This window comes from Dipteris shenzhenensis, chromosome 30, assembly GCF_047967505.1.
Source record: "Dipteris shenzhenensis isolate YYH24624 ecotype China chromosome 30, Dip_SZ_1.0, whole genome shotgun sequence".
Classification (NCBI taxonomy): domain Eukaryota; kingdom Viridiplantae; phylum Streptophyta; class Polypodiopsida; order Gleicheniales; family Dipteridaceae; genus Dipteris; species Dipteris shenzhenensis.
Genome location: NC_141625.1, coordinates 411,470 through 699,827, shown reverse-complemented (window position 1 = coordinate 699,827; position 288,358 = coordinate 411,470). Strand labels below are relative to the sequence as shown.

Below are 288,358 nucleotides of genomic sequence, written 5' to 3'. Positions count from 1 at the left end.
GTGGGTTCCAGTACGTGTGCAGATCCCTCCTTCAGTTCACGAGGGTACTTTAGTGGACTCTGCTTCACCTCGAGCTGTCCCTCCAGTCTCACCATGCACAGTCTGAGACGCTGAAGCTTCGACCTCCTCCTCGGTTGCAGCTTCTTCCCTAGATCCAGCGGTGCCAGATGCTCTTCTTGAGGCAGGAGAGGTCTCCGCGGCTGGGCAGACACAGGATAGAGAGCATTCCTCACGTCCTCCCTTGGATAGGGGGAAGGGGATAGCTCACACTATTGATCATCTTCCCTCACAAGGGATCCTTCGCACTCCGGTGTTTGGCTTGCTCCACAGGAACTCGTTTTCAGCCTTGGCAGAGGGTTTAGATTTCCCAGAGGAGGAGTTTGTGCCCGCTACTTTTGGGGAGCCAGTGATTGGGTTTCCTGTTGACAGGGCTTCTTCTTCAGGTGCCAAGGTTCTTTCCCCTGTTGATTTTCCACCACTTGGTTCCATCCCTCCCTCCTCGAGCAGGAGGTCTTCCCCTGTTGAGGGGTTTGTTTCCGCCACTAGGTCGGGTAAGGTGTTCCACTCTACATCCTCCCGTCGATGAGGATTATTAGTTGGAACATACAGGGCCTAGGTGGCATCCCACATCGCAGCCGTAGACAGCTGATCCGGGATCAGCTTCATCCAGGTGTTACTGGGGGTTCCATTGATATATTATTTATTCAAGAGCACAAGATGGATTCTAGAGATTGTGCCAAGTCAGGTAAGTTGCTTTCTGGCCATACTTTTTGGTCGCCTGCCTTGGGCACCAGGGGGGGCACTTATTTCAGTTTCGCAGTCGGGGTTCTCCCCTTAGTTGTTGGGCACGGAGTCATTATTCCCTCTAGAGCTCAGTGGATTATTCTTTTGGTTGGAGGGCGTAAGGTTGGTTTCCTTAACCTGTATGCCTCCAACATTAGAGGGAAACATGTCCTTATGTGAAAGACTTTGCTCTCCTGGGCCCCCATTGTGGATTCATGGGTGATTGGAGGTGACTTTAACATGGTCGAGTTACTGTCAGACAAAAAAGGGGGTAGAGAAGGCAGACTTCACTCTTTGGAGAGAGCAGCTTGGGATGCCTTCCTTTTTTACTTCTGTGGCAGAGATACTTGGTGTGATGATGCCTTTCTTATTCAGCCACAGTCCCTCCTGTTCTCTTGGTCGAACAGGAGGCAACAGATGCCTATTCATGCACGCATTGACAGATTCTATGTAGATGACTGGGCACTAGATAGAGGTGGATCCGTATGCATTGCTGTTGGGGTTTCCACTTCAAACCACTTCCCTGTTGTGCTGGATATCTCAGAGCCTCACTTGAGAGGCCGGTCTGCCAGCATCAGGATTCCAGATGCCTTTTACACAGAGGAGGACCTTACAGAGGCAGCCCTGCAGATATGGGTTGCTCATGTCCAGGGTGGGCAACCATATCCATCACATGTTGCTGCTGCCCTTTCTGGTATTAGCGACTTCTACCGCTCAGTTGCTTGTACCAGGAGACGACATATTCTCAGATGTGAGATTGGTGTTCACCAGCAGTTGGCAGCTTTGCAGAGGGAAGAGCAGAAACAGCCTTTAGATGCTTGGATTCAGGAGCGCCTTGCTGCAGCAAGGGCTCATCTGCAGTTATTGCTTGATCAGAGAGCAGAGTATGCCTTTCATGCACGGGAGTCCTTCTGGATTCAGATGGGTGGTAGAGTCAATAAACACTTTTTCTCTACTCTTGGCCCTAGACATAGTAGAGAGAGTGTATCCCAGCTTATTGACTCACATGCGGTTTTACAGACAGAGCCTGATGATGTCTTACACATAGCTTCAGATTTCTATGCCACCCTTCTTACTGCTGATCCTGAGACACATGATAGAGAGGATGCTAGACAGGCTATTTGGCGGAGCATCCCTGTGTTGGTGAATCCGGGTATGCATGTTCTACTCGACGCACCTTTCACCAACACAGAGTTCAGGACTGCACTTTCAGCCCTTCACAAGGGCAAGTGCCCAGGTTCAGATGGCCTCACCCCGTCTTTTTTCATTGCATTTTGGGATATGATTGGAGACTATATTACTTCAGCCCTGCAGGCCATTTCGGACTCTAGCAACATGCCTGGGTCGCTTACAGAGGGTCTCATCCACCTTATCCCAAAAGGAGGTAGTAGAAATTTAGTGTCCCAGTGAAGGCCTATCACACTTCTGGGGACTTGTTACAAGATTCTGGCCAAGGCTATCAGCCTCCGATTGCAACCACTTCTCCCTGATCTCATTCATGACACTCAGACGGGATTTGTGCATGGCAGAAGCATTTTTGATAACATTTTTTCTTTCTGGGAAGCTTCAGAGTGGGCCATGCAGAGTGGCCAGAATCTTGCCATTCTACTTTTGGATTTTGAAACAGCTTATGATAGAGTAGATTGGGGTTTTTTGGAGGGCACCCTTCTACGCTTTGGCTTTATTGATGCTTGGATCAGAGGTGTTTCCTCTTTGTACAGATCAGCCCACAGCCAGGTACTTATTGGTGGGGTAAGGGGTGAGAGATTTCAGATTTCGAGATCAGTCTGTCAGGGATGCCCCCTTGCTCCTTTCCTTTTTTTGTTCGTGGCCGAAGCTATGAGTATCTATGTTAGATCTCAAGCTGACATCTTTGTTGGGCTGAGACTTCCCATCAGAAGGGAAGAGGAGCTACTTGACAGTGAGTTGGCTGATGACACAACAGTTTACTTGGATGCCACTCCACAGACGCTCACTTCTTTCAGGACAGCATTGGATTTATTTTGCTTGGTGGCAGGGGCGCAGATAAATTGGCATAAATCCAATGGCTTTTGGATCAGTGATGAGGACACTCCAGTTTGGGGGCTTGACATAGGATTCACTTGGGTTCAGAGGGGTGTGCCTATCAGGTATTTGGGCTGCCAGGTCGGCTTGGATATTTCTACCATGCAGCAGTTTGCTCCCGTTTTGGAGAGCATCAGAAGGAAGCTTCTTTTTTGGAGCTCAACCAAGCTGGATCTTGCCTCTAGAGTTGTGGTGGTCAACCAGGTCCTCTTGGCCACAGCCTGGTTTGTTTGTTCATGTTGATGCCGCTCTAGGGACTGCATCATTCAGCTCAAAGGACCGATCAGAAACTTTCTCTGGAGTGGGCTTGATGGCACAGCAGATGCCTTAGCCAGGGTGGCTTGGGAGACCCTCATCCTCCCTACACAAGAAGGGGGTCTCAATATTGTTGATCCAGATTTACAGTGCAGAGCTTTACTTTGCAAGATGGTGGTGCGGGGACTTATGCCAGGGCAGGAACCGTGGAAGGACTTTCTTATCAGCAACATACAGAGGTGCACACCTTCTTCAGGAGGAGACTGGATGAGCAGTGTTAGATGGATCTTCACCACAGCACACCTCAGGTCACCTTCGTCCCCTCTCATGGTTGCCATTCTGAAAGCTTGGGCCAGTTTCAGAAGCACTCTTCGGAGGATTCCTCCTTCCTCTCAGGAAGAGATTGATAGGCAACCCATCATGTGGAATGACAGAATTTTAGATGATCATGGCAGACCACTGGGTGCCTCACTCTACATGCAGTGGTCCAGGTGGGAGAGGGGACCTCCATCTTCTATGGGGTCTTGGAAAGCTTTCCGCAGGCTTCCAGAGGAGACCAAATCAAGGTTGACAGGACATCTCAGAGGGAGTGCAGGGAGGATCTTGTAGATTGAGGCAGCCCTTCTAGAGGTTTGGGTAGACACAGATGATATGCCACTCACTTCCTCCACTTGGGCAGGTACTTTTTCGAGAGGCAGGGTTTCGCTTCAGGTTTTGGCCTTTCGAGATGCACAGGAGGATGCTTTGGTTTTTAGTGTCCAGGATGGTGGCAGATTGCTCAGGTCCACAGAGGACATCTTGCTTGAGTCTGCTTTTCAGCCTATCAGGGTTGTAGGTCTTTTGATGCAGGGATCAGATTCAGAGTGGATTCAGAGTGGTTCCTAGACCCAGACCCCCGGCTACTCTCCACTGGGTCTTGGAGGCTCTGGCTCTATGGGGGAGTTCCCATCAGGTATTTGCAGTGGGACCCCGGAGAGTGGGAGTGGATTGACGCAGGGCATCGAGAGAAGAGCATCCCCTTCTTTCGTTACACGGTCAGTAATGCCAGGAGATATCAGCTTAGTAGTAGAGGTTGGAGACCCTCCAGAGTTCCTCAATTGGAGACTTTTGGTATTACTACGGATCAGCAGAGGTGCTTCTGGAGGAGACTCTGGAAATCCCACAGGAATAGAAAGATCACTATCTTCTTTTGGCTTTCTATCCATGGAGGGATTGCAGTGAACCTTTGGAGGTCCAGGTTCGGAGCCGACCCTACACGCCCTCGATGCCTTTTGCTTCGGAGTCTATTCAGCATTGCTTATGGGATTGCAGACAGGCGAGGATGATTTGGATGGGGGTAGCCAAGATTTTCAGTCACTTTGCCCATTCCCCATTTTTTATGACATGGGGCTCGGTGGCTTGGCTTTCTCTTACAAGACCTCAGGTTTTCTATGAGAGAGTTGACTCCTCTCGGGCCATTTCGGTTCGACGTCATCGGATTGAGAGTCTTGTTCGTTGGATGTGGTACCACACCTTCCTTTTACAGCTGTACATGCCTCTGTGGATACTTCTTGGGAGATTCTAGTGAACATAGCATCCTGGCATATCTGGAGAGCCAGATGCACAGAGGCTTTGGAGGGTACTCAGGTTCATCCCTCGCACACATTGGCTAGTATCTGGACAGACATCGTACATACTTTGATGGCCGTATGGATGGGTATGCAGGGGGACTCCCGTGCAGCCTCAGTTAGGAGGGCTTCTTTCTTCAAAGAATGGAAGGATTCTCCTTTCTTCTCTGAAACTACTACAGGGTTGAGGTGGCACTTTCAGCCTCAGCCTTGGTTGTTTTCCACCTCACTCTGAGGGGGTTTTTTAATTTATCCTCATGATTTTATGATGTATTCCACTTTGAGCTTGCTCTCGCGGGTTTTTTCTCTTACTTAATAGAAGTATTTTTCTTGGAAAAAAAAAAATTTGTAATTCATCAGGGTCATCAATGTTGCTGGAGCATTGAGTCTAAAGGGTAAGACTAGGGGAAAATGTTGTTGTTCTTGTAACATTCTCGTATCCAAATTTGATGATAGCTTGACTAGGTGACTTATGGTTATTCAAAAAGGCCTAGACCCTCAGATCAACAAGAGCTTGATTGAAGGCAATATTTTAGGAGTGATGAGCTCCATGATTTGTAATGAGTGATGGATACCATTTTTACCATGGCATCTAGACGTGGCCTAGCAAATAGTTCATTGATATGGTGGTACCCTTGTATCTACTTATAGTGTGAGCCAGTGAGCTCAACCTACATGCAGTTGTGTCTCACAATTTTATTTGAGTGTCACTAGCTAGTTGAGCTTTTTGCCGGCCTTATAGGTTAGTCCATGCAAGCTTTTATAATGCTCTACAAGGCTGGATAGCCTATTCTTAGTTGGTCTATAATTTTATACATGGAGCTTTTGAGTTTTCTACTTTTGCAATAATTTTTTTATCATCAGAATCTTTTATATGAGTGCTTAATAAATATCTTCTCTCAAGTCTCGTTGGCTGATTCATCTCTGGTTAGATAAAGATGCTCTCAATTTTAGAGAACTGCACATGGCATGTTGTGTTGAAATAGTTTCAGTCAGAAGACAAAAAATATTGCTCCAAAAGACAGCTCCCCCTTGTGCTAGTACTCCCTCTTTCTCATCAAGGCAACTTCAGCTTCTTCCAGCCTCTCCCCTCCTCAGCCTCCCTTCCATCAGCGCCTCCCCTCAACCTCCAGCCTCTTAGATCTCCCTCTCTCCTCTCAACCTCTTCCTCGCAGCCCCTCTCAGCCTCTCTCCCTTTCAGCCTCTGTTCCTTCTCATCTTCTCTGTCTCAGCCCTCACCCTCCACCCCCTCTCAGCTTCTCCCCTTAACCTCTTCCCTCAGCCTCTTTCCTTTACGACCACGTTCTAGATCTATCCTCTTCTAACAACTAAAACATCGAGGGTCTCGAAGCTCCTGGAGCCCACTGCCCTTCTGGCTGTCCCGCTGCCCCGCCTTCTCCTCCCTTCCGCAGCCTACTCCGCCTCCCCCCCACCCTCCTCCTCCTCCGCCTCCCCCGCGTCAGCTCCGCCCCCACCATCTCATCCACCCTTTGCCTTCTCTGCTGGCCACTCCCCAGCCGCTTCCGCCATCTCTTCCGCCTCCTGCCTCCTCCCCTCCGCCGGCTCTTCTCCCCTTCCCCTCCGCCCCCTGTCTCCTCTCCCCTGCCTGCTCTTTTGCCCCCTCCGCCACTTCTTCCACCTCCCCCTACCTTCTCTTCTTCCTCCCGTTGCCATCCCCTCTTCCACCTCCCGTTGTCCCCCCTACTCCCCCTTCTGCTGCCCCCCCCCCCCACCTTCTCACCTTCCTTGCCTCCCCCCGCCCTCTCCCCCCGTCTCTTCGCCTCCTCTTCCCTATTGTTCCCTGCCACTCCTCTTCCTTTTCCCACCTCCTTCCCTACCTTCTTCCTCCTCCCTCCTTCTCTGACATCTTTCCGCCTCAAACCCCGCCCCCCCTTTTTTTAATCTTCTTCCTCCCTGCATTGGGAGCATTTGTGCTTGTTCGGCGAAAGAAAATCTTGGTGGTGACCCTTGGTCTGGCAAGAGGGGATTTATGGCAGCACCCTCGAACCCCACAGCTGTTAAGGCTCTTCTTTCCCCAACCGACAAGCAATAGGTACAAAAGGAACTTTAGTCCCTCCAAGACAAGGCAATCATGGGAAAATTTATGGGCCTCACTCCCACAAGGAGACAAGTGTGAGAGTGGATCCATGCGAGCTTAGCAATAGAGGGGGACCACATTCAGGAGGTCACCATCTATGGAAGAGGTGTATTCCTTATCTAGCTGAGCTCCCCCAACACTGCCTCGACACTCATGGAGCAGAGCCCCATCATCCTTGGCCCACATTTAGTGTACCTTTTCCATTGGTACCATGGCTTTACAATGAAGGACATGGACACGACACACCATGTTTCCCGTTTTCTGGTTACGCTCCACTTCCCAGGGCTCCCAAAGGAATATCGAGACATCCTCCCCTCCATTGGTTGAGCATTTGGCACTGTGCTAGAGTCTCCGTCAAATTAGGCTGCATTAGTGATAGCAGATGATGAGGTGCATTAGTTATAGCACATGAAGAGGTCCCCAGGGTTAGATTGGCGGTTGAGAGCCCAGAGTCCCTCCCAGATTTGATCCTCCTAAAGACCCTTAAAGGGAGTAGACTTCGTCAACGAGTGGAGATTTATGGGTTACCAAGCCAATGTCTTCGCTGCAGATAGATGGGTCACCTAGCTAGAGATTGCCCCCGTGGCGAAGGCCGAGCTCGTCCCCCCCCCACCCCCGTAGAGTAGGCAAAGTACAGCACCCCCAAACAGGAGCAGCAGGAGTCCCAGACACACTAGGTGATTCCTTTAGAAGGGGACTAGACCCAGGTTAAAAAGAAAAAGAAACAAAGCAAACAGGCTCGAAAGTGCCGCAAACAAAGGGCTAGATGCAGAGAGAGAGAGAGAGAGAGAGAGAGAGAGAGAGAGAGAGAGAGAAAGAAAGAAAGAAAGTTTATCAAAGTCTTCGGGAGACCGTGAAGGTCTATGAGACTAAAGATAACTGATACAATGAGCATAATGGTGGCGGTCTTAAAACGGGCCAGCCAACCGTTCCTACAAAAAAGAGGTTATGAAGGACTGTGTGTCTAGTCCTGATACAAAAAATATGTGTCTACCTCCAGATGATACAAAAAAGAAGGGGGGGGCACCAAAAATGGGGCAGAGGGGGGAGATACAGTATACATGTGCAGGTGGTGATCGTCAGAGACCAATCATAAAGGGGCCGTCAAATGGGAGGTCAGAAAAAACCATGCGATAGATGATTGGCCTCTGACGTCACGCGGCCTAGTCGAGCTCGGTCGTCGGGGGTGGCGGGTGGCCCTGTGGATGAGAGCAACAGTAACCCCGGTGGGGCGGGTAGAGAGCAGAGACGAGATGTCATCATGGACCTGGATGTGTGGGTCTGTCCGTTGGCGCAGCTGTCGTAGCTCTGGCTCTCGCTCACGTCCGCGTCATCGGCTAGACTGAGAAGAGGTATCCTGTGACTGGAAGAAGTCAGTGATAGGCCGCTGGGTGTCCTCACACTGTGTGTGTTGCTCGTGTTGCCGTGCTCGGAGAGAGGTATCTCGGTGGCGAGTCATCTCATGTAAGAAAGCGGCTAGGCATCGCTGATCCGGGAACTGTAGCATGTGTGGGAGGGAGCCGAATTCGTCGCGGAAGAGGCAGTGGTACCAGCCTCGAATGGCATAATAGATAGGACATCTGAAAGCACACTGCTCCTCCGACTCGATCTCCTGCAAGTCGCAGAGTGGGCAAAGGCGGTCCTCTCGTGGGATACCCTCTGCGCGTCCGCTCTCGATCCGTAATCGGTGTGACGAGACCTTAAACTGACCGAGGGAGATCTGGAGCGCATGTGGTAGATGAAGCTGTGTGTAACTTGGAGGTGTGATGAAGCCCTCTTGTGAGATCTGGAGGCAGTGTCGGTGGTAGAAGTCGAGCTTCACAGGAAGCTCAGCGTGAAGAAACCATGTCCGCCAGGTGTGGAGCTGGAGCAGATCCGCTCGAATGAGCCGGTTGACCTCCTGGTCAGTGGGGGAGAGGGGAGATGGTGGAGCGTCGAGGCTGTACTGAAAAGGAGGCAACCGGTCTAAGTCGAGGCCCAGTCGGGTGAACCAACTGGAAAGACGACTATACCAGCATCGCTGGTCCCCATCAACGGATAAGGCCATAGAGGAGGATAGGGCTAGCCAAGGTAGGCGGAGGCGACCGTCAGCAGAGGAGCTGAAATCCCCAACTCTGTGGAGATAGGTGATAGCCTGAAAAGCCGCATCAAGCTGTAGGGGTGAGGCGTCGAACTCTGCAAGAATGATCTGGTGTGGTACTGATGGTTTGTTGTGGATCATCTGAGCAAACATCAGTATCTGTAGGCACTCGACTCGAGCCCACTCTGTGTCTGAAAGGTCGACTCCCCACCAAGGGCTACCGTACATGCCTGCTGGGCGGACCAAAGAATCAAAAAGGAGAGACTTGGTCCGCGGGTCCTGGAAGTGGGAGTGGTAGCACTTTCGCTCCAGCCTGGCAAGAGCGGCGTATCCCTGACTGATCCTAGCCTGCATGGCCGGGTGCATCATGAAGATCGGGCCTCAGAAGACAACGCCCAAGTATGTGTAAGAGTCAACTATCTCAACAGGGTCGCCGGCGAAGAGGAACTGCTCTCGGTGCATAACGGGTCTGAAGTGTTGAAGATCATCACCTTGGTTTTCCCAAGGTTGACCTTCAAGTCATGTGTATCACAGAAGACCTGAAGTCCATCCAGGTGTTGCTGAAGACCAGTAGCAAAAGAGGATAGTAGTACTACATCGTCTGCGTATAGGAGAATCTGGATGACAGCCTCCGCAAGAGAGCAGCCTGCACCTCCGAGTGTCCTGATGGTGGTCTCGAGCTCGTCGATGTAGAGGCCAAATAGAGTCGGTGACAAGGGACATCCTTGTTTGACTCTGATAGTGCTCGTGATCTCTGGGGTCCAGCTGGTGCCAATCCTGACCTGCCCCGTCACCCGCTCATAGAGAGCTACTACTGCCTAGATAATCACCAAGTCGTAGCCTAACTCCTACAGACGTCTGATGAGTCAGGCATGGGGAACGGTGTCGAATGCCTTGCGGAAATCCACAAAGCAACAATATACTCTCTGTCTCTTGTGTCTGGCCTCCTCAATGATCCCTCTAAGTGTAAAAATTGTTGGAATACTGAAAGGAAAGAGTAGAGTGGACACAAAATCAGAATACTTGCTTATAGAATGAAGAAGAAAGAGGTCCTTAAGTAGGCACCTCATACAAGGTCACTGACATCACTGATGACCTCAAAGCTCCACAATCATCTCCTCAATCTGCTCCTAGATTCACTCAATCATCCTATGTGGCTTTTCCACCACCTAATTGTGCTTGTGGGCACCTAACTGTGCCTCTAGCACTCACACATAGAAACATAAGGTGTGCCTGAGGCATACACCTTGAGATATCCCAACAAACCCCCCCTCAAGGAAATGCCTCAGGCTATGTCAAGGATACATCTAGTCTCATAGTTTCTCATGCCATCTCATGGTGGTCAAGGATTAATCTATGGCTAGGTTCTCATGCTAGCAAGGGTTTCCTTGGGTGTAAGGTAAACAGAAAGGGATACAAACAGACCTTCCAATGGTTATCTCCCCTGCATGTACATGCACACAATGTCTGCAGGAGGTACCATGGAACAAAACATACACATGGCCTACATCATAAGGTGACCAGAGGTGTTTACAAAACACACAAAACACAATAGTTTATTTGCATTCATTTTGGAGGACTATCCAGGCTGAGTACCTTGACATAAAAGAGAGATCTGGAGCATACATAGAGATGATTTAAAATGCATAATCTTCATGGGATGCCTCATCTTGTGGAGGCAAAATATCCATGTCAAGGCAAGGTCTTACCACATGGGCAGTGTCTAGTGCCTTATAAGATGGTACTATGATAGAACAAGTGGATCTGAAAGTCATATCCTTCATGAGAACAATTATCTTGTCATCTCCATAGTTGTGTAGAGAAGCATATCTTAGGTGTCTGACCTTCATCTTTTTCTTGTACTTGGAGTCAAATAAAAATGCCATGAGAGTGTAGATCTCTGTATTTGCTTCCTTTTTGGCAACCATTGTTTTGGCAATCTTCAATAAGGAAGTCAGGTTGGCATTTTCATCCTTTGTAGCATAACAAGACATTGCTTTATGTTTTGGCTTTTCACATATTTGGCATAAGCAAGCCATGAGAGGCTCTAACCCAAGTATTGGGTAGTGTCTTCTCTCTTACAAGGCAAAAAGAACTGAAATACTTCCAAAGTATAGCCACTTGTTGTAGCAAATAGTAGTGACTAGTTTTCAAACAATGATGCTTCTTCTTACATGCTTCATAGAAGTGGATGAAATAAACATTTTCCAATCAAAACCAGGTCTAGCAAGTCAAAACAAAACTGAATCCACACTTGTACTGAAGTTATTGAAAGCTTCAAAAAACCAGAAATGCTAGAGTAGCATTTTATGTAGCATCATCTTCAAAAACTTGTCCAAAACTGTCAAAACTGAAAAGCTGAACTTGGAGGGCTTGTAGCTCACTCTTCAAAGCAAGGAAAAGAGGGCTTTCTGAAGCAAAAGAAAGCTCATATACCAGAGAAGGTCCAGCACAGAGGTTGGACGAAATGGTGCGCACTTTTGCCCGGGAGAGTTGCTACAGGCTGAAACTGAGTTTTGAGGATTTCTCCCTCGTTACTGAACCAAATGACTTGAAAAATGGCTCAAAATCTTCGTCTTGAGGTCGCCCATCTACTCCTAAGAGGGCTCAGGCAATGGCGGAGTATGCAGGGAGTATTGAGCAACAGAAGAAATTCGCTGTTTGGAGAATGGCAGCCACCACAGACGTTTTTTCTTCGATTGCTTGCAGGTGGAAGTTCGCCCATACTAGAGGAGTTTCCAGCTCAGAGGGTTTGGGCAATGGCTGTTTGTAGATGGAGAACCAAGCTCTCAAAGATTTTGGGAAGAAAGAGGAAAATGGAGAAGAAGAAGATGATGTGGCAGAAATGGGCTCAAGGGGGATCAAAGGGCTCTGATACCATGTTGGAATACTGAAAGGAAAGAGTAGAGTGGACACAAAATCAGAATACTTGCTTATAGAATGAAGAAGAAAGAGGTCCTTAAGTAGGCACCTCATACAAGGTCACTGACATCACTGATGACCTCAAAGCTCCACAATCATCTCCTCAATCTGCTCCTAGATTCACTCAATCATCCTATGTGGCTTTTCCACCACCTAACTGTGCTTGTGGGCACCTAACTGTGCCTCTAGCACTCACACATAGAAACATAAGGTGTGCCTGAGGCATACACCTTGAGATATCCCAACAAAAATGTGATCGTAAGTCGAGTGATCTGCCCTGAAGCCGGCCTGTCCGGATGCCCTGAGCCCCTGTATCTCTGCACGAGCACTGACCTCGCCATCTAACACTGATGCATAGATCTTGGACATAACATGTCCAACCATGATGGTCCTGTAATTCCCTGGATCCATGGGATCTCCTGCTTTGTGGATGGGTGTGATAGTGTTCAGGGTCTAGGCTCTAGGGAACCCATGACAGACAGCTTCATTGAATAGCGTTGCCAGGATGGGGGCTAGAGTTTTGATGCCATAGGCAACAAACTTTGTGCATAGGCCCTCATGATCCTTAGCTCGACCGTTATGAAGCTTATGCGTTGCATGGGTGACTCCCTGGGTTGTGAAGAGGATACAAGAAGTGGGGCAGGGGGTGGCTGAGAGGTCGGGAGGAGGCTGATCAGGGATATCATAGAGTGTGCATGCGTAGCTGTGCTAGAGGGAAGTGTCCGTGAGGGGGGAGGGGGATCGGCGTTCTAGGAATTTCCTCCAGAAATCCTTGGAGTGGCTACTAAACAGAATGTTCATTAGCGTATCCTCATTTTAGCGCAGGAAGGCTAGCTTCTTGCGACGGACTAGTCGACGATAATCCCTGGTGAGACGTGGGTTGGCCCTAGCGTTTCGTTGGGTCGTGAGTCGGAGTGTGCGGCGTAATGCTTTGCACTCGTCATCATACCAGCTGTTGCAAGGGGTGGAGCCAGCGGGTGGAGGGCAGGTGGACCGAGTAGTGGAAGGAAAGATGTGGCGGGCTGCATTGTGAAGGGAGTGGGTGATAAGGGTGGCTCGGTGATCTAGAGAGGGTATGGTGTCTATGTGTCTGAGGAGGGAGGCTAGGTGGGCTGAGTAATCAGGTGAGAGGTTACGATCAAAGTGTATATCATGATAGGTAGTGTAGTGCGGGGTGTGGCTGGGAGGGGCTCGGGGCGCAAGGATATGAAAGAACAGGTAAGTGTGATCAGCTCCTTGGGGTAAGGGTGCAGTGCGAAAATCAGTGATCTGTGGGGCTAAAGCAGGAGATCCTAGAATGTAGTCGACGACACTGGCTCCTCCGCCATGTGGGAAACATGTGAAACCAGAGGAGGCAGGCCACCGGTCTAGTCCATTGTAGATGATCAGATCATGTATACGTCCAAGGTCCAAAAGAGTCTGCCCATACCCAGTAACGGGAGCGCGACTGTCAGCCGAGGAGCGGGGGAAGCCCGAGTCCTCTGTGTCCCTCTCAGGTAATAGGACCGGATCTGAGTGGAAGTCCAGGAGTGATGTCTGATGTGCACCTGTCCTTGCATTGAAATCCCCAACTAGGAGGACCTCTCCATGTCTGGAGAACTCCACAATGTCTGAGTAGAGATCTAGATAGGGGGATATCCCCGTATCCTCACGAAGCATCCGTGCGAAATGTGACATCTCGGGAGGAAAGTAGCAGACTGCAATAAAGAGGTCGCATGTGGAGGGGCGTCGGAATCGGAGCCATAGGTAACAGGCATGGACATCCCATCTAACCACGGATGTCAAGCTCGTGAGCGTTGAACGAAGAAGTGAACGAAGAAGTACTGCAACTCCGCCTGACCCTCGGACCCCCCCAGTATATCTGGTCTCCTCACGGAATACTGACTCCCAGGTATAGCCACTGACTGAGGGGAGAGGGCGCTCGGGGCTCTCATGTGTCTCTGTATAGAAAACGATGTCGCGTCCAGTGTATGACTCTGAGAAGTTCCCAGGGTCAGACCATAGGGTACCATTACAGTTCCATATGGTGCATGCCAAGGGTACTGTGTGCTGAGTCTGAATCTCATAGACCATGTCTCCCTATTTGGGGGGGGAGTCTGCTACCGTGTCTGGAGTACTTGGTCGGGCTCGATGGCGGGGGCCAACTAATAGGCGGCCATCTTGAAAGACAGCCCACTTCCCCTCCTGATGGGCTACATCTCGCTGCTGAAGCAGGGTGCACCCCTCTTCCACCTGCATAGATGTGAGATCCTCATCCATGAAGATAGTAGGGTGGTCCCGTAGTGTAGCACGCTGCCTGAGTGCTGCAAGTCGAGCCTGAGTATCCCTGAATCGGATGATGAGTGGCTGTGGGCATGTGGGGTCCCATCCTATGCGCCATGCATGCTCGATCCTATGCTTGGCGAGGCCGAGGGTAGAGGTCACGAAAGCAGTCGCGTCAGCTAAGGGGGTGAGTGAATCTGCGCGGGGGATATCTCGTACTCGGATGTTGAGAGCCTTACTGGCCCTCTGTTCCTGCTCGGCGATGGTGGCTGAGACTGCTGCTTTGGGTGCCCGTCTTGCAACGTCCACCCATCTGGTAGTCTCCGCAATAGCAGTCTGGATGGTAGCGATCCGCTCCTCCACCTCTGATGTAGTGCACGGGGCCGCCGTGACTGTAGCAGTGAGAGAGACAACCTCCTGACGGAGGTGAGTGATCTCCTGGCGCATGCTCTGAATAAGCTGATCTTGTGCTACGGTATGATCCCGTAGTCGATGTAGCTCCGTAAAGATGTAATCTATCGTCTCAAGTGGTGGGACCCGGGAGGGTGCGAACTGGGACATGGCGTATGGTTGTGGGGGCATGGGCGATAGGCTGGATGTATATGGCAGAGGAGTGGAGAAAGGCTGCTAGGTGAGGGGAAGGGGGGACATAAGAGTGGTGGAGACAGAAGGGAGCTGTGTGGGGGGTGAGGAACTGTGACCCTCTCTTGTGGGGGGCAGGCTGAGTGGTACAGTGGTGGGGGAGGCAGTGGTTGGAGTAGAGACGATGGTTGCGGGAGAAAGAACTGCATTGGTGCCCATTGCACCCGATGTTTTCAGGGCTAGTTGGTTGTCAATTGCTAATCCACTCCTAGAGATGCGCTTTGTGATGTCTCCCACAATTGGCTTCGGAGACTGTTTGGGTTTGTGGGCCATTGTAGGACTTGTTCAAGTGCACGATTTCTTGCAAAGGCAGATCTTGTTCAGCATTGTTGTAGGGGTGCGCAGGCCTGCGCAAGGCCAGTGGCAAGCCAAGGATTGCAGCAGACAAGGGCCCTCAGACAATGGGGCAGCAGGCCAAGCGCAAGCGAGGGGGGTGGCGCAGAGGCTACGGGAGGGGGGGGTAGAGCAGAGAGGCTACAGTAGGGGGGGGCACAGTGGAGAGAGGGGGAGCGGGGAGAGGCTGCGAGAGGGGGAGGGAGAGCAGGGGGGGTGGCCCAGAGGCTACGGGAGGGGGTGGGGCAGAGGCTACGGGAGGGGGAGGTAGCGCAGAGGCTGCGGGAGGGGGGGGGAGTAGAGTGGAGCTACGGGAGGGGGGGGGGAGCGGTTGCAGGAGGGGGAGGGGGGGAGCGGCTGCGAGAGGGGGAGGGAGAGCGGAGATACGTGAGGGGGGGCTGCGAGAGGCTACGTGAGGGGGGGAGTGGCGCTATGGGAGGGGGGGCTGCGAGAGGGGGGGGGGGGGGAGCGGCTGCTAGAGGAGAGGGGAGAGGGGAGAGCGGCGGAGAGGGGAGGGGCTGAGCGACAGAGAGGGGAGGGGCTAGCGACGGAGGAGGGGGGGCTGAGCGACGAGGAGGGAGGGCTGAGCGGCGGAGAGGGGGGCTGAGCGGCGGGGAGGGTGAGGGCTGCGTGGCGGGGAGGGGCTGAGCGGTAGAGAGGGGGGGGGCTGAGCAGCGGGGAGGGGGGGGGGCTGCGTGGCGGGGAGGGGGGGCGGAGCAGCGGAGAAGGGGGGGGGCTGCGACGCGGGGGGGGGGGGCTGAGCGGCAGGGGGGGGGGCTGAGCAGCGGTGAGGAGGGGGGGCTGAGCGGCGGTGAGGGGGGGGGGCTGCGCGACGGAAGGGGGGGGGGCTGCGACGGGGAGGGGGGGGGGCTGAGCGGTGACGAGCGGAGAGGGGGAGGGAGAGCGGAGAGGGGGAGGGCTGAGCGGCGGTGAGCGGAGAGGGGGAGGGCTGAGCGGCGGTGGGGGGGGGGCTGAGCGGTGGTGAGGAGGGGGGGGCTGAGAGAGAGAGAGAGAGAGAGAGAGAGAGAGAGAGAGAGAGAATTCCTTGAGAGGCACAAGCCCCCCCCCCCGCGTGGTGGCAAGGGCCACTGCTCATCCAAGTGATCCTCCTCTGATGGAGGCTTAGAGTCTGAATCCACCTTTGCATCAGCAGAGTGAGCCCCCAAGAGCTCTTGATGCTGCGATGGTGGAAGATGCGGACGTTAGTCCAACAACTGCTGAGGGGGAGCGGATTCAGAGCCCTGACGAGCCTGATCAACAGGGGGGGCCTGTGGTTGCTCCTTCTCCCCCCCGCCCCTCCCCCCAGATCCCTCTCCCTCTCCACTCCCCCCCCTCACTCCTGGGTTCCCTCCGCCTCCTCCCCCTCCCCCTCCCCCTCACCCCTCCTGCTATGGTCATCCTCACCACTTGTCCCCCCCTTCCGCGTGGAGATCAATCACAAGAACACTTCAAGTGAACAATACACTAAATCCCAGAGACCTTCCATTAAGGGATATTTATATATGTTCTTGAGTTTCTATCTCTGTGTAAAGTACTCCTCCCCCTCCGCCCCTCTCTCCACCTCCTTAGCAGGTTCTTCAGCCTCCCTCCCCTGCCCTGCCTCAACACCCTTGCCAGAGGACAAGGGTAGGACAACATCCCCTCGTGCTTCCCCTTCGTAGCATCCCATCCCTGAATGGAAAGAGGGGGGGGAGCCAGAGGGAAGGGACTTGCCCTCCCGGTCAGCCGCTCCCAATTTTCAGCCTCGGCGTCCCTTATCACAGGACTTCTAGAGATTGGGACCTTGAAACTATCTAGAGATTCCGGACTCTTACCCTCTACCCCTGGAGGTAAAGCTTGTGATCTTGCAGCCCCGGAAAGGGGGTTCGATCAGCGTAGTGGGCTCCCATACACACCGAGTTTGGAGATTCCAGTTCACTTCCATAGGGTTTGAGAAGTGGTCCCCAATGGTGTTTGATGCTATACTGGGAGATTAGATCTCATGCATGATGGATGAGTGGATGGGCCACAGGGAGTGGACCTTTGGCATGCCCATGGTGCTGAGGTGGACTTTCAGCTAGGCTTCACGACGCGGGAGACGCTGACGTGTGGTTTGGCAGTAGGAGTGATCAGATTGCCACTTGGGGCAAAGGTTGACCAGGCATACTACTAGCCGCTTCAAAAGTGTGCGGAGTTGTTCGAGGTGGAAGTCTCCTTCATGATGAAATGGGCATGGAAGATTGGCATTGAGCCGGTGTCCACCCTCATATGCGAACGTACAGACACAAACAACTCACCCTCCAAACCGCCAGCAAAATCACATAAGGCAATATTTCTGGAACAGGCACTCACTCACAGGAGAGCTATGTTTTCTGCATCCCCGTCCTCATGAGATAGATCTTAGTGAGTTGGAACATGCACAGGCTCCATGACCATGCTCGTAGTCGACCGCAATACTTGATCCTTCGGCAAGAGCTGTAGAGGGCAGTGGTAGGGCGGGCAGTGGACATTCTTTTGATTCAGAAGCATATGTTCTCAGCATCAGACATTAGGCGGTGACACCACCTTGTCCCAGGGAGAGGCTTGAAGGTGTGGTCCCGCGCAGGAGGACGGATTGGAGGGGTCTACATCTCGATCTCACAGATAGTGGCTCCAGAGGTTTATGATCAGGGAAATCTTATCCCAAGATGGGCAGTTTCGATGGGAGTTATGATGGAAGAGTTCAGGATTGGGATCTTGAACGTGTGTGCCCCAACATGCAGATAGCACCATCCGGCCTTTTGGAGGAGGCTGGCAGAGTGTCTTCCGGATGTAGATTCCTGGATTGCTGGAGGGGACTTCAACAACTTGGAGTTTGGGGAGGACAAGCAGGGCGGTGCCTCCTTCTCTGAGATGCCAACAACAAAGTGAAGAACCTGGGAATAGTTCATTCTCATGCAGTGGTAGCAAAGACCCGTTGGCAAGAGAGCCAAAGTTCAGCAGGATACTTGGTAGCCTCTTCTTCTCTTTTGGACAAAGGAGACATGATGGATTGCTTGACAAGCTAGACCGCTTCTACGTTGGGGACTGGGCACTACACAGAGGCGGCTCTACTGGGATTTTGGCAAGCACCACGATGTCAGACCACTCTCTAGCAGTACTCCAGTTAAAGCAGCCCCGCCGAGGTCTTTCCCAAAAGGGGGTCCGCATCCCAAAGGACCTCTTGCAAGACGAGGAGATTCAACAAGTCATGGAAGAGATTTGACAACAGTTAGAGATGGAACCTTGCGAGGGCTGGGCTTCATGGGTGGCTGTTGTACTCAAAGTTTATGGCGACCCACCAAGAGTCACACCTGGGTCACGTCATGGTCACCTCAGTAACATGCCAAGTTGTTAGACCTTGGTCATACCTAGTCGCAGCGTGTTCACATATGTTCACATCTTGGTGACATGGAACAGACTTGGACATGACCTGACATGGACATGACTTGGACATGACATGGAACAGACTTGGACATGACTTGACATGGACATCACTTGGACATGACATGGACATGACTTGGACATGACTTGACCTGGACATGACTTGGGTATGACGGAAGCAATACATGACTGAAGAGTGCCAAACCTCAACCTCGACTCACCATGGTCAAAGTCAATCAGAGGGAAGTACTGGCGCAATGGTACACGGGATACACCTGTTGGTGCACATGGGAAGCAGTCCAACAGTTAAGAGGCATAGGTGGTGCACCAACCCTCTCAACCAACTAGTGTCGGGAGCGCAGGAGAACACATGGAGCATGGGATTCACTGACCCAGGACAGGCTGGAGTGTTGCGGAAGCCATCAAGGATAGAGCGACCCACAAACGGTGGAATGGCTAAGGATGGCTAAGGGTGCAAGAAGACATCCAATAGGAAGAAGGAGAGGAGATTGGTAGCGGGGGGTGGAGCAGAGGAGGAGAAGGTGAAGAGGGGGAAAGGGAAAAGGGGGAGGGACATTCTGGCAGGGGCGAGAGGCGTGAGTGAAGTGTATCTTCTAGGGGTGTATCCGTCATCTTGCTTTCTAATGAGTTATGCTACTCTCCATCTCTGCTTGCTACTCTAAAATCTCTTTCCGTTGTGTTCTTCCCCCCCTCCTCTCCCTTCACCTGGTACAACGGACCTGTGTCATGTGCTTGAAGTTCTTGCCGTTCATATCGAGGGTTGGCTTTCGTGATGTTGTTCCGCTTTGGTCTTCTTCTTGCTCACATCACTTCAGCACTTGTACTGCTTGCACATAGTTGACACCATCTACTGCTTGCACATAGTTGACACCATCGACAAGCACTCGCCTACATACCATCTGTCGCCTACATACCATCCGTGACACTTATGGCATGTCTTACTCGCTTCTTGCACCAGTGGCCCTAGGCCTCCGGTAATACTTCCGGAAGTGTTAGGAACCCCCCCCCCCCTCAGACAGTTTATGGCGATCACGGTGGGACACTGCTGGTGTTGAGTAGCATGAGTGAAGTGGTGATCTAGGGTCCTAGAGAGAGGTCTTATGCCGAGTAGTTCTGAAACATTTGAAGGAGCTAGTGAGAGAACTAGGAGGTACTTGAGGAGAGTGGAGAAAAGACTTCCGACAGACCAAACTAGGTACAAGAAGCATTACGTGCGACGTAAGTTTGCGAAGTCCTCAACTCGAGCACAAAGTGAGCCCATTGGAGCAGTGGCCACGGCAAGTAACTTCATCGACACTCTCATTGACTTGGATCAACAGGAACCCTGGTGGCCAGATCCGGACTCCGGAGAAGAAGAAGTGCAAAGTGGACAACAAGTGAAAGAAGAGGGTAGTAAGGACGAGGGCTCCTCAGGGACTCATCAAGGTCAAGGCAGCCCCTCTCCTCCTCCTGCAACGACGTCTTCATCAACCACCTCTTCTATCGGAGTGGTGACTCCATCTCAATCTCTTGTGGACAAGCTGCTACCTCATCTATTATGCATAGCTCCGGGCTCCTAGCTAATCCTTCTTCTACATCTACTCCATTGGGGGGTACTTTTGCTCCGGCCATGCCTTTACCTGCCATGATGGTTTCATCTCCCTTTCCATCCACACCGGTGTTGCCTTTTCCACCACCTCCTTCCTTCCCTTCTGCCTACTCATCCATGACTTCAACTCCGTCCCTCTCTTTCCCAAATGCTCTCCCATCCTCTTTAACCCCCACATCTTCCATGTTCTCACCCTTTCCCTCAGCAACACCGAGACCCCCCACTTACGCCCTACCATCTGGGTACACTTCCTCTATGACTACATCAGTAGTGACTTCTCCATTGTGGTCCTCCACAGAAGGAGTTGTCAGGGTGGTCTCCTCCTTGGGAGCACCAACACTCATTACAGCCCCATCGGGACTCCCTCCAACTCTTGCATCCTCTCCAACCTCTCGGGTGGAGATGGCCGCCTCTCCAACCTCTCGGGTGGGGATGGCCGTTCTCAGTCCTCCAGACAGAGCTAGACTTCTCGAGCTACTCAACAAGGTCCACGTGAAGACTCAAAAGTTCAAAGGCCACCTCCATGAGGATGCGGAAGCTCATGTGAGGAAGTTCCTCACAGCATGTAGAGCTAAAGGTGTGGAGAATGAGCATGCGTTCCTTCACATCTTTCCCTCGTCATTGGAGGATGCCGCGGATGTATGGTACAGTCAATTTCCTCCGGACCACTTCCAGACGTTTACAGACCTAAGGGAGGAATTCTTACGCACTTTCAAGTTGGAAAAATTCGAACACATGATTGTCCAAGAGTTATCCACTGACACCATGAAGCCTGGAGAGAGCATCTCTGAGATGTACACAAGGATGAGGGTCTTGGCGGCAAAGATGTCGGTGCCACCCAATGACACCGTCATGAAGGGGTGGTTTTTGAAGGCTTTACCCTCCACCATTGCTATAAGGCTGGTTGACAAACTTCCTGAGCATGCCTCACTACAAGAATTTCTGAGGGAAGCGGTGAAGATGGAATGGTCCCAGTTAAGTTTCGCCTCAACACCCACCCAGACCGCCCAACTTCCGAGAGAAGAGGGCTCACAGGCATGGCAGCAACTCAAGAAGGAATTAGAAGAAATCAAAGAAGGTCTAAAAGACAGAACAAAAGTGGATGTGGACCGTCACCCTTTGAAGCTCAGATAAGAAGTGGTCTCTGGTGCACCGACTGCAAGGGTTCTGGCCATGGCTACTGGAATGTCCATCGAGGCGTAAGGTACCCACCGCGACCTCCTTTTGCACATTTTGTGAAATTCATGGACACGATGCCTCCGAGTGTAGGTATCTTAAGGGGTTGAGGAAGCTTCTGCCGGAGTATCCAATTGGAGAACCACTGGTGGCTACAATCAACAAAGCTGCACCGACCACTTCAGGGCCAGTACCCCTAGCTTCAGCCCCTGTGAAGGCACCTGAACCACCCACCCATCCTATCATTCCACCTCCACTACTTCCTAATCCTCCTTTGCTCCAAGCTCCTACTCCTAGTGAATTTGGGGCTCCATACTTCTATCCTCCGCCCTACTATGCACAGTATCAACCACCTATGTCAGGGGGTGGATATGGACCCCCTTATATCCGCGGTCGACGGGGTGGGTTCCGAGGTGGACGTGGAGGCAGAGGTACCAACTTTCGCAGGCCCATCATGTGCTATAGATGTGGCGAGTACGGCCATTACCAAGATGATTGTACACAACCATTCGGGGGACCCTCTTGTACACAGTGCAACACAAATGACCACTACACCAGAGATTGTCCCAATGGCAGAAGGGAATCAACATTGCAAGTCAACATGGTTGATGTAGTAGTGGCGGGGGAGGGTGACAAACCCCATTTGATTGGTGCAGTGTTGGGAGCTGTGACTAGGTCACAAATGAAGGGTGACAGTAGTAAGGATGACTCAACATCAATATCACCAACTAATACCAGCTCAGTCACTAGAGGAGCATCCCCACCTCCTTCCTCCAAGGTGGACAGTGGGCACAGGACTGCATCACCCTTGTCCTCTCCTGTAACTGGATTAGAAAGGACTCGAAGGGCCCCACAGCCATCAAGACCTATCAATAGCTCTAAAACTACCTCAGCTCCAAGTGAGCAATCTATGCCTTCAAGGTATCAGGAGGTGGTCAGGAGTGTCACCAAAGATCTTCAATCTAATCCTGAAGATGAAGGCGTCACACCTCAGTTTCCTTCCTGCAAGTCCAGAATAGTGAGGTTTGCAACAGAAGTGACAACTTTAGGGCAAAAACATGAGGAGTCGCAGGCAGGCCCATCCACCTTCCACTCAAGAAGCACAATGAAGCAAGAGAAGGAAAAAGGGGTGAGGCCTAGTAGTGCCCAAGAAAAGGGGAAATGGTGATGTGAGAGTCACCACAGGAAATATTGACTGAGAATCCAGAGGCACCTCCTCTCCCTCGCGTGAGCTTTGACCCTCGGCCAGAAGCTCAGCGGATGAAGGCACAAAAGGCTGCTGCTACTATCCAGCCCTATTCTTTGATGGATGATTGATGGATTTTAGGCCCAATATCACCTTACGACAACTCTGTCAATTGTCTCCACATATCAAGCATCAGACTATTGCATTTTTGAATCGCATGCCAGGAGGGCGCCAAAGGGGATCTGTTCAGGGCGGAACCACACCAGAGACAGTAACAGTTCAAGATGGAGTAACACTAGACAATTGCTCAGCCTATGCTGCCCTCACATGTGAACAAAGTCCCAAGCTCGCAGTGGAGATCAATGGGGTGGAGCTGAAAGATGTTTTCTTGGATGGTGGGGCAGCAGTAAACATCATGCCGAGAGGTACTCTTCAACAACTGGGTTTGAAATTGACAACTGACGTACATTTTCAAGTACGCATGGCGGATCAACGCAAGGTGAAGCCTATGGGGGCTGTCAAAGGTGTTCACATGAAGATTGGGGGAGTTACATTCCTGTCCAATTTTGTTGTACTTAATATGACGGAGGGTGAGCAGACTTATCCTCTACTTCTTGGTAGACCATGGTTACGCTCAGCAAAGGCCATTCAAGATTGGTCAAGTGATGAAGTTCGACTTCCTTTTTTTTTTTTTTTTTTCATGAAAAAGACTTCTATTAAGTAAGAACAAAAACCCGCGAGAGCAAGCTCAAAGCGGAATACATCATGAAATCATGAGGATAATAAAAAACTCCTCAGAGTGAGGTGGAAAGAAACCAAGGCTGAGGCTGAAAGTGCCATCTCAACCCTGTAGTAGATTCAGAGAAGAAAGGAGAATCCTTCCATTCCCTGAAGAAAGAAGCCCTCCTAGCTGAGGCTGCACGGGAGTCCCCCTGCATACCCGTCCATACGGCCATCAGAGTGTGTACGATGTCTTTCCAGATACTAGCCAATGTGTGCGAGGGATGAACCTGAATACCCTCCATAGCCTCTGTGCATCTGGATCTCCAGATACGCCAGGCTGCTATGCTCGCTATAATCTCCCAAGAAGTATCCACAGAGGCATGTACAGCTGTAAAAGGACGGTGTGGAACCACATCCAACGAGCAGAACTCAACCCGATGACGTCGAACCAAAATGGCCCGAGAGGAGTCAAGTCCCTCATAGAAAACCTGAGGTCCTGTAAGAGAAAGCCAAGCCACCGAGCCCCAAGTCATAAATAGTGGGGAATGGGCAAAGTGACTGAAGATCCTGGCTATCCCCATCCAAATCAATCTCGCCTGTCTGCAATCCCATAAGCAATGCTGAATAGACTCCGAAGCAGAAAGGGAACGAGGGCAAGTAAGGTCTGCTCCGAATCTGGACCTCCAAAGGTTCACTGCAATCCCTCCATGAATAGAAAGCCAAAAGAAGATAGTGATCTTTCTATTCCTGTGGGATTTCCAGAGCCTCCTCCAGAAGTACCTCTGTTGATCCGCAGTAATACCAAAAGTCTCCCAATGAGGAACTCTGGAGGGTCTCCAGCCTCTACTACTGAGCTGAAATCTCCTGGCATTACTGACCGTGTAACGAAGGAAGGGGATGGTCTTCTCTCGATGCCCCGCGTCAATCCACTCCCACTCTCCGAGGTCCCACTGTAAATACCTGATGGGAACTCCTCCATAGAGCCAAAGTCTCCAAGACCCGGTGGAGAGTAACTGGGGGTCAGGGTCTAAGAACCACTCTGAATCTGATCCCTGCATCAAAAGGCCTACGACCCTGATAGGCTGAAAAACAGACTCAAGCAATATATCATCTGTAGATCTGAGCAATCTGCCTTTGGGATCCACATCCTTAGAAATAGACATGGTTACTTGAAGGGCCCGTCACCGACCTGTGGAACTTGGGGAAGAGGATTTTGAAGAAGAAGAAGGGGTGGAAGAGGAGCGATGGGCACTTGGGGATTGGCCCCTACAGAAAGAAGAGTTGGCCTATGTGGAGGACTCACCCTTCCAAGGTGAAACCTATGTAACAACAGCACGAGATGATGGTGAGAGCTTGACGTACTTGTTGGAACATGCTAGACCAGATGAGGAAGAAGCTGTCATCTTGGATTGGATGGGGGCCCTGGGATCCTTAGCCATCAACATGGTGGAGTTGTGTCCAGAAGAGGATCCTGAAGCCCATCTTGGTACTTTACGGAATGCGCAAGAGGTGAGCCAGGAAGCCTCTTCACCACCTGGTTTGGCTGATCTCATGTATGAACGGATGCCTTTTGGTCTTCTTAATAATCCCCACATGTATCAGCGAATGATGTCCGCAAGTACCAAACCAAGTGGTGGGGAGGCCACCAGGGTGACTCAAAGACAAGACCATGAAGCAGCAATGGAAGCAATGGAGGCACACGACATGGATGCCTCACACCAAGAAAATGACCATGGGGTCACAACAGAGGAGGAAGAGGATGCTATGCAAGAAGATGATGAGCTGGCGGAGCATAATGATGGTACTGAAGAGAACACTCATGAATCTATGGAAGAAGAAGATGACCACATAGATCATGGGCTGGCTGAGCACAACGATGGTATTGGAGAAGACACTTATGGATCTGCAGAGGAAGAGGATGACCACCTACTTACTGATGTCATTCAAAGGCAGGCGGTGCTGGAAATGACTCTTGGAAGGGTTATTGAATCCATTGTGCAACCTGACCAACCTAGGAGGGGTCAAGAGACCGGACAATTTGAAGGAGCCGTCCACATTCACACTGGAGTCTGGAACTTCAGACCTTCAAGGCAAGCCCACAGCATACAGGGAGAAGAAGATGTCGCGGACCTTGTTCTACTCGACTTATATATGTCAGAAGCTGACCCCCCAACGACACAGGAGGTTCCCGAAACTACATACGAGGTGGTTGGACTACCATACAGAGGAATGCTCAAGCAAGCACAAAAAGGAAAGAAGAGAATGGGCCCAAGTGCTGCCTCTACATTTCAACCATTTCCAGAACACACCCAACCATCCTATCCGAGCTCTTGGATGGAAGTAGTGGGGGATTTTTCTCTGGCTGATTCTCCTGCGCACCCAGCAGTGGGAGTAAGAGAACCGAACAACTCCACATCAAGAAGCATACCTCAGGTTGACCATGCCAGGGATTGGAGGTATCTGAACATTGGGACAGAAGACCAACCACGACATCTTAAGGTAGCCAGTTGGGTCTGGGAACATGACTATCTCCTTGCTGCATTGTCTGATTTTTTTCAAGAGTATGTTGATGTCTTTGCCTGGTCATATAAGGATTTAAAGAAAGTACCCACTGAGTTCATGGAACATCGCATCGATCTATATCCGGAAGCAGAGCCAGTGATCAGGGGACCATATCGCATGAATCCTAACTATGGCAAGGCTGTCCATGCTGATATTCAAAAGATGGAGCAAGCAGGGTTGATCTACCCTGTTGACTACTCCGAATGGCTTAGTGGCATCGTAGTGGTGCCCAAAAGAGAGACTGGAAAACTCCGAGTTTGTGTCGACTATAGGAGTTTGAATACCGCCACACGTCGGGATAGGTTTCCTCTCCCCTTCACTGACAGGGTGCTAGAAACTGTAGCTGGTCATGCTCTCTACTCCTTCATGGATGGATACAGTGGGTATAACCAGGTTCGGGTGCGAGAGCAAGATCAGTTAAAGACTACCTTCGTCACCCAATGGGGAACTTATGCTTACCGGATGATGCCTTTTGGTCTATGCAATGCACCGGCCACGTTTCAACGTCTTGTCACCAAACTCTTCCAAGAGAACATCGGAAAGTTCCTTGAGGTATTCTTGGATGACTTCTCTGTGTTCAATGGTAAGAATGCTTCTCACCTCGAACCTACTATTCAGACTGATCACATGAGTAAGTTGAGGTGGGTTTTTGATAAGTGTAGAGAAGCTAGGTTGTGCTTGAATCCGGACAAATGCTTCTTCCTCGCCTTGCGAGGGGTTCTCCTTGGCCTCATCGTCTCGGCTGAGGGAATGACCACGGACCAGCAAAGGTGGAAGTGATATTGACCTTGCCTATTCCTCGAACACCCAGAGAAGTCAAGTCTTTTTTGGGACATGTGGGTTATTATAGAAGATTCATCAGGTCCTATGCCGACATAGCGGTGGCGTTGACGGAACTCCTTCGGCAAGAGCAGTCCTTCAACTGGTCGGCACCTCAACAACTGGCATTTGACAACCTCAAGGATCGTCTAGTAAAGGCACCCATCTTGCGGCAACCTCAATGGGATGTCATTTTCATGTGCACGTAGATGCAAGTGGGCTGGCGATTGGGGCGATATTGGCCCAACTAGATGAAGAGCACAAACTCGACCTACCTATGTACTTCGCAAGCAGACAACTCAATGGAGCAGAAAGAAACTATAGCACCACTGTGAACGCGAGGGCTTGGGCATGGTCTATGCCATGACAAAGTATCGGCACTATCTCTTGGGCAGTAAGTTTATCATCATTACTGATCATCAAGCTCTCAAGTACTTACTGAACAAATCAACGCTTGGGGGGAGAGTGAGCAGGTGGATTCTTCTATTTCAAGAGTTTGACTTTGACATCCTAGTGAGAGCAGGCCGATTGCATCAACCAGCAGACCACTTGTCAAGGATCTCTTCAGGTGAAGCAGCCATAGGAGTTGATGATGACCTTCTAGATGCGGGCCTCTTCCGTGTCGATGCCACAGTACCAAAAGATGACTGCCTGTTTGCTGTGGACTGCTTTCCCCCATGGTATGCAAACATTGTACACTTGTTGTCTACACGGGAGTTCCCCAAAGGGTTAACTCCAGCACAAAAGTGGAGGCAGATTGTTCAGGCTGCTCCTTTCAAACTGATCGCGGGTCAGCTGTACAAGTTGGGGAAGGACCACATTTTAAGGAGATGTGTGCTCCCTCATGAAACACAAGCCATCCTTCAGGAGGCTCACTCAGGAATGGGGGGAGGTCATATGGCACCAGAGGCCACTACTAGAAAGATAATGCGCTCTGGGTTGTGGTGGCCAAAGCTATTCCAAGACTGCTATGCTTATGTGCGCCGCTGTGACTCATGTCAAAGAGGGGGGCCGAAGCCTACCCGACGGGAGTACCTTCCCCTTCAGCCATCCAGCCCTGTACCACCCTTCTATAGATGGGGATTGGATTTTGTTGGACCCATCTCTCCTGCAACTCGAAGAGGGAACAAGTATGCTCTGATTGCTACTGATTATGGCACTAAATGGGTGGAGGCTAAGGCAGCGAAGACCTGCACTGCTCAAGTTGTGGCCTCATTCTTGTATGATCAAATCATTTCTAGGTTTGGATGTCCTGTGGAATTGATGAGTGACAGAGGTACCCACTTTCTCAATGATGTCATCACTGACCTCATCACCCAACTGCAAATTGTTCACAAGACCTCTAGTTCATACTACCCTCGAGCCAATGGTTTGGCCGAGAGCTCCAATCGGACCATGTCTCATATTGTGGCTCGGTTATGCCTTCATTCCTTGGCAGATTGGGATATTCTACTACCAGCTGCTCTTTTTGCTTACAGAACAGCATACAAGGCTAGCACTGGATATTCACCCTTCCAGCTAGTTTACGGCTTGGAGGCGGTTATGCCCTATGAGTTCCACATGAAGACCACTAGGGTCATGGCAGAGATGGATGATAACTTGGAGGCATGCACACTTGAGAGATTATGGGATCTTGAAGCCTTGGATGAACATCGTCGTGAAGTGATCCTTGCTCAGGAAGTCTGGCAAAGAAGGCAGAAGGCATGGCATGACAGAAATCTCAGGAAGAGGGAATTCCAAGTTGGCAGCTTGGTCTTGTTATATTCCAGTAAGTTCCTGAAGCATAAACCCAAATTTGTCAGTGGCTGGACAGGGCCCTTCTTTATCACAAGGATTATTCCAAGTGGAGGGGTTTATTTGGCCACCTTGGAGGGCAAGAAGTTACCAGCACCTGTAAATGGCTCACGGGTAAAGAAGTATCATCCACATTGACTCTCTCTCTTTGGATAAGGATTTCCATTCCTATTAGTTGAATTTCTATTTATTCCAAAAAAAAAAAAACAACAATGTATTCCCTTTCCTAACCCTGTCAAGCTTCTACTCTCTGCCCAGTTGCACTCTTTGGTGGGAGACCAATAAAAACTAAGTTTCTCCTTCTCTGCCAAGATGGAAACAGCCCTTGCCTTCTCTGACACACACTTCTCCTTAATCCCTCTTCACTCCTGTCACTCAGGTTGAACCTCTGTTCACCCCTGTTCACCCATGTTCACCTCCAAGTCACCCCTGTACACTCCTAGGTCACCCTTGTTCACTCCTATGTCAACTCCCCATGTTCACCTCTCTGTCACCCCTGTTCACTCCTGGGTCACCCCTGTTCACTCCTACGTCACCCCTGTTCACTCCTACGTCACCCCTGTTCACTTCTATGTCACCTCCCCATGTTCACCTCCAGGTCACCCATGTTCACCTCCAAGTCACCCCTGTTCACTCCAAGGTCACCCCTATTCACTTCTAGGTCACTTCTAGGTCACCTCCCCATGTTCACCTCTCTGTCACCTATGTTCACCTCTAAGTCACCCATGTTCACCTCCAAGTCACCCCTGTTCACTCGTATGTCAACTCCCCATGTTCACCTCTCTGTCACCTATGTTCACCTCCAGGTCACCCCTGTTCACTCCTAGGTCACCCCTGTTCACTCCTATGTCAACTCCCCATGTTCACCTCTCTGTCACCTATGTTCACCTCCAGGACACCCCTGTTCACTCCTAGGTCATCCCTGTTCACTCCTATGTCAACTCCCCATATTCACCCCTCTGTCACCCATGTTCACTCCTAGGTCACCCATGTTCACTCCTAGGTCACCCCTGTTCACTCCTATGTCAACTCCCCATGTTCACCTCTCTGTCACCTATGTTCACCTCCAAGTCACCCCTGTTCACTCCTAGGTCCGTTCACTCCTATGTCAACTCCCCATGTTCACGTCTCTGTCACCCATGTTCACTCCTAGGTCACCCCTTTTCACTCCTAGGTCACCCCTGTTCACTCCTAGGTCAACTCCCCATGTTCACCTCTAAGTCACCCATGTTCACCTCCAAGTCACCCCTGTTCACTCCTAGGTCACCCCTGTTCACTCCTATGTCTACTCGCCATGTTCACCTCTCTGTCACCCATGTTCACCTCTAAGTCACCCATGTTCACCTCCAAAACACCCCTGTTCACTCCTAGGTCACCCCTGTTCACTCCTATGTCAACTCCCCATGTTCACCTCTCTGTCACCCATGTTCACTCCCAAGTCACCCCTGTTCACTCCTAGGTCACCCCTGTTCACTTCTAGGTCACTTCTAGGTCACTTGCCCATGTTCACCTCTCTGTCACCTATGTTCACCTCTAAGTCACCCATGTTTACCTCCAAGTCACCTCTGTTCACTCCTAGGTCACCCATGTTCACTCCTATGTCAACTCCCCATGTTCACCTCTCTGTCACCTATGTTCACCTCCAGGTCACCCCTGTTCACTCCTATGTCAACTCCCCATGTTCACCTCTCTGTCACCTATGTTCACCTCCAGGTCACCCTGTTCACTCCTAGGTCATCCTTGTTCACTCCTATGTCAACTCCCCATGTTCACCTCTCTGTCACCCATGTTCACTCCTAAGTCACCGCTATTCACTCCTAGGTCACCCCTGTTCACTCCTATGTCAACTCCCCATGTTCACCTCTCTGTCACCTATGTTTACCTTCAAGTCACCCCTGTTCACTCCTAGGTCACCCCTGTTCACTCCTATGTCAACTCCCCATGTTCACCTCTCTGTCACCCATGTTCACTCCTAGGTCACCCCTGTTAACTCCTAGGTCACCCCTGTTCACTCCTCGGTCACCCCTGTTCACTTCTCGGTCACCCCTGTTCACTCCTATGTCAACTCCCCATGTTCACCTCTAAGTCACCCATGTTCACCTCCAAGTCATCCCTGTTCACTCCTAGGTCACCCCTGTTCACTCCTATGTCTACTCCCCATGTTCATCTCTCTGTCACCCATGTTCACCTCTAAGTCACCCATGTTCACCTCCAAGTCACCCATGTTCACTCCTAGGTCACCCCTGTTCACTCCTATGTCAACTCCCCATGTTCACCTCTCTGTCACCCATGTTCACTCCCAAGTCACCCCTGTTCACTCCTAGGTCACCCCTGTTCACTTCTAGGTCACTTCTAGGTCACCTCCCCATGTTCACCTCTCTGTCAACTTTGTTCACCTCTAAGTCACCCATGTTCACCTCCAAGTCACCCCTGTTCTCTCCTAGGTCAACTCCCCATGTTCACCTCTGTGTTACCTATGTTCACCTCCAGCTCACCCCTGTTCACTCTTAGGTCACCCCTGTTCACTCCTATGTCAACTCCCCATGTTCACCTCTCTGTCACCTATGTTCACCTCCAAGTCAACCCTGTTCACTCCTAGGTCACCCCTGTTCACTCCTATGTCAACTCCTTATGTTCACCTCCCTGTCACCCATGTTCACTCCTAAGTCACCCCTGTTCACTCCTAGGTCACCCTTGTTCACTCCCAGGTCATTCCTATTCACTCCTATGTCAACTCCCCATGTTCACCTCTAAGTCACCCATGTTCACCTCCAAGTCACCCTTGTTCACTCCTAGGTCACCCCTGTTCACTCCTATGTCAACTCCCCATGTTCACCTCTCTGTCACCCATGTTCACCTCTAAGTCACCCATGTTCACCTCCAAGTCACCCCTGTTCACTCCTATGTCAACTCCCCATGTTCACCTCTCTGTCACCCATGTTCACTCCTAGGTCACCCCTGTTCACTCCTAGGTCACCCCTGTTCACTCAAATGTCAACTCCCCATGTTCACCTCTCTGTCACCTATGCTCACCTCCAAGTCACCCCTGTTCACTCCTACGTCACCCCTATTCACTCCTAGGTCAACCTTGTGCACTCCTATGTCAACTTCCCATGTTCACCTCTCTGTCACCCATGTTCACTCCTAGGTCACCCCCATTCACTCCTAGGTCACCCCTGTTCACTCCTATGTCAACTCCCCATGTTCACCTCTCTGTCACCCATGTTCACTCCTAGGTCACCCTTGTTCACTCCTAGGTCACCCCTGTTCACTCCTATGTCAACTCCCCATGTTCACCTCTCTGTCACCTATGTTCACCTCCAGGTCACCACTGTTGACTCCTATGTCAACTTCCCATGTTCACTCCTAGGTCACCCCTGTTCACTTCTAGGTCAACTTCCCATGTTCACCTCTCTCTCACCCATGTTCAGTCCTAGGTCACCCCTATTCACTCCTAGGTCACGCTTGCTCACTCCTATATCAACTCCCCATGTTCACCTCTCTGTCACCTATGTTCACCTCCAAGTCACCCCTATTCTCCTAGGTCACCCCTGTTCACTCCTATGTCAACTCCCCATGTTCATCTCTCTGTCACCCATGTTCACTCCTAGGTCACCCCTGTTGACTCCTAGGTCACCCCTGTTGACTCCTAGGTCACCCTTGTTCACTCCTAGGTCAACTCCCCATGTTCAACTCTCTGTCACCCATGTTCACTCCTAGGTCACCCCTGTTCTTTCCTATGTCAACTGCCCATGTTCACCTCTAAGTCACCCATGTTCACCTCCAAGTCACCCCTGTTCACTCCTAGGTCACCTCTGTTCACTCCTATGTCAACTCCCCGTGTTCACCTCTCAGTCACCCATGTTCACCTCTCAGTCACCCATGTTCACCTCCAAGTCACCCCTGTTCACTTCTAGGTCACCCCTGTTCACTCCTATGTCAACTCCCCATGTTCACCATGTGTCACCCATCTACACTCCTAGGTCACCCCTCTTCACTCCTATGTCAACTCCCCATGTTCACCTCTCTGTCACCTATGTTCACCTCCAAGTCACCCTAGTTCACTCCTAGGTCACCCCTGTTCACTCCTATGTCAACTCCCCATGTTCACCTCTCTGTCACCAATGTTCACTCCTAGGTCACCCCTGTTCACTTCTAGGTCATCCTTGTTCACTCCTATGTCAACTCCCCATGTTCACCTCTCTGTCACCCATGTTCACTCCTAGGTCACCCCTATTCACTCCTAGGTCACCCCTGTTCACTTCTAGGTCACCCCTGTTCACTCCTATGTCAACTCCCCATGTTCACCTCTAAGTCACCGATGTTTACCTCCAAGTCACCCCTGTTCACTCCTAGGTCACCCCTGTTCACTCCTATGTCAACTTCCCATGTTCACCTCTCTGTCACCCATGTTCATCTCTAAGTCACCCATGTTCACCTCCAAGTCACCCCTGTTTACTCCTAGGTCACCCCTGTTCACTCCTATGTCAACTCCCCATGTTCACCTCTCTGTCACCCATGTTCACTCCCAAGTCACCCCTGTTCACTCCTAGGTCACCCCTGTTCACTTCTAGGTCACTTCTAGGTCACCTCCCCATGTTCACCTCTCTGTCACCTATGTTCACCTCTAAGTCATCCATGTTCACCTCCAAGTCACCCCTGTTCTCGCTCCTAGGTCACCCCTGTTCACTCTTATGGCAACTCCCCATGTTCACCTCTCTTTCACCTATGTTCACCTCCAGGTCACCCAAGTTCACTCCTATGTCAACTCCCCATGTTCACCTCTCTGTCACCTATGTTCACCTCCAAGTCAACCCTGTTCACTCCTAGGTCACCCCTGTTCACTCCTAGGTCACCCCTGTTGACTCCTATGTCAACTCCCCATGTTCACCTCTCCATCACCCCTGTTCACTCCTAGGTCACCCCTGTTCACTCCTAGGTCACTCCTCTTCACTTCTATGTTAGCTCCCCATGTTCACCTCTAAGTCATCCATGTTCACCTCCAAGTCACCCCTGTTCACTCCTTGGTCACCCCTGTTCACTCCTATGTCAACTCTCCATGTTCACCTCTCTGTCACCCATGTTCACTCCTAGGTCACCCATGTTCACTCCTAGGTCACCCCTATTCACTCCTATGTCAACTCCCCATGTTCACCTCTCTGTCACCTATGTTCACCTCCAGGTCGCCCCTGTTCACTCTTAGGTCATCCCTGTTCACTCCTATGTCAACTCCCCATGTTCGCCTCTCTGTCACCCATGTTCATCTCTCTGTCACCTATGTTCACCTCCAGGTCACCCCTATTCACTCCTATGTCAACTCCCCATGTTCACCTCTCTGTCACCTATGTTCACCTCCAAGTCACCCCTCTTCACTCCTAGGTCACCCCAATTCACTCCTATATCAGCTCGCCATGTTCACCTCTCTGTCACTCATGTTCACTCCTAGGTCACCCCTATTCACTCCTAGGTCACCCCTCTTCATTCCTAGGTCACCCCTATTCAGTCCTATGTCAACTCCCCATGTTCACCTCTAAGTCACCCATGTTCACCTCCAAGTCACCCCTGTTCACTCCTAGGCCACCCCTGTTCACTCCTATGTCAACTCCCCATGTTCACCTCTCTGTCACCCATGTTCACCTCTAAGTCACCCATGTTCATCTCCAAGTCACCCCTGTTCACTCCTAGGTCACCCTTGTTCACTCCTATGTCAACTCTCCATGTTCACCTCTCTGTCACCCATGTTCACTCCTAGGCACCCTTGTTCACTCCTAGGTCACCCCTGTTCACTCCTATGTCAACTCCCCATGTTCACCTCTCTGTCACCTATGTTCACCTCCAAGTCACCCCTGTTCACTCCTACGTCACCCCTGTTCACTCCTACGTCACCCCTGTTCACTCCTAGGTCAACTCTCCATGTTCATCTCTCTGTTACCCATGTTCACTCCTAGGTCACCCCTGTTCACTCCTAGGTCACCCCTGTTCACTCCTATGTCAACTCCCCATGTTCACCTCTCTGTCAACCATGTTCACTCCTAGGTCACCCCTGTTCACTCCTAGGTCACCCCTGTTCACTTCTAGGTCACCCCTGTTCACTCCTATGTAGACTCCCCATGTTCATCTCTAAGTCACCCATGTTCACCTCCAAGTCACCCCTGTTCACTCCTAGGTCACCCCTGTTCACTCCTATGTCAACTCCCCATGTTCACCTATGTGTCACCCATGTTTACCTCTAAGTCACCTATGTTCACCTCCAAGTCACCCCTGTTCACTCCTAGGTCACCCCTGTTCACTCCTATGTCAACTCCCCATGTTCACCTCTCTGTCAGCCATGTTCACTCTTAGGTCACCCATGTTCACTCCTACGTCACCCCTATTCACTCCTATGTCAACTCCCAATGTTCACCTCTTTGTCACCTATGTTCACCTCCCGGTCACCCCTGTTCACTCCTAGGTCATCCCTGTTCACTGCTATGTCAACTCCCCATGTTCACCTCTCTGTCACACCCATGTTCACTGCTAGGTCACCCCTGTTCACTCATGGGTCAACTCCCCATGTTCACCTCTCTGTCACCCTTGTTCACCTCCAAGTCACCCCTGTTCACTCCTAGGTCACCCCAGTTAACTCCTATGTAAACTCCCCATGTTCACCTCTCTGTCACCCATGTTCACTCCTAGGTCACCACTTTTCACTTCTAGGTCACCCCTATTCACTCCTATGTCAACTCCCCATGTTCACCTCTAAGTCACCCATGTTCACCTCCAAGTCACCCCTGTTCACTCCTAGGTCACCCCTGTTCACTCCTATGTCAACTCCCCATGTTCACCTCTCTGTCACCCATGTTCACCTCTAAGTCTTCCATGTTCACCTCCAAGTCACCCCTATTCACTCCTAGGTCACCCTGTTCACTCCCCATGTTCACCTCTCTGTCACCAATGTTCACTCCTACGTCACCCCTGTTCACTCCTAGGTCACCCCTGTTCACTCCTATGTCAACTCCCCATGTTCACCTCTCTGTCACCCCTGTTCACTCCTAGGTCACCCCTGTTCACTCCTATGTCAACTCCCCATGTTCACCTCTCTGTCACCTATGTTCACCTCCAGGTCACCCCTGTTGACTCCTAGGTCATCCCTGTTCACTCCTATGTCAACTCCCCATGTTGACCTCTAGGTCACCCCTGTTCACTCCTATGTGTCATCCATGTTCACTCCTAGGTCACCCCTGTTCACTCCTATGTCAACTCCCCATGTTCACCTCTCTGTCACCTATGTCCACCTCCAAGTCACCCATGTTCACTCCTAGGTCACCCCTGTTCACTCCTATGTCAACTCCCCATGTTCCCCTCTCTATCACCCATGTTCACTCCTAGGTCACCCCTGTTCACTCCTAGGTCAACTCCCCATGTTCACCTCTCTGTCACCCATGTTCACTCCTAGGTCACCCCTGTTCACTCCTAGGTCACCCCTGTTCACTCCTATGTCAACTCCCCATGTTCACTCCTAGGTCACCCGTGTTCACTCCTACGTCACCCCTATTCACTCCTATGTCAACTCCCCATGTTCACCTCTCTGTCACCCATGTTCACTCCTAGGTCACCCCTGTTCACTCCTAGGTCACCCCTGTTCACTCCTATGTCAACTCCCCATGTTCACCTCTCTGTCACCTATGTTCACCTCCAGGTCACCCCTGTTCACCCCTAGGTCATTCCTTTTCACTCCTATGTCAACTCCCCATGTTCACCTCTCTGTCACCCATGTTCACTCCTAGGTCATCCCTGTTCACTCCTATGTCACCTCCCCATGTTCACCTCTCTGTCACCTATGTTCACCTCTAAGTCACACATGTTCACCTCCAAGTCACCCCTGTTCACTCCTAGTTCACCCCTGTTCACTCCTATGTCAACTCCCCATGTTCACCTCTCTGTCACCCATGTTCACCTCTAAGTCACCCATGTTCACCTCCAAGTCACCCCTGTTCACTCCTAGGTCACCCCTGTTCACTCCTATGTCAACTCCCCATGTTCACCTCTCTGTCACCCATGTTCACTCCTATGTCACCCATGTTCACCTCTAAGTCACCCATGTTCACCTCCAAGTCGCCCCTGTTCACTCTTAGGTCACCTCTGTTCACTCCTATGTCAACTCCCCATGTTCACCTCTCTGTCACCCATGTTCACTCCTAGGTCACCTCTGTTCACTCCTAGGTCACCGCTGTTCACTCCTAGTTCACCCTTGTTCATTCCTATGTCACCCCCCAAGCTCACTCTTTGTCAGCTATGCTCCTCCCTATGTCACCCTTTGTTCCTCCCCTATTCACCCTAGGTCACTCCTTGCCGCTCCTTGTTCACCCCTCAGTCACCCATGGGCACACCAATGTCACCCCTTGTTCATCCTTGGTTGACCCTTGGTTCATCCCTCCTTCAGCCTCATTCACCCCTATGACACACTCGTCCACTGGCCTATACAGGAGAAAATAAAATTGAAATTCCGATTTTCCCACTGTTTTCATTCAAATATTTCCTCTTGCCCACACCACTTTTTCTCTCACCTACCACCTCCCACCAAGGCTATATTTAGCCACCAAATTCAGCGTCGATCCTTCATCTCACCTCCCAATTCTGACCAGTGCTATATGTAGCATTTGGCTAAACTCAGCGTGGATCCTTGGGATCAGCTCATCCATCGCATCTTACAGCCCACTCCTGCTATTTTTGGCTTACTTTCCTAAATTTGGCTATCTTTGGTTGTGTATTTGTGGCTGTCCCCCCCTCCAACGAAACCATACGCAGCTCCCTTCCCTCCATCGGTGAATTCTCCTGCAGCCCCCTTCAACGATAGCAGCCCCCTCTCCCTCCATCAGCGAATTCTCTAGCTCCCTTCCCTCCATCGGTGAATTCTCCTGCAGCCCCTTCCATCAACGATAGCAGCCCCCTCTCCCTCCATCAGCGATTTCTCCTGCAGCCTCCCCTCCATCAGCAATTCTCCTGCAGCCTCCCCTCCATCAGCGATTTCTCCTGCAGCCTCCCCTCCATCAGCGAATTCTCCTGCAACCTCCCCTCCATCAGCGAATTCTCCTGCAGCCCCCCCCCCCCCCCCCTCCACCAACGATAGCAGCCCTCCCTCCATCAACGAATTTTCCTGCAGCTTTCTCCATCAACGAAATCTGCAGCGCAATCTCCTTGCAGCCCATCTTCTTGGATCGCATCACTCCCAGCAACACCCTATCTTTGATCGCATCTCTCCCGGCAGCCCTTCTTCCAGTTGCGCCTCACTTTCCCTGGCAGCCTTCAGCAAATCGCCTCTTCCTCATGGGCAGCCTGGGAGGGTCCTTGGAGCGCTTCTCCCTCTTGGACAGCCTGCTGCAAATTGCCACCTTGCTGTCCTCTCGAACTCCGCTCCTTCTTCTGATCTGCCCTTCTCTGCTCTACTCCGTGCTTCTCCATCAGCTTCCCTTCTCCTCGCCATCATCTCCCCCTCTTGTTATCACCCGCCCCACTCTCTCATTATCTCTCAGCGAGCTTGCCAACACCTCGACAGCAGCTCCCCTACTTCATCATCAGCTCCCCCTTCCTTTCCTACTTCCTTTCTAGCCTCGTCATCAGCTCACCTCTTGCTTCTTCATCAGCTCCCCTTCTCATCGCCATCATCTCCCCCTCTTGTTATCACCCGCCCCACTCTCTCGTTATCTCTCAGCGAGCTTGCCAACACCTCGACAGCAGCTCCCCTACTTCATCATCAGCTCCCCCTTCCTTTCCTGCTTCCTTTCTAGCCTCGTCATCAGCTCACCTCTTGCTTCTTCATCAGCTCCCCTTCTCATCGCCATCATCTCCCCCTCTTGTTATCACCCGCCCCACTCTCTCGTTATCTCTCAGCGAGCTTGCCAACACCTCGACAGCAGCTCCCCTACTTCATCATCAGCTCCCCCTTCCTTTCCTGCTTCCTTTCTAGCCTCGTCATCAGCTCACCTCCTGCTTCTTCATCAGCTCCCCTTCTCATCGCCATCATCTCCCCCTCTTGTTATCACCCGCCCCACTCTCTCGTTATCTCTCAGCGAGCTTGCCAACACCTCGACAGTAGCTCCCCTTCCCTTCCTGCTTCCTGTCTTGCCTTGTCATCAACGCCCTTCCTTTCCTTTCCTTCTTGCCTCGTCATCAGCTCCCCTTCCTTTCCTTTCCTTCTTGCCTCGTCATCAGCTCCCCTTCCTTTCCTGCTTTCCTTCTTGCCTCGTCATCAGCTCCCCTTCCCTTCCTGCTTCCTTTCTTGCCTTGTCATCACTCACCTTCCTGCTTCGTCATCAGCTCCCCTTCCTGCTTCGTCATTAGCTTCTACTTCAACTCTTGTTTCTTCTTCATGCTCGAGAAGAAGTCCAAGTATAAGCCACGGTTGCCCAGAGATAAGCTCTTCATCCCTTTCTATACCGCCATGACGTCTCAGGCAGCCTCCAGTGCACATGACCTCACCCATGACTACAGCCTCTATGGCAGGGCCAACTACATCAGCTAGGCCGACTTCATCAACAGAGCTAACTTCATCAGCAAGGCCAACTTCATCGGTAGGGCCGACTTCATTAGCAGGGTCGACTTCATCAGTGATGCATCCCCATCTTGGTCCGGACATCACTATCATCTCGGATGGAGAGCCACTGCAATCAAGACAGCAGCGGGGGGTTCTTTTCCACTCTCAGAGCTCCAGTGCCTCTTCTTCCGACCATGGGGGCTCAAATTACACCCCCTCTGCACGGAGACCACATTCAGAAGGGTCGGGTGGGCCAACAGAGATACAGAGCCCTTCGATAGCCACCCCTCCTCTCTCCCACATTCGGGTTATGTTTAAACCTCTTCTTGATCCAAACCTCAAACTATCCTCGGTATTGACATCTTCTGAGATCCAGACCCTGTGTCTAACTGAGTTCGACAAGGTCATCTTCCCTCCTGTGGATGTGGAATTGTGTACATGATTCATCAGATCTTATGACTCTGTCACAGACACTTTTGAGTTCATGGGCTCCAGGCAGCTTCTTACACCCAATTTGGTCTCACAGTACATGGGGCTCCCTGCTCTCCCTATTCAGCCTCCTTCCAACGATTCACCACATCTCCTTTCATTCCTTTCACAGTGCAAACCCAATAGGAGGGGATATGATTGCAAAAAGGTTTTGGAAGGTGGAAGGAGAGAAGCAGTGATCACACGCTACTTCTTCACTCGCTTCTATTCAACACCCGGGCATTACTACATCACGAAAGGTATCCGTCCTGCTCTCAATGCTCTCTTCACCATCACTCAGTATGATTTTGCATCCCTCTTCTATTCAACATTCCGGGCCACTGTTCGCAATCGCACACGTAGAGGCACACACACCTGTACTTGTGGACCTCACCTCACCTACCTCTTGCACCAGTGGCGGGCTGCAACGCCTACACTTTTCCCTCCACCTTCACATACTCCATCTTCTCCTCACCGCCCACCTTCCACCCCTATGATCCCCCACTTGAGATCAGCTCCACTGGCTCTTAGTGTGGCCCCAGCCTCCTCGGCCTCTGCTGCATCAGTCTCTGCTGTCCTTTCTTCCTCTCGAGTCTCCATACCCACTCTTGCTCCACCCACATCTGCAGCACAGGTTTTTGAGCCATCCCCTCTTGGGCCAGCCTTTGGAGCTTTGTCATCCGTTGCTCATGCAGGAGTCGCCTCTCCATCCATCCCCTTCGAGGCAGATTTGGATTTCCCTGATGATGTTCTTCCGGTCACTCCCCTGCCCTCCTCAGGTCTCACCCACCATGGCATGACATTACCACTTACCTTCCCCGTAGTCATGACCATTCCCCATCCGATCATCTCATCAGGGTCAGTAGGGTGCAAAGATATGCACATTGGCCCCCCAACTCAGGGGGATCCATCGACAGAAGTTATGGCAGCAGGCACCTCTGCCTTGGGATCTCTTGATGGAGAGGCATCAGAGCGACACAGGTTATTGAACTTGAATCTTACTTTGGGAGCCACTGATGACGCGAAGACACCACCCCGGGTGTCTCGACGACTGACCCCTGAACCAAGTATGGAGGCTGCTGAACAGGACTTACTGGAAACTCGACGTGGCGAGGTTATTTTTGTTGGGGGTAAGATACCTTTTCAAGCGGATTGTCCTCCACTTCCTCAAAATGATATGTTGGATACCTACTTCGCATCCTCCTCAGGAGATCTATTCACCCATGAGGCCCAGATAGAGGAACAGAGCCAGGAACACAAATGGCTGCTGTATGCATTAAAGCGGAAGCGGTCTCCTGTTTGCATGGAGGAGGAGGACCTGGACCAAATTTTCACACTTCCCTTGCAAGAGACAATCGCTTCCAACAAGAAAGTATCCCAAGCTCCAAGCTATTACCTAGACATCGACACACTGGCTCCAGTGGCAGCTCTCGAGGACCCAGAGCAAGAGGGGATGAAAGCAGCCTTCGAGGAATATGGCGAACTCATTGACATGACTGACCGAATGACCTATCGGGACAGGTATGCATGGGTTAAAAGATCCCTTCATATGGCTCAGCGCATTATAGATGACAGCTTCATTCAGATGGGTGCCTCCCTCTTTAATACTACGGGTTAGGTTTGCAAGCTTCTGTCACAGAAGCAACACCTCCGCTTGGAACATGAGAAGCAGGTAGCCAGCATGCATAAAGAATGGGATACAACATTGCAGGTGAAAGAAGCGGAGTGGGGAGCAACTCTATAGGCAAGGAAGGCTGCGTGGAAAACTCAGCAGGACGAGTTTCAGCAATGTCTTGCAGCAAAGGAGGCAGAGTGGACAGCCAACAAGAAAGTTTTGGAGGACAATCATTCAACCCAACAGGCTTAGATCCAGAGGGAGCTTGCAGCCCTACAGGACAGATACACCTCACTGGCTGAGGATAAGCATACTGTGGATCAACAGGTGGAGGTGGTGCGGAGTCAGATGAAGCAGATTCTCGAGGAGGAGGACCATCTCCAAGTTTCACATTCCAAGTTGCAGGACTTCCATGGGCTGCAAGCTGAAAATGCTGCTCTCAAATCTCGATGTGATCATTACAGATCTGGCTACCACAAATATAAATCCAAATACGAGGACATCCGCAACCTCATGGACACAGTCGAGGAAGAGGCAAGGACCAGCCCCGGAACATCAGCACACCCACCACACCCACCCCCTCCCCCTCCCTGACCTTCATCCAACAAGTAGTAGCTCCTGGATCTTTAAGTTCGGCATTTCTTTTTGCGAGCTCTGTACATTTGGATTCTGCAGTTCTCATGTAAATAAGGAATTTTGGAGTTGTATGGCCATGAGCCAGATTTTTTTTTCAGTTTTACAATTGTAAGGCCATGAGCCCTTTCTTTCCAGTTTTGGGATGTCAACCACAAGGTCACTTTCTTATTTGTAATTTATACTTAACTTCCTCTCACACAGATCCTCAGTGATTCACCAAGACGGTGAATAATAGTGGCGGGGGATCTGTTGTACTCAAAGTTTATGGCGACCCACCAAGAGTCACACCTGGATCACGTCATGGTCACCTCAGCAACATGCCAAGTTGTTAGACCTTGGTCATACCTAGTCGTAGCGTGTTCACATATGTTCACATCTTGGTGACATGGAACAGACTTGGACATGACCTGACATGGACATGACTTGGACATGACATGGAACTTGGACATGACATGGACATGACTTGGACATGACTTGGGTATGACGGAAGCAATACATGACTGAAGAGTGCCAAACCTCAACCTCGACTCACCATGGTCAAAGTCAATCAGAGGGAAGTAGTACTGGCGCAATGGTACACGGGATACACCTGTTGGTGCACATGGGAAGCAGTCCAACAGTTAAGAGGCATAGGTGGTGCACCAACCCTCTCAACCAACTAGTGTCGGGAGCGCAGGAGAACACATGGAGCATGGGATTCACTGACCCAGGACAAGCTGGAGTGTTGCGGAAGCCATCAAGGACAGAGCGGCCCACAAACGGTGGAATGGCTAAGGATGGCTAAGGGTGCAAGAAGACATCCAATAGGAAGAAGGAGAGGAGATTGGTAGCGGCGGGTGGAGCAGAGGAGGAGAAGGTGAAGAGAGGGAAAGGGAAAAGGGGGAGGGACATTCTGGCAGGGGCGAGAGGCGTGAGTGAAGGAGTGAGAGGCTAGAGTCAAGAGCTCGCCTCGTGTGTATCTTCTAGGGGTGTATCCGTCATCTTGCTTTCTAATGAGTTATGCTACTCTCCATCTCTGCTCGCTTCTCTAAAATCTCTTTTCGTTGTGTTCTTCCCCCCTTCATCTCCCTTCACCTGGTACAACGGACCTGTGTCATGTGCTTGAAGTTCTTGCCATTCACATCGAGGGTTGGCTTTCGTGATGTTGTTCCGCTTTGGTCTTCTTCTTGCTCACATCACTTCAGCACTTGTACCGCTTGCACATAGTTGACACCATCTACCGCTTGCACATAGTTGACACCATCGACAAGCACTCGCCTACATACCATCCGTCGCCTACATACCATCCGTGACACTTATGGCATGTCTTACTCACTTCTCGCACCAGTGGCCCTAGGCCTCCGGTAATACTTCCAGAAGTGTTAGGAAACCCCCCCCCTCAAACAGTGGCCAATGCGATCCAAAGGAGCAGTGAGGAGTTGTAGGCTCATGCCCTTAGGTGGAGGAGGGCTCTTCAGGAGCGCGATCGAGCACTGCAGAGAGACCTCGCCTCCATAGAGAGGCTGAGGGAGCAGGACCTAGGATCCCAGTGGCTTAGTAGCAGGTTCGAGAGCACATGCCTTGAGCTCGAGGAAACGGAGAGTCGGTGGGCTGAGTTCTCCTATTACTCTTTCTGAGCCCAGTGGATACAAGAGGGGGACACGATGACTAAGGAGTTCTTTCAGACCACTGGGCACCGATCGGCAAGCACGCAGTTACATCGTCTTTGTGATCCACAAGGCATCATGCACACTGATCCGCATGAGATTTTAGACCTAACCACAGGTTCTTACAACCAACTCTTCCAGACATAGAGGATGACTCCACCTTGTCTTGTGGCCTGTGAGGTAGTTTGGGATCACGTTCCGACAGTAGTCTCATAGGATTTGAGCAGCAATCTGGAGAAGCCCTTCACGAATGAGAAGATTTCGGAAGCCCTCAAGGCTCTCTCAACCCAGAAGTGTCCTAGCGAGGATGGCTTGACTCTGGCCTTCTTCTGGAACTTCGGGGAGATCATCTCCACCCCTTTCCGCTTAGCTTGCCAGAAGATCTTCGACACGGGATCCCTTAAGTAGGGGGTGGGGGGTGGATCTATTTGATCTTGAAAGGGGGAGATAATGAAGAGACATGGTAGCTAGCAAGGAACGGAATGGAAATATGGAAAGCATAATGAAAGGCAAAATGGAAAGGAAAGAAAGGACAAGTGCAAGGCAATAACCAAAATACTCACAATGTATTAATAGCTTGATGTTGACTGATCTCATAGACAATAGATAAGTACAACACTATATCGTGTACCACTAGACTCTAGAAAGTCATAATGTCTAAGGGATATCTCCCAATATGACACGTGGCATGTCTAGGACTCATTAGACTATTAAACCACACCTAGACTACCTAGAACACTCATTTTAGACTCACATTGGCTTCATATTCCAACACCCCCCCATGAAGGCAATGTGAGAGACTACTGGAATGGAACCAAGGACAGAACATGATAGTGACAGGCCTAAGGTGAGGGACTATTGGAATGAAACGAACAGAACATGACAATGACGGTCATCAAATTGTGTACCCTATGTAACTCAGAGGCTAAAGTCTGAGCGTGTTCAGTTGATCCAAGTATTCTCATGGCTTGAGACTCAACATGCTCAGAGGCTCAGGTTATAGCATGGCTACATGACCAGCTCATAGGTCTAGGAATACGCCAACATCCTTGAACTCGGCCAGGCCTGATAAACAAATAGACCTATCAAAATACATGGCTCCCACAATACATCCCCCTCTAAACCTATCAAAGCCAATACATATGGCTCCCATAGTACATCCCCCCTTGGCTTCATAACAGGACATGTTAGGAAGCCATACACCAAAATAGGAAAACCAATACATCTTTTTAGGAGGACTATCCAAGGTAGAGGACCTTTGGACTCAATGAAAATGAAACACTCAATACATATCATTTTAGGGGAGTTTTCGTTCGAACTGCTGCTCCTGCGAGCTTCCCCTCCCCCCGTCGTACTCCTACCTCCCCCTAGCCTTCCCCTCCACCCTCACCGCCCCCCTCGCCCTCTCCGCCCTCACCGACCCCCTCACCCGCCGTTGCCCGCGCCCTCCCTCGCCATCCCCACCTCACCGCCGCTCCACCCCCCTCCGACCTCACCCCCCCCCTCTCGCACCTCCGCTCACCCTCCTCGCAACCCCGCCTCACCCCCCCTCCCCTCCCCCTTACCTCCGCCTCGCTCCGCCCCCCTCGCTACACTCACCCCCTCCCCGATCCGCCCCCGCCCTCACTACGCTCACCCCCTCCCTTCCCCGCTCCGTACCCTCCCCCCCCCCCCTTGCCTTCCGCTCCACCCACCCCGCTACCACCTCGCTCACCCCCGCCTCCCGTCCCCTCACCCCTCGCCTTCCGCCCCCGCCCCTATCGCCTCTCCGCCCTTCCGCTCCACCCCCGCCTCCCCCTCCCGCCCTCCGCTTCCGCCCCCCCCCCCCCGCCCCCTCGCTCCACCCCCACAAAAAAAAAAAAAAAAAAAAAAAAACCCACCCCTTCCTCCGACTTCTGCCCGCCCTCTCGTCCCACTCCGCCTTCCCCCCGCCCCCGCTTTCGTTCCGCCTCGCCCGCTCCCCGCCCACAATTCTTCACCCCGCGCCACCTCCGCTTCCTGCCCTCCCTTCCCGCTTCCTCCGCCTGCGCCCTCCATCCTTCCCGCCACACCCAGGCTCCACCCTTCCGCTTCTATCCCCCCCTGTTTTGGGTGGCAGCCTCTTCCTCACCAGAAGCCTCGCAGTTTGTCTTGGCGGTATGGCGGCTCCCTGCCCGGAACCGGAGGCCCAGACGGACCCTCCCTCTCCAGATGCCTACCGCGTCATCCTGACAGAGCGACAATCATCTCGGGTTCATGAGGTTGCCAATGACTTTGCCCTTACCTCTGTGTATGGCAGAGTCATTGGACATTCCCCCTCCAGATCAGCCATCAGGGACTGGCTCCAGTCCACTCTCAGGCTAGAGGACGGCCATATTGAGGAGGTGGCCCTTATGGGTAGGGGCATCTTCTGGCTCAAACTCTCCACTGCGAAAGCGGCGAGCAACCTGATTGCTGGCTCCCCCACGTCAGTGGACGGAAAGATTATCATGATAGTCCCGTGGTACCGTGGATTCAGCGCAGCAGATTTTGATGCTCGATTTCGTATACCTCGTCATCCAGTGACGCTTGTTTTTCCAGGTCTTGCTGCTGAGCTGCGGCTGATTGTCAGGGACCTGGGCTCCCACTTTGGCTGGGTTATGCACGATACTTTCGCTGATGCGGTGACTACGACAGGAGCCCCCCGAGTCCGTGTGGCGGTGGCGGATCCTGCGACTCTCCCAGCAGTGATCGAGATCGTGACAGATGCTGACAGCGTCACCCAGAGCATGGTGGTCACCGGACAGCCAGGACAGTGTCTGAGGTGTCACAGCTTTGGGCACCTGGCGGCTGTGTGTCCACGCTTCGCCAGCTCTTCTCGGCCTCCCCCGCCCCCCCCCTCTCCGCCCCCTCCCCCCCCCTCCGGGCAGCCACGCCAGGAGGAGCAGAGGCAGCCGGAGCCTGGACCAGAGCTAGCTGGCAGCTGGACTGAGGTTAGAAGGAAAAGAGGAAAGAACAAGAAGATTTCTGATAAAGGCAAAGAGGCCGAGGCTACCCAACCTGCAGCTGCACCTCAGAGACTCGACAGGCAGCCACCCCAGGGATCTGGAAGAGCATCTTCTTCGACGGTAGTCCGCCCTCCACAGCCTCAGGTCCCCCTCTCCTCCTCTCCCCAGCCTCTTCTCGTTCAGCCCCAGTCCATCCCCCATCTGCCCCCCATATCTCCCGACCTGCAGCTTCAGCCCCATCCTCGTCCTCCTCAGTCTTCTCCCCCTCCTTCTCAGCATCCCCATCCCTCTCCCCCCCCGGTTTCTTTTAGCCCTCCCGCAGAGCTAGATGCACAGACGGTTCCTCAGCCGAGGGCAGCCCCCGCTCCCCCTCCTCCTCCTCCCCCGCTAGTCGCCCCGGAGGAGTCTGAGTTGCCTATTCCCCAGCCTCCTCCCCCTCCCCCTCCGCTGGCAGGACACCCTGAGTCTACACCATCACCGGTGCAAGCCTCTCCGTCCGCTAGCCCCTCAGTGGCAGACTCTGACGGGCCTCAGCTTCAAGAGAGAGCGCTCCCCCGCGACTTTTACAGATCTGGCCCCTGGGACTACTTGGATGTGGCCGACCTCGGGACCTTCCTTGCTTGCCTCGACATCAGTATCTTCCTGCTCCGCAAAGGGGCGGATGGGAAGCTAGCCGCCTTGGCCCCCAGGGATGGCCCTAGCTTTGCTTTCACGTTCCTTAGCGACGGCACCGAGACCTGGACAGACGACTCGGTCTGGGAGGCTCTCAGGGAGCAGACACATGCTCAGGTTTGCTCTTGGATAGGCCCGTCCGGTGGGCAGCTTCTCGAGACTCAGTGGTCCGAGGGTGACGTGCGCCTGCGGTGGCGTTGCGTCGCCAAACGCTTCAGACAAATTGTGATCCTCAGGCCCCCCCTGTCTTGGCCCCTCCCCCAAGATGTCAGAGCGTGGACTCCTCAGAAACTCCGCGCCTTCTATGGTATGTCCACCTCAGAGATCTCGAGTTGGCTCGAGAAAGCTTTCGCTCATGGTACCAAAGGTCTCTCGCCTTTGCTGAAGGTGTTGAAGGATGGGCAGGACGACCCCACTTCCCCCTCCAAACCTTCCCATAAGCGTCAGCGCCTCCACTCCGACATGTCATCTTCTTCTTCGACTTCGACCGCGAGCAGACAGTTGTTCGCAGCCTCCCAGTCCTCACCATGAGCCTACACCTCGTATCCTGGAATGTGAACGGGTTTCACTCTTCCGGCATCCGTGGTCCCAAGAAGCTCATCTTGAGACAGGAACTTCAGACAGCAGTGATTGGTCGTTTGGATGTTCTTCTGCTCCAGGAGCACAAGCTTTCTGCGGCTCACTCCCGTAGATGCGGGAAGATTCTCCCTGGACGCTCTCACACTTATTGGGAGCCCTCGATCGGCGCTATGGGGAGGAGTGGTGGTGTCTGTACCTACGTGGGCGAGCAGCTAGCCCAGGGAGTTTTCGGTCATGGCACGCTGATACCAGGCCGTGCCCTTTGGGTAGGCCTGGATCTGGAGGGCTCCAGAGTTGGAGTTCTCAACATTTATGCTCCCACAGATCTCCGTTGTAGAGTTACCTTTTGGAGGACACTTACAGGGATTCTCCCAGACATGGATTCCTGGATTGTTGGAGGCGACTTCAACAATCTGGAGACTTTGGAGGACCAACAGGGCAGAGGACCGGAGTTTACAGGCTTGTCTCAGGCAGAGCAGTCCGCTTGGGATTCCTTTATCTTTGCGACAGGAGGAAGGGACAGTTGGCGAGACCCGTCCTTCCGACGGTGGCATGGGAGCCTGGACTTCTCGTGGGGCTTCCGCAGGAAAGGAGGTAGACTCCTTGAGAGGCTGGATAGATTTTATGTCAGTGACTGGGCCATCAGCAGAGGCGGTCAGGCGGGTATAGTTCCAGGGACGCGACACTCTCCGACCATGCGCCTGTGCTCTTATCATTAGACTCGGCAGCTCAGACCCTTCCTCCCCGCTCTTGCCAGATTCCCGACTCCATTTTCTCGAGGGAGGACGTACGCAGCAGTATTTGCAGTCTTTGGGACAGAGACTGGGGCGAGGGCATGGATTTGGTGGATTCGGTGGCGCAGGCTTTGCAGGAGTCCAGCCAGATTTGCCAGCTCGCAGCCCTACAGGTTCGACAGGAGTGGTGGGGCAGAGAGAGAGCTCTTCGGAGGGACCTCGCCTCCATTCAACGACTCCAGCAGGCTTCCCCGAGCTCGGAGGAGCTTCGGATCCAGGCCCTTCGAGCCCGAGCCCTTCTTGAGGAGACACTCCAGCGTCGCTCAGAGTTTTCCTATCACGCCTCTCTCTCCTTCTGGGCCCAGAAGGGTGACCAGATGTGCAGGGAGTTCTTCAGGTCGCATGGTCAGAGAGCTGCAGGTGATCAGCTTCGGAGTCTCAGGACAGCGGAGGGACACATTGTTACGGATCCGGGAGAGGTCTTGGGGTTGGCCACTGACTTCTACAGGACCCTTTTCCAGCAGGAGCCGCTTGCCCCTCGTACTCGACGTGCCCGTGAGGAGGTGTGGAGGCACACTCCTTCCCTGGTACAGCCTAGCATGCAGGCGACGTTGTTGGCACCGTTCTCCACGGATGAGATGTTGGAGGCCTTGATGGCCCTCGACGGACAGAAATGCCCAGGAGAGGATGGGCTATCCCGGGCATTCGTCACCTCCTTCTGGGACCAGATCCATCAGCCCCTCCTAGCAGCTCTTCAGAGGATTTTCAGCAGCGGTTATATGCCAGAGAGCCTTTCCTCGGGAATGATTTGCCTCATCCCGAAGGGAGGAGATAGACAGGAGATCCGTCAGTGGCGCCCGATCACTCTCCTTACCACTGCCTACAAAATCCTCGCCAAGATGATCAGCGCCCGAGTTCGGCCTCTACTCCCAGACCTCATCCATGACACTCAGACAGGCTTTGTCCAGGATCGCAGTATCCTGGATAATGTCTTCACCTTTTCAGAGGCGGCAGAGTGGGCTCAGCATAGTGGATCACACCTTGCCATCCTACTTCTCGACTTTGAGAAGGCCTACGATCGAGTGGACTGGTCCTTTCTGGAGGGGACTCTGGAGCGGCTAGGTTTCCCAGCAGGTTGGATTCAGGGTATTTCAGCTTTGTACAGGACAGCCTCTAGCAGAGTCATCATTGGAGGCAGGATGGGTAAGCGCTTTAGCTTGGAGAGATCAGTGCGTCAGGGCTGCCCCCTTGCTCCTTACCTGTTTCTCTTCTTCGCCGAGGCTATGACTTACTACCTTCGGGCAAGGTCTACAGGGATCAGGGGTGTTCGCCTTCCACTCTGGGAGGACACGGAGCTCTTGGATTCGGAGTACGCGGATGACACAGCCCTGTTTGTTCAGGACGATGAGATGATGCTGGAGAGGGTGAGGATGGCCCTGGAGGTCTTCTGCTTGGCTGCTGGTGCGAAAACAACTGGAACAAATCAGTTGGTTTTCTCACAGACCCCGGGGCAAGTTCTCAGTGGGGGAGGTTTTTGGGTTTCAGGTGGATCCCACGGGGACAGACAGCTAGATATCTTGGTTTTCAGGTCGGCCTGGACATCACGCCAGCTCAGCAGTTTCTCCCGGTGCTAGATTCCATCCGACGGAAGCTGGCTTTCTGGAGCACTGCTAAGCTTTCCCTTGCAGGTCGTGCCCTGGTAGTCAACCAGATCCTCCTAGCCACGGCTTGGTATGTGGCGTCCTGTTGGTGTTTCTCGAGATCCAGTGTGGCACAGCTCAGGAGGCTGGTTCGGAACTTCCTTTGGTCCGGTGAGGATGGCCTCAGAGATACCAGAGCCAGGGTTGCTTGGCAGACAGTCATTCTTCCGCAGGCTGAGGGTGGCCTGGGGGTCATCGATCCAGAGCTTCAGAGTCAGGCCTTGTTAGGCAAGCTAGTCATCCGTGGTTTGACCCCGAGGGGGCAGACGTGGAAGATGCTACTTCAGCAGGGGGTCGGTTCTTGTGTCCCGCGCCGAGGTGGAGAGTGGTTACCGTTCCTCAGGTGGATCTTCACTTCCGCCCCGCTCACTCAGCCCCTTTCCCCACTCATTCGTAGCCTCCTCATGGTTTGGAGGCGACTCCGTCTCAGTCTCATTCAGTCCCCGCCTAGCTGCCAGGAGGAGATCGATCGCCAGCCGCTTATTTGGAACGATCAGGTCAGAGATGTTGAGGGTCTTCAGTTGGGGGAGAGATCACATATCAGGTGGGAGGGTTGGATGAGGGGGCCAGCCCGGTCCCTTCGAGTTTGGAGGGACACGTACAGACATCTGGAGACGGCTGATCTCGCAGACGCAGCTGGAGGTGCACGGGGAGCCCAGGCGAGACGCATAGAGATCGACGGCGCGATCCCAGCTGATTGGTTGGTTCCACCTGAGCCTCAGATCCTCATGCCTGGTGACGTTCGTTGGTTGGGACAGTTCACCCCCCGTGGCATCCCACTGGTGGTCGCAGGACGTATGGACGACTCCTCTACTTCCTTCTTCGCGGTTATGGGGGATGGACGACTCAGGAGAGAGGATGCGCTCATCGACCCTCTACTCCCATGGCAGAGGGTTCGAGTTGTAGGCCTTTTTGGGAACGTCTGGCGTACCGATCCTAGCATTGAGCAAGATCAGATGCAGCTTTGGCGACTCTGGCTCTGGGAGGGGCGGGCCTTGTTAGAGATTGATTAGGACCCAGGAGAGTGGAGTCGGCCAGAGATTGTGACAGGACAGGGGCCGACCTCCTTCTTTGCCTACAGCACAACTCTGGGCAGGCGAGTTCTTGGGAGGATGCAGAGCCGCCCCCCCACCCAGCGGCCCAACTGGTATGCACAGGGTATTTTCGGGTTCTTTTTGCAGGCCTTCTGGAAGGCCTTGTGGGAGTGCTGGCGGCCGCGGAAGATCTCCTACTTCCTGTGGCTTCTTGCCCACAAAGGTCTTCCAGTGGGGAGCTGGTTGCGGAAGATAGGCCAGGACGGATGCTGTCAGATCTGCCACGAGGACGAGGAGTCACCTAAACACTGCCTGTGGAGCTGCACTCGCGCCCAAGAAGTGTGAAGGCGGACTTTCGGGATTATTACTCGCGCAGCACCGGAGCTAGGTTTGAGCACCTGGTTTTCATCACTTATTCGAGGCGTGCCAGCAGGACCCCACTTTCCTTATCACACAGGGGACGTGGGGGCCGCTCGAGGGTATCCCGCAGCACCTAGCAGAGGCTGATACAGGAGTTCAGGAGAGGCAGCCAGTCTGGGAGATTATTAGCAGCATCGCAGGATGGCACATTTGGACCTCGCGTTGCGCGCAGATCCTCGGTGGCACCTCCTTATCGACTGCCCAGATCATGACGGATATCTGGAGTGAGATTATTCATACACTCAGAGGCCAGTGGGACCAGATTCAGGGAGATTCCCGGGCCGGCCAGGAGAAGCGGAGACGCTTCCTCCGAGCTTGGGACACACAGGGCCTCTTCTTCGGGCAGACTTCGCAGGGCCTTCGGTGGTGCTACTCACCACCCCATTGGCTGTTCATTCACACTCGCCTTATCCCTCCGTGAGATAGTGATTTATTTTGTACCTTTTTGGGCTGTGTCCGATTTGTGAACGCAGCCCATCAGCTACAAGCCAACCTTTTGTATCTTGCTCTCGAAGTAATATAATTAGCACTGTTTTTTCGGCAAAAAAAAACATATCATTTTAGGGGACTACCCAGGGCAGAGGACCCCAAAATACATCAAGTTGTAGTAATAAAAAATAGATCTCTTTATGATAAGAGATGTCCTCCAAGTAGCCACTGCACACGTGTGCACATCCCTGCGAGACGATGACGATGTCGAAGAAGCGCTAGGCAGGAATGCCCCAAAAAATGTGTCAGTGAAGTCCATGGGATAGCTAGATGGAACACTCACATGGTGACTCTCAAAACGCCGGAAGGAGAGTCACCAATGTCGAAGTAGAAGCCTCAGGTACCACGAGGACTAGTAGAGTCACTCAATGTGCAAGCCTAGCACCACGGACAATCAAAGAAGTAATCGGAGAAGCCGGGAAGTAACCGTACCTCACATAAAGATCAATTTTCTTTATCTTCTTGCTGCAAATTAGTGTGCCACTTCTACCTTGCTACTTTTTGCTAAAGTAGGAGTCTACACACCGTTATAGAGGGCGAATGAGGTGTGCAATGTGGCAGCCCGAATATCGAGGAGATTGAGCTGGGAGTAGTGGGACAGCTCAACAGCAAGGGGGCTGGTGGATAGGACTACGAAGCGTGAGCAGAAGGAGCAGCTGTGTGGGCAGCAAGTGAGGTGCATGGGCAGCAGCAGCTAGAGCTTAAGGCTGCATGGGCAGCAGGAGGTGCGTAAGCAGCAGCATGGGTAGCGTGGAGGGGACTGTGGTGTGGGCAGAGAGACGAGCAGAGTAGCAGGCAGAGTAGCGGGCTGTTTGCTGCTTGATGCAGGCTGAATGGTGGGCTGTTTACTGCTTGCTGCGAGCTTGGCAGTAGACAAAAGAGTGGCTCCTATGAGCTGAGCAGGGAGCTGCCATGAACCATGGAGGTGAGCTGCCACGAAACTTTGGAGCTGAGCTGAGTTGCCTTTGTTGGTGAGGCTCAGGTGGAGAAGGAGTGGAGCTCAACATGGAGAGGCAAAGGAAGAAGGGGGAAGGGAAGGGGAGCTCCTCCAAGAGAAGAGAGGGCAGCTTCTCTTTCCGGCCACCCTCTACCTCATGGAGAAGCAAGGAGGAAGGAAAGGGCTAGGAAGGAAGGCTCTGATACCATATGAAAAGACATGGTAGCTAGCTAGGAACGGAATGGAAATATGGAAAGCATAATGAAAGGCAAAATGGAAAGGAAAGAAAGTACAAGTGCAAGGCAATAACCAAAATACTCACAATGTATTGATAGCTTGATGTTGACTAATCTCATAGAAAATAGACAAGTACAACACTATATAGTGTACCACTAGACTCTAGAAAGTCACAATGTCTATGGGATATCTCCCAATATGACACGTGGCATGTCTAGGACTCACTAGACTATAAAACCACACCTAGACCACCTAGAACACTCATTTTAGACTCACATTGGCTTCATATTTCAACAAATAGGTCAGTGTCTTGGGGGGGGGGGGGGGGGTTCCTAACACTTCCGGAAGTGTTACTGGACGCCTAGGGCCACTGGTGCGAGGAGCAAGGGAGGGCCACTGGTGTCACCGATGGTGCATGCAGAACGATGTTGTCAACGACAAAATGCATGAAAACAATGGTGTCACTGAAGGTGCAAGCGAGTGCAAGAGTGACGCAAGCCTAGTGAAACGAAGTTACAAGAGCCATCCTTCAACATGAACACAAGATAACTCAAGCCACATGACACATAGACCATTATACCAAGTGAAAGGGGATGAAGAGGGGAATACATGGGGTGAAGGGGAGCTACAGTTGTGAATAGAGATGAGGGGAAGCATAGTATTCAAAGTAGAAGAGAAGTACACTAGTAGGACACCACAACGTTACACTAGGAGAGCTCACCCAAAACCTCCTTGTCACTCTCCTTTTCCCCTTACAATCAAAGAATGCCCCTTTCCCTCCTTTCCCTCCTTTCCCCATCCCCTTCATCCCCTCCACTCCCATGGAGGGTCCCTCTCTCTAGCTGAAAATCTTATCCCCTCCTTTCCAATGGTGGTGGCTCTCGGTCTCTTAGCCGTTCCACCCCTCAGACTCTTCATGGCTTCAACCACTTCTGACTCGCCAACCTCCTCCCAATTGGTGATATGATTACCCCATGTGCACCTCTCTGTGCGCTGCTTAGCCCTCTGACTCCTTTGGTGTGCATTTACTTCTCCATGTGAGATATTATGCTCTAGCCGAGATAGCATGACCTCGAAAAGATCGGTGGGCATTTTCTCTTAGATGACCAACTTTTGTAATAATTAATGTGCGTAAATGAAATGGTCAAGAGAAGTAACTGCCAAGGTCCTAGGTGAGGGTGAAATGGCATTGACTAGGTGGTTCTGAGTGCTAAGGCCTAGGTGCACCTAAATGTGCAATAATGCCAAGGGGCAAGTGGTTTTAAATGTGCCCCAAGAGAGGGGTAAATGGTGCACCAAGTGGAAAGGCTAAAACGATGACATTTGGCAAGGGGAACTATCTAGGGAAATGAGGGTCTCGTGGATATGCATGAGGAAAAGAAAAGAATGAATTAATTAGAACACATGTGATCTACGAGAGTAGGTTGGGAGGAAAATACAGATGCCATCGCCCGTGATCTGTGTCAACAAGGGAATAGAGTTTCTATCATGAGAGCTCTTGGCTGGCTTCCCTTGCACCACCATTGACATAGTTCTAACAGGTGGACTCACGAGAGATCTCGCCAGAGTACACAAGTGAACATGGTTATTTCTATCTCTAGTTGACATAGTTGTCACCTGTTTGACATGGCGACATAGTTGTCATCTGGCTAGCTCGTTGACATAGTTGTTACTTGGTCAGCTCGGTGACATAGTTGTCAGCTGGTCAACTCGCTGACATAGTTGTCACCTGGTCAGCTCGACTTAAACTTGAATGTTTGAACTCGAATATCTGCAATAGTCAGACATCCGGCAGTGGAGACCAATCACTTTGCTCGATACTACATACAAGATCCTCAACAAGGTCTTGAGTTTGCATTTACAGCCCAATCTTACTGCTGACACCATTCATGACACACAGACCGGGGTCATTCAGGAACGCAGCATCCTAGACAACATCTTCACGTTCTAGGAGGTAGTGGATTGGTCCAGGGAAGAGTCACAGCCGTTGGCCGTCCTTCTCTTGGATTTTGAAAAGGCTTACGACAAGGTGGAGTGGTCTTTCCTAGAGGGTACTATGCGGGGATTGGGTTTCACAGACAGATGGATCAGAGGAGTTTTTGCGCTTCATGTAGGAAGCTCTAGTTAGATGCTTATCGGAGGACACACAGGCGAGGCCTTTCCTCTCTCTCGCTCGGTTCTCCAGGGCTGCCCCCTTGCTCCCCTTCTCTTCTTGTTTGTGGTGGCAGAGGCTTTGGACTACTAAGATGACAGGTGGCGGGCCTCACAGGGTTGAGGCTCCCAATCAGATAGGAGGAGGAGCTGCTAGTCTCTGAGTTTGCCGATTTCACGGCCTTGTATGTAGAGGGCACCCCAACGAGTTTGGAGAGAGTCAGGGGAGCCCTGTCTATCTATTGTGAGGCCTCCGGTGCGTGGATAAATTGGACAAAATCCATAGGTTTCTTCACAGGCTCTAAGGAGACATAGGAGATTCGAGATTAGGGGAGCAACTTTGGCTTCCGATGGATATCACGGGGCAGCCAGACAGCGAGATACCTCAGATACTAGGTTGGTATTGATATTACAGCAGAGCAGCAGATTGCCCCGGTCCTCGAGAGTGTTCGATGCAAGCTTCTCTAGTGAAGCTCGGCCAAACACTCCCTAGCGGGCTGTGCCTTAGTGGCAAACCAGGTCCTTGCCACGGACTAGTATATCACCTCCTGCCAGTATTTTCACAGAGGGTGCATTGGGCAGCTTCGACAGATCGGACAACACGAGGAATACTAGAGCCCAGGTCGCTTGGCAGACGGTGATCATGCCACAGGCATTGGGAGGCTTGGGTATCATTGATCCGGAGAGGCAGAGCAGAGTCCTTTTGGGCAAGTTGGTTGTTTGCGGCCTCACCCCAAAAGTGTAGAGCCTTGGAAGCTCCTCTTACAGAGAGGGCTTCTCAGGAACACCCCATGCACCAAGGGGCAATGGCAACATTCACACAGATGGATCTTCTTAGAGGCCCCCCTTACGAGGAAGGGTTCCCCCTTGATGAGGAGCCTCCATAGGGTCTGGCAAAGATTAGCAGGGGGCCTCATTCGTGCTCAGCCCAAATGTAGAGAGGAGTTTGAGCGTCAGCCCCTTGTTTGGCACCCAAAGATTAGAGATTAGGAGGGGCGTATGCTTGGGCAACGGACTCACATTGGTTGGGCACAGTCGGACAGTGGACCGGCCGACTCTTTGGCAGATGGAGCAGATTACCCATGGAGGAAGAGGCGAGGCTTGGCGGTTTAGTGCATTTGTGAGGGGCAGGGCAGCAGATGAGAGAGATTGACCTAGCCATCCCTGAGTCCTAGTGGGAGGGACTTCACGTGTGGATGGACAACAGATGGTTGGGTCAATTTTCTTGGACTAGTGTCCCCTTGAGGAAGATGATGCAGCGAGGCATCATGCCGATTTTTCCGTGTAGGACTTGGAGGCCTACTCTAGGCACTCACTGAGAGAAACCCAGAGATGGATGGGTGTCATGATGGGATTCCTTGGCAGATGATCAAAGGAGTGGGATGTTTGGGGAAGAAGTGGCACATTGATCCTCCCAGTATCTCAGAGCAGGATGCCCCTAGATGGCGCCTCTAGCTTTGGGAGGGTAGGCCCTTGAGGGAGGTCCCCAGTGGAATCCAGGAGAGTGGCTCTGGCCCTCTAGGGGTGGCCTTGGAGCAAGTGGACGAGGTGCCCTTCTTTTCCTACACCACACGGATTGGCAGGAGGCTTCAGATGGACTCCTCGATGTGGACCCCTTCGAGGGAGAGACATTGGGTGACCCTCGATTCTGCAAGGCTTGGCCTACAGGAGTTTTTTACACTTTCACTCTATGAGGGATTCGCTGGTTGTATAGTCGCCCCACCTGGCTGCTAGCCCCAGTACCAAAGATCCCCTAGGCAATGAGCTGGGTTTCTCTGGAACATGCTAGTTTTTTCTTTCAGCCTTTTCCTGGTTTTTTGCATACTCAGCACCTTCGGAGCTGCTGTTTTGCATTTAGTCTTTGAAGCATTAATAGAAGGTTCTTTTCTTTGCCAAAAAAAAAAAACAGATCTATCCTCTTCTGCCTCCCTCTCCAACAACAAATAGAGTTTTTTAACGGCTTGAATCAGCCCTTCACCATTATTTGATGAATGGATTGCCATTCAGTCAATCCTTGTCCACTTCAAATGACAAGTTGTTGCAGTTACAAAGCGATGTGGAGCATGAGAGATCCACCACACTCTTTGCACTCATCCATGGGTGCCATCCATCCAGATCACAAGCCAAAGACTAGATACTTGCGGCATTACCCTCGGACCTTTGCCCCACACCTTACTGATGGTTCAAGTTTTGGGACGAGGTTTCTTTCACGTGACTTTTGCACTCCTGGATAGTGGGGGGATTTCAATATGGCAATGCAGCCTATCAACAAGAGGGGGGGAAGGAAGCTGATGTCCTCCCTTCTAAGAAGTGGCATGGGTAGAATTCATCCTTGCGATAAGAGGTAGAGGAAAATTGGTCAAGGATGGGTTTCACCTCCTTGAGGCTAGTCTGAGGTCTCGAATCCTCCTGGTCTAGCAAAAAACTCAAAGGGACTACACATGTCAAGATTTGACCACTTTTACTTGGGTTGTCGATAGAGGAGGTCAACTTTCATCCTATCAGCAGGTACCACAAAATCTGACCCCACCACCTTGTCGTTCTTGGTAGGAACAACATCATCTACTAGAGTCATGATATCAGACTCTATGTACCTAGATGATGAGATTTTGTGGATATTTGGAAGAGTCAATACTTCACCGCCAAAATATACTCCATAGGCCCCAATTTGAACAATTCACCTTACAAATGATCTCTGCTATCAAGTAGTGATAGAGAGGAGAGAGGCAATCTTATTTAAAAGGTGGTGAGATGCAGATTGGCCACTCTTCAGAGAGAGGATGAGAAGCACCTTGTAGAACATTGGATACATGAGGATTATGGCTGCGTGTCAAGAGCAACATCATCTTTTTGACTAGAGATCAACACGCTTCTAGATAGTGGACACCGGTGGATGGAGAAAAATTAACTGATAGATAGTTCTATCATACCTTGATCATAGAGACTCCAATCGGTAAAAACCGACGTCTTTTTGCAAAGAGGATGATGAGCTCTTCAAGGCTAGATACAAAGTGTACTCGTTTGGAACCTTGAATTGGGGAAACGTGTGGATGTTTTGTGAGGCTAAGCCAAAGACTGGCGAGCTCTTGGCTGAAAAAGTCAGCTACCGGTGATTGCGATAAGGTTGGTGGTCACTTGGTAATATCAATGGGTTGCTCTATGACATAGATTTTAAGGGCTGCAAAACAAGGGTACACGGTCTAGAAGTCACATCAAGATGGAGTGTGCATGATTTGATCCGAAACCTTGCTACAAGTGAAGGAAAATGACAAGTAATTTTGGCTGATTCATGACCTGGAATCTTACACTTGGTATTAGATCTTTAACTCAACAAGTACAAGGTACCATATCATAGCCAAAAGAAGTCAAGGAACGGCCTCATGCCTCCCATAAATTTGTATCGCCCTCCACAAGCTTTTGCCAGAATAACTCCCAGCTCAGGTCTGTTCTAGGACATCTGTTGCCTGGACATCCGTTGCCTCAGCCTTGAAGAGCTCAAGATGTCTTTCGCTATTGGTTGGAGAAATATCTCAATTGGAGTTCGGACGCAAAAGCCACACCTCTATGAAGATCCCTTCCTAGGGTGCTCTCTGTGCGCATGCAATGCCGTGGTCTCCACCCCCTACATGTAGCCTATGCCCTCCCCATCTTATTTGTGCCCTCAGAACCAAATCCCTGCTTTCCTTTGTGTGCGCTTCCATGCATGCATCTTGCACCCTAATTTATTGCCTGTGCTTCCAAGAGAATGACACTCAAATCTATCTGCTTATAGGCAGGTACATCCATAAGTTACAATAGCCCTCTCTATCAAGATGCTATAGGGGTGTCACTCTTGACACACTTAAGAGCTAGACATTGATAACAACAATTTAATAGTTGGGAGATGGTTCTCATGATTCGTTTCCCAAAGAATGTAACATATGTAGGACCAATGTGAGAGTCCTCGTGTAAAAATGCACACTTTTTTTGCATTAAACATCCGGAATATTATCTTTCAAAACTGCCACCAATTCCCAAAAACCTCTTCCAATATTCAATGATATATGCCGCAAGTTGAAATGACAAATCCAATGATATCTAGTAAACAGCCGCACTTAGGACATTTTGTGATACAGAAAATAAACAACTAAGAAAGGTAATACAACTTTACACATGCATCTGTGAATTCGCCAGCTTTTTCATTTGTGGACTACAGTCCCATTCCAATATCTCTCGTTGTAAAATTTGGTGCTCAAGAAGTCTTTGTCCAACAGATTTCAAGAAAATTTTAAATTATGTATAATATTCTGAAACTGAGGATCATACACGATGGGAAGGAAGAGAACAAGAACTGAGACACAGAAGAAAATTTGACTTTTCATGTTACAACTCCAATTTTTATTTCTTTTAAATGATAGAATCAAGTTCCATAGTCATCTATGAAGTGTCTAAATAAAGATTCTGTTAGAAAAAATAAATAGAGAAAAGTACCTGCAGTTATAAAGACTGCACTAGGGGAATTATAAGCTGCAGTACCATTTATTTCTACGGAAATAACATAACGTCCGGCTTGCAGGCATGAAAAAGAGGAATAAATGTGTCCAAAAGCTTCTTTTGGTGCAGAATCTCCGCCACCACACTGAGGACGGATACGATAATACCGGGAATAGGTATAACGAAAGCCGAGATATCGAATTAAAGGTTTTGCATCTATCAACTTCATGGCAGAATCTCGTACCATTGTATCCGCAATAAGGGGGACTGTCACTGGACTCACAGTCACTTTGTCTTTCCATGATAACCAATAATTCTTAATGTTATCTGGATAAAGAGTTATACGATTAGACAGAAAGACCTATCTCCTTTGGCCATAATTTGATTAGACAGTCACATTGTCTTTCAATGATAACCAATAATTCTTAATGTTATCTGGATAAAGAATTATAAGAATAACATGCCTTAATATGTTCAGAAGTATCCTTATCATCACAAGTTTTTAATGCATGCACAACACTCAATACTCTTATGGATGCAACTCTTACATTACTGGAACTCAGCTGCAAAGCAATGAGATTCATAAACTCAGGAATTTCAACCTCAGGTACCTGCGTGCTTAATAAAGGAAAGAGGTGATCCTGGTAGTTCCACTGATTGATACGCAACATGGAATAGCCACATTCTTGGCTCAATATAGGCCATACTCATTATAAACAATGCATGTCCAGAAAGACTGTCAGGTCTTCGAATGCAGCCGAATTCTACGACTTCGCCATTGCTGAAGTATTGATCTTCCAAAGTTACACTCACTTTTAGCAATTCTTTTGGGACCATAGACGCATTCACCATATTGTTGTAGGCATCCATTAGTATCACGTCAAATGTTACATATGAACTTGCCACCAAATATTCAGTGCTTTTCAACCAGACTCCTTTACAGTCTAGTGCAGAGATAGGTCCTGAGTGAAAGATTCAAGTATCTTATTTAGTAGATATAGAAAAAAAGAAAGAAAACCAAAACTTCATTTTTCATGCGACAGAAGTTTCTCACTACTTTATAACCCTACTTTACAACCCTATTTTCAAATATATGGTATTTGCAATCTTGTGATTAACATTCAACCAATCTTGTAGTTTCTAAAAACAAAATAAAGCAAGAGGTCTCTTGACAAAATGAATGTCATCCATTATTATTAAGCACCCTTGTCTATCTTGAACATCATTACCTTAAGCTCCTACAATCATAATTCTTTCACCCAATGCCCACACCCTTCAAATATGCCATCAACACCCTTAGCTATACTGTCTGAGGAGTGCTTCTGGATATGCAAGCACTCTTCAAGGTATAGCTCTGCACCTGAACCTACCTCCCTTCAGATCTATTTGCCCCCTTTGCTCTTCTGATTTTGCTCCTGTCCATCCTGTTTTGGGCATTCCTCCAGCTGCTTCTCACAGGTCATTTTTGGACTGGGGTTCTTTCTTCCACCTTGTGTGCAAAGTCGCCCCCCTTCAACTCATTTTTTGAGCTTCACCCAGACAGTTTCTTGGATGGACTGCCTTCAACCACCTGCCACTAAGCTCGATTTCAAACCTGCAGCTCTGCTCGACCCAGTGTTGGGTTGAGCATCTGTCTTCTTCTACCCTTCCCCTTTCCGTCTGTCTCTTCCCTCTTGCGAGCCCTAGAGCTCGTTTTTGAGCACCCCTTGGGCTGAGGGTAGACCTCGCACTGGACCCGCATCCTTCTTCCATTTTTGAGCCCCCATGGACTGCATAATGCCCCTCTAAGGGCCGTTTCTCCTTCAACTCAGTTCACAATCTCTCCACCCCCCTTCTCTCTTTGCCTCCCTTTTAACCTTCCCTTCCCTTCTTCTCTTGCCTTTTGTCCTCTCTTCTTCTTCCCCTTTCTTCTTCCTGCTAGGAGGTGGTCGTTTGTTTGACAAGGGGTTTTATGATCCAAAAGGTGACCATTTCGCTGGCCAAAGGGGCTCTCATGGCAATGCCCTTGATACCCTCAGCCATACAGATCTCCCTCTCCCCTAAGGACAAACAAAAGGTGTAGAAAGCTGTCCAAAACATTTAGGATCGAGCATTGGTGGGGGGCATTGTTGGCCTTAACCCCACACAATGACAAGTTTGAGATTGGGCCCATGCAAGGAAGGAGCTCATAGAGGTCACATATACAAAAATGGCATTTTTCGCCTCCAGCTCACCCAAACACCGCTTATGCACTAGTGGCTCTTGGTCCACATTTGGTCTTCTTCATTCATGATTACCATGATTTAACAGTGGATGATTCCCGGTTTTTCCCATACTCAGCATCTTCGGGGCTGCTGTTTGTATGAAGTCTTTCAAGCATTAATAGAAGGTTCTTTTCTTTGAAAAAAAAAAACAGTGGATGATATGGAGTCAATGCATCAACCACTAAGATACCTAATTACGCTTCATGCCCTAGGCCTCCCCAATCTATCAAGCTATTTTGTTCTCCATTGGGGCCTGTTTCATTGCTATTCTAGAGACCCTCGATTTCAGCCTCAGCATTCTTTGACGATAGAGTCGTGATGGTGCAATTGATTTTTTATGGCTGCGACACCCTTCCCTTGGATTTGCTATTGGAGACCTTGGACAGAGGAGTCTTTCATCAATGAATTGATGTTTCAAGCCTACTAGGTTAGTGCCTACGCTATAGGCGGATAAACTTTTTGGGTAAGACCACACTTTGTGAGCACATGATCTCGCAACCCCAGGCCTATTCGAATTGCTAGCTCGACAAGGGGGAGGACTCAACCTACCCCTAAGATTGCCCCATCAGAGGAGATTTGGACAAGATGGAGGGGATTTGAACTAGAGTGGAGGGCAAGAGGAAAGAGAATGGAAAAGAATGTCTAAGGATGAGAACTTAGGCTAAGAACACCTCATAGAACGAGCAGATGGTTGAGGATCCTTGCAAGTGCCTGGCCTCTCGAAGTTCTTTGACCTCCCATGGAGGGCAAGAAAAGAGGAAGAGAGTGGCAGATAATGTTAGATGATATGATTAACATAAGCTTGGTATAATGAGCAGAGGTTGAGGCTCCTCGTGAGCCCCTTTGACCTCATGTTGTGCACATACTAGACAGACCTTGGTCACATCAGACATTGGTCACACAGACCTTGGTCACACCTGGGTGACACATTGTTCACACCTTGGTCATTAGAGCAACACGTCAAGGATGGTTAGGCCTTAGTCACGCCTTGGTCACACTTGGGTCACAACTTGTTCACATCTTGGTCACTAAAGCAACACGTCAAGGATGGTCAGTCAGACTTTGGTCACACCTTGTTCACATCTTGGTCACTGGAGCAACATGCCAGGGATGGACACCTGGATCACACTTTGTTCACATCTTGGTCACTGGAGCAACATGTCAAGAATGGATAGATGTTGGTCACACCTTGGTCAAACGTTGGGCACAGGACTAGAGCAGGAGCTTGGTCACCTTGGTCATAGGATAGATCGACCTTCGCCACATGTGCACATGGAGCAGTACATATCGGGACAGGTCGACAAAATGCTAAGATGGATTGGAGCAGTCACAGTCACATGGCATGCCAACAATGGTTGGTTGTCCACGCAAGCACATATGCACATGGGAAATTGTGTCATTGGTCCAGCTCGCCACCAACTATTGTCAGATGCATATGGAGTAGACAGAGAGCTGCACATGGAGTACTTAAGTCACCGACTTAGAGGAGGTTGGTCAATGGCACAAGCCATCAACAGGCATTGCGGCGTAATGGCTAAGGAGACAGGAAGACAACCACTAGGAAGCAGGGAAGGGGATTTCCAACCAAGAGGAGCCAATGAAGGTGCTTGTGCAGAGGAGGTGAGGGGGGGAGATTCGGGCATTCCAACGGAGGAGCATTATTGTATTGGCTCGTCAAGTGTGAGTGGAGAGAGAGAGTTTCACTAAAAAAGTAAGTGGAGAGAGAGAGGCTGGAGTCACGAACTCTCCTGGTGCATCTCCATTTGGTTTATCTGCTATTGGTCATTTTTATCTTATATGCTAGGCTCCCTTCCCTCTCTGTTCATAGCTTCAACACCCCTTCATTGTGTGTTCCCCTCCCTTCATCTTCCTTTACTTAATACAAATGACTGTGAGTTCAGCCTTATCCACATTGAGGGATGGCTTTTGTGAGTGTGTGTTTCACTTTCATGCTTATCATTGGCAGTTCTCTTTCCGTACACGTTCCGTGCTGAGTCTGCACCATCACAGGTACCACAGTCATTTTCACAATTGGTCGATTGCACTAATGTTCACAAGGGAGACATGAGTGGTTTTGCCTCAATATTTGATGTGATACACACGCCTTGCATCAATTCGACCTCCAATAACACTGGAACCTCCCCGCAGACAGTTTATGGGGTAAGACACTATTGGTGTTAGTAGCAAGAGTGAAGTAGTATCCTACAGTCCTAGAGGAGAGAGGTCTTATGCCGAGTCGTTTAGATACCCTTGAAGGAGCTAGTGAGAGATACTTAAGGATCTCCTAATAGTGGATCAGAAAGATTCCGAAAGGCACATGCCATCACTAACTCTAAGAGTGGCCCGCCTTCAGGCAACCAATCTATGCCTTCAAGGTATTAGGTGGTGGTTAAGAGTGTCACCAAAGATCTTCAATCAAGTTCTGTGGATGAGGGAAGCACCCCTAGCCGATAGAATGGAGAAAAGAGGATTTAAAAGAGGAGGCAGTTGTGGAGGAGGAGCGTTGGGATCTTGGGGATTGGCCTATTCAGGGAGAACAATTGGCCTACGTTGAAGACTCACCGTTTCAAGATGAAAACTTTGATGTCGCAGCCCCAAAGGGTGGTGAAAGCTTGATGTACTTGTTGGATCAAGTTGGATCAGAAGAGGAAGAAGCTGCCATTGGATTGGATGGGAGCCTTGGGCTCCTTATCGGTCAACATGGTGGAGTTATGTCCCATAGAGGATTCTGAAGCCCCATCTTGGTAAGGATGGTGCAAGAAGTAATCCAAGAAGCATCTACTACAATTGATTTACCTGAAATAGTTTATGGAAGAATGCCTTTTGGTCTTTGCAATAATCCCCACATGTCTCGTAGAATGGCGACTACAAGTATCGGACAAGGCGGTGGTGTGGTCAGCCAAGTGACCCCCCATGTTCATCCCTTGTTTACCCCTTGTTCAACCCCCCATGTCTTGTTCACTCCTTGTTCAACCCTTGTCATCCTTGGTTCACCCTTGGTCACTCCTCTATCACCCCTTGTTCATCCCTTGCTCACCCATGTGTCCACCCTTTGTCACCTCTTTGTCACCCCTTGTTCACCCTCTTGTCATCCCCCCTTGGTCACCTCCTTGACCACCCTTTGTCACCCCTTGTCACCCCTTGTCACTTCCTTGACCACCCTTCATCACCCCTTTGTCTCCCATTCTTGACCCTCTTGTCACCACCCGTTGTTCACCCTCTTGTCATCCCTCATTCACCCCCTTATCACCCCTTGTTCACCCTCTTGTCAGCCCTCTGTCATCCCTTGGTCACCCTTTGTTCACCCCTTTGTCACCCCCTTTTCCACCCTCTATCATCCCCTTGTCAACCCTTGTCACTCCTTTGTCACCCCCTTTCAATCCTTTGCTACCTCCTTGACCACTCTCTGTTAGCCCCTTGTCACATCTCTGTTTCCCTCTTGTCACCCCTTGTCACCTCTTTGTCACCCCCTTGTCCACCCTTTGTCATCCCCTCATCACCCCTTGCTATTTTTGTCCACCCTCACTATTCTCGGCCACCACTCCCTTTTGGCTTCCCCTTGGCAGCATCTCGCCCCTTCTCACTACTTGCTCCAGCAAATTCACCTCTATTGGCCCTTGGATTGCAACCTATGTGCTCCACGTGCTCCTCTTGTGGTGACATGCCAAATCTGGCTCTTGGATTGCAGCCTATGTGCTCCTCTTGGTGACGTGCCAAATCTGGCTGTGTTGGCCATCAGATTGCAGCCCACATGCCTTCTCTTGGTATCCCATTGAAATCTGCCCCCCCCCCCCCCCCCTTGTAGCGCATCAGCCCCCTGCCCCTCCTTGCACACCACCTCCTTGCAGCCCACTTTGCCATGCAGCACCTCTTCTCAACCCCTTTGCTGCGCATCAAATCCCCTCAGCCTCTCCTTGCTGCGCACCATCTCCTACAGCCCCGCTTTGCTGTGCATCATAAATCAGCCTCTCCTTGCTGCTCACCTCCTCGTGGGCATCCTCCGTTGTTGGGCATCATCTCTGCAGCCTCTCCTTGCTTCACTTCATCTCTCCTCAATCCTTGCTGTGCCTCAGCCCTTTGCCTCAGTTCTTGACACTCCTCAGGCATTTCTAAGCCATCAACCTCCTCCTATCATTTCCTCCTTTGGCCCTCCTCAATGACCTCCTCCTCTTGCGCACCACCTTCTCCAGTTCTCCTTGCTGGCCCTTCCTGGTGCGTTCTCTCCACGTCCCAAACTCTTACATGCGACCTCCCTTTTCATTTCCAATGTGCCCCTTGTTTCATTTGTGATAACTTCCCCCTCACCTTCTCTTGCGAAGCTCCCCCCCTTCCACCAAATTTCCCAGACTAATTCTCCCTAGACTACCTCTTCATCGGCTTGTCCTATTTTCACTTACTTGGGTTCCACATTCACTAGGACGGTGAATGATAGTGGCGGGGGATACTGTTGTACACATACTAGAAAACCTTGGTCACACTTTGGTCAAACCTCGGTCAAACCTTGGTCACACCTTGGTCATACTTTTGTTCACATCTTGGTCACTGGAGCAACATGTCAAGGATGGTTAGGTCTCGGTCCCACCTGTAGGAACAAAGTGGAGACAAGTTGTGAATACAAGTGAGCAAGAGTGCACACACAAGAAAGCTCAAATAGAAATGTTCAAATGAAACAATACAAGTACTTGGTATATATAGTACCCAAGTACTACTGGTCAACCATAGGGTTGACTTTATGCCTACAACACCATATCTTTGTAATGTCTTACAAATTCCCCCTCAAAGATATGGTTGAAAGTACCCTGGAAACGTCTCAGGTGTACCCTGCGGTACCTAAAGTACCATGGTTGCACAAATTCATCTAGATGGATATGCAACCTATGGGAGTACATGAAAACAATGTCATTGTGAATCACTTCACAAACCCCCTTGACATTGTGAGAATGTCTCTGATCCTCAAGCCATGTCGATGTCGTAAGAAAAGATCTGTTGACAGGGCTTTGGTAAAGATATCCGCCACATTGTCCTAAAAGACAGGATTGTTGGCTATGGCAATGCAACTTTGGCTGTCACAGAAGATAGAGTTCTCTTCGCCATCCTGTGCATGATGCAAGTCATGCAAAAGCTTCCTTAACCACATTAACTCCGTAGTGGCTGAATTTGCAGCTTTGTACTTTGCTTCCCTGGAGGAAAGAGAGACTCGCTCTTGCTTCTTACTGAGCCATGAGATACAGGATGAACCCAATGAGAAGCAATAGCCAGTAGTGGACCGTCTATCGTCAATGTCCCCTGACCAATCGGAGTCGGTAAAACCACTCAGCTCTAGATCACAATCTGACGCATAATGCAAGCCAAGAGACACAGTGCCATGGACATATCTGAGAACCCTCTTTGCTGCATTCCAATGTGTGATCGTGCAACAATGCATGAACTGGCTCAAAAGCCCTGTGGCGTAGGCAATATCAGGCCGTGTGGAGCATAGATATATCAAACTGCAACCAACTGCCTATACAAACTGCCATCAAACTTTTCAGCAACATCATGCTTACTCAGCTTGAGTCCCTTTTCCAATGGAGTAGTCACAGACTTACAGTTCTCCATTTTAAATTTCTGCAACAAACCCTTCGAATACTTTGTCTCTGACATAGAAATCCCATCATGGGTCTGCCAAAACTCAATGCCAAGACAATAATGCAATAGGCCCAAATCTGTCATGTCAAAGTTGTGACATAAAGCGGACTGCACTGCTGTAATTTGCTGCAAATTACTGCCAGTGAGTATGATGTCATCCACATATAGTACCAACATGACCAATTCTGATTTTTGCTGTAGAACATATAGATTTGGCATGGTATGAGTGTTTACGAAGCCCTGGGACATAAAAAACTTATGTATCTTCTGATACCACGCACGAGGTGCTTGCTTCAGCCCATATAGAGCTTTTCTGAGCTTACATACCTTGTGCTCTTGTCCCTTCACCTCAAAACCTTGGGGCTGATGTACATAGACCTCCTCTTCAAGATCTCCATTGAGGAAAGCAGTCTTGACATCCATCTGGTACACTGACCAACCATAAAACGCAACAAGAGAGATGACAAAACGAATGGTGGTCATCTTGGCAACTGGAGCAAAAGTCTCCTCATAATCTATCCCCTCCTCTTGTGCGTACCTCTTGGCAACCAAACGGGCTTTGTATTTCTCAACTGTGCCATCTGAATGGTATTTCACCTTATAAATCCATTTCGTGCCAACCGAGGTGTATACGCGTACGGACGTTTTTCCCGTACTCCATCCGTACGTCATTCTGTACGAGTTTTTTTTTTTGGGAGTTCGTTTTCATGTTTTGTGTGTGTGTTGGGGGGGGGGGGGGGGGAGGGGGGGGGTTGTTGTGGGTTTTTTGTGGGGGGGAAGGTGATCGATTTTGTGCCTGGCCAAAACCTTGGAAAACACTTTTTTTAGCACTATTCTAATCCGTACTCCGTACACTGTTGGCCGACTTTGGCTGTGGTTGGCCTCAAGTATGGTCTCAAGGAGGATGAGGAGGAGGAGGAGGATGGCATTGATGCAGATGATGATGAGGATGAGGATGAGCAAGAGAATGAGGATGAGGATGCAGCTTGAGACTTGAGCCTCATCGCTTGTGAATTGTGATGCATTTCCATTTTCAGTTTTATTTCCGGGATGTGGCAGCCTTTTCTTATACGATGTTTTGCCTTTGTAGTAACTACTTCCAAGTTTCTACTACCTACTACCTTTGATCATAATGTTTGGTGTAGTATTGATCTATCATTGACACTATGTATCAAAATCCAGATTCCAGATGACTCTAGTCTTTGGAGGTTGGACTCTTTGAACTTTCATGAATCATGATTCATGACTTTAATATTAATACAAGTTTGAAGTTTGAAGTTTGAAGTTGAAAGTTTTGTAGCTCTATGTCAATGTAATGTGTACAATGTATATTTTTCTAAACGTTTTTGCGTAAAATTAGAGTCACGTATGTTTCAGCCCTACGGGCTGAACCATACTCCAATCATACTTCCATACTCGTTTGACGGGTAACATATGGAAAAAACTATGGTGCCAACCACATTTTCCCCAGTAGGCGCATTAACCAAGTCCCGTGTGGCATTCTTCTCAATGAATTTAATCTCAGCTTCCATAGCTTTCTGCCATGCCGGATTATGTTGAGCATCCTTGAAGCTCTGAGGCTCATTTTTAGCTTCCATCACTGAGGTCATCAAAACAAAATTGACCTTTTTCTGATTTTTCTGAGTGCTAGCCCTGGTTTTCCCCAAAATGGGCTGATCCTTAGCATTTTGAATGGTCAACCTTGCCCAATGTGGAATAAATTTCTCTTCTGTACCACTCGGGGCTGCATCAACATCTTTAGTGGCCTCACGACGTTGATAATGCCTCCAAACATGAGGCTGTCTATTCTCAATAATTGGCTACAAATCTGAAACATTTGAGGGAGAGCCATCCTCAACATGTGGCAGGCCATCTGAACTATGAGAAGTAGAAGGGGAAGCATCAAGAGACTCCATCTCATCATCCTTAAACCGGATGATGTCCAAAGGGGTGTTTCGTATGGTGGCAAGTCTGCACTAGCAGGCTGCATGCACTCATTCTCAGCAAAGAGAACATCTCTGCTGATTATTACCTTCCTGGTAGCGGGATTATAAAGCCTAAATTCCCTACTCTCAGTGCTATACCCCACGAAAATGCATTTGACACTCTTGTAATCAAGCTTTGTCCGATGTGCATCAGGAACCAAAGCATATGTCACCGAGCCAAAAACTCTGAAATGACTAACCTTTGGCTTAAATCCATACAAAGCCTCAAATGGAGTCACATTAACCAAAGCTTTGGTAGGGCATCTGTTCTGAATATAAGTGGCTGTCACAACTACTTCTCCCCAAAAAGCCTTTGAGACTCTCTTGAATTTCAGCATGCATCTCGTCATCTCCATAAGAGTACGATTCTTCCTCTCAGATCGTGGATTATGCTGTGGTATGTAAGGGCATGTTAAGTGATGGTTTTTTTTTTTTCCCCCAAAAAGAGACTTCTATTAAGTATTAAAGAAAACCGTTAGAGCAAGCTCCATACGGGAATACGAGATACACCATGCAATGCATGAAAAGCTCAAGAGCCAAAAAGAAAGGATTGGGGCTGATAGTGCCATCTCAATCCGGTAGCAACCTCGGAGAAAAAGGGAGAACCCCTCCAAACTTGAAGAAGTACAGTCCTCCTAGAAGAAGCTGCCCGTGAAGGGCCCTACATGTTAGCCCATATGGCTATCAAAGTGTGAACCGTGTCACTCCAAATACCTGTGAACACCTGTGGTGGGTGTATCTAGGTGCCATCCAAGGCCTCTGTGCATCTGGCTCTCCAAATGTGCCAAGAGGAAATGCTAGCCAAAATCTCCCAAGAGATGTCCACTGAAACATGTGAAGCTGTGAAAGAAATGTGGTACCTCCTGAAGAGAGCAAGGCTCTATCACTTGTCGGTGGATCGAGAGTGCCCAAGAAGAAGGCTCGCCCTCATAAAACACTTGGGGCCCAGTAAGGGATAACCATGCGACCGAGCCCCAAGTTATGAAGAAAGGGGAAGTATGAAAAATGCTGAGTATCTGAGCAACTCCTTTCCAAACAATCCTCGCTTGATTGTAGTCCCAAAGGCAATGTCGCACTGACTCCTCTACAAAATGACAACGAGGGCAAGTGGGATCAGCCCAAATCGTGATCTCCACAGGTTCACTGTAATCCCTCCATGAATTTCTCCAAAAGAAAAGAGTGATCTTTCTATTTCTGAGGGATTTCCATAGCCTCCTCCAGAAATTCCTATGCAAATCTGCGGTGATGAAGAAGCTATCCCAATGGGGGGCTCTGGAGGGAACCCAACCTCTACAGCTCAGCTGAAATGCTCAGCTGAAATCTCCTAGCATTACCAACCATGAAACGAAATAAGGGAATCCCCCTCTCTCGGTGCCCATGATCTATCCACTCCCACTCTCCCGGGTCCCACTTCAAGCACCTGATAGGTGCACCTCCATATAACCACAACCTCCAGGATCCTAGGGCCAAGGGTAGAGGGTCGGGGTCCAAGTACCACTGCAAGCCCGCTCCGTGGTCCACGAAACCAGCAATCTTGATAGGCTGAAAGGCAACCTCTAGAAGAATAGCATCCGTGGATCTAGAGAGTATACCTCCATCCACAACGTCAAAGACCAGAGCATCTTCCCCGAGACCTCGAAGAGCGATCACCTGTAGAGGAACTACTGTCCTCGAAAAAGCTTCCATCCAAGTGGTGGAAGTAATAGGCATCTCAACTTTCCATTCCACCGGGATGGCTGCATCTATCTGCTGAATCCTACGTGCTACCCCTCTGAGGTGACTCACGGAATGTAGCCTCTGATCCTCAGGTAACATGATAAAATCCTTCCAAGTGCCTATTGTGTAGGCACGGCCTCTCTCCCATCCAGACCACTGCATATAATGGGAAGTGCCCACAGGTCTGCCATGCTCATCAAGTATACTAGCATTCCAAATGATAGGTTGCCTATCAATCTCTTCAATGGTAGAGGGCGGAACCCTTCGAAGAGTGTTCCTGAAGCTCCCCCAAGCTTTTAGGATGGTAGTCATGAGAGGAGAGGCAGGAGACCTGAGAGGGGCGGAAGTAAAAATCCAGCGAGGGCTGTCCACCCAATCATCTCCTAAGGTAGGTGTGCAAGCCTAAATGTGTCCAAAAAAGAAATCCTTCCAAGGTTCCTGCCCAGGCATGAGTCCCATCACCACCACCTTACAAAGCAATGCCCTGCATTGCAAGTCCGGGTCAATGAAGTTAAGGCCCCCTTCCCATGTAGGGAGAATAATGGTCTCCCAGGCTACCCTTGCTGCAACATCTGCCGTGCCATCAAGTCCACTCCATAAAAAATTCCTGACTGGTCTAATTAGATGAGTGATGCAATCCCTAGACTGGCACCAGCAAGAACACACAAACCAGGCGGTGGCCAAGATAACCCGGTTCACTACCACAACTCTAGAGGCAAGGTCGAGTTTGGATGAGCTCCAAAAAAGGAGCTTTTTCCTTATACTTTCTAGTACTGGGGCAAATTGCTGTGTTGGAGAGATGCCCAATCCTACTTGGCATCCCAAATATCTAACAGGAACACCCCTTTGAATCCAAGAAAAGCCAATGTCAACTCCCCAGCCTGGAGTGTCCTCATCACTGATCCAAAAGCCAAAGGATTTATGCCAATTAATGTGTGTACCTGTAGCTGAGCAAAAAATATCTAAGGTTGTCTGGAAAAAATCAAGTGACTGCGAAGAGGCCTCAATAAAAAGAGCAGTGTCATCAGCCAACTGATAGTCGAGAAGCTCCTGCTCCTGTCTCAAGGGCAATCTCAACCCATAAAGCTCAACCTGAGATCTAAGGAAGATACTCATAGCTTCTGCCACAAAGAGAAAGAGAAAGGGGGCTAAAGGGCATCCCTGACGAACTGATCTGGAAATCTGAAACCTATCACCCCTTACCCCTCCAATCAAAACCTGGTTGTGGGCTGATCTGTAAAGGGAGGCCACCCCTCTAATCCATGCATCTGAAAATCCAAACCGTAGAAGAGTGTCCTCAAGAAAACCCCAATCTACTCTGTTATAGGCTTTCTAAAAGTCCCGGAGTAGAACTGCCAGCCTCTGCCCGCTCTGCATAGCCCATTCTCTGGCTTCCCAAAAGGAAAAAATATAATCAAATATGCTCCTGCCATGCACAAAGCCTGTTTGAGTATCATGGATGAGGTTTGGAAGAAGGAGCTGTAACCGGATGCTGATCGCCTTGGCCAGGATTTTGTACAGAGTGCCCAAAAGAGTGATGGGTCTCCAATGGGATACAAAATTCCTGTTGCCACCTTTCGGGATAAGGTGTATGAGTCCCTCGGTCAGTGAGTCAGGAATCTCACCCGAGTCCCAAATGCCCTATAGGGCTGAATTAATATGATCACCTATCATATCCCAAAAGGTTGTAAAAAAAGGAGTAAGACCATCGAAACTAGGGCATTTGCCCTTATGAAGGGCAAAGAGAGCACTCTTGAACTCTGTGTTGGTAAAGCATGCATCAAGTGAGCATATCATCTCTGGTGTGACCAACACAGGTAAACTCTGCCAAATCTCATCTCTAGCCATATCTCTGGCCTGTGTGTCAGGATCTATGAAAAGAAGGGAGGCATAGAAAGCTGTCGGACGGTATCCGGATGAGACTGCAAAACGCCGTCAGAGTCAATAAGCTGCCTGACACTCTCTCTACTATGTATGGGACCAAGTGTAGAGAAAAAGTGTTTATTGACTCTCCCTCCCATCTGTATCCAAAAGGACTCCCGTGCATATGGAAGGCATACTCTGCTCTCTGATCAAGCAATGTCTGCAAGAGAGCCGTTGCCGTAGCAAGGCACTCCTGTACCCAAGCATCAGATGGTCGTTTCTGCTCCTCCCTCTGCAAGGCTGCCAACTGCTGGCGGATACCAATCTCCTGCCTGAGTGTCTCACCTCGCCGAGCACTAGCAACGGAGTGATAAAAGTCGCTGATACTGGAAAGTGTTGTGGCCACATGTGAAGGACCAGCCACCCCCCCTGCATATGAGAAACTCAAATCTCCAAGATTGCCTCTGTGAGGGTCTCATCTGTGTATAAGGCATCGGGGATCTTGATACTGTGAGACTGTCCTCTCAGATGGGGCTCTGAGATGGACAAAACAACTGGAAAATGGTCGGAAGTGAAAACACCAGGTGAAATGCAAACTGTCCCCCCTCTATCAAGAGCCCAGTCATCCACATAGAATCTATCAATACGGGCATGGATAGGCATATGCACCCTATGGTTCGACCATGAAAACAAAAGTGACTGAGACTGAACATGAAATGCATCATCTAACCAAACATCTTTGCCATTCAATCTGAACAAGAAGGCATCCCAAGCTGCTCTCTCGAGGGAATGAATACCACCTTCTCTGCCTCCTTGCTTATCAGAAGGTGCCTCAAACATGTTGAATTCACCTCCAATAATCCACGAATCTGCAATGTCAGCCCATGAGAGCAACTCTTTCCAAATCAGAACACGGTCCCCTCTGTTGTTCAGAGTATAGAGGTTGAGAAAACCAACCTTATGTCCATCAATCAGAAGTAAAACCCATTGGCCCTGGAGGGGGTTATGGTAGCGTGTCCAATGATCAGAGGGAGAATAGAATCTGAAACTGATATGCATGTACCTCCTCTGGCTCCCAAGGCAGGAAGCCAAAAAGTTCAGCCAAAAAGCAGCTTACCTGTCTCTGACATCCAGTTTGTGTTCCTAAAGAAAAAGCATGTCTAGGGAACCACCTGAAACACTTGGATGGAGCTGATTCCTGATCAGCTGTCTGCGACGGCGATGAGGGATGCTGCCCAATCCCTATATATTCCAACTGGCTATCCTCATCGGCGGGAGGAAGCGGGTTGGAATACCTTACCCGACCTGGTGGCAGAAAAAGAACCCTCCACCGGAGCTGGCCTCCTACCATACACACGAGGTCCAAGGGGAGGAAAGTCCACAGGTGAGAGAGAGAAAGATCTCTCAAAAGGGATGCCGATAGTTGGCTCTCCGAAAGTGGAAGGTACAAAACCATCATCTGGGAGGTCAAAGAGGTCCTCTAGAGCGGAAAAGGAGTTCCGCTGAGCCAGTCTTGGGGAGGGGGTACGAAGGATTCCCACTGAAGCAGGGAGAGAATGTAAGACCCCCTTCCTTCTATCCACAGAGGGAGGGACCTGTACTGAGTCCTGATCAAGAAATGCTGCGGATGAGGTGCCAACAACTTTGGCTGCTGAGGAAGGTACAACCTGATCCTGGGGTGGAGTCAAACAAGGCTCTTGAACACTAGTCTCCTCCCGAGGCTCCAAGGGGGTAACCTCTGAAGCGGTGGATATGTGATCTAAAGTAGAGGGCCTAACCGTGTCCGACCGTGGGCGAGAGGTGGTGCAAGGTGCAGGAGGGGGTTGAGTAGCCCTAGAAGGGGGGGGGAGCCCGTGTCTGAGGCGGTGCCTGTGAAGCGGTAGGTCCTGCTCTTGCTCTCTATCGTAAGCTAGTACGAGCTGGTTGCTTTGTGGGCCTCTTTTTCTTCTTTGGGCAATCTCTGGCGAAGTGCCCTGAGGATCTGCAAATCCTGCACTAGTCCTGCCGACCTGCAACCTCAAATCTCTGGCAAAAGAAGGACCCATCGGGTCGCTGTAGCATGATGTGGTCATCTGAAATATTAGGATCCTAGACAATGACCCTAACCCTGGGTACCCTATCCATCCTAACCGCTCGGCAGTCGAAGAGGGCTCGCCATGAAGAGGGGGGATCTCTGCTACCACACCAAACCTCTCGCCAATAACTGCAAGAAGCCGGTGATAAACTCAGGGGAGACCAAGGAACCTGATGAAAACAGAAATTCCCTGCTTGTCCTCTTCAACTGGGTCAAAGCCCAGTTGAAAGGGAAACAAAAAAATCCTCTTGTAGCCTAGAAATAGAAACCCGGTCTGTAGCAGGTCTCTCGTGACGTTCGGGGAATCCAGGCACACCTGAAAGAAACCTCGTCCCAACAAACGAACATCCTTAAGGTGGGGGGCGAGCTCCTGGGGAAGTGTTGCAAGCATCCAACAATCTCTAGCTTGTGACCTGGAGGGGTGGGAGCCATGGATACGTGCGAAGAGAGTCCTGGAACACTCATGCTCCAAATCCTTTTCCAACTGCTGTAGCTCGTCTTTTGAAAAAGTGACGGTTCTTGTGGCCGGTGTGGGCGGTAACGGATTGACTCAGTGGGAACCCATTTGTCAATTGAGGTGGAAAAGGCCGATTCAAACACAAGAAAGAACTCCACCCACTTTCCTGAAGCCCAGGAGACTGTTACCTTATCACACGACCACCTGTCGACAGGCGTTGACCACATGACGACATCTGTTGACCACATGTTGACCATGTGTCAACACAAGTTAGCCACGCGATCACACGGGTTCATCCAGGAGTACTGTCCGAGGCTGTCAACCATAGGTCGACACATGTTAACCACAGGTCGACACATGTCAACCACAGGTCGACACAGGTCAACCACAGGCCGACACAGGTTAACCAGGAGTACCGTGTCCAAAGTGATCTCATCAAGAGCTGCGCACATGGAGAGTGAGCTTAGCACATGGAGCAATCAGGAGTATTTATATTACACAGTGGTTCAGTGATACAGTGGTGCAGTGGTGCGGTGAACCAGCTCACCTGCACATGGAGAATTTACACCATCGGGCTGGCGAGTCAGGGAGTCAGAAAGTCGCCGAAGCCATCAAGAGGTGCGGTGAACCAGCTCACCTGCACATGGAGAATTTATACCATCAGGTTGGCAAGTCAGGGAGTCAGGAAGTCGCCGAAGCCATCAAGAGAGCCAGCGGCGCAACGGCTATCCTCAACAGCTAAGGAGATAAGAGGATGACCAATGGGAAGAAAGAGGGGGAATTCTCAGCGAAGAAGGGACCCTCCAAGGCGGGGGATGAGGATGAAGGAGAAGGGAGAGAGAAGAGGAGGCATTCGCATTCGGCATTCGGCATTCGAGAGGGGAGCGAAAGGGAGGAGAGTGAGGAGAGATAGAGGCTAGAGCTACGAGCTCGCCAAGGAGAGAATGTGGAGAGACTTGTGTGCACCTTTTGTCTACTATGGGGATAGACCTGTGTATTCTGCTGATTTGCGACTTGTGTATTCTTGTGACTTGCGACTTGTGACCTGGGGACACGTCCAGTGATATGTACATTGGCCAACTCGGTCACTTTCTCATCTCGCTTGTCTCTTCCGGATATGGGGATTGTTCACCAGTGTAGGATTTTCTTATTTTGCTTATGTTGTGGAGTTCACCGGTGATTGTCATTTAGCATAGTGCACTCGTACGACGTCGTTGTCCACTGCAGTATAGCATACGACACTCGCACACTACTGCACGGTGCGCTCTGCACGATCCATTGCATTAGAGCATTGCAAAACTCATGCTTCTCACGCCAGTGGCCACGCCAGTGGCCTTTGGCCTCCGGTAACACTTCCGGAAGGATAGGAACCCCTCCCCCCCCAAACAGAGACCCCTAATAGAGAGTAGGGTACTCTAGATGAGGGGAGAGAGTGAAAGGAAGGAGGGAGAGAGAGGATGAGCAGAGGATAGGGGGGGCAGCAAGAGGAGAGGAGGGAGAGGAGAGGAGGGGGGTATAGAGGAGAGGAGTGGAGAGGGCGGGGGGAGAAGGAGAGGAGGGGAGGATAGAGGAGAGGAGGGGTGGAGGAGAGGGGGGGAGCAGCAGGTAGGAGGGAGGGGAGGGGAGAAGCAGCGGCGCGGGGAGGAGGCAGCGCGCAGGGGGGGGCTGCAACAGCGATGGAGGGGAGTAGGGGGGGGAGTCGGGGGGAGCAGAAGAAGCAAGGAGGGGAGGGAGAAGCAGTAGGTAGGAGGGAGGGGAGGGGAGTGGCAGCACGCGGGGAGGAGGCAGCATGCAGGGGGGGGCTGCAGCAGCGAGGGAGGGGAGCAGGGGGGAAGGTGGAGGGAGCAGCAGGTAGGAGGGAGGGGAGAGGAGAGGCAGCGCGCAGGGAGGAGGCAGCGCGCAGGGGGGAGCTGCAGCAGCGAGGGAGGGGAGTAGGGGGGAGCAGAAGGTAGGGGGGAGGGGAGGGAGGAGGGGAGGGAGGGGAGAAGGAAGGAGGGCAGCAGGAGCAGCGGGGAGCAGCAGCAGTCCCTCTGCAGGTCATTTCAAACGTCAAGTGATGTTTTTTTTTTTTTTTTCTTCCATGAAAAAGACTTCTATTAAGTAAGAACAAAAACCCGCGAGAGCAAGCTCAAGGCGGAATACATCATGAAATCATGAGGATAAATAAAAAGCCCCTCAGAGTGAGGTGGAAAGAAGCCAAGGCTGAGGCTGAAAGTGCCATCTCAACCCTGTAGTAGATTCAGAGAAGAAAGGAGAATCCTTCCATTCCCTGAAGAAAGAAGCCCTCCTAGCTGAGGCTGCACGGGAGTCCCCCTGCATACACGTCCAAACGGCCATCAGAGTGTGTACGATGTCTGTCCAGATACTAGCCAATGTGTGCGAGGGATGAACCTGAGTACCCTCCATAGCCTCTGTGCATCTGGCTCTCCAGATATGCCAGGCTGCTATGCTCGCTAGAATCTCCCAAGAAGTATCCACAGAGGCATGTACAGCTGTAAAAGGACGGTGTGGTACCACATCCAACGAACAGAACTCAACCCGATGACGTCGAACCGAAATGGCTCGAGAGGAGTCAACTCCCTCATAGAAAACCTGAGGTCCTGTAAGAGAAAGCCAAGCCACCGAGCCCCAAGTCATAAAAAGTGGGGAATGGGCAAAGTGACTGAAGATCCTGGCTATCCCCATCCAAATCAATCTCGCCTGTCTGCAATCCCATAAGCAATGCTGAATAGACTCCAAAGCAGAAAGGCAACGAGGGCAAGTAGGGTCGGCTCTAAATCTGGACCTCCAAAGGTTCACTGCAATCCCTCCATGGATAGAAAGCCAAAAGAAGATAGTGATCTTTCTATTCCTGTGGGATTTCCAGAGCCTCCTCCAGAAGTACCTCTGCTGATCCACAGTAATACCAAAAGTCTCCCAATGAGGAACTCTGGAGGGTCTCCAACCTCTACTACTGAGCTGAAATCTCCTGGCATTACTGACCGTGTAACGAAAGAAGGGGATGCTCTTCTCTCGATGCCCCGCGTCAATCCACTCCCACTCTCCGGGGTCCCACTATAAATACCTGATGGGAACTCCTCCATAGAGCCGGAGCCTCCAAGACCCGGTGGAGAGTAGCTGGGGGTCAGGGTCTAAGAACCACTCTGAATCTGATCCCTGCATCAAAAGACCTACAACCCTGATAGGCTGAAAAGCAGACTCAAGCAAGATGTCCTCTGTGGACCTGAGCAATCTGCCACCATCCTGGACACTAAAAACCAAAGTATCCTCCTGTGCATCTCGAAAAGCTAAGACCTGAAGCGGAACCCCGCCTCTCGAGAAAGTACCTGCCCAAGTGGAGAAAGTGAGTGGCATATCATCTGTGTCTATCCAAGCCTCTGGAAGGGCTGCCTCAATCTGCAAGATCCTCCCTGCACTCCCTCTGAGATGTCCTGTCAACCTTGATTTGGTTTCCTCTGGAAGCCTACGGAAAGCTTTCCAAGATCCCAAAGAAGAAGCAGGTCCCCTCTCCCACCTGGCCCACTGCATGTAGAGTGAGGCACCCAGTGGCCTGCCAAGATCATCTAAAATACTGTCGTTCCACATGATGGGCTGCCTATCAATCTCTTCCCGGGAGGAAGGAGGAATCCTCCGAAGAGAGCTTTTGAAACTGGCCCAAGCTTTCAGAATGGCAACCATGAGAGGGGACGAAGGTGACCTGAGGTGTGCTGTGGTGAAGATCCATCTAACACTGTTCATCCAGTCTTCTCCTGAGGAAGGTGTGCACCTCTGTATGCTGCTGATAAGAAAGTCCTTCCACGGTTCCTGTCCTGGCATAAGTCCTCGCACCACCATCTTGCAAAGTAAAGCTCTGCACTGTAAATCTGGATCAATAATATTGAGACCCCCATCTTGTGTAGGGAGGATGAGGGTCTCCCAAGCCACCCTGGCTAAGGCATCTGCTGTGCCATCAAGCCCACTCCAGAGAAAGTTCCTGATCGGTCTTCTGAGCTGAATGATGCAGTCCCTAGAACGGCACCAACATGAACATATAAACCAGGCTGTGGCCAAGAGGACCTGGTTAACCACCACAAGTCTAGAGGCAAGATCCAGCTTGGCTGAGCTCCAAAAGAGAAGCTTCCTTCTGATGCTCTCCAACACGGGAGCAAACTGCTGCATGGTAGAAATACCCAAGCCGACCTGGCAGCCCAAATACCTGATAGGCACACCCCTCTGAACCCAAGTGAACCCTATGTCAAGCCCCCAAACTGGAGTGTCCTCATCATTGATCCAAAAGCCATTGGATTTATGCCAATTTATCTGCGCCCCTGCCGCCAAGCAAAATAAATCCAATGCTGTCCTAAAAGAAGTGAGCGTCTGTGGAGAGGCATCCAAATAAAACGCTGTGTCATCAGCCAACTCACTGTCAAGTAGCTCCTCTTCTCTTCTGATGGGAAGTCTCAGCCCAAAGATGTCAGCTTGAGATCTAACATAGATACTCATAGCTTCGGCCACGAATAAAAAAAGGAAAGGAGCAAGGGGGCATCCCTGACAGACTGATCTCAAAATCTGAAATCTCTCACCCCTTACCCCACCAATAAGTACCTGGCTATGGGCTGATCTGTACAAAGAGGAAACACCTCTGATCCAAACATCAGTGAATCCAAAGCGAAGAAGGGTGCCCTCCAAAAAACTCCAATCTACTCTGTCATAAGCTTTTTCAAAATCCAAGAGTAGAATGGCAAGATTCTCGCCACTCTGCATGGCCCACTCTGAAGCTTCCCAGAAAGAAAAAATGTTATCCAAAATACTTCTGCCATGCACAAAACCCGTCTGAGTGTCATGAATAAGATCAGGGAGAAGTGGCTGCAATCGGAGGCTGATAGCCTTGGCCAGAATCTTGTAACAAGTCCCCAGAAGTGTGATAGGCCTCCACTGGGACAATAAATTTCTGCTACCTCCTTTTGGGATAAGGTGGATGAGACCCTCTGTAAGCGACCCAGGCATCTCGCCAGAGTCCCAAATGGCCTGCATGGCTGAAGTAATATAGTCTCCAATCATATCCCAAAATGCAATGAAAAAAGACGGGGTGAGGCCATCTAAACCTGGGCACTTGCCCTTGTGAAGGGCTGAAAGAGCAGTCCTGAACTCTGTGTTGGTGAAAGGTGCGTCGAGTAGAACATGCATATCCGGATTCACCAACACAGGGATACTCTGCCAAATAGCCTGTCTAGCATCCTCTCTATCGTGTGTCTCAGGATCAGCAATAAGAAGGGTGGCATAGAAATCTGAAGCTATGCGTAAGACGTCATCAGGCTTTGTCTGTAAAACCCCATGTGAGTCAATAAGCTGGTATACACTCTCTCTACTATGTCTAGGGCCAAGAGTAGAGAAAAAGTGTTTATTGACTCTACCACCCATCTGAATCCAGAAGGACTCCCGTGCATGAAAGGCATACTCTGCTCTCTGATCAAGCAATAAGATGAGCCCCTGCTGCAGCAAGGCGCTCCTGAATCCAAGCATCTGAAGGCCGTTTCTGCTCTTCCCTCTGCAAAGCTGCCAACTGCTGGCGAACACCAATCTCACGTCTGAGAATATCTCGTCTCCTGGTACAAGCAACTGAGCAGTAAAAGTCGCTAATACCAGAAAGGGCAGCGGCTACATGTGATGGATGTGGCTGTCCACCCTGGACATGAGCAAACCATATCTGTAGGGCTGCCTCTGTAAGGTCCTCCTCTGTGTAAAAGGCATCTGGAATCCTGACGCTGGTAGACCGGCCTCTCAAGTGAGGCTCTGAGATAGCCAGCACAACAGGGAAGTGATCTGAAGTGGAAACCCCCGCAGCAATGCATACCGATCCACCTCTGTCTAGTGCCCAGTCATCTACATAAAATCTGTCAATGCGTGCATGAATAGGCATCTGTTGCCTCCTGTTCGACCCCTGTTCGACCAAGAGAACAGGAGGGACTGTGGCTGAATAAGAAAGGCATCATCACACCAACTATCTCTGCCACAGAAATGGAAAAGGAAGGCATCCCAAGCTGCTCTCTCCAAAGAGTGAAGTCCGCCTTCTCTACCCCCTTTTTTGTTTGACGGTAACTCGACCATGTTAAAGTCACCTCCAATCACCCATGAATCCACAATGGGGGCCCAGGAGAGCAAAGTCTTCCACATAAGGACACGTTCCCTCTAATGTTGGAGGCATATAGGTTAAGGAAGCCAACCTTACGCCCTCCAATCAAAAGAATAATCCACTGAGCTCTAGAGGGGATAATGACTCCGTGCCCAACAACTAAGGGGAGAACCGACTGCGAAACTGAAATAGAAGTGCCTCCCCTGGTGCCCAAGGCAGGCGACCAAAAAGTATGGCCAGAAAGCAACTTGCCTGACTTGGCACAATCTCTATAATCCAGCTTGTGCTCTTGAATAAATAATATATCAATGGAACCCCCAGTAACACCTGGATGAAGCTGATCCCGGATCAGCTGTCTACGGCGGCGATGTGGGACGCCACCTAGGCCCTGTATGTTCCAACTGATAATCCTCATCGACGGGAGGATGTAGAGTGGAACACCTTACCCGACCTAGTGGCGGAAACAAACCCCTCAACAGGGGAAGACCTCCTGCTCGAGGAGGGAGGGACGGAACCAAGTGTGGTGGAAAATCAACAAGGGAAAGAATCCTGGCACCTGAAGAAGAAGCCCTGTCAATAGGAAACCCAACCACTGGCTCCCCAAAAGTAGCGGGCACAAACTCCTCCTTTGGGAAATTTGAACTCTCTGCCAAGGCTGAAAACGAGTTCCTGTGGAGCAAGCTAGACACCGGAGTGCGAAGGATCCCTTGTGAGGGAAGAGGATCAAAAGTGTAAGCTATCCCCTTCCCCCTATCAAAGGGGGGAAGTGAGGAATGCTCTCTATCCTGTGTCTGCCCAGCCGCGGAGATCTCTCCTGCCTCAAAAGGAGCATCTAGCACTGCTGGATCTAAGGAAGAAGCTGCAACTGGGGAGGAGGTCGAAGCTTCAGCGTCTCGGACTGTGCAGGGTGAGACAGGAGGGACAGCTCGAGGTGAAGCAGAGTCTACTAAGGTACCCTCGTGAACTGAAGGAGGGACCTGCACACGTACTGGAACCCACTGTAGAGCGTCGCGTGTGCCTGAGGGAGGTGGGGGTCGAGGAGCAGGTGAAGGACCTGTACCATCCCCCTGTCGAGGCCGAGGAATAGGTGCTGGACCTGTAGTACCACCTAACTGAGGACCTAACTGAGGAGGACCGCCAAGCGAAGGACGAGGAGCATGAGCTGGACCTGTACCACCCCTCTGTCAAGGTCGAGGGGCAAGTGCAGGGTCTAATCCACCCCCCTGTCCCCCCTGTCGATGCCCTGGGGAGCTGTACCAGAGGACTTCTTGGGCCTTTTCTTCTTCCTGGGGCAATCCCTGGCAAAGTGTCCCGAGGTCCTGCAAATCCTGCACTGGTCCTGCCTGCCTGAAATCTCCACTCTCTGGCGAAAAAAGGAACCATCCGGGCGCTGGATCATAACGTGATCCATCTTGAGGTTAGGATCCTTGCAAAGGACCCTAACTCTAGGAACCCCATCAGCCTTGGTTGCCTCTGCTGCAATCAATGGCAACCCAGGAAGGGGTGGGATCTCAGCAACTGTGCCAAAATGCTCCCCAATAACAGAAAGAAGTCGATGGTAAACCTAGGGAAGCCCGGGGAACCTGATGAAGAGCGAGACGATTTTCTTATCTGCCTCTACTGGGTCGAAACCAATGTGAAAGGCTTCAAAGAAAATCTACCTGTGTCCCAGGTGTAAAAACTCAGCCTTGAGCACAGTGCTCGCAGCCTCTGGAGTGTCAAAAACAACCTGGAAAAAACCTTGTCCCAGAAGACGGACATCTAACAATCGTGGAGTGAGGTCTGGGGGGAGAGCCGCAAGCATCCAGTCTCTGGCTTGGGATCTGGAGGGGTGAGACCCGAAGATGCGTGCTAGCAACGTGGTAGAGCATTCAATCTCTACATCCTTCTTGAGCTGCTGCAACTCGTCTTTAGAGAAAGTGATAGTTTTCACGGCCAGTGGAGGTGGAGTAGGATTGGCTGACGGGGTATCCATCGCCAATCAAGGTGGGGAGGCCGACTCTAACAAATTAAACGCTCCTTCCGTTCCTAAAGGGGGCAGAAGGAGGGGAAAGGAGGCAAGGAGGAAGCAGGGGGCAAGGGGAGGAGGAGAGGGGTTGAGAGGGGAAAGGGGTAGGCTGAGAGGGAGGGAGGGGGCATTGGAGGGGAGGGCTGAGAGGGAGTGGAGAAGAAGGAGAGGGAGAGGGAGAGGAAGGAGAGAAGGGAAGGGGAGGAGAGGGGGGGGGGGAGGGGGCGGAGAAGCAGGGAGGAGGCGGGGGGGAGCAAGCTGAGAGGTAGGGAGAGGGCTGAGAGGAAGAGAGGGGGCGGGAGAGCAGGCAGGGAGGGGGCGGAACAGCAGGGGGGAGGGGGCGGAAGCAGGGGGAGGGGGCGGAACAGCAGGGGGGAGGGGACGGAAGCAGGGAGAGGGGGCAGAACAGCAGGGGGGAGGGGGCGGAAGCAGGGAGAGGGGGCGGAACAGGGAGAGGGGGCGGAACAGCAGGGGGGAGGGGACGAGGGACAGGCAGGGGGAGGGGGCAGAGCAGCAGGAGGGGGGAGGGGGCGGAGCAGCAGGGAGGGGGCGAGGGACAGGCTGAGGGGAGAAGGGAGGGACGGCGGGCTGAGGGAGGGGGAGCAGCAGGGGAACGGGGAGGAGTAGCAGCTCTTGAGATCAATGTGAAAACATCAAGTGATGTTTAATCCCATGCTGATTCAAAAATCGCTGGAATGCATGTGACATGTACTCTTCCCCTCTATCTGAGTTGAGTGTTCCAATTTTAGAATTGGTTTGGTCCTCAGCCATAGCTTTGAACTCCTGAAACCAATAGAACACCTCATATTTTTCCTTCGTGAGAAAAAGCCATGTAAACCCTAAGAAGTCATCTATAAAGGTCACAAAGTACCTTGCTCCTCTATGCGTGGGAATAGTCATGGGGCCACATACATCACTGTGCACTATCTGCAACACTGTGGTTGCCTTGACCCAATTCTTGCCTTGTTTACTGAATGGCAAGCGATGCAATTTGCCAAGTGCACACCCCTCACACACTTCATTTGCTCGTTGCTGCAATTTTGGCATTCCCTGAGTCATATTATTGTTGCACAAGTAGGACAATGCCCTGTGATGGACATGTCCAAACCTGGCATGCCACAAATCAGCCTGGGAAGTGTTTGCTACAGCCAATACCTTATGATCATAAGGCTGAGCATCAAGGTTGTATAAGCCTCTGTCATATGTCCCTGTTGCTACAACCTCATACCCTTTCTTTGGATCCTTGATCCTGCATTGGTTATCCTGAAATTCGACCAACATACGTTGATCATGGGCAATGTTTGAAACTGAAATCAGATTTTGCCTCAAATCTGAAACATACCAAACATCTCAATATACTTAACTTTCCCATTATCAAGTTGAATGGGAATGTGTCCAACTCCGATGATGTCTTGAGAAGATCATTGGCACATGTAACCTATCTGGCATGAATAGGTGTGATGCTCTCAAACCACTCCTAGCGGGGAGTCATGTGCTTAGTAGCAACACTGTCGATATACCATGTATTACTTGCAATAAGGGAAGCATCCCTTGATTAATTTTCAGCATTCAAATCCCCCCTGGCATCCATCTTCTCATTAAATGTAGCAAACACAAAATCTCTATCACCTTGGGCAAGATGAGCTTCACCATGTGCATCTGAAGCACGAGTTTCAGTGGGGGCAACAAAATTACTGCTAGAGCTGCTTTGCCTTTTCTTTTCATTGGCAATCCTTTTCAGAGACTCTGCGATGTAACGTCTTGGCTTCTTGTAATAGTTGCATTTGCCCTTTTTCTGATTTTTGCTTGAGCTGCTTGCATTCCCCTTCTTGGACTGAGTTGTATGGCTGTGTTTTGGCTCAAACATTTTCTGAAATTTGCCCTTTCCACCCATGGCAAGCCCTTGCTCATCTTGACGAGAGGCTTGGGAAAAATTTGAGCATCTCTCCTCTTCCTGCAACAAAAGCCCAACTAACTCATCGAACGAGAGTGGGACTGCTCTGAGAACAATGGTCAATGAAGTGACGAATGTGCCATATGAGGGCACTAAGCTATTGAGAGTAATAGAGACGAGCTTCTTGTCTTCTATTTCCTCATCAATACTTGTGAGCTGATCATGTAGATCAGTGATCCTAGCAATATGATCAGTGATGGCCTGGCCTTCCTGCATGTTGAGATCCTTGAGCTGATTTGTCAAGGCAATGGCCCTTGCCTCATTCTTAACATGATACATGTTTGCCAATCTTCCCCATGCTGCATTTGCATCCTTGTACGACTTGATAGTCATCATAATGTGCCTCTTCACATTTCTGGTACTCAAAAACATCGCTTGGGCATTGCGGCGGTCAGACTTCTTCTGCTCCTCCGTCGATGCTATGGGAATAGCAAGAGGGGCTGTAGAAGACGACTGTTTGCCCGTAGTCTGACCCGAAGAAGCTGTGCTGGATATAGATGAGCCTATTGGCCTCACCTCAGTCCCACTAACAATATCCCACAAACCCTTACCAACCAAGAACATCATGAATGACCACTAGGCATAGTTTGGTCCATCCAGCTTGTCACTCTTAGACAAATTGCCAAAATTGTTTGAAAGAGTCGACATGATGTAAAACGGGATACCCACAAGCTGCAAATGTACCTACAAAGAGAACTGCAAGTCCCAAAAGTGCAGCTGGCTGCAAATGTGCCTGCAAATCCCAAACTAATGCTTGTTACAAATGCAAAGTACGACTGGTTGCTCTGAAATGCCACTGCTATGCAATCACTGCAAAAATGGCATAAACCAATCACTACACTTTGCTGCAAACTGAAGTGCAATCCCAAATTGAAAATGCACAACCCATCTGAAATAGCGCACCCACGAGTGCTCAAATGCATCCAACGGAGCTCAAAGGCATCCACAACTGTAAAGTAACTGCAAATGCACCCAACAATGTAGAGTATCTGCAAATGCACCTGAGAGTGCAAGAGTATGGGCTGCAAAAACAGTCCTGAAGCAAAATACACAGCTCAAAACACTTACTGAAAGCGTACCTTGGCCGGAACCACCTGCAAAACAGTCCACTAACTGTGTGGGCAAGCTGGAAATGACAAGGAGGTGAAGTGAGCTGTTTGGAGCTGAATGAACTTGTCGGGAGTACTTCTGAACACAATGCACGTGTAGGGAAGAGCCTGGAGAAGTATGGAGACGCCTGGAGCTGGTGGAATACACCCGCGAGAGGCTGGAGCTGAAAAGAGTTTAGATCTGAGCAAAAACGCCAAAAAACAGCCGAAAATTGCTCAAATCGCCTTCTAACAAGTCGTACAGACTCAAAATCACCTTTTGATAAGTCGTACGGACTCCCAGCATTGTCACACAACTGTACGAACAGAGCCGTATAGACAAAAAAGCTATATATATATATATATATATTCGTCTGAAATGGTGTGGGACAGGTTTGTTTGTATGCAAGCAGCTCAGAAATTTCAAAAAACGTCGAAATCGGACCTCAAAAGGTCAAAAAACAGCCGCTAGACTGTTTTGAGCTGAATGTTAGAGCTACCTCAAACGAAAGCTGGAGAGCTGAATGTGAGAACCAGGAACGCGCACTGGAGCACCAAGCTGGCGGGAGTCTGGAAGCAAGCACATGAATGGGATCTAGAGATGGAAGCGCTCTGATACCAAATGTAGGAACAAAGTGGAGATAGGTTGTGAACATAAGTGAGCAAGAGTGCACACACAAGAAAGCTCCAATAGAAATGTTCAAATGAAACAATACAAGTACTTGGTATGTATAGTACCCAGGTACTACTGGTCAACCATAGGATTGACTTTATGCCCACAACACCATATCTTTGTAATGCCTTACACCGCCTTGGTCACACCTTGTCACATCTTGCTCAATGAAGCAACATGTCAAGGATGGTCACACTTTGGTCACATCTTGTCACTAGAGCAACATTTCAAGGATGGTCATACCTAGATCACACATTGTTCACATCTTGGTCACTCGAGCAACATGTCAAGGATGGAAAGACGTTGGTCACACCTTGGACATAGGACTAGAGCAAGACTTGGTCGTCTTGGTCATAGGATAGACCGACCTTCGCCACATGTGCACGTGAAGAAATACATGTCAGAACAGGTCGGCAAGATGTCAAGATGGATTGGAGCAATCATAGTCACATGTTCTACCAACAGTGGTTGGTTGTCCACACGAGCACAGGTGTGCATGGGAAATTGTGTCACTAGTCTAGCTCGCCATCAACAACTAACAATGCATATGGACTAGACAGAGAGCTACACATGGACTACTTAAGTCACCGACTTGGAGGAGGCTGGTTAGTGGCACAAGCCATCAAGATGCGAAGAAGCAAAATGGCTAAGGAGGTAGGAAGACAACCAATAGGAAGCAGGGAAGGGGATTTCCAGAGCCGATGAAGGTGACTCTGAAGAGGAGGTGAGGGAAGGAGGTTCGGCCATTCTAGTAGAGGAGCATTCTTGTATTGGCTCTTTGAGTGTGAGTGGAGAGAGAGAGGATGGAGTAAATAACTCACTTGGTGCATCTCCATTTGGTGTATTTGTTATTGGTCATTTTTTTCTTATATGCTATGCTCCCTTCCCTCTCTGTTTGCAGCTCCAACACCCCTTCATTGTGTGTTCCCCTCCCTTCATCTTCTTTTACTTGGTACAAAGGACCATGTGTTATGTGGCTTGAGTTTAGTCTTGTCCACATTGAGGGCTGAATCGTGTGAATGTCCCCCCCCCCCCCCCCCCCCCAAAAAAAAAAGGTAAATTCTATTAATGCTTGAAAAAACCATACAACCAGCTTCCAAAAGGAGTTGTCGATGAAAACAAAGAAATTGAGGCTGATGGTACTGCTGCACTGGTTGCTAGGGAGGCTGTTGTACTGATGGAGCTGATCCATCTGAATGAGGGATAAGGCCAACCTTTTTGATAGCCCTCTAGGCTCCTGTAACTGCGATCTCATAGACTGGTCTGTAATTGCCATGGCCATTTCCATGGACTGGTTTGTAACTGCTATTTTCATAGACTGATCTGTGAGTTTGCAGAAGACTGGATCTAAGACTATAAAAGGCTGCTACATATCCATATTTCTACTCGGGTCTTGACCTATTTTGAGTCCTATAAATGGCCTAGACTGGTTGTTGTTGGCCTATCAATATGTATTTCTGCCACTGTCTACTGTAGACAGATGTTCATGGGCTGACAAATGCATGTGACAAGGCCTAAGCCCCTATCTCTATTCAAATTTAACCAAGAATGATACTGTTTCTCCCCCTCAGTCCCAAATCGCCTCAAATTTAATAAAGTACTTGCAGTGGGATCCTAGGAAATGGGAATGGATTGATGAAGGGCACCGAGAGAAGAGCCTTCCCTTCTTTGGTTACACTGTTACTAATGCCAGGAAATTCCAGTTGAGTTGTAGGGGTTGGAAGCCCTCTAGAGCACCCCATTGGGAGTGTTATGAGATTTCAGCTGATATACATAAGAACTTCTAGAGGAGATTTTGAAAATCCCGTGGGGAATAGAAAAATCACTCTATTCTTTTGGCTTTCTATTCATGGCAGGATTGCAGTGAATCTTTGGAGATCTAGGTTCGAAGCCGACCATACTTGTTTGCTGAAACCAGAGTCAAAGAGTGTGTTTTTATTGAGTACTAGAGTAGTACTAGACTACTTTGTATCCTAGAGTGCCACATGTCACTATGGGACTTATCCCATATACATTTGACACTTAGAGTGTATGTGTGTCTATCCTATAAAGGCATTGTACTTTCTCATCAATCAACTCACCATCTCGAATGCGACACTTGCGTTTAGTTAGTAATTGCTTCGAAAATAGAGAGATCTATTTTAGATAATACGTAACTGATGGAATCGTTTCTGAATCTTGATCCTCAAGTTCTATTGGTTATTGCATCCTTTCATTTCTTTTTCTTTCATTTCAGTTATGCTTTCCATTTAGTTCTTTGCCTTTCCATTTTCCATTCCGTTCCTCCATGCCATGTCTCTTCACATGGTATCAGAGCCACCTCCAAGAGGTTGAGGTGAGGAAGGCCAAAAAGGCTACTCTCCCTCCTCCTCCTTGGAAGGTCCTCTCTTCCACTCAATACTTGAGCTCCTCTCCCTTGAGGTCTGCTCCTCCTCTACCCGAGCCTCACCAGCGGCATTGGAGACTTGAAGATGAAGACATGGAGGTGATCCTGTTGCCCGAGATCTCGATTCTCTCCACTGACATTGACTGCCTTGACTTGGAGAAGGAGAAGGAGATGACCTTCACGATCTTCATCGACTTGCTGGCCATAATTTTCAGCTCAGTTCTCCGCAAGTAGCCTGCAGCAAATGCCCTGATGGCCGCCTAGCAACAAATGCATTGGAACTGAAAATCCGCAAATGAGATATTGTAGGTTTCTTACCATAGTAAGCTTCATATGGAGTCTTATCATCGACGGTCTTGGTCTTGGTTCTATTAAGGATGTGAATAGAAGTGTTCATGGCTTCACCCTAATACGCTTTCGAAAGATCTCTCCCTCGCAACATGGTCAAATGACGGTCCTGTTCTTGCACTCTCAGCAACTCCATTCTGCTGAGATGTGCAAGTTGTAGTAGTTGCCGCTTGATCCCATGCTTCTTGCAAAATTTATTGAACTCGGTAGAAGTAAACTCCCCCCCTGTGTCTATGCGGAAGGCTTTGTCTACCTCCTCGGTCTCCTTTTCTACCTGGGCCTTCCATTCTTTGAATTTCTCATAAGCCTAAGACTTCTTGGCTAGGTAGTATATCCACGTCATTTGACTGAAATCATCCATAAATAAAAGAGGATACCGTGAACTTGGAATGAATTTGTTGACATCGGGCCATAAATGTCAGAGTGAACTAACTCGAGTAGATTCTTGGCCCGTGATGAGGCCTTCTGTGGGAACTTGTCCTTGTGTTTCTTGCCCTCCAAGAAATCCTCGCAAACACGATCATTGCCAGCAATTGGTGGAAGTCCATCAATCATCTTGGACTCATGCATCTCGGCCAGAGTGCCATAATTGACATGACTGAACCGTTCATGCCATGATTTGGATCTGCCATGGTCCTCGTGCACCGACAAAGTGTTAAGCCGATATAGCCCATGCTCCTCGACACCATGAGCCACCACCTTTCCATTGCCTTGGATGTGACAGTAACTTTGCCATTGTCACAAACATGCTGTGTTTGTCCATTTGGTTGACAAACAAAAGATTCTTGCACAAAGTCAGTACATAGAGTACAAGTGCTTTCTCATTCAAGTGATTGAATAGTTTCTCCACCTTCCTCCTGCAACAGTAAATGGCCAAGCTCTTCAAACGTGAGGCTTGGTCCTCTATCCTGCAGGGACTGTCGTCACGAAACTCTTGAAACTTCAAGGTAGCTTGTGAAGTGTCAACAATGCCAAATGACTTAAGTCTACCTTCTGACCAACTGTAGCGAGCGAGGTACAACTCTGTTGCAAAAATCTCCTCACTTTCCTCCTGGGATGCGCTGTCCTTTGTAGACCTTAGTGGCTGGAGTGAGTGAGGAAGGAGGGGGGATAGGACACCCTTTTATAGCCCTGGGGCTAGGGCAAACCCACCAACCAGGAGGGGCCGACTCACCCCCGTCCACTGACCTCCGATGAGGCGCCATTGCAGTCATCTATTTGGTTGACCAGCCAGGCCCATCTCTAGGCCTGTATAAGGCCCTCCTGTAGGGCCTTTGCTGCCCTACAGCCAGCCTTGTTCCAAGCCCCTTTGGAGATCCTAGTGCAGCAGGCCCCCCTTTGCTACAGTGGTGCCTAACCTATCCCCTACAATCTGTTGCCCCTTCGTCCCCTCCAATCGGGGGCTCACAAATGGGGCCAGTGATTTCTAACATAGGTATGGTATATGCCATAACAAAGTACCGAAATTAGCTCTTGGGTAGTAAGTTCATTATCATTACTGATCATCAAGCCCTCAAGTATTTGTTGAATAAACCCACCCTTGGAGGTAGATTGAGTTCTAGCGGGAGATAAACTATCCTCACTCTCTCTCGTGCTCACTAACTGCAAACTGCAAGATGATGCACTCAATACACAAAGTGACGTTGTGGATGTGAGTGAGAGAATCAGAGGGAGATAATAGAACTGAAATTTATGAATGCCCAAAGAGCTGAATACAACTGTATGAGGGGCTGAAACCCTCAACTGCAAAGCTAGAAAGAAACTAGACTACCTAGAGGAGATGAATCCTCACTAGATCCGTGAAGAGGATGAGGCTACCCTGCTAGTTTGCTATAGGGAGGATTGGCTCTGCTGCTCTAAAGGTTTGAAGGCCTAAGGAGTGGATGAGAAATAAGGGACCAAAAGGGCTCCTTGTATAGGCCCCCCTTGGGCCCTAAAATAACCGACTAGAAGGCTGGTCCCCAGCAACTGGAGTATTCATGCTAGAACTACCTGCAAACAAGCTATTGCACCGACTTTGTCTGATGCCTGCTTGATTGCCATGTGGTAGGAAGTTGACCTAGCTGTTGTACGGTGCTGCTGTGTTTGGGGGGGGGAGGGGTTCCTATCCTTCCGGAAGTGTTACCGGAGGCCAAAGGCCACTGGCGTGAGAAGCATGAGTTTTGCAATGCTCTAATGCAATGGATCGTGCAGAGCGCACCGTGCAGTAGTGTGCGAGTGTCGTATGCTATACTGCAGTGGACAACGACGTACGAGTGCACTATGCTAAATGACAATCACCGGTGAACTCCACAACATAAGCAAAATAAGAAAATCCTACACTGGTGAACAATCCCCATATCCGGAAGAGACAAGCGAGATGAGAAAGTGACCGAGTTGGCCAATGTACATATCACTGGACGTGTCCTCAGGTCACAAGTCGCAAGTCACAAGAATACACAAGTCGCAAATCAGCAGAATACACAGGTCTATCCCCATAGTAGACAAAAGGTGCACACAAGTCTCTCCACATTCTCTCCTTGGCGAGCTCGTAGCTCTAGCCTCTATCTCTCCTCACTCTCCTCCCTTTCGCTCTCCTCTCGAATGCCGAATGCCGAATGCGAATGCCTCCCCTTCTCTCTCCCTTCTCCTTCATCCTCATCCCCCGCCTTGGAGGGTCCCTTCTTCGCTGAGAATTCCCCCTCTTTCTTCCCATTGGTCATCCTCTTATCTCCTTAGCTGTTGAGGATAGCCGTTGCGCCGCTGGCTCTCTTGATGGCTTCGGCGACTTCCTGACTCCCTGACTTGCCAGCCTGATGGTATAAATTCTCCATGTGCAGGTGAGCTGGTTCACCGCACCTCTTGATGGCTCCGGCGACTTTCTGACTCCCTGACTCGCCAGCCCGATGGTGTAAATTCTCCATGTGCAGGTGAGCTGGTTCACCGCATCACTGCACCACTGTATCACTGAACCACTGTGTAATATAAATACTCCTGACTGCTCCATGTGCTAAGCTCACTCTCCATGTGCGCAGCTCTTGATGAGATCACTTTGGACACGGTACTCCTGGTTGACCTGTGTCGGCCTGTGGTTGACCTGTGTCGACCTGTGGTTGACATGTGTCGACCTGTGGTTGACATGTGTCGACCTGTGGTTGACAGCCTCGGACAGTACTCCTGGATGAACCCGTGTGATCGCGTGGCTAACTTGTGTTGACACATGGTCAACATGTGGTCAACAGATGTCGTCATGTGGTCAACGCCTGTCGACAGGTGGTCGTGTGATAAGGTAACAGTTTCCCCCGCCACTATCATTCACCGTCCCGGTGAATAGAAAGGTTGGACGATTCGTCAAAGAAAAATAAAGATGAACTTACAAACCATTGATATGGTGATGGAGTGGGAAAAAGAAAGAGTACAGACCATGTGGTTGGCCGTGGGAGTAATCCATGATTTGTATTAAGTGGAGATGTGAAAAATAAACTGCTGTATTACAAGGGACAGCATGGAAAATTGCAGAAAAAACTGAGTACACCTTGAGGTAAAACACTGATATTTACAGTGAGGGCCAAACAGCTTGGCAAAATCGAACAGTGCAGAAAAAAAACTCAAACACCAACAGCCATCTATCAACTCTTCTATGAGATTACAGAGGGTGGTAAAGCTGCAGCCTGTTCCTCTGCCTTCTCCTCTTCTGCCTCCGTATTTGGCTCTATGGCTTTTTGCGCATCCCTTTGCTCTGGTTCAAGCATAGGTATCTGTGGATGGGGTGCTTCCTCCTCACACTCAAGCGTGTCCATCACATTTCTCAGATTTTCATACTTGTCTTTATATCGGTGGTATCGCCGGTAGTAATGATCCTTTTGCTCTTGCAAGGTGGACTGGGAAGTCTGGAGGGTGGCCAATTGCATCCGAAGAGCTGTGAATTCTTCCTCCATGGATGAACACTTGTTTTCCAATTCAGCCACTCTGGATTCTGATTTTTCTTTGGCAATCTCGGAGGAAGACAAAGACTCTTTTAACTTGGTAATCTCCTGGTGAAATCTGGTCACCTCGGTAACATGCTGGCTGTGCAAAGTTGCCAGGGCTGCAGCATGATGGCTGCGCAAAGATGTCATTGCTGCTTCCCATTCCTGCCTGTGACTATGGAGGCGATCCTCAAGGGCAGCCTTCTGAATATTCCAAGCGATGTCACGCTCATGTATTGCTGAGTCCTTCTCTTTCTGCCACCTTTCCTCCTGTTGTCGAAGTGTTACGCTAGTGGCGCGCTGCTGGGCTGCCTGAGCTCTCTCGAATTCTAACTTTAAATGTTGCTGTTGAGAGAGGAGCTTATACGTCCCCCAATTCCTCAAACATGTCAGGAAGAGCTCCCTCTTCCTCGGTTGACAGGTTTCCTGTAGGTGCCAATTTGTCCAAGTGCACAAAACATGTCGGGGCCCTGGAGAGCTTTTTGTTCTGTGCGAGGCATTCCTGCAAGGGAATGGTGAAGATTTGAGTGAGATCCTCCTCTTCCCCACATACTGGTGAGCGTTTTTTGTGAAGGACAGATAGTAGTTGGCTGTAATCTTCATTGTGTTTTTCCACCAGGGAAATATTTGAAAGAGGTGGGCCCGATGAAGCAGCTATGTAAGCTGTGAACATATCATTCTCATGAAGGGGTGGGCAATCCACAGATTTGGGCAGAATCCCTCCCTCAAATACCTCCTCTGAGGCTGAAGTGGCCGATGGAGCATCTCCGCGAGAGGGGCTCCCACTCCCAGAAAGTGGCCCTCACTCAGAGGGAGAAGATGTCACCAGGAAGGAGAAGGACTAGGAGGGTGTTTTCTCATTGATCATGGTACCTCTTGATGCGTGACCCATTCACCGGTGCAGGTAGGAGTCTGCCTTCCAAAGTGGCCAAGTAGACTCCACCACTTGGGATAAGCTTGGCAATGAAAAATGGACCTGTCCAACCACTCACAAACTTAGGTTTGTGTTTGAGAAACTTACTGGAATACAAGAGTACTAAATCTCCGACTTTGAAATTTCTTTTTCTGAGGTTCCGATCATGCCAAGCTTTTTGTCGCTTCTGCCAAACTTCTTGAGCGAAAACTGCTTCACGTCGATGCTCTGCCAGTGCTTCCAAATCCCACAATCGTTCCATTGTGTAGGCTTCAAAGTTGTCATTTTTGGCTGGAAGAATCCTGTGAGTGTCAAGATGAAACTCATAAGGCATAACGGCCTCCAGTCCATAGACCAGCTCGAAGGGTGAATACCCAGTACTCGCCTTGTAAGCCGTTCGATAGGCGAATAAAGCAGCTGGAAGTACGTCGTCCCAATCGGCTAGAGAGTTTAGGCAAAGTCGATGCACGATCCCGCACATTGTGCGATTTGAGCTCTCAGCTAGACCATTGGCACGTGGGTAATAAGGAGATGAAAATTTGTGAACTATTTGAAGCAGGTGAACTAGTGCAGCAATGGTGTCATTTAGGAAGTGAGACCCTCTATCACTTATCAACTCAACAGGACAACCAAACCGAGAGATGATCTGGTCATATAGAAATGTGGCTACTACCTGGGCTGTACAGTTCTTGACTGCCTTGGCTTCGACCCATTTGGTTCCATAGTCGGTGGCGAGCAGAGCATACTTGTTCCCTCGGCGTGTGGCAGGAGAGATGGGTCCAATGAAATCCAATCCCCAGCGATAGAAGGGAGGCACCGGAGTGAATGGTTTGAGAGGGAGGTACTCACGCCTCGTAGGCTTGGGGCCCGCTCGTTGACATGAATCACATCTGGTCACATGAACATGGCAGTCGCGGAAGAGCTTCGGCCACCAGAACCCTGCTCGCATGATCTTACGAGCAGTAGCATCTGAGGCCATATGCCCTCCACCTATGCCAGCATGTGCCTCTTTAAGAATGGATTGTGTCTCGTGCGGAAGCACACACCGTCTCAAGATCTGATCCTTCCCAAGCTTGTACAATTGACCTGCAATCAACTTAAAAGGAGCAGCTTGAAGGATCCGTTTGCGTTTCTCTGTTGGAGTTAATCCTGGAGGAAAGCCACCTGTAGACAAGAGGTGTATTATGTTGGCATACCATGGTGGGAAGCAGTCCACCGCAAATAGGCATTCATCAGGTAGTGCTGTTATCCCGAACAAGCCTGCATCGGGTAAGTCATCGGTGATACCACTGGCTGGTTCCCCGGAATGTAACCTGGACAAGTGGTTTGCAGGTTGATGCAGTCTCCCAGCCCTCACCACAATGTCGAATTCAAATTCTTGAAAGAGAAGAATCCATCTGCTTATCCGGCCACCAAGAGTAGGCTTATTCAATAAATACTTAAGGGCTTGATGATCAGTGATGATCACAAACTTGTTGCCCAAGAGGTAGTGACGATACTTGGTCATGGCATAAACCATGCCGAGGCCCTCCCTTTCTGTGGTACTGTAATTGCGTTCTGCTCCATTGAGTTGTCGACTCGCGAAGTAGATGGGCAAATCAATCTTAGTATCCTGGTTAGGTTGAGCCAGTATAGCACCTACTGCCCACCCACTAGCATCCACATGGACATGAAAAATTACGTCCCAATCGGGCTGCCGGAGGATGGGGGCCTTCACGAGGCGATGCTTGAGATCATCAAAGGCTAGTTGTTGTGGGGTGGCCCAGACAAACGATCGGTCTTGATGTAGGAGTTCTGTCAGTGCAATAGCAATGTCGGCATAGAAATGTATGAACCTTCGGTAATATCCTACATGCCCTAAGAAGGACTTCACCTCTTTGGGTGTACGAGGGATGGGCAATGAGATGATCACCTCTACCTTTGCGGGATCCGTGGTCATGCCCTCAGCAGAAACAATATGACCAAGGAGAACACCTCGGAGTGCGAGAAAGAAACATTTGTCAGGGTTCAAACACAGGCGCACTTCCCTGCACTTATCAAAGACCCATCTCAACTTATGTAGATGATCATTTTGTATGGCCGGATCAAGATGGGAGGCCGATTTACCATTAAAAACAGAGAAGTCATCTAGAAATACCTCAAGAAACTTGCCGATATTCTCTTGAAAGAGTTTGGTTACAAGTCGTTGAAAGGTTGCCGGGGCATTACATAATCCAAAGGGCATCATTCGGTAGGCGTATGTTCCCCATTGAGTGACAAAGGTAGTCTTGGGCTGATCCTGTTCTTTCACTCGAACTTGGTTGTACCCGCTATATCCATCCATGAATGAGTATAAAGCTTGTCCTGCCACTGTCTCCAACACTCTATCTGTGAAGGGAAGGGGGAACCTATCACGTCGTGTTGCAGCATTCAAACTCCGATAGTCAACACATATTCTAAGTTTTCCGGTCTCTCTTTTGGGTACAATGACAATTCCACTGACCCAATCGGAGTAATCCACTGGGTAGATTAATCCTGCTTGCTCCATTTTCTGTATATCTGTTTGGACTGCCTTGCCGTAGTTGGGATTCATGCGGTATGGACCTTTAATCACAGGGTCTGCATCGGGATATAAGTCGATGCTATGCTCCATGAAATCAGCGGGCACCCCCCTTCAGATCCTTGTAGGACCAAGCAAAGACATCCACAAATTCTTTAAAAAGATCGGTGACTGCAGCTAGAAGATAGTCATGTTCCCAGACCCAAGTGGCTAACTTCAAATGCCTGGGTTGGTCCTCACTTCCAATGTTGAGATACCGCCAGTTCCGTGCCTCATCAACAGGGGCAATGCATTGGGATGTTGAGGTACTTGGTTCACCCATTCTCAGTCCTGTATGTGCTGGAGTATCTTCAAGGGGAAAGTCCCCCTCCACTTCTCTCAACCAAGATGAGGGGTAAGTAACTGGGGGGTTCTCAGGCATTGACTGAGATGTAGAATCAGTAGATGTTGCAGATGTTGTGTGCCTTCGATGCCTCGGTGACTGTTTCAGCATGCCCCGGTAAGGTAAGCCTTCCACCTCATAAGTGGTTTCCGGAAGGTCTTGAGTTGAGGGGTGGTCGGCTTCTGATAAGAAAAGGTCAAGCAAAGTGAGATCGACCATGTCCTCATCTCTGTATCCGGTATGCACCCTGGGTCCGCCCAAGACCTCAAGCTGTTGGTGGTGATTCTCCTCAAGTTCAGCAATGTCTATGTCACTTTCTTCTAAATCACTATCATCATCAGTCTCGTCTTCATTAGTGTTCCTGTTTTCTCTATCACCATCGTTGCACTTAGCAGTACCATGGTTGTACACCGTAGTACCATGGTTGTGCACCGTAATACCATGGTTGTGCACCGTAATACCATGATTGTACTCTGAAGTACCATTGGTGGGTTGTGCCCTACTAGCCTCGTCCCTAGTAGATCCTTCATTGTATCCTATAGTATTGTCAGCATCATTTTGACCAATGTCCTCCATGTCGGCCACTGGACGATCCTCAATATTTACTGCAGTACCATCGTTGTCCTCAGTACGATCTGTGGTGTCCACTGTAGTACCCCTAGTGACCATTCTCTTATACATGTGTGGACTATTGCAAAGTCCAAAGGGCATCCTTTCGTAAACTAGTTCAGCCAGACCCTGTCGTTCTGGGTGGATTTCTGACACTGCAAGTAGGTGTTCTTCTTGATCTTCTTGTTGGCATAGTTCCACCATGTTGACCGCTAATGAGCCCAGGGCTCCCATCCAATCCAAAATGACAGCCTCCTCGTCTTCTTGATCAGCCCGATCCAACAAGTAGGTCAAACTTTCAAATCCTTCTAGGGTTGTCTCCTCATTCATACCTTGGTCACCACCCCTGGGCCAGTCCCCACAGGCCCAATGCTCCTCCGGCTTGTTCTTCAAAATCCTCCTCTCCTAGTTCTATTGGTATGTGCCTTGCCTGCCTGTGACCATATCTATTTCGAGGGATGTCGATCCCAAGGGCAATCGAACTTCGTCAGTTGACCAATCCTGAATGGCTTTTGAAGACCGCAACCATGGCCGACCAAGAAGTAGAGGGTAAGTTTGTTCATTTTCGGTCATATCAAGGACAACAAAATTGGAGAGAAAAGTTACTCCACCAATCTTCATGTGAACACCTTTGACTGCACCCATTGGTTTTACTCTGCGTTGATCAGCCATGCGTACCTGAAAGTGAACATCACTTGTCAACTTCAACCCTAGTTTTTGGAGTGTACCTTTTGGCATAATGTTCACAGCCGCCCCACCATCGAGGAAGACGTCCTTCAGCTCCACTCCATGGATCTCCACGGTGAGCTTGGGACTTTGTTCACAAGTGAGGGCAGCGTAGGCAGAGAAGTGGTCCGGTGTAGACCCATGCTGAGCGGGTAATGTCTCTGGTGGTGGCCCACTCGGAGTAGATCCCTTGTGTCGACCTCCTGGGAGGCGATTCAGAAATGTAATAGTCTGATGCTTGATTTGGGGGGACAATAGACAAAGTTGTCGTAGAGTGAGGTTGGGTTTGAAACTCATAAGATCTTCAAACAGGGAGTAGTGGTGGACACTAGCATTAGCCTTTTGTAACTTCATCCTCCTAGCCTCTGGCCGAGGGTCAAAGCTTACACGAGGATGTGGATGTAGGTCTGAACTGTGAGTCATTGTCTCCACTGGTTTCTCTTCCATTACTCCTTTCCCTTTTTCCTGGGCAGAACTAGATCTTGTCCCCATAGCCTCTTCTCTGTTGAGTGCTGTTGAGGACAAAGTGGGAGGACCTACTCGTGCCTCCTTATCCCGGTACTGTCCGAGGGTTGTCACTTCTGTTGCAAACCTCACAGTTCTAGACTTGCGGGATGGAAGCTGAGGTGTGCTACCTTCATCTTCAGAACTTGTTTGAAGATCTCTCGTGACACCCTTTACTACCTCCTGATACCTCAAAGGCATAGAGTGATCCCCCGAGGATGAGGCACTCCCAGAGTTAGTGGTTGACCTTAATGGTTGTGGGCCCTTCGAGTTTGTTTCTGAATCACTATCAGAAGCCAGCATGGGTGGTCTATTCCTGGGCGTACTGTGTACCTTGGAGGAGGAGAATGACCTCTGTGGGAGAACACTTGTCGAACTCATTGGTGCTGAGGTCTCCGGTGCTGACTCTGAGTCACCCTTACATTTGTCACCTTTTGTATGTGACCGTGTCACAGCGCCCAACACTGCGCCAATCAAATGGGGATTGTTGCCCTCCCCCGCCACTACTACATCAACCATATTCACTTGGGATGCGGGTTCCACTCTTCTATTGGGACAATCTCTGGTGTAGTGGTCATTTGTGTTGCACTGTGTACAAGAGGGTCCCCCGAACGGCTGTGTACAATCATCTTGGTAGTGGCCGTACTCACCACATCTGTAACACATGATGGGTCTTCTAAAGTTTGTACCCCTGCCTGCACCTCCGCGTCCACCTCTGAAACCACCCCTTCGACCGCGTTGATAAGAGGGTCCATAGCCACCCCCTGACATAGGTGGTTGGTACGGGGCATAGTATGGCTGAGGATAGAAATAAGGGGAACCAATTGAATTGGGGGCAGGAGCTTGGAGCAAAGGGGGGGTCGGAAGCAATGGAGGTGGCATGACAGGAGGAGGGGGTGGCTCAGATGCTCGTGCAAGAGGGGGAGCAGGAGATACTTCTGCTGGACCAGAAGTTATGGGTACCGTTCTGTTGACTGCAGCGTCCAGAGGTTCCCCCGAGGTATACTCTGAAAGAAGCTTCCTTAATCCTTTAAGGTACCTACACTCAGAGGCATCATGTCCATGGATCTCACAAAATGTACAAAATGAGGTAGAAGTAGGTACCTTTCGCTTGGAGGGGCACTCCCAGTAACCATGGTTAGAACCCTTGCATTCGGTGCACCAAAGGCCACTTCGAATTTGGGCCTCAAAGGACGATTGGCCATCCACCTTTATTCTATCTTTCAGGCCTTCTTTGATTTCTTCTAACTCCTTCTTGAGTTGCTGCCATGCGGATGATCCCTCCTCTCTTGGGAGTTGGGTGGTCGTATTCGTTGATGAGGCAAAGCTTAACTGTGACCGTTCCATCTTGACAGCTTCTTTTAGGAAGTCTTGAAGTGAGGCATGTTCAGGGAGTTTATCCACCAACCTTATAGCAATGGAAGGGGGTAATGCTTTCAAAAACCATCCCTTCATAACAGCATCATTAGGTGGCACAGACATCTTTGCCGCCAAGACCCTCATCCTTGTGTACATCTCAGAGATGCTTTCTCCAGGCTTCATGGTGTCAGTGGACAACTCTTGGACAATCATGTGTTCGAATTTTTCCAACTTGAAAGTGCGTAAGAATTCCTCCCTTAGGTCTGTCCACGTCTGGAAGTGGTCCAGAGGAAATTGACTGTACCATACATCCGCTGCATCCTCCAATGACGAAGGAAAGATGTGAAGGAACGCATGCTCATTCTCCACACCTTTAGCTTTACATGCTGTGAGGAACTTCCTCACATGAGCTTCCGCATCCTCATGGAGGTGGCCTTTGAACTTTTGAGTCTTCACGTGGACCTTGTTGAGTAGCTCAAGAAGTCTAGCTCTGTCTGGGGAACTGAGAACGGTCATCCCCACCCGAGAGGTTGGAGAAGATGCAAGAGTTGGAGGGAGTCCCGATGGGGCTGTAATAAGTGTTGGTGTTCCCAAGGAGGAGACCACCCCGACAACTCCTCCTGTGGAGGACCACAATGGGGAAGTCACTACTGATGTAGTCATAGAGGGAGTGTACCCAGATGGTAGCGCGTAAGTGGGGGGTCTCGGTGTTGCGGAGGGAAAGGGTGAGAACATGGAAGATGTGGGGGTGAAAGAGGATGGGAGAGCATTTGGGAAAGAAAGGGACGGAGCTGAAGTCATGGATGAGTAGGCAGAAGGGAAGGAAGGAGGTGGTGGAAAAGGCAACACCGGTGTGGATGGAAAGGGAGATGAAACCATCGTGGCAGGTAAAGGCATGGCCGGAGCAAAAGTACCCCCCAATGGAATAGATGTAGAAGAAGGATTAGCTAGGAGCCCGGAGCTATGCATAACAGATGAGGTCGCAGCTTGTCCACAAGAGGTTGAGGCAGGAGCAGCAGATGGAGTCACCACTCCGGTAGAAGAGGTGGTTGATGAAGACATCGTTGCAGGAAGAGAAGAGGGGCTTCCTTGACCTTGATGAGTCCCTGAGGAGCCCTCGTCCTTAGTACCCTCTTCTTTCACCTATTCTCCGCTTTGCACTTCTTCTTCTCCGGAGTCCGGATCTGACCACCAGGGTCCCTGTTGATCCAAGTCAATGAGAGTGTGGATGAAGTTACTTGCTCTGGCTACTGCTCCAGTGGGCTCACTTTGTGCTCGAGTTGAGGGCTTCGCAAACTTACGTCGCACGTAATGCTTCTTGTACCTAGTTTGGTCTGCCGGAAGTCTTTTCTCCACTCTCCTCAAGTACCTCCTAGTTCTCGCACTAGCTCCTTCACAGGTTTCAGAACTACTCGGCATAAGACCTCTCTCTGGGACCCTAGATCACGACTTGTCTTGTGCTACTCAATACCAGCAGTGTCCCACCGTGATCGCCATAAACTGTTTGGGGGGGGGAGGGGTTCCTATCCTTCCGGAAGTGTTACCGGAGGCCAAAGGCCACTGGCGTGAGAAGCATGAGTTTTGCAATGCTCTAATGCAATGGATCGTGCAGAGCGCACCGTGCAGTAGTGTGCGAGTGTCGTATGCTATACTGCAGTGGACAACGACGTACGAGTGCACTATGCTAAATGACAATCACCGGTGAACTCCACAACATAAGCAAAATAAGAAAATCCTACACTGGTGAACAATCCCCATATCCGGAAGAGACAAGCGAGATGAGAAAGTGACCGAGTTGGCCAATGTACATATCATTGGACGTGTCCCCAGGTCACAAGTCGCAAGTCACAAGAATACACAAGTCGCAAATCAGCAGAATACACAGGTCTATCCCCATAGTAGACAAAAGGTGCACACAAGTCTCTCCACATTCTCTCCTTGGCGAGCTCGTAGCTCTAGCCTCTATCTCTCCTCACTCTCCTCCCTTTCGCTCTCCTCTTGAATGCCGAATGCCGAATGCGAATGCCTCCCTTTCTCTCTCCCTTCTCCTTCATCCTCATCCCCCGCCTTGGAGGGTCCCTTCTTCGCTGAGAATTCCCCCTCTTTCTTCCCATTGGTCATCCTCTTATCTCCTTAGCTGTTGAGGATAGCCGTTGCGCCGCTGGCTCTCTTGATGGCTTCGGCGACTTCCTGACTCCCTGACTTGCCAGCCCGATGGTGTAAATTCTCCATGTGCAGGTGAGCTGGTTCACCGGCGACTTTCTGACTCCCTGACTCGCCAGCCCGATGGTGTAAATTCTCCATGTGCAGGTGAGCTGGTTCACCGCATCACTGCACCACTGTATCACTGAACCACTGTGTAATATAAATACTCCTGACTGCTCCATGTGCTAAGCTCACTCTCCATGTGCGCAGCTCTTGATGAGATCACTTTGGACACGGTACTCCTGGTTGACCTGTGTCGGCCTGTGGTTGACCTGTGTCGACCTGTGGTTGACAGCCTCGGACCTAGTACTCCTGGATGAACCCGTGTGATCGCGTGGCTAACTTGTGTTGACACATGGTCAACATGTGGTCAACAGATGTCGTCATGTGGTCAACACCTGTCGACAGGTGGTCGTGTGATAAGGTAACATGCTGACGTCTATTGACTACACTACTGATGTGGCTGGTCCTACGTGGCTGTATGACCTTGTGACATGGCTGTATAGCCTATCTGCTACTATCAACCAACATGTCCACGGGCTTGTGGATGCCCGTGACATCCCCTTCTATTGAAACTTGAGCCACGGTAGAGAAAATGCCGCCTTGTACGCTGCAAGGAGGTTTGGATAGTCTACGAAGAAATCTTCCTCCTCCACCCATGGTGCTTAGTGGGAGCCCCTGTGCTTGAACTTGATTGTGTATAAGAGTTGTCAATTGCCTATTCCTCTTTTGAACCGATGAAGGAAAATCTGCTCCGGTTCTCTGCTCCGGTTCACAATCTCAGCCTCATCAACAACTCCAGACTACTCCACATTGGGTACTCTAGTTAGTGCCAGACCCACATATGGTTTGAGCCAGAACACATGAAATACTGAAGCAAAAACCCTTAGCATTGACTTCGTGGCTCAATCAGTTCAAAAGTTACTTTTCAGTGATGCCTACGAAGGACAACGAGCTTTGCATCCTAGCATCCATGCACCTCACAAGCAAGGCGGTCACCTGGGGCCCAAGTGGCAGAAGGACCACTATGATGCAGATGAGGAGACACCTTTCTATAGCTGGACGAAATTCGTGAAAGATCTTCGATCACGGTTCCTACCACAACAGTACTTGGATAGGCTCCAGAGTCAATTCTACGAGCTATGCCAGGGGACACCGAGTCATTGAATCATTATGCCAATCAATTCACGCAGGTGTTCGTACAATTGCAGCTGGAGGAAAATCAGAAGCTGAGCAAATTCCTTCATGGACTCCGAGCCAGACATCTAGTGGTACATCCATAGTTTTTGGCCATGGGACTACGAGTGTGCATACGCGATGGTATCGGACGGTGTGAGAGTCAACCTGGCTCACTGAGTAGCTTTGGTAGAAATGATCTCGTCGGAACTCCCTAAATCTACGAGGATGAGGACTTTTTGGCTGTTCGTAGAACTGGAACATTCTGGGAAACTAGTGAGAGTCCACCTTCTGCTAATCTTCTTTGATCTCGTCTATAACCATTGAGGTTGTCTTGGCCAGAGGCAAAGCTGTAGAAGAACCACTAGATGTGGATCCATTTGCTGATCCATTTGCTTGCTGCTGCTTAAAATGCCAGCAATCCTACGTTTTGTGCCCCTGCTCATGGAAAAAAAAGCAACGGTTCTCTTTGTCATAGGTCGCTCAGTTGGCATTCATAGAACAGTAAGCAGAGAGCAACAAGATGGCCTATGCGCCACTCTAAAGATAGGAGGATGGGCAGACACCCGTACTTTCAGGGTTGCACCAACTCAAGCAGCGAGTATCATCTTGGGAGCCCGATGGTGGCACCAGTTCAAAGTTCACCCAAACTAGGGTTTGGACCTCAAAATTTCATACCATGGGGATAAATTCATCACTTGGCTCAAAGACACTTTTGCCTCACCCTTTGATTTCCGCAATCCACATGGCAAGCGAGTTCACAAGGGAGGAGAGGCATGTATTGTCTATGTCAACACAACCAATACATAAGTTCCAACTAGGACCCTCGAGCAAAAAGCTTTGCTTCAACAATACCAGGGTTTGGACCTCAAAATTTCATACCATGGGGGTAAATTTATCGCTTGGCTCAAAGACACTTTTGCCTCGCCCTTTGATTTCTGCAATCCACATGGCACGCGAGTTCGCAAGCGAGGAGAGGCATATATTGTCTATGTCAACACAACCAATACATAAGTTCCAACTAGGACCCTCAAGCAGAAAGCTTTGCTTCAACAATACCAAGATATTTTCCTCACATTGAGCTTGCCTCCAGCCTTACCACCCAGTCGGCCAGAGGACTATTCTATTGAGCTTTTACCTGTATCATCACCTCCCAGCAAGCATCCTTACTGTCTCAACAAGACAATGGAGGAGGAACTTGCATAACAGTTAGAGGAAGAAAAGACTTCCGGCAGACCAAACTAGGTACAAGAAGCATTACGTGCGACGTAAGTTTGCGAAGTCCTCAACTCGAGCACAAAGTGAGCCCATTGGAGCAGTAGCCAGAGCAAGTAACTTCATCGACATTCTCATTGACTTGGATCAACAAGAACCCTGGTGGTCTGATCCGGACTCCGGAGAAGAAGAAGTGCAAAGCGGAGAACATGTGAAAGAAGAGGGTACTAAGGACGAGGGCTCCTCAAGGACTCATCAAGGTCAAGGCAGCCCCTCTCCTCTTCCTGCAACGATGTCTTCATCAACCACCTCTTCTACCGGAGTGGTGACTCCATCCACTGCCACCTCGACCTCTTGTGGACAAGCTGCTACCTCATCTGTTATGCATAGCTCTGGGCTCCTAGCTAATCCTTCTTCTACATCTATCCCATTGGGGGATACTTTTGCTCCGGGCCATGCCTTTACCTGCCATGATGGTTTCATCTCCCTTTCCATCCACACCGGTGTTGCCTTTTCCACCACCTCCTTCCTTCCCTTCTGCCTACTCATCCATGACTTCAACTCCGTCCCTCTCTTTCCCAAATGCTCTCCCATCCTCTTTTACCCCCACATCTTCCATGTTCTCACCCTTCCCCTCTGCAACAAAGAGACCCCCCACTTACGCGCTCAAATCTGGGTACACTTCCTCTATGACTACATCAGTAGTGACTTCCCCATTGTGGTCCTCCACAGGAGGAGTTGTCGGGGTGGTCTCCTCCTTGGGAACACCAACACTCATTACAGCCCCATCGGGACTCCCTCCAACTCTTGCATCTTCTCCAACCTCTCGGGTGGGGATGGCCGTTCTCAGTCCTCCAGACAGAGCTAGACTTCTTGAGCTACTCAAGAAGGTTCACGTGAAGACTCAAAAGTTCAAAGGCCACCTCCATGAGGATGCGGAAGCTCATGTGAGAAAGTTCCTCACAGCATGTAGAGCTAAAGGTGTGGAGAATGAGCATGCGTTCCTTCACATCTTTCCCTCGTCATTGGAGGATGCCGCGGATGTATGTTACAGTCAATTTCCTCCGGCCCACTTCCAGACGTGGACAGACCTACGGGAGGAATTCTTACGTACTTTCAAGTTGGAAAAATTTGAACACATGATCGTCCAAGAGTTATCCACTGACACCATGAAGCCTGGAGAAAGCATCTCTGAGATGTACACAAGGATGAGGGTCTTGGCAGCAAAGATGTCTGTGCCACCTAATGATGCTATCACGAAGGGATGGTTTTTGAAAGTATTACCCCCTTCCATTGCTATAAGGTTGGTGGATAAACTCCCTGAACATGCCTCACTTCAAGACTTCCTAAAAGAAGCTGTCAAGATGAAACGGTCACAGTTAAGCTTTGCCTCAGCAACAAATACGACCACCCAACTCCCAAGAGAGGAGGGATCATCCGCATGGCAGCAACTCAAGAAGGAGTTAGAAGAAATCAAAGAAGGCCTGAAAGATAGAATAAAGGTGGATGGCCAATCGTCCTTTGAGGCCCAAATTCGAAGTGGCCTTTGGTGCACAGAATGCAAGGGTTCTAACCATGGTTACTGGGAGTGCCCCTCCAAGCGAAAGGTACCTACTTCTACCTCATTTTGTACATTTTGTGAGATCCATGGACATAATGCCTCTGAGTGTAGGTACCTCAAAGGATTAAGGAAGCTTCTTCTAGAGTATACCTCGGGGGAACCTCTAGTTGCTGCAGTCAACAGAACGGTACCCATAACTTTCGGCCCAGCAGAAGTATCTCCTGCTCCCTAGGACCCATCTTCACGATGACTCAAGCAGCCATGGCATGACTCACACAAGCGCAGAGTGCTTTGGCCCAACTAGAGAGAGAGTGTTTTTGGTCACATTTTTCAAGATCCATTGACGAAGAGCTAGCTCTTTAACACTTTAGTGCGGCTGACTACCATATATGTAGCACCCTTTTGGGGGGTGATCTCTTGGGACACAGTGGAGGAGAGTTGAGCGGCTGTAGGTGACTATAGGGTCTAGGATGATTGGGAGTAAGCCCTCAGTCCCACATGAGATAGTACATGAAGAGTTCACTATGACATCTCTCCAGGTTGATACCATCTTCAAGAAAGTGACATTCATTCACACAGTTTAGGACTTACCTCATTGGAGATTGCCGAGACTGGGCCTGGAGTCATCCAGATGACTAGCAAATAGTGGGGCACACACATGGTATGCACGTATATCCACATGGTTTACTAAACATGGTATCCAAATGGACTGACTTCCCCCCTTTCAGTACAACATGGACACACCATTTGAGTCGATCCCATGAGATGAGATAAACCTTATCTTATGGTTAGATCTCCTCCAGCTCCATACAGCTTGGACGTGGGGAGGGGACCCCACGAGCTCCCCATCAAGATCCAGTTCTTTTGCAACCACTTCTTGAGTGTATTGGAGGAGGGATTCATCATCAAACCCTAGTATCTCAAGGATAGAGGAGTCTCAAATGCATTGAGGATCGCCATTGGATAGATGCAATTTTCATCCCATCAGCTTTGATGATTGAGGCAAGGAGAGCCACAGGTATACCCATGGAGTAGCAGATCTACATGCTATGCATATTGGGGGTAGTTGAGATAGAGGAGCATTTTCTTTATGCCTATCCAGCCTACAACGAGGGGATGCTACCATTGTCTCTACCTAGAGGGGAGCGGCTTTGGTCCACTCTCACCGACTAATCCACTTCCATGACCAGGTTTGCATTGGGCTCTATCTGATGGAGATGTGTTGACACAAGAAGACACTCCTATGAAAGATCAAAGAGCAACAGGAGGTGACTAGCCATAAGATATAGAGGCTGACCAAGAACAGCAACGCGTCATAGACTCCCATACACTTGAGTCAGCTCCAGAGCATAACAAAATCGAGGAGGATCTAGTTGTTATGAGGGAAGCTTGGATTAGCAAGGAGAGTTGATACAATCCCACCGAGAGGGGGACGTAGAGACAACGCACAAGATAGAGAGTGCTTGGAGCACACTCTATTGAGGTCTGACCTATCATAGCTTTCCTCAGGTGAGACTGATAGAGACGAGGGGTTACTCTAGACATAGCTCAGTGGGTTCAGAGACCGAGGAGACTACATCTCCCATGCCACAGCATGAGATAGGTTGATAGATGTAGATACGAGATATCTTTGGAGAGCCACCACTTTGTTGGGCTTTAGTTTCTGAGTAACAGCTCTCAGATTGCTTCATTTTGCAGTTTGTATTTGAATTTCTTTTGCTTGAGCTCTTGAACTTAGTAGATTAGCATACATTAGTACTCAGCAAGGGCCCTAGCAATGCCCTTTGCTCCAGCCCATTGAGGCTTGTATGAGTCTTATTTTGTGCACTTTGTCCCATAGGCCCACGAGGCCTTCCTTGGACATTAATACATCTTTCTTTCTTTCTTTCCTCTCTCTCTTTAGACCAGTTTGTCTAGTTTGAAGGCTTAGAACTAGAAAGCCAAAAGAAAAGAGTGGTCTTTCTATTTTTGAGGGATTTCCAGAGCCTCTTCCAGAAATTCCTACGCAAATCTGCGGTGATGAAGAAGCTGTCCCAATGGGGGGCTCTGGAGGGAACCCAACACCTACTGTCCAGCTGAAATCTCCTGGCATTACCAACCGTGAAACGAAAAAAGGGAATTCCCCTCTCTTGGTGCCCATGATCTATCCACTCCCACTCTCCTGGGTCCCATTGCAAGCACTTGATAGGTGCACCTCCATACAACCACAACCTCCAAGATCCCAAGGCCAAAAGCAGAGGATCAGGGTCTAAGTACCACTCCAAGCCCGCTCCATGGTCCACAAAAGCAGCAATCCTGACAGGCTGAAAGGCAACCTCTAGAAGAACATCATCCATGGATCTAGAGAGTATACCTCCATCCCCAACGTCAAAGACCAGTGCATCTTCTCCGAGACCTCAAAGAGCGATCACTTGTAGAGGAACTGCTGTCCTCGAAAAAGCTCCCATCTAAGTGGTGGAAGTAATAGGCAACTCAACTGCCCATTCCACCGGGATGGCTGCATCTATCTGCTGAACCCTGCGTGCTACCCCTCTGAAGTGACTCATGGATTGTAGTCTCTGATCCTCAGGTAGCCTGATAAATGCCTTCCCAGTACCTATTGTGTAGGTGGGGCCTCTCTCCCATCTAGACCACTGCATGTAATGGGAAGTGCCTAGTGGTCTGCCATGCTCATCAAGTATACTATCATTCCAAATGACCGGCTGCCTATCTAGGGTAGAGGGCGGAACCCTTCAAAGAGTGTTCCTGAAGCTCCCCCAAGCTTTCAGGATGGCAGACATGAGAGGAGAGGCAGGAGATCTGAGAGGGGCTGAAGTAAAAATCCATCTTGGGCTGTCCATCCAATCATCTCCCAAGGTTGGTGTGCAAGCCTGAATGCGTCCAAAAAAGAAATCCTTCCAAGGTTCCAAACCAGGCATGAGTCCCCTCACCACCACCTTACCGAGTAATGCCCTGCACTGCAAATCTGCTGCCTTCAGATGTAGGGAGAATAATGGTCTCCCAAGCCACCCTTGCTGCAACATCTGTTGTGCCATCAAGTCCACTCCATAAAAAATTACTGACTGGTCTAATGAGCTGAGTGATGCAACCCCTAGACCGGCACCAGCAAGAATACACAAACCAGGCAGTGGCCAAAAGAACCCGGTTCAGTACCACAACTCTAGAGGCAAGGTCAAGTTGGGCTGAGCTCCAAGAAAGTAGCTTTTTCCTTATACTTTCTAGTATTGGGGCAAACTACTGTGCTAGAGAGATGCCCAACCCTACTTGGCATCCCAGATATCTGACAGGAACATCCCTCTGAAAAGCCAAGGTCAACTCCCCAATCTGGAGTTTCCTCATCACTGATCCAAAAGCCGAAGGATTTATGCCAGTTAATGTGTGCCCTTGCAGCTGAGCAAAAAATATTCAAGGCTGTCCGAAAAGAATCAAGTGAATGCGAAGAGGCCTCAATAAGAATAGCAGTGTCATCAGCCAACTCACAGTCAAGAAGCTCCTGCTCTTGTCTCAAGGGCAATCTCAGCCCAAAAAGCTCAGCCTGAGATCTAAGTAAGATACTCATGGCTTCTGCCACAAAAAGAAAGAGGAGGGGGCTACAAGGCATCTCTGACGAACTGATCTGGAAATCTGAAATCTATCACCCCTTACCCCTCCAATCAAAACCTGGCTGTGAGCTGATCTATAAAGGGAGGCCACCCCTCTAATCCATGCATCTAAAAAACCAAAACGTAGAAGAGTGCCCTCAAGAAAGCCCCAATCTACTCAGTCATAGGCTTTCTCAAAGTCCAGGAGTAGAACTGCCAACCTCTGCCCACTCTGCATAGCCCACTCAGTGGCTTCCCAAAAGGAAAAAATATTGTCAAATATGCTCCTGCCATGCACAAAGCCTATCTGAGTATCATGAATGAGGTCTGGAAGAAGGGGCTGCAATCGGATGCTGATCGCCTTGGCAAGGATTTTGTATAGAGTGCCCAACAGAGTGATGGGTCTCCAATGGGATACAAAATTCCTATTGCCACCTTTTGGGATAAGGTGTATGAGTCCCTCGGTCAGTGAGTCAGGCATCTCACCCGAGTCCCCAATGCCCTGCAGGGCTGAAGTAATAGGATCACCTATCATATCCCAAAAGGCTATAAAGAAAGAAGGAGTAATACCATCGAAACTAGGGCATTTTCCCTTATGAAGGGCGGAGAGGGCAGACTTGAATTCTATGTTGTTGGAACCACCGGAAACACCTTGATGGAGCTGATTCATGATCAGCTGTTTGCGACGGCGATGAGGGATGCCGCCCAATCAGTTGTGGGCCAAGGGCCCTTGTAATGAGAGCCCTTTAAGGGCGGTTTTCCAGCAGACTGGTCGGCCTGTTTGGGTCGGCCAGAATGATGCTCTTGGTCGGTTTTTTTGGAGCAGGCCTTGAGCCTATATAAAGAGGCCATAGGGCCTCATTCAATCATCACTTGCAACAACAGTTCAGGGAGCAGAAGGAGCAGCAGAACAGGCACCTGTGGGCCTCTATCCACGAGGATTCAAGTGGGTTGTAGAGCTGTAGACCTAGCTCAGAGTGCTGCCCACCTAAGCTGGTGCAAAGACAGCAAGGTGGAAGGGATCTGGACGGATAGTCTACAGAAGCTCGAGGTGGAGCACGCAGGCTCGAGTCTAGAGATAGCCAGCAGATAGGAGAAGTACCTTGTGGTAAGATCAGAGGACCACACCATTGGTGGGACTCTGGATCTATCTCTTTTGTATTGTGTCTATAGCTTTGGACGAAAATATATTATTTTGGTGGTTTCTCTATCTGGCTGGTTCATTGTCTATTGATGAGTCTGCACATCTATTTTATGCACATAAGTTAAGAAGTTTGTGATTCCACACCCCACACCACACTGTGTGAGCTCCTAGGCATTACTATCAGTCTTCCGCTGTGCGTATCCTCTGTTGGGTAATTTCTAACATGGTATCAAAGCCCAAGTAGGAGGCTCATAGGTGTGGAAGCCTGAAGGCAGGGACCTTGCTGAAGGACGAACCTGATTCATAAGCTCTAGGGAATCGACTTCCACGACTGGAGGATTGTGCCCTTGCGAGGAGGGTGACTCAAGTTTAGTCAGGTGCGTTCAGAGTTTTGGTCTACTGAAAATTGAGTTTGGTTGACTTTGATGTGTGGTATAAACAGCAGAGATGTCGATCTCTACAGCCTCTTGAGCCCCTGTTCTCCCTTCCTCCTCCCCCAGTTCTCTCTCATTCACTATCCCTAACTTTGGAGAGTCTGGAAAATTGGACGGGACCAACTACCCGATCTAGAAAGTGAAGATCCGGAGTCATTTAATAGTTCGAAAGTTGTGGAAGCTGATCACGAGAGTGGAGGCGAAGCCAGAGGACTTGGTGGACAGGCAAGGGGAGATTGTCATGGTAGTAGACAGAGAGGAGCTCGAAGCTTGGGAAGACAGAGATGCCCATGCCCTAGCATTAATCATAGGGACTACGGCGGACTCTGTTCTTCCACATATCCAGATGGCCGAGACATCAGTAGAGGCGTGGGCCACTCTGAAGGATCTGTACGAGATGGACAACACCTCTTGGATTTTGCTTCTTCAGCATTAACTCTACAATCTTGATATGGAAGGAGATACGGTACATAGCCACTTGACGAAGGTCAAGGTGGTGAGGGATCAGCTGGCAGCAGTTGGTCAGAAGACATACTCATGCCATTTGGCCTTGATGATACTGAGGAGACTATCTCGGAGTTTCAAGAGCTTTGTTACAACTATGACAGCAGGACAGAGGACCAAACCTCTGACGTTGATAGGACAAAATCTGTATCAAGTTTTTGAGCACTGTATATAGCTCTGGGTAGATACATAGTTGTACACATCTAGGGTAGGTGTGGGCTTTTGGCATTTGTGGATTTTTCTTTCACAAGCATGATCGACTGATGCATACTTTTTGAGATAATAAAATATGTTTTGCAGGGATGCCATGGGAAATGATGAAATGCAATGTGGTTGTACCAAACTTCCAGAGCAAGGGTGTCCAATGTGTGGTCAAGTGAAATGTTTTTGGGGTCATGTAAATCAAGTCATGAAGGGTTTTTTTATATTTTCCTGAGTCAATATGCACTTGCATGTTACGGGAATTCGATTGGGGGAAAAAAGCGTGTGCTCCATGAGGAGAAGAGGAGTTGTGAGGCAGCAGTGATCGCGAAAAGGAGGTGTGGGAGAAGCTCGCAGAGGAATTTTGAGATGGCAAAAGGAGCTCGCAGGTGAACTACTGCAAGGATCGACAGAGGAGGGCTCTGGAAGTGCGGGACATGACTGTGTGAGCGAGGGAGGCCTTTGGCTGGGGATGCGCGATCAGAAGGAGAAGTGAGAGTAGTTCCTAGGAGCGAAGGTTTTGCTGGGGAGGCTGAGTGCTACCGGATGTAGCTTGGGCATCGCTACTGTGTGGACAGTTGCCTTGGAGAGAGCTTCTGAAGTTTGGGAGTCGAGAGCTTGAACATAACCTGGAAAGATGGTGCAAAGAGACCGTGAGCTGCTGGTTGTAGAAGGGTGTCTCAACTACGAAGGCCAGAGTACTTTGAAGGGCGACTGAGAGCTTTGGGATTTGGTTGGGCATGGCTACTGCGCGCTAGAGGATTTTGAACGATAGAGGGGGAGCATACACCATGAAAAGAGAAGCTGTGAGTTGGCGTTGTTTTCCAACGGGCTGTTTACTCTTACTGGAGTCGTGGGAAGTATAGCTAACATGGAGGTTTTGAGGAGAACATCTTGAGTGACAGAAAGCATACAATACAGGAAATAGAAGAGGCTGAGGCTGTTGCTTGACACATGTGGGCTTGTAGGTGGCTGGTTATGAGCTATTGCTTAGTAAAATCTTGAGGCATAGCTGTGGCATCATTTCTGCTGTCTGGAGGACTGTAGCGACAGAAGCTATGAGTATGGAGTATTCTACGAGCAAGAGAAAGATACAGACGTTGGACGTAGTTGTGTAAGAGCAGAGATGATCGATGCAATCCGCTAGCCAGTCCCTCTCACTCTTTGGTCACTGACTGCAGTTTTGGGGAGATGTATGGAATGCTAGAGCTCAATGTTTGAGAAGGAGATGCTGTGGAGCAGTTATGATCACGTCAAGAGTTACGTTGATGTCTTGAAAAGTCCCAAAGATAACCTTCATGTGGGCTGTGGGTTCATAGTATTCTGAGGCTGACTGTTTTCTGAGTTTTGGGGGGAAGTTCAGTTTTAAGTTCAGTCTGTTTCGGGCTGTGTAGTCTTTTGTCTCTCTTTGAGTCTGTGTGATCCATGTTTAGTCAGTTTTTTTTTTGTGGGGATTTGTCTCAGTGCCTAGTACAAAGACACACACTCTGGAATCTGGTTCATAAGCTCACCGTCTATGAGCCCACATTGCAGCTGATCCCTATGAAGTCTCACCTATCTGACGTGGTGAAGTACATAATTCCTTGTTGTCTTTCCATTTTTTCCTTATAATCTTTTTTGGCAATCTTGCTGGGGATAGGAAGAGTTTTGAATTGAGATTGGGTACTCAAGACAAAACGGCCCAGAAGAATTGGCTGGGGAATGTTGTTTGAATTTCTGTGTGGTTAGGGATTGAAACTATGAAGACAAAGCCTCGCATGAGAGTGATTCATTGTGAGTTATGTGGGGAGTGTGGACACAGGAGAGAGAGATGCCTTGATGTCAAACTTCGGGTGATACGCCTCCGTGCTAAGGTTCAAAAGGCTTTGAAAGTGATTGCTCTTAAGAAGAAGAATCCAGGGTAAGCTTTCTTCAGTAGAGTGATTATTTTTGCTTTCTTCCCAGAAGAGGTTGGGTGGTATTTTTGGTTGGAAGTGTGTTTGAGATAAGTTAGTTAAGAGGAGAGATGGCTCATGAATTTCCTCGATTTCACGGATTGCCTAATGAAGACCCAGAGAGATTTTTAGAGTGCTTGGAGTTCACAGCTCTTATTAAAGACATGAATGCTCCAGAAGTCCTTCTTCAGATTCTATCCTTTTGTCTGTTGGGAGAAGCGAGAACTTGGCTGCAAACTTTCTCTGCAAGGATGCGTGATGATCAAGGTGCTCACAGAAACCCGACTTATCCAAAGGTGAGGACAGCTTTTCTGGATAGGTTTATGTGTGTTAGAGATCCTGATGGCATTTGGAGAGAGCTATGTTTATTGCTGCAACAGCCGACTCAGTTAGTGGATGAGTATGTCGGTAAGTTCACTGTGTTGTGGAATAAATGGTAGGTGGCCTTATTACCTGAAGTTCCTCCCAGAGTCATAAAAAAGGATAGGTTTGTTGCTAGTTTGAAGCCGGAGATTAGGATAAAGATTGAATGTAAAGAGCTGGTCACTTATGAGGATGCTCTCAGGGTAGCAAAAGAGAAGGAGAGGAAGTAGATAAGATTGTCACAAATGATGCAGGAGATGCCAATGATTCAGCATGTGCCTGAAATTATCTCTCATGTGAAGCCAGAAATACAGAAGCCTGAAGTCAAGAAGGAGGAGAATATAAAAGAAGAAATCCATGAAATGTCGGAACTTATGAAGAGTTTGAGTTTGAATTTGATGAACGGTAGGAGAAGAGGTAGATCATTGGGTGGTTATGGCAGAGGCAGCATGCCTTCTTCAAATAATTCAGGCCCATGGCAGGCAGGACGAGGTCAAGGGTCATTTGCACCTTGTGTCTAGTCTTTAATTGTGGAGAGTGGGGACATTACAACACACACTGTGATAAGCCTCCTCGTGCTGGAGGTGATGTTTATCCATTTCCAACAGGGTTGAATAATAGGGTGAATGATCATAGTGTAGAAGTAAAAGATGCTGGTCAGCCTAGTACCTTTGGAATCTGTAAAGCCACTGCAGAAGAGAAAGGGAAAGGTAAGGCAGGTACATTTGGCTTGTTGGAGTTGGAGGAAGTTAAAGATGTCATGCCATTAGGGAAGAGAGATAGAGAAGAGGAGGTTGGTCCGAGTGCAAAGAAGGGGAAGCAGTTTGAGGAGATGATGACCTACCAAAGGAAGAAGAGCAGGAAGCCCAGAAGGAAGTATAGAACTGCAGATTATCCCATGGGGAAGGAGCAAGGAGATTATGATTTGGTGGGAGATCTTTCAGCGAGGAAACCGGATATTACGTTTGCTCAAATGATTGGTCTATGCCCAAAGCTTAAAAAAGAATGGAGGCGGGTTGTAAATCCAGCAAAGAAGAACTCTCATAAAGGTACAATTAAGCTGATGTCTGTCTCAGAGTTGCCGGATCTTTTACCTGCTGTAGAAGCCTGGCATAAAGGAAAGGGTTTTGGAGAGGCCTATATAGATGGAGGTGCACAAATTTGTGTTGAGAGCCCTTTAAGGGCGGTTTTCCAGCGGACTGGTCGGCCTGCTGTTTGGGTCGGCCAGAATGATGCTGCTGGTCGGTTTTTTTGGAGCAGGCCTTGAACCTATATAAAGAGGCCATAGGGCCTCATTCAATCATCACTTGCAGCAGCAGTTCAAGGAGCAGAAGGAGCAGCAGAACAGGCACCTGTGGGCCTCTATCCACGAGGATTCAAGTGGGCTATAGAGCTGCAGACCTAGCTCAAAGTTCTTCCCACCTAGGCTGGTGCAAAGACAGCAAGGTGGAAGGGATTTGGACGGATAGTCCACAGAAGCTCGAGGTGGAGCACGCGAGCTCGAGTCTAGAGATAGCCAGCAGATAGGAGAAGTACCTTGTGGTAAGATCAGAGGACCACACCATTGGTGGGACTCTGGATCTATCTCTTTTGTATTGTTTCCATAGCTTTGGACGGAAATATATTATTTGGGTGGTTTCTCTATCTGGCTGGTTCATTGTCTATTGATGAGTATGCACATCTATTTTATGCACATAAGTTAAGAAGTTTGTGATTCCACACCCCACACCACACTGTGTGAGCTCTTGGGCATTACTATCAGTCTTCCGCTATGCGTACCCTCTGTTGGGTAATTTCTAACAACTCTTTCCGACTATTATTTAGGTACTCTAATTAATGGGGTTGCTTTTGCACTCCCTGGGAGCTGCCATGTGCCCTGCCTAAAGCAGATGTACTAGATAGTTTTTTGCTGTCCCATAGACCTATTGGTCTCCCGTGGACATTAATAGACTCTCTCTCTCTCTCTCTCTCTCTCTCTCGTGGACATTAATAGACTCTCTCTCTCTCTCTCTCTCTCTCTCTCTCTCTCTCTCTCTCTCTCTCTTGTATGCAGAGTTCTTGATGTCCCATGGGCCCATTTTGGCCTTTAGTGGACAATAATACAGTTTCTTTCTTTCTTTCTCTCTCTCCCCCTGTGTCAGACCTCCCGTACGCTGTCCCATAGACCTGTTGGTCTCCCGTGGACATTAATAGACTCTCTCTCTCTCTCTCTCTCTCTCTCTCAAAGTAGACCCAGACAAACACCAAGTTTACGCAGACACTTTGGATGCAAAGCTGAGAGCAATAACCAACCCCACATGGACAGCCTTGCAGGAAGCAATACTTGCCTCAGCCATGCAAACATTTGGAGCAGCAACTACAAAGAAACAGGTCAAAGGACTACCACACAAGAAATGGTATGATGAGGAATGCAAACAACTACGCCAAGAGCTGAAATACATACTGGATGCAGATAGGCATAAACAACTGGAGAAGACATACAATGCCCTTGCAAGGAAAAAGAAAAGAAAATATATTTTGGAAAGAGAGAAATCTGATTTGGTCACTTTCATAAAAAATCCAAGAAAGGGCTGGAAACAAGTGAAAGGCAGACGGAAACAGGTCATAGGGGATATATCAGATGCAACCATGCTTAATTATGCTACCAAGTTGTACAATCATGCACTTGCTACTGAAATGGGGAAGGAGGATCTATCGGTCACATGCACTAGTTCTTTCACCTTCGAAGACATTGAAGTTGGACTAAAGAAGATGGCTAATGGCAAAGCATCAGATCACATGAAGATACAGGCGGAATTTGTGAAATGGACAGGAGACCGAGCAAGAACATGGCTCTCACGCATCCTAACACATGCTCTACACCATGGTTTCCCTCAGGAATGGCAAGAAAATTGGGTCCAGCCTTTACACAAAGGTGGAGACAAAAATTCAGTCACAAATTACAGAACTATAATGGTCAGCTCTACATTGGCCAAGCTCTTCAGTACAGTGCTTGAAATGAAAATCAGCTCATGGGCAGAAGAGGCACAGAAAAGAGCCACCGGACAGAGGCTTTCGCAAGGAGCACAGGACAGTGGATGAATGCAGACTGAGAGGACGTACTCTATTTTGTTGTTTTGTGGATTTCAAGAAAGCATTTGACACAGTTCCAAGAGGAGGATTATGGAAGAGAATGCAAGAAATAGGAGTCCCTTTGGCCTTAAGGGTAGGCATCTCTCGCATCTACGAGAAGGTATTATGCCGACTCAAACAAACACAAGGTATGTCTGATGTATTTGAGAGCAATATGGGAGTGAAGCAAGGCTGCCCTCTATCGCCTACCTTGTTCGGAATATGCATTGACCAATTGGAGGAACTCATCAATGAATTTGCAGTAGAGAAAGGGTTGCAAGGACCGCAATTGGGGCTTTGGACAGTGCTATTGTTGTTATACGCAGATGATGTCGTTCTTTTTGCATACGATCCGGAATCTATGCACAAACTTTTACAAGTGCTTAAGACTTTTTGTCGGGAAAGCGGGCTGCAAGTAAATGTCAGAAAAACAAAGATGATGGCAGTCTGTACCAATCAGCCAGAACATCCCCCTAAGATCACCTTTGATGGACAGATCATTGAGTATGTCAGCACCTTCAAATACTTAGGGGTTGATATCCCGGCAGATCACAGATGGTGGCAATGTATACATAGAAGGATGGACACTGGTTGGGGGAAGTACTACCAGCTTGAGAATGATTGTAGGCACACCGACACTAGGAATTGGAAAATTCGAAATATATTGTTTGATGCATATGTAGTGCAGACAATATTATATGGAGTGGAAGTATGGGGAGGTAGCATTTCAGCCTCTACATGGAATGATATTGAGAAAATGCAAAAAGCTTTCTTAAGGAGACACCTTGGTGTCAAACCCACTACTCCATACTCAATACTTCTGTTGGAAACGGGAAGGAGACCGATTGAATTTCATGCATTGATCAGAGTTATGCAATACCTAATAGAGGTGTAGCAAATGCAACCTAATAGGCTGCCTCATAAAGCATGGAATGCTAGCACAAAGCTTCAAAAGAACTACAAAAGTAAGGTCATCTGCACAAGATGGGCAACCGACATAAGAAAATGGTTCAGCAGATGGAAAGTGGAAGCATATTTAACCATGCCGCCTGAAAAGGTCAACATGCAAGAGTTACAACTGTCTTTACTGAGCACTTTGCGGAATCACTGGTTGACAAGTGAAAAGAGGGTAAAGCTGGAATATTACCAAGACAACATAAATCCCACATGTTGGTCTACATACATGTCCATAGAGACTCATGCTTAGTCTTATATATCCCCCTTCTATATCGCAAAAACATCGCCAGGTTCCGTACCAGATCTCATACATTTGCCATTGAGCAGGGAGCTTGGATACACCAGCCCAGACATGCTAGAGTCCGTACCCTTTGTGACATGCAGACAGTTGAGACGGAGGCACATGTAGCTCTACAATGCCCCCGATATGTACATATCAGGGAGGACTACCAGCAGATACTGGGAGACTCCGCTCAGTTGACATCAGTTCTCTTCACTACCTCTCCGGCAGCATTGGGATCTTTTGTCACTCGTCTTTTTACCTGTCGTCAGGAACTCATAGACTCCTGACCCCTCTCCTTGAGGAAACTCTTTTTACATTGTATCGAGAGGGGTCCCATGGGTCATTTTTTGGCCCCCCAAGGACGCTAATAAATTCTACTTCTACTTCTCTCTGTCAGACCTCCCATACGCCCTTTGTCAGCTCATGTACGCCCTTCCGTACACCCTCGTCAGTCCTCCGTACATCTCCTGTACACCCTTATCAGTCTTCTGTACGCTATCACTTCAGCCCATACACCTCCCATCAGTCCTCCGTACATTCCCCGTCAGACCTTCGTACATCCCCCTTCAGACCTCCCGTATGTCTTCCCATCAGTTCGTACATCTGTACATACCTTCTTCACCCTCCATTAATCCTTTGTACAAGGTCTTGTACACCTAACAGGTTGGCAGCAACAACCAGTAGTTCTGGGATCCCTCTAATCTAAGAAGGAAGTGATTGTGGAGTTTGATACCAAAATACATAAAGCTGGCATTCAAGAAGAGATTAAAGAACACACAGCTAGACCTGATAATGCCTTGCGATAAGAATAGGGGGACTTCCTAAAGGATGTTATAAAGACGAGGACTCTTGCAATGACACATGTCAAAGCAGCCATGCCTACCATTGATTGGACGGTTGACAAGGGTGATGATGTTGATGATGATGATGAAGCCAGGCCAATTCAAATCTCACAGTCTCAATGTCATGCTATCATTATGCTCAACTCACGCGATCTATGTATCAAGCTTCTCCGACAATCTTACAAATTGAAAGGGACTAAGATATGGATAGCCGAGGAACTCACACGAGCTCAACTGAAAAATAAGGCAACGGAATTAGCTAAGGTCAAGGCTGCTAGGAAGGATGGAAAATGGGCAGTATATCGTGGAGGCATAGCAATCATTAAGGAGTTTAAATCTAAACCAAGACTCTCGGTCTTAAACTGATGTATGGCTGATTATGTTTTTCCAAGCTATAATGTAGGTACTTTAAATAATTGGAGCTGCTCTTTGCACTCTCTAAGAGCTGCCATGTGCCCTCCCTAAGCAAATGTACTAGAGAGGGTTTTTTGCTGTCGCATAGACTTGTTGGTCTTCTGTGGACGTTACTTTCTTCGTTCTTTCTTTATAGGTGGGTGAAAACCCCCTTCTCTCTACACCTTTAAAAGCAACATCCCCGTGCCTAGCTCTTGCAAAGCCACCTGACTTCTTTGTGGCATCTCTAAATTTGGCTCACTTGCCACCTGCCTCCTATTGCTAAATTTATCTTCCTTTACTAAACTTGGATCCCCTTGCTAAATTTGGCTCCCAATCCTCCCTTGCTTGCAAAAAGCATCTCATGCCCATCTCTAGCCCCCTTGAACTGCAATTTTCAGCAACCGCTTCCCTTTATTTTCAGCAAGCTCCCCTCTGGTGCCTCCCTCCTCCCCCTTGACGGACGCCAACGTCCCATCACCGGCGGCTATGCACCAGCCAAGGCGACATGACATATGGAGGATTCCGCTCCGCTCCAGTCTTTTTTTCTTTTCATTGTCACACCCAGATGTATTTGATTATGTATAATTAGACTTAGAACTCAGCACGGATGATGATGCTCATTTAGTAGCTCCACCCTTACTGTGATTTGTATTAGGTTTTCTTTCAGTCTCATAGACCCATCGGTCTTCCGAAGACTAATATAAATTTTCTTTCTTTCTTTCTTTCTTTCTTTCTTCCCCTTGCGCCTCCCTGCTCCAGCCCCATTTGCTTTCATCGTCTTCCCTTCTCCCTTGCGACTCCTATTTCCCCTTCCCTCGCTCAGAAAGGCCCTTTTGCCACTTCTACATGTCTGTTTGTGTGGAGCTCCTCCTATCCCGCTTCTACTTCCATAACACATGCTCCTCCATCCCCATTCTTGGGCTTGTAAATCTATGACTACACTCGTTCCATGCCACAATGAAAGCGTTTAAGTACAAAGCTCACCTACCCAATGACACACTCGTTATCCCCTTTTACGTCAGCATGACTTATCGGAGTCCCTCTTCACATTGCGCACCACCACCGATATCCTCTCCACATCTCACACCTTGGTGTGTGAGGGTGCCAGTTCAAGGCATTCCACAATGTAGGTCCAATGTCCCAAGAGGTAGAAAGTGGTTCCTCATGACCCCGACGTTATCATCATTTCTAATGAGGACCGCTTAAAGAGCACACTGGTGACGGTTTCAGCCACCTCATCTCCTAATGCTTCAAGCGCTTTGAGTTGGCTCCGACTACCATCCCCCAGAGGCATCACTAGAGCTCGACAACGCCACAACCCCTCCCCATCAACCATCTTCATCCTCTAAGCTCAAGGTGGCGTTTAAAGCCTTCCTCAATCTGAATCTCAAACTCTCAAGCGTTTTATCCGCCTCAGAGATTGAGGCAATGCCCCTAATAGAGTTTGAGAAAGTGGTCTTTCCACCAGTGGAGCATCATATTTGCAAAGCATTCATCAAGTATTATGATGTTGATAGCAACACGTTTGAGTTTTTGGGTTCATGCCACAATCTTATGCCAGAGCCCTTGTTCAGCTTGCTTTTGGTGAATCTCAGTTGCTTTTGTCCTTCCTCACATAGTGAAACTCACATAGTCGAGGACATGACTTTCGCGCAAGATCATAGAAAGGACCACTAGGGAAGCCGTCCTCACACGATACTTATTCACACGGTTATACTCTACACGAGGCCATCTCTTCATCGCCAAAAGTATTCGTCCTATCCTGAATGCACTTTTAACCATTCAGCCTTATGACTTTGCCGCCTTCTTCTTCTGCTCCACTTTCCGTAGCACTGTGCGAAAATGCTGGGGTACACACACCTGCACATGTGGCCCTCACCTGATGTACTTTCTCCATCAGTGGCGGGCAGTTTGTCCCTCACCTTGGACACCTCCTTCTCCCCTTTGTGCTTCTGCGCCCCTGTCTCCAGCTCCTACCCTCCATTGTGCCTCAACACTCACTACCACTCCCTTTTCTTCAGCTCCTACCCTCCAGCCTGCTTTTGTCGTCTCTTTAGGAGGAGCCTCTACCAAACGAGCCTCTCCTAGTGTCTGTACGGGGCCGACACTTCTACTATCTCTTCAAGGCAACACTCTCATACAGCTCCCGATAGACGAATTGACGTACTCTCTTCGGTGTCTACAACGGTGATTGATATCTTCTCTTCGGTGTCTAGAGAGGTGATTGATATGGTTGATACTCCTTATGAGCCGCTTGAGTCATTAGATTCAGGAACAATGCCATCTCTGACAGGTACTCTTCAGGTGGTGACATCGGGGGTTGTTTCCTCTCTCTTGGGTACAGTCACAGATCCCATCATCTCAACATCAATCCATGAGGGCACACTCTCCAAGGTTGTCCTCATCAGCCATGCCTATGGACAAGTTCACCACCATGTCCTTGAAGCCGATGGATCCTTCCGAGGTACTTTAGTCTTCAGGAAGTATATCCATATCCTTCCACTGTTTGGTCTTTTCTGTTGGTCTAGCAAGCTCTCACTCCTAGATAGGGGGTTTTTAGTACTTTCTTTCAGTGATGTACTTCGAGTATTTAGCTATTGTAAATACAGGGTGGTGTATTTATCAGGATGATTATTTGATTTGGAGAACTCATTGTAAGACCGTGAGCCAAATTTTTTTCTCATTTGTAACTTCTCACTATCAACTCAAATCCCTTTCCAATTTACCGGGACAATGAATGCTGGTGGAGGGGGAAACTATTGTAGATATTCAAGTTCACATGTCAACAAGTAGATGCCAAAGAACAGTGGTCACCGGACAACATGTTAACCAGTGACAACCATGTCACATAGATACCATGTCAACTAGCTGTCGACCCATGTCAACCAGTGACACTGTGTCACTTGACGACACTAGCAATCGCAGGTGACAACTACGGTCATGGCAGGACTACCGGTGCACATGATGGTGCAAAGGCAGCTCCTTACCAACTAGGAGCAGAAGTGCCAGGAGCTGCACATGGAGAGTTAGGAGGGGCACATGGGAGTTGCACATCAAACAGTCAGAGGAGCACATGGAATAGTGAGGAGGTGAGCACACGGAACAGCCGGGAGGTGCACATGAAGTAATTATGTTGCACTGACTGGCGAATCAGCCGCTGAAGCCATACGTGCGGAGTGGTGGAATAGCTAAGGAGATAGGGACAACCAATAGGAAGAAGGAAAGGGAATTTCTAGGGGAGGAACTTGATGAAGGTGAAGGGGAGCTGAGGAGGATGGGGGAAGGCATTTGATCATTGAGCGTAGAGGCTGGAGTCAAGAGCTCACCTAGTGTATCTCCTCTTTAGTGTATATCCTCTTTGGTGTATCTACCATTTCGTGTAACTCCCATTGGTGTATGATTCATTCCTCCTAGTGAACTATGCTTCTTCCCATCTATGCTCACTACTTTAACACTTCTTCGTGTTGTGTTCCCCTCCCTTCATCTCCCTTCACTTGGTATAACGAACCTTGCATCATGTGGCTCGAGTTCCATCTCATTCATGTTTAAGGTTGGCTCTTGTGACCGTGCTCCGCTTTTGTGTTCTCCTTCTCTATTCACCACCCTCCAAAGTATTCTTGCACTTCTTGGTTTAGTGCTTGCACCATCATTCGCACTGTTGTCCAATCCATACTCAATACCACCTTGTACTTGCACCATCACTGATAGCATAGAACTTGCACCATCACTAAGCGATCTACTACACCAACATTTACGAGAAGTCATTCGTAGCTTCGCATCCACACCCGTTATTGCTGTGTCGCACACTCTTGCATCTTACACCAATGGCCTTAGGCCTCTGTTATCACCTCCAGAAAAGATCGGACCTCCCCTTAAGACACTATTCTTGGTGACACTAAGATAAGATATGCAAACCTAGAACTCACAGTGAGGATGTCTGATATCAAGATCTAGGCAGAAGAGGAATTAAAAACCTTTGTGAAGGTGAAGGCAAGGATTGAATGCTTGGAATCTTTCAGGTGCTTGGTTGATAATATTAACATAAGGGAAGATTCCATGGAGTGGCCTAGGATTGTAGGGTCAGATGGATGATGTGGTTCGAAACGGGGCATTACAGAACTACATAGGGAAGTTGAATGTGCCTCCATGAGGTGCATGGTTTGCTTTCAGAGCAAGCACATAGGCAAAACGATGTACTTTATGTAATTGATTTTAGCTTGATAGCATGCTGTGGGTAGAATCTATCCTTCATGTGTCTTAGGAAATGCAAGATTGGAAGGTGTATCTTCTTGGAGTATGGGTGCTTCTTCAAATTTGAGAGCTCAGTGGGAGCTTATGGTCCACGTTATCTAGAGATATTTCATTTCTCAAATGGTTGTTTCATTGAGGACCTTGGCAGAGGGAGGACGGGTTGAAACAAGCTCAAAGAGCATGTTGCTTGGAAGAAACTAGGCTCATTATGAGGAGGACAATTGGAGATTGTTTGTATCAAGTGTGCTTGAGATCGATGGCAAGAACGTGTATGAAGTGGTACCATCTGGAAGAGCATGTTGCTTGGAAGAAACCAAGCTCATTATGAGGACAGTTGGAGATTGTTTGCATCGGGTGTGCTTGAGATCGATGGCAAGAACGTGTATGGAGTGGTATCATCTGGTGCTACCAAGGATGGACCTATGTACTAGGATGTTTTGCTTGGGTGAAGGAGCAAGAGCCACTAATTGAAAGACCAAGAATTGCCATAGATACCGCATTGTTCCAGAGGGCTTCAACATGGGAGCTGATGGAACATCTTCGTTGAAGAGGTGGGATTGGGCCAAGATGTGTCGGTGAGAGGGGAGTGTTGGAAAAGTCGCCTCCCCATCTGCAAGCCCCCCATATGAGGAGGGCATGGGGGAGGTGTACTTAGGGATGATGTGGCTACCACATGGGCAGCACATAGCCTGCTATGCGGGCCGCACAATCAACAGAGTGTGGAAGACCTTGGAAAAGAAGTAGAGCAGCAGCCACAGAGCATGGGACCCTACCACCAAGCAGCCACGATGTGGAGCGTGTTCCGAAAGGATGGCAGGGAGCCTGGAAGATGTCTGCGACTGATTGGAGCAGACATCTGGCCAGGTAAATGCCTGGAAGGCATCTCGGTGCTCATAGGAAAGATATAGAACCAACAGTAGATATATTTCCGTCCAATGGAGGACACAATACAAATTTGAAAAGAAGATCAGAGTCCCACCAGAGCATAGTCCTCTGTCCTAACCAAAATATGCCTTCCCACCCCCATGTCACTCTCAGATCACTCAGACCGCGTGCTCCCGTAGAGCTTTGTCACCATGCCTGCAAACACACCTCCAAGCTATCCCTCCCGGACAGCCACAAGTGAGGCAGTGAATGCTTCCTTGATCCCTGCACCTTGCTGCCCTGGAAGACAGCCAAGGACGATGTCCTTCTCCAAGCTATGTCTGCAGCACTCAGCTCTCTTAGGGTCCTCCTAGATGTAGACCCAAACCCTGCTGATCTTCTGCTCCAAACTGCTTCCTGAAGGCTGCTGCAATAGATGGGCAAGGGCTCCCTTTTTGTAGCCGTAGCCCCCCAAAATAGCCCACTGAGGGCTCTAAATGAACCAACCCAGCCAAAACCAGTCCTACTCTGTAAACGGACTGGGGGTCTATGAATTCAGCCCCCTTTGCAACTCTACCTCACCACGTGGCAGGCAGCCACTGGCCCAAGAAGATCTCTCCTGTCCCGTCTATTTAGTGACTTGCACAAGAATGTTGAGCACACTAACGAAAGAAGTTTTGGATCCCATCTATAACATCACTGTGTGAGTTCCTAGGCTACACATATATCTCTTCCGCTTCATATACCCTCTCTCCCTTGACTTTGCCAAGTTTTGTGTTAAAAGAAAGAGAATTTCGCCTAGGGAATTATTTCGGTCAGCCTGCCTTAGGGATTCTCGAATTTCTCAGCTCCTTGACGTCTTCACATGTCCTTATGCGTGTATTGTCGAAGTTGCAGGTTTGTTTGTTGTGTTGTGGCATATGCTTGTGCTGGCTGTCGTATGCAGAGAACCGGTCCTCTTCATCTCACTGCAGAAGAGTACGGATGAGCGAAAGAGCACGCAATGCAGGCCTCCACAGCTGCACATCCAACTAGAGCACAGGGAAAGACCGTCACAAGGGTTCACAGTCTCGCTCCCTTGTCATGCAGTGGTGTCCCCGTGATGATGTAGCTTGTTTCTTGCAGATGACTTGATCAGCTTAGCTAAGGTGAGGCGTTTGAATATTGCAGCCCTTGCAACAGTGGCGAGCGCGTCGAGCTGGCATGGACTCGTCTATCAGTAGCTTATGGACATTCTTCTTCCTTCTGCAACGTACGTCAATATTGGACGCTACTCTTCTTTCCTCCCCTTGATGTTTCAGCTCGTGGAGGTTTCTCTACATCGACGAGTGATGGCCACGGTTGCTGCTGATGAGCTGCGCAAAAATCAGGAACGTGCGCTACAATAGTATCTGCAGATGGACGTGGATGCACTACTTCAGTCTGCACCGCCTGCTCAGCGATCTTCGCTTATGATTGGGGGAAGGCCAAAAATTCAACAGAAAGGGAAGACGGCAAATCTTATCAAAAGATTTTCTCTTAAAAGCTTGTAATCAAAGATTATGCATTTGCGGATGGTGAGGTGGCCTGCGCTCGATTCTTCTGGGCGTGTTGTTGGTGAGTACTTTTTTTCTTTATTAAAAAAAGGGTTAGCCCATTTTGCCATACTTTGCCACTACCAGATATCATAGTTGAATGAAGATTTGATGTAATAACACTTTATACTTCCACGGATGTTGTTGAGCTTTTCATTCTTTCCTACCGACTATTAGTATGACTTTGATCATTCAAGAGTTCACGTATATTCAACCACGCTCCTAAAGAACATAGACCACCAACCCATCACCAAATCCCACCCCCTCCCTCATTCCGTCCACATTGCTACTCAACACTCATTCCTTACACATTGCTAATTGCTAATGGGTCTACTAAATTAAAAAATTCTATATCTTTACATTCCAACATAGATTTATGCAGAATTTCTTGCATCAGGTTTGTAATTTTGCCCTTCAATTGTGTCGACATTCATGGATTCGATTACATAAACAAACATTGAAAAATTCGGCTAGAATACTTGAAAAAATTGATTACAGTTTACCGCCTCTTTCTTTTGGCGAGAGAGAGAGAGAGCGCAAAGCGCCTCTTTCTTTTAGCTCGTGATGTTTCCGTAAGAGGGGGGGAGAGAATTATGAGAGAGAGAAGGGTCCATAATAATGTGCAATAGGCATAGCTTAATCGGCTTTCAAGAGAAAGCAAGCAGATGCGGTGAGTGAAGGTTCTAGAATAATCTACAATAGGCATAGCTTAATCGGCTTGCTTGTAGGTGAAAAGCTTACGTTAATCGGCACTGCGTTCCTTCCGATGGATCGACTTTGGGCAAAAGAATGTGAGTCAGGATCTTATTCGAGGTTAATTTATGTAAGACAGTGTGGAATTTATTTAATAGTGCAAAGACAAAATATTGTACATAAGAGATCTCTACATGTTGCTTGTAACAATACATATATGTTTTATTTGGCGTGAGGTTTTGATACTTTAGAGAAGTGATACTTTTGAGATATTCCTTAAAATGTTGTGAAATGAATGTCTCGAGATTATCCCATGAATGCATGGAATGTACAAATCTACTATCAAATATTGCTTCCACATTTAGAAGTATCACTATCAAAGTCACATACAAAAGAATTGATATCACTATCAAAGTCAAATACATCGTCCCCAAGAAATAATTTTAGCTTCTTGCTACAGTGATCTCAGTAATCAGAAAGTAACAGATGTACATTTGGTCTCGCATTGATATAATATAAAACCCCCCTTCTTTTGGGGGGGGGAAAAAGTCACATATGGATACATATGACAGGTTAACATATTGTTGGTAAAGATACATCTATTTTTTATTTGGTGTGAGGTTGTGATACTTTCCAAAAGTAATACGTTTAGAGTTATTCCTTAAATGTTGTGAAATGAATATTCACCACACATAGAATTCCCAAATTCATTAGAATGGACCATTTCCACAAGAAATGCCACTATCAAAGGACATATCCAAGGTCTATTATCAACATAACACATTTAGACTACTAAATTTTATAAACAAAAAATTTGAACCCATCAGCCTTACATTCATCTAGGGACGAATAAATACATGTGATAAAAGTATAGGGCTACAGATGAATCAACCCTGCCCCTTGAAAATAAAGTGTTTGTATGTATCATACAGAAATGGCAAATCCACCTTTCCAAGATGATAGGGTAAGCTACACATACATAGCTTAGCATGGGTTAAGCTAAATTTCATATCTTGATTATGACTAATTAGACACCATTTGTATTGGGTTTCAAGTGGTCTGTGCCTATAAAGTCAAAAGATATGTATGATTACTTCACATGGCCCAAGTGAGGGGCAACCTTGGAGCACCTTCGACTCAATATAAGCCAATCATTATGCAAGTAGATGGTTATAAGAGGATTCTATAACAATTGTAGATCAACAAGATTAGCTAGGATGATGGAAAGGAAAATCAATATAATAAGCCCCTTGATACACAATATACTACCAAGGGTGTATCTAAACACATGACTCTAGATGAGAGGGGGTTTGGACTATGAAAGGCTATTGAAAATAGTTCAAGTGGCACCAAACCATTGAATAGCCTTAGGGGTGAGCAATAGTAGGAACTAATAGTGATGCAACCTAAGGATCGATCATGGGTTGTTGGAGCAACATCATGAAGAGAACTTGAAGCATGCTGGGCTCAAGTAAAACATCATGTAAAGCACCTTCATTGGCAAGCAAAATTTTAAGCAAGATTTGACAACCCGTATGGAGTAGCATTTGATTAACCCAAGGTAGCCCATGAGGCTCAATAGTTAAGCATGTTAGGGGTACGTGGAGTTGTTCACAAGCAATAATTCAAGTTTCAACGTAATGAATATAGATTATACATTATTTAAGGGAGGCATGGCAAAGTAATTGTGTGTCATCTCCTCAAGGGTTTGATGCTTTATGCTAGCATGCTAGCAAGTATTTCATTGTGACTGGAGATGAGAACTCTATACATGATCGTGTATAGGGAGAATTAGGAGAAGTTCATGATCTTGTTACAAATCTATTTCAAGAAGCTTTAGGACATTGTCAATTATTAAATGAGGTGCACCCCTACTTATTATGATAATTGGATCAATATAAGATTTAATAAATCCATCCAACATAAGCATAACTAAATGGTCATTTTGTGTGCTTACATATTTATAAAGATTGTAGGATGATTGCTCTTTGTGTATTGAGTTGGAAGGTGATGAACACAATTGTGTACACACAAGCATATACTTGAATCGGGAAACACCTTACTTATTATAATAACATACAAGATTTAAAAGGTCCATGCAATACATGCCCCATTATAGTGGTCAGTTTGTGTTTTGACATGTGTATCTAGACCTTATGATTGATGTTCATGTTCTGCCTTGTTCAACCATTATGGAGTTAGAAAGTGGTGGAAACAAATATGTATATGTATATGTGTGCAAGTACCAAGCAAGACCCTACTTATTTTGTTACCTAGGATTGGTATAAGCCTCACAAAATCCATGTCACATAATATCAGTACAATTTTATCTTATATAGATCCTATGATGATTGATGTTTGTATGGCAATAAATCTCCTTGGATCTTGATTCTCTTTAGAATCTATGCAGCCACTTTCGTGTGTCTTGGATGTTAATATCATTTACATCAATACTTGCAAACAATTGTTTAGGTCTAAGTAAAACTCCATTCAACATTGTATCATCCTTTGTGTGAAACAATGAAGTCATAGAATGAGTGCTACCTTGGATTGTTTGGCTTGCCCTATAAATCGGTGGTGGATAGTGTATGTATACATGTACACATATCATGGAAAATTTGGAAGATCATGAAGGCATAGTACTTTGTAGGTAATCACATGGCCTCTTGTAAATATCAAGTGACCAGATGTCCTTGTATACGTGGGAGGTGAATAGACCACTTTGCATATGTATGAAGTGACTAGATGACCTCTGTATGTTTTATGCCATTAGATGGATTCTTGCACATAGATAGTGACGGATTGACTTTCAATACCTTTGATTTGATCAAACGATTGATGGAGTGATGATGATTCGAGGTGAAATGATCTAGAACTAGATGCCACGTCTTGGTCCACCACTTCAAGCATTAGAACCACTATGAGGAGGGCCACATGGAAGGTTATGATGCCATCCAAGAGATAGAGCATTAATAAATGACCACCCAACTCCAACACATGCAAGGCATCCCAATTTCAGATTAAGGAACTAAAGGGAAGAATATAATGGCCTATAATTGAGATAGGAGGGGGACCAATGAGAGTGGAAAGGGATACATTCCACTAATAGAAGAATGATTGCTTGTTGCTAGTAGATGTGACTAGCCATGGTGAAGGTGAAGGAAGGGAGATCATTGTGTATGGGGGATGGACCTTTGCAAGGGAGGGAGGACAAGAGGCTAGAGCTATGAGCTCGCATGTGTAAGAATTAAATTGACATCATTTGATCGTGAAGGTGGTATTAGCTAAGCTTATAACATTTTTAGAGCTAGTATTTTGTACTTACAAGTAGATTTAGAACTAGTCTTTTGTCTTTTTTGAGCAGAAAATTTTTGTATTTATATTATCATAGAAGATTTATACAATGTCATTTCAGAGTAAACAAAATTTTGTCGACTAAAAATCTTTGTGGTCATCAAAACAAACAAAATTTTGTCGGCTAAAAATCTTTATGGTCATCAAAACAAACTCCAATCAGGGAGTATTGAGAGGGATGCCACAAGAGGAAGGCACTAGTGCTTGATTCTTCATAGTAGAAATGAGCTAAGCAATGTTCAAGGTACTTCTTCTTGAAAATGTTATAATGATCATCCAATTCAGACTGCAATTGAGCCAGTGCATCATTGTAATTGAAGATGTCCTGATCAAGAGGCCTCTTAGCCTCAGACAGTAGTGTATCATCATATTAGTAGGCAACAGACTATAAATATTAGTTATGGAAGAGAGAGACATTCCTAATAAACCATTGTGGGAAGAAATCTAAAGCACTAACAAACTCATCATTAAATTGCAGAGCATTTTTGGCCAGCCAGATATTCCATAAAGCATGTGCTTTGATCATAACCCACCATAATGAAAATGGTGTCCTTAGTGAATCCCCTAGCAAAATACCTTTCCAATTTATAAGACCCTAAGTGTATCTGCACAAATTTCCAAACTTTTTTAGATCCAAGATAGGTAATGAACAAGTGAAAGGCACCCTCTTTATGTTAGCACATCTTTTGCATTTGCCATTGCCTTTGCCTATTTGCTTAATCTTGCAATTAGTCCAAACATCCTTGTGGAGATTAAGCCACAATAGAGTGGAGTTTTTCAAAAAAATTCCTATCCCATTTTAGTAGAAATATGCTTTTCCATTATAAACTATTGTCAAAAGTTTTCCACCTGCCATTGAATGTTCTAACTATCTACTCTATAACACTACCAGGAGTTGGTATTGGAAGGAGATGAGAGGATCCCACCCATATGAAGTCTTTGAAATGATTTAGAACATGCCCTCATTTCCCAGTGGGCAACAGACGATGGATGCCATCAAAATGGCAACTTTCCTAGCTTCGCTACGTAGCAGAGCTATGAGTGACGCAGTTTGCGGTTTCTATATCGAGCTTCTCATGTAGACATGTATCGTAAGAAATCATAACAACATAGACCCGAAATTCTATCAGGCAAGGTTCGAACAATCGTGATGATCACCAAAGTGTTAATGGGGGTTTGTCTACCACATTAACCAGTCATATCGATACAACGTTTTGTCTAAACTATAGCTGTGAGTTAGCAAACGAAGCAAGTGGATCAGGTGTTAGGTGGTATAGAATCGAAATGGGTTGCTTCACTCAAACAATAATAAAAACACAACAAGAACAAACAAAGGAAAAACAACAAGGTTGAAAGCCAGAATGCCGAGCTGCACCCTCTCCCTCAGCCCGTCCCTCCCTCTCTCCCTTGCCCTCAGCCTCTCCGTCTCCCTCAGCCCCTCCCTCCCTTCTCCTCCTCCCCTTCAGCCCGCCCCCCTTCAGCCCGCCCCCTTCCAGCCGGCTCCCTCTCCTCCCCCTCTCAGCCTGCTCCTCTGCCCCCTCCCTGCCTGCTCCTCCGTCCCCTCCCTGCCTCTCAGGCTGCCCCTTCCTCTCCCTCTCCTCCCCCTTCCCTTCAGCCCCCGCTCCCTCTCCTCCCCCTCTCAGCCTGCTCCTCTGCCCCCTCCCTGCCTGCTCCTTTAGTTTTTAGTGTCCAAGATGGTGGCAGATTGCTCAGGTCCACAGAGGACATCTTGCTTGAGTCTTCTTTTCAACCTATCAGGGTTGTAGGCCTTTTAGTGGTTCCTAGACTCAGACCCCCGGCTACTCTCCACCGGGTCTTGGAGGCTCTGGCTCTATGGGGGAGTTCCCATCAGGTATTTGCAGTGGGACCCCAGAGAGTGGGAGTGGATTGACGCAGGGCATCCAGAGAAGAGCATCCCTTTCTTTCGTTACACTGTCAGTAATGCCAGGAGATATCAGCTCAGTAGTACAGGTTGGAGACCTTCCAGAGTTCCTCATTGGGAGACTTTTGATATCACTGCGGATTTGCTGAGGTGCTTCTGGAGGAGACTCTGGAAATCCCATAGGAATAGAAAGATCACTATGGTGGGATTGCAATGAACCTTTGGAGGTCCAGGTTTAGAGCCAACCCTACTTGCCCTCGATGCCTCTCTGCTTCGGAGAGTATTCAACGTTGCTTATGGGATTGCAGACAGGGGAGGATGATTTGGATGGGGGTAGCCAAGATTTTCAATCACTTTGCCCACTTTCCATTTTTTATGACATGGGGCTCAGTGGATTGGCTTTCTCTTACAGGGCCTCAGGTATTCTATGAGAGATTTGACTCCTCTCGGTCCATTTCGGTTCGAGGTCATCGGACTGAGTTTTGTTCGTTGGATGTGGTACCACACCTTCCTTTTACAGCTGTACATGCCTCTGTGGATACTTATTGGGAGATTCTAGCGAGCATAGCATCCTGGCATATCTAGAGAGCCAGATGCACAGAGGCTTTGGAGGGTACTCAAGTTCATCCCTCGCACACATTGGCTAGTATCTGGACAGACACCGTACATACTTTGATGGCCGCATGGACGGGTATGTAGGGAGACTCCCGTGCAGCCTCAGCTAGGAGGGCTTCTTTCTTCAGGGAATGGAAGGATTCTCCTTTCTTCTCTGAGACTACTACAGGGTTGAGGTGGCACTTTCAGCCTCAGCCTTGGTTGTTTTCCACCTCACTCTGAGGGGGTTTTCAATTTATCCTCATGATTTCATGATGTATTCCGCTTTGAGCTTGCTCTCGCGGGTTTTTTCTCTTAATAGAAGTCTCTTTCTTGGAAAAAAAAAAAGAATGCCGAGCTTTGAAGAATACAGCGCTCAAAGTACCCCCGCGAAGTGCTACAACTCAACCAACTAGTCCTGAATGAGAAAAATCACTTGTATTATTAAAGTTTGCAATCAACCCTTATTGAATATAACTTCCAGCAATTGACAGCTAACAACCAATAATTTTCACAAAGGGACAGCATGTCCCTTTTAAAATCCACTTCTCACCAATTGTCATCGTAATGCTATGGGGTTTGACTTAATTGCCGCATCCTTAAATGGCTATGATCATAGTGCCGTAATGACTAGGGACGCTACCGAATTGAACAGCAGCCACCCTCTTGAACTGCATCATAAAGGCTATGTCAGAGGTGGGTCCGAGTCCGGTGACTCCGACGATCAGACCTATTGATGTTACTAGAATGCCTACCAGGTCGGGGTGGTCAAACCAGTTCACATAAAGAAGAACCAATGAAGAAAGATAAGCTCAAATCAGAGCTAAAGAAGGCACTATAGAAACCAGGCATTTGTGGTGGGAACCCAAATACCAATGAGAAATGGTGTGATACATGTTTTAGGAGTGGACACACTAAGGATGATTATAAAACTAAAATTTGCAACCCTTGCACTAAATTTGGGCATGATGAATTCAATTGTTGATTCAATGGCAAAAATCGTCAAGCATGTGCCAACCAACTAACACTCGGCCAAAAAGTGGCAAACTGCCATGCCCCAAGAAAAATAAAGGCAAAGGCAAGAATGACAAAGAGAAGAATATAGATACTTCAAATATCTAATGTTTTTGTTGTGGAGAGAATCATCTTTGTTTTGAATGTCCAATTTGGGTTGAACATCTAAAGTTCCTTAAAACCAATATGGAATGGAAAGAAGTGGATCCCAAAGTGTCAAGCAAGACACCCAAGTGATCATCAGGTCCAAAGGTTCAGTTGCAACCTATACAGACAGTGATTTGGCGGCCAAATATAAGAATTGGAAGGCACAAAAGGAGGTAGTTGCTACTAAAATTGCCAAAGAATTGAAGGGCAAGGCATAGTAGTTGAGTTGCCATCTAGCCTTCCAACAACTAAACTAGGTGAGTCTTCAAAGTCCAAAGAACAAAGTGTGGACTAGGCATCAACTACTCCATCAAATTCTAGCATAGAGCTAGCCTAAGCATGGGAAATATTCAAGAGCATGACGATAAGTCTTACTTCTATTGAATCGATGCAAATAGCTCCATATTGCCATGGACGTTTTACCCAACAAATCAAGGAATTTGAAGATCAATTCAAGGAAGTAGATTCTTTGGTTACCAATCATGTCATTGACACACCTATAGTGGATATAGAAGTATCAGTCTCATTATTGTCAAAGTCAAGAAACAAATTATATTAGGTGTGATTGTGGATGGTGGTTCAGAAGTTAACATTATTTTTTAAGATGTTGTAGCTCATTCTTTCAAGCCATCTCTTTTTCGAGTGTGAATGGCATATCAATGACCAATTGAACCCAAAGGTATGCTATAAGATGTTGTTATTTCTATAGGAGGCATTCATTACACTATTAGTCTCATTGTGATTGCCATGGAGCAAAGTGTCTATCCTATTTTGTTGGGATGGCCTTGGCTCAAGAGTGCCAAGGTGTTGCACAATTGGGGATCTAAGGAAATTATCATCAAAACTTATGACAAGAACGTGTACATTCCCACTAACCCCCGAAAGGTACCAAGCAGTTACCGACCTAAGGATTTAGAAGTTGCAGACCCATTTCCTCAAGATGTGGAGTCACGCTTGATGGATTTGCAAATCCTTCTTGTTGGTGAAATTGATATCTTCCACAAGTGGCAGCTACTGATATCAAGATGAAAATGAAGACCGAGCAAATTGCAGCTCAGAAAGATATGTTCCCGAGCAACTTCACTGAAAATGTTGAAGGGGAAAGAGAAATGACAGAGACACTAGTCACTATTACATGACTCAAAACTGATCAGTTAGTTCCAGAGCTGACACAAGAACTCAAGCTTGGCATGGATGACAAGCCTATAACTATTGTAGTGAGTACCAATCTTTCTTCCAAGCAACTTTAATTTATCAAAGAAATTTGCACCAAGTACAAATATTTTTTTACTTGGAATTACACCTATCCTCATCCTAATAGAGTTTAAGTTAACATAGAATTCCTTTGGTACCAAATGCCAACCCCATCTAGAAACAAAGATACAAAATGAATCCAAATTATGCTAAGCAGGTGAAAGCTTAATTGAATTAACTTCTTCGAGTAGGGTTCGTTTATGCTATTGATCATAATTATTGGTTATTTCCCATTGTGGTAGTGTGAAAGAAAAATGGTAAACTCTGAGAATGTGTGGATTAGTGAAAATTGAATGCTCAAACTATTCTTGACCCATTTCCAATACCATTTATAGATGGGATCTTAGATCAAGTTGTAGGACATGAAATGTATTCATTTATGGATGGTTACTGTTGAAAGGTAGTTTCACCACCCTGCTAGGTCATCATCTTGAGATAGACTAAGATATAATAGAATATTATGATACATATCTTGGATAGTAGTCAGTTATAATAGTTATTAGCAAGCCACTACTTTGGATTTTGTCCCAACAATCAACTGTTGTAATGGCTCTTGGTTAGTTCAAGGAGGATTTTTTGGTGTTTTTCCAAGACAGAAAATGAATGAGAAGTTTTGTATGCAGCAATTGCTATAGCTTTTGACTCTCAAAATACGCGTACAGTTGTTCTTCCATTGTCATTTCCTTTCCGATTCTTTTGTGACTGTACATTTAGTTATCAAGTTCCTATGGATTTCTGTACATGATATTACTATATTAGCTTAACCAAAACATGCTCAATGTGTTTCACTCTATTGAAGGTGACTACAATGCCAATATTAAGAATAGGATTTGGGAACTAGAAGAGATAGAGGAGAACCAAATGGAATATGTCTTTGCATACCAAGTAGGGATTGCCAAACACATGGCAAGAATTTGAGGTGAAGACAATTCAATGTGGGAGATCTTGTGCTTCTGTAGTCAGGAAAAATTTTGAAGCACAAGCCTAAGTTCCTAAGTGGGTACCTTGTGTCCTTTATCATTGCCTAAGTTCCTAAGTGGGTACCTTGTGTCCTTTATCATTGTCTAAGTTTTTAAGTGGATACCTTGTGTCCTTTATCATTCCAATGTAACTCCATAAGGAAGTGTGCACTTGGCCACTATACAATGAAAATAGCTCAACTTGCCTATTGAAGGTGATGCAAGTGTGTGAGGGGCGATGTAGAACAAGTGCACAAAAGGTACGATGATACAAGTGCACAAGAGACATGATGGTACAAGGGTGCATGATGTTACAATATGTGTGGCAAGAGAGAGAGAGAGAGAGAGAGAGAGAGAGAGAGAGAGAGAGAGAGAAGAGAGAGAGAGAGAGAGAGAGAGAGAGAGAGAGAGAGAGAGAGAGCACATAGCTTATTAAAGCTACTTGTAAACACAAAATACTAGTTCTAAGCCTTCAAACTAGACAAACTGGTCTAAAGAGAGAGAGGAAAGAAAGAAAGAAAGATGTATTAATGTCCAAGGAAGGCCTCGTGGGCCTATGGGACAAAGTGCACAAAAATAAGACTCATACAAGCCTCAATGGGCTGGAGCAAAGGGCGTTGCTAGGGCCCTTGCTGAGTACTAATGTATGCTAATCTACTAAGTTCAAGAGCTCAAGCAAAAGAAATTCAAATACAAACTGCAAAATGAAGCAATCTGAGAGCTGTTACTCAGAAACTAAAGCCCAACAAAGTGGTGGCTCTCCAAAGATATCTCGTATCTACATCTATCAACCTATCTCATGCTGTGGCATGGGAGATGCAGTCTCCTCGGTCTCTGAACCCACTGAGCTATGTCTAGAGTAACCCCTCGTCTCTATCAGTCTCACCTGAGGAAAGCTATGATAGGTCAGACCTCAATAGAGTGTGCTCCAAGCACTCTCTATCTTGTGCGTTGTCTCTACGTCCCCTCTCGGTGGGATTGTATCAACTCTCCTTGCTAATCCAAGCTTCCCTCATAACAACTAGATCCTCCTCGATTTTGTTATGCTCTGGAGCTGACTCAAGTGTATGGGAGTCTATGACGCGTTGCTGTTCTTGGTCAGCCTCTATATCTTATGGCTAGTCACCTCCTGTTGCTCTTTGATCTTTCATAGGAGTGTCTTCTTGTGTCAACACATCTCCATCAGATAGAGCCCAATGCAAACCTGGTCATGGAAGTGGATTAGTCGGTGAGAGTGGACCAAAGCCGCTCCCCTCTAGGTAGAGACAATGGTAGCATCCCCTCGTTGTAGGCTGGATAGGCATAAAGAAAATGCTCCTCTATTTCAACTACCCCCAATATGCATAGCATGTAGATCTGCTACTCCATGGGTATACCTGTGGCTCTCCTTGCCTCAATCATCAAAGCTGATGGGATGAAAATTGCATCTATCCAATGGCGATCCTCAATGCATTTGAGACTCCTCTATCCTTGAGATACTAGGGTTTGATGATTAATCCCTCCTCCAATACACTCAAGAAGTAGTTGCAAAAGAACTGGATCTTGATGGGGAGCTCCTGGGGTCCCCTCCCCACGTCCAAGCTGTATGGAGCTGGAGGAGATCTAACCATAAGATATGGTTTATCTCATCTCATGGGATCGACTCAAATGGTGTGTCCATGTTGTACTGAAAGGGGGGAAGTCAGTCCATTTGGATACCATGTTTAGTAAACCATGTGGATATACGTGCATACCATGTGTGTGCCCCACTATTTGCTAGTCATCTGGATGACTCCAGGCCCAGTCTCGGCAATCTCCAATGAGGTAAGTCCTAAACTATGTGAATGAATGTCACTTTCTTGAAGATGGTATCAACCTGGAGAGATGTCATAGTGAACTCTTCATGTACTATCTCATGTGGGACTGAGGGCTTACTCCCAATCATCCTAGACCCTATAGTCACCTACAGCCGCTCAACTCTCCTCCACTGTGTCCCAAGAGATCACCCCCCAAAAAATCTAGGTGACCTTAGATGTTGCAATTCTTGGTTGCTAGGTTGTTCATCAGATTTTATTGTACTTTGTTGCCCATCTCCTACTAGATAGGATTGAAGGCGGCTTTCTCTTGGAGCTCTGAGAGGTTCCCTCTAGTTTTCTTGCTTTGTTGGACTGTGAGGGAAAGTATGACACCTTGAGAAAGGAGGGGAAGATAGTCCTCTCCTAAGCTCTTTAAGAATCCTCGAGTAAGGGCTACGTAGTATGCCATTACCCTCTTCCCAGACTTTTTTTCCCTTCATACATCCCTTTTGCTTTGCTAATGCCATTCACGTCCTTGTAAAGCTTGGACGCATGGACCAAAGAGAACTCACCTTGGATGACCACATCACCAAATTGTGCACCCTCACAAGTGGCCTACCAGAAGCAGAATGCCTTGCTTTCGGAGTGTTGAATTCATACTTCGTGCACAGAAGTTGAAACAAGTACTTGCCTCTTTAGACACGTGCTCATTGAACTTTGACCAGATTATTGATGGTGACCGCCATGCTGAACGCATTCTAATCCACACTAAGCATGAGCCATCAACCCAACGAGCTGACCGCAGCTTTGGTATAAACTCTGAGATAGTAGTGGAGAAGACATAGCCCGCGAGATAGCCCGCGAATGTTGTGAGCACAGAAGATCACTCAAGAAAGCCGAGACCGTGGTTTTGCTAACCCTCGCTTACTTGAAGATTTCACTAAGCCTCGCTGCACCTGCATCATGGTGTTTGGTGTTCCAAATGTCGTAATAACAACGGCCATGGAGCCGATGAATGTGGCCTCAATTAGTTATGGTGCACCATATGCAAGATGTCAACTCACCCCATTTATAATTGTAGGTAGAATGCCCGTAGATCACTACCTCTACCTCAGGCAATTCCTGTTCAGACCATGGCAGTAGCCCCAGTTCAACCAGTGGCGATGGTCGGCAGAGCCTGCCAATCGCTGCTGATACCAAAGCCTATCGCCCTTGCCAAAGACTGCCCCGCGGTCCTCCAGGCCAGATCTTCTACCTATCATCTATTACTATTCTGATGTGCTTGGTCACCGAAAGAGCAAGAGCGAGTTGTTCAAGAAACATCAGGCAAAAAGAGTTGTGACACCTTAGATTCACAATGTGCAAATCTTTGAGCTCGATGATCTAGTAGCTCTGGCTGTTGACACTGGTGCCACTACCAATGTGGTGAAAAGGGTGATAAAGATTCTGCCAGGTCCCATGTGGCCATCTGGCCGACCAAACAATAAGATTAAGGAGCCAATCAATTGGCAAGAATAGGCAGATGTTAGGGACATAGTTACGGAGTGGGTGCAAGATTTGGGTGCAAGACTTGCAGCCTCTAGTTGGCCCGATGCCTAATGTGAAAGCTCTCATGGAAATAGTTCCAAAAGCAAATACTGAACTCCCCTAGATCAGGTTGAGTGAGCCCTAGAGTGTGCCATAAATCCCTAGTAAGGGTCAGCAAGCGTTGTTCGAATCTGAATTCAACATTTAGAATGCATTGAAGGACCTACAACAAATCAGTATGTATGTGAAGCAGTTAGTGGGTCTAGTGCCAACCTTCCATTAGCAGCTTTGTCAGCAAATCAGTGTAAGCCGAGAGGCCAATTCATACACACGTCCACCCATAGGACAGAAGGGCTTGGTGACAATAAATCGAAGGAATTCCTTCGAAACAACCTCAATATCGTGACTCTCTTTGAGCTGGACATAGTCTCCATCCTTGACAAGTACCATTACTCTCAGGAAAGACTGCCACTAGACGATAGTCTACTGGTCGAGGATGATCCAAACCATTTACTGAAGCGGCGATGATACTTTGGCAGATACCCTACAGCTTATTCAGGCCAAATAGGATTTTGAAAAGGAATTGCAACACTCGAAATGAGTGACAGAAGATGCCTTGGATATGAACCTTGGCACACAAAATGATCTGCGGATGGTCCGCGTCAGCACTAGACTTGGTCCAGAGTTTCGGATGGAATTGAAGGAACTCCTCGGCACGTTTTTCGATGTCTTCACGTGGAGTTACATACATATGAAGGGGATAGACCCCCAATTTTATCAGCATAGAATCATCTTAAAGGATGATGCAAAGCCCATTCGGCAATAGCATTATCGGATGGACCTAAATTATGCCAAGCGCGTGAAGGAGGAGATTGATAAACTCTTGCAAGTAGGATTCATCTATGCAATCGACCGTGCAACTTGGATCTCCCTAATCGTAATATCCCCAAAAAAGAACAACAAGATGTGCATGTGTGTTGATTAGTGCTGCAAGCTCAATGCCACCACTATGACCTATCCTTTTCCTCTTCCTTTTATGGATTCCATGTTTGTCGTTGTTGCTTATTCATTCCTTGATGGGTTTAGGGACGGATACAACTAGGTTTGGATGGTCAAGGAAGACCAAGAAAAGATGGCATTCAATCACCAAATGGGTAGTCTTGACACCCAAGGTGATGACATTTGGTGATGACATTTGGCCTAAAAAATGCACCAGGAGAATTCTAGCACTTGGTCCCAAAAGTGTTGGATGAATATCTCAATTCCTACATGAGGATATTCTTGGATGATTTCTTAAAAAGAAGCCACTTGAAGAACAAATCAGGCTGTCTAATGGACACCAATGTGTAGAGCTCACAATATGATACAACTATTGGCGCGGTCTTAATGCAAGAAAGAACGAAGAACTAGTTTTGTCTAGTGTACTACGCAAGCTACCAACTATTAAAGCTAGAGAAGAAACTTGACAACAGAGAAGCAAGCGCTCGAAATGCAACAAGTTCCAGCACTACCTGCTCGGAAGCCACTTCATCTTCCATGTGGACCATTCAACATGTTAAGGTGAAGAACTACATAGTTAATGGAGTTCTCATTGATGGCGGTTTTGAAGTCAACATAGAATCTAAAAATGGCTCAAGCTAAACACTTGACATTGTCAAATTTTAAGATTCCTATGGTAGACCAAAGGTTGGAGTTACCAAAGGGTATCTGAAAGATATATGCATCAAGATAATTGGGATTGAATTCACAATGGTATTTATCATGGTTAAAATGGAAAGTGGATAGGGATACCCCATATTGTTGGCTAGGTCATGGTTTGCAACCAAAGATGTACACAGTTGGGTATGCAAATAGTGATGGCAAAGAGTAGAGTCACAAAGAAGTGCTAGATAGAATGCTTAGAAATTGAGGAAGCATACGCCATGGATACAGAGGACAAGTTTACTTGTAATGAATATTGTGTCAACAGCTATAATTTATGCCATGAGAGTGTCAACATAGATACTAGTGGATGAAGAGAAGCCAAAAATGGCATTGGATTCATTAAAGTGGAAGAAGGACAAAGTAAAATTTAAGAGGATCTCAATCATTGAATCATCAGAGTCAACAATAATGGCCAAACCACTAAGGGGCAAGCCATCAAATAACTCAATCTAGATTTGAAAGGAGAATCAAAGCTAATATAGATCAATGAGGAGCTAGTTGAAGAGTTCATTTTGATTGAGTAACTAACTCATCTATTCCTAGATACAAAGCCAATCAGGCAACAAAGCTACCACATGAACCCCAACTATACAAAGTTGGTCAAGATTTAAATTGACTAGTTACTAAGAAGAGGGTTTATTTATGAAGTAGACCAAAGCAAACAATTGTACCCAATTGTCATATTGCCTAAGAAGAAAGCAAAGGGTGCATGCTATTAAACATTCATTCATGAATTGATGTAGTGGTGGGTACAACCAGATCACACATACAAAAAAAGATTAGAGAAAATATCAATTTCATCATTGGATTGGGGTCATACTCAAAGTAAAGTGATGCCATTTGGGTTGAAAAATGTAATAGCATCATCTTCGAAGTTTATGGTGAAGACATTTCTAGAGCAATGATGAATTCCCATCAATCTTTCTATGACAAGCTATTCCAAAAGAATACAAATGTGTTTTTTATGTCTTTTCAAGAGTATTGTTGGGGCATCCCATTATGAACAAAGTGGATCATGAGACTAAGAAAATGAAGATTTGATGCCATTTCAAAGATTTACATCTCCGGGACTATAACTCCTCAACTCGTAATTCAATTGACCCTTTCCCTATAGGATCTCCAAAATGTTGAGGGTTTGGTTCACTCACCCACGACTAACTTAAGGTGCTCGATGATATCCCCACCCTGTGCAGTGTTCATTGAAGATGCTTGCTCTTGCAATTGTTGGTGGAGCGTGCTCGGGTGAAAGAACACATGCCAACACATGAACACTCGAAGTTCAAGGATAGTTGTTAAAGGGAGCACCCTATGGTGAGACAAAGAAGTGAGTTCACATTATTTAAGAAAAAACACTGAGTGCACGACACCATAAATGAATAGACAATGTATACACAAAGGATATAAACAAAGGAAATGAACTTGTATTAACGACTAACTTAAGGTGCTTGATGATATCCCCACCTTGTACAGTGCTCATTGAAGATGCTTGCTCTTGCAATCGTTGGTGGAGCGTGCTCGGGTGAAAGAACACATGCCAACACATTAACACTCGAAGTTCAAGGATAGTTGTTAAAGGGAGCACCCTATGGTGAGACAAAGAAGCGAGTTCACATTATTTAAGAAAAAACACTGAGTGCACGACACCATAAATGAATAGACAATGTATACACAAAGGATATAAACAAAGGAAATGAACTTGTATTGATATGCTATTACAACCAAGACGCCTCATCTTGCAATGAACACTCAGTGTAGCAATTTCCTAACCTAGCAAGCTCAGGTGAGAGGGAGAGTACTTGCCACACTCTGTTCTGGTTCTCTCTCCTTCTCCATGTTACAAAACTGTTTTTTTACTAACTACACAAAACTGCCTTCTAAAAGACATTGTGCTCGGTGTGCCACACCGCTACTTAATATTGGTTGGCCCATTCGCAATCACCTGCACCTCCAACTGGGAATGGTGCTCGGTCCATAAAGTTCCACTACTTCCACCCACACTTAAAGTCACCACAAACTTAACTTGATTCGGGATGGATTTTGGTTTAGAAGCTATGGTACCCTTAGAGTTTGTTATTCCCAGCCTCCAGGACCATTGCATCAGCCATCCCACCTGGATGAACTGCATCTCAGAGTAGCCTCGTCACAACAAGTGATTCGAAGAAGAAGGAAAGCATGGCATGACATGCATATTGTGCCTAAACACCTAGAAAAAGGAAGGTTGGTGTTATTGTATAATGCCAAGTTAACAAATTTCAAACTTAGATGGAATGAGCCCTATAGATTAATTGGAGTGTTTCCTAATAATGGAACAATACAGCTCAAGGATTTACAAGGAAAAGTGTTTTTCGAGTTATACAATGGGAGCAAAGTAAAGCCTTAGTGAGCTGCAGGTTACTCGATAGAACAAGGCTTGGATATTGGTCACTTGGTCGATATTGACTTAGTTGAGCCTTGTGTACCAGCAAGCATGCCAGCAAACTGTTTGGTTACATTGAATGGGGCACCTTACATGCAAACGCATGGGAGTTCAACCATTACAAAGGCATTAATTTCGGCTAATCATGCCAAAGATAGGAGTGTTTACTAAATCATGCAGCCACTAAGGCAGGGTTCAGACTAGGCTGGCAGCCATGTTTCAAAATGCCATGTGCAGGGGCGCCCTCACGCTTGGACCAATAGCATATGCGAGCCCTAAAGTGGCAACCGAAAAGATTTGTCTGTGGGTTGAAGGCCGCCCATAAGATGGTTGGCGGAAGAAAAAGGCCGCAAAACAGCCTGATTAGATTGAACCCACAACGAGGGACCCATACAATGAATGCCTTCCCATCAAGCCAATCAAATTTGCATGTTATTAATGCCTCTTACTTTGTATAAGGTTTGTCCACTAGGTAGTGTGAACTACCACATCGACGGACATGGCTTCAAAATGCTTCACAACACCGCCGGCCTAGTCTGAACCCGCCCTAAGGTGACAAGACATCCATCTTTAGGCAAGCGGAACCAAACCCCCTTTTTGCCCTCTTGTTGAGCCACATGGCACACTATAAAAAGCAATCCCAAACCCACATGAGCGAATCCTTGTTTTGATGTTCCTAGATACTAGTAGCCTCCCCAGGTCTAGTTTCTCTCCCTCCTTTCTGGTTAGGCAGGCAACAGAGTGGCTTGGAACGAGATTCTGCCAGCCCAACCTGACACCGTTCACTGCTGCCTGCCCGGTTCTAGTTAGCTGTGCTGCCTGCCCGATTCTAGTTAGCTGTTATTCATGAGTCCAGCTCAAGGGATTCAGCTTCTTCGTCACTCACAATTGCACTTGTCTACTATTCTTTTGCCCTGTGTTTTTCCTTTGTCTTTGCTCCCAATTCCACCTTCACTGCGTTTCCGTCTGCAACATATTCCTTACCATGGAGGAACGTGTAGCCCGAACAATCCGTCAGAAGCGATGCTGGTCAGGTTGCTCCCCTTGACCCGATTGCGGATTGGTCCTGAAGGAGGTTTTGAAGTCCAGTCGCCTACTCTGATTCGCAAAGCTTCCGTGGGCAAAAGTTTGGAATGAAGCGAGGAAATCTTGGACTCGGAGGATCATAGCATCGTCGACCAAGGCACACATGTTCGGCTGTCTACAACGTTATTGGGGGATTTTTTTTGGTTAGCGATTTCGAAAGCATGCATTAGCAGACAATGATAGATGCAACGAGTTCTTTGACGAGGGAAGCTACTCGTCATCACAGGGTTATTTGATCAACGAGTCCCTTGATGAAGAAGGCCTTCGCACTTTTTGCCGGTTCTTCTCCGAGGTTGAAAAGCGTTGGGTATGTGCCTCGCCAGTACATCGCTTAGACACTCGTCGCCTACGAGGATGGGTAGAAATAGATTGGCTCGTTAGATAGACGTTCGAGGTGCAGATTAAGCCTGTTAGCGGGGTCCAAGCACATTGCAAGCTTGGGACCCCATCTCTGCATGTTGCATCATAGGCTGGTCTCAGGAGAAGTGCCGTGGCTCAACACTCTCCTCGCACCTGGCGTCGGAGCAGGTCCATTTGGCACAAATGGGCAAGGTGCCGAGGAAGACAAGTAAATAGGAAGAGTTAGAGGGAGAAGGAGATGACAGTGTAGGTTCCCCTTCAAAGTCCCATGATTCTACATCAGAACGCACGGAGTCTAACTTGGAAGTCGCAAGTAAGCGTGACGAAGACAAGGAGCAAGAAAATGTGGAAACCCATCAACAAGTGGAACACGAAGTGGGACCACATGCCGAGCAAAAGACGCCAACAGGACATGTCAGTTTAGCCACTCTACCTGTGCCCCCCGAACTTCTCCTAGCCCTACCCCTAGCAGAATCTTTTTCCCTCGACCCTCTACTGCACAAGGATGATCACATGGACTGGTACGCCACATTGACATAGTGGCACTCTTTGAAGGAAAATATGGTCGTGGCGGCTCAAGCACTGGATTACCCAGCCAACCACTAGCTCCCTCCCCATGGTACTGAATCATAACGTCTTTCTCTAGACACAGTACATGGACTAGTTGGTCAAGTTCTTTGAGAATAACATGGCTACCCTTCGAAAACGCCCTTAGTGCGGGATAGCTTGCGAGAGCAATTGGATAGTTGGTGCCATGTGTATGACAAGTTGGTGAAATCTCATGGCTAGCTCCAACACACACACACACACCGAGCTACAACGTGCCTATGGCAACCTGCAGTGTGAGGTGGACAAATTACATGCGACTACCTCCAAACTCTAGGCTTCCCAGGTGACGTTGACTACTGGTGAAGCTACTCGACTATGCAGGAAGCACTACAAGATCCAAAAGGCAGCCACAAGCTCTGAAGGCACATCTACTACAGGTCATTCCACTTCCAATGACGAAGACAACACGGCTCAGGCCCTACTATCGCTAGATGCTGCCAACCAAAGGGTTTCCAAGCCAAAGGTCGAAGTGGGCACTCAAACCCATTTAGTTTTCTTTTGCAAGAAGGACACACAAGTGTCCCCCTTGCTCATTTTGCGAGTACCCCGGCTCATTCTGACAAGTCGGTACACGTTTTTCCCCACCCATTTTTGAAACTTCACCCGAGCGGGTTCTGGAAGCAAAGCCACTTTTGGATGGACAAGATGTAATCCTCGTTGCCACCCCCTCAATTGAGGTTTTGCGCCAAGTGCCCCGCGGACACCAATTCCCTATCCATTACAAGGCTTGGCACAGATAGACTCGGTAGACTCCAACTCTCCTCCAGTCCAGCCTCTCACGATACGACACTGGGATTAGTCACCCCAGAGATTTCCATCTATGACCACGCATGTTGTAATTTTGACTTGTTTGTCCAAGACCAAGTAGGTCCTCCAACACAGCATATATTAAATAATAATAATAACACAGCATATAAAAGGCAGAGAGCCACCTTATTGTTGCAGCTTGGGATCCGTGCACTTCCGCACCCAACTACACCTCCGCGCCCAACTATGCCAACCCTTCCAGTATACTACACGGTGCTACTTAAAGAGATCAAGAAAGTGCTAGGCAACCACATGATGGAGGCAGTTGCTATGCGCAATAACATCCGAGACCTGTGTAGCACCTGTGGTTCAAGTGGTAGGAGAATGTCACGCCAACAAAATGCTACATGACTCGGTTTGAGAACGCCTTCGGCACCAAAACCCTCCAAGGACCACGTACCGAGCAATGGTTTGTGGATTGGATCATAGACCCCGAGAGGCCTCCCATCAACATACACTCCTCTCGAAAGAGATGATGAATCCTTTTGACCCTCTCTACTCCTAGTCCTTCTACTACTACTCCCAGGGCACCTCTCCATCATTCTCCACACCAGTGAAGGTGTGACTGAGCACGATGGCCCCACGGCTTCAAACCACGCGCTTCTGCCTTGGAGCAACGGTGGGGATGGAATTGGACAGGCCAAGTATCGTCTAGTTTCAACCGTGAGGGCCGATTGCAGAAAATCGATGCAAAATGTTGGGCCTTGGGTCAGGCCAACATAGATGGAACCCACAGAGAACTTACCAACACAGGTGAGAGCAGGTGGCACCCGCGGTTGGTGAACATGGAAGTACATCATTGCCTATCTTCACCAAGCCGCAAGCAAACAAAAGTAGTGAAGCAAAGGCGGTGGCTCCAAGTCCAAGGAGGAGTCATCCTAAAGCTAAAGGCAGTAGACCAGTTATGAGCAGTAGTTCCTCGAACTGGTGTCAGGAATAGAAGTCGGTCTTATAGTAAGTCTACTTAGTAGAAAAGGCATTGTAACAAAGAGCAGGTGGGATTGATGTTGTTGAGATTCACGAGTTATGTGACCTCTTTTGCTAGGTTAGGTGCTTGTATTATTTGAGTGCTCAGTTCAAGCCAAGGTCGCTTCATTGTAAAAAGGATCTTTCTTAATATAATAGAAGTGTGATTTACCTCCTTTCTGTCTATATTGTTCTCTGTTTGATTTATATGCTCAATCCCCCGTCACCATATGGTTTCCCTTCAATACCAACCCTGACCTTCGAATTGTTTCCGTTGACGTCTATCTACATCACAACCAAGCATGTTCGCATGCATAGCTCACGAAGGACTGCAGAGCGAGCATCTTCATCCAAGCAATACACGGTTGGGTTAAAGGTTCATGAGTACTGAACACCGAGCACCCATAAAGGTAACCAAAGGATAGTGAGCAAAACAGACCACCATCAACACCTGTGGAAACAAACTGATAAACCCGAAAATGATGTGCGCTTGAACCAACCACACTAATCGAGCCTCCCGTAAAGGGTTGCAGGGTCAGAACTATTAACTCTAGAAGCATAGGGTACAAGTCCGGAATCTCTAGGTAGTTCCACGGCCCTAGCCTCGAGGAGTCCCTCGACAGAGGGAGCCAGCACGTAGACTTAGAGAGGAAAGCGAAGAGGACGAGCCCCCTTTTCATGGCATCCTTGGAGAGGTTGTGTCCTGTAATGGGGGGGGGGGGGGGCAGAGGGTTTTGGAAGCGAGGAAGAGGTTGAGGGAGAGGGCACGACCTTGCCCTTGTTCGAAGAAGGCAAGGGGTCAAGTTTGGGTCCAAAGGAGGTGTAGGAGGTGGGAGAGATAGGGGAACCTGCTGCGGCTAGGGGGACAAGGGCGGAACAATTGATAACAACAGGGGGTTGGGGGAGAGGAGAGCAAGGAAGGAGGGGAGGGAAGGGGGTGGAGGAGGGTCCAAAGGGGCTGAAGAACGAGGGGAGGGTCTACCAACCGATGAAGAAGAGGAGGCTCACTGTGTTGCATGGATGCCTGAGAACTTTGGGCCACCTCCTCTATAATGGTGGTGGGATAGACGGGAGAACATAGTAGCCTTTGAATATTCCACCACACTTGAAACCTACTGCTGCTTTAAGGGGGCCTATATGCTCGGATTCCCTATTCTAGATGGATTTGCTGAAGGAGTGGCAGCCCCGACCTCTAGGGATGAAGGGCAGCCTATAAGGGGGTCCCCTATCTGATCATCCTGGGAAAGAGAGGCTGCCCGTGCTCTCTTCCTGTGATTAGCCCGTTGTAGAAGACTCTTCATGGCTCACTTGCTTGGTTTTTATGTTTTTCCCCACCTTGGTCCACCTTCCCTCAGGGCTCGACCTAGGGGATTTGAGACTCATGCTGCTTCTGTCTGTGTGGCCGCTAGGTCCCATCCACCTAGGGCGCCCTTTGCTGCCTCAGACCATCCTACATGAAGGAGAGAGGGGCCCTGCTCTGAACTCTAGTGCAATCCCTAGGTAGATGGCCCATCGGCCTGCATCGAAGACACTATCCTTGGTAATGTAGATATCTCAAGCCTCTACTAGAGCGTTCCCTCCTCAAGGGTCTCAAGAAGAATCACCTCTTGAAGGCACCCTAGGTTCTCTATGACCATCCTGAGCCGGGGAATACCATCATCTACCACAACTGAAGCTATAGTCTCCGTGGGAGACTCCAAAAAAGTACCAAAAGTCCGACCAATGGAAGGCAAGATGACTCTATAATCCCGCGGAGCCCAGGAATCAAAGCGTCATCGGGAAACAAGGCACATGGTGAGTGGAGTCTATGTCCTCCATCATGAATCTGTGGTACCATGGAAAAAGGTAAATCAAGAGGGGGGATTTGCTCCACAAGTGTTTTGATGGTGACATGGGAGCTTTGCTGGAGGAGGAAGACACCACTTCACTTGATGGTGACCTCCTAAATGCGGTCCCCTTCTAATGCCAAGCTTGCCTGAATACAATCTCTCACCAGTCTTCTCGTGGATGTAAGGCCGAGTATTCCGTAAACCACTTACTTGACCTGGGGTGACTACACTATCTTTTTCGCTTATCATCTAGAGAAAGGAGAAACAGTTGGGAGATTCGAGGGTGCTACCATAGAGCCCCTCTAGCTAGACCAAGGGTTGCCACCAAGATTCTTTTTCTCCAAGACAAGAAATAATGTTGCACCCCGAGCGAAGCAGAAGAGGTGGGAAAGAAAGGAAGAAAAAAGAGAAGGGATCTCAGCTAAGGACAGCTAGCACAAGCCCTTATGGTTTGAGAAAAGAAAGGAAAAGAAAAGGCCCAAAAGAAAGGAAGGAGAGAGGAAAAGCCACCAAGATCCTACCACACCTACTGGAAACCTCGGCCTGCTAGCTCTTCACCAAGGGGACTGAAAAGGGGCCTGAAACCCAGCAAAGGAGAGGCCATACAGCAAGGAAGAAGACAGCCCTAGAGGTCGCTCAAGAGGCGTAAAGGAAGCCCCTTGAGCTTTGAAAGGAAAACCAGCGTTAAAGTGCCTAGGAGGAGGCTGCGAGCTGCCCAAAAAAGCTCAGCCGCAAGACAAAGCTGTGGCTGGCCAGTCGCAAGAACACCAGCCTGCAAACGCTTCAAGAATCTGGCTGTGAGCAACCTTCACCAAGCTGCGCCCAAACTAGAGAGCATGCGGGGGCAATAGGCTGTTGCACATCCACGTACTTGCTCCAAAAGACCAAACAAGGGGTTGTGAAACAGCGCGACTCCTTTCTTATGCCGCACGGGCTGCAAAGGCTGAGGAAACTGGAAGGGAGGGAGGTGGGGAGGCTAGGAGCAGAGGTAGGGAGAAGGAGAAGTAGAAGGAGGGTGGGAGGGGGTAGGGGGGCACAGGAAGCAAGTAGAGAGAGGCAGCTCTATGGGAGTCGTTACTCAGAGATAGCATTACAGACTCGGGTTTTTCATATGCAGGGCAAGGTGCCTTCTTCTTCACATGTGGCAGCATCCCTCTCTAGTACTAGTGATTTGTATCACTCTCTTACTAGTACCAGGAAACATCAAAATTTCAAACAAGAGATAGCATTACAGACTCGGGTTTTTCATATGCAGGGCAAGGTGCCTTCTTCTTCACATGTGGCAGCATCCCTCTCTAGTACTAGTGATTTGTATCACTCTCTTACTAGTACCAGGAAACATCAAAATTTCAAACAGGAGACTGGCCTTTGACATCAGTTAGTAGTCCTGCAAACGGAAGAGTAGACGTGGCCTGCAACAGATGCTTCAATTCAAGAGCGCCTTGTTGTAGCAAGGGCTCATCAGTAGGTCTTTTGGATCAAAGAAATGGAGTATGCCTTTTATGCACAAGATTCATTTTTGACTGAGATGGGAGGAAGAGTCAATAAACACTTCTTTACTCTTGGCCCAAGACAAGAGAGTGATTCTCAACTACTTGACTTTAACGAGGTTTTACAACGGGAGGAAGAGTCAATAAACACTTCTTCTTTACCCTTGGCCCACGACGGGAGAGTGATTCTCAACTACTTGACTTTGATAAGATTTTACAGTGGGATACTAATGCCTCCTTACATATTGCTTTTGATTTCTACGCCCGCCTCCTTTCTACAAATCCTCACATGCCTGCCAAAGACGATGCCAAAAGTTTTACAGTGGGATATCGATGCCACCTTACATATTGCTTCTGGTTTCTCTGACTCCCTTCTTCCTACAGATCCTCACATGCCTACCAAAGACGATGCTAGACACAGAGCTGGGTAGGCTATTCCAAAATTGTTGAAACCAGATATGAGTCTTAACTTGATGCATTTTTTACCAATTCGGAATTTAGGACTGCGCTTTTCGCCCTTATAAGAGCAAGTGTCCTGGATCAATGGGTTGAACCCCTCCTCCTCCATTTATTTTTGGAACATAATTGGGGACCATCTCACTTCAGCTCCTGCAAGGCATTTGGGACTCTAGTGCTATGCCTGATTCACTTACAAAGGGTCACAATCATCTTATCTCGAAGGGGGGGGTGCAGAAACTCGGTTGCCTCATGGAGATCAATCACGTTTACAATTCTCACATATGGTAGGCCTTACCATCACTCTAGATCGCTTGGGGTTTTTACAACGTCAAGTATCCCACTTTAGGACGAGATTCAGATGGGGATGCCTTGATTTTTTATGTTCACTCGAGGAGTAGGTTATCTAGATCCAAGGATGAGGATATCCTTGTGGAGGTTGTTTTTGAGATTATCAAAGTTTTGGGTCATATGGAGCAATATTTTTTGACTTTAGGTTGGTACCTAGACACAAGCTTGGAGGCATCCCCCTGGGTTCATGGAAGATTTGGCTTTATGAAAGTATCCCCACAAAGTATTTGCATTGGAACCCTCACGAGTGGGAGTAGATTGATGCAAAGAACCACGAGAAGAGCCTCCGTTTTTTTGTCTACATAGTTAGCAATGCCAGGAGGTCCCAACTCAGTCTTAGGGATGAAATTCCACTACAACTCTCACTAGGAGAGCTTTCAGATTTTGACAGTCTTACAAATTTTTTTACGAAGAGGGTTGAAATCTCAGAAATATTTTCTTCTAGCTTTTATATGGAGGGATTGCAATGAATCTATGTAGGTTCAACAGGTTTGGATCATCCCCTCTTTCCCTCACTTTCTTTTTGTTGAGGAGTCCATCCAACATTGATGGAATTGCAATGAGCCAAAAAATTGAGGATCTTAGAGCCCACAATTCGCGCTGATGAAAGCAGATCTGAAGAGGCTTTTTAGGCAGAAAGAACACCCTATTAGTGGACAAGATCCAATCAGAGGATGCCTAGAAATATGCACCAGGTCACCGGTGAGAATTGCTTCAAAATTGACTGGTTTTTCTTTGATTTCTCCTTCATATGTGGACCAAATGCGCTCAAACTTGAATAGAAGCTAGCTCATAAGGTCTCCCAGCCTCCTCTAAGAGGAATCAATGAAATATGACTCTAGCATGCGGAATTATGCAAAATTTTACCGAGTGAAGAAGCTATCGACAGCACGGGCGACTGGAGCAATATTTTACTAATTTCTTGGACGTGGGAATTTGCCCTACTAAGAGGATTCTATTGCTCAAAGCATTTTGGAAATGGTCGCCTCTAGAGGGAGAACAAGCGCTTGGAAATTCTGCTCAAAAAGAGGAAAAAATGGAGAAGAAGAGAGCGTGAGGAAGAAGATGATGACATGGCTAGAAATGGCTCAAGGAGGATGAAGTAGCTTTGATACCACATGTTGGATCATGGCTAAGCAGCAATATGGGAGTGGAACAACCAAAACAACTCTTATATTTTATTCATGAGAGAAGGCCAATATATAGGCACTTATCCATACACGAGAGCCAAGCTCCACTAATTTCTCCATTGATTTCTCAATCAACATCTCTCAATCACACCACACTCCTAGATTCACTCAGTCACAACCTACTAACAGACACATCATCAGTCAAACCTAACTCAAGCACACCTACACACACGTGCTCTCACACACAACCACAATCCTTGTAATCCTTGGTATTGACCCCAATACATCAATTTGTCCCATCAATAAGGCAGAGGAAAGCAAAGATGGTAGCAAGGGTAGGAAGTAGAAACATTGCTTGTGCAAATACTGATAATCTTTACAAAGACAATCACATGTAGATGGAACTCCAAAAAAAAGAAACTAGCACTACTAAGAGAATAGGAGGAGATGGAGGCTGACAATGCCTCTTTTAGTTTTGCACTAAAAAGAGCAAGTCAATTGTAGAGCAAAAATGAATTTTATACATAGGTTTTTTAGGATTCAACCATTTGTGATAGCACGTAGCATTTGAGAAGCAAAAGAGTATGCTCTAATCTCGTACAATAGGTAGGGCTCATGGGAGGGTGTTGACGATGTAGACTTGCAGAGATGGTTAGTAACTTCATTCCATCCCGACCAATATGCACACAAGACCATTCCACATGCCCATTTATAATCATCACTCCATCCTCTACCCTTCTATAATTGCCATAATTATAAAATCATCCTAGTTGTACTCATAGGCCCAATCCACTTGATAATTTTGCGCCAAAACTAAGACACAGTCAGAACATTTCAGTAATTCATATCATGTGTCATGATTTCAAAATCTATTAGGTAAAATGTACTAAATTATGTTGCATGGGTAATAAAACCTATTAAAATAAACAAAACTTTCGAATTTCAATATAAAAGCAAAATGATCAGAAACTACATTAGAATATGAAGCTATTTGTTTGTTGAAACGAATGTTAAGCTTTGAAGGAAAATACATTTATAGGAGTTTGTGTATGATAATGAAATTCCTTAGTTTGAAAGGAAATGAGATCTTGTTATTCTTATGTGTTTTGCACCGTGATGTTTCTTTCTTGAGATGAAGCATTTACAAGGCATAAGTACATCAAGAATATTACCTGGAATGATTTTGTATTTAAAAGGTGATCCATTGATTTCTTGATTTCTATAACTAACATGCAGCATGTACTCCCCTACGATATTAGTACGTAGGATAATGTTCTCAAATCCATATTGTGAATCCAGTGACATGTTAACTTGGCTTGAAATTTTGCGCCCCTCATTGTCCATAGAATAAACATAGAATTTTACAAAATCAGTTCTCCCAGTAGCTAATGTGATATTGTTGCTGTACGAATCCATTAAAAGCACTTTCAAAGTTCCATAATCTCCTGCCTTGAAGGTGCTCACATTATTTTCCCAAAAAGCTTTACAATTGATTATGGAAACGGATCCTGAGCAATCAAAATAGAACAACACTTTCATTCACCACATCCACATGTGTATGGAAAGGTTTGTTATGGTTATGAACACCAATTTTATTGTGGTTACACGTTACGAGGACTAAAAAGGGTTAGACATAAACCTGTATACATTTGTTTGACCAAATAAATGCTTCAGTTTACGTAAAGAATAAACACATAACACAGGGGATGACATGTAAGAGTAGAGTCTATTGCCTATTTTAAGAAGGAATATCAGCCTGAATGGAAATATTAAATTTTATAACTTAAGGCCATTATACAGCTGGAGAACACTTGAGACCTTGTGATTTTATGACATGCCGTTATTATCACATCACCCCTCTCCAGCCTTGACCTTGCCTCACCAGCCCTCTTTCCATCCATACAGGCAATACAGCAACTGTACTGCTGTATGGCTGCCATATAGCCCCTACCTCTGCTGCTGTTATCCGCCTCTCCTGATCTGTCCTTCCACCTTGCATCTTGCCTTGAGCCTCCCTACACCACACATTCACAGTACCTCTTTTCCTGTCTTTCTCTCTTTCTTGTTAGGAATTTTAGTTTGGACCTGCTCTTGATATGGTAACCATAATCTAGACCAAAATACTCATTGGAAATGACTTCATTATTTAAACTTCAAATATTCAGTCAAAATTTGATTTTTATGAGTTAATAAGGCATGATTGCCTACTGGTATTCCTAAAAGGAAATCGCTCGACTTGACTACCCTAGCTCATTGTTTATTTCTGTCACATCATAAGGAAGGGAGTAAAGCTATATGCATGGACACCCGAAGTCTATTTGCTGTCACCTCGTCGTATCATCACTAGCTGCCACTTCATGGGGGCAGTGTTGAGCTCTGCTCAATTCCCCTCCCCCCCCCTCTTTTCCCTGTAGCCATTTGCCTTGAAGTCGTTCCTCGCAACAATGGAGGGTTTTTGGTGGATGTTTCGCATAGTTCGTGCTTGAGCTTCAGGATTTGTTCCCTTTCTGGTTATTTGGTGGCGCCCTCTTCAATGGCAGCATCTTCTCCTTCTTTCCAGGTTTTACTGGTTCGAGTGCCCCTTGTTGCTCCTGCAGGTCTGATGTTGGAGGATGGCAGGTCGCAGTTCCGGAAAAGTCTGGTTCCCCTTCACTAGGTTTTGGGCAAGCCTTCACACTCTTCTATTTGATGCAAGTTTTTGTAAGGGAAAAAGGTTATCTCCACGTGTGGGGTGTCGTGAGGGGTTTTTGGGATTGAGCTTATTCTCCCACCCCTACTGTTGTAGTGAGGGTTTTTTGGGATTGACTTGCTCTCCGCCTTGCATTTTTAAAAATGGAATAGATTACTTTTTCATTGAAAAGAACAGCCTATGCTTGAACACTACTAGATAATGATTCCATAAAATTATTGTTATACTATTTATTACATTATGTCGGACTATAAGTGCATCATTGTGTGATTGGGAGACCGTAGTTAATTACTAGTATTCTCTCTTGGTACTTGTTGGTTGATAAAATTCGGCCTACGAAATCCCTTAATATAAAAAGGGAAACAACACCATTGATGTTAAGGACAATCTAGAAGGTAATTGAGGAACAAGTGAGTTTAATATTTAATATTTTTTATAAAACCCATCATGAAGAGAAATTGCTGAATGGATGCAAGGATAAGATGGAGTAATCCTTCGCAATATAACATGATAAGGAAGAAACACGGAAACCACATTAGCCTCTGTAATTAAGGAAAGTGTATGCATTTAAGGCTATATGCTTTGGATAATTAGCTAAGGCAGTTCATTAGAGGCAGAGGCGGTCCAAGAAATGACCACTAGCCGTACACTCTCAATTAAGTAAAATCATCTTGACAAGATGGCATGTTGTGCTACTGGCACCAGCCTTGGCCAAGATTGATAGAATGCTAATGAAGGGTAGTACATTGAGCCCTCGCCCATTCCTTGTCAACTTGATAGCTTATGTACAAAAAATTCCCTGGGTCATGCAAGATACCTATATACAGAAGATTCCCCGAACCTCACCAAAAATGGCTACACCCAAGCAAACAATGACCCCTCTTTTTTCTCTCATTCTTTCCTTCTTTCTTTCCTACCCTCATTCTTTATTTCTCCTTGCTTCTAATTTTCTTTCTTTCTCTATTTATACTCTCTTTCTTTCTTCTTTGTTCTCTCTTATTCCCTTATCTTTCTCTTCATTCCTCTCTTATTCTTTTCCCTCTTCTCCTATCCTCTTTTCCATTTCGTACTTTCTTTATTTATTCCATACCCTCTTTCTTTCTTTCTCCTCTCTTCTACTTTTCTTTCGTTCTCTACTGCTTGACTGCAAATTATGGGTTTTTCCAAACAGTCACAAACTGAACAAGCAGGGATAAGCAGTAGAGATGGGCATTGCAATAGCACAGCTGACTTGCTTGCTTACTCTATATGTATTGGTGGCAGAAAGACCTTTGGTCTAAGTTGGAAATTTTCTGCACTAAGTTTGCAGACTATGCTAAATACAATGAACATTTTGAGTGACGCAGGTAGCCTGATGGGACTGGGTGTAGTAGAGCAGAGAGTTCTTTCTATTTATGCAGAAAATGCACATACATAAACACTAGAATGAAGACTTATTAGACCGTATGGGTTATAGAGCATGTTATTTGGTTGCGTGTTGAGCAGGACATACGCTTGAATTGTTCTGATAGAGGTCATTTGATAGCGGCAGGTTTTGTCCCCACATACCAAGATACCTCCGTATTCTATGCTATATGTTTTTAATGACTAGATGAAAACCATCACTTTAATGACTGATCAGATGAGAAATATACAATACGAAGTACTCGGACTGATGATTGATAGTACTATGGGCTTATTTTTTAAAATTCACCCGAGCGGGAGGGAAACAAAAATAGGGACTCGAGACCCTCAGGATCAAAGTGTGGAAAATAGGAGGATGGACCTTGGACAAGGCCATTGCATTGGAGAAGGAAATAGCTGAAACAGACATACTTATGATTTTGGAGACATGGGAGCATGAGGGAACACATCCCTAGAAATTCAAGCTTTCTGAAAAACATCAATATAGAATGCCAAAACACACATAGGAGGACAAGGGTTTGGTGGGATAGCATGCTACATTAGAATGACATGGGAGGGAATATCAAAAGTGGTAAAAGAAGACCCAAACAAACAATATATATGCTTAGAAATCATGGCAAAGGGGGGAAATATCAAATTGGCAGCATGCTATTTTGCACCCCCACAATCACCCATCTACAGAAGCCGTTGGAGAAATCATAGTCAAAGAGTGTGTTCTAGTATCACGCTCTCTATCTTTCTCTCACTTCACAGATCGCTTTAACAATCTATCATGGGGCAGGCACACAAAATTTCCTCCCAACCAACCTCGGTGGTAGCAAAAGCTCTGAGAACCGCCAACTATGTGAGGGCTTCAGCTTGCAGATTCCACCAAGCCCCAATTCCCTAGATGGATCTAGTATGCCACATGTCAACATTTATGCAACCAACACTGTGGGTATCTTCTGATTGCATACTTGCATTGTTTCTCGGTCCAGAATTCTTGTTGGTTTGCGTCCTGCATTATCCTCTATCTCCTAAAATAAAACAACACCCTCGATTAGTGAGTCACCTGTATGCAAAAATTTCTTTAAGCGAGAAACATGAAACACTGGGTGCACCTTACAACCCTGTGGTAATTCTAATTTATAGGCTACTTTGCCTATTCTTTTTAGAATTAACCACGGCCCACAATATCGGGGTGATAACTCAGCACACTCTCCTGCAGTCAAAGACTGAGTGTGAAGGAACTCTAAGAAAAACTTTTTCTCCTTACTTAAATTCTCTAACGGATCGGTTTTCATTCGCATACGCCTTAGCTCTATCCATAGCTTGGCGGATGTTAGCTCTCGCAAGTGCTAGCATCTCCTACATCTGAACCACAAAGTTCGTGGCACTAGGCACTTTCTGAGGTACTCCAACTGTAGTTGGATTTGCTGGTCTATAACCATAGTTCAGCTCAAAGGGACTGAACCCTGTAGAGGAATGTTTTCTATCATTGTAGGAAAATTCTAACAGTGGCAACCACTTGTCCCAGGTCTGTTGCCTCAATGACACATATGCTCTAAGCATATTTTCTAAAATTTGGTTGATTCTTTCCATCTGACCATCTGTTTCTGGATGATCCCCACTACTCATTCCCAACTCAGTCCTTAGTGTCTCAAACACTGCAGTCCAAAAATGACTCGTAAATTTGACATCCCTGTCTGACACTATGGATTTGGGTAATCCATGCAAACGAAATATATGTTTAATAAACAAATCCGCCACTTACGGGGCACTAACAGACTCTCTAGTTGGAATGAAGTGAGTCATCTTGGTAAGACCATCAACTACCAAAAGGATAGAATCATATCCACCTTGTGTCGTAGGCAGACCTACAATAAAGTCGGATAGAATCATATCCACCTTGTGTCGTAGGCAGACCTACAATAAAGTCCATCGAAATGCTCTCCCACCTACCTAGTGGTATTTCCAAAGGTTGTAAAAGTCCGGGTGGCTTCACCTGCTCTGCCTTACTTACCTGACACGAAAAACGTGTCACATATTCATGAATATGTTTTTTCATTTTCGGCCAAAAGAAATCTCGCTTCACGAGATCATATGTTTTCTCGACTCCTAGATGTCCCACACATGGGCTATCATGGCATTGTTGAATGACTCTCTGCCTGAGATCATTCTGATTAGGTACTACTACCTTGCCATTTCTTTCCAACATACCATCTCTTATGGTATATCTTGCATAAGTCATTAGAGCACTCTCTAATACCGTGAAACTCATATTATGCATAATACGTAACAATGCATCAGCAACTTTATTATCCTTCCCTCTTCGGTACTGAATCGTCAAGTTAAACTCCTGCATGAGTTCTGCCCACCTAACTTGGCGGCCTCTCAAGTCAGGTTGTTTACAAAAATATTTTAGAGTCAACCTCCAGGAACCCAAGGCCAAGAGCAGAGGGTCGGGGTCTAAGTACCACTGCAAGCCTGCTCCATGGTCCATAAAACCAGCAATCCTGACAGGCTGAAAGGCAACCTCGAGAAGAATGCCATCCTTGGATGTAAAAAGTAAACCTCCATCCCCAACATCAAAGACCAGTGCGTCTTCCCCGAGACCTCGGAGAGCGATCACCTGTAAAGGAACTGATGTCCGCGAAAAAGCTCCCATCCAAGTGGTGGAGGTAGTAGGCAGCTCAACTGTCCATTCCACCGGGATGGCTGCATCTATCTGCTGAATCCTGCGTGCTACCCCTTTCAGGTGACTCACGGACTACAGTCTTTGATCCACAGGTAGCCTGATAAAATATTTCCAAGTGCCTACTGTGTAGGCGGGGCCTCTCTCCCATTTAGACCACTACATGTAATGGGAAGTGCCCAGTGGTCTGGCATGCTCGTCAAGAATACTATCATTCCAAATGATCGGCTGCCTATCAATCTCTTCGACGGTAGAAGGTGGAATCCTTCGAAGAGTGTTCCTGAAGCTCCCCCAAGCTTTCAGGATGGCAGTCATGAGAGGAGAGGCAGGAGATCTGAGAGGGGCTGATGTGAAAATCCAGCGAGGGCTGTCCACCCAATCATCTCCCAAGGTTGGTGTGCACGTACAGCTAATCTTGGGAAGCGTGCCTCCAGCAAAAGACAACCGTACAAATGCACAAAGGGCCCACCAGCAGCCCGTACATCAGAACTAATGGCCCGTATAGTCTGTACAGGGGCCTTCAATGAATGCAGTCCGTACAACCTTATGGGGGCCTTCAAAGAAGCGCCTGCAGTCCGTACAATTGTACGGACTGCCTCGAAATGCGTGAAACTCCAAGAAATGTGAGTGGGGAACCTTTGGAAAGCGTGCCAAGCCTTTTGACCTTAAAAAACGTAGAAAGACCCTCCCGTAACGTTGAGGAGAGGAGTAAGGAAAGGAGAGATGGTAGGTAGTGCATGAGGGAATGCCACGTGGCCCCCTCATTAAAGCTCTAACCCTTGCAAACCAATGGAACATTGGTTTGCCCCTCACATTAAAATCCTAACCCGTTCTAACCAATGAAACATTGGTTTCCTTGGGCCTAACTTTTAGACCCCTCTAAACCTTGCCTTGCCCCTAGCAAGTAGGCCTAGTGTGTGCACCTAGGGACTTCTGGGAAGTGTCTCTTCCCCTGGGCTAGCCCCCTAAGCCAAAGTAAGTCACGGTTCATAACTTCACGTCCCCGTGACATACCCTCCTCTTGAAACAGCAAACTATCAAGTTTGCTGCTATAAACATAAACCACTAGCAATGATGATATGGTCTAGGAGAGCGCGCGTGTCCATCCATATATCAATGCATCATCCGTGTGGAGTGACTGGTACACTCATCATAGAAGTCCTGTAGCAGATGTATCGTCAGCAAACAATACCTCGGGTGAGACATACAGTGTCACCAAGCGACTTCTAGATACCGTGAGCCGGTCTGTTGACAAGGGGGTGGAGGAACTACCCCCCTCTTGAGCATCAGGCAATGCTCTAGACCTATGTTCTGCTGAGCTTGAAGGAGCTACAACCGAAGTCAGCTCAAAGCACAACAATTGAGTGGACTACACCACTCTGAGTGAAATCTGCTAGTTCACAATAATGGATCGTAGGAACATAGATCCCAGTACTCGATATCCTTGCAGACTTGCATCACCGCAAGCTGAATCGGTTCAGCCAATCTATGCTGGACTTGGATCCTTGCCTCATGGTTCAAATAAAAAACCAACGGGCATGTACTAAATGGATTTACTGCTCGAGCCATGCCGGGCACAAGAGCATCCAAAATAGGCATGTGATACATGGATGTGCTGCTCTAGCCATGCCGTGCAACAAGAGCAATCCAACAGTAACAAGGACTACCCATTCCATCCTAGTGCACACACTAGCACCCAAGTGCCAAGGCAAAGCTAAGGCATTCACCATTTGTCCATGACCAACTGTAAAAGTATCCAAGCATTCCACAAAGACTGTAACCAACTGTTAATGACCAGGCATCCAGACACTTCCCAAAAATCTCCAAATGCAATCACATGAAAAGGATAGCGACAAGGGAACTCAAACCAGCTTCAATTAACTTCAATCCAGCTCCGAAACACCTCTAGAAGCAACACATCCAGTGTAGTGGCTAGCGGGAAGAACTGGCATCTAGGAGAGGGGAAACAAGAGAGGGATAACGGGCTGGAATCTGAGATAGTTAGAGCAAGAGAATCACGGGCAGGAAAGGGAAGCTGAGCAGGCCATGCAGCAAGGGAAGGGGCTGCACAACAGTGAATAAGCGTCCGTACAGCAGCCTTTGGAATCTGTGCAGCAGCAGCAGGAAATTAGCATCTGTACAGCCAGCAGATTAACATCCGTACAACCTGCCTTGGATCCCGTACAAGCACGTGAAAGGTCCATACAATCAGCCTAGAAAAGCGTGCATCTGTCTATATAGCCAGCAATTAAGACCTTGGGAGTCATGCAGCAGCATGTACACTTGCAGCCAGCCTCGATCTACGTGCAAAGCAGTCATAAAAACCCGTACAGCCAATCTTGGGACGTGTGCCTCCAGCAAAAGACAACCGTACAAATGCACAAAGGGCCCACCAGCAGCCCGTACAGCAAAACTAATGGCCCGTATAGTCTGTACAGGGGCCTTCAATGAAGCGTGTGCAGTCCGTACAACCGTACGGGGGCCTTCAAAGAAGCTCCTACAGTCCGCACAACCGTATGGACTGCCTCGAAATGCGTGAAACTCCAAGAAATGTGAGCGGGGAAGCTTTGGAAAGCGTGCCAAGCCTTTTGACCTTCAAAAACGTAGGAAGACCCTCCCATAACGTTGAGGAGAGGAGTAAGGAAAGGAGAGATGGTAGGTAGTGCATGAGGGAATGCCACGTGGCCCCCTCATTAAAGCTCTAACCCTTGCAAACCAACGGAACATTGGTTTGCCCCTCACATTAAAATCCTAACCCGTTCTAACCAATGAAACATTGGTTTCCTTGGGCCTAACTTTAAGACCCCTCTAAATGCCTTGCCCCTAGCAAGTAGGCCTAGTGTGTGCACCTAGGAACTTCTGGGAAGTGTCTCTTCCCCTGGGCTAGCCCCCTAAGCCAAAGTAAGTCAGGGTTCATAACTTCACGTCCCCGTGACAATGAGTCCATCCTCCGATCCTCTCAAGCAGTGTTCGTGGTAGAACCGGATCTTGGTGAGAAACTCCTAGTCCCCTCCCCAACTCCAAGACGTATGGAGTTGAAGATCTAACCGTGTGATACGGATAATCTCATCTCATGGGATGGACTCGGGTGGTGCATCCATGTTGTACTGAAAGGGGGAAGCCGGTCCATCTGAATACCAATTGATAAACCATGTGGATATGCATGCATACCATACTGTATTAACCCCGATCTCTGCTAGCCGCCTAGATGACTCAAGTACTAGCCTTGGTTGTCTCCAGTGGGATCAGGCCCAAACTCTACGGAAGAATGTCACTGTTAGAAAAATGGCATCAACCTAGAGAGAGAGAGAGAGAGAGAGAGAGAGAGAGAGAAGTAGAAGTAGAGTCTACTAATGTCCTCGGGGGGCCAAAAATGACCCATGGGACCCGTCTCAATACAATGTAAAATAGAGTCTCCTCAAGGAGAGGGGTCAGGAGTCTATGAGTTTTTGACGCAAGGTAAAAAGACGAGTGACAAAAGATCCCAATGCTGCCGGAGAGATAGTAGAGAGAACTGATGTCAGCTGAGCGGAGTCCTCCAGTTTGCTGGTAGTCCTCCATGATATGTGCATATCGGGGGCACTGTAGAGCCACATGTGCCTCCATCTCAACTGTCTGCATGTCACAAAGGATACACACTCTAGCATGTCTGGGCTGATGCACCCAAGCTCCCTTCTCAATTGCAAATGTATGAGATCTGGTATGAAACATGGCTATGTTTCTGTGATATAGAAGGGGGATAGGTGTGCTAATATAAGGCTGAGCATGAGTCTCTATGGACATGTATGTAGACCAACATGTGGGATTTATGTTGTCTTGGTAATATTCCAGCTTTACCCTCTTTTCACTTGTCAGCCAGTGAGTTTTCAAAGTGCAAAATTTCCAGTTCCTGGTGTCAGTGTGCCTGCAGTCATTCTCAAACTGTTAGTACTTCCACCAGCCAGTGTCCATCCTTCTGTGTATACATTGCCACCATCTGTGATCTGCCGGGATATCGACATCTACAAAAAACCAAAGGGTCCATCGAATTGAAAAGAAACCAAATATGATGAAACCCCAGGATGGGGGCCACTAAAATGGGCAACTGCTAAAGAGAGAGAGAGAGAGAGAGAGAGAGAAGAAGAAGAAGAAGAAGAATATATTATCATCCTCTGAAGACCGAAAATCGGCCTATGGGACCTGAAACAATACAAAACTTACATACATAAAGACTCCTCCCTCAAAGGGGAGGGTAATAAGAGAAACTAGGTGAGTTTCTGTGCTTGAAAAGCTTAGATACAAATGTTCCTAAAGCTGAGGGTGACGCCTTATGTAGCAAATCAGCCAGTCTGTTATGTCCCTCGAGAAGAGAGCTGAACTGTTTCCTAATGTGTGCATAGTAAGGGCATATCATTACCATGAGAGAGAGAGAGAGAGAATTAAATTTATTAAAAGTCTTTGGAAGACCAAAGGGTCTATGAGACTAGAAAGAACTGATACAATAAGCTGAGGGTGGAGCCACTAAACTGGCATCAACCACTAAAGAGAGAGAGAGAGAGAACAGAAGTGATAGACCTGCTTTGATATTCAGATAAAAAGGTGAGCCTTGGAAGGACACCCCTGTAGGATAATTATCCCATGTCTTGACACCAGCATTTGCTTCCCAAGTCCCACATGTGCTGGGTATAAATGAGCACCAACCATTTCCTTCCTCTTCAAGATACCCTGTAGAGACCTCCTTAATTTGATTTATAAAACTCAATTTCAAATTTGCAAGAAAGTTTTTTGCGCTGGCCGTAGATACGGGACCAGTTTGCACGTTCTTTAGGTACCCATTGGCATCTCTCAAGGAAAATTCAAACCTTGCTGTCTGTCCTGCTACCAGTGCTTGATTGTTGCCTTTAGTCCAGGTAATTGGACCACAATTGGGTGGAGAAATGCTACCTGTACATATAAACATCAAAAATCAATATCAACCTAGATGAAAAAATCACATGTAGCTATGTTGATTTTACAACATTTACGTTTTCTATAAACTGAAAAAATATTCCACTGTGATGTGATTTACACATCTATGGTCTTGAGAAAAGTTAAAAAAACTATGGATTCCTACATAGAAAATAATGTTTTTGTAAAATAGAGATGCAAAGCCTTTCAACTTGATCCTTTCCATCTATCAAAGTCAAACTTGTATGTTTCTACTCTAGCAAGGATAAGGAAACAAGAAATCTAACACCCCACATGTTTTGATATCATGAAATTTCCTTGAGATCAGTCCCTGTTCGATATAAAAAAGGATTTTGTTTTAATAAATATGTACGAACTATATGGAACACCAACTTCTAGCAGCAACCTAAATTGAATACAAGCTTATCAAGTCGCCTGTACTATGACTTAAAAGGCTCAATTAGAAAGAAACTTGGACAGCTTGTATGGCCTCCAAGTTTGGATGTGCTATCGATTTCACCTCATATGAGGCAGTAGCCCTCTCTGGTAAAAGTGAATTTTATCACTCCACTGCTAGTACCGGGAGACATGATATTTTAAGACGTGAGATTGTATACATCAGCAATAAGCAGTTGATTCACACTAACACAGGGTTTCAGATCTTGATGCTGTCATGCATATTGCTTCATATCTTAATGTTTTCCTTCTTACCGCATACCCTAACACTACTGCCAAAGATGATGCTAGAAAGAGAGTTTGGCAGGTTATTCCAAGATTGGTGAAACACCTCTATGGGCTCTTAGAAGGCCTTCTAAAAACCTCTAAGAGCCTTCTAAAAACCTTCTAGAAGAACACAGATTTCATGTGGAGGAAGTAGAAGGAGAATTGACCTTGGATTGGGTACTTATAGATGATAGGTGGCATGATCGCATTCGATGGATGGGGGCTCTTCCAAGGATAGGAATCCTGCTACAAGTCATAGGTCTCTGACAGAATATAGATGGGGATGCCTTGGGTTTTGATGTGCACTCTGAGGGTAGTTTATCTAGGTCCGTGGAGGAGGATATTCTCAAGGATGGATGTTTTTAGCTGGTCAAGATTGTGGAGCATTGTTTTTGGGCTTCTAGGCTTCTAGGCTCTTGGAGGGTTTGTCCTTATTGGGGTGTCCCCATAGAGTATTTGCAGTAGGGTCCCAAAGAATGGGAATTGATGAACGAAACCATGAGAAGAGCCTTCCATTCTTCCCACTACATTGTTAGCAATGCCAGGAGGTTTCAGCTCAATGTTAGGGGCTGGAAGCCCTCCAAAGCCTGTTACTAGAAAGAGTTTCAGATTTCTGTACATGTATAGACATATTTTTGCAGAAGCCACTGGAAGTCTCTCAGGATTGGAAAAATCTTTTGGCTTTCGATTCATGGAGGGATTGCAATAAATCAGTCGACTCCCAGGTATGAGACTCCCTCTACATGCCTGTGTTGCATTGTTGCTAAGGAGTCAATTCAACATTGCCTCTGGGATTGTAGACAGGCCTGGGTTGTCTAGAAGCGGATTGAGGAACTTTTGCGTAGATTTGCTCCCTCCCATGTCCTAATCACTTGGGGCTCAGTGGCTTGTCTGGGCCTCAAATGTTCTAAGAGTGCTTTTTTCATTTGATGTCATTTGGTTGAGCTGTGTTCTCTGGACGTTCTTCCCTCCTCTCCTTACAAACCTGCACATGCCTCGGTGACACATGTTGGGAGATCAGAGTGAGCTTTTCAGCCTGCCATATCTAGAGATCCAAATGCACAGAGGCACTTCAAGGTTCCCAGCTCCACCCATCTCACAGCATGGCCAATATTTGGATGGACACTGTACATACCTTGACAGTCATTTGGTTGAGTGTTCGAGCATTTATTTTTGTAGGAGGACTTTCTTCCCCAGCAAGTGGAGAGGTTTCCCTCTCAAATGTCACTACAGGTTTGGGGTGGCACTTTCTGCCTTAGCCTTGGATCTTTAACAGAATTTTTTGATGATAAGTTTTGCTCATGCTCCACATGGTATGCTTTGTTCATACTTTTTAGAATTCTTTTCATGAAAAAAAAGCATTAAAAAACTTCAAGGGTTCCACATTATATTGTCACATGTTGTAGACAGACTTGTTTCTTTCACAAAAACTTATGCATACATATATTTTACATGTGCGGCAAAGACCCCAACCGTAGTATTGATGCTGCACCTACAACTTGTGGTTGGGTATTGAAGTTGTAGGTATGGATACAAGAATGGAATTATAATTGCAACATTAGAATTGTGGCTATGACAATGGTGGAGCTACACTTGGAGCCATGACAACAATAATAAGAGTTGAGCTACAACAAGGAAATGCAGCTGTGCCTTTTTTTTTTTTGGGCAAAAAAGAGACTTCTATAAAGTATTAAAGAAAACCGTTAGAGCAAGCTCCATACGGGAATACAGGATACACCATGCAATGCATGAAAAGCTCAAGAGCCAAAAAGAAAGAATTGGGGCTGATAGTGCGATCTCGATCCGGTAGCAACCTCGGAGAAAAAGGGAGAACCCCTCCAAAGTCAAAGAAATACAGTCCTCCTAGAAGAGGCTGCCCGTGAAGGGCCCTGCATGCTAGCCCATATGGCTATCAAAGTGTGAACCGTGTCACTCCAAATACCCGTGAACACATGTGATGGGTGTATCTGGGTGTCATCCAAGGCCTCTGTGCATTTGGCTCTCCAAATATGCCAAGAGGAAATGCTAGCCAAAATCTCCCAAGAGGTGTCCACTGAAACATGTGAAGCTCTGAAAGGAATATGTGGTACATCCTGAAGAGAGTAGGGCTCTATCTCCTGCCGGCGGATCGAGAGTGCCCAAGAAGAAGGCTCACCCTCATAAAATATTTGCGGCCCAGTAAGGGATAACCATGCAACCAAGCCCCAAGTCATGAAGAAAGGGGAAGTATGAAAAATGATGAGTATCCGAGCAACTCCTTTCCAAACAATTCTCGCTTGATTGCAGTCCCAAAGGCAATGTCGCACTGACTTTTCTGCAGAATGACAGTGAGGGCAAGTGGGATCAGCCCCAAATCTTGATCTCCACAAGTTCACTGCAATCCCTCCATGAATAGAAAGCCAAAAGAAAAGAGTGATCTTTCTATTTCAGAGGGATTTCCAGAGCCTCCTCCAGAAATTCCTACGCAGATCTGCGGTGATGAAGAAGCTATCCCAATGGGGGGCTCTGGAGGGAATCCAATCTACTACTCAGCTGAAATCTCCTGGCATTACCAACCGTGAAACGAAAGAAGGGAATCCCCCTCTCTCGGTGCCCATGATCTATCCACTCCCACTATCCTAGGTCCCACTGCAAGCACCTGATAGGTGCACCTCACGGGAATCGGGAGATGGAGAAGGGTAACGGTGGGACCCATACCTAGTTCATGTATAGATGATTCTGTTGAAAAGCCACGACTGGTTACAATATTCAGATTTCTTAACCGGATAGAATCTCTTCCCAAACTGTACGAGCCCTTTTCAAAGCATACAGCTTTTCGGATACAGAAGGCGATATCCTCGCCGGATGTCGCCAGCAGTGACAATTGCCCTAGCAAGACTATAGTACCGCCATGGTAAGGCGTAAGTCATTGCCATATAACCACAACCTCCAGGATCCCAGGGCCAAGAGGAGAGGGTTGGGGTCGAAGTACCACTGCAAGCCCGCTCCATGGTCCACAAAACCAGCAATCCTGACAGGCTGAAAGGCAACCTCTAGAAGAATATCATCCATGGATCTAGAGAGAATACCTCCATTCCCGACGTCAAAGACTAGAGCATCTTTCCCGAGATCTCGAAGAGCGATCACATGTAGAGGAACTATTGTCCTCGAAAAAGCTCCCATCGAAGTGGTGGAGTAATAGGCATCTCAACTGTCCATTCCACCGGGATGGCTGCATCTATCTGCTGAATCCTACGTGCTACCCCTCTGAGGTGACTCATGGACTGTAGCCTCTGATCCTCAAGTAGCCTGATAAAAGCCTTCCAAGTGCCTACTGTGTAGGCGGGGCCTCTCTCCCATCTAGACCACTGCATATAATGGGAAGTGCCCAGTGGTCTGCCATGCTCATCAAGTATACTATCGTTCCAAGTGATCAGCTTCCTATCAATCTCTTCAAGGGTAGAGGGCAGAACCCATCGAAGAGTGTTCCTGAAGCTCCCCCAAGCTTTTAGGATGGTAGTCATGAGAGGAGAGGCAGGAGACCTGAGAGAGGCGGAAGTAAAAATCTATCGAGGGCTGTCCATCCAATCATCTCTCAAGGTAGGTGTACAAGCCTGAATGCGTCCAAAAAAGAAATCCTTCCAAGGTTCCTGCCCAGGCATGAGTCTCCTCACCACCACCTTACAAAGCAATGCCCTGCATTGCAAGTCTGGGTCAATGATATTAAGGCCCCATGTAGGTAGAATAATGGTCTCCCAAGCCACCCTCGTTGCAACATCTGCCATGCCATCAAGTCCACTCCATAAAAAATTCCTAACTGGTCTAATTAGCTGAGTGATCCGATCCCTAGACCGGCACTAGCAAGAACACACAAACCAGGTGGTGGCCAAGAGAACCTGGTTCACTACCACAACTCTAGAGGCAAGGTCGAGTTTGGATGAGCTCCAAAAAAGGAGCTTTTTTCTTATACATTCTAGTACTAGGGCAAACTGTTGTGTTGGAGAGATGCCCAATCCTACCTGGCATCCCAAATATCTAACAGGAACACCCCTCTGAATCCAGGAAAAGCCAATGTCAACTCCCCATCCTGGAGTGTCCTCATCATTGATCCAAAACCCAAAAGATTTATGCCAGTTAACGTGTGCCCTACAGTTGAGCAAAAAATATCCAAGGCTGTCCGGAAAGAATCAAGTGACTACGAAGAGGCCTCAATAAAAATAGTAGTTTCATCAGCCAACTCACAGTCAAGAAGCTTCTGATCCTGTCTCAAGGGCAATCTCAACCCATAAAGCTCAGCCTGAGATCTAAGGAAGATACTCATAGCTTCTGCCACAAAAAGAAAGAGGAAGGGGGCTAAAGGGCATCCCTGACGAACTGATCCGGAAATCTGAAACTTGTCACCCCTTACCGCTCCTGGCTGTGGGCTGATCTGTAAAGGAAGGCGACCCCTCTAATCCATGCATCTAAAAATCCAAATTGTAGAAGAGTGCCCTCAAGAAAACCCCAATCTACTCTGTCATAGGCTTTCTCAAAGTCCAGGAGTAGAACTGCCAGCCTCTGCCCGCTCTGCATAGCCCACTCTGTGGCTTGCCAAAAGGAAAAGATATTTTCAAATATGCTCCTGCCATGCACAAAGCCTGTCTGAGTATCATGGATAAGGTTTGGAAGAAGGGGCTGCAATCGGATGCTAACCACCTTGGCAAGGATTTTGTGTAGAGTGCCCAAAAGAGTGATGGTTCTCCAATGGGATACAAAATTCCTGTTGCCACCTTTCGGGATAAGGTGTATGAGTCCCTCGATCAGTGAGTCAGGCATCTCACCCGAGTCCCAAATGCCCTGCAGGGCTGAAGTAATATGATCACCTATCATATCCCCAAAGGCTGTAAAAAAGGAGGAGTAAGACCATCGGAACCAGGGCATTTGCCCTTATGAATGGCGGAGACAGCAGTCTTGAACTCTGTGTTGGTAAAGCGTGCATCAAGTGAGCATATCATCTCTGGTGTGACCAACACACGTAAACTCTGCCAAATTTCATCTCTAGCCACATCTCTGGCCTGTGTGTCAGGATCTGCGGAAAGAAGTGAGGCATAGAAATATGTTGCTAAGTGCATGACGATATCCGGATGAGACTGCAAAACGCCATCAGAGTCAATAAGCTGCCTAACACTCTCTCTAATATGTCTGGGATCAAGTGTAGAAAAAGTGTTTATTGACTCTCCCTCCCATCTGTATCCAAAAGGACTCCCATGCATGATGGCATACTCTGCTCTCTGATCAAGCAATGTCTGCAAGTGAGCCCTTGCCGTAGCAAGGTGCTCCTGTACCCAAGCATCTGATGGTCGTTTCTGCTCCTCCCTCTGCAAGGCTGCCAACTGCCTGCAGATACCAACCTCCCGCCTGAGTACCTCACCTCGCCGAGCACGAGCAACGGAGTGATAAAAGTCGCTGATACTGGCAAGTGCTGTGGCCACATGTGAAGGACCGGCCACCCCCCCTGCATGTGAGAAATCCAGATCTCCAAGACTACCTCTGTGAGAGTCTCATCCGTGTATAAGGCATTGGGGATCTTGATACTGTGAGACCATCCTCTCAAATGGGGCTCTGAGATGGACAAAGCTACCAGAAAATGGTCGGAAGTGGAAACCCTAGGTGCAATGCAAACTCTTCCCCCTCTATCAAGAGCCCAGTCATCCACATAGAATCTGTCAATCCGGGCATGGATAGGCATCTGCACCCTATGGTTCAACCATGAAAACAAAAGTGACTGAGACTGAACATGAAATGCATCATCTGACCAAACATCTCTACCACTAAACTTGAACAAGAAGGCATCCCAAGCTGCTCTCTCGAGGGAATGAATACCACCTTCTTTGCCCCTTTGCTTATCAGAAGGTGCCTCAACCATGTTGAAGTCACCTCCAATAATCCACAAATCTGCAATGTCAGCCCACGAGAGTAACTCTTTCCAAAACACAACACGGTCCCCTCTATTGTTTGGAGCATAGAGGTTGAGGAAACCAACCTTACGTCCATCAATCAGAAGTAAAACCCACTGGGCCCTGGAGGGGGTTATGGTACCGTGTCCAATGATCAAAGGGAGAATGGAATCTGAAACTGATATGCATGTACCTCCTCTGGTTCCCAAGGCAGGAAGCCAACAAGTCCGGCCTGAAAGCAGCTTACCTGACTTGGAGCAATCTCTGACATCCAGTTTCTGTTCCTGAAGAAAAAGAAATGTCTAGGGAACCATCTGAAACACTTGGATGGAGCTGTGATTCCTGATCAGCTGTCTGCGACGGCGATGAGGAATGCCGCCCAATCCCTGTATATTCCAACTAGCTATCCTCATCGGCGGGAGGAAGCGGGTTGGAATACCTTACCCGACTTGGTGGCGGAAAAAGAACCCTCCACCGGAGCTAACCTTCTGCCATACACACGGGGTCCAAGGGGAGGAAAGTCCACAAGTGAGAGAGAGAAAGATCTCTCAAAAGGGATGCCGATAGTTGGCTCTCCAAAAGTGGAAGGTACAAAATCATCATCTGGGAGTTCAGAGAGGTCCTCCAGAGTGGAAAAGGAGTTTCGTTGAGCCAGTAATGGGGAGGGGGTACGAAGGATTCCTACCGAAGCAGGGAGAGAATGTAAGACCCCCTTCCCTCTATCCATAGAAAGAGGCACCTGTATTGAGTCCTGATCAAGAAGTGTTGCGGATGAGGTGCCAACAACCTAGGCTACTGAGGAAGGAACAACCTGATCCTGGGGTGGAGTCAAACAAGGCTCCTGAACACTAGTCTCCTCTCGAGGCTCCAAGGGGGTAGCCTCCGAAGTGGTGGAGGTGTGATCTGAAGTAGAGGGCCTAACCGCGACTGGAACCCATCGTGGGCCAGAGGTGGTGCGGGGTGTAGGAGGGACTCGAGTAGCCCTAGGAGGTGGGGGAGCCTGAGTCTGAGACGGTGCCTGTGGAGCAGCAAGTCCTGATCCTGCTCTGTGTCGTAAGCTAGTACGAGCTGGTTGCTTTCTAGGCCTCTTTTTCTTCTTTGGGCAATCTTTGGCGAAGTGCCCTGAAGATCTGCAAATCCTGCACTGGTCCTGACAACCTGTAACCTCAAATCTCTGGCGGAAGAAAGACCCATCAGGTCGCTATGGCATGATGTAGTCATCTGAAATATTAGGGTCCTGGACAATGACCCTAACCCTAGGTACCCCATCCATCCTGACCGCCTCAGCAATCGAAGAGGGCTCGCCAAGAAGAGGGGGGATCTCTGCTATCACACCAAACCTCTCGCCAATAACTGAAAGAAGCCGGTGATAAACTGAGGGGAGGCTAGGGAACCTGATGAAAACAGAAACTCCCTGCTTGTCCTCTTCAACTGGGTCAAAGCCCAGTTGAAGGGAAATAAAAAGATCCTCTTGTAGCCTAGAAATAGAAACCCGGCCTGTAGAAGGTCTCTTGTGACGTCCGGGGAATCTAGGCACACCTAAAAGAAACCTCGTCCCAACAAACTAACATTCTTAAGGTGGGGGGCGAGGTCCAGGGGAAGCGCTGCAAGCATCCAATCTCGAGCTTGTGACTTGGAGGGGTGGGAGCCATGGATGTGTGCGAAGAGAGTCGTGGAACACTCATGCTCCAAATCCTTTTGCAATTGTTGCAGCTCGTCTTTTGAGAAAGTGACGGTTCTCGCGGCTGGTGTGGGTGGTAATGGATTGACTGAATGGGAATCCATTCGTCAATCGAGGTGGGAAAGGCTGATTCAAACACAAAGAAGAACTCAAACACAAAGAAGAACTCCGTCCGCTTTCCTGAAGCCCAAGAGACCCCTAAAGGAGAATAGGGTCCTCCAGATGAAGGGAGAGGGTGAAAGGAAGGTGGGAGAGAGAGGAATGAGCAAAGAGAGGAGTCGTCAGCAAAGAGAGAGGGGGGGAAGCAAGAGGAGAGGAGGAAGGGAGAGGAGGGGACCTATGTGTACATGTTCCGATAGCATAAGAGCTGCAAAGTGTGCCCCATCCTCCAACATTAGAGACTTGTCTGCTACAAGTAGTACTCTCAAAGTTTTCCACAAGGGATATAGGATTCTTCCACCCACCATGCAATTTTTCCTTTAGTTTCAGCCAGTTTCCCAAAAGCTATCCTTTTCCTTCTCCCAAAAAAAATACGATGCATGTGCTCTAAGGTGTTGCAACAGTTGTAATGGTGGTGTTGTAGGTGTGAGCTATAATTTGCCTCATGAGAGAATGTGCAAGCAAATGACCAACAAGACAATGAGAAAATAACACAATGATATGGATACCCAAGTCTGTTGCAATATAGATCTACCACAGTTCATCACTAACAAAGGGATGAACTTCATCTCGTGTTAGTTGCAAGGTGTGCACCTTCAGAAAGTACTGACATGGGGGGAGATAATCAACGGACACGCCTCAAGTGCAAAACAACCTAGTGGTTTGTGAACACAAGCATTTTCTGTCCCTATCCACTATGAGCTGCATAGATTAATTTATAAATTTTGTTGACTTGTATTCTCCCCTTTTGAGAGCTTTAACATGCTTGCTAGTCTAGTTTTCAACCACAGCAACAAATTCCTTAAATAAGGATCTCAGACTTCTCCTTTAGGAAGTATATCCATGTCTTCTTAGAATAATCGTCTATGAATGAATGCCAAGGAGTAAACCTTACCTCCTCGTCTTGGTAGCTCTGAATACCTGTCATACTCTGTTATGAACCACCCCCTTTTGCTATCTATCTGTTTCAGTTGCCATCTTAGTTTTTCTGGTTTGACATTCAAAGGACTGCATGGGTCAAGCGAAGCATCATCATCATTCTTGGCCGACTTCGACTAGAGGTAAAGGCCTTGTTAGTAAAGCCAGGAAATTTCAGATTTGAGCTAAGAACTGGAAAACATTCTGAGCTACTCTATCGGGAGCAGTTTCATATCACCCTGAATTCCTTATGGATAGAAAGATCATTCTTTTCTTTTAACTTTCTATTTATGGAGGGGTTGCTGTAAACAAATGGAGGGAGACTTTTGGAGCTGATCTGTTCTGCTTTAGTGCTCACATGCTATTTGCAAACAGGCTTGGATTATTTGGGCAGAAATTGCAGGACTTATGGGGCAGCTCTCCTCTTCTCATTTGTTTATTACCTCTGGCTTAGCTGCTTGGCTATCCTTGACTAGACCTCAGATCTTCAATGAGAGTCAAGATGCTTCTTTTGCTATCAGTGTTGGCATCATCTTCTTCAGTTCTGCCAATAAGACGTTGTCCCTGTTTCTCTCTATAGGCCATCACATGCTTCTGTTGATACAAGTTGGGAGATTGTTGCTAGAACCATTGCCTGGAACATTTGGAGGGCCAGACGTATGGAGGCCGTAGGTGGTCCACAAGTACATGACTTTGGCCACTATATGGACAAACGTTGCACATGCTTTGACAGCCATCTGGTCTGGGATGCAAGGGATTCTAGACCTTTAGTGACCAGGAGGAGGTTCTTTCTTAGGGAATGGAGAAAGAAAGAAAGAAATCTGCGAAGTCCAAAAAGGCCTATGAGATTAAAATTTGAATGCATCATGAAAGACACCCCATATAGGGGAACTAGAGGTGTCTAGTACATCCCACCCACAGTGCAAATGACATAAATGGAACAACTGTAGTATATGAGGTATAAGGCTGAAATGCTGGAAACAATGAAGATACTGAGAATACACTATTACTCTAGCCTTTACCAGTGTCTAGGATCTGGTGGCTTTGAAAGATGTATGAAATCTGCAATTGTCACTGCTTGATTTGCCCTATGTCTCACATGTGGGAGAGGTGTGCTAGTCTTTGGGAACTGGGCTTACGATGATGAGAAACACTCCATACGAGCTCTATCATGAGAAATTGAAGATGTGAATGAGGGTAGCAACTGAAGTCTTGGTGCCTCTAGAGCATGTCTGAGATCTGTATCTGCACAGTGTAGCATGCTTTGTAGGTCTACCTCTCGGACGTCAAGAGGCCTGTCTCTGTGAGGCGGCATGTAGCTTACCCTGAATAGTAGGACGTCTATGTTAGGGAGTGGGAGAGAAGGAGGACATCATGGAAGAGAGTGTGGGAACCAAAGAGCAAAATGTTCCATTGATTTGAGAGGAAAGCCTCTCTTTTATAGAGTGTGAGAGAGGGTGGCCTAGATCATAGGCACCTCTCCTACATCAGAGGCAATCAACCCTACATCATAGGGACTCCTAAATCAAAGGCACCTACCCAAGTGGGAGCCTTTGCATTACATCATTACTTGTGTCATGGTCTAGACACATTGTAGCACCAAGTGTGCTACACACTTTTTTTTAGTGAAATCTTTATATTTCTGTGTGGGAAACCTCAAAAGAGGTAAAAACCCACCAATAAGTACAAGAAAAAATTTTTACAAGTAAAACCTCAGAGCAAAAGTCATGAGGTAGCCAAGTAAAAGTGACATATTAAGCTGGAGGAGGATCAGACACAGGATCCTCCAGCTTCAAGTTGTTCTTCTGTAAAAACTGATGCAGTGATGAAACCACACCATCAATAAAACAAGCTGTTTTTTGCCCTTGTGATTCTTCTTGATGTAGACTGGTACGCGAAACTTTTGAATCAAAGGGTCAAAAACTTGTTGTAACATGGGATGAAAGGATTCCAGTAAAAAAGGTACTTCTGCATCCCTGAGAGAAGAGGACATTTGCACAGGCAGCAAAGGCTGAGAAGCTAAATCAACATCCGTATCTTCCAATGAAGAGGCTGCTGCTGATAAAACAGGGATCAACATTTGATCTTCATTTGGAGGATCAATATGAATAAGAGCAGAAGCAACATCCTAAGAGAAAGCCTGTAAATCATCCTGTAAAATGCCCTCTGCAAGGGGTACCTCCATATCCTAAGTAGAAAGAAACTGATGGTGCTCAACAAGGGTACAATCCTGAGGTTCTTCAGCAAGAGGAGTATTTGCATGTGATTTATCAACCTTCCTCCAGTAGTGCTTCAGTGCAGTAAAGGGCTTTACCAAAGAAGCCTTAGTAGAAACCGGAGGAGAAGGGAGAGTAACCTTGATAGCTGAAGAAGGAGTAGGAGGACTGGGCCTGGATGTAGAAGGGCAAGCACGCGCAAAATGGCCAACCTGTCAGCACCGATAACATGCAGTGGGAAAAGATGCTAAGTGTAGTCTAATGCGCAGCGGATGGGCAAATCCCAAATCAAGATCCAGAGTAGATGGTACAGGCTGCGTCATGTCCCACAAAATGCAAAGACGAACATCATGGGAGGCTTGCAAGAACTCCTGTCTCGGAACATGAAGAGGTCTTCCCAAAAAAGCTGCAAGAGTTGGAAGATGCTGAAAGAGAGGCACAGGTAGCGCTTTGAGAGTAATCCAAACCAGACAATGAGTCAGAAGGGTTGCAGAAGGATCGAAAAGTGGATCCCAGGGCATAACATAGGCGAAAAAACCAGCCCTAGGAACACCAGCATGACTGACAAGACGCTCTACCACCTCAGTCGAGGAGCAGTGAGCATAATAAAATCCTTTGCCTAGAAAGACAAAGGAAGAAATAGAATCCGGACCCACTGCAACATCAGCCCAATGACGAAGCTGAACCGAAGATAAAACCCTGCCCATGAAGTAGAGGCAGACGCCAAGTTGTTGAGCCTGTCGAAGACCAGAGACCAAAAGAGCAAAATCCAAAGAACAAACAAGTGGAGAAGTCGATGAAGGAACTTCTGCGACGGAGGTAGAGCACAATTGGCGAAGAAGATCTAGCTGGAGAGAGAAAGAAGGACCATCAGAAATATCCAGCTTTGCCGATTTGATCGAAGGCGAGGCAGACAAACCACCATGCTTCCGCCGAAGAAAGACACGAGTAGGAGAGGCAGAGGCAGAAGGAGGCGCAGAGGCAGAGAAGCAAAAAAAGGAAGAAGGATGCTGTACAATTGGTCGTACAGGTTGTACGGATGGCCGTACAGGGGGTACGGAAGACCATATGGGGGACTGCAAGGGGTAGAGAGGCTGCACAGGAAAGGTGTCGGTGGGCTGTATATCTTGTATGGACGACCGTACAGCAGGTACTAAAGTCTGTACGAGATGCTGCAGAGGGTACGGAGGTTGGACAGAAGACTGTACGGGCTTCTAGACGGGGGGCAACGAAGTGCACACTACCGGTACGGAATTCCGTACAATCGACGACAGCTGTACGGAGTTTCGTACAGCCGACGGCAGCTGTACGGAAGGCAGAATGGATGACGAAACAGGCTGCACGGATAGGAGCGGGGAGGGAGACGAAGCAGGTAAGGTAGGGGAGGAAGGCTCCATCGCTTACACACACACACACACCCCCCAAGTGTGCTACACACACCCACACACACACACACATACACAAGATCATAGGACTGCTAGAGCAAGCCCTTGATCACACAATTCCCAACATACCCCCCCTCAAGGGTTTGCCTCTTGCTATGTCAAGGATACATCTAGTCACCTAGTTTCACATGCCATCTCATGGTGGTCAAGGATAAATCTATGGCTAGGATCTCATGCTAGCAAAGGTGCCCAAGGGTCAAGGTTTACAAAATGGGATAGACCCCCCCATTTATCTCCCTTGCATGTATAAGGATTAATCCTAGGCCTTTGTGTGGACCTAGTTTCTCATGTTTGCAAGAGGTACCATGGAGGCAAACACATATCACATGGCCTACATCATATGGTGACTAGAAATCCTAATGCAATAATTACATAAGCTTTCTCTAGCCTTTTAGCATCTGTTGGTGTAGTTGAAGTAGAGTCACTTGCCTTCCCTTTACCTTTGGTTATGGTGGATTCACCTTCTTGTGATGATTGATTTCCCGGCTTGACCAAATCCCACAAATTCTCCTTCATAAGCACAAATTTGGTTTTCATTTGCCAAGTGTGGAAACCTTGGCCATTGAACTTGTCTCTCTTAAAGGGGGCCATGAGAGGGTCTTACCTTTATAATCAAGCAGTGTCTACTCTCTTACAGATGGTCAATCGTTCTTAACAAAGGATTCTCTCTCACGATACAAATGCAAGTTATTGGTTAGGTATTCAGAAAATTCTAAATTCTTGGCATACAAATATCCAGTAGGCTTTTTCCAAAGTCTCTTGGAAGAAGTTTTCTTAAGCTTGATCTTTGCCCTTTTTGTTGACTTGGACTTCTTCATATAGTCCTCATTAAAAGAGCCACAAGAGCTAGTCACGTTTACAATTCAAATGCTCATAAAAAACCATAGTGCATGTGTATCATCTTCAAATCAAGGAAGATAGTCAAAAGAGAATAAAACACTAAAGGAGAGTATTTGGATAAAAATAACTTCATCAATTGAGAGATAAGTGACTAAATCTGAAAGTGTGTTGTCACTTGACCATCCTCAACACAAATTATCACTTGCTTCAACCATCAAATATCCCAAAAACTGTCAAAGTGCTTTACCATAAAGTTGCATATTTGGAGGCTTGATTTCTCACAGCTGGAAACTCAACTCAAAGGGTTTTCAGTGCAGAAAGAAAGCACATATACAGAAGGTTGTCCACCTGAGATGAATTGCACAAGGTTGCGCTGGGTCTTCTGTAGTAACTGCGACTGTGGAAAGTATCAATTTTCCTTGTTACAGCAAGCATTGGTCCTCATACCTTGTAGTGTCACCCACCCATGGCTAAGAGGAATTGACGGATAGTCGCGGTTAAGGGTAGAATTATGTGAAAGGTCGTTGCACGAAAGGAGTGTCGGCACGGGTGGTAAACTGACAATTTCGTGTCAAGCTTGGAGCTGGAGGTGTGCCCTACATAGGTTGATCTACAGCAGAAAGGGCTTGGGAAATGGTCGCGCATAGCACGAGTATTGAGCTTTGCAAGCTCTGGGTGGAAAGGGGGCAAAATGTGGAAGAAGGTGGAGAGTGAAGAAGAAGATGATGAGGTGGCACTTTGGAGCTAGAGTCGGCTAGGGGCATGAGGTGGCTCTACCACATGTTGGGGAGTGGGAGAGGAGGACATCATGGAAGAGAGTGTAGGGACCAAAGAGCAAAATGTTCCATTGATTTGAGAAGAAAGCCTCTCTTTTATAGAGGGAGAGAGAGGGTAGCCTAGATCATAGGCACCTCTCCTACATCATAGGCAATCAGCCATACATCATAGGGGACTCCTAAATCAAAGGAACCTCCCCAACTGGGGGCCTTTGCATTACATCATCACCTGTGTCATGGTCTATACACATCATAGCACTAAGTGTGCTACACACACACACACACACACGATTATAGGACTGCTAGAGCAAGCCCTTGATCACACAATTCCCAACAGTCTACCCTTTGTGCCAATGGACGTCCTCATGTGGGTCTAGCATGTAGGAGGAGCTAGTTGGAGATCTTGTGCTTTGCGGTGGCCACTAAGGGTGGGCTCATCTCTTGAGAAGAAGTCTATAATCCACTGCTACCTATGTCTTGGCCATGTGTTGGGGTCACATGAGCGTGTGTCTGTGTCGTGTGCCCTCTAGCATAAAGAGAGAGGCACATCTCTGATCTGGATGGTCAATGACCAGTCACATGTCTTGAACCCCATGCTCAAAGAGAAATGGTATCCCCCTTGTATCTCACAGTAACCAAGGACATCTCATGAGCACGCACTCCTCAGTCTCCATTTCTCACAGGTCACATCAGCTCCAGGTTGCATCATGTCGCCTCAACCTCTCATCCAGCCTCAATATGGAACCTGTGAGATGATTTCCAAAGCTGGCCCATGGATATATACACCATATGTGATAGATGAATCAGCTAGTATCTTGTGGATCATGCGAGAAAGAATCATGACCTGTAGCCTCTTACAGCCAGCCCATTTGAGCCCCTTCGGGCTTACTGGGGCGCTTTGAGCCACAATCATAGTTGTTGACTGTTTTAAATTTGGCTTTGATCCCCGAGAGTTTTTAAATTATGCATAATGTATTAGCACCTTGGATACATAGTCTTGAGTTTTTTTTCATCTCAATAGAAGTCTTTTTCACTGAAGAAAGAGTTAGTTATTGGAATTTTGGATACCTGAAACGAAGACAGCTGTTGATTTACGTTGGAGGGTTTGATTTGTACGTGGCACTTGCACTTCCATAACATAAACCTTGTTAACATCTGGCTGAATACTACCAGGATAGCATTTGGCAGAGTAATGATTTAGTGCTGAATTAGAACGTATCCATGAGCATACAACCTCTGGACCTGATGGAGACAGGTATACATTAAAGAAACTTCCAAAATCTTCAGTATACGCATAGCATGATTTGCATGCAGGTGGCACACAATGGTACCACAGAAGAACTCTGAATGTGAATAGCTGTCCCTGTACCAATTCAAGCTTCTGGCCTTCCGTGCTGATCCAACTGCAGCCCAGAGCTTAAGAACAGCACACAACACATCCGAATCATCTAATTAGATATATGAAAAAAATGATCATTGTATCTAGATGTACTGCAGCAGCACGACTGGTTCATTGTAGATTTTTCAATTCCACACAACATTTTACACAACGCAAAAGCATATTTTGCACATTCATCCAATCTGATATAAAGATTGCTACCACAGCCATGCAAGCTGCAACTTACCCTGAAGAGAAGGCCCATACTTCATCAGATATTGATGAGTTATGGTACAGATGAGTCATCAAGTACTCACCACCAGATATGTACATAAATAGGTTGCAAAGAAGCTCGCAACAACTACTTAATTTGAAGAATTTTGCCCAATCTGAGACCACCTAAACATGTTGCAACTTCTAGCCAAAGACTATTTCAATATTCATATTGCTCTAGCTTAATAGCTCGGGGCACTACTTTTTCACCACCAATCTGAGACCACTTAATCATTTTGCAACTTCTAGCAAAAGATTATTTCAATATTCATAATGCTCTAGCTTATTACATAGGGGCCACTATTGTGATTTCACCACCAAACATTCCAAGTACAATACGACCCCACAAATCAGATGTAATGCAACCTCACAAAAGCATAAAGTGTCCAACTAGCAAACCATCACCATAATTAATCTCCCCCCACCCCACCCCCCTGGTGCGGGAAAAAGAACCATCTATTTGAAGCTTTGAAAGATAAAATATCAGCAATCCATGAGGGGTCCATGAGGTGCTGAAAAAGAAGTGGTGGCTATCCTAGAGCTGACCTCTCAGGGTCTCAGCTCACGTCCTAGAGTACCCCAAAAGTGGGCACCAACAGCTTTTGAAAAGGGGGGGGGGGGGGTGTTTACAAAACTAGTGGATACCTCGATCCATGAAAATATAGAAGATACTTGCAGGCCAAGCCTTCAAGAAATGCTCAAGCGTTTTGCCCGTCTTCCTAGAGCCCTCTGTAGACTGCTCCCAAATGGTGCACAAATGTATAAATGATACCATGCTAGATAGTAACGAGGGTGGCTGTAGGTTGAGTCTTCTGCCCTCTCATCACAAGGCTGCTTCTAGCCACCCAGATATTCCATGCTGTGATGCTGGAAATCGTCTGCCAAACATTCTCCTCCAGAGAGCTCTGGGTGCCATGCATCGAGTTGGAGGGGAAGCCTTAAGGATATCTTGGCTGATGACTTCCTCACCATCAATGAAGTAAATCCACAAGGTCTCTCAATGGAGAAAGCATGCCTCCCCGCTGTCAGCCAAACCACCATGCCCCAAGTGAAGACACGATGTATCCATTGCACCTTGGCCACAATGCTAAGAGATCCCAACCAAATCCTTTAGGCCTAGGGGCGATTGTCTCCAAATCCCATGGAGGGGCATCATGGAGGAAGGTGCTTTGTAACTAGGGAGCTTGCGGGCAAAATCTCTGAGTGATCCACCTTGGTGGTTTTAAGGATGAGTAGCCCCAGTTCATCCACCGCCTCGAGATGGGCATCACTAATGCCACAAAAAACCTGTGAGCCCAACTCAAATAGATATGGGCATGAGACTCCGAATCAGATGGCCACAGCTTATAAGAGAAAATATGCACAATCCAATGAGGCCTAGGGGGTCACCGTCCACATTAAGGACTATAAAAAATATTTTCCATATCTCACCCAAAAAAATATTCTCATACATGAGAAAAAGGTTAGGTTGCACTTTGCCTTTTTTCCCATATATACTCCACATGGTGCACCCTACTGCTCCCATCCATGATCCCATGACATCATTACCTAAAGAGGGACACCTGTCCTAGAAAACTGTCCCAGCCATCTGCCATCTGCCGTCTGCCCAAGTCTACAAAGCTGCCCTCCATACCTTTTGGTATGGCTGCATCTATCTCCCTCATCTGTGTCCAACTCCTCGCAAGTGAGAGAGAGCCCTCAGACACAACTCGGGGTCGGATGGGAGTCTGCTCCAAGCCCCAAACGAGCTGGTTGGTCTAAGTACCACTTAAGCCCAGCCCATGTGTGTCTGACGTCCAAGCATACAATCATCTTGATCCCGGACCTCCGAGTGCCAAATGAAACGTTGGCGCTCAAACTCCTCTCTACACCTGGGTGGGGCCTGTATGGGTCATCCTACCAGCCCTTGCAAGACCCGAAAAAGTATCCGCATTTGGGGATCCGCTCCCTGTGAGAGGGGCTTCCGAGAAGAGCCACCGATGGGGTTGCTGCCCCCTGTGAAAGAATTCCCCTCTGTAGGAGGAGCTTCCAAGGCTTTGTACCTGGGGTAAGGCCGCTCCACTCGAACTTGCATCAGCAGTCTCCTGTTGCCTCCTCTGCAACAATATCTTCAGCCGCCGATCCTTTTCCATATCCATCAAGTTTCAACCAATCCACTGGTTGATGCGCAGGCCACTGCTCAAGAGGACGTATCTCTTCAATCCATGCACCCTGTGGCAGTTGCTGTTGCCATCACTCTTCTTGTGTAGCTGGTCGCTCTATTACAATCGGCTCGTACGAAGGGGGATCAGGCAAACCAGGAAAATGAGTGTACTTATTATAAAACTTCTCCAAAAACTGATCCGCTTCATTCCACCAAGGAGGGCAAGGAGGTAAGGACATGCTGAAGGATTGGGCACATAGCTCCAACAAAAAACAAAGGGAACGCCTTTGCCGCTTCAAAACCTGTACCTTTCTTCCTGAGCGAGCAACAGCTTCCACAGTGTCTTGAGCCAATTCTTCATACTTTGTGTGCAATCTTCCTCAACAGATACTGACTCCGCAACCACCCCTTTACCCTTGTCCGCATTACCACTCCCATCTATGGAAGCACTCGAACCCACCGGACCAGAGACCGTTTGTGCCTGAGGACTTTGCGGCGAGGTACTGACTCCGCACCGGCACCCGCATCACCATCTGTATCTGGATGGCGTTGATGCGGAACAACAATTTGACACGTCTGCGGAGCCATTGCCTCCCGCCAGCGTGCGATCTATCTATCCCACTCTGCTCGCACGTCCCCTTGCAAAGCATCTACTCAGCCAATCCATCAAGGTTAAGGGACGGGTTGCAACGTTTAAGCATACTTGTGCATAGTTCAAGGTACAAGGGAGCATGGAAACTGGGAAGAGAGCATAAGAACACAAAGTGTGAGTTGAACACAATGGCCAAAGAGTGTGGGTTCTAACTATTCAAATCTGAAGCTAGAAGTCCTATGCCTTGGTAATCAAGCCATCCAAGCCTTGGTGATCAAGTCATCCAATATGAGATTGACTTTGACAACTAAAATAGAAAGGTAACTTGTGATTGCATGGGAAGGAGTAAAAAGAGCAATAGAAGGAAACGTTCCCTACGTGATCCGAGGACCTTGATGTCCCTGCTTCTTAGACTCTCGACCAGACAAACCTGCCACATCCTACAGAGGTCCTTCTGGCTCGAGAGTCAAAACTAGTGCCGTATTCCTTCGAGGAACAGTAGAGTCAAGCTATAAGGGAAACAAAACTTCCAGAATCTGCCCAATCTTTGAATTCACAGCTTGTTTCTTCTCTACCGCCGTTGCCATCCCCTGTGCCTTTGCATGGATTCTCTCCTTCAAAATTCATGCCTAAGGCATAGGTCTTTGCTCTGCTACTGCGATCATCCCTCGAGACCTAGGAGTAATCGTATAGGTCTTCGCTTGCAAATAGACCAACTCCAGAATCCATCGATAAAGATCACGAACTTGAACATCTTTGCAAGTGCTCAGCTTGTACTCACCTCGAGCTGGGTTGCCAAACTCCGCCACCATCTCTTTAGCTGAACATGATGGTTGCACCAACAGCTCCCTGTCCACCTGCAGGAACCACCGCCGTTGATAGATCAATTGAGTGGTGAGCAACCGATTCTCACCCGGCTGATCCGAGTGCAAGCTGTTGACAAAGTGCTAAAGCCGCTTGGTGAATGTTCACCTTCAGCCAATCAATGCTGCTGAAACTTCTAATTCTCAGCCTTTGCAAATGTGCGTCGATAGACTAAGAATCAATATACACTAGTGGAATGACAGGATGAAATTGCACGTGCGCCATCACCATAGCGATGCGAAGCAGGGGGAAGCAAAGAGAGCTGAATGCAAACAGAGCAAGGAAGGCAAAGGAAGCTGAAAGAACTAATAGTGCGATGAGAAAGGCAAGGAATGCTACAGGTACATGCAGAAAAGTGACAAAATATTGCATTCCCGATCGCCATTACCCCTCCTTGACGACAGGGTGTTGCATGGCGGTTGGGACAAGACCTTGCCGAACACTTCTATCATCATGCATCTTACCATACTGCCACATGTCCTCCTGTGATTGCTCCACCACCTCCACCTCAACCCAGGAAAGCTGTGCCTCATTAGATACCAGAAATGGGCATTGAAGACTCCTGTCATGATGATAAGGACGTAGTCGAAAGCCATTAACTGGATGTGGAAGAATGTGCCCTTGCAAGTCCACAAGATATAAATGATGTAGACCCACACCCATCAAATATCCCGACCACCGCAACTTCAACTTCCCCAGCATTTGCCCTGGACGGCTGTTAAATAGCAACATCAATTGCCCGTGTTCAAATAGTTGCTTTTTCGAAGCCAAATCCACCCTCCGCTTCCGCCTTGCTTGAACCTCCAAAGTAAGATAATAGCTTTCCATCCGCATATCATCCAACTGATCTAGCACATCCAGACGAAATACCATACACTCGTGCGGAAGAAGCCTATCCTCCACCGCAATCTGCAAGCTCGGAACTACGTGCTCGATCGGCGTAATTGCTTCCATCCCAAATGCCAGCTTTAAGGGAGTCAGCCCAGTTGCCACCTTGAAGGACGTGCAGTAGGCCCATAATGCGGCCAAAAACCTTTTGTCCCAATCTGTGCGGTGCTCATTCACTAGCAACAAGATGATCCGCTTGAATGTATGATTGGTCGATTCAGCCAATCCATGGGCCTGCGGGTAGTAGGGAGAAAACTTCTTGTGAATCATCATATAGAAGGAATTCATCTGCTTAATGACCTTGTTGACAAAGTGGGTACCCCTGTCACTGACCAGCTCGATCAGACAACCAAACCGCGTGAACACATCTTGATAGAGGCATTTTTCAACATAATTTGCACTGTTATCTCGCAAAGCCCATGCCCCACCCATTTGGTAGAGTAATTGGTTGCCACAAGCATATAACAATTCTGCATGCAGGCCGCAGCCGACCCATGAAGTCCAGACCCCATTTTTGAAATGGTTCAAGAGGCAAGATGGGGTTCAGGCATCCAATCGCGCGATCGGTGGGTTGACCCAACAGCTGACATAAATCACAACTCATTGCGGACCATTGGGCATCTTTTTGCATGGTTGGCCACCATAGGCCTGCTTGTAGAATAAGTGCCCACCTGAAACCCCGCAATGTGCCTCCATCAGAATTGCCTCTTGCTCATGAGGCTGAACACACCACAACAAGGCCTCCATCAAATGCCGTCGATACAATTGGCCTAGCACTGCTTCAAAAGATCGTGTTGGCAATGCCAATCACTTCCTTTGATCTTGATTCAGGTACTTGGGCATCACCCCAGTGGTTAGGAATGACAACATCTCATCATCAATCAGCTTGAAATGGTAACTTACCCCCAGCAAAAATAACTTTACCAAGTCGAGTTTCAAGTCCTGCGGAATTGATAAGTGACCTCATCACCCAACTTTCTCAATGATGTCATTATACTGACCTCGTCACCCAACTGCAAATTGTTCACAAAACCTCCAATTCATACTACCCTCAAGCCAATGGCTTGGCCGAGAGCTCCAATCAGACCATGTCTCATATTGTGGCTCAGTTATGTCTTCATTCCTTGGCGGATTGGGATATTCTACTACCCGATGCTCTTTTTGCTTACAGAACAACATACAAGGCTAGCACTAAATATTCACCATTCCAGCTAGTTTACGGCGGCATGCCATGCTTTCTGTCTCCTTTGCCATACTTCCTGAGCAAGGATTGCTTCATGACGATGTTCGTCCAAGGCTTCAAGATCCCATAATCGCTCGAGTGTGCATACCTCCAAGTTATCATGCATCTCTGCCATGACCCTAGTAGTCTTCATGTGGAACTCATAAGGCGTAACCGCCTCTAGAGAAATCTCAGAAAGAGGGAATTCCAAGTTGGCGACTTGGTCTTGTTATATTCCAGTAAGTTCCTGAAGCATAAACCTAAATTTGTTAGTGTCTGGACAGGGCCCTTCTTTATCACAAGAAGTATTCCCAGTGGAGGGGTTTACTTGGCCACCTTGGAGGGCAAGAAGTTACCAGCACCCATAAATGGCTCACGGATAAAGAAGTATCATCCTCATTGAGTCTCTCTCTATGGATAAGGATTGCCATTCCTATTATTTGGATTTTTATTTATTCCAAAAAAAAAAAAAGTATCCCTTTTCATAACCCTGTCAAGGTTGTACTCTCTACCAAGTTGTGCTCTTTTAGTGGGAGATCAATAAATACTAAGCTTTTTTCTCCTTCTCTGGCTAGATGGAAATAGCAAGGGCTGTGAACAAGTGGCATATGTAACCACTTCCATTCATTCCACATGGGGATCTAGAACACCTCTCTCCTTACTCCCTCTTCAGCCCTCTTTCACCCTTGTTCACCCCATGTTCACCCCAAGTTTACTCCATGATTACCCTATGTCATCCAAGTTCACCCCTAAATCACACCTATGTCACCTTTGTCACCTCATGTTCACCTCTTGTTCACCCCTCTACTCACCCCTATGTTTACCCATGTTCACCTCATGTTCACCTCATGTTCATCCCTATGGTCACCCCTATGTTCATCCCCACTTCACCCATGTTCACCTCTGGGTCACCCCTGTTCACCCTATGTTCACCCCTGTTCACCCCATGTTCACCCCTGTTTACCCCATGTTCACCCTATGCTCACCCCTGTTCACCCCATGGTTCACCCCATGTTCACCTCTATGTTCACCCCAGTTCACCCATGTTCACCTCAAGTTCACCCCAGTTCACCCATGTTCACCTCATGTTCACCCCTTATCCACCCCTATGTTCATCCCCAGTTCACCCATGTTCACCTCTGGGTCACCCCTGTTCACTCCTCTGTCACCCGTGTTCACCTTATGTTCACCCCTATGCTCACTCCTATGTTCATCCCCACTTCACTCATGTTCACCTCTGGGTCACCCCTCTTCACCTCTGTGTCACCCCTAGTTCACCCCATGTTCACCCATGTTCACCTCATGTTCACCCCCATTCACCCCATGTTCACCTCATGTTCACTCCTAGTTCACCCATGTTCACTCCTCTGTTCACCTCATGTTCACTCCTAGTTCACCCATATTCACCTCATGTTCACTCCTATTCACCCCATGTTCACCACATGTTCACTCCTAGTTCACCCATGTTCACTCCTCTGTTCACCTCATGTTCACTCCTAGTTCACCCATGTTCACTAGTCTCTTTTCACCTCATGTTCACCCCTATCCTCACTCCTATGTTCATCCCCAGTTCACCCATGTTCACCTCTGTGTCACCCCTGTTCACCTCTGTGTCACCCCTAGTTCACCTCTGTGTCACCCATGTTCACCTCTGTGTCACCCTATGTTCCCCCATGTTCACCCCTTGTTCATCCATGTTCACCTCTCTGTTACCCTTGTTCACACCTATGTCACCCTTTGGTCACCCCTCTGTCACCCATGTTCACCCCTTTGTCACCCATGTTCACATCAATGTCACCCTTGTTCATACTAAGTTCACCCACCCTTGGTTCATTCCTTGTTCACCCTTATATCACCCTTGTCTACCTCTGCCACTCCTTTGTCAACCCTGTCCGCCATGGGACCCTTCTAGAACAGTCATCCTTCCATCTCTCAAGTGGTATATAATTCAAATTAAAATGTTGCCGCCTTACCCACTCAAATATTACCACTTGTGATCTAGATGGGAGTTGGGCCCTGCATCCACGGTGGGTGCTTGGAAAGCTTTCAGGATGCTTCCATAGGATCAGAGAGTTCGTTCAGTTAGTCACCTCAAAGGAACTGCAGCCAGGATGCAGCAGATAGATGCAGCCATACCAGTAGAGTGGATGGATACATACCATTTGCCTATTTTGGAGTCCACCTAGTTGGGAGCTTTTACGAGGACAGGTATCCCTTTGTAGGTTATAGCCTTGTGGGATGCACACGAGGATAGCCTTGTGGGATGCACATGAGGATAGCCTTGTCTTTCAGGTTCATGCAAGAGGCAGACTCCACAAATCTTCAGAGGACATTCTCTTGGAGGCTCCTTTTTCGTCAGGATTGCAGGATACATGGAGATGGGTAGAGACTCACAGTGATATCTTGATCCAGACCTTGTTTTCCTGGCTCTTGGATCTTGGAGGCTTTGGTTGTATGGAGGTTCCCCTATTAGATCCTTGCAGTGTGATCCAAGAGAATGGGAGTGGATAGATGCAGGGCACCGAGAGAAGAGCATCCCCTTCTTTTGTTACATGGTCAAAAATGCCAGGAGATTCCAGCTCAGTTGTAGAGGTTGGAGGCCCTCTAGAGCTCCTCATTGGGATTCTTATCATATTTCTATAGAGATGCATAAAAACTTTTGGAGGAGACTTTGGAAATCCCTCAGGAATAGGAAAATCACGTTATTCATCTGGCTTACTATTCATGGAGGGATTGTAGTGAACCTGTGGAGATCCAGGTTCGGGGCTGACCCTACATGTCCTGGATGCCACTCAGCAGTTGAATCAGCGCAGCACTACCTTTGGGAGTGCACTCAGGCAAGGACGATTTGGAAGGGTGTTGCTAGGATACTTTGCATTTTTCATAGAGCACCCTTCTTCATGACCTGGGGATCAGTTGCTTGGTTGTCTCTCACTGGTCCACAGGCTTTCTTCAAGGGACATGACACGGACACAGCTTTCTTTGTTCGACGACACCTTATGGAGTCATGCTCGCTCTGGGATGTTCCGTTTACTCCATTCAGAGCTCCCCACACTTCTGTAGACACATCTTGGGAGATTCTGGCTAGTATTACAGCATGGCATATTTGGAGAGCCAGATGTACAGAGGCTTTGGAGGACTCCCAAGTTCACCCTTCTCAGACTACGGCCAGTATCTGGGCAGATACTATACACACTTTGATGGCCATTTGGGCGAACATACAGGGAACCTCCAGGACTGCTATTGCTAGGAGGGTTGCTTTTCTCAGAGTCTAGAAGAATTGTCCTTTCTTCACTCTCCTTCAGGGATGAGTCGGCATTTCCAGCCGCCACCTGGGATTTTTGTTTGCTCATTCTGAGCTGTTTTTTCTCATGCTTGACATGATGTACTCCCACACTTGAGCTTGCTCTGCGGTTTTTATTCAGCACTTGGCTAAACTCAGCGTAGGTCCTTGGGATCAGCTCATCCATTGTATTCAATCTCTTGGGGCGTAACTTACAGCCCACTCATGCTATTTTTGGCTTACCTCGCTAAATTTGGCTCTCTTTGGTTGTCTCTTCCTGGCTGTCCCCCTCCAACGAAACCATACGCAGCTCTTGCTGGCAGTGAATTCTTCACAGCTCCCTCCATCAATGATAGCAGCCCTCTCCCCCCCCCCCTCCATCAGCGAATTCTCCTGCAGCAGCTCCCTCCATCAACGATAGCAGCAGCCCCTCTTGCTTGCACGCATCTCTCCCGGCAGCCCCGCTCCACCATCTTGCCTTGGAATGCATCTCCTCCTCCTGGCAGCCCATTGCCTTGGATCGCAATTCCATCTCGGAAGCCCCTCTTCCAATTGCTCGTCTTCTCCCTAGGCAGCCGGCTGCCAGTCATGCCTCCTTGCCATCTCCTCTTTGGGCAGCTGCTGCACATTGTGGGCAGCCTCAAACGGTGCTTGGATCGCTTCTCTCTTGGACAGCTGCAAATCGTCACTTAGCTGCCCCTCAGTTGTTCCACCACCTTGCCCACAGCGCCCTGTTCTACCTCTAGGCCTGCCATAGCGCAGAGGTTGCTGTTGTTGCGCCACCTTTCCCTCGTCTGCCCATTCTCTTGATCACCCATCTTATTCCCATCAGCTCCCCTTCTACTTCACCACCACCTTGCCATCAGGTCTCACTTCTCCATCAGGCATCCTATTCGCAATATTGCTTCTCTCATTTACTGCTCCATCAGGTCTCTACTTCACCACCACCTTGCCATCAGCTCCCCTTCTACTTCACCACCACCCTCCATCAGCTCCCCTTCTAATTCACCACCACCTCGCCATCACGTCTCACTACTTTGTCATCAGCTCTCCCTCTACCTCACCACTGCCTCGCCATTAGGTCTCTCTGCTTCACCATCAGCTCCCCCTCTAGCTATCACCTCCTTCTTGCTTTGTCATCAGCTCCTCTTCCTTTTGGCTACCACCTTGCCATCCACTTCTACTTGACAGCTTGTTCCCTCTTCATGCTCGAGAAGAAGCGCAAGTATAAGCCACGGTTACCCAGAGATAAGCTCGTCGCCCCTTTCTATACTGCCATGACATCCTAGGGAGCCTCTGCAGTGTAGCTGACTTCATCCGTGCCCATAGCCTTTGCAGTACAGACGACTTCATCAGTGCCCACTACATCATCAGTGCCAACTTTATCAGTGATGCCTTCAGCAACCCAGCATCCCCATCATGGTCCGGAGATTACTATCATCTCGGATGGAGAGTCACCACAATCAAGGGAGATTCTTTCCCACTCTCAGAGCTCCGGTGCCTCTTCTTTCAACCATGGGGGCTTAGATTACACCCCCACATTCGGGTTATGTTCAAACATCTTTTGGATCCAAACCTCAAACTATCTTTGGTGTTAACATCTCCAGAGATCCAGACCCTCTGCCTAACTAAGTTCGACAAGGTCATCTTCCCTCTTGTCGATGTGGAACTATGTACAGACTTCATCCTCCTTCCAACGATTCACCACAACTTCTTTCATTCCTTTCACAATGCAAACCCAATCAGAGGGGCTATGATTGCAAAAGGCATTGGAAGGTGGAAGCAGAGAAGCAATGATCACTCGCTACTTCTTCACTCGCTTCTATTCGGCACCACCAGGGCATTACTACATCATGAAAGGTATCCGTCCAGCTCTGAATGCTCTCTTCACTATCACTTAGTATGATTTTGCATTCCTATTTTATTCAACATTCTCGGCCACTGTACGAAATCGCACACGTAGAGGCACACACACATGCACTTGTGGACCTCATCTCACGTACCTCTTGCACCAGTGGCGAGCTGCAACACCTGGACTACTCCCACCACCTTCCCATACTTCCTCTTCTCCTCACCGTCCACCTTCCGCTCCTATGGTTCCCCACTTGAGATCAGCTTCACTGGCTCTTACTTCAGCCCCAGCATCTTCAGTCTCTGTTGCATCTGTCTCTGTCACCTCTCCCTCTCCCGTCTCCACTCCCACTCTTGCTCCACCCACATCTGCGGGACATGTCTTTGAGCCATCCCCATTTGGGCCAGCCTCTGGAGCATGACATCACCACTTACCTCCCCCGCAGTCATGACCATCCCTGTCCCAATCATCAGAGCGACACAGGTTCCTGCACTTAAATCTTACTCTGGTAACCACTAATGACGCGAAGACACCACCCCGGGTGTCTCAGCGACTGACACCTGATCAGACTGTGGAGGCTGCTGAACACTTTCGCAGCCTTCGCCTCCACCCATTTAGTGCCATAGTCAATAGCAATCAGGGCATACTTGTTCCCTCTTCAAGTTGCAGGAGAGATGGGTCCAACAAAATCCAATCCCCATCTATAGAAGGGTGGGACAAGGCTGGATGGCTGTAGGGGAAGGTGATCCCGTCAGGTAGGCTTGGGTCCACCTCTTTGACATGAGTCGCAGCGGCGCACATGAGCATAGCAGTCTTGGAATAGCTTTCGCCACCACAACCCAGAATGCATTATCTTTCTAGCAGTGGCTTTGGGTGCCATATGACCTTCCCCCATTCCTTAGTGAGCCTCTTGAAGATGGCTTGTGTTTCATGAGGGAGCACGCAACGCCTTATCCTTCTTTGAAAAAAAAAATTTGTGGTTCTTCCCCATCTTGTATAGCTGTCCCGCAATTAGTTTGAAAGGAGCAGCTTGAACAATTGGCCTCCGCTTTTGTGCTGGAGTTAGCCTTTTGGGAAACTCACCTGTAGACAACAAGTGTATAATTTTTGCTTACCATGGTGGAAAGTAGTCCACAGCAAACATGCAGTCATCTTTTGGTATTGTGACACCGACACGGAAGAGACCCGCATCTGGAAGGTCATCATCAACTCATGTGGCTACTTCACCTAAAGGATCGTTGACAAGTGATCTGCAAGTTGATGCAATCGTCCTGCTCTCACTAGAATGTCAAAGTCAAACTCTCCACCTGCTCAGTCTCCCCCAAACGTGGGTTTGTTCAGCAAGTATTTGAGAGCTTGATGATCGGTAATGATGATAAACTTACTACCCAAGAGGTAGTGCCGATACTTTGTCATGGCATAGACTATGCCCAAGCCCTCGCGTTCAGTGGTGCTATAGTTCCTTTCCACTCCGTTGAGTTGCCTGCTCGCGAAGTGCACGGGTAGGTCGAGTTTGTGCTCTTCATTTGGTTGGGCCAATATCGCGCCAATCACCAGCCCACTTGAATCTACATGCACATGGAAAATGACATCCCATTGAGGCTGCCGCAAGATGGGTGCCTTTACTAGACGGTCCTTGAGGTTGTCAAACGCCAATTGTTGAGGTGCGGACCAGTTGAAGGATTGCTCTTGGCGAAGGAGTTCCGTCAGCGCCATCGCTATGTCGGCATAGAACCTGATGAATCTTCTATAATAACCCACATGTCCCAAAAAGGACTTGACTTCTCTAGGTGTGCGAGGAATAGGCAAGGTCAATATCACTTCCACCTTCGCTGGGTCCATGGCCATTCCCTCAGCCGAAACAATGTGGCCAAGGAGAACCCTTGCAAGGTGAGGAAGAAGCATTTGTCAGGATTTAAGCACAACCTAGCTTCTCTGTACTTATCAAAAACCCACCTCAACTTACTAATGTGATCAGTTTGAACATCAGGTTCGAGGTGAGAAGCGTCTGAGAAGTCATCCAAGAATACCTCAAGAAACTTTCTGATGTTCTCTTGGAAGAGTTTGGTGACAAGATGTTGAAACGTTGCCGGAGCATTAGACATACCAAAGGGCATCATCCTGTAAGCATAGATCCCCCATTGGGTTACGAAGGTGGTCTTTAGCTGAACCAGGTTGTACCCACTGTATCCATCCATGAAGGAGTATAGAGCATGACCAGCTACGGTTTCCAGCACCCTGTCAGTGAAAGGGAGAGGGAACCTATCCCACCGTGTGGCGGCATTCAAACTCCTATAGTCGACACAAACATGAAGTTTGCTAGTCTCTCTTTTGGGCACCACTACAATGCTGCTAAGCCACTCAGAGTAGTCAACAGGATAGATCAACCCCACTTGCTCCATCTTTTGAATATCAGCATGGACAGCCTTGCCATAGTTACGGTTCATGCGATACGGTCCCTTGATCACCGCGTTTGCTTCCGGATACAGATCGATGCGATGTTCCATGAACTCAGCGTCGCGCACTCCCTTTAAATCCTTACATGACCAAGCAAAGACATCGACATACTCTTGAAAAAAATCTGACAATGCAGCGAGGAGATAATCATGCTCCCAGACCCAATTGGCTATCTTGAGGTGTCAGAGTTGGTCCTTTGTCCCAATGTTAAGATACCTTCAATCCCTGGCATGGTCAACCTGAGGTATGCTTGCTGATGTGCAGTTGTTCGGTTCTTCTGCTGCTGGGTGTGCAGGAGTATCATCCATAGAACAATCCCCCACTACTTCTTCCATCCAAGATCTCAGAAAGAACGCCTGGGTGTCTTCTTGAAATGATTGAGATGTAGAGGCAGCACTTGGGCCCATTCTCTTTTTGTCTTTTTGTGCTTGCTTCAGCATTCCTCTGTATGGTAGTCCATCCATCTCATATGTGGTTTCGGGAACCTCGTGTTGTTGGAAGGTCATCTTCTGATAGGTGTAAGTCAAGCAGAGCAAGGTCTGCGACATCTTCTTCCCTGTGTATGCTATGGGCTTGCCTTGCAGGTTTGAAGTTCTAGACTCCAGTGTGAATGTGGATGGTTCCTCCAAGTTGTCCAGTCTCTTGGCCCCTCCTAGATTGGTCAAGATGCACAATGGAGTCAACTACCCTTCCAAGAGTCATTTCTGGCACCACCCACCTTCGGGTAACATCAATCACTAAGTGGTCATCCTCTTCTTCTGCAGATCCATGAGTGTCTTCTCCAAGACCATCACTGTGCTCAGCCAGTCATGGGCACAGGCACACGAAATCACCTCCCAGCCAACCTCGGTGGTAGTAAGCTTTCTCTTCTCCCTAGAATCGTTACATTGAAGCTCTTGCTTACTTAATTTTCACCAAGCCCCAAAATTCCCTAGATGGATCTAGTATGCCACATGTCTTCATTTTAGGGTCCTTCCTTAATGCATCATTTATCCCTCTCTTGGGATATCATTAAAACCATTTGCCCCTTGGCGCATTTCATGCATTTAGGTCCCTTAGCCTTAGATCCACCTAGACTAGTGCCATGTCACCCCCACCAAGGACCTTGACCTTGATTCCTTTTTAATCATTTACATGAAGCCCAAACAAATATAATACAAACATTGATCCTTTAAAGGAAAATGTCGACCGACCCTTCTGAAGTCATGTTACCTTGACTTGAGCGTAGCATTCCTTCCCTCTTCAGGCATCAGCGTCCTCGATGATAAGGTCTGGGAATACTCTCTGTAGTTGGTATACGGATTTCCAGGTAGCTTTTGATAGAGGTAGACCATGCCATGCAACCAACACCGTGGGTATCTTCCGATTGCGTACTTGCATTGTTTCTGAGTCATGGATTCCTGTTGGTTTGTGTCTTGCATTATCCTCTATCTCCTGAAACAAAACAACACCCTCGATTAGTGAGTCACCTGTATGCAAAAATTTCTTTAAACAAGAAACATGAAACACTGGGTGCACCTTATAACCCTGTGGCAATTCTAATTTATAGGCTACCTTGCCTATCCTTTTTAGAATTAACCATGGCCCACAATATCGAGGTGATATTTTACCACACTCTCCTGCAGTCAAAGACTTAGAGTGTGAAGGAACTATGAGAAAAACTTTTTCTCCTTAAATTCTCTAGCGGATTGGTTTTCATCGGCATATGCCTTAGCTCTATCCATAGCTTGGCGGATGTTAGCTCTCGCAAGTGTTAGCATCTCCCGCATCTCAACCACAAAGTTCGCGGCACTAGGCACTTTCTGAGATACTCCAACTATAGTTGGATTCGCTGGCCTATAGCCATAGTTCAGCTCAAAAGGACTGAACCCTGTAGAGGAATTTTTTCTATCCCCAATCATATGATGTTCTGCTCAGCCTTTGGTGTTAACCAAGTTCCAACAGCTTGTCACAACGCTAGCTAATCAGGCTATGTGCAATAACTGCCGCTTCGCGATGCCAAGAAGCCAGAGGTCAATAGACTGTGACCAACGCGTGCGCCACTATGATGTTTCACGCAGCTCCAACCTTGGCGAACTATTGCTGAACCCAGATTGACCTTATTCAGCCAAGTTACAAGTAGAGCAGCAACTCGCAGTAGCAAACATTCCGTCAGCCCACCAATAATAACACCTTCATGTCGTCATGGCCAAAAATATCTTCAAATTGCAGCCCAACCCGCGTAGCCATCAATTGAAGACGGGTGATGTTGTATGGGAGTGTACACGTCCATCTTGTTGAATGCCTTCCTAGTGATGCAGAAATGAGGCGCGAGATAGCCCCATGTTCCTTGATAATCGTACATACATTGTGCTCGCCTTTACGTCCCGGGCCCCTTTACTGCACCAACCGATGAGAGGCACCAGGTTCTGATACCTAAGCCTGCCTATGATGAAAACCTCAGCAAGGAACCTTGGTTGGAGTGTTTGGAGGTCCTCTTCACTACCACCGACGCGTGTTGGTACTGATCAAAAGCCTCCTTTGCCCAATAGCTGGTGGAAAGCTTCTGTCTTGATCGATCTGCCTCCGACACTTCACAATTGCTGCCATACAAGTACAGCTAAAATGCTGCTGCCCACAGGAATAACTAACGGCCTTTTGAGAGAAGGTAGTTCACATTGGCATAGCATCGAAGAGAGGAGCCCAATCCTAGCTTCGCCTACAAATCCAATGCATTCGCCCTCCCGTAATCTACCGCCAATGAAGGGAGAGGAACTTCTAGAGGATGGGAACAAAAAGAAGGGAGACAGAGTGCTGAAGGAAGCTTGAGGCAGTGGCTATCCAAGGCGGAGGCAGGCTGCAGGTTGCACAAGTCCACAGTACCTTGCTAGAGAGTGCCTGCAATGGCAATCACCAAATCTTGCGCTCTGATACCAAATGACACATCCAGAACTGCTTACTGCTAGCTTTACATTGAATCACGCGCACAGGCACATGAAATCACCTCCCAACCAACCTTGGTGGTAGTAAGCTTTCTCTTCTCCCTAGAATCGTTACATTGAAGCTCTTGCTTACTTAATTTCCACCAAGCCCCAAAATTCCCTAGATGGATCTAGTATGCCACATGTCTTCATTTTAGGGTCCTTCCTTAATGCATCATTTACCCCTCTCTTGAAATATCATTAAAACCATTTGCCCCTTGGCACATTTCATGCATTTAGGTCCCTTAGCCTTAGATCCACCTAGTCTAGTGCCATGTCACCCTCACCAAGGACATTGACCTTGATTCCTTTTTTATCATTTACATGAAGCCCAAACAAATATAATACAAACATTGATCCTTTAAAGGAAAATGTCCACCGACCCTTCCGAGGTCATGTTACCTTGACTTGAGCGTAACAATGTTGACTTGGGATGCTAATTCCCCTCTGCCATTGGGACAATCTCTGGTGTAGTGGTTGTTTGTGTTGCACTGTGTACAAGAGGGTCCCCCAAACGGTTGTGTACAGTCATCTTGGTAGTGGCTGTACTCACCACATTTGTAGCACATGATGGGTCTGTGAAAGTTGGTACCTCTGTCTCCACCTCCACGTCCACCTCAGAACCCACCCCGTCGACCGCGTTGATAAGGGGATCCATATCCACCCCTTGACATAGGTGGTTGATATTGTGCATAGTAAGGCGGAGGATAGAAGTATGGAGACCCGATTTCATTGGGAGCAGGAGCTTGGAGCAAAGGAGGATTAGGAAGAAGAGGAGGTGGAATGGTAGGAGGATAGGTGGTTCACGTGCCTTCACAAGGACTGACACTAAGGGTACTGGTCACTTCAACCCCTTAAGATACCTACACTCCGGTAGAAGCTTCCTCAACCCCTTAAGGTACCTAGTTGAATACTCCGGTAGAAGCTTCCTCAACCCCTTAAGGTACCTACACTCGGAGGCATTATGTCCATGAATTTCACAAAATGTGCAAAAGGAGGTCGGAGTGGGTACCTTACGCTTCGATGGAAATTCCTAGTAGCCACGGCTAGAACCCTTGCAGTCGGTGCACCAAAGACCACTTCTGCCTGTGAGCCCTCCTCTCTTGGAAGTTGGGCGGTTTGAGTGTGTGTTGAGGAGGAGAAACTTAACTGGGACCGTTCCATCGTCATCGCTTCCCTCAAGAAGTCCTGTAGTGAGGCATGCTCAGGGAGTTTGTCAACCAGCCTTATAGCACTCGTGGAAGGTAAAGCCTTCAAAAACCACCCCTTCATGACAGCGTCCTTGGGTGGCACAGACATCTTTGCAGCCAGGACCCTCATCCTCGTGTACATCTCCGATATACTTTCACCAGGCGTCATGGTATCAGTGGATAACTCCTGGACAATCATGGTATCAGTGGATAACTCCTGGATAACTCCTGGACAATCATGTGTTCGAATTTTTCCAACTTGAAAGTGCATAAGAATTCCTCCCTTAGGTCTGTCCACATCTGGAAGGGGTCAGGGGGAAATTGATTGTACCATACATCCGCAACATCCTCCAATGACGAGGGGAAGATGTGGAGGAATGCATGCTCATTCTCCACACCTTTAGCTATACATGCTGTGAGGAATTTCCTCACATGAGCTTCCGCATCCTCATGGAGGTGGCCTTTTAACTTTTGATTCTTCACGTGGACCTTGTTGAGTAGCTCTGACAAGTCTAGCTCTGTCTGCAGGACTAATAACGGCCATCCCCACCCGAGAGGCTGAAGCGGATGCAAGAGTTGGAGAGAGTCCCGATGGAGCCATAATGAGTGTGGGTGCTCTAGAGGAGGAGACCACACCAACAGCACTCCAATGGAGGATCACAATGGGGAAGTCACTACTGATGCAGCCATAGAGGAAGTGTACACAGATGGTATTGCATACCCGAAGGGCCTCGGTGTTGCAAAGGGAAAGGGTGAGAACAAAGAAGATGTGGGGGTATCCTTGCGTGCGTAGTAAGAATGCGCATCATGATCGCCAATGTGTAGCGTCACTATACCACGCAGATGCTACAGGGTATACAAATGAATACACAGCACATCATCTACTAAAAACACAGAGAATAAGAAAAGAAGAAGATCGCCACAATGCTATGTAAGATGTATATAACTCAGAGCAAGAGCTCATGTATCTCTCTAGAAAGAACAAAGTCGGAATGCTAGTAATAGCATGCATACAAGAACAAGATATCAGTTAGGAACAGTTGAAGACTAGAACCGTCAGCCGTTGCGACTAACCTACCCGCGCACACCCCTTGTAGTCACTGCTGCTAACCCGTGTGGTTATGCAATAACAATCAACTTGGTCCAGTTGATCCAAGTCCCGGAGGCCTCACAATAGATGGCCAAAGCTCATCAAGGGGGAAGCCCTTCGTTCCGAATGGGAAAGAGAAAAAACCTCTCCAGTGTGGCTGCCAATGAGCATCTGGCTAGAGCTCCATGCGTAAAGTGCTGAAATCCCCCGGATCCACCGATCTGTGAAGCCCAACTAGCACATACTGCCCTCTACAAAAAGGACCACTCCACCCTATCATAAGCCTTCTCAAAATCCAAGAGAAATATGGCTAGGGGCTGTAATTCCTCCTCCCTCGCCCAATCTATGGCCTCTCAAAAGGTGAAACTGTTGTCCAGGATGCTGCATTCCTGGACAAAGCATGTCTACGGATCGTGGATGATGTCAGAGAAATGAGAACGCAACCGCAAGATCAAGACCTTGGCTAAGATCTTGTGTGCGGTGTCAACAAGGGTGATCAGCCTCCAATGGCAAATATTGGACCTGTCTCCTTCCTTCGAGATCAAGCAAATGAACCTCATCTTAGAGAATGAGGGAGTGAGCCGGAGTCAAAGATCTCCTAACAAGCTTGCCTCAATGGGGTAATGATAACCTCCCAAAAACTCCGAAAGAAGACGTGAGTCAAACCGTCCTCCTCTAGAGCCTGGAGTCCCATGCTCCCAGGTGGAGCGTAGAGTGTAGATGATATCCTGCTAGATGGCAACCAGGGTAGCTGAGGGTGGAACCGGATGCTCACGCATCATGAGAATGCAACGAGCCACCCAAATGTTTCACGTAGTGATACTGGCTACCACCTCCCGAACGCTGTCCTCCGGAGGAGAAGGGGGAGCTAGGCTATCAAGAGGGACTGCCTCATGGAGCGCTATCCTCTGAATGCTCTGACTCTGTATCGAGTAGGCTGGGGAGATCTCATCAATCTGGAACGCGTGTCCTCCCTCAATCAACCAGGCCACCATCCCCCAGGTGTAGTCCCTCTGAAGACTCTTCATACAGGTCATGATTCTGAGGGCTCCCATCCAAATCCTCGCTGCTCTACGACAGCTCCAAATGTAGTATGGGATCATGTCCAAGAAACCAACAGAGCAACAATGGCATTGCCCCTCCACTCGCATTTGCTCCAACCACGGTCCGATGGGCAAGCCTCCGTGGGCGGCCAACCAGAAGAAGTAGGATATCTTCCTCAGCCGCAAATTGGACCATAAGCGCGTCCAAAACCTGTAACAGACATCCTGAGGCACTCTCTGGGTCACCCAATGCCGCTCCCTCGAGGGGGTCCACCTCGAAGAGTCCATCTGAAGCCTCCTACCAATACGTGTGGTGTAGGAAAAGAAGGGAACCTCATCCTTCTGCTCGGCAAGGCCACCCCTGGAGGGACAGAACCACTCTCCAAGATCCCACTGGACCTCCCTCAAGGGTCTACCCTCCCAAAGCCAAAGGCACCATCTAGGGACATCTTGCTCTGAGATACTGGGAGGGTCAATGTGCCACTCCTTCCCCGAACGTCCCACCACTCTGATCATCTGCCAGTGAATCCCATCAAGACTCCCATCCATCTCAGGGTCTCTCTCAGTGAGCGGATAAAGTAGGCCTCCAGGTCCTACACAAAAGGAGCCAGGGTCCTCAAGGGGACACCAATCCGAGAAAACTGCCCCAACCAAATGATGTCCCTTCAAATGCAAAGTCCCTCCCACCAAGACTCAGGGATAGCTAGGTCAATCTCTCTCATACACTGCCTTGCCCCTCGCAAATGCACTACGACGCCAAGCCTCGCCTCTGCCTCCATGGGTAATCTGCTCTATTTACAAAAAGACCCAGCCGGACCACTATCCCACTGTGCCCAACCAATGTGAGTCTGCTGCCCGAGCATACGCCCCTCCTGATCTCGGATCTTTGGGTGCCACATAAGGAGCTGCCGCTCAAACTCCTCTCTACATCTAGGCGGAGCACGAATGAGACCCCTTGCTAGTCTCTGCCAGACCTTGTGAAGGCTCCTTATAAGGGGAAACCCTTCCCTGCAAGGGGGCCCTCTAAGAAGATCCATCTGTGTGAAAGCTGACACTGTCCCCTGGTGCATGGGGTGTTCCTAAGAAGCCCTCGCTGTAAGAGGAGCTTCCAAGGCTCTGCAGCTGGGGTGAGGTTGCGAACAACCAACTTGCCCAGGAGGTTTCTGCTCTACATCTCCGCATCAATGATAGCCAAACCTCCTAGTGCCTACATCATGATCATCGTCTACCAAGCGACCCGGGCTCTAGTATTCTGCGTGCTATTCAAACCTGTCCAAAGGAAGTTCCGATCCAACCGTCGGAGTTGCCCAATGCATCCTCTGTGAAAGCACTAGCAAGAGGCGATATACCAGGCCGTGGCAAGAAGGACCTGGTTTGCCACTAAGCTAGGGACAGCTTGGCCGAGCTCCACTAGTGAATCTTGCACCACACACTCTTAAGGATTGGGGCGATTTGTTGCTTTGCCGTAATGTCAATACCAACTTGGCAACCGAGGTATCTCGTTGTCTGGCCCCGCGGTATCCATCTGAAGCCAAAGTCACTCCCCCACTCACGAATCTCATGTGTCTCCTCATAGCCCATGAAGAAACCTATGGACTTTGTCTAGTTGATCCGCGCACCCGATAGGATTGCATCACTGAGCTCAAAAGGCCTATAAGGAACTTTTCTATGGAGTGGGCTAGAGGATTCAGCAGACACCAGAGCCAAGGTGGCATGGGAGACCTTGATCCTCTCATGCGGGAAGGGGGTCTTAATATCATTGATCCACACTTGCAGTGCAGGGCCTTGCTATGCAAAGTGGTGGTCAGGGAGAACAGGCATACAATGTTGTTCTCCTTCCATAGGTGGGGATTGGATGGATAGCGTTGGGTGGATTTTTTCTTTAGCTCATCTCAAATTTCCTTCCTCCCCGCTTATGGCTACTATCCAAAAAGCTTGGGGCAGCTTCAACAATACTCTTCAGAGAGTTCCCCCTTCCGCTCTGGAGAAGATTGATAGGCAGCCTACAGTACACTTGATGATCATGGTAGACCTCCTGGTACTTATTATTATATATAGTCGTCTAGATGGGAGAGAGGTCCTACTTCCTCTGTGGGCTCTTGGAACTATTTGAAAAACCTTCTAGATGATCGTTAATTCCAATTAGCAAGTCACCTTAGAGGAAGTGCGAGGAGAATTCAATGGATTCATGCAACGATTCCCTTGATTGGGTTCATAGATAGGCCTCACTATTGCTCTACTTGGCTTGGGGCTTTTACGAGGTCAGCTACTCCCACTTAATGTCATAGGACTACAATGAGGTTCAGGTGGGGATGCCCTGGTTTTTAATGTTAACTCTAGGGTTAGGTTTTCCAGCTCTACAAATGAGGATATTTGAATGGACGTTTTCTGTGAGTGTGTCGGGGATTTAGGTCATATATGATACTGTTTCTTGGCTTTAAGATGGTATCTAGACCCTAATTTGTATCACATTCCCTTGGCTTCGTGGAGGATTTGGCTCTATGAGGTGTCTCCATAAAGTATTTGCAATGTGACCATAGGAGTCGGGGTGGATTGATACAAGGAAGCAAGAGAAGTGCCTATGCTTTTGCTACACGGTCAGGTAATGCCAAGAGCCTTAGAGACTTAAGCCCACCACAGCTCCTCATAAGGGGAATTTTCACATTTCTATTGACCTACTAAAATTGTTTTCCAAGAGAATTAAGAAATCACTCTGTATTATTGAGGAGGCGAGGCCACAGAAATAGAGGGTTTATTGTTTACGAGAGAGTTTCAAGAAGAGTTCAGACAAGGGCTTGGTGGCGATGAGATTTTGAGTACGATTGAAGTCCAACAAGGATGTCCTTTATCACCCACCTTGTTTGGCCTCTATATCGGCGAGCTTGAGGCAATCATGCAGACACTAAGGGGGATCGATGCTCTCTTGCTGTCACTCTGATTGAGATATTGCTTTACGTAGATGATATAGTACTCCTATTGTCCTCAGTAGAGGGGCTCTAGAGACACTCGGATGCACTACATTCTTTATGCGAGTCACATGATCTGAAGATCAATCTTGGTAAAACCAAGGTCATGATCTTCAATACATCTCGGGTCATGATGCATTGGGGGTTCACGTTTGATGGGTCAATGGTCGCAACAGAGCCTATGGAGCTCAAACCTTTGAGCGCAAAAAATTACCATGGTTAGCACTGTCCTCCTCCATGGCGTTATCAAAGGCAAGGGACTAGAGATGCTGGTTTGCGAATTCAGTGAGATGGTTTGAGCGACTGGGGTTACATATGGATAGACTTCCTCTCTTCCAGTACAACATTGATGCGTCGTTCTTCCCACTCTGGTATCATGAGGTCAACCAAGTCATACGGGAGGATCTTCTACAGCTACGGACTTGGTTGGAACCAATCGAGCTCTTGGTGAAGCTCAGCTTCTACAAAGAGCATTACCTACATATCTCAGAAGAGGGGTTTATTGACCCACTAGGGTATATACCGGTTCACTTGCCCCATTCATTGAGGATCTCCATTAGGCAGTTTGGATCTCTTCACCTAGACTCCGCATTGAGAGTGGTCGGGTGGAGGGGATACCGAGGGAGAGGTGTATATGCGCGTTGTGCGACCTACAGGAGGTTGAGTCGGAGGAACATTTCATCTTCAGATGCCCTGTTTATTATGAGATTAGAGGACGTTTTTATTGCCTGTTCAGAGATAGCTCCGAGGTGTTATCCCGATTTCTCTCTTTTTTGGATCAGAGGCCGCGTTCATTCATGAGGCCGTTAGGCATCGTGAGCACTTACTCTGATCTCAGAGACATGAGGAGCATACCTTAGTGGACTCTTCTTAGAGCATGATCACAGATTTCTTCCAGCTAGACCATATAGACCCCCCCTCTATAGGTCATAGGCATGACCGAGACCCAGAGCCAGTGATATGGCAGCTCGGACAAAGAGTGATGCACAGATTACACTTGGAGACATTCCCTTGATGTTCAAAGTGGGGGGTGAGACCGGCAGGGGTGACTGTCGCCCTTGTTAGGCGTAGAGTTGTGACTAGGAGACAACAGAGGATTGCATCCACAGGGAGTCCGCAGCATTCTATATCTGATTTCATGTATCATTCCCTCAACCTTGATGAGGGAAGGGACCATGCCGACCTTGGAGCACATTTCACTTTGTATTATGTATTATGTATTATGATGACAGCTGCTCTGATGCTGATGATCATGAGGAGGATGACGTTGTAGACGACTACTTTCCTTGGATATGACTATGCAGGATACCGTTTTTTTGGCTTTTGTATGGGTGTGGATGCTCTCTTAGTAGCTCCACCCCCCTAGCTAGTTTGTATTAGGTTTCTCACAGTCTCATAGACCCATCGGTCTTTCAAAGACTTTAATAAAATTTCTTTCTTTCTTTCAATCATCCAAGCCCCGGGAAGCCATTTGCATCTTGTCATGGGCCGACCTTTAAACTTAACATAGAATTCTACCCTACACCTTAGTTTTAGCCTTCCCTACCATACATATTATCCAAGTAGAAACACCTTGGAGTTGACGTGAAAGGTGTTATGACTGGCTACATAAGGAAGGAGTTCAATCTTGTAAGTCACTTCATCAAGTGCATAAAGAACCTTGTATGGGCCATAGAACCTGTAGTTGAACTTGGGAGTGAAGCTCTTTGGAAGATTGATGTTTTGAGAACTCACAAGCACCAAGTCATCTGGAAAGAGTTCCACATGTTTACGTCATTTGTCATAGTACTTCTTCATGATGCCCTTAGTCTGTGAAGAGTTGCCTTTGCTACTTGCATTTGTTCGTGCCACTTATTAAGAAACTCTTCCATGTTCTCAACACAAACGCAGACTTACACTCCCCTCACCAACTACAAACTCACACGCACTTTGGAAATGGCAAACACTCACACCTCATTGGACACAAGATCTCTCCGAATTGCGAATGGCGCCCCCACGGTGAGTGTCTTAAAGTTGCTCTGATACCAAGTATTAGGTACCGCTTCTAACACTTAAAAAAAAAATGCCCATTCCTTTAAGGTATTTCAAATGGGGACAAAACATCACAACGAACCCAATGGGGAACGTTCAAGATACCTCACCAAAGGGCCCTCTGTGCATGTGTAACGAGTGTAGTCCGCACCCCGGAGTCACCGTCCAACCTGAGTCACCCCCGAGTCACCTCCCTTGCTTGCAAGTGCGCTCAACCCTTGCGTTCCAATCTTCCTTGGTGCGTGCTCATGCCAAACTTCAAGGGGCCAACACAAGGCATGGGACTCAGAGAACCAAGACACGAGATGCAACAACGAATGTTTATTTACAAGAGAAAATGTTTACAAGCACTAGGCCTGGTCACCACTTGAGGGTTTGACCTTCCATATAGTATCAAGCCAGTAATGAGGCAAGTGTCTGATTTTTGAAATGGGAACTTGATTCATTTGTATTCTGTTGTGTCGTCTTACTATGTACTCTGTGTGGTTTTATTGGTTATACACTTGCATCATGTCTCATAATGCAGTCTATCCCATACAAGAATAGGTTCACTATTTTGACCTTGAAGAAACAGATATCCCATACAAGAATAGGTTCACTAAAACCGATTCCAATATCGAACTCTAGAATCCCTCATTTCCCTCAAAATAACTCCAGAAAAGGATGGGCTGGACCTCTGATAAGTGCAAGGTGAGAAATTCCTGATACCAAAATTTGCAACTCCCTATATGACTGAAGACAAAAACGGTTGTCACAAACAGCTACATTTCAAGTCCATTAATGCACTGGTTGAAGACCTTCAAGAATATAGAGGTCTGAGGAAAATGAATGGTGTGCCGTGGTATTGGGCTCCTTAACATGCCGCACCAAATTGGAGTGAACCCCAGTTCTAATTTCAAACTAGCAGCCCTTGTTACAGATGGAGCCTCACTACCACAACTGGAACTCCCATTTTAGCTTTGCCTTATTTTGTCTATCGCTCTACCACAGTCACTTGGTACTTCTTGCCACAGCCTTCGCTTCACTGCCACATCCCTTGGCGGTAGCATGGCTTCATTACTACAGCCACTCTCTCAGGGTCACAGCTGTGACTTCTACCACAGCAACATCTCTGGGTCATTGTAGTGCCACTACTATACCCACATCCAAATCCGCATGGTAGCATGGCTTCGTTACTACAGTCACTTTCTCAGGGTCACAGCTGTGACTTCTACCACAGCCACATCTCTGGGTCATTGTGCCACTACTATACCCACATGCAAATCCACATTTACATCCACATCCCCGTCCATCTCCGACTCCACATCCACATCCATAGCCACAGCCATAACTTCAACCATCCACAACCACAACCATATTCACAGCCATGGCCACGACCATGGAAGTGCCACCACGAGTCAGGGCATTGCACCACACTAGCATGTTTCTTAAACTACTTAAAGATTGCTGATTTTAAATAGATCTTGGAAAATAAATCTACACAAGGCAAGGACGTGGATAAAGGATAATGAGAAGAACGATAGTTATTTTGAAAAGGACAAAGGAACAGAATAGCACTAAATTAATCCCAGCTAAAAGCGAAGTGTAAGCAGGTAGCAATAATAGAGAAAAGGACATGTCTTTAAAGCGAAGCAGAAAAGAAGTTGAGAGCAGCAATACTATGTTAAAGGGGTTGCAGTAGTTCCATCGACTAAATTAAATCCTACTACCTAGGTCATATATTTCCTTCAATAGGACCGTAATAAAAGAAAAATGCCTTCCCATTTGAGCAAGAACGAAATTTGTATTGACCACTTTCTAACTTGAAAATGCAAGATAAAAACAATTGAGGGAAAGAGAATAACATAGATCAGCTGCTTCTCCTAGTTGGATGATCCTTTGAATGCCAAGTCCTACAAAATCATCACCAAAAAGGTTATTTATCAATACATTTGACTAACCTACTTTTTAAAAGTATGAATTACAGTACATGGTAATCAGAAGTTACCCGCTAAAATTATAAGATGTAACATTGAGTGTCCATTCAGATAACCTACAAGGATACAAAGAATATATGTTCAGCTTGATCATATGCAAAACCTGGGGTATGTCTACTTTATAAAAAAAGATATTAAAATTTGGATGAACTCTCTGAATAGGAGAAGACCCTAGATGTAGTGTAGTTACACAAAAGTATCCACATGACAAAGATTTCATATTCCTAGAAGTTTACGAGAGATTGCAAGAGGATACTCTACTGAAATAAGTGGCTTCCTTGATGAAAGAAATAGCCAAATTATGTGCACTGTGATAAACCTCAATAGAATCTATAATAACTCTCTAGTCTGTGTGGCATACTCGGCTGAATTAACCTGTAATCAGGATACATCCAATTAGCCACCATTAATATTTATTTTTGAATTGTAGTCACTCTTTCTCTGTCTCACCCTACTACAGCCCACCTCACCCTCTTGCTGCTCCGCCTCACATTCCTGCTGCTCTGCCTCACCCTCCTGCTGCCCGGCCTTCCCCCCCTCTACTGGTTCGCCACCATCTCTGCTGCTACCACCTCCCCTTCTACTACTCCACCTCTCTATCTGCTGCTCCACCCTGCCTTCCTCTAGCTGCTCTGCCCTGCTGCTCCGCCTTCAACTCACCTTGCCTTCAGCTCACCATTCTACTGCTCCTCTCCAAGGGTTCTCCCCTCAGCCCGCCATGGCAAAAGGGAGTTCAGCCTGGATTCTACCATCGAACAGGCTGGAAAGGGGCCTCCAGCTCATCAAGCAGCCCAGCAAGAGATCTTGTCCGCCATACAGCCCCAAAGGGGGCTCTTGTCCATCGCGTAGCCCTAGTGGGGGTCCCTGTATCTTGGTTTGTCCACAACTGAAACCAGCCTCTAATCACTCAGAGGGCAGTGGAACTAAACCTTTAACCACTTCAGCACTTATTTACAGCTCACAAAGCATATATCACAACCATTAACCATTGCATGATCACCATTTGGCATTTACCCATTTGTTCACAAACAAAACCACTGAAAAAGGGATGGAGGCTGGAATGCCCCTGCTCAACAAACATAAACAAGTGCACCCGATTGGCCGCAAACACCGTGGCGCCCCTTTTGGTATTCCTTTATATTTCACAGTGAAATGATTACAAGTTGCATCTGGGAGACCTTCCTTGCAACTGAGCATGCAGCCCTAATTCACTGAGCCTTCGCAAGGCTTTCAGGCATAGAACACCATCACATAAGTGCACTTAACCCATAGTAGGCTCAACCCAAAGGCATTCTATTTTCCGAGTGCAATTCCATTGGCTGTGCAGATGCAATCACACTGCACCCCAGCTGCACTCTCTTTGACTGGTTTCCAGATGGCATTCACAAAGCTTTTCAAAGCTCTAAAATAAAATCAGCAAAGTACCCAACCAAAGAATGACTCGTGTAGCACTGCCTGGGTGCACCTGTGAACCAAGAAAGAGGTGGCACACGAGGCCAACCAATAGCTTATGGCAAAAAGAAATTGCAGCAGCAAAATCACAATTCACCAAGCCCAGAAAACTTGAACCAAGTCCTCAATCGCCAAGAGCACATAGTAGCCAATGCCCAATTGCATTCTCAGCCAAAGAGGAGTGCAAAGGCATGAAGAAAGAGCATTTACAAGAGCTAATCAGCAAGAATTCCACTGAAAAATGCAAAAAGAAGCACTTCTGTCGCGAAGAAGTGGAAGTTCTTGGGTTCAAAAGAAGTGTGCTTCATAGAGGAATGCATTGAGAAGGTTTTGGAGAAGTTTCATCCCCGGAAAGTCCTCCAAAACTAAGAAAAACCAGTCAACCAGCGCGTGGGACCACTTGAAATTTAACAAAAACCTGTAGCTTTGCAAGAGGAGAGGCCCAGGAGGCTGTAGAAGCAAAAAGGTCCAGAAAAAGCCACTTTTGCAAATTCGACCAGCAAAAAAAGTGCTCAGCTCTGCCCGTTCTGCCAAACGCATGGAGGGAAAAGCATATCACTGCGAAGGGGAGGCAGAGGGGAAGCCATCGGGCCAAACGCAAGTCGAGGAATCCAAACAAGTGAGGAGTTATGAAGAAAAACGGAAAAACCAGTCCAAAATCTCAACAAAGGAAGATGAGAGAGAAAACCACACATGTGAAGTTTAGAAGGCCCAGGAAGGTCCAGGAATGGCAAAGGAGCATGTAGAAGGCACTAGAGCCACCTGGAACTCTAGGAGGGCCACTGAAGGTACATGGCCCTGTAGGGGGCCCATTAAAAATGCCACATCATAATTTCCCAACAACCACTCTTTTAATTCCTTGCACGGGCTTCCTCCAATAATCAGATCAAATCCTCCAACTGCATTGATCACACCAGAGAGCACACCTTCAAATGTTTCAGAACTAATTTCCCCATGAACTGAAAGCCAAAAGAAAATAGTGTAAAATCCTGTAGCTTTACTCGAAGGAAGCAGAGCTGCTGCTGCTCCTCCCCGCTCCCTTGCTGCACCCTCTCCCTCAGCCCGTCCCTCCCTCTCTCCCTTGCCCTCAGCCCCTCCCTCTCCCTTAGCCTCTCCCTCCCTTCCCCCCCTCCCCTTCAGCCCACCCCCTTCCAGCCCGCTTCCTCTCCTGCCCCCTCAGCCTGCTCCCCCGCCCCCTCCCTGCCTGCTCCCCCCGCCCACTCCCTGCCTCTCTACCCCCTCCCTGCCTGCTCCCCCGCCCCCTCCCTGCCTGCTCCCCCGCCCCCTCCCTGCCTCTCCGCCCCCTCCCTACCTCTCAGCCCGCCCCCTGCTCCCCCGCCCCCTCCCTGCCTCTCAGCCCGCCCCCTCCTCTCCCTCTCCTCCCCCTTCCCTTCGCTCCCCGCTCCCTCTCCTCCCCCTCTCAGCCTGCTCCTCGCCCCCTCCCTGCCCCTCCCTCTCCTTCCTCTCCCTCTCCTCTCCCTCTCAGCCCGCCCCCTCCCTGCCCCTTAGCCCGCCCCCTTCCTACCTCTCCTTCCTCTCCCTTTCCTCTTCCTGGCCTGCCCCCTCCCTCCCTCTTAGCCTGCCCCCCTCCCCTTCAGCCTCTCAGCCTCTCCCCTTTACCCCTCCCCTTCTCGCCCCTTCCCCCCACTCCCTCCTCACCTCCTTTTCCCCTTTTTTCTACCCCCCTTTCTCCCGCAGTTTTTTTGGAGCGGAAGGAGCCTCCAAATTGTTAGAGTCGGCTTCCTCACCCCGATTGGTGATGGATACTTTGTCAGCCAATCCTACTCCACCTCCACCGGCCGCAAAAACTATTACCTTTTCTAAAGACGAGTTGCAGCAGCTCAAGAAGGATGTAGAGATTGAATGCTCTACCACGTTGCTAGCACGCATCTTCGGGTCTCACCCCTCCAGATCCCAAGCCAGAGACTGGATGCTTGTGGCTCTCCCCCTAGACCTCACTCCACGATTGTTAGATGTTCGTCTTCTGGGACGAGGTTTTTTCCAGGTTGTTTTTGACACTCCAGAGGCTGCAAGCACTGTGCTCAAGGCTGAGTTTTTACACCTGGGACACAGGAAGATCTTCTTTGAAGCCTTTCATATTGGTTTCGACCCAGTGGAGGCAGATAAGGAAATATTTTCGCTCTTCATCAGATTTCCCGGGCTTCCCCAGGTTTACCATCGACTTCTTTCTGTTATTGGGGAGCATTTTGGCGCAGTTGCTGAGATCCCACCCCTCCCTGGGTTGTCATTGACTGCAGTAGAGGCAACCAAGGCTGATGGGGTACCTAGAGTTAAGGTCCTCTGTAAGGATCCTAACCTCAAGATGGATCATGTTATGATCTAGCGCCCAGATGGTTCCTTTTTTCGCGAGAGCGTAGAGATTTCAGGCAGACAGGACTAGTGCAGGATATGCAGGACCATTGGACACTTTGCCAGGGATTGCCCCAGGAAGAAGAAAAGGCCCAAGAAGCCCTCTGGTACAACTACCGCCCCATGGCCTCAATAGGGGGGACAGGGGGGTGGTATAGGTCCAGCACTTGCTCCTCGGCCTCGACAGAGGGGTGGTACAGTTCCAGCACCTGCTCCTCGACCTTCGCATGGCGGTCCTCCTCAGGATGGTGGTGGTACAGGTCCAGCACCTGCTCCTCGATCTCGACAGGGGGTGGTACAGGTCCACCACCTGCTCCTCGACCCCCACCTATCTTAGGGGCACGCGGCGCTCTCCAGTGGGTTCCGGCACGTGTGCAGATCCCTCCTTCAGTTCACGAGGGTACATTAGTAGACTCTGCTTCACCTCAAGCTGTCCCTCCAGTCTCACCTTGCACAGTCTGAGACACTGAAGCTTCGACCTCCTCCCAGGTTGCAGCTTCTTCCCTAGATCCAGCGGTGCCAGACGCTCTTCTTGAGGCAGTAGAGGTCTCCGCGGCTGGGCAGACACAGGATAGAGAGCAACCCTCACTACCTCCCTTGCATAGGGGGAAGGGGATGGTTTACACTATTGATCCTCTCCCCTCAGAAGGGATCCTTCGCACTCCGGTGTCTGGCTTGCTTCATAGGAACTCGTTTTCAGCCCTGGCAGATGGTGCAGATTTCCCAGAGGAGGAGTTTGTGCCTGCTACTTTTGGGGAGCCAGTGATTGGGTTTCCTGTTGACAGGGCTTCTTCTTCAGGTGGCTGGGTTCTTTCCCCTGTTGATTTTCCGCCACTTGGTTTCATCCCTCCCTCCTCGAGCAGGAGGCCTTTCCCTGTTGAGGGGTTTGTTTCCGCCACTAGGTCGGGTAAGGTGTTCCACTCTACATCCTCCTGTCGATGAGGATTATTAGTTGGAACATACAGGGCCTAGGTGGCGTCCCACATCGCCGCCGTAGACAGCTGATCCGGGATCAGCTTCATCCAGGTGTTACTAGGGGTTCCATTGATATCTTATTTATTCAAAAGCGCAAGCTAGATTCTAGAGATTGTGCCAAGTCAGGCAAGTTGCTTTCTGGCCATACTTTTTGGTCGCTTGCCTTGGGCACCAGGGGGGGCACTTCTATTTCAGTTTCGCAGTCGGTTCTCCCCTTAGTTATTGGACACGGAGTCATTATTCCCTCTAGAGCTCAGTGGATTATTCTTTTGATTGGAGGGCGTAAGGTTGGTTTCCTTAACCTGTATGCCTCCAACATTAGAGGGGAATGTATCCTTATGTGGAAGACTTTGCTCTCCTGGGCCCCCAATTGTGGATTCATGGGTGATTGGAGGTGACTTTAACACGGTCGAGTTACCGTCAGATAAAAAAGGGGGTAAAGAAGGCGGACTTCACTCTTTGGAGAGAGCAGCTTGGGTTGCCTTTCTTTTTCACTTCTGTCGCAGAGATACTTGGTGTGATGATGCCTTTCTTATTCAGCCACAGTCCCTCCTGTTCTCTTGGTCGAACAAGAGGCAACAGATACCTATTCATGCACGCATTGACAGCTTCTATGTATATGACTCGGTACTAGACAGAGGTGGATTGGTATGCATTGCTGCTGGGGTTTCCACTTCAGACCACTTTCCTGTTGTGCTGGCTATCTCAGAGCCTCACTTGAGAGGCCGGTCTGCCAGCATCAGGATTCCAGATGCCTTTTACACAAAGGAGGACCTTACAGAGACATCACTGCAGATATGGGTTTCTCATGTCCAGGGTGGGCAGCCATATCCATCACATGTAGCCGCTGCCCTTTCTGGTATTAGCGACTTCTACCGCTTAGTTGCTTGTACCAGGAGACGAGATATTCTCAGACGTGAGATTGGTGTTCGCCAGCAGTTGGCAGCTTTGCAGAGTGAAGAGCAGAAACGGCCTTCAGATGCTTGGATTCAGGAGCGCCTTGCTGCAACAAGGGCTCATCAGGAGTTATTGCTTGATCAGAGAGCAGAGTATGCCTTTCATGCACGGGAGTCCTTCTGGATTCAGATGGGTGGTAGAGTCAATAAACACTTTTTCTCTATCTTGGCCCTAGACATAGTAGAGAGAGTGTATCCTAGCTTATTGACTCACATGGGGTTTTACGGACGGAGCCTGATGATGTCTTACGCATAGCTTTAGATTTCTATGCCACCCTTCTTACTGCTGATCTTGAGACACATGATAGAGAGGATGCTAGACAGGCTATTTGGCAGAGCATCCCTGTGTTGGTGAATCCGGGTATGTAGGTTCTACTTGATGCACCTTTCACCAACACAGAGTTCACGACTGCACTTTCAGCCCTTCACAAGGGCAAGTGCCCAGGTTTGGATGGCCTCACCCCGTCTTTTTTCATTGCATTTTGGGATATGATTGGAGACTATATTATTTCAGCCCTGCAAGCCATTTGGGACTCTGACGAGATGCCTGGGTCGCTTACAGAGGGTCTCATCCACCTTATCCCAAAAGGAGGTTGCAGAAAATTAGTGTCCCAGTGGAGGCCTATCACACTTCTGGGGACTTGTTACAAGATTTTGGCCAAGGTTATCAGCCTCCGATTGCAGCCACTTCTCCCTGATCTTATTCATGACACTCATACGGGATTTGTGCATGGCGGAAGCATTTTTTATAACATTTTTTCTTTCTGGGAAGCTTCAGAGTGGGCCATGCAGAGTAGCCAGAATCTTGCCATTCTACTTTTGGATTTTGAGAAAGCTTATGACAGAGTAGATTGGGGTTTTTTGGAGGGCACCCTTCTACGCTTTGGCTTTACTAATGCTTGGATCAGAGGTGTTCCCTCTTTGTACAGATCAGCCCACAGCCAGGTACTTATTGGTGGGGTAACGGGTGAGAGATTTCAGATTTCGAGATTAGTCCGTCAAGGATGCCTCACTCTACATGCAGTGGAATATTAGTATTTTAGATGATCATGGCAGACCACTGGGTGCCTCACTCTACATGCAGTGGTCCAGGTGGGAGAGGAGACCTACTTCTTCTATGGGGTCTTGGAAAGCTTTCCACAGGCTTCCAGAGGAGACCAAATCAAGGTTTACAGGACATCTCAGAGGGAGTGCAGGGAGGATCTTGCAGATTGAGGCAGCCCTTCCAGAGGCTTGGGTAGACACAGATGATATGCCACTCACTTCCTCCACTTGGGCATGTACTTTTTCGAGAGGCGGTGTTCCGCTTTAGGTTTTGGCCTTTCGAGATGGACAAGAGGATGCTTTGGTTTTTAGTGTCCAGGATGGTGGCAGATTGCTCAGGTCCACAGAGGACATCTTGCTTGAGTCTGCTTTTCAGCCTATTAGGGTTGTAGGTCTTTTGGTGCAGGGATCAGATTCAGAGTGGTTCCTAGACCCAGATCCCCGGCTACTCTCCACCGGGTCTTGAAGGCTCTGGCTCTATGGGGGAGTTCCCAAAAGGTATTTGCAGTGGGAGTGGATTGATGCAGGGCATCGAGAGAAGAGCATCTCCTTCTTTCGTTACACGGTCAGTAATGCCAGGAGATATCAGCTTAGTAGTAGAGGTTGGAGACCTTCCAGAGTTCCTCATTGGCAGACTTTTGATATCATTGTGGATCTGCAGAGGTGCTTCTGGAGGAGACTCTGAAAATCCCGCAGGAATAGAATGATCACTATCTTCTTTTGGCTTTCTATCCATGGTGGGATTGCAGTGAACCCTCCCTCAGCCCCCTCCCTCACCCTCAGCCCCTCCCCCTCCCCCTCCCTCAGCCTCTCCCTTCCTCCCCCTCCTCTCCCTCTCAGCCCGCCCCCTCTCCTCTCAGCCCGCTACCCCTTCTCTCCTCTCCCTCTCAGCCCGCCCCCTCCCCTCTCAGCCCGCTCCCCCTTCCCTGCTCTCCTGCTCCCCTCATCCCCGCCTCTACCCTTCCCCCCGCCTCTACCCTTCTGCCTGCCTCTACCCTCCCCCTACCCTTCCCCCACCTCTACCCTTCCCCTACCCTTCCCCTGCCTCTACACCCCTCTCCTCCAACCGCTCCCTACCCCCGCCTCTACCCCCCCCTGCCTCTACCTCCCTCTCCTCTACCCCCTTCTATCCTCTCTCGCTCAGCTGGCCCCTGCCCTCTCAGCCGGCTCCCCCTTCCTCGCTCCCTCACTTCCTCTACCCCGCTCCCTCCCCCCGCTCCTGCCTCAGCCCTCCCTCTACCCCGCTCCCTACCCCCCGCATTCTTTTTCCTTCTTCCTGTCTCTCCCCTCTTCCTTCTCCTGCAGCGTTTTTTGGAGCGGACGGAGCCTCAAAAGTGTCCAAGTCGGCCTCCTCACCTCGATTGGCGATGGATATTCCGTCAGCCAATCCTACTCCACCTCCACCGGCCACGAAAACTATTACTTTTTCTGCAGACGAGTTGTAACAGCTCAAGAAGGACGTAGATATTGAATGCTCTACCATGTTGCTTGCACGCATCTTCGGGTCTCGTCCTTCCAGATCCCAAGCCAGAGATTGGATGCTTGCGGCTCTCCCCCCAGACCTCACTCCACGATTGTTAGATGTTCGTCTTCTGGGACGAGGTTTTTTCCAGGTTGTTTTTGACACTGCAAAGGATGCGAGCACAATGCTCAAAGTTGAGTTTTACACCTGGGACACAGGAAGATCTTCTTTGATGCCTTTGATATTGGTTTTGACCCAGTGGAGGCAGATAAGGAAATATTTTCGCTCTTCATCAGATTTCCCGGGCTTACCCAGGTTTACCATCGATTTCTTTTTGTTATTGGGAAGCATTTCGGCGTAGTTGCTGAGATCCCACCCCTCCCTGGGTTGCCATTGACTATAGTAGAGGCAACCAAGGCTGATGGGGTACTTAGAGTTAGGGTCCTTTGTAAGGATCCAAACCTCACGATGGACCATGTTATGATCCAGCCCCCAAATCGTTCCTTTTTTCACTAGAGAGTAGAGTTTACAGGTAGGCAAGACCAGTGTAGGATATGCAGGACCATTGGACACTTTGCCAGGGATTGCCCCAAGAAGAAGAAAAGGCCCAAGAAGCCCTCTGGTACAACTATCGCCCCACGCCCTCGACAGGGGGTGGTACAGGTCCATCACCTGCTCCTCGGCCTCGACAAGGGGGCGGTACAAGTCCAGCACATGCTCCTCAACCTATGGCGGTCCTCCTCAGAATGGTGGTATATCTCCTACTCACTAGAGTGCTCCTCCATTGAGCACTCCTTTGATACCGCCACCTTCTACCTCAGGTGCCTCACGACCTTCTACCTCAGGGGCACCCGACGCGTACCAGTGTGTTTCAGTTCGTGTGCAAATTCCTCCTTCAGTTCACGAGGATACACTGGTGAACTTTGCTTCACTTCGGGCTGTCCCTCCAGTCTCACCTCACACAATCCGAGACGCTTCAGCTTCGACCTCCTTCCCGGTTGCAGCTTCTCCCCTCTCCCCTAGAACTAGCGGTGCCAAACACTCTCCTTGAGGAAGTAGAGGTCTCCGCGGCTGGGCAAACACAAGATTGAGAGCAGTCAGTCCTCACTTCCTCCCTTGGATAGGGGAAGGGGATGCTTTACAATATTGATCCTCTTCCCTCAGAAGGGATCCTTCGCACTCAGGTGTCTGGCCTGATTCACAGGAACTCATTTTTGGCTCTGGCAGATACTTCAGATTTTCCAAAGGAAGAGTTTGTGCCCTCTACTTTTGGTGAGCTAGTGATTGGGTTTCTTGTTGACAGGGCTTCTTCGTCAGGTGGCAGGGTTCTTTTCCCTGTTGATTTTCCACCACTTGGTTCCATTCCTTGCTCCTCGAAAAGCAGGTCTTCCCTTGTTGAGGGGTTTGTTTCTGCCACTAGGTCGGGTAAGGTCTTCCATTCTACATCCTCCTGTCGATGAGGATTATTAGTTGGAACATACAGGGCCTAGGTGGCGTCCCACATCGCCGTCGTAGACAACTGATCCGGGATCAGCTTCATCCAAGTGTTACTGGGGGTTTCATTGATATCTTATTTATTTAGGAGCACAAACTAGATTCTAGAGATTGTGCCAAGTCAAGCAAGTTTCTTTCTGGCCATACATTTTGGTCGCCTGCCTTGGGCACTAAGGGAGGCACTTCTATTTCAGTTTCGCAGTCGGTTCTCCCCTTAGTTGTTGGACACGGAGTCATTATTCCCTCTAGGGCTCAGTGAATTATTCTCTTGATTGGAGGGTGTAAGGTTGGTTTCCTTAACCTGTATGCCTCCAACATTAGAGGGGAACGTGTCATTATGTGGAAGGATTTGCTCTCCTGGGCCCCCATTGCGAATTCATGGGTGATTGGAGGTGACTTTAACATTCTTGAGTTACCGTCCAACAAAAAAGAGGGTAGAGAAGGACTTCACTCTTTGGAGAGAGCAGCTTGGGATGCCTTCCTTTTTCACTATTGTGGCAGAGATACTTGGTTGGACGATGCCTTTCTTATTCAGCCATAGTCCCTCCTGTTCTCTTGGTCGAACAAGAGGCAGTAGATGCCTATTCATGCATGCATTGACATATTCTATGTAGATGATTGGGCACAAGACAGAAGTGGATCGGTATGTATTGCTGCCGAGGTTTCCACTTCATACTACTTTCCTGTTGTGCTGGCTATCTCAGAGCCTCATTTGAGAGGCTGGTCTGCTAGCATCAGGATTCCAGATGCCTTGTACACAGAGGAGGACCTTACAGAGGTAGCCCTACAGATATGGGTTTCTCATGTCCAGGGTGGGCAGCCATATCCATCACATGTAGCTGCTGCCCTTTCTAGTATTAGCGACTTCTACCACTCAATTGCTTGTACCCGGAGACGAGATATTCTTAGACATGAGATTGGTGTTCACCAGCAGTTGGCAGCTTTGCAGAGGGAATAGTAAAAACGGCCTTCAGATGCTTCGATTTAGGAGCGCCTTGCTACAGCAAGGGCTCATCAGCAGATATTGCTTGATCAGAGAGCAAAGTATGCCTTTCATGCATGGGAGTCCTTCTAGGTTCAGATGGGTGGCAAAGTCAATAAACACTTTTTCTCTACTCTTGGCCCTAGACATAGTAGAGAGAGTGTTTCCCAGCTTATTGACTCACATGGGGTTTACAGACAGATTCGGATGATGTCATGCGCATAGCTTCAGATTTTTATGCCGCCCTTCTTACTGCAGATCCTGACACATGGGATAGAGAGGATGCTAGACAGGTTATTTGGCAGAGCATCCCTTTGTTGGTGAAACCAGATATGCATGTTTTGCTTGATGCTCCTTTCACCAACACAAAATTCAGGACTGCACTTTCAGGCCTTCACAAGGGCAAGTGCCCAGGTTCGGATGGCTTCACCCCTTCTTTTTTCATTGCATTTTGGGATATGATTGGAGACTACATTACTTCAGCCCCGCAGGGCATTTGGGACTCTGGCGAGATGCCCCGGTCACTAACAGAGGGTCTCATCCACCTTATCCTGAATGGAGGTTGCAGAAATTTAGTGTCCCAGTGGAGGCCTATCACACTTCTGGGGAGATGTTACAAGATTCTGGCCAAAGCAATCAGCCTCCGATTGCAGCCCCTTCTCCCAGATCTTATTCATGACACTCAGATGGGGTTTGTGCATGGCAGAAGCATTTTTTATAACATTTTCTCTTTTTGGGAAGCTTAAGAGTGGGCCATGCAGAGCGGCCAGAATCTAGCCATTCTACTCTTGGATTTTGAGAAAGCTTATGACAGAGTAGATTGGGGTTTTTTGGAGGACACCCTTCTACGTTTTGGCTTTACTGATGCTTGGATCAGAGGTGTTTCCTCTTTGTACAGATCAGCCCACAGCCAGGTACTTATTGGTGGGATAAGGGGTGAGAGATTTCAGATTTCAGATTTCCAGAACAGTCCATCAGGGATGCCCCCTTGCTCCTTTTCTTTTTTTGTTCGTGGCTGAAGCTATGAGTATCTATGTTAGATCTCAAGCTGGCATCTTTGGGCTGAGACTTCCCATCAGAAGGGAAGAGGAGCTACTTGACAGTGAGTTGGCAGATGACACAGCAGTTTACTTGGATGCCACACCACAGACGCTCACTTCTTTCAGGACAGCATTGGATTTAGTTTGCTTGGTGGCTGGGGCGTAGATAAATTGACATAAATCAATGGATTTTGGATCAGTGATGAGGACACTCCAGTTTGGGGGCTTGACATAGGATTCACTTGGGTTCAGAGGGGTGTGCCAGCCAGGTATTTGGGCTGCCAGGTCGGCTTGGATATTTTTTTCATGCAGCAGTTTGCTCCCGTGTTGGAGAGCATCAGGAGAAAGCTCCTTTTTTGGAGCTCAGCCAAGCTGGATCTTGCCTTAGAGTTGTGGTGGTCAACTAGGTCCTCTTGGCCATGGCTTGGTTTGTTTGTTCATGTTGGTGCCGTTCTAGGGACTGCATCACTCAGTTCAAGAGACCGATCAGATATTTTCTTTGGAGTGGGCTTGATGGCACAGCAGATGCGTTAGCCAGGGTGGCTTGGGAAACCCTCATCCTCCCTACATCAATAGTATTGATCCAGATTTTTAGTACAGAGCTTTACTCTGCAAGATGGTTGTGCAGGGACTTATGCCAGGGCAAGAGCCGTGGAAGGCCTTTTTTATTAGCAACATACAGACGTGCATACCTTCTTCAAGAGGAGACTGGATGAGCAGTATTAGGTGGATTTTAACCACAACACACCTCAGATCACCTTCGTCCCCTCTCATGGTTGCCATACTGAAAGCATGGACCAATTTCAGGAGCACTCTTCAGAGGATTCCTCCTTCCTCTCGTGAAGAGATTGATAGGCAACCGATCATGTGGAATGATAGTGGCTTCCAGAGGAGACCAAATCTCAGTTGACAGGACATCTCAGAGAGAGTACAGGGAGGATCTTGCAGATTGAGGCAACCCTTCCAGTGGATTGGGTAGACACAGATGATATGCCACTCACTTGCTCCACTTGGGCAATTACTTTTACGAGAGGCGGTGTTCCTCTTCAGGTTTTGGCCTTTCGAGATGCACATGAGGATGCTTTGGTTTTTAGTATGCACGATAGTGGTAGATTGCTCAGGTCCATAGAGGACATCTTGCTTGAGTCTGCTTTTCAGCCTATCAGGGTTGTAGGTCTCTTGGTGCAGGGATCAAATTCAGAGTGGTTCCTCGACCCAGACCGCCGGCTTATCTTAACCGGATCTTAGAGGCTTTGGCTCTACGGGGGAGTTCCCATTAGGTATTTGCAGTGGGATCCTAGAGAGTGGGAGTGGATTGACGTAGGGCATCGAGAGAAGAGCATCCCCTTCTTTCGTTACACGGTCAGTAATGCCAGGAGATTCCATCTCAGTAGTAGAGGTTGGAGACCTTCCAAAGTTCCTCATTGGGGGACATTTGATATCACTGTGGATTTTCAGAGGTGCTTCTGGAAGAGACTCTGGAAATCCCATAGGAATAGAAAGATCACTCTTTTCTCTTGGCTCTCTATCCATGGTGGGATGCAGTGAACCTTTGGAGATCCAGGTTCGGAGCTGACCCTACTTGCCCTCATTGCCTCTTTGCTCTGGAGACTATTTTGCATTGTTTGGGATTGCAGACAGGCGAGGATGATTTGGATGGAGGTAGCCAAGATTTTTAGTCACTTTGCCCACTTCCTCCCCATTCTTTATGACATGGGGCTCAGTGGCTTGGCTTTCTCTTATAGAGCCTCAGGTATTCTATGAGAGACTTGACTCCTCTCTGGCCATTTTGATTCGACGTCATCAGGTTGAGTCCTGTTCTTTGGATGTAATACCACACCTTCCTTTTGCAGCTGTACATACCTCTGTGGATACCTCTTGGGAGATTCTAGTGAGCATAGCAGCCTAGCATATTTGGAGAGTCAGATGCACAGAGGCATTGGAGGGAACTTAGGTTCATTCCTCGCACACATTGGCTAGTATTTGGACAGACACCATACATACCTTGATGGCCGTATGGACAAGTATGCAGGGAGACTCCCGTGCAGCCTCAGCTAGGAGGGCCTCTGTTGTCAGGGAATGGAACAATTCTCCTTTCTTCTCTGAGATTCCAACAGGGTTGAGGTGGCACTATGTGCAGGGAGACTCCCGTGCAGCCTCAGCTAGGAGGGCTTCTTTCTTCAGGGAATGGAAGGATTCTCCTTTCTTCTCTGAGACTCCTACAGGGTTGAGGTGGCACTTTCAGCCTCGGCCTTGGTTGTTTTCCACCTCACTTTGAGGGGGTTTATTTAACCTCATGATTGATTTCATGATGTATTCCGCTTTGAGCTTGCTCTCGCGGGTTTTTTCTCTTACTTAATAGAAATCTCTTTCTTGGAAAAAAAATAAAGAAGAGGCACCTGGTGCACCCCCATCCTCGCATTGAAGTCCCCAACAAGGACTTCTCCACAGCTCGAGAAATCCACAATGTTTGGATATATTGCTGCATAGGGCGATGTCTCGGTGTCGTCTCGGGCATCTCGTGCAAAGTGGGATGTCTCAAGTGGAAAGTAGCACACTGCAATGAACAAGTCCTAGCTGTCCATACGTCAGAGCCGGATCCACAGAATTCTGGAATTGATGTCTCTCCTTTCTACCAATCTGTAATGGATGACCTGTAAAGTACAACTCCTCCCGAACCTTAGACCCCACTTGTATTCCTTGTCTCATCTCCAGAAGCCGTCTCTCAAGTGTATCCGGTGACAACTGGTAGAGGGTGCTCTGGACTCTACTGTGTCTTTGTATAAAAGACTATGTCTCCACTTGTGAATGACTTTGAGAAGTTCCCTGGTTTGGGACCATAAGATATCATTACAGTTCCAAATAGTGCAGGATAGCGTCTCAGTATCCTGAGTCTCATAGACCCTTCCTCCTGAGTGGGAGAAGAGAGGGCCCTCTATGAGGCCTGGTGAGGAGTCTCCCATCTCGTACCACCACCCACTTCCCCTCTTTGCGGGCCAAATCCCATTGTTGCATGAGGGTACACTTCTCCTCGCAAAGGTGTCAAATCCAAATCCATGGAGATTGACGGGTGGTCCTGTAAGACCGATCTATGACGTTATGCTTCTAGTCAAGCTTGAGCATCATGAATTCATATGATGAGGGGCTGCTCATGGTTGGGGTCTCTCCCCACTCGCCAAGCTCTCTCAATCGCATGCTCTGCGACCCCTAGAGTGGTGGCCACAAAATGTGATCACATCATCCATCGTTGTAACTATTGTGCGAGTGATATCATGACCTCTAATGTTGAGGGCTTTACTAGCTCTCTGATGTTGCTCCATGAGAGTGGCTGAGACAGTTGCCTGTGTAGGTTCCTGCTTGGTCACATCCACCCATCTGGATGTTGAAGGAACATAGTGGAGTAGGGAGGAGAGGCAACTAGAAAGTATGAAAGACATAATGAAAGACCACGAACCAAAAGAAAGGACTCACATGTAGACCAAAGTGCTTGTAGGCTTGATTAGATTGAATGATTTGACAAGTGACAACAAGTACAAGCCTTTACAAGATAGGCATACACACTAGAGTGCTCCCAGTATGACACGTGGCACTCACACATAAGACTCTACTAGAACTCCTAGTACAACACACTAAAACACACTCGACTTCATGTTCTAACACCCCCCCATGAAGGAAAGGTGAGGGACTACTGCAATGGAACCAAGAACATAACATGACAATAACGAGAGAGGCCACGAATCGCAGATTCAAGCTATTGAATAGCTGGAAAGTGGCTCTACAATAGTTGCAAAGCCTGTAGGAGCTACTTGAAGCTGATTTTTGATGATGAAGTGCCTACAAACTTCCTCAAAATGAAACAACAGCCCATGAACTTGCTGGAAAGTATGAAAGATATAATGAAAGAGCATGAACCAAAAGAAAGTACTCACATGTAGACCAAAGTGCTTGTAGGCTTGATTAGATTGAATGATTTGACAAGTGACAAGTACAAGCCTTTAGGATAGGCATACACACTAGAGTGCACAAATGTATATGTGATAGCTCCCAATATGACACGTGGCACTCACACATAAGACTCTACTAGAATTGCTAGTAGAACACACTAAAACACACTCAACTTGACTTCATGTTCTAACAGATGTCTCCTCAATTACAGACTACATGATAGCAATCTACGCCTCCATTACTGGTGTACTCCTTGGGGCTGTACGTAGGGTGTCCTGCCATAGCCCCTAAATGAGCCCAGCCTGCTCCTGTATAACCCGAGCCTGCTCCTGAGCGAATTAGGCCTGCGCCTGTGCAGAGCGGGTCAGCTCCGCATCATGGGATCGAAGTGCACCTCAATGAGGAGAGACTCCCAAGCATCTAGTGGGTCGGCTCGTGGTAACTCCGGTCCCCTAGGTATCTGAAACTGAAAGGGACGAGGTATGAATGTAGAGGGATGAGGCTTGATAGTCGGTGGTGACTGAGTAAGCTGTGTGAGGGATGAGGATGATTGAGGTAGGGGCGAGGTGATACCAGTCGGAATGGGGAGGGGGTGGCTGGCTGCAAGGAAGGGTGAGAGGAAAGACGAGGAATACTGTGGTCTAGTGTATGTCGCCTTTGGTGCTGGTGACACGGTGATAAGGAAAAAAAAGGAAAGACAACCAGGAATTATGTACTTCACCACGTCAGATAGCTGAGACTTCATAGGGATCAGCTGCAATGTGGGCTCGTAGATGATGAGCATATGAACCAGGTTCCAGAGCATGTGTCTTTGTATTAGGCACCGAGACAAACCCCCACAAAAACTGACTGAACATGGATCACACAGACTCAAAGAGAGCCAAAAGACTACACAGCCCGAAATAGATAAACTTAGAACTGAACTTCCCCCCAAAACTCAGAGAACAGTCAGCCTCAGAATACTATGAACCCACAGCCCACACTCCTAAGCTTCCATCAAGGACAACAGCACGTCACTCTCCCCAAAGCTGCAGTCAACGACCCAAGAGTGAAAGGGACTGGCAAATCAGGTCGCATCAACCATCTCTGCATTACAAACCCACTTCCAGCGTATGCATTCTTCTCCTGCCCACAGAGTACTCCACGCTCATACTTCACGTCACCAACACTCCTTTAGATGTTTTAAACCAGCCCATACATTCCTCGTATCAGCTCACGTGCAAACGACGATGGTCCTGCCTGTAAGGTAGCCTTGCTCGGCCAACTACAAACAGATCGCTATCTCTGGAGATCTTCAGCGCAAGGTCTCCTCAGCATCACCGGGCACTTGCTTGGCCAAAGCCTCCCTGCTGTCAGCCTTGAAGCGAACGTGTACCCCGAATAACAGTCAGCCCATGCTCTTAGATTTCGTGAAGCTCACAGACTCAATCACCCAAGATCCTCTCCTTCAACCGCACTATCAACACACGGCCAAAATTCTACAGGACTTCAGTAAGTGCCACTTACACCACCGAGCTCATCATCACCAAGCACCTAGTGTCCATTTGTGCCAAGCATGCAGTCGGAAATCCCCATCCCATCACGTACGTAGGCCTTTTTTTGATGGGCGCTTAGCCTTTCGCTTTCATCTACGAGACCCTGAGTTACGTGCGTCGCTTCCCTTTTTCTTCAGAAATTCTAGATTTCCCTACACGTGATCGATCGCAATCCAGACGCTCTACATTCCTTGCTACATAGCCACCTTTGCATGAGCAGGATGCCTTCCCAATCATTCCAGCCACCTCAGCCTAATTTGCCACCTCATCAGTGACATTTTACCACTCTCCCATTTAAAAAATGCAAATATCCCCCCAAGGCACATTAAATGCACATTTTGGACCTTTAGTCACACAATTCCCACACACATTAGCATGCACATTAAAGCTTGCATGCTCCCCTGTACACACACATGAAAAGCCCCTTGACGTGGGCACCAAAACATATCAAATTCCCGTAACATGCAAGTGCACATTGACTCAGAAAAATATAAAAAAACCCTTCATGACTTGACTTTACATGACCCCAAAACCATTTCACTTGACCACACACTGGACACCCTTGCTCTAAGCCATTTTTGAATTTCTTCGTCACACGAAAAGGTCCATCCCATTTGGTCACAAATTTCTTCTTGAACGTAGAATCCAGACTACTATTGTATCTCAAAACTAGATCACCCTCCTCAATTTTCTTATCCCTGAATTTCCTGTTTGCTCTCTTCTGATTCTCGTCTTGAATTAAAGCATAATGTTCCACTGCCTTTTGTTTGTCTAATTGTGCTTCCTGCAAATCCAATAATCGGTTCTAGAAAGTAGAATTTGAATCCTTGTTTATCTTCATTAACATCTGTAATGCAGGAATTTCTACTTTCCAAGGGTAATAGAGCTTCTTTCCCGTAAATGGTGAAAAGTAGGTGCCTTCTTTTACTGCAACTCTGTAAGCCCATAAAGCCCAGTGCAAAGCAAGTTCCCACTCCTTCTCATGTGTTCTCATGATCTTTCCCATGATATTAGTACACACACCATTAAATTTTTCATTCATCCCATTACATTGAGGACAATAGGGACTTGCATATCTGTGTTTAATCTTCAGCTTACCTCATAATAAATCCATCAGTTCACTTCTGAAACTTGGACCTCTATCAGAAAGCAGCTCCAGTGGCACACCAAATCTACAGCAGATAGCCTCATACACAAATTTACATACAGATTTTGCATTGACAGCCCATACTGCTCGTGCTTCAGCCCATCTCGTCAAATAATTCACAGCTGTAAGCACATAACAATTTCCCCTAGCTGTCATGGGTAGAGGACCGATGGCATCTATTCCCCATTTCTCAAAAATATTATAAGCAAGCATGACATTTCTGAGTTCTGGATGTAAGATCCTCTTACTCATCTGCTGACACTGTAGGCATGACCTGCACCAATGTCTTATGTCTCTCTGGAGGGATGGCCACACATACCCTTCTGTAAGTATTTTCCTTAGCATGATTTTGAAAGCAAAATGTCCTCCACATACTTCCTCATGATTAGCTTGTAGAATATGAAAAACTTGCTCATGCCAGGGAATTCTTCTAAGCACCAGATCAGCCCCTTTCATGTAAAGAACATAATTTATCAGACAATAATAAGTACAGTTTTTAATAAATCTGTATTTTCTTTGTTTCGGAACTTCTTCAGGCGCTTTACGAGTTAACACGAAGCTTTCCTCACAAGCCAATGTCTCCCTTCCTTTGTATAAGGGCTTCTGCACTCCTATTGCATCAACATAAGCTGCTGTAATTTCCTGTGCAGCATCATGTGCATTTACATTCTTACCTCTTTCAATATGCTAGAGTGTCCAGGCATCCAATTGATTTAACACTTTCTTCATTGCGCTTATTCATCTCTTCAAATGAACATGCTTAACCTTCTAGACACCTAAAATTTGCTTCACAACCAACAGAGCATCTCCCTTAATCATGAGTCTCTTTATACCTAGACTAATGCATACTTTCAAACCTTCGAAGAGGGCTGCATATTCAGCTTCATTATTACTGCTGGCTTCGAGTTGAATTCCCATTTTCCGAATCTCCTTTCCTCCAGGATGATAAATGACAATTCCTCCTGTACTTTTATCTAAACTTTTTTTCTAAGATCCATCAAAGTGTAAAACAAATGCATCCTCTAGTACTTTTTCTTCATTCATATCAGTGTTCTTCTCCACATCTTCAACTAAAATAGGTCCTTCCTTATAGGTGAGGAGATCAGCCAAGGAAGCTCTGGTAGAGTTCTCAACCAAGAAGGTAAAAGAGTACTCCTATAACTCTACTATCCATTTAATCATGCTCTTGGAGATGTTTGTACTATTCAACATATGAGGCAGTAGTGAAAGAGAACCACAAAAGGTCTACTCCAAAAGGCATTTTCTTGTAACAAAAACAGCCCTAGGGGGTAATGAAAGTATTCTTGATTTGATCTTCCTGGGCTATGGCTATCTGGAAGTACCCTGAATATCCGTCACACAAGCTGTACATTTCATGACCCACCACTTTATCAAGAATATCATCCAGAAAAGGCAGAGGATAGTGGTTTCTCTTTGTCACTGCATTGAGAGGTTTGTAATCAACACAGACTCTCCATTTGTCCACACCTTTTGGCACTATGACCACAGGACTTATCCATTCAGAGTGAACTACAGGATAATTATTCTTGCCTTGAGAAGCTTATCTACCTCTTCCTTTAGCACCTCTCTCTGTTCCAGGCTTAATCTCCTTATTTTCTGAAAAATAGGTTTGGCACCTTCCTTCAGCTCAATCCTCAGAGGCTTCCCTTTAAATCCCTTGATCTCCTCATAAGAGGTGATAAACAAATTGGGGTATTTCTGCAACATCTTCAAATATTCTTCTTTCTCCTCAACATTGAGATCAGGATTCAATGATTGCTCAATCAACACCGGGGTTGATTCTTGAGAACATTTGGGTTGCATTAAATCCTCGATAACCTCAAACCTATCCACCTCTTCCTCACTGAACCCTGCTGCCCACACAAATTCTACCTGTGAATACTCATCTACCAAATCCACCAATGCTATTGTTCCTTCATCACTTTCTGAAGTCACCGAGCTCTCATCCTCACTGCTGGTTTCACTTCTCTCTTCCTCTTCACTTGCTGAATCTGAAACTTCAGCCTTGCTTACCATATCAAAATTCAATTTCTTCCCATTTGTATGTATAGAAAAAATTCCTCTCTACCAATTCTGAATTGCACCTACCTTCCTCAACCACAGTCTTCCGAGAATCAAAGGATAGGCTCCCAACCCCGCAGGCATCACATGACAATCCACTCGACATGAAACACTGAATGCCTCAACCTCCAGGCCAGGTACTATCCCTGAAGTCTTCACCTTAGAGTGGTTTGCCATTCTTATGTGATAACTAAAGGAGCGGGATATCTTCAGTCCTAATCTCTCCACACAAGCCTGAGTAATCACACAAATCTGTGCACCCCCATCTATATAGGCCTCTCCAAAACCCTTTCCTTTATGCCAGGCTTCTATAGCAGGTAAAAGATCTGGCAACTCTGAGACAGACATCAGCTTATTTGTACCTTTATGAGAGTTCTTCTTTGCCGGATTTACAGCCAGCCTCCATTCTTTTTTAAGCTTTGGGCATAGACCAATCATTTGGGCAAATGTAATGTCCGGTTTCCTCCTTGAAAGATCTTCCACCAAATCATAATCTCCCTGCTCCTTCCCCATGGGATAATCTGCAGTTCTGTACTTCCTTCTGGGCTTCCTACTCTTCTTCTTTTGGTAGGTCATCATCTCCTAAGACCGCTTCCCCTTCTTTGCACTCGGACCAACCTCCTCTTCTCTATCTCTCTTCCCTACTTTCTCCAACTCCAACAAGCCAAATGTAATTGCCTTACCTTCCTTTTCTCTTCTGCAGTGGCTTTACGGATATACCTAGGCTGACCTGCATCTTTTACTTCTACACTATGATCATTCACCCTATTATTTAACCCTGTTGGCAATGGATAAACATCACCTCCAGCACGAGGAGGCTTATCACAGTGTGTGCTGTAATGTCCCCACTCTCCACAATTAAAGCAGTGGACACAAGGCGCAAATGACCCTTGACCTCGTCTTGCCTGCCACAGGCATGGATTATTTGAAGAAGGCATGCTGCCTCTGCCATAACCACACGATGATCTACCTCTTCCCCTAGCGTTCATCAAATTCAAACTCAAACTCTTCATAAGCTCCGACATTTCATGAATTTCTTCTTTTATATTTTCCTCCTTCGTGACTTCAGGCTTCTGTATTTCTGGCTTCACATGAGAGATAATTTCAGGCACATGCTGAACCATTGGCATCTCTTGCATCATTTGTGACAATCTTATCTCCTTCCTCTCCTTCTCTTTTGCTACCCTGAGAGCATCCTCATAAGTGACCAGCTCTTTACATTGAATCTTTATCCTAATCTCCAACTTCAAACCAGCAACAAACCTATCCTTTTTTATGACTCTGGGTGGAACTTCCGGTAATAAGGCCACCTGCCATTTATTCCACAACACAGTGAACTTACCGACATACTCATTCACTAACTGAGTTGGCTGTTGCTGCAATAAACATAGCTCTCTCCAAATGCCATCATGATCTCTAACACACACAAATGTGTCCAGGAAAGCTGTCCTCACCTTTGGATAAGTCGGGTTTCTGTGAGCACCATGATCATCTCGCATCCTTGCATAGAAAGTCTGCAGCCAAGTTCTCACTTCTCCCAACAAACAAAAGGATAGAATCTAAAGAAGGACTTCTGGAGCATTCCTGCCTTTAATAAGAGCTGTGAACTCCAAGCACTCTAAAAACCTCTCTGGGTCTTCATTGGGCAGCCCGTGAAATCGAGGAAATTCATGAGCCATCTCTCCTCTTGATGAACTTATCTCAAACACACTTCCAACCAGAAAAACCACCCAACCTCTTTTGGGAAGAAAACAAAAATAATCACTCTACTAAAGAAAACTTACCCTGCATCTGACTGGCATTCTTCTTCCTAAGAGCAATCACTTTCAAAGCCTTTTGAACCTTAGCACGGAGACGTATCACCCGAAGTTCAACATCAAAGCATCTATCTCTCCTGTGTCCACACTCCCCACATAACTCACAATGAATCACTCTCATGCGAGGCTTTGTCTTCATAGTTACAATCCCTAACCACACATAAATTCAAGCAACATTTCCTAGTCAATCTTTTGGGCCGTTCTATCTTGAGTAATTCAAATCTCCTCCTGTCCCCAACAAGATTGCCAAAAAGATGATAAGGAAAAAAAAGGAAAGACAACCAGGAATTATGTACTTCACCACGTCAGATAGTTGAGACTTCATAGGGATCAGCTGCAAGGTGGGCTCGTACATGATGAGCTTATGAACCAGGTTCTAGAGCATGTGTCTTTGTATTAGGCACCGAGACAAACCCCCAAGAGTGAAAGGGACTGGCAACGACCCAAGAGTGAAAGGGATTGGCAAATCAGGTCGCATCAACCATCTCTGCATTACAAACCCACTTCTAGCGTATGTATTCTTCTCCTGCCCGCAAAGTACTCCACGCTCACACGTCGCCAACAGTCCTTCAGATGATTTAAACCAGCCCATACATTCCTTGTATCAGCTGACGTGCAAACGACAATGGTCCTACCTGTAAGGTAGCCTTGCTTAGCCAACTACAAAGAGATCGCTATCTCTGGAGATCTTCAGTGCCAAGGTCTCCTCAGCATCACTGAGCACTTGCTTTGCCAAAGCCTCCCTGCTATCAGTCTTGAAGCAAACGTGTACCCTAAATAACAGTCAGCCCATGCTCTTAGATTTCGTGGAGCTCATAGACTCAATTGCCCAAGATCCTCTCCTTCAACCGCACTATCAACACACGGCCAAAATTCTACAGGACTTTAGTAAGTGCCACTTACACCACGGAGCTCATCATCACCAAGCACCTAGTGTCCATTTGTGCCAAGCATGCAGTCGGAAATCCCCATCCCATCACGTACGTAGGCCTTTTTTTTATGGGTGCTTAGCCTTTCGCTTTCATCTACGAGACCCCTATTTACGTGCGTCGCTTCCTCTTTTCTTCAGAAATTCTAGATTTCTCTACATGTGATCGATCGCAATCCAGACGCTCTACATTCCTTGCTACATAGCCACCTTTGCATGAGCAGGATGCCTTCCCAATCATTCCAGCCACCTCAGCCTAATTTGCCACCTCATCAGTGACATTTTACCACTCTCCCATTTAAAAAATGCAAATACCCCCCCAAGGCACATTAAATGCACATTTTGGACCTTTAGTCACACAATTCCCACACACATTAGCATGCACATTAAAGCTTGCATGCACCCCTGTACACACACATGAAAAGCCCCTTGACGTGGGCACCAAAACATATCAAATTCCCGTAACATGCAAGTGCACATTGACTCAGGAAAATATAAAAAAACCCTTCGTGACTTGACTTTACATGACCCCAAAACCATTTCACTTGACCACACACTGGACACCCTTGCTCTGGAAGTCTGGTACAACCACATTGCATTTCATCATCTCCCATGAAGTCCCTGCAAAACATACTTTATTGTCTCAAAAAACTATACATTAGTCCATCATGCTTGTGAAAGAAAAATCCACAAATGCCAAAAGCCCACACCTACCCTAGATGTGTACAACTATGTGCCTACTCACAGCTATATACAGAGCTAAAAAACTTGATACATATTTTGCCCTATCAACGGGTGATGGGACTAGAGTCGAGGCGATACTAGGGGGAGGAGAGATTGATGTCGAGGTCTCTGATGCAGATGTAGACCCCGTACGAGCTGCTGTGGATGACTTATTTGCTGTCTTTGTATAGTTGTGTTGTCAACCTAAAGACCACTCCAATTGCTGTGTTTATTCACGTCCTCGATGGTGAGTTTCTCCTTCTCCTTTATCTCTTTTTGCTATTGTCTCACCCTCTTTCCTCTCTTTCTTTGGATTTAAACTGGATGAAATCTATTGGAGAAGGAAGGGTGTACACCCTTTCTTATTTTCCATATGTAAGTGATTGATGGAGTGAAGAGTGCTCCCAATTTCCACGCAGGTCTAACTTCCAACCTTGTAGAAGTTAAGAGCGATGGACGAAGGTTCTTTTTGAGAATGGCTCTGCAACAGCACTTGGGGAAGCCTCCCGCATTGGGCCTGAGGGGTTGCACCAGTAGGAGTTCCCCCCTAAGGCATCTAACAGCACGAAGGGGGGCTGTTGTTGTCATGGGGGTGTGAAATTCTAAGCACTTTAATGTACTACAAGACCATGACAACTTTGGTTTTAAAAGTCCAAGCGTGGGCTTAATAATGTGTAATTAAACGCGGCATGGTGCCTAGCACATAAGCGTAATTAATCCCTAGGCCCAAAGGCATTCCAAGGAAATTTTTTTTTCCAAGAAAAAGACTTCTATTAAGTAAGAAAAAAAACCAGCGAGAGCAAGCTCAAGGATAAATAAAAAACCCCCTTGGAGTGAGATGGAAAACAACCAAGGCTAAGGCTGAAAGTGCCACCTCAACCCTGTAGTAGTCTCAGAGAAGAAAGGAGAATCCTTCCATTCCCTGAAGAAAGAAGCCCTCCTAGCTGAGGCTACACGGGAGTCTCCCTGCATACCCATCCATACGGCCATCAAAGTATGTACAGTGTCTGTCCAGATACTAGCCAATGTGTACGAGGGATGAACCTGAGTACCCTCCAAAGCCTCTGTGCATCTGGCTCTCCAGATATGCCAGGATGCTATGCTTGCTAGAATCTCCCAAGAAGTATCCACAGAGGCATGTACAGCTGTAAAAGGAAGGGGTGGTACCACATCCAACGAACAGGACTCAATCCGATGACGTCGAACCGAAATGGCCCGAGAGGAGTCAACTCTCTCATAAAAAACCTGAGGTCCTATAAGAGAAAGCCAAGCCACTGAGCCCCATGTCATAAAAAATGGGGAGTAGGCAAAGTGACTGAAAATCCTGGCTATCCCCATCCAAATCATCCTCGCCTGTCTGCAATCCCATAAGCAATGCTGAATAGTCTCTGAAGCAGAAAGGCATCGAGGGCAAGTAGGGTCGGCTCCGAACCTGGACCTCCAAAGGCTGAAGGAGAGGGGGCAGCAAAGGAGCGGGGAGGAGCAGCAGCTCAGCCACATATTTTCATTGTGCGACACTTGGGGCTGCTCTCTTCTTTATTTTAGAGATGATGCTATCTTGTTACTAGACATCGACTTAGATGACCTAGGTATGTCACAAGTCTCAGCTGATAGGCGAGCTCTGGCCACATCTTCTGGGCATGCACTGCTAGATTTGGGGAGGATGCTTGATCTCATTATCTACAATTTCAGGTGGTTTCACTTGTTTCCCACATGGGGGGGGCTCTAGCGTGGTCGACTATATCATGGGATCTCCTGCCTTCACCTCTGGTATCATTGATTTCATTGTTGCACCACCTCCTCTAGAAGCAGACCACACATACCTTTTCTTTCGTATCTCCACTCCCCATCTCGCAGTACTGCACACACTACAGATCACTCATACCACTTATCATGACATACGCTTCAATCACATCCTTTCATGTAGATACTCTGCCCGACTCTATACACATACATCGATTTCACACCCCTTCTAGAGGACCAAGAGCTTTGATCACTCGCTCACTTCACGAGGCTTCACTTTACGCCATTCTGGCGCACTACTCGCTCCACACACCCACTGCCTTTGGGGATCGTTCCGTGCAATAGTTGGTACGATGATGCGTGTAAGGCTCTACCTTGTCAACTCAGATTTGAGACCAAACAAAACCTTCCGTCCGAACCAGAGACAAAGTGTGAGTGGTCCACTAGATAAAACAGGCTTTTATCTACCAAAATGAGGAGTTACTAAACGCCCTAACTAGTAACAACTTTAAAATTTTTTGGAGGAAATTCCTTGAGCGACGGTCCCCCTCGCCTCTCACAAATACCCAGGTGTGGCATGGTTATGCACGCACCTTATATGATATCCCACATCAACCCAGCCCTGACCTTTCGCACACACCGCGCCCCATGTCTTGTACCCTCTTCACTAAGGCTGGCATTAAGGATGTCGTGATGAAGCTTCATAACAGCCAAGTGAAAGATCATGAGGGTTTATATGCACTAAATTCATTGCATATGGGATTAACATCTTAGCCACGATCCTAGCAAAGCTGTTTAATGAAACTGTTTGCCTTCCCACGTACCTGGACCTTAGCACCATTTCACTTATTCACAAGGCAGGGGATCCCATGGACCCGGGGAATTACAGGACCATCATGATTGGACATGTCATGTCCAAGATCTATGCATCAGTACTTGATATCGAGGTCAATCACTTTGCAAAGATGTAGGGGCTCAAAGAGAGGGGCAGGTTGGGTTCCGATGTGACCACGAGACCATGGACCACATACTCACACTCAGATGTATCATTGAGGAGGCCAGGGCACGGAAGCAAAAGGTTTATCGTTGCTTTGTGGATTTTCGCAAAGTCTTTGATACAGTATTGAGGGCCCGTCGTATTAGACGGTTGCAGGATCTGGGTTATGACAAGGAGATCATTTGGGCTGTCATGGCACTTTACAAACGAGTCTCATGCAGAAGGCAGGGGCTGGCTGGACAGAGGAGATCATGAGCACTATTGGGGTCAAACAAGGGTATCCTCTTTCGCCCACCCTGTTTGACATAGATGAGCTCGAGACCTTTATGCAGACTCTGGGTGGGACTAGGTGCTCTCTCACTGGGACTCTAATTCAAATCTTGTTGTATGCAGATGATGTGGTGCTTTTATCGTCCTCTACAAAGGGCCTTCAGAGATATTTAGATGCACTATAGTCCTTTTCATTTAAAGGTCAACCTTGGCAAAACCAAGGTTATGATCTTCAATACCTCCCGAGCAACCATGCATAGAGAGTAGTTCACATTTGATCGATCGCCAATTGAGATTGTCTCGTCTTACACATACCCAAGGGTTCTCTTTTCTGGCCCTATTTTTATGATGAGACCATCTATGCAGGCCTGTCTCAGTAGGAGGGTACACTTCTCTAGCCGAATTGGAGAGGCAGTGCTTCCACTCACACTTTTAGGAGCCCCGGGCCAAAGACCTCTTATTAGATTCCTTGGTCCAACCAACTGGGATGTATGGCAGCCCTAGTTGGGGGCGAGATCTTTCGGTTGCAAAGTGGGCTTGGGTGGAGCGTCTCCAAGTTGGGGGCGAGATCTTTCGGTTGCAGAGTGGGCTCGGGTGGAGCGTCACACATGATTTGTAGTAAGCCGTCAGTTCCTGATCAGATCATTCACACCACCGAGTTTTGATCACCCTCGTTACAGCTTGATGTAGCATTCCAAGTTATCACATATCTATATCGCTTTAGGGGGTATGAGGACTGCACCTCAGACGACGCAGATTGCCATGGCTATGGCTTTAGCAACTGAGAGCAACCATAAATGTTGGTACGTGCACATATGCAGGTGGTTTGAGAGTTTGGGACTCCACATGGATAGAATTCCCCCTTTCAGTATAGCATTGATGCATCGTTTCTACCACTTAGGTATCCAGGTCATATGCGAGGACCTCCTACAGCTACACACATTTCGAATCTGGTTGGAACCGCATGAACTCCCTGTGAAGGTTAGCTTCTACAGAGATTACTACCTACGTATTTTCTAACGAGGGTTTTATTGATCCTCGTGGATATACTGGGTCCTTCATGATCACAAACGTTGGATTCTCCGGTGTACTTTGATGACCTATGATGATAGTGGTGATGAGGAGGACCACACTGACATGCACATTATGTTTTGGCTTTGTATTGAGGTTCTTATGACTATGTAGCATGTAGCGTGTAGTATGGGTGTTGATGCTCGCTTAGTAGCTCCCCCCTTTAGCTTGTTTGTATTTGGTTTCTCACAGTCAAATAGACCCATTGGTCTTTTTAAGACTCTAATAAATTGTCTTTCTTTCTTTCTTTCTCCATCTACTCAGTAGGTTCATCCTCCACCCGTCGGATGTACGTGAGGTAGTGCATCCCACTTCAATTAACACAATGGTTCACCCATTTTATGCCTATGGCTCAAAGGATGGACTGTTCATTTCAGCTTGTGCAGCATAATGCTTTTACTGTCCTTGTTAAGTTATTGTGGAGTTTTCAGAGTTTGTTCCTTCCAATTTTGTGGAAGATAGTCCCCACAAGACATTGGACTTTAGCTGCGGGTCGATCTCGCGTCTCCAATGGATTCTCTATTAGGTCAGGAAGCAATTTCAAGATACCTCATCTCGTTGATGAGGATTTTTAGTTGGAACATTCAAGGTCTAGGCAGTGTGCCATATCCCCACTACAGATAGCTGATACAGAATCAGATTCATCCAAGTGTTTCAAGGGAACCCATTGACATTGTTTTTATAGTGGACCATAAGTTGGATGACATGGATAGGAGGAAGTCAAGTAATGGTTCTACTGTACAGCGGGTTTCTTTGCAACGAGCCTATGCATTTTTCTTGAGTTTCATAAAAAGCAAGGGAGCCTCGGTTGCTATGTGCGGGGGCGCGCATAGTTCCATAAAAAGCCGGGGAGCCTCATCTATCGTGTGCAGTAAGCCTATGCATTTTTCTTGAGTTTCATAAAAAACAATGTAGGGGAGCCTCATCTACTGTGCACGGCACCACACACAATTTCATAAAAAGAAGGGAAGCCTCATCTATTGTTTGTGAGAAGGCCAAAGACAAAAAAAAATGACTAAATACAAAAGATATGACCGAAGACCAAAGATAGACTGAAGACCGAAGACCAACGCCTAAAGACCAAAGACATTACCAAAGACCAAACATAGGTGTAAACAAAAAACTGAAGACCGAAGACCATAGTGCAAAGGAGCCTCCTAGATCATGTGCAACACCACACATAGTTGAAGGAGGACCAGAGATTGAAGATCGGGCTCAAAGCTGAATGCCGAAGGTAGGCCAAAGAGGCTGAAGGACAAGACCAAAGACCAAAGAGCAAAGAGCAAAGACTAGAGCGAGAATCGAAGATGGGAGACAACAAGACCAAAGACCGAAGGATAGGACACAATACAGGACCAGAGGACCAAAGACCAAAGACAGAAGAAAGAGGAAAAGGGGATCATTTGTATAGGAGGAGAGTCTAAGAGGAGGGATCATTTGTACATAAGGAGAGAGGAGAGCATGAAATGAGGGAGGCTTGAGCTATGAGCTCAACCATTGTATTGGGGATTCTTGGTGAGTAATTTCTCCACAATCCGAGAGGGGATCTTGTGTACTTTGGTTAATTTGGTATCGTTGTGGAAAGTCCAACTCTTGTTCTTGTTGTTTCTTGCTATCATATCATGTGCATCCTTGTTGTGGTTCTTGCAAGCGTTCATGTATATCCCTCCTTTTGTTTCCATCCCTTTTTTATTTCTGCTCCGTTCTACATATGCATCATCACTTGCACCATAGTCTGCTCTATTTGACCCATTGCACCATATCCGTATGAAGCCACGGGTAGTATCACATCAAGACCCTACTCGCAAGTTTCATACACCCATGCACTATTGGCACTTGGACTTTGGTAATACTTTCAGAAGAGACTAGACCCCCCTCATACATTTTATGACAATCACCGTGGGATTCTTTTGTTGTTGTTGAGGACAGAGTGAAGTGGTATCCTAGGACCTTAGGGGAGAGAGTTCCTATACCAAGCAATTTTGACAACCTTGAGGGAGCGAGTGAGAGAAATAGAAGGTACTTGAGGAGTGTGGAGAGATGGCTTCTTGCAAACCAAACAAGATACAAGAAGCGAGCGATGGAAGTTTAGGAAGTCTTCAAGCCGAGCACAAAGTGCCAGAGCTACCAACTTCGTCAAAGCTCATGTTGACTTGGACCAACAAGAAATTCATGGTCATGATAAGCCAGCTTTCTACCATGCTTCCTCCAGGTCTGGCTTTTTGCCTTACAAAACATCCAATGACTATGAACAGTTTCTACACTCTTTGGATTTCGCATGAAACACTCGAAGTCTAGCTTGAGCAAGACCCTCTTTGAATTTCGCATGAAACACTCAAAGTCTAACTTCAGCAAGAACTTTTCAATTTACAAATGATCAAGTCAGATCCAAGTTCAGAATTTGAAGGGGATGATGTGCAAAGCAGAGACCTAGTAAAGGAGGAAGGCAAGAAAACAAGCTTTATCCTAAGCTCACAAAGGTCAAGAGGACATCCCCTCCTCTTCTATAACCATGTCATTATCATCAACCACTTCGTTAGGGTTGGTGATCACTTTAGCACTTGATTCAACACTTGCAGCCAATGCAACAGCTACCTTGTCCTTGATCTACAACCACGGTTTCTTGTCACTTTCAACTTCTGCATCCATCACACACTTGGTTCTCATTTTGCTTAGGGTCCACTATGTATGTCTTTTTTGACTACTTAAATATCATACATGGCTTCTACCCCATTGCTCTCTTTCCCAATTGCTTTTGCATGCTCAGCGACTTCCGCACCTTCCATGTACTCACCATCTACACTTACATCAACGATACCTTCCGCACCTTCTATGTATTCTCCATCCACATCTGCATCAATACTGCTTCAAGACCTTCCATGTACTCTTCATCTAAATTTGCATCGGAGTGACTTCTATACATGTATGGTCTCCCCCAAGTGGTCCTCGCCTCAATAATGGCCTCTGCACCATCAATCTCCATGGCACTCCCACTTACTCCCATTTAGTCAAGGGGCTCTTCAACTTTTGTAACCATTTGGGTCTAAGTGGTGGAGTGGATAAAGGTGTTGCATTAGCCATGGAGACTCTCAATTCCACAAAGAGAGCACAATTTTGGAATTGCTAAAGAAAGTTTATGTGAAAACCCAAAAGCACTTAAGGATGCAAAAGCACATTTGAGAAAGTCTCTCACAGCTTGCAATGCCCACAGTATTGAGAACAAGCATCCCTTCTTACACATCTTTCCGTCATCCTTGGAAGCTGCAACCGACTATAGTACAATTAGTTTCCTCTAGATCATTTTTATCCCAAATATGTGTAGGACTGCACTATCTCCACTGGCTCGTCTCGATAAGACCTTGGTCTTCCCAAGGTTGACTGTCATATCTCTCTCTGCAGAACACCTCTAGGGCCTCCCAATGTCTCTGCAGCCCTCCGCTGAGGATGAGATAAGGACTATGTCATCAACGTATAGCAATATCTGTATTATGAGATCGACCAGTGGTGATCCTTCGCCTCCTAGGCAGTCTATGAAGGAAGTGATCTCATCAATGTAAAGCCCAAAAGGGTCGGCGAGAGGGGGCAGCGCTACTTCACTCCAATCGTACTCTCGACCCAATCCGATAGACCACCTCGGGCACAAACTCTACCTCTGAGTGACTCATGTAGGCTCATCACCCCCCATATCAATGTCTCTAGAATCTGTAGCTCATGTAGTCTCTTGATCATGCGGGATCGTGGGACAATGTCAAAAGCCTTCCGAAAGTCTACAAAGCATGAGACCTTCTAGTATCTATATCTCGCCTCCTCAATGATAGAACTCAGAGTGAAGATGTGATCTAGGGTAGAATGTTGTCTCTGGAATTTGGCCTATCCTAGTGCCCACTGCCCCCGAGCCTTTGTATGACTGTTGAGTTCCCTCTCTAGAACTGATCCATAAATCTTGGCTAGAGCATGGCCAATCATGAGGGTACGCTAGTTCCCAGTCTCCATAGGATCCCCGGCTTTGTGTATTGGCACAATGGTGGTATGCTACAAGTAGGTGGGAAGCCGTGAGACACAACCCACTTGAACATCTATGCTAGGACCGGAGCTAGGACCTCCTGTCCATGTGCAAAGTGCTCAGTCCGTAGGTCCCCATGGTCCTGCGCTCTCCGATTGTGTAATCGACGAAGTGCAGCCTGTACGTTCTGCCTGTACGTTCTGTGTGGTGAACAGGTGACAGGTGGTGGGCCTAGGCATAGAGGACATATCCAACGATGTCTACATCTAGGCATCATAGAAGGAACATGCATATGTGTGCCACACATATGGGCCAATGATGGGAAAAGGTGGCTTCCCCTCAAATAGAAACCCCCATCCAGTGGTCGGGTCTCCGCCTCTAATAGATTTGACAATCTCATCCATCCTATGTGTGAGGAAGACCCACCTCTTACAACGTGTCATTCGTTGAATGATCTTATGCGCCTCAGGTGACATCAAATGACCCAAAGCCCCGCTCCTATGTGAGGTGGGCTCTCGCCTCTCTACACTCGTTGTCGAAGCAAGGGTTTTGAGGCATCTTCCCATCTTGGATTCACATGGATCGGGTCATGGGAAAGGATCTGGGTATTAGCGTCATGTACCATTGAGACAAGGGTGTCGGAGGCGCTGGTGAGGTCTATATCATCTCCAAGTAGGGTCGGGAGCGACTAGCTGTTCACATACACTAGGTCAAGGGCATAGTCAAAGTAAATCTGAATGCGTGCGGGCATGGGGGGATCTCTCCCTGGGCTGGCATGGTGGCAGAGATATGGAAGTCCAAGTATGAGTGGTCAGTTTCGAGTGGGGGGGGTATGGCGAAGTCATGTATCCATGAGACAAGGTCTAGTGGGCCTAGTAGATAGTCCACTGTACTAGACCCACCACCATGCAGAAAGCAAGTGAGTCTTCTAGAAGATGGCAATCTCTGAAGACCATTATAGATGATCAAGCCATGGATTTCCCCCGATGTCATCCATATCCTGTCCCCTGTAGGGCATCTACAGAGTGCCTCAATATTCCGAGCTCAGCTGCATCTAGCTCCGGGATTATGTGTGGATCTTTGTCATCTGTGAAGTCAAGCAGGCCCACTTGTCTATTTCATGTCCATGCATTGAAATCCCCCAATAGGAGGGTGTCTACTAGTCTGGAGAACTCCGTGATGTCATCATGGATCATCTCATATGGGCCGTGTTGATCTGTAGTGGCCTCTTGTGCATCGGACGGATGACGTGTCTGGAGGGAAGTGTGGTAGGACGGGCAGACAGTGGACTTCCTCTTGATACAGGAGCATATGCTTTCAGCATCAAATATCTAGTGCCACCGTCGCCTTCTCCCAAAGAGAGGCTCGGAGGTCTAGTCCCCATCAGTTAGCAAGAGTAGTGGGGTACGCATCTCTATTTTACAAGCGGTTGCATCAGAGGATTATGACCAAGGTGAGCTCATCCCCGGGAGAGCATTATGGATGGGTCTTTGGACAGAGGGTTCCAGCATAGGCATCTTGAATGTTTATGCCCTTGCTTGTCGCTAGTAGCTAGCCTTCTAGAGGCCACTCACAGAGAATGTCCCAAACATTGACTCTTGGATCGTTGGAGGAGCCTTCAACAACCTCAAGTTCGAGAAGGACATGAAGGGGGAGTTCCTTTTACCTGCATGCTTGTGGCACAACGCAGTGCATAGGAGCTTTTCACCATAAGTGGCAGGAACCCATGGCGGGAGACGGAATTCTCTAGGCTTCTAGGCAGCTCACACTTTTCCTTTGGTAAAAGGAGGCTCGACGGTTTGCTAGAGTGCCTTGATAGGTTCTATGTGGGAGATCAGCCCTTTCATAGAGGGGGGTCCACTGTTATCCTGGCAAGTACAACATTGTCAAATCACCCCCAGCAGTATTGATTCTTGAGCAGCCTCGCCGTGGACTTCTATAGAAGGGGGTTTTCATATCATCCAGAGGAGCATTAAGGAGCTTTAGGACTAGGCTCTCAGGAGTCACAAGGACTTTCCAGTGACTTGTAGGCCTTTATGAATGTGCGTGGCTCGACCTACAAGCCACCAGGGTTCGCAGAGTAGAACTTTCTTATCGTCTCTCCAGGGCACCCTGTGTAAAGCAATGAGATAGGATTAGCATATAGTTTTTAAGACCATGGGTCCTAGGTCAGCAGAGACCCTGCTTAAATAGTTGAGGGAAGAGAGTGGGCAGATTTCACTCAAACCCACACAAAATTCTCGAGATGACCACGGATTTCTACCATTGTTTATTTCATGCGGAGGAGTCCTCACAGGTTCTCACAGCTCAGGAGGTTGTCTAGGCCCATGTACCTTTAGTAGTCTCCTAAAGCATGGGCATGCAGTAGGTGGAGGCACCTTTTACGGACGAGGAGCTCTCAGACGCCCTCAAGGTCCTCCCCCCCAAAAGTGCCCGGGGAGGATGGAGTGACCTCGACCTCCTTTTGCCTGCTTTTGGGAGCTCATTCATACCCCCCTTTGGTTGGCCTTTGAAGAGATTTTTAACTCAAGCTACCTTCCTTAGTCCTTGACTCGAGGATGGATCTGTTTAATTCCGAAGGGAGAAGATAGATCCGACATCTGCCAGCGGAGACTGATCACTTTCTTGGATATTTCCTACAAGATCTTAGCCAAGGTCTTGAGCTTGCAGTTAAGGCCCCACCTCATAGAAATCATCCATGATACACACACAAGTTTAGGACCGTAACATCCAGGACAACATCTTCAATTTTTGGGATGTTGTTGATTGGGCCTGAACGCTGAGAGGAGTCGTAGCCTACCTCCCCTTGGATTTCAAGAATGCCTACGATAGAGTAGAGTGGTCTTTTCTAGAGGATACCACGCAAAGGTGGGGCTTCTCAGAGCGATGGATTCAAGGGGTCATGGCCTTATATGCAAGGAGCACCAGTTAGATGCTCATCAGTGGTCACACAAGGGAGCCCTTCATGTTGTCCCGTTCCATCCGCCAAGGTTTCCCCTTAGCTTCCTTTCTATTTTTATTCATGGCACAAGATCTAGGACGTTTTTTGAGATCTTAGGCAGCACGCTTGATAGTCGGTGATTCTAATGCAAGTTCAGGAAGGACTTGGCATCATTGACCTTTGAGATGCATAGCAAAGCCCCCTTGGGCAAGTTGGTGGTACAAGGCCTCACACCTGGTTCCACGCCTTGGAAGCTCTTGCTTCAACAAGGGATTCTGAGGAACATCCCCTCAACAATGGTCTAGGAGCACATATCTAGAGGCCTCATTCGGGCCATCCCTTCTTGCCCTAAGAAGTCCGAGAGGCAACCTCTTATCTAGTATCCGAAGGTCATGGATCACTAGGGGTTAATGCTTGCGTAGAGGACACACATTGAATGGTCCCAGTGGGATAGCATAACAGCTAGGTCCTTTGGAGCTTGGCTTCACCTTCTTGTGGAGACAGAGGCACATGTGCATACACTTTCACACTTGAGGGGAGCAGGCATTAGAATGGTGGAGATCGAGGCGGTGATTCCGGATTCATAGAAGGGCCTATGCATGACATCAGACCCACCCCGCTGGTATGGATAGTTCTCCACGACCAGAGTACCCCTCAGAGTTCAATTTTGCAACAATCTCATGGCTTGTTCTGTTGCCCCTGCTATCAGGTCGGGACTGCGGGTCAGGACTAGGGACCTTCAACAACCAAAGATGATAGAGGACGTAGAGGTGGACAGGGCTATCAAGGTGTTGGAGTGGCAAAGGATCAAGGTAGTGGGACTCTCAGGCAAGGACAAGACTATTGACCCAGCTCCTTTATCCTGCGGGCAGAGAGGGACAATATGGCGCCTTGGTGGTGGGGGGGCCGACCTCTTAGGGAGGTCCAATGGGATCCAAGGGACTAGTTCTGGATAGCACAGTAGGGCACTCAGATAGGATAGAGGAGGTGCCCTTCTTCTCTTACCCCACTTGCATTGGCTGCCATCTACAGTTGGAGGGAGCTGACTGAACCCCTTTGTGAGAGAGACACTGGGTTGAGCAACAAGCCTCCTTGATTTCGTCTATGATCCAATCTCAGGCCACGGAAGATATCCTATTTTTTCTAGATGATAGTGCATGAAGGCTTGCCCATTGGACCTTGGTTGGAGCATATGCATGTGGGCGACAAATGCCACTATTGTGCATATAGAGATCTGGAGACAATCCCACACTATCTCTAGAGTTGTCTAGCAATGCAAAGGAAACGGATGGCTGCTCTCTGGATTGTTGCCAGTATGCAAAAAATGGAGAGGGCATTTAGATGGGGGATTGTTGCATGGCCGACGGAGAGCCACACCTTATCTATTGATATTTTTTCCCCGTGTTATAGGATTAATGGGTAGTAGGTTCTCTGGATAGAGGGCATATGTTGTGGTTCCCCCCTCCCCGAAGGTGTCCGCTGCAGTCACCGAAGGATAGTGTCTAAGAAATGGTAGCTAGCATCTCCACTAGGTGGGCCATTGCACCTTGGTGATGGGAGCGAGCAGGTCTCTCAGTACTCACTCTCTGTGCACTTTGTCCCATAGGGCCACGAGGTCTCCCGTGGACGTTAATATATCTTTCTTTCTTTCTCATCGCCATTTGGCATTACATTATCTATACGTTCCGCGCCATCTAGGAGCGCGAGACTTCAGGTTCGAGAACAATTGCCGAAAGGCGGGAGAGTTTTTGCAAGGCTTGGCCTGCATGCATTTTCTACGCTTTTACTGAGTGAGGCATTCGCTAGATGTATAGACCGCCACCCTGGTTGTTAGCCCCTGTCCCCGGATATTTCCTAGGCAATGAGCTGGGTTCTCTGAAAATAGGCTAGCTTCTTTCCAACAGCCAATTTGCTTTGTACTTACCATTATTAGCTCCTTTAAGAAGCTGATTTGTATGGTGTTTTTCAAGCATTAACAGATAGTTTCTTTTCTTGGGGCGAAGGGAAGGGGGGGGGGGGGGGCTAGCTAGCAGACTAAAGCAAAACCCAGGTGGAACTCGGTGTGGTGCATAGCATGGAAAAACAAATGGACCCAATGGACCTAGGGGTTCTGCCTGCAGGAGGAAATGGATAAAATCTTGAGGTTGAAGGAAGATGCCTTGGTGGAGTTTAGATTGACCTAATGGTTGGTGCATGTTAGTGCAGACCTAGATCTGGAGTTCAAAGAGGCATTGGTAGCCCTCTTGATTGCCTTTTGAGATGTGTTCACTCGGAGCTACTAGAACATGAAGTGCGTTGACCATAGTCTTCTAGTACTAGATAAATTTAAAAGACAAGGCTGCACCTATTTGGTAGCAGCATTACAAGATGAATGCCAACTATGCATTATGGGTAAAGGAATACATTGGCAAACTTCTGAAGGTTGGTTTCACCTCTAGGTATGTGTGGATTACCGGAAGCTGAATGCTCAAACCAAGATAGATCCTTTTCCTTTGCCTTTCAAGGATGCAGTCATGGATGCTATTGCAGCCATGAGATGTATTCCCTCTTGGATGGATTCAATGGCTACAATCAGGCTCCAGTGGCTCTAGTGGTTAACAGAAGATAGCCTTTGTCACAGAGTGGGGCACTTATGAGTCCAATGCTATGGTTTTTGGCCTAAAGAATGCTCCAAATACTTTTCAAAGAATGGTCCAGGAATTTTTTTATGAATGCCTAACGATCTTTATGATTCGGGTGTTGGTGATTTCGGTGTGTTTGGCACAAAAAATGAACACTTGGATCATTTGACCAAGTATTTAACAAAATGCTGCCATTCTCAATTCTGTTTAAACTCGAAAAAGTGTGCCTTTGCAATGAAAAGTGGCATACTACTTGGCCATGTGATTTTAGGAGCCATAATTACAGTGGATAAGAAAAAGATCAAGGTAATCAAATGATTAAGGCTGCCCCGAAATTCAAAGCAGCTATGTAGGTTTTTGGGTCAAGTGTGCTAGCACAGTCGAGTCCTTCGTTATCTAGCAGATGTGGCTCATCTTTTGTAGTAGTTAATGAAGAAGGATCATCCATTTGACTAGATGGAGTTGTTTTGATGATTTGAAGAGGATGGTACCTATGGCGACTCTGTTGAGGAGGTAAAACTAGTCCCAAAAGTTCCATGTGCATGTGGATGCGTCAGATATAGCCATTGGTAGTGTTCTCACTCAAGTTACAGATGAGCATCATCCTATCTATATGCCAGTAGACTGTTATCCACTGCAAAAGCCAATGACTCCACCACTAAGAAGGAAGATATAGGAATGATTCTGTTAATAAGTTTTGCCGTTATCTTTTGGAAATTTTATTTTGGTTCTATGTGGACCATCAAGTGCTCTTGTACTTGATCTATAAGCATGCATTAACAGGAAAGTTTGCCCAGTGAATGTTATTAGTATAGGAATTTGATTTTCGCATCAAACATACTTTGGGAGGTGAGCATTTGGTGGCTGACTTTTCATTCTGGATTGATATAAGTGAAGCACCAATGGTGTGCTAGATCAGTTGCCTGATGTAGATATGATGAGATCATGTAGTTTCTTACAGAAGGGGACTTTTCGAAGGGAATGATGAGAAACCAAAGACAATCGGCAGCAAGGCATTCATGGTCATTGTGAGACAACTGGATTGCATGGGGATTAATCAAATCATTCGCAAGTGTGCCTGTATTCATGAACAAACAGTGACATGTTGCAAGAGGCCCATCAGTGGGGGTAATTTTTCGGAGAAGTACCATCCCGATAAATTTTCCAAGCTGGATTGTGGTAGCTCATAGCGCTTTGCTCAGGGAGCTGGCACATGCTTGGAGTAAAATCTCAGCTCCAATACATTGGCACACAACATAAATGAACTTTCTGATTGGATCTGCACTTGTAATTGACATTGGTCTGAAAGTGTGCTCATGGCCATAGAAAATCAGGGTCTGTGCTATTAGGGGGTTGATCTTCTTTTTCTTCTTTCTTTCGTGAAATAAACTTCTATTAAGTATGAAAGAAATGGGTAATAGCAAGGCACTCAAGGCCCAAATACACCATGCAGAGCACCACTAAAAACATAAAGATATGCAAATCCTGAAAGAAACCAAGAATGTGACTGCACAAGCCAAAACATGCCCAATTGAGAATGCTAAGAGGATTGGAGAACTGTGTTGATGCATTGGATTTTTAAAGTAAAGGGAATCAACTGGGCAAAACAACTTTGACTTGGTAGTGGTAAATTAATGAGACGAATGGAACTGCATTGCAATGCAACATATACTATGAATGAAGAGGATGCAGCCAAATCATTTAAAACAGGAAACTTTGTTACAAAGGATAAATAAGAAAACAGCTTACTTTGTATTTGTTGTTTCCAGTCATTTGATTGTGTCATGATCATTGCTGATGCGTCTTAGAGAACACTATTGGCAACAAAAATAGAGGCTCCTGAGCTGGAAAAAGATGAACATGTAGAAAACATCAATGTTCACCAAGTCGCATGTGATTTTGAAAGATAAATTCTATATATGTAGGAAGCATATACATAACAACGTAGTCCTATGGCTGGAAAGCTGGCATACTTTCGTTCCATTTTATCATGAAGTCTGGAAATATGACCTCCCTTGGGTTACAAGTTTCTGATTTCATGGTTTGAAGTTATTGAAGCTTTAAAATATAATAAATATAAAGGAGTATCCTTTGTTGTGCTGATGCATTGTGATGATGTGTTTATTATTTGAGAGTCCTACTTCTATAAAAATAAAAAACATCACCATATTGGTTAATATATAATGTACTAGCAAAATCTCCCGCACTCTTATTCACACGGCAACAGTGATGGACCATTATAATTGGGCACAAGATCTATGCATCAGTGTCCCAAGCTTCATAATAATTTCGTGGCTTACATAGGAGCAATATGTCTAAGTGGCTAAGTATCCATACAATATACGTACTTAATGCCCCATTCCCTTACTACAATTCACATATCCAGGGACAGACAGGCTCCCGGGCTGATCATGCAATTTTAGATCACATACTCACACTCAGAGGTGTCATCGAGGAGGCTAGAGTGCTGCTTTGTGGATTTCCGCAAAGCTTTTGACACAATGCCAAGAGCTCGCCTCATCTGACGGTTGCAAGACCTTGGGGATCAATTGGGCAGTCATGGCACTGTATGAGAGGGACTCAGGCAGGTTTCAGACAGGTACAAGGTGGATAGAGGAGATCATCAGCACCATCGGGGTCGAATAGAGTTGTCCGTTATCACAAACCCATGCTTGGCCTCTACATCGACGATCTTGAGACTTTCATCAGCACACGAGGGGCCAGACTGCTCTCATGCCAGCTCCCTCAGTCAGATCCTCCTTTATGCACACGATATGGTCTTACTCTCATCTTCAGAGGCAACACTTGGATGCACTCCACGTGTTCTGTGATAAAATTGGTTTGAAGGTCATGTTAGAATACAGGACTGTTTGGACAGCGAACCCTTATGGAGCGGAAGCACCGTAGATCTCACAGCTAATCTCTCAAGAAACTCCCTCAGGATCACAATAACTCAGAGAATAAATAGCAATAGAGAAGAATAGAACTCAGTTTATTCATCCACAAAACGTGGGCAAAATCCACTCAGAATGAGCAGGAACCTCCAGCCAGCAGGATGCTGGATACAAAATCACAATCTTGGAGATTTCTAACGCTGAGAACTACAGAAGGTAAAATCTCTGCCACAATCTTGCTGTCACGGGGCCTTGAAAGGGCTTCAGTTTGCATGAGGGTCCTGGCTGAAATGCCAGCCTTTTATAGGCAGTGAACAGACCCAAGTCAGCCGACTTGGTCTGTAGGAAAACCGACCTGGAGCAGCAGATCTGGCCCAACCAGATCAGCCCCAAATTACTTCTGGATCTGCTACAAGCCACACAGGCTGTCACAAAGATTGCGGGTCTGTTCCAAATCATGTACCTTGCTATACAGATGCTGGCCCATTCCAGAACCTGCCACGTGTCATCGCGGCAGTTCCAAAAGCTATTCCAGGTGCTGCTGATCCTCCGAACCTGTTCCAAATGATACCAACCTGTCCTATCCGGATAAGCCTACACCCTATGGTGCCCTGACCCCATGTCCTCCTCATCTGGGGGATCACATGTGGGTCGGTGACACTCCAACACTTCCTCTCAATGACATGACTATGTACCAATACCCATGCTCCAACTGATCTCTGGGTAGAGCCTTGGGTAGATAATCCTCCGTTGGAAAGATAGTAACTCCACGATCTCGTCCTAAATCAGCTCCTGAAAGCAGTGATACTGGACCTCATCAAGCATCGCATGAGCATGAAATATGGGGTTCTTCGCAATTGCAATGCAATTCATGTTGTCACACATAATTACTGTTACTTCCTCCTGGAGAACACCCATGTCTTCCAATATCCATCTGAGCTAGGGAAACTTGCATGCTGCTTGACAAGCTGCCTTGTATTCAGCTTCTGTATCAGACAACGCAGCGGTCATCTGCCTCTTACTTAGCCATGAGATGGCTCCTCTTACTAACATGAAGCTGTAACCTATAGTGGAACGCCATGTGTCCCAATCTCCATCTCACTTTGAATCACAAAATCCTCTGAGATCAACATCGGAGATATAGTTGATCCCATGGCTAGATGTTCCCTTAAGGTACCTTAACCTTGAGACATGCTTTCATGTGATCCTCCTTCAGTTTGGAATAGAACCAACATAGTACTCCCACTGAAAAAGATATGTTAGGTCTGGTGTCCGTTAACTAAAACAAACTACCAACCATTCTCCAGTAGATTGCTGCATTAACAAACTGAGACTTGTTCTCATTGCTCGGCTTCAGTCCAACCTCCATTGAGGCTCATTTTGCCTTGCAATCCTCCATGTGAAACCCCCTTTTTTTCCTAGAGAAAAGAAACTTCTACTAATGCCTGCAAATAAACCCCGGTGCTTTCAGCCCTCAAAAGGAGCTGAAAAAACGGTAATTACAAAGGCAAGGCTGTTAGAAGAAAAACAACCAGCCTGTTCTCTCAGGGACCCTGCTCACTGCCTAGGTTGCCTCTGTAATAGGGCTAACAGCCATAGAGGTGGTCTATACATCCAGCGGATATCTCCCGCGGAAAGAGTGTAGAAAATCCCTGCAGGCCAAACCTTGCAGAAACGGTCCTGCCTTTCAGCAGTCCCTCTCGAACCTGTGGCGTGCTACGCTCCCAGGTAGCACACAGCATGAAAATGATATCCTGCTAGATGGCCACTAGGGTAGCCACCGGAGTCATCAGCTGCCCCCATCACCTAACTGCAACGAGCAACCCAAATGTTCTAGGTGGTGATGTTGGCCATCGTCTCCTAGAGACTAGCCTCTTGTTTGAACGTCGGTCGTGAACACGTGGGTGGAACTACGTCAAAGGCCTCTATCCTAGAGACCTGCTGGCCATGGATCCTATAAGCTGGTGACACTGGGTCAATGGAAAAGGCATGCCCGCCATCTGTGAGCCATGCTACCATCCCCCAAGTGAAGTCCCTATGCATCCGCTGTGTGCTGGCCACAATCCGAAATGTCACAAGCCAGATTCTTTGTGCAGCCTTGCAGCCCCATAGTCAGTGGTCGAGGATCGTCTCCAATACTCCCTCTGCACAACAAAGGCATCTGCCGTCAACTCGCATATGCTCTAGCCAGGGACCAATGGGCAGCCCTCCATGAGCCACCAACTAGAAGAAATAGGAGATGTTCTGTGGCTTTAGGTTGGTCCAGAGACGAGGCCAAAAGCATGAGATGCCGTCTCTAGAGACATCCTGCTCGACCCAGTGGGCTCCCTCGACGGGGTCCAAGCTACGGTTGCGGCCGCGCTAACTGTATCCGACAGCCAATGCAAGTCGTGTAAGAAAAGAAGGGCACCTCCTCCACTCTATCTGACTCTCCCACTCATGCATGCCAAAACCATTCCCCTAGGTCCCACTTCAAGTCACAAAGAGGCCGGCCCTCCCAAAGACAAAGGCGCCAAACTGCTTCCTTTGATCCTGCGGAAACTATGTCTGGTTCTATGTGCCAAGCCTTGCCTAGAAGGCCTACTACCCTGATCCTCTGCCACTCCAGCTCCTCCGAATCTCCCGCCTCCCCCTCATCACTCTTCGACTCATCTTGCAAGAGGCCACATGGTCCCACCCCGTAGAAGCGGCGACAGCAAGAGAGAGGAGTCTCCTGGAAGAAACGTATCTTGAAGGGCACCCGTATCCACGAGAACTGACCGGCTCGATAGTGCGGGGTCCAAGGTGACCTAAGCCCCTCCCACCAAGAGTCTGGGATCACTGCCTCACCTTCAGCCCCTAGATTTTCAGCCCCTGGATCACTTTGTCCACATCAACTATGTGGTCTTCTTCAACTTTGCATCATCTGGGTGTCTACCCCTCTCAAGTGAGAAAAAGCTTGTGCCTTGGCTGTTGCCTCTCGCAGAAGCCTCCTCCAGACCCCAAACGACCTCGTCAGGCCACTGTCCCATTGTGCCTAACCAATGTCTGTCCATTGTCCTAGCATACGCCCCTCCGAGTCTCGGACCTCTAGGTGTCACACAAGTGGCTGATGCTCAAACTCCTCCCTACAAGACAGGCTGGCCCGAATGAGTCCACTGGAAAGGCGCTACCAAACTCGAAAGAGGCTCCTCATCAAGGGGGAGTCCTTTCCGGTGAGGGGGGACCTCCGAAAAGATTCATTTGTGAGAGTGCTTCCACTACCCCCTTGTATAGGGGGTGTTCCCCAAGAGCCCGCGCTATAAGAGGAGTTTCGAGGGCTCTGCGCTTGGATGAGACTGCCGATGACCAACTTGCCCAAGAGAGCTCTGCTCTGCATCTCCAGATCAATGATACCCAAACCTCCTCTATTAAGTGCAAACTTGTTTACTCCTAGCTTACGTTAAATCACGGGTGCAGGCACGTAGAATCACCTCCCAGCCAGTAAGTTCTCTCATCTGAAAATTCTTACGTTGAAGCTCTTGCTTACTAAATTTCCACCAAGCCCCAAAATTCCCTAGATGGATCTAGTATGCCACATGCCTTCATTTTAGGGTCCCTCCTTAATGCATCATTTACCCCTCTCTTGGGATATCATTAAAACCATTTGCCCCTTGGCACATTGCATGCATTTAGGTCCCTTAGCTTTAGATCCACCAAGTCTAGTGCCATATCACCCTCACCAAGGACCTTGAGCTTAATTCCTTTTTGATCATTTACATGAAGCCCAAACAAATATAATACAAACATTGATCCTTTAAAGGAAAATGTCGACTGACCCTTCCGAGGTCATGTTACCTCGGCTTGAGCGTAACATTCCTTCCCTCTTTAGGCATCAGCGTCCTCGATGATAAAGTCTGGGAATACTCTCCGTAACTGGTATACGGATTCCCAGGTAGCTTCTAATAGAGGTAGACCATGCCATGCAACCAATACCGCGGGTATCTTCCGATTGCGTACTTGCATTGTTCCTCAGTCCATGATTCCTGTTGGTTTGCGTCTTGCATTATCCTCTATCTCCTGAAACAAAACAACACCCTCGATTAGTGAGTCGCCTGTATGCCAAAATTTCTTTAAACGAGAAACATGAAACACTGGGTGCACATTATAACCCTGTGGCAATTCTAATTTATAGGCTACCTTGCCTATTCTTTTTAGAATTAACCATGGCCCACAATATTGAGGTGATAACTTAGCACACTCTCCTGCAGTCAAAGACTTAGAGTGCAAAGGAACTTTGAGAAAAACTTTTTCTCCTTCCTTAAATTCTCTAGCGGATCAGTTTTCATTCGCATACGCCTTAGCTCTATTCATAGCTTGGTGGATGTTAGCTCTCATAAGTGCTAGCATCTCCCGCATCGGAACTACAAAGTTCGCGGCACTAGGCACTTTCTAAGGCACTCCAATCCCGTATGACTTCGTGTACATTTCTTCCAGTCAAACCACCAGCTCACACAATTCGCTGATGATCTACACCCGGACGACAGACCAAGGCAAGCCTAACCGTACTGCGTACTCTGAGCGAAGTGTCGCTCCAACTCCCACAGCCCGATGCAATTCCACGACCAGGGCTCTGATACCAAATATTAAGTGCAAACTTGTTTACTCCTAGCTTACGTTAAATCACGGGCGCAGGCACGTAGAATCACCTCCCAGCCGATCTTAGTAGTGTAAGTTCTCTCATCTGAAATTCTTACGTTGAAGCTCTTGCTTGCTAAATTTCCACTAAGTCCCAAAATTCCCTAGATGGATCTAGTATGCCACATGTCTTCATTTTAGGGTCCCTCCTTAATGCATCATTTACCCCTCTCTTGGGATAATCATTAAAACCATTTGCCCCTTGGTACATTTCATGCATTTAGGTCCCTTAGCCTTAGATCCACCTAGTCTAGTGCCATATCACCCTCACTAAGGACCTTGACCTTGATTCCTTTTTTATCATTTACATGAAGCCCAAACAAATATAATACAAACATTGATCCTTTGAAGGAAAATGTTGACTGACCCTTCCGAGGTCATGTTACCTCGGCTTGAGCGTAACATCCTCGTGTTTGCATTAGGTGTTAGAAATTACCCAACAGAGGATACGCACAGCGGAAGACTGATAGAAATGCCCAGGAGCTCACACTGTGTGATGTGGGTGTGGAATCACAAACTTCTTTACTTAATGTGCATAAAATAGGTGATCAGACTCATCAATAGACAATGAATCAGCCAGATAGAGAAACCACCAAAATATATATTTCCGTCCAAAACTATGGACACAATACAAAAGAAAGAGATCCAGAGTCCCACCAATAGTGTGGTCCTCTGATCTTACCACAAGGTCCTTCTCATATCTGCTGGCTATCTCTAGACTCGAGCCCGTGTGCTCCACCTCGAGCGTAAGTAGACTTTCTATCCAAAGATCTCAGCACCTTGCTGTCCTAGTAGGCAGCCTAGGCTTCAGCCCCAAGTGAGCTCAGTCTGCAGCAACTCTGGCCCTGCTTTGCCTCCTGGATGTAGGCCCAAAGATCAGGCTTTTGCTGCTCCTGCTGCTCCTATGTTTGCTGACTTTCTGGATGTGAAATGAGGCCTGTGGCCTCTGCTTTTATAGGCCCCAAGGGCCCCTTGAAGTAACCGACCAGCCAGCCCTAAATGGGCCGACTCGCTGGTCTGTTTGGGCCGACCAGTCTGCCCCAAAACCAGCCCTTTAAGGGCTCCAAAAACTAGGGCCCTTTGGCCCACACTTCTAGGGCTTTTGGGCCTCCAATCTAGGCAAGGGCCCAGCCTATTTAAGGCATGCCTCTGCCCACTGGCAGCCCCATTTGCTGCTCCACCAGGCCCCAGGCATGTCAGCACCTGTTCACCCTGCTGCTGCTGGTTCTGCCCTCTGCCAGTCTCTTCTCCAGCCACGTGTGCAGCGCTGTACTGAACCGTACTGCTGCTGACATCATCGTGCCCTGCCAGATCAGATCTAGGGCTTGCTGTCCCCGCCTTCTGCTCCTTCCACAGGTTCCGTCCTTTGCAGCCTTCTTCTCTTGTGAGGTGCTGCCCATGTGGCAGCCCCCTCTCTCTCTCTTCTCTGGGCATCTTCTGCCCTAGGTCTCCCTCCCCCACGCTCTCCTCATTTGGGGGCTTACAGATGGGGAGGTGACCTTTCCAACATTAGGATCACTGTCTGCCAAGCGACACTAGCTCTAGTGTTCCTTGTGCCATCCGAACCTGCCCAAAGAAAGTTCCACACCAAGCGACACAGTTGCCCATTGCAGCTTCTGTGGAAGCACTAGCAGGAGGCAATATACCAAGACGTGGCGAGGAAGACCTGATTAACTACCAGTGCTCTACATACGAGAGAGAGTTTAGCTAAGCTTCAATACAGGAGCTTTTGCCACACATACTCTAGCACCAGGACAATCTGTTGCTTTGCTGTAATATCTAACCCAACCTGGCAACCAAGGTACCTCAAAGTTTGCCCCTGCGGAATCCACCGAAAGCCAAAGTTTGAACCCCAATCTTGAACTTCTTGGACTTCCTCTGATCCCGTGAAGAAGCCAACAGATTTGGTCGAATTGATTCTAGCCCTGGACGCTTCATGGTAAATGGCTAGAGCACCCCTGACTGCCTCTAGGCTCGCTGTGGTACCCTTGAAAAAAAGGGTTGTGTCGTCTGCAAACTCTAAGTCTAGAAGCTCCTCCTCCTGTTTGATGGAGAGATGCGTCCCTGTGAGTCCTACTATCTGGGAGTGCAGGAAATATCCCAAGGCCTTAGCTACTACTACAAAGAGAAAGAGAAAGAGGGCAAGAGGACAGCCCTGTCAAATGGACCGTGAAAGAGAGAAGGTCTCTCCCGTGTGACCGCCATTGATCACCTGGCTAGAGCTCCCTGCATAAAGAGCCGACACCCGTCGAATCCACCTGTCCGAGAAACCTAGGCACTGTTGTGCCCTCTAGAAAAGACCACTCCACTCTATCGTAGGCTTTCTCGAAATCCAAGAGAACGGCGAGGGGCTGCGACTCCTCCTTGGCCCAATCCACTCCCTCCCAAAAAGTGAAAATGCTGTCTAGGATGCTCTGCTCGTGCACAAAACCTGTCTGCATGTCATGGATAATGTCTGGGAGGTGGGGCCACAACCCCAAGCTCAAGACCTTGGCTAAGATCTTGTAAGCGGTATCCAGCAGCGTGATCGGTCTCTCCACTGGTGAATGCTGACCTGTCCCCCCTTTCGAGATCAGAAAAATCCAACCTTGACTCAAGGACTATGGGAGCAAGCCAGAGTCGAAGATCTCTTGGCAAGCCAGGCGAAAGGGTGTGTTGATGTGCTCCCAAAAGCTTAGGAAAAACATCGGGGTCAGGCCATCCTCCCTTGGGCACTTCTAGGGAGGGAGGGCTTTGAGGGCCTCCCTAAGCTCATGGTCTGTGAAAGGGCCTCTAGATGTTTACTCAAGCTCGACATGACTACCATTGAAAGCACCCACTCGCAAACTGCCTCCTAGACTGGTTCGGACTGTACAGACTGTTTTCGTGCAGCCCCGTCTGCCCATACCAGCCTGCCCGCTGCCCATACACCTGCTGCTCCAGCCTCGAAATGCATGCCCAACAGTAGCTGCTTCTGCCCTCGCCATCAGCCTCGAGATTGCTGCCAAGCTACTGCTCCTATGCCCGACATTCTCTTGGACCTGCTGCCCGCAAGTTGGTGCCCATATTCTGCCCGTCATTCTCTTGGAGCTGTTGTCCTTCTACTTCTGTCTGCCATGAACAAGTTCCAGAGTTACTCCAGCTCATGAAGAACTTATCAAGGTGATCTTTCCATAGTTACACTTGCATTTCTACTCTTTTCTAGCCATGGAGTCTTCCAAATAAACTACCATTTCGTTCGAGAAGTTTAATGGTAAGAATTTCCCTACATGGCAAACAAAGATGTGTCTTGTACTTACGAAAGATGAAGTGTGGAATGTTTCACACTAAACCATAGTCATTCCTGTTTTGCAGATGCCTATCCAGGCTTGATAGATTTATGAGGAAAATGATTGGGCTCTGGATAGAGGTGGGTCAGTATGCATTAGCATTGGGGTGTCCACTTCAGACCATTTTCCAGTTGTTTTGATGGTTTTGGAGTCTCGGATGAGAGGATACTCTGCCAGTATCAGGATTCCAGATGCATTTTATGCAGAGGAGGGCCTTACGTAGGCTATTTTGCAAATTTGGGATTCTCACATACATGATAGACAACCTCACCCGTCACATGTGGCTTCAGCCCTCACTTATATTAGTGATGTTTATCACTCAGTTGCTCGCACTAGGAGATGTGAGATTTTCAAGTGAAAGGTTGGCATTCATCAGCAACTGGCAGCCCTTCAGAGAGACGAGCAACTAGCCTATAGGGTTCAGGAGCGCCTTGCTGCACCAAGGGCTCAGCATCAAACACTATTATATCACAGAGCACAGTCTGCCTTTCATGCCAGAGAGTCGTTCTGGACTCAGATCGGAGACAGAGTCAATAAGCATTTTTTATCTACTATTGGCCCCAGAATAGTAGAGAAAGTGTCTCTCAGCTTATTAACTCAGACGGCAATCGATAGACAGATCCTGATGCATGCATATTGCTACAGATTTCGATACCTCCCTTCTTACAGCAGATTTAGACACGCAGGCTAGAGATGATGCTAGGAATGCTATTTGGCAGTGTATACCTATGTTGGTGAAACCTGATATGAGAGTCTCCCTCGATGCACATTTCACCAACACAAGAGGACTGCTCTTACTGCCCTTCACAAGGGCAAGTGTCCAGGTTCAGATGGACTGACTCATTTTTTCATTGCTTTTTGGGATCAGATTGGGGATCACATTACCTCAATCCTATAGGGCATTTGGGACTCTGGTGAGATGCTTGATTCATTTACGGAGGGACTCATTCATCTTATTCCGAAAGGCAGTTGCAGGAATTTAGTGTCCCAATGGAGACCTATCACTCTATTGGGCACTCTATACAAGATCTTGGCGAAAGTAATCAGCCTTCGTTTGCAGCCCATCCTTCCAGACCTCATTCATGATTCGTAGACGGGCTTTGTACATGGAAGAAGCATATTTAATAAAATCTTCTCTTTGGGGAGGCTTTTGAGTGGGCCATGCACAGTGGCACAAGGCTGGCCATTCTACTTCTGGACTTTGAGAAAGCTTATTACAGGGTAGATTGGAGCTTTTTGGAGGGAAATCTTCTTCATTTCGGATTTACAAATGCTTGGATTAGAGGGGTATCTGCTCTCTATATATCAGCCCACAGCCAGGTACTTATTGGAGGAGTCAGGAAAGACAGGTTCCGGTGTGAAGAAGAAGAAGAAGAAGAAGAATATATTATCATACTCTGAAGACCAAAACCGGCCTATGGGACCTGAGCAATACAATATCACAAGTACATGAAAGCTCCTCCCGAAGATGGGAGGGTGGAAAGAGAAACCACCTTCTAGGATTCAGGTGGATTCCTATGCTTGAAGAGCTTATACACAAATGTTCCTAAAGCTGAAGGTGACCCTTTATGTAGCAAATCAGCCAGTTTGTTATGTCCCTCAAGGAGGTGATTGAACTCTTCCCTAATGTGTGCATAGTGAGGGCATATCATTACCATGTGTTCTTCTGTTTCAACCATACCTTGATCACATAGTTGGCATATTCTACTCTCCCTTGGCATCTTTTTCCATCCCCCTGTTTCTATTTGCAGCTGGTGTGATCGGGTGCGAAGTGAGGCTAAAGCCCTCCGTTTATGCACTGCTATAGGTGTACATATGTACTTCTGCGTTGTTGTCTCCCTTCCTGTATAAATTGACCAATATTCGGGGTTGATATATGTGCGATAGTACTCAAATTTATCTTTGTTTTCTGCTGTTTGCCATTTCCTGTGTAGTGCATTCAGCAGGTCATAGTGAAAAGCCTCTTCATCAATCTCCTCTGAAGAGTAGTTTAAATACTCTTCTACTTCCCACTTCTTGAACCATTTTTTTAGGTCCTGTGCCCATCCGGATGTCAAAATCTTGCCCTTGTTTGTCTTTTGAAGCTTCTGACTTTCATTCCATGCTCTCTTTGGTAGCCTTTCATTATCCATGCACTTGACCTTTGTGATGTATCTGAGTACTCTCTTCAGAGCATGTAGCTCTATGGGTATACATCCTGTCTCTAGGAGTAACAAAGAGTATGGTGTAGTAGCCTTGATGCCCAGGTGCCTCCTAATGAAAGACTTTTGCATTTTCTCTATCTCATTCCACGTTGATGGAGATATACTCCCACCCCGTACCTCTACTCCGTAGAGTACTGTCTGTATCACATATGCCCCAAAGATCATATTTCGTACTTGCCACCTTCTCGTATTGCTATTGTTGCACTCATTTTCAAATTGGAAGTATTTTGCCCATCCTGCATCAAGTCTCCGTTGCACACAGCTGTTCCATCTATTATTGGCGGGGATTTCAATACCCAAGTATTTGAATGAGTGCACTGTCTCAATGGGTTGTCCTTTATATAAGATTTGGAGGGGGCTGCTTGGCTGTATAGTCTTGACTATCATGAGTTTAGTTTTGTTGACATTAATAGCCATCCCACTCTCTGCACAAAATATGCTGAAGATATCCATCATTTTTTGCATCTTACTTTCACTATCAGTGAAAACAACCACATCATCTGCGTAAAGAAGCAACCAAATCACGAGACCTGCTAGATGAGGGCTGTATAACTCATCTTTACATGCTTCTTCATTCACCAACTCCTCAAGTCTATCAATGCATAGGCCGAACAAAGTGGGTGAGAGCGGACATCCTTGTTTTACCCCCATATTACTATAGAACTCTTGTGACATCCCATCCTTACATTTTAGTTGACATTTTACTTTCTCATAAAGTCTAAAGACAGCAAACCTTATTTCCTCGGGCACCCCTATGCATTCCATTCTCTCCCATAGCACATCCCTAGGCACTGTATCAAATGCCTTCTTAAAGTCAATGAAACAATAGAAGAGTGGCTTCCCCTTGAGGCGGCTTTCCTCCATCAAAACTCGAAGAGTGACTAGGTGATCCACTGTACAGTGTTTTGGTCTGAAACCAGCTTGTCCCATTGCTCTTTTATTTTCTTTCTCTGCCCAAGCACTCAATTTTGCCTCTACTATTGTGCTATATAGTTTGGCTAGAGTGGAACATACCATAATTGTTCTGTAATTTGTTAATTGATTGCGGTCACCCCCTTTGTAGATTGGTTTGATCCAATTCTCTTGCCATTCTGTTGGGAAACCATTCATCAAAGCCTGATTTAGTGCCATTGCTATGTGCCTTTGCGTGTGCTCATTGGTCCACTTAATGAGTTCAGCCACTAGGTGTAGAGTGTCTGCTGCCTTTCCATTTACCATTTTCTTGAGGCCATCTTGTACATCTTTCAATGAGAAAAGACCCTGAGTATTACTGCTGAGAGGTATGCTCACCATGGGCCGAGCCTTGGGGTGTGTGTAGAGCTGTTGAGCATATTCCAGCATCTGTGTTTCTGTAAAATCTCCCATAATGTCATTTGACCTTTGTTTAATTCCTTTCCATGCTCTTCTAGGATGCTTGATAAAATCAATTGCATCAGTCCATTCCTTGTTCACAATATGTGCACGTCTTTTTTTACGTGTAAGTGCATGGAGCTGTTTCTCAGCTGCTCTTTTCTCATCCCCCATTGGGATCCCCTTTAGTGCATTCCTAGCTGCCTTGCACTCAGCATCAAACCAAACATTGTATGGTAGCCCTTTCTTGCATTCTTTATTGCTCTTTTTGTACCCCAAAACTGACTTGGCTGTAGTGAGAATAGCATTTTTCAATTCTGTCCACCCAATTTTCTGTTTTCCCAGCAGACACGTCTCTAGAGTTTCAGCGTACTCCACCTTCTTTGCCTCATTTATATGATAGTTGCCTTCAACTGTTTTGCGCTCTTCTAAAGTTGCCTTGGCAAGTAATATATTAAGCTCCACATATAGTGGTGTGTGATCTGAATCAGGGGACTTTGAGCCAAGTGAGAAATTGTGAATGAGATGGCAAGCTTCCAAACCAATCAATGCATAGTCGATCACACTAGCCCCTCCACTGGCAGGGAAACAAGTAGGGGTATTTGATTTTGGGAAAAGGGCTGTGCCATTCACCACCAACATGTGCATTCCATTCATCAATTGCTCCAATGCCCTACCATGTGCATTCACTTCCTTATCCTTCGAGCATCTACACCAAATGGGGTCAATGTCTATCTCATGTTCCTTGATGTATTCTTGCTGAGTGGGATAGTGAAACTGTAGATCTCCTATCCGTGCATTGAAATCACCAATGAGCAAAACATTTCCTTTTTTGTTGAACATAGCTATATCCAAGCACAGGTCTCCAAGTGGCTGGGTTGGGTCAACCTCATGTCTTTGGTAGAAGGGAGATTCTCTATGAGGAATGTAGCACCCTGCAATGTAAAGTGGTGAGTGCATTCCTTTTACCATGATCCATATGAAGCGTTTGTGGATGTCATCTTTGGCTATGGAAATCATGTCTTGTATATGCTCCTTGTATATGCATGCTACCCCTCCTTGCCCTCGTAGGCCAACTTGCTTTTGCCAGATGGAGTGCACCACGTATCCATTAATTTTAGGAATTCTGCATATGTCCCTTTCCCAAGTCTCTGCGAGAAAAATAATGTCTGCATCATGCATAACTTCATTCAATCCAGCCCCTTTATGCCAAGGGAAACCTCTACAATTCCAAAACATGATCTTCAACTTCTTTTGGGTTCCATAGGCCGCGTGTTCCTAGAGGGCCTGTTCAGCTCCTTGCTCTTTTTTTTTGATTCGGGCCTCATACATACGTCTCCTTTCTTCTTGCTGCTTGGGGGTGCAGTCTTCTGTCACGTAGAAAGATGTTCCCTTTAAGTAAATCTTGCTGCTGTCCAAAATGATTTCTCTCTTGCGCGGGTCAAGCATGGTGCAAACAATTGCTCGCTGACTCGAATTTTCATCTCTCTTTCTCCCTACTCTGTGTGCCCCAAAGACCACAACCTCTTGCATGGCAAAGTGCTCCACAAAAAAGTCCCCTACATCCTTTGCAAGTGAGAGGGGTGTTTCCTTTTCTTTTTCTACTAGACCTCGTATGACAATGTTCTGTGATCTTTTTTCTCTCTCTCTATACTCATCAACATCTATCTTATCTTCTGATTTTTCCCCCTTGTCTAGATGTGCATCTGGCGAGGCATGTCCATTTACTATATTTGCCCATGTCACTGAGGTGTTTGTCTGTGGCTTGCATTCTATTTGAGGCTGTGGTGCCGTATTTTCTTTCATCTTTTCCAAAGTCTGTTCCAGCTCACATAATTTTTCCTCTTGACTGATATTTTTTTCCTCCAAACTGTTTATGGAGCTCTCTTGCATGGCCACCTTTTGCTCCAAATCTTTATTTCTGTACTGTAAGTGTTGGCACTTCAAAGAGAGTGCATGTATCTCTTGCTGTTGGCGATCCAATGTGCTTTGCAGAGCTGTTAGAAACGCCCGAATTCCAGATTCATTAGGAAAATTGTCTATTGTAGCTCCTTGCACTGACATGAGCGGGGCTGCTAAAATGTTTCCTTGAACAGGAATAAAAGGGACTGCTTGTCCATCTAAAATGGTGGGGGGTGGCTCATCTCCGACTGTCATTTGCAGAGTACCTGTTTTAGTTGGTGTTAGAGAAAAAGAGTTTTTCATACTTGTACTTCCTGCAGAGCTCTTCGTCATTGGAGTGGAGGCTGCTGCCAAACCACTCCTGTTGACTCTTTTGTTGAGAGTGTTGGACGCCAGGATGAAGACTGGCGACGCGCGCGATAGAAAACAGGTGCACCTGATATCACAACAGCATGCTATGTGCTGGGGCGTAAAGGGATCCTGACGGCCAACCGCGTTAGAGTTTTACCCCCTTTCGGAGCTGATGGTGGCCTCAGATTTTTGATCTGAATTGAGCAACTACCTGGAACTTCTTTCGCGATCGCCGCGCGCGGCAAATAACAGGAGCCACCGGGTACACAGCAGGGCTAGAGATGGGGGACGCAAAAGGATCCTGACGGTCAACCGCGTTGGGGTTTTACCCCCCATTCGGAGCTGTTGGTGCAGTCCAAATTGCCATCAGAGAGAGAGCAGATAGGTTACGGGGTTGGCGGAGAGAGTGGGAGAGAAGGAAGAAGTCCCACTTGCAGCTTTCTCACATACACAATGGGGGAATATACACAAAGGTGGAGGCTGAAAACAGTTTTCCTCTTCTTAGTTGTGAAAGCCAAAAGAATTCTAAGTATAAAAGAATAGGTGAACCCTATATATGGGTCTCAAACCAAACTCAGTCAACTAAGGTGGCATACTAACTGAGCCACTAACTAGAATGCACAAAGGTAGCTGTCATCCAACTATTATTCATGGGTGGTGTACCCACCGCATCTGCAACTAAAAGGTTGGTGACATAAATGCACAACGGTCACCCTGGCATATCACGAGTGGAGCTCGATATCTCAACACTCCCCCTCGAGCTCAATCCCAATCCCTACACACCAAGCATGTCTCTGAACTTGCGCAGCTTCTCTACACCCAATGCCTTCGTGAATATGTCAACTACCTGATACTCTGTGCTGACATAAACTAGATCAATAAAACCTACTAGAACCTTCTCCCGCACATAGTGATAATGCACCTCAATGTGCTTTATTCTAGCATGATAGATTGGGTTATTTGCCAAGTGTATACTGCTCATGTTATCACAATAAATGACAACTGGCCCATCTATAGACTGATGCATATCATAAAGTAGCTTATGCAACCAAGATGCCTCACATGCAGTCATTGCTGCACCCCTGTACTTAGCCTCTGTGCTTGATAAGGCAACTGTAGGCTGTTTCTTGCTGCTCTAAGTAACTGCAACACTTCCAAACGAGAACACATATCCATTGATAGATCGTCTATCAGAAATACTACCACCCGTATCAGCATCAGTGTTTCCATGCAACTGTATCTGAACCCCAGTCTCATAAAATAGTCCATACTACAATGTGGACTTCACATACCTCAATATGGGTCTAGCCGCATCCAAATGCGGTTTCCTTGGAGCCTACATAAACTGACTTACCAACCCAACAGTATAGCTTAAAACTGACCTAGTAATAGTCATATAAATCAAACTTCCTACTATGCGTCTGTACATAGTAGGGTCTTCTAAAAGCTCACCTGTATCTGCACTCAACTTCACATTTTGCTCCAAAGGAACTGAAATAGGCTTACAACCTGTCATTCCATATTTGGACAGCATGTCCAATTCATACTGCCTCTGCAAGAGCCATATCCCACTTGTGGATCCAATCACCTCAATGCCCAAGAAGTAACGCAGCTCTCCCAAATCTTCATCTCAAACTTCTACTTCAATAGCATTTTCATAGGAAGGGTATTTTCATCACTATCACCTGTGATGATCAAATCATCAACATAAATGACAAGCAGCATAATGCCTTTCTCTGTTTTTCTCACATAAAGTGAGAAATCTGCCTTGAAAATCTGAAAGCCAATAGTAACAAGATACTGTCCTATGTTTCCAGACCATGCTCTGGGTGCTTGCTTCAAGTCATACAAGGCTTTCTTCAATCTGCAAACAAACTCAGGATGAACAGCATAAACATAACCTGGTGGTTCCTCCATATAGACCTCTTCTTGTAAATCACCATGCAAGAAAGTATTCTTTACATCCATCTGATGTAAAGATCATCCCTTTGATGCAACCATAGCAATGACTACTCTTACGGTTGCCATCCTTGCAACCGGACTGAATGTTTCTTCATAATCAATGCCATATATATGTGCATATCCCTTGACAACTAATCTTGCCTTATATCTATTCACAGAACCATCTCCATTGTGCTTCACCTTATAAACCCACTTGCAGCTAATTGCATTCTTGTGTTTAGGCAAAGGCACCAATTCCCATGTAGCTTTTGCTTCCAAGGCATCCATTTCTTCATTCATGGCTTTCTCCTATTTTTCTTTTTCCATGGCTTTGCTCAAAAGAAGTGGGTTTTGGTTCATGTATCACTTTGACCATATAGGCATTGTGAATGGCTGTAAATCCATCAAATTTCAGCCTATCCACAGGATACCTAGCTGTAGTAGACCTGTGCAAAATAGATTCACTATCAGGTGCTCTCAAAACATCGCTTGTCTTCCTTACTCCAGGTGTAACAACAGAAGAAATACCCAACTCATTATCAAGGCTCTGTTCTGAGCCACTGGATTCACCATTCACATAAGAGTGACCTGCATTCACATCAACCATGAGATGATCTACTTTCTCTTTTCCTTTTCGTGATACTTGCATACCACTATCGGCATTGCTTTGAGGAGATCCTCCTTATCTCAATTTGCCTATCCATGGCGAAGTATGTGAACCACTGCTAGAGGACACTACAGGTCCACTAATATTTTGTAATTGTTGTTGTGAATTCTGTATAACATTACCATTTTGTGTATCTACATCATCAATTACATTTACTGGTTTATACCAGCTGCTCATCTCATCAAAAACATCTCTGCTGCAGAGAATAATCAATAAATATGCACTTCTCAGCTTTTGGATCTAACTTAGATCTTAACTCATCTGGCACATTAACATAGGCAATGCAACAAAAAACTTTCAAATGAAAAATATCTGGTTTCTTACCAGTATACCTCTCCTTTGATGTCATGCCATATATTGCTGCAATGGGACTCTTGTTCATTATGTAGACTGCTGTAGCAACTGCTTCAGTCCAATAATAATCTGACAGGTCTTTTTTGTTGAGCATGGCATGAGATATCTCTTCAATATGCATGTTTTTCCTTTCTACAAGTCCATTTTGCTGTGGGGTATGACTGAATGAATATTACTGCTTTATGCTATGCTCCTGCAAGAAACTTACAAGCTCATTTGAGAGGTACTCTTCCCCTCCATCTGACCTTAGGCATTTTATTTGCAGGCCTGTTTCTTTTTCAACCATAGCTTTAAAAGCTTTGAAATACCCAAACACTTCACTTTTCTTTTTCATAAAATACACCCAAACTTTTTTGCTGTAATCATCAATAAAAGTAACAAAATAATGACAGCCTCTAATAGATGCAGCTTTAGTAGTCCACACATCAGAGTGGATTAATTCCAATGGCCTCTTACTCTCTTGAACATGTCTAGGAAATGGTTTCCTTGCCTGTTTTTCAAATTGACAGGCTTCACATACCTTATGCATTTCTGCAACCTTGAACTTAGGCAATCCTGCAACAATATTTTGGGCCTGCATTAATTTAAGTCGCTGTACATTAACATGACTAATGCATTCATGCTAGATATCAATATCTGCAACGACACCGGTCCCATGTGCAAACATTGCTGCACTCAATTCAAGCATGTCCGCATCCAATGTAAACATCCTGCCCTTCTTCTCTTTTGCTATCAAGCGATCTTTATTTTTCATATCCTTAACAAAGCATCCATGAGGATTAAATCTGACTTGCAAGCCTTGCTCAACCATTTGACCAATAGAAATCAGGTTCTTGGTGATATTCGGGACATGAAATACATCAGACATATATTTCTTTTTTCCATCCTGCATAGACAAAGGAATTTTACCAATCTGCACAATAGGATGTGCAGTATCATCACCAGTCTCCACAAATCTTGGTCTTTCCATTTTCCTTGCATCCAGCATTCATTCTGCATGACCTGTCATGTGGTTTAACACACCTGAGTCAACATACCACACATCATTGCTTTCTTCTGCACTTGTCACAGAATTGGTCATGTCCTGCACCATAAACAGATGCTCATTTCTGTCATCACCCTGTCTACTAGAGGATGCATAATTGCCTTACTGTAATTTTTCAGTCATTACGGCAGTCTTTAACCATCTGATCCATTTTACCACAGTAGTAGCATTCAACATTGTTGTTTGTATTTTGGTCTCTCTACCATCCACCATGACCTCTTTGGCTCCCCCTGCCTCTAAAGTTACCACGTCCTCCTCCATAGGACTGGTTTTCTTAAATTTGCTGCATATTCTGATTTCTGCCACGGCCTCCAAATCGGCCTGCTCTACCTCTGCCTCTACCTCTGCTAGCATTTGAGTAGAAGACAACTTCTTTTGAAGTTCCTTCTGAAGAAGATGCACCACCATTTCTCTCTCTTCAGAAATTAGAGAGCAATCAAATCCTCAAAAGCAGAAAAATTCTCAACGGACGGCAATGGATGTTCGAAATTGTGCATAATCCTTTCCTAGACCATTCAAGGTCACAGAAACCAAATCATCATCTTCCATTGGCGACCCAATAGAAGCAAGTGTATCTGCAATCTTCTTCACCTTCATATGGTAGTTATTGATGCTCATATTTTCTCTCTGCATATTATGCAACTCCTGCTTGAGCTACATTTTCCTAGCTTACGTATTTGTGCTATACATTTTTGTCAGAGTATCCCATGTCTCCTTCGGTATGCTTGTATCCTGAATATGCACAATCATAGAATCTGAAATACTGATAGACAACCTGGACATAGCTTTCTGGCTCTCTCAAGCTAGCCTTTAAATGCCTGCAACTCCTGTTGATTGGGAACATTAGAAATAACTAGTTCTTGTTCAGCTCCAATAATGAACTCCCAATAGCTTTTTCCCTTAAGGAAATTCGTCATTCTAAACTTCCATGCTTGGAAGTTGTTCTTGTCAAGCTTTTCAGTGATAATCTGTGAAAGAGCATCAAACGCCATTACAAAGCACTGCAAAAATATTTTGTCACTGCAAAAAACACAACTTCTGCCTCATAAGGGCAAGTCTGCAAAACTGACGAAAGTGGTATTTGACTACACAGTCACTTCATAGTAACGATTTTGCATCAACAAGCAATAAGAATGATTCTGTCACTCCCAATATCTCTACGTACAAGCATATGATGCAATTTCTGCGGTAACTTTTCACCGACCTACAGAACAATGGTCGCACAACAAAAGCAAGGCGCTTTTCTGAGTGCCTGTGAAAAACTTCCGCTACCAAAACGGGCCCCGAAATGGCCTCGAATCAAAAAATAATGTCGCCAAGGACTATGCCCTTACCCGCAGCATATACTGCCCTCTCGCCGCACCACGATGGACGTCCCAATCTGAGACAGTGCACTCTTGCACTTTCCGGCTATGCTACCTGCAGAGATTTGCTCCCAAACTCGAAAAAGGAAAGCAACACTGATCCTCTATTAGGACACCACGAACTTGGTTTGCTTTCTTGAGTTCCTTACCACGAACTGAGCTCTGATACCATGTGAAGAGAGTGGGAGAGAAGGAAGGAGTCTCACTTGTAGCTTTCTTACATACACAATGGGGGAATATACACAAAGGTGGAGGCTGAAAACAGTTTTCCTCTTCTTAGTTGTGAAAGCCAAAAGAACTCTTAAGTACTAAAGAATAGGTGAATCCTATATGTGGATCTCAATCCAAACTCAGCTAACTAAGGTGGCATACTAACTGAGCCACTAACTAGAGTACATAAAGATAGCTGTCATCCAACTATTATTCATGGGCAGTGTACCAACCACATCTGCAGCTAACAAGTCGGTGACATAAATGCACAACGGTCACCCTGGCATATCACGAGTGGAGCTCGATATCTCAACATCCGGATCTCTAGATCAATCCTTCAAGATGCCCTTTAGCCCCCTTTCTTTTTTTGTTTGTGGCTGAAGCTATGAGTATCTACATTAGATCTCAAGCTGATATTATTGGGCTGAGACTTCCATTGAGGAAGGAAGATGAGCTTTTGTACAGTGAGCTGACAAATGACAGGACTGTTTTTTTGGATGCCACACTACAGACGCTCACTTCTTTCAGGACAGCCTTGGATTTGTTTTGCATGGCAGCACGGGCACATATAAATTGGCACAAATCCAATGGCTTCTGGATTAGCGATAAGGACACTCCACATTGGGGAGCTGATTTTGGTTTCACATGGATTCAGAGGGGTGTTTCCGTCAGGTATTTGGGATGCCAGGTAAGTATGGGCATCTCTCCTGCACATCAGTGCCGGAGAGCATGAGGAGAAAACTCCTCTTCTAGAGTTCGGCCAAACTAGACTTGGCATCTAGGGTTGTGGTGATCAACCAGGTGTTATTGGCCATTGCTTGGTTTGTTTGCTCATGCTGGTGTGGCTCCAGGGGCAGTATCAGTCAGCTCAAGAGACCTATCGGAAACTTTTTGTGGAGTGGGATGGATGCTAGGGTGGCTTGGGAGACTCTCATACTCCCCACTGGGGAAGGGGGTCTTAATATCATCGACCGAGAATTGCAATGCAGGGCCCTGCTCTGTAAGATACTAGTTAGAGGATTGATGCCTGGACAGGAGTCTTGGAAGGATTTTTTCATACACAGCATACAGACATGTACTCCCACCTTGGAAGGAGAGTGGATGGACAGCACTAGATGGACTTTTACTTCAGGTCCGCTCAGGCCTCCCTCCTCTCCTTCATGGCTGCCATTCTGAAAGCTTGGGATAGCTTCAGAAGTACACTTCAAATAGTGCTACCCTCCTCTCGCGAAGAAATTGATAGGCAGCTGATTATGTGGAATGAAAGCATACTTGATGAGCATAACAAACCACTAGGCACTTCGCACTATATGTGGTGGTTCAGATGGAAGAGAGGCCTTGCATCCACAGTGGGATCTTGGAAAGCTCAGGAAGCTTCCACAGGATCAAAGAGTTTTATCAGTTGGTCATCTCAGAGGGAGTGTAGGGAGGACTCAGCAGATTGATGCAACCATTCCAGCGGAGTGGATGGATATAGATGATATGCCCCTTACGGATTCCACTTGGGTGGGTGCTTTCACTGGGACGGGTATTCCTATTCAGGTTATTGCTTTGCGGGATGCACATGAGGATGCCATGGTTTTTTATGTTCAATCTGGAGGGAGGCTACATATGTCTTCTGATGATATCCTTCAAGGGATTCCCTTCCAGCCGGTCAAGGTTGCAAGTTTTATGAAGTAGGGCATAGATTCACAATGATACCTAGATCCCGACCCTTTTCTTCTGGCTCTGGGTTCATGGAGACTTTGGCTCTATCCTATCAGATGTTTGCAGTGGGACCCCAGAGAGTGGGAGTGGATTGATGAAGGGCTCTGAGAGAAGAGCATCCCCTTCTTCGTCACATGGTTAGAAATGCCAAGAGATAGTTGTACAGGTTGGAGGCCCTCTAGAATCTAGATCTCCTCATTGGGACAGCTTTCACATTTATGCAAATGTGCAGAAAAACTTTTGAAGGAGACTTAGGAAATCCCTCAAGAATAAAAAAATCACTCTCTTCTTTTGGGTTTCTATTCATGTAGGGATCGCGGTGAACCTGTGGAAGTCCAAGTTTGGGGCTAACCCATACATGTCCTTGTTGCCATTCTGCGATTGAGACAGTTCAGCATTGCCTTTGGGGGTGCAAACAAGCAAGGACAATCTCGAAGGGTGTTGTGAGGATATTATGTATTTTCCATACTTCATCTTTCTTCATGACCTAGGGTTCAGTGGCTTGGCTTTCTCTTACGAGGGTGCAAACAAGCAAGGACAATCTCTAAGGGTGTTGTGAGGATATTATGTATTTTCCATACTTCATCCTTCTTCATGACCTGGGGTTCAGTGGCTTGGCTTTCTCTTACGAGACTTCAAGTCTTTTTCAAGGGACATGATTCAAATGGGGCTTTTTTGGTTCGCTGACACTTAGTAGAGTCATGTTCCCTACAAGATATTGCTTTACTCCTTTTCAGAGCTGCACATGCTTCAGTAGACATATCATGGGAGATTCTAGCTAGTATTGCAACTTGGCATATTCGGAGAGTCAGATGTACAGAGGCATTGGATGGATCCAACTTCACCCCTCTCAGACAATAGCCAGTATTTGGACTGATACTATACATACTTTGATGGCCATCTGGGCGAGTATGCAGGGGTCATCGAGAGCAGCCTCTGCTAAGAGGAACACTTTCTTTAGAGTTTGGAGGGGATCTCCTTTCTTCTCTGATTCTATCTCAAGGTTGACTTGGCATTTTCAGCCTCATCCCTGGTTATTTGCTAGCTCTTATTGAGCTTTGATTTCTCTCATGTTTTTATTGACATGATGTACTTTCACATTGAGCTTGCTCTGCGGTTTTCATTCATACTTAATAGAAGTATTTTTTTGGGGAAAAAAAAAACTATAACTGTCTGATGTACTCAACTGTTTATTTTGCTCTGCACTGCAACAGCTTTGTGACATCCTCGTCCATGTGGCAACCATCTTGCTGTCTTAGCCCATCCCCTTACTGATCCATCTAACCCCCAATATGATGCAGTGTTAAGCCCTTGAGCTCTCCTCATTTGGGGTCTTGTAGGTGGGGCATTGGCCCTATACTTCCAACAAAATGGCCTCAACTCAGTAAATTCTTGTCAGGTTCTTTGCCTCCGTCATGCTCCTTGCCGTCTCCATAAAAACTCTGTTCTTGCACTCAGCTTCTCCATTTTGTTGCTTAATCCCCCTCTGCTTGCAGAATGCCAAGAAATCCTTGTCAACATATTCTCCACCTCTGTTAGTGCGAAGAGTCTTCAGTTGCCCATGCTTCCACTCCACTACTAGCCACTCTTTGAACTTTCCAAAGGCATGTTAAAAAATACACCCACACCTTCCTGCTATCTTGGTCTATAAATGTAAGAAAATATAGATAGATGCCAAAGGATGTTGTGGACATGTGCTCACATAAGTCTGAGTGAACTAGCTCTAAACGTGCAGTGCTCTGTTTCAGGCACTATGGAAAGGGCTCCTGTGCATTAATCGGATACACACGACCATTCTCAATCCCTCAATCCATTATGTCATTACTCTCGCCAGTTCTGACTAAGACGTACTTGTCATGAAACTCCACCTTCATGTTGTTCTCTGTCATGGCAGAAACTAAAAGCAAATTCTTTGCAAAAGTTCACATACACAAAACTCAAAAGAGTTTTATGCACACCATCACGAATAGAAAGAAACAAAGAAACCCTATTAATGTTCATGGGAGACAAACCGGTCTATGAGACATCCAAAAACAGCTATTACATCCACTTAAGGAGGACACAAGGCAGCTTCAAGGGAGTGCAAAAGAGCAACTCCAAGTTCTTTAAGGGTGTCTATATTGTAGTCTGAAAATTCAAACATAATCAGCCATACATTCAGTTTAAGACTGAGGGTCTTTTAATTTGGATTTAAACTCCTCGATGAGGGCCACACACCATCACAATCTACGGCCCATTTTCCTTCCCTCCCTTTTACCGAACATTTGAAACATTGATGATATTGTTAGTGAGCTGAGGAACAAAAAAGGAGACTGTAATGATAGCAAAGAAAAATAATATATAGATTGTTTAGAAAGTCTAAAGTATATGATCCTTGCAATGAGGCCTCTCTCACATAAAGAGAGAAGAGCCACACATGAAAAGGTGTGTGCTCCTAAGGGCGTGTGCATGAAGAGGTGTGTACTCATGATAATTCTTTCTGCTGGAAGACGCACTTGGCCTTTTGTTCTCCCTGCTCTAAAAAATGGGATTTGCTAAATGAAACTTGCATTCTAACAGTGACGTAAGGGACTTTACTACAACTTTCTCAGCTCTTTGCTGTGCTGCCTCACAGGTTCACTTTTGCTGAGCTGGAGCTGGAAACCCAGTGTTTCTCCATGAAATTAGGTGCAGGGGGATTTGGATCCACCTTTTGTCAGACGGTACAAAAGCGGCTGAGGACAACTATAGCTTCTAGGGAGACACAAGCAGTTCCTAGCTGACACAGTAACCTTTGGCGGAATCCTTAACCATATCCACATGATTTCAATTGCTGGCTTCTGTTCTCTGCACTCTATCAGCGGAAATTACCTTAAATGAAAGGGTCATTTAGAAGAGTTCTCTTGGCAGCACCCATTATCGAGCAGTAGTATCCTTTTTTCTGGACTGATACTTGCAAAGGCAAAATTTTTAGCATTGCTAACATTTTTTAGTTTAAATATATCGATCCATTGATGCACCTTCTTGCTCACCTCTATCTGGAATCTTTTTCTCTGCCCCTGCATGTTCTCTCAACTCCTCTGTTCTGTATGCATCATCCCACAACAAACAAGGCAGTAGGCTCTGAATCCACTTGGAATTCTGATCAATGGAATGAAAATATTTTCAAGGATAGGGTACATAATGGCTACATGCAGCACTGAAAACAGATGTGACCGAGAGCATCAGGCTTCACACATAGTTTTTGCACGTCCTCGAAACTGCCATATCGTTTTGCCATTGTATTCGGGTACATGGTAACTCAAACTAGCAGCTTATCGATGGCATTTCAGAAAACCACCAGCCACAATTGTATGTCAATGTGGAAGCCCTAGAATAGGGTCGTCTGTACATGCTTCAGTTGCTGGGAATGAATGGGAATTGGTTGTGTTTGTCGAAAAGGCGCAGTGTCAAGCGTAGGGGTCTGGATTATATGAGGGCAATGTTTGCAGAGATGCCGTGGTCAAGGGTGGTCTCCTGGAGTGTCAGGATCACTTCAGGTGCCAAAAAACAGCATGGAAACTAAACCTTGTAGTGTATATGTGTTCATCATCATCGCGATTGGTGGTCTCTATGCTGACCCTTTCATTCATGGATACTCTTCGTTCTCGGATGCCACATTCAGACTAGCATACTAGTGGCGTCACATTCATACTAGCATACTAGTGGCGTCAAAACACCGCAAATCTTCTGCCCAGCGACGCTTTTGTATTGGCTACTGAATCCCGGAGGAATCAACAACCGAGGAACTATCTCAATAGTTCGTTTCTTTAGAGAGATCGCTTCGACTTCTCAAACCATGACCAGCTTCGAACATTGTGTGTTGCATCTTCACGATTCAGTCTAATGAATCATCGACTGGCGTAAAATCACGCCGAAAATTACGGCTTGTTTTGCTGCAACCGTGTTGCCTTGATACGAGGCACGGTAGTCGCTTCAGGCTCCAAGGTACCCGGCGTTTCCGAATTCCCCTCGACCGTGAGCAACGCAGGCATTCTTCCGTCTTCTTTACAAGGTGAATTTGTTCCGAGAATTTTCTCCGTCGTCGTTCTTCTGCAACTGCAAATTCTCGTGCTGCTTAATGAATTCGATTGGTGGTCTCTATGCTCGCAGCACCTCCTTCATCGTTCTTTCGCAACTGCAGATTCTCGTGCTGCTTAATGGATTATTGCCACAATGTTGTTGTGAGAAAGACGGAAAATTACGAAAAGGGAAGCACAGAAGGGAGAGTTGAGAGGGAATAGATACAGAAGGGTAGCAGAAGGAGAAGGCGGGGAGGTCGGTCGCCCATAGCCGAGCTCGAGCTGGTCGAAGCAATGAATTTATTAGCATTTGCAGTTACCCTTGAACCGTTCATCGGCACGTGCTTTTTCAAAAAGGAAATAAATTATAAAGTGGAAACGTGGCTCGACCACGAGCCCGAATGCTCAAACGAGTACTCAGACCCCAGACCCGTCTACGACAGGTTTGGTTTTGTTCCCAATTTCATGACGTTGCAAGCGTGCGTGCAATCCAAAACTTTGCTCTGCCTTTTTTGGCCTGCCCTCAGGAGTGGTCTTAGCCACTCAACCTGTCACGAAAAGAGGGACGTGAATAGTAGAGGCAAGGCGTCGATGGTGATGGGGTGATTGGAGCCTCGAGGGAGGAATGGCATAGCCTTTCATCACCACTTCCCCTTGAACCAAGGCCTCGTGAATTTTTGCATCAACCACCTCTTTGTTCTTCCACGAGTACCCCCTTAATCTTCCATAAGTACCCTCTTAATCACCGGCCCTGTTTGTCCAACTCAAGAGGACCCCTTGATCGACAAGTGGCAAAGCCTTTGATCGCCACCTCAAACTCAAGAGGAGCCCCTGGCAACACGTGGCACTCGGCTGTCTCTCCCTTGGCGACACGTGGTGATGTTGGCTCTCCCTCCCTCCTTAAGATATAGTTAGATATTAGAAGACCCAAGTGGCCAATCCCAAATTAACTCACATTATGTAAACACTAATAAACTAAGGCAATTCAAATTGACTCACATTGTCCACAAATTATAGGAGGGGCTTGGCACTACTTAACTCACCACACCACTCAATTGCTCAATTGAAACAATATTATTCCAAGCCATTGCTTTCAATCAAACACATCTATCACATGGGAAGCCCAACACATATTCAAGGTGGTAATCCTAGCACATACTACATCAAATCGTCTCGCATTCAGGACAATTCTAGTGAATCCTCATCTGTTGCATAACCAACATTCACGTGATCAATCAAAGGACCATTCATCCATCTTTGGACCTCGTCATAATCTATAGTCAAGTTGTGCCAGATACAACATGCATGTATGAGCTTTGGTAGCTGCGGCATGTCTGCATTCTTAATTGGGTACATTAACAAGTGTTCTTCAACCATCCAAAAGCACGCTGCACCATAATGCGTGTCGAAGAATGGAGAAAGTTAAATTGTGCTCGGTCTCCATTTCCTTGCAAACTGTCCCACCTGAATGGTATCATCAACCACTGTAGCAAATGGACCCGCCATCACTAATGATGTACTCTCTGAAATTATGCCTTCCGATGACAAGAGGGGCACCACCCAAATGCTCTCCAACTTGGCACTTCCTAAAGAATGCATTGTTGTTGCGAAGGACTCTCTTATCATTTAGGGTAGTGATCAATTCAGTTCAATACAACCATAATGTAGGTAAAGAGAAGATAGAAACGGGTCTACTAATCAAGGCAAATGCCTATTATGACTATCTGCAAGCTTCTGAACTATCGTGGCAGATTTCTCCAAAGCACCAGTGAACATTGTTCTAATTTGCAGGTTCACATCCATGCTCCACTTGCTGACTTCTAGACTCTCCTTGTACCTCTTATTACGCCCACTCTTCGCATCTTTAAATGTGTGTTCCAAGTTCAGGTTTCCCTCCTCAATTCTCTGCTCTATGGTTCTCCGCTTCGTCTTCCTGTGTATCTCAATAGATGAAGGCCTACAATCACCTTCTAAGACATCCTTATCCTCCACCTCCAATGCAATATCGCTCGCACTCGACCTAGGTGGAGAATGTTGCTCTTGCACTTCAAAAGCAAAGAAGAACAAATAGGTCTTCGAATTGGATCAAATGAAATGCAAGTAAGAATTGTAGAAGGAAGATGAAATGCATACCATCATCAGAAGCATCAAATACATCCGTAGTGGGGTCCACACAACTATCCCTCTTCAAAATGGGATGCATGATATCTCACGGTTGCTTCGAGAACCTTGTGACTTTCATCCTCTTGGCAGTGCATTGCTTCGGAGTTAGGGACCAATACGAAGATTTCTACAAAGGGATATTTGCTTTGTAGTCCCTCACCCATTGATATTGATGCCATATCTTAGAATACTTGTCGTCGCAAGCTTGCTCCCATGTCACTTGGAGGCCTTTCTCAACACAATCACATGCAATGCGTTGCCATTGCTCCTTATGTAGCCTTGCATAGGCATAATACCTCCACTGCCTCGATAGACCAAAACATTTTTCCATCTCCATCCCTGTCCTTTATAGTCTTGGATACTCTAGCTTTGGATTTTGGAGCTAGCTCGCTTGTTTGTGCCACATCTTCATTGGTGCCATTGGTTCTCAGAATGGCATGCGTACTAGAGTGGAGATGCGGGGGTGGATGCAATTCCGCTAGTTGGGACGATGGCGCTATGTCCACATTAGGAATGAAGGATTCTTGTGAATCCATGTTTAGATCCACCATTGGAACATGTGGAAGGTTTGATGTTTGGGGAGGGTACAAAGATGAGTCAAAGGAGGAGTTTGTGAGGACAATGCAGTTCGCAAAGCCATTGGTTGTTGGTAAGGAAGTCGAGGAGGACCATTCGTTTGAAAACCATGGTAGGAGAATGGATATGAGTAAGCCATGGATGCACCTACATGAGGGATGCACACAATAGCCAATAAGCATGGGGTGGAGCATTATAAAATTCAGCACACTTTAAAAAACTAGCATTTCATCTCATGCCATTTTTAAAAAAGTAGAGAAAACTTGAAGTGTAGCTTTATGCAAGCATTAGAGATAAAAGTGACTCATGGCCATAGAAAAGAAGCTATGTAAATGTCATCATACCTTTAAAAGCAAGCATTACATTTCATGTGAGACTTTAAAATACTTAAGATAAGTGCAATAGAAGCAATTACTTAAACTCAAAAGAATTTCATGGCTATTATTGCAATGGTAAACAATGAGAGACTTTGCAGCTAAGGAACATATACGCCATAATGTGTGTCTTGATTCTAGCATTGCCCTGCAATGCGAGCTTTGAAACCACACAATATGGTGTATCTGGTTCAACTCAACAAAGCAATGGTTGTGAGGAGCCCTATTGGAGGAAATACGTAAGAGTGTACATACTTTGGGAGGCTGTTTAGTAGATTAGGGGCAGATTATCATTTGTTTGTGTAAACATGGACAGAACAATTGGCAATTAGCAAAACAATCTTGGTTCAATATAGCAACTTGAAACTTTAAGAACCTGAAATGTGACTTAGAATATGAGCCCAAAGTATATTTTAAAGACAAACTTTAAGCACATTTCGAATGAATGGGTACCATATTATCTTCTATTCTTGCCAAAATGACATGACAAAAATAAGCACCATATTCGAAGACTTAAATAGTAGTCATTTATGGTGCACATTTGTAGGATTTCTCAGTATAGAGTCGCAAATCCAACCTAGCATCCTTGGGAACCTGTAGGGGCACGTTATATTGTACAATGCTTGAACATACCTACCTAAGTGCTTAAGTTTTTTACACCGATGTACAAACTACAACAAATTTGTTTTGATACATGATGACTAGTTATTTGCCAAAGCTTATGATCCTTCAAAACTTAAAAGTGTTAACACTGACATAGAAATTACAACAAAGTTGTTTTGGCATGCCATGAGTAGGCTACGCTCTTAAACACAAAGCTCTGGCGAAGCTTTGATCCTTAAAAAGTTGATAGAAGAATAGGTGTATCCTCATACACCTGCTGACTAAATCCCCAATTTTGCAGACATTATGATGTTTCTAATGGGCTGTTAGATTGCTTGGAAGATAGAAAACATGGATTACACATAGTGTATATTGTAGTGCTACCTATTGATGTTAATTATTGCCTAATGAGACACCTAATAAGCATGTTAAATCATCTTATGTCTGTCAATTCTTAAGAATCTTGTGGAAGCTCATGATAGCATGGCTAATAGGTTCTAGTGAATTCAAGCTTTAAATACTTCACTGATAGAACCACTAGCGTGGCAAAAGACAATTTGCCACCTCAATTCGCTATTCTAGCATCTCAAAAAAGTGATGAGCATATCCCTACAACAATCTTCGTCAGAATCTCCAAGAGTTTATATACAATCTCCATTTTAGCTAAAAGCTACGTACTGGCTCTCAAATTATAACTAGGCTTTGATCTTTGTTGGATGATCTACGTACCAAGTTCAAATCTAGAGACAAAGAGTGTGTAGGTCTCGGATTAAGATAGTTTTCGGGGGGTATATGCCCCAATATCTATCCTTAGGTGGGTCTCGATGTTTTAAGTAACTCGCTCCAGCTTTACAGATTGCTTGTGTATCAGTCTCATGTTTGCCCATGAAGAAAAAGTTGAGACCGTATGGGAAGAACCATTCTAAGGTAGTCTTAACTTTGAGTATAGAATCAAAATAATGAAAGGAGGTACTTAATGAAATGACCACACACAAGAGTGTTGGAAGGATGTGGAAGGACTCCTTCGATGGAAAGAAAGGCCTTGATGGAAGGATGCAGAATGGCAAACAAATTTTGAGCACAATGGGGAATGGCCAATGACTCCTTGGTGAGCAAGTATGGCTTTCACTTATGGAGCAGTAGGAGGGAGAGGGTACTAGCGAAACACAACTGTGGGCGGAGAGGCTACCAAATCGGCTATTTGGCGCAAAATGTGAGTGGGCTGGTAGTTTCCTTAGTGTAATGACGGTAGTGTGAAACATCTCCAGCGTCAATATGCCCATTTGGAGAGGACTTCTCTCCGCCTCCAACGAGGTCTCAAATCACTAGATCATAGCACCATGAAGTCCGAGGCTACCACATGGGAACAACGCAGACCTTGGCCAAAGGTGGCAAATTTACCAACCTGCACCCACGCAGGAACGCCCTCTTATGTGTAAATGTATGCTATAGAATGGTCCTTCAAGTAAGCGAATGAGGTTCCAGTTTGCATGTTGCTTTTTGAAATATTGGGCCATATATGGTCTAATTGGAAGCCAAAATTTGCAGCCATGGCTATAACTAACCTGATGGTTGTCATTTTGGATGTAGGAACAAAAGTCTCCTCATAGTCTATGCCCTTTTTTTGAGCATATCCTTTTGCAACCAGCCTTGCCTTGTACCGATCAATGGACCCATTTGGCTTTCTTTTGACTTTGAAAACCCACCCTAAAAAGAAATCACCACAATTCTTTGGGAATGTTGACGTCATTACTTGCGCTGACTTCTACCAAGCAAAAGAGCCATGAATAGTGAAAAAACATCGCATAGTGAGGTCCAATGCATAAAGAACTCTTCACATCAAAATTAGAATGAATATGCATCATAATTCCTATCTACTATACACCATATATGCCACCGTAGTTAAGGAATACTTCCAATCTTTCATAATAGAGGCTCATACTTCACTTTGATGTGTCATGGTGAAGATCCAACAAGATAATATGTCCTAAACGATCATAGAAGCACCATGACACTACCCTACAATGCATGCAGTAGAAACACACAATCGCGATGCAATACGCAGATGAAACAGCATTGTGCAGGAAGAGCTTCATTCTCCACGCAAGAAGACATAAAAAAGAATCACCACAAAATGACAAAGGGAAAACTCTAGCAACTCTTTTAAGCCCTAAATACCCACTAACTACTTACTTAAGCATAACCAAACTACACTAGAACATATAGGGTGGGACTGATTAGCCAGGGCCAAAAAGTAACATGGTGGGCATAGAACTGATAGCACCCACTTTGACCAATGGGGGAATAGCAATTATAGCACCCACTTTGAGCACTAAGGGCTAGGACATCAGATGCAATGCTGGGCACATGAGCCCCAATGTATGTCATTTCAGTAGCCCACAGCTGATGTGGCATGAATAATCCTAATGGATAGGAAACGAAAAGCTATTCCATGCACAATTGGAGTGCACATACAGGTAAGGGAAAGAAATCAACCAACAATGAGTGAAAAGATGCCCACTTGACTCCATGCTCACATTATGATGAGCCATTCCATCTCTTCATAAAACAAAGAATTGCTAGAGGATAATATGCTCAAAACTTGGATAAGGTCCGGCCAACTTTTTGATAGCCATGTGTCCCTAAATCTGATAGCATCCAATAGGCAACATTCTTAATAGATTGCAATTTCCGGCACACATTTGCCCAATCTATCTAAGATTTAAAATCATGACCTGACCATAGGAACCACACATGGGTCTAGAATGGGCATGTGCAAGTAAACACATGGAAAACAATCCAAGTGACTTGACTAGCCTGATTTGGGATCCAATATGTCAAAATGCCTCCCTCTCTTCTATGCAATCCATCCCACATTCATCTCCTTTGAGTAGTGCATAAGCTCAAGTTGATGGCTTTAATGAGCCTCCCCAAAAGCTACATATCTCTTTTCTTGATTGGCGAACAAGTGTTCCATAACAATGACGATAACACAAATGAATTGTTGCAATCAAAACGTTCCAATCACTAGCTACAATGCTCTCTTGATATGGAGATATGCACACATGGAAATGCAATAACTAAATACAAAACAAAATGAATTACAATAAAATGGAAGACCTTGAGGATGTGAGGATGGTGAAGCCACCCCTTTATCTTTTGGAATGGTCAAGGTAAAACCTCCTATGTGGAATTGGAGTAGTGTGTCCCATCAAAATGCACTAAAATATCCACATATGCAAAACTAACACCTAATTAGCTGCCTTAGAGTGTCTGAAGTGGTGAGTGCTCTTGGCATAGAGTACTTGGTTCACCACGAGAGCCTTGCCTACTAGAGAGAGTTTGGCCAAGCTCTAATAAAGAAGCTTGTGCCACACACACTCTAAAACTGGTGCTATTTTTTGCTTTAGTGTGACATCTATGCCCACCTAGCACCCAAGATAAGCACTGTCTACCCACATGGGATCCATCGGAAACCAAGGGCCACCCTGCAATTTCAATTCTCCTGAAGCTCCTCAATGGCTATAAGGAAGACCACTAATTTTCCCCAATTGATCCTAGCTACATTCTTCGACAAACCCTTTTCGAGTGTCATGAATGATGTCCACTGGATGCGGCCGCAGATGTAGACTTAAGACCTTAGATAAGACCTTGTAGTATGTGTCCAGTAGGATGATTGGCCTCCATTGCTATAGGTTTGCTCTATCTTTCCCTTTTGGGATCAAAGATATCCACCCTCTACTCAAGGAATGAGCCTATGTTGAAGATCTCCTCGAAAGCTCACCAAGGAGGAGTGCAGATATGCTCTTCAAAACACCTAGAAAAACTCCTAGAAAGCTCGCCAAAGAGGAGTGTAGATATGGTTCCCAAAATTCCTGAAAAAAGTTGGTGTGAAGCCATCCTCTCTAGGGCACTTTTGCAAGGGAAGTGCCTACAGAGGCTCAGATAACTCTTGATCTGTGAAAAGTCATGCTCTGTGACACCACTGATGGGATGTGGTTTCAGACAGTCTCTGTAGTAGCAGTAATCACCCGAGGGGACTCCTCCTCTACCTAGAACAAGCTCCTGTAAAACTCTATGGTCATCTCAAAGAATCTCCCAAGGTTTGAGTGCATATCACCATCCATGCCTCTTAGTTCACTACAAATATGTCCCTGCTGATCTGGGACCTGCACTTTGAAAGAATTGCCTAGTCATCCTGTCCCCCTACACCCAATGGCATCTAGAGGGGTGATAGGAGAACTCTACCTAGTATATCTCTGTATCCTGGAGGTCCAATCGTGCGCACTCATACCTGTCTACCAACCACTATGGTCTCAAATCTTGCTCTCTCAAATGATCAATGGGGTCCAAGTACCATCTCAGAGCCCTCTCCCATGCTTGGAGAAGTCAGCGCTATTGTAAGGCCTGGGATTGTAGCTTCTCACTACTTCTATGAATCACCTCTATTGCCCATGTAGCCCATCCTCCCTTTGAGCTATTAATCGATTGACTCCAAATCCCCATCACTACCTCTTGCAATTCCTACTCATGTAAAAGTGAGTCAGGTATGTTGATCCCCTTCTAGGGAAGCCCTTGCTCAAGCTACAAAATTATTAGGGAGTGATTTGACATCGTGGTACCTGCCAAAATACCTGTGGATCCGCCCCTATGTAGAGCCCAGTCTCCCACATAGAAATGATCTAGCTTCTCTAGGAGACCATCATGCTTGCACTAATCGAAAGAAAAACTCAGGCTACTTGGCAAACCTAGAGAACTCAGCCACCCTCCAGGAGTCTTTACCACCCTGCAGAACATAAATATGAACTATTTCCAAGTACTCCTCTCTACCACTGGAATCTCTACAAAGGATGCACCACTTGTTTGTCCTCCCCATGCTCTAGATTATTCAAGTCATCTCCAATAATCCAAGAGTCTACATCTGGGAGACTCTCCATAAACTGTCTCCAGAAAGCAGGGCACTGCCATCTACACGCCTGTCATAGACATTCAAGATACCTATCCTGGAGTCCTTAGCAATAATTTCCATCCATATTGCTCTACCTATGATCAGCTCACCCTAGTCAAAAACATCCATAGTCACTCCTTGATAAGCTGAGATGCACTCTTACCTACTGCAGGAGACCACACCTCTATTGCCTTCTTCATTTTTCCTTTGGTGGCACCAAATCTTTGTTCAGCTCTATTGGTTGAATCTATTAGGGAATTAAACCCATTTTCCCCTACTGGTAGGTCTATGCCCCCAACAGAACTTTTGATCTCCAATTTTAGTCCCTTGCAAAAGTACTCTGCCAACATCTCGTTGGTTAGTCTTTCTGCTACATCCAATCTTGCATTCAAATTTTGACACTGTTGAGCATAGTCTTCGTGACTAACAATTTCTTTTATCTCTGCTCCCTCAACTTCTTTTAGACATCATTGGGAATCTTCTCCTTCCTGAAGCATGCCAGGAATGGTGTCTTCAACTCATCATAATTATGGAAATGCTTGACACCACATCACCGCTGTTTTGACGAGCATTCTCACAAAGTATTGTAGCTTATTTGCATCTCCAAATAGGGTGTCAAAATTGATTGCACGCCAATGAATCTCAAATTGCACCACATGCACATCCAAATCTACCTTGTCTATACCCCAAAACTCTATGAACTTACACTTTAGACTCACTACCTATGAATGTACCGCCATGACGAGTGATGTTCCCACTGGACTTTGTGGTGGTGTCTGATTTGGTGTACTTTGTGGAGTCAAATTAGGTCTGGTATTTGTCCCATTGTCAAATTTGCCTATTTGTTCTAGTGTCAAATCTGATGTTTGTTCTAGTAGTGCCTCGGGAAGTGCATCAAACCTTTGCTCCTCCTAGACAAAATCACCTCTCTCGAGCTATTTGGCAATGTATGATAAGCTTCATCTTCTTCTGAGGGGTCTTTTGGATCTTCTACTTCCAATTCATAGGGATCTATCTTGATGTCTTCACTGAACCCTTGCTACGGTTTGTCAAATAGGAGCTTGTTTTGCTTCACCTTCTATTTGAAGGGAATCAAACTTCAACTTGCAATTGGCTTGCTACTTAACCAAGGCAATAGTTCTAACAAATGCCCTAAATCTTTGATCCCCAACCAACTTGGCTCCTAGAATCAATGTAGGACCACTGCATTTGGTCTCATGGGGTATTCATTTGAATTAATGCCTCGACTTGCAATGGATATCCATCTTGGAGTGTGGCATTGTATTGAAATACACTGCGTTGCTGTTGGAGGTGCTCCAATTTGAGTCGTGCTTATAATTTTGAATTATAGATTTGGCGATTGTGGGTATCTTTATTTCAACATGTAGTCTTCTACATGAGAGTTTCCATACTCCCAATCTTATAAAAATCAACTCTGATCAAAGAGATATTCAAAAAGGGTATTTATTTCCACCATTGTTTGGAACTGTTGTATCCGACCTCAGTCTAGAATCACTGGGTTGGGCCAATCTAAACTTTGAATGGGAATCAATCTTGGGCACTTGTTGATCATCAAAGCACTTCTCTATAAGAAGAAAAAAGTCATCTTCTCATTCTTATCATCCCTGTTCTTTTAGATGGACCTTTCTTTTCCTCATTCCAAAAACACTGTCATCGGTTTTGAACTACCATTTTCTAATACATCCTGCCCATTCTTTTTTGACTTTCATGGTCTCTAAACTTGATTAGAGCCCTCAAACCCACAGGATCACTAGTGTTAAGTTGAAATGGCTCAAAAATCATGCAAGGTTGAAACGGGTTTGATATACTCAAGTTGAATTCTAGAACATCAAATACATAGCTATCAATCACAATTGAGTGAAAACACAAATGTTCTCCTTCACTACTAGTAATAACAAAATCAACATTCACTCATTTTCAAAACAACAATGCATTCTTGATGATTCAGGAATGAACTGTAAAAAAGAAGATTCATCTAGCATCCTAGAGATAGAATTCTAAAAAGATGGTCATCAAAGCATGTATATTGTATTTCAACAAGACAATGATGAATTGTTCATAATCCAAATCTCAACACCATACAATATATTCCATGCTTTAATTACATTGCTTGACTCAAATATGCACTAGATAAATGCCTGGTTATCAACCATCCATCACTGAGGGTGAAAGGACAACTCAAATAAATTGAAAGTCATTATGTCGCTTGAGGGACAAAAATAAAGGGGAGAGAGGGGAGAAGGGAGGGGATAAAAAGAGAGAGAGGAGGGAAGGGAGGGGCTAAGAGGGAGAGTGAGGAGGGGAGGGGTTGAGAGAGGTGGGAGGGGCTGAGAGGGAGAGAGAGGAAGGGAGGGACTGAGAGGCAGAGGGAGGAGGATAGGGGTTAAGGGGGAGGGAGAGGGGCGAGGGGATAGCTGAGAGAGGGGCAAAGAGTGCAAGTAGTAAGGGAGAGAGGGGCGAAGGGATAGAAAATAGGGGAGGGAGAGGGGCGGAGGGGGTAGGCAGTGGTGGATGTAGAGGAGGGCGGAGGGGGCAAGCAACAAAGGAAAGAGAGGGGGTCAAGCAGCAAGGAGGATGGAGGAGTGGGTAGTAGGCAATGGGGGAGAAGGGGGGAGCAAAGGAGGGGAGAGGTAGTGGAGAAGGGGGTAGGGAGAGGTAGCAAGGGTGCAGAGGGAGGGGTAGGGAGATGCTGTAGGAAGGGGTGGTAGTATGGAGGGAGGGGGAGCAATGAGGAGTAGCTCTACAACTGTAAAACACTTCTTTTAATTAGGTATTTCTTTCAATTTAATTCCATGAGAGTTGTTCCCATTCTTTCCACTTCTATCATGTCAATAAATCATTTCACATGGTCTAGCATGAGGGCAAGACGGTGGTGTTGTCACCCCTCGTCTTCTTTGTTTCACAAAATCTTGAGCCACCATAAGACATGGGGATTGAAGGGAGCTCAATAGCACAAACTATAGCGGCGACAATATGACAAAATGCTTCAACTCCATCACAATTAATCATGGTGGAAAGGAAGATGTTTTTGGAGTGTGTATACTCATGAAAAAGACAAGGGATCTAACAAAACCCCAAGCATGCCAACATGTGTTCTAGTGGAAAATCTTTTGAAGCTTTAAAATCATGGTAGAACATCACCAATGGTTGCTCTCATCTCAATTCTTTCCAAGACTTTGAAAGAGCCCATGGAATGCTGACGGTTTTTCCATATTGTTTGAGGGAGTGAAGCTTTAGGACACTAAAGTCTTTGTGTGAGAGTAAAAAATTCACAATCATATCATGGGAAACCTTCCTCCTCTAAGTCAGGGGAAACCTTCCTCCTCTAAGTCGAAAATTCACAATCATATCATGGGAAACCTTCCTCCTCTAAGTCAGCTTGAATGGAAAAGGGACCTCAATTTGGGACATGATACAAGTGACATATAATGAACGTCTTTATAAAATTCTTTTGGGAACAACTTCTTAATAATGAAATCAATTGTCTGGATTGGATAGAGCATTGCCAAAGTATTATCATGCTCATAAGTAATTAATTATTTTTCTTGAGATACTATTTCTTTTATAGCCAGCAAAGTCATGGCTGCTAGGGCATCACTTGATAAGACTAGATTGCGCTCTTTTGCCTAGTGCATTAACCCTTTCTATCCACATATAATTTTCAAGTACCAAATTATAATTATATCTCATCAAGTCTTGCAACTTATTGAAAAACTCATTTTTAATTTCAAAAAGCCTATTGGTTGTCTGGGTTTTCATATTTTCTCTATGCTACAATCTTATCTTCAACTGAGAGGCATACTCCTCCATTTTTGCTTTCTCTACCAATAGATGCTATATTTTAATCTAATGCTCTTGCATCATTATTTCCATCTTCTATTCCATCATGTTCTTTTGCTCTAATAACTGCTTGTTCTACTGTTGTAAGAAGGCATTTTGTGCACTAAGCATATCATACTGTCCTTTTAACTCTTGCATTTCCTGCTTGTGATTGTGAATAATATGTTCTTTTTCCTTCTGTTGAGCAATAAAATTTCTCAATCTCTGAAGGGCCCTAGTAGCCTTCTATCTCCATCTTCCATAGCATTGACCTTAACTGTCAAGGTTGGATTACACTCAATTACTTGGGCTTTCTCACTCTTCTATGCTGCAAAAATTTCATGAATTTCAAGCAATGGCTCATGAACTGGCATATCTTGTAGATTATCCAATTCTATTTAAACATATGGCATTGGGATTTCCTTTTGCTGCACTTCATTATTTAACACTACTCTCTCTACTCTAGTTGATCATTTTGTTGTGTAGATTCATTGTAACAACCTTGGATTTCTTCAGAATCTCTCCAAATTCTAGCATGTTGACGTAATCCACAACCAAATGCTGCTTCCCCAGTATATGGAGTAACCTATATTCAAATCCTTGGAGTAAAAGTATCTAGCGCGCCAGTATTTTCATGGGTATGTCTTGTTCACTAGATACATCAAAGCTTGGTGATCCTCATGAAACACTATCTTGTTTCCCAATAGAGCATGTCAATATTTCTCAATAGAATATATCAACCCGAAACATTCTTGTTCTGTCACACTAAATAGTATTCTCTATTGGCGACGATGACTGGCTAACATAATAAATTGGCTAGAACCAATCCTTCTTTATTGCCTGCATCAATATGACACCAATTGTGATATTGGAAGCATCTTACTAAGTTGAATGCCCTTTTTTGCTCTTCCCCCCACTCATACCGAGCATCTCTCTTTGTTAATTTAGTCAAACCTCTTATAGGATAAGTACCTTAAAAACCCATTATGCCACTTGATATGACTAACAAACTGCATGAACTCCTTGACATTGTGTGGCACCTTAGCACTATGGATAGCTTTGATGCTTTTTGAATTGACTGCCTTTATGTCTTTAGAAGAATAACATTTTCCAACACTATTCCACTCTAGACTGCAAAAGCATATATGCTAGATTCAAACTTAATTTGAACATTTTGCATTTTTTGAAGGACATCCAAAGGTGTTGTACATGCTCACTTCTCATGCCAAACATGCTAAAATCATCTAATAACACCCTTATAAACATGGTCAAATAAGGAGCAAATGCTTGTTGAATCTACACTTGAAATGTCAATGGAGCATTCTTCAATCCGAATGTCATAATTTTACTTTAAAAAACTCTCAAACAAAAACATCTTTATATTATGTAAGCAAACAAACCAATTCTTCCCTAAATTGCCCTCATGTTTGTGTACTATCATCTTTATATTATGTCAGCAACTGAACCAATTCTTCCCTAAATTGCCCTTGAGTATGCACACTTATTCTTACCATTTGTGACTTCTCGGCCGTTCCTAGATTTAACTCCTAAAGGTAATCTTCCTTGACCTTTGAGGTTATGTGCATCTATCCTTTATATGCCTTTTCTAC

At 47.2% G+C, this 288,358-nt stretch overlaps 1 protein-coding gene across 1 annotated transcript; it reads right to left on the bottom strand.

The window, feature by feature from the left end:
• Positions 1-59,349: 59,349 nt before the first annotated feature.
• On the bottom strand, positions 59,350-274,514 carry LOC147881586 (uncharacterized). The gene is made up of 9 exons (XM_087401208.1): positions 273,216-274,514; positions 248,001-248,095; positions 208,665-208,709; positions 208,522-208,569; positions 181,514-181,861; positions 165,401-165,769; positions 60,178-60,528; positions 59,564-59,893; positions 59,350-59,423 (listed from the first exon to the last, which is right to left on the bottom strand). The coding sequence occupies exons 2-9, from the start codon at positions 248,041-248,043 to the stop codon at positions 59,350-59,352; spliced, it is 1,608 nt and encodes a 535-aa protein (XP_087257334.1). The 5' UTR covers positions 248,044-248,095; positions 273,216-274,514.
• Between the last annotated feature and the right edge of the window lie 13,844 nt (positions 274,515-288,358).

Bases quoted from the DNA above. Each gene is read 5' to 3' on its own strand.
- LOC147881586 (XM_087401208.1), bottom strand. From the start codon at position 248,043: ATGATCATGACACAATCAAATGACTGGAAACAACAAATACAAA. The intron at 208,570-208,664 runs GTAACTTCTGAT...ATGATTTTGTAG, and splicing joins ACATCTTATAATTTTAGCGG to GACTTGGCATTCAAAGGATC. The intron at 165,770-181,513 runs GTATCCAAAATT...TTATATGTACAG, and splicing joins AACAGCTGTCTTCGTTTCAG to GTAGCATTTCTCCACCCAAT.